The sequence below is a fragment of the Alosa pseudoharengus genome, unplaced genomic scaffold, assembly GCF_046254945.1.
Source record: "Alosa pseudoharengus isolate Yale_2024_CS ecotype anadromous, Long Island Sound unplaced genomic scaffold, YU_APseudo_1.1 YU_APseudo_1.1_scf_15, whole genome shotgun sequence".
Taxonomy (NCBI): domain Eukaryota; kingdom Metazoa; phylum Chordata; class Actinopteri; order Clupeiformes; family Clupeidae; genus Alosa; species Alosa pseudoharengus.
This window is the reverse complement of record NW_027468620.1, coordinates 26967843-27256200: the sequence shown is the minus strand read 5'-3', so window position 1 is coordinate 27256200 and position 288358 is coordinate 26967843. Positions and strand designations below refer to the sequence as shown.

The 288358-nt window shown below is 41.8% G+C and overlaps 11 protein-coding genes across 21 annotated transcripts in view; 5 read left to right on the top strand and 6 right to left on the bottom strand.

Moving 5' to 3' along the window:
• Window positions 1-1764, top strand: part of phactr2 (phosphatase and actin regulator 2) — a 42567-nt gene extending 40803 nt beyond the window's left edge. For all 5 annotated transcript variants that reach the window (XM_076286089.1, XM_076286088.1, XM_076286093.1 and 2 more), the window contains exon 12: window positions 239-1764. In XM_076286089.1, coding sequence (XP_076142204.1) covers window positions 239-254 — 16 coding nt within the window. In that variant the 3' untranslated portion in view covers window positions 255-1764. The remainder of the gene's footprint in view (window positions 1-238) is intronic.
• A 12032-nt stretch (window positions 1765-13796) lies between these two features.
• Window positions 13797-16170, bottom strand: sf3b5 (splicing factor 3b, subunit 5). The gene is made up of 2 exons (XM_076285115.1): window positions 16094-16170; window positions 13797-14353 (listed from the first exon to the last, which is right to left on the bottom strand). The coding sequence occupies exons 1-2, from the start codon at window positions 16162-16164 to the stop codon at window positions 14077-14079; spliced, it is 348 nt and encodes a 115-aa protein (XP_076141230.1). The 5' UTR covers window positions 16165-16170; the 3' UTR covers window positions 13797-14076.
• Window positions 16171-21689: 5519 nt separating this feature from the next.
• Window positions 21690-39102, bottom strand: oprm1 (opioid receptor, mu 1). Its single transcript, XM_076285114.1, has 3 exons — window positions 38849-39102; window positions 22950-23314; window positions 21690-22231 (listed from the first exon to the last, which is right to left on the bottom strand). Exons 1-3 carry the CDS (start codon window positions 39100-39102, stop codon window positions 21690-21692), a joined length of 1161 nt encoding a protein of 386 aa, XP_076141229.1.
• A 56394-nt stretch (window positions 39103-95496) lies between these two features.
• Window positions 95497-123083, top strand: rgs17 (regulator of G protein signaling 17). Of its 3 annotated transcripts, XM_076286086.1 has the most exons (7): window positions 95497-95626; window positions 97079-97437; window positions 97881-97988; window positions 107449-107579; window positions 110172-110246; window positions 111353-111584; window positions 115404-123083. In XM_076286086.1, the coding sequence occupies exons 3-7, from the start codon at window positions 97983-97985 to the stop codon at window positions 115590-115592; spliced, it is 633 nt and encodes a 210-aa protein (XP_076142201.1). In that variant the 5' UTR covers window positions 95497-95626; window positions 97079-97437; window positions 97881-97982; the 3' UTR covers window positions 115593-123083. The 3 variants fall into 3 exon arrangements, with proteins under 3 accessions (XP_076142201.1, XP_076142202.1, XP_076142200.1); XM_076286087.1 differs by lacking the exon at window positions 97881-97988; XM_076286085.1 differs by lacking the exons at window positions 95497-95626; window positions 97079-97437; window positions 97881-97988 and adding an exon at window positions 98081-99974.
• Window positions 123084-124473: 1390 nt separating this feature from the next.
• Window positions 124474-149539, bottom strand: pcnx2 (pecanex 2). Its single transcript, XM_076285113.1, is given in 34 exon segments — window positions 124474-124761; window positions 125093-125592; window positions 125877-126043; window positions 126673-126947; window positions 127218-127448; window positions 128212-128356; window positions 128958-129061; window positions 129866-130099; window positions 131259-131512; window positions 131963-132178; window positions 132510-132568; window positions 133173-133302; window positions 133763-133871; window positions 134584-134761; window positions 137974-138115; window positions 139684-139834; window positions 140342-140434; window positions 140564-140672; window positions 141200-141309; window positions 141806-141897; window positions 142206-142316; window positions 142430-142601; window positions 142727-142759; window positions 143114-143267; window positions 143388-143530; window positions 143684-143819; window positions 144006-144084; window positions 144458-144602; window positions 144994-145157; window positions 145598-146794; window positions 147487-147523; window positions 147891-148008; window positions 148251-148453; window positions 149387-149539. Coding segments are annotated over 34 exon segments (6324 nt in total). The 3' UTR covers window positions 124474-124581.
• Window positions 149540-150531: 992 nt separating this feature from the next.
• map3k21 (mitogen-activated protein kinase kinase kinase 21) lies at window positions 150532-179295 on the top strand. Of its 4 annotated transcripts, none has more exons than XM_076286081.1 (11): window positions 150532-152216; window positions 163857-164037; window positions 164448-164596; window positions 164954-165129; window positions 168364-168604; window positions 170499-170621; window positions 172907-173011; window positions 173821-173971; window positions 174381-174475; window positions 174652-175401; window positions 175752-179295. In XM_076286081.1, exons 1-11 carry the CDS (start codon window positions 151436-151438, stop codon window positions 176168-176170), a joined length of 3171 nt encoding a protein of 1056 aa, XP_076142196.1. In that variant the 5' UTR covers window positions 150532-151435; the 3' UTR covers window positions 176171-179295. The 4 variants fall into 4 exon arrangements, with proteins under 4 accessions (XP_076142196.1, XP_076142195.1, XP_076142199.1 ...); XM_076286080.1 differs by having other exon boundaries at window positions 174363-174475; XM_076286084.1 differs by lacking the exon at window positions 172907-173011.
• Window positions 179296-182707: 3412 nt separating this feature from the next.
• On the bottom strand, window positions 182708-187334 carry il22ra2 (interleukin 22 receptor, alpha 2). Its single transcript, XM_076285112.1, has 6 exons — window positions 187068-187334; window positions 186811-186943; window positions 186200-186378; window positions 185881-186050; window positions 185462-185627; window positions 182708-183477 (listed from the first exon to the last, which is right to left on the bottom strand). The coding sequence occupies exons 1-5, from the start codon at window positions 187126-187128 to the stop codon at window positions 185478-185480; spliced, it is 693 nt and encodes a 230-aa protein (XP_076141227.1). The 5' UTR covers window positions 187129-187334; the 3' UTR covers window positions 182708-183477; window positions 185462-185477.
• A 4164-nt stretch (window positions 187335-191498) lies between these two features.
• Window positions 191499-220668, bottom strand: LOC143124500 (uncharacterized). 2 transcript variants are annotated; one of them, XM_076286079.1, is made up of 8 exons: window positions 220439-220483; window positions 213349-213551; window positions 197684-197798; window positions 195706-195890; window positions 195289-195416; window positions 194822-194987; window positions 192736-192860; window positions 191499-192158 (listed from the first exon to the last, which is right to left on the bottom strand). In XM_076286079.1, exons 4-8 carry the CDS (start codon window positions 195818-195820, stop codon window positions 191745-191747), a joined length of 948 nt encoding a protein of 315 aa, XP_076142194.1. In that variant the 5' UTR covers window positions 195821-195890; window positions 197684-197798; window positions 213349-213551; window positions 220439-220483; the 3' UTR covers window positions 191499-191744. The 2 variants fall into 2 exon arrangements, with proteins under 2 accessions (XP_076142194.1, XP_076142193.1); XM_076286078.1 differs by lacking the exon at window positions 213349-213551 and having other exon boundaries at window positions 220439-220668.
• A 15223-nt stretch (window positions 220669-235891) lies between these two features.
• Window positions 235892-257499, bottom strand: LOC143124498 (uncharacterized). Its single transcript, XM_076286077.1, has 7 exons — window positions 257350-257499; window positions 244542-244647; window positions 242785-242963; window positions 240861-241060; window positions 238889-239039; window positions 238005-238123; window positions 235892-236908 (listed from the first exon to the last, which is right to left on the bottom strand). The coding sequence occupies exons 1-7, from the start codon at window positions 257414-257416 to the stop codon at window positions 236498-236500; spliced, it is 1233 nt and encodes a 410-aa protein (XP_076142192.1). The 5' UTR covers window positions 257417-257499; the 3' UTR covers window positions 235892-236497.
• A 4327-nt stretch (window positions 257500-261826) lies between these two features.
• LOC143124497 (uncharacterized) lies at window positions 261827-266044 on the top strand. Its single transcript, XM_076286076.1, has 2 exons — window positions 261827-261874; window positions 264541-266044. The coding sequence occupies exon 2, from the start codon at window positions 265154-265156 to the stop codon at window positions 265850-265852; it is 699 nt and encodes a 232-aa protein (XP_076142191.1). The 5' UTR covers window positions 261827-261874; window positions 264541-265153; the 3' UTR covers window positions 265853-266044.
• Window positions 266045-287293: 21249 nt separating this feature from the next.
• Window positions 287294-288064, top strand: olig3 (oligodendrocyte transcription factor 3). Its single transcript, XM_076285111.1, has one exon. The coding sequence runs from the start codon at window positions 287294-287296 to the stop codon at window positions 288062-288064; it is 771 nt and encodes a 256-aa protein (XP_076141226.1).
• The last annotated feature ends 294 nt before the right edge of the window (window positions 288065-288358 follow it).

Here is a 288358-nt window from a genome sequence, read left to right as displayed (position 1 = left end):
AAACGTTAGTGAAACAAGGTTGGTAGAGCAGGGTAGGGGGCGTAAAGGAGTTTGGAGCAAACGGGTTCATTTTTTCCACATCCCTAACCCAAGAGGTAGCTTGATGTGCAGGCTTGGTCTGCTATACTGAACCTCCAGCCCTGAATCCAAAAATACATTTTGGATTGGGAGTGTCAACAGGGCCTCCCTCGAAGACCCCTCTCAGTAAATTATCTTTTCTCCTTTGGCGTCCTGGCAGGTTCCATCGACCGTGAGATTGAGCTTGTTGGCAGGGGTCGAGAGGCTGATGGTGGCTTCCCTCGTCTCAATCAGCCGTCTCTAATCCCCCCCCACCGCCACTGAGGAACTGACCGCCCGAAGCTCAGACTGGCCTCTTCTCCTCCGGCACGAATGCCCATTTCCCACGGACCTGCTCGCTTCTCCTGAAGGCCAACGGCGGAGAAGGAACCATGTCTGAAGGGAACCCTCTGAGCGGAGCAGGAAGAAACTGAAATGAGTCTGGACTTATTGCAGGCCCTTTGAGGGTGGGGCCATGGGGGTCCTGGCCACTCTGGAGATGAACCTGCTCCAGGAAGCATTGTGCACTTTTCTGTTCGTTTGTTGGTTTGTTTGTTTTCTTCTTAAGGTGGCCCAGTTTTGTTTCACCATAATTCCTGAAATATGTGATGGTGTTGGCGACATTCACCACACACGCACACACTCACTCTCTCTCTCTCTCTCTCTCTCTCTCTCTCTCTCTCTCTCTCTCTCTCTCTCTCTCTCTCTCTCTCTCTCTCTCACACACACACACACACACACACACACACACACACACACACACACACACACACACACACACACACACACACACACACACACACACACACAGACACACAGATGCATACTGCCAGAATCCCCACTCTCAACAGTGCATTGTATAATGTATGTATAATGTATAATAAACTGCTGAGGGGGGAAATATCAGGGGACTTTTTTTTAATTATTATTGTATATTTGTCCATTATTCCATTTTAAGTATCTGCAGTATTATTGCTCTGAATGGAAGAATATCCTCAGATATTAGTGCATGTGAAAAAGGCTTTTTAACACTGTATGTTAATCCCAGCTTCCCTCATTTAGGCAAAGCTGGACCGAAGATGAAGGCATTTTTAAAAAACCCTCTTTAAAAACTGTAAGCGTTTCCTTCAATGTAATTGGCTATAATTGTGTTTATCTTTTCGCCTTCTGCCTTATCTCTGAGGCTCGGTCGATGTATTAGCTGGAGCTTCGTCTGAATGTGTGTTTGTGCCACAGCTGTAATGGAACATATCTAGTGTGTTGGGGAAGGGTCGGGGATGGAGTGGAGAGCGTGGGTCCAGTCCAGCCATCTCTCTCCTTCCCAGATGCGGAGGGGCATGTGGGTGCCTCCTAAATTAACACTCCAGTGTACCCCATTAACACTCCAGTGTACCCCAATGAATGGTTCAAAATGTCAAACCCTGTGAACTCTTTAACTATTCCTTTGCTGTTTTCTGCTCAATGACAATGCTTGACTCAACCTGTAGAAAAGCTTTACTGCCACCACTACTACAACGAATGGAGGTATTTGTTGATTTTACTCTATTGAAAAGTGGCTTAAAAACCTTAATACTTGTGTCAGTTTTTGAAAGTATTATTTTTAATGCAGATAAGTGATTGAGGAAGAGAGGATTTTAAATTATTGTAATTTTCTTTTTTTGTACAGAATGTAAGTATGAAACATGTCAATACACAACCTTGCTGGCATTTCCTGTCTTGTCTTGTTGTTTGCATAATTGTTTTTTTATTTTTTACTTAACTCAAGCTAGTGTGTAGAATGCCATTTGTTGACTCACGGTGGGGAACATTGAAAAGCACAGTCTATTCTGATTCACAGCTGTATATAGGCAATTGCATTTGCCTGGAGCATGCTGAGTGGTTCTCGTCTGTATATGATTACATGGCAGGGAACACATGTGGACACCAAAGGGGGGTTGAGGGGGAGGGAGGTGATTCATCCATCCAACATCGTATTGACCGCCATTTTATTTATTCCTCCACCTGTGGTGGTTCTCTCCAGGAAGTCCAGTTTTCTTAGGTACAGCTACCTCTTGCTGATGCAGGGCACAAAACAACACATATTACCCACAGCCATCGCCGTCTCTTTCTGTGATGATGGTAGTTTTATAAACTTCAGGCTCAAGAGCTAGTAGGCTTATATGTGGCTGAGAGACACACAGTGGTGCATCACTACTGTTCTGGCTGGGTGGGACTGCCTCACCAGTAAAGAAATCTGTTTTCTAAGTAAAACTTAAACATGTGCTCATTGATTTTTCAGTCTCTGAATCTGGTGCCTTGCAGTGTTTCCACTGTTGTACACTTCTTTTCACATTCACTTGTCAGAAAATATGTGGAGATGGTCATTGATTTCCCTGAAAGACACAAATGATGCAGTCTTATCATGGCAGTCTATAAGGTCCAGGTGGAGTACACTGACTATTGAGTATGTTTGGGTGTGTGCACGTGTGTGTGTGCTCACGTGTCTGTGTGTGTGTGTGTGTGTGTGTGCGTAATTGCGTGAAAACCAAAGGCATGGGAGAGAAAAGTGATGTGACAGGACAGCCGACTGGGCTTGTGTCCACAGTGCGGTGGTGCGTGAAGCGGCTGAGCAGAGCTAATAAAACAGAGAGCTGGGGGAGCGTACCTAATGCCTCTGAACAGCCCGGCTCCGTCCTTAGCCCTTCATTACCGTGTCAGTAGAGGACCTGCTGATAGAAGTGTGGCCGCGTGGTGGAAATCACACTATTCGGAGAAATTAATTGCATCTATTAAAGGTTTAATTCATTTTCGATTGCTTACACATGAATAATTGTACAAAGGATATTAGAGTGTTAGAAATAATGTGCAAGATGATGAACATTATTCATTTATTCTTTAAAAAAATAACACAGGCAGCCTATTCAGATGCTCGAAATAGTAAATTCAGTGATTATTCAGCTAATAATCACCTAATAACACTAAACATTTAACTCAATAAATGTGGTTACATTTGCATTGGACTATGCAAACAATCTTGTTATACACAGTTGGGAGTGTATTGACCATAATGCTGCAGATTCTGTGTTCCTTGCTGGGTCTTCAAAGCCCTGTCTGGTCACACCTCTGTCACCACATCACCGTGTTAAATCCAGTGGACAGTGCTCGGATCCATTGGCGTCACTGGCACCAAAGTCAATGAATAGATTTCATGCCCAATTTACATTCCTCTCTATTTGGTTTGCAAAACTGTTTGGAAGATTAAGCTAATGATCAAGCATCCGGAAAGTATGCTGCTTTCACTTAAAAAAAAAAAAGATGTACGCTCACATTGTAGTCAATTAGACACCGTTTAGAGCAGCTTTTGTTTTCGAGGAAGAGAAATTCTTCACTAGCCTAGAAATCTAGACGCACCCTAGCGGCAGCAAATTACATTTGCTTATAGGGCTAGTCTAGCAACTCTCCGTTGGCTTGTGAGCTCGAAAAATTAAACTTCTATCAGGCCAATCAAATCGTGTATAGAGTCGTTAGGCGGGCTTAACATAATGATTGATGGCAGAGTTGCAACGGTTTGGCTTGAATTCCCTGCTACTTGAAAACAAAGAAGATGGATGTTGCTGTTGGCCAACAGTGTGACACGAGTTAAGCTTGTTTTAAGATGGCAAAAGATAGCCTAGCCAACTAGCTCCGCTGGTGGGAAAACGCATGGGACTCAGCGATGTCCTATTGCGTGCAGAGGGAATTTGAAAGACAACCGATTATCCCGCCCCTCGGACTGAGCGCACTGCGAACGGTGAGTGCCCAGACCCTACATTTTAATGTGGGTCAGGCTAATTCTTCACACCATGTCACCATGAATCTAATGATCTCAAGGAAGGCACCTGAAAATAAATGACAAAAAAAAAAACACTGAACCAGAGAAATGATGGACAGAAAACCAGGGTGTGTGCTTTTATTCAACCTATTTGTATTTCTTTCTGGATTATCGGCCTCATAATTCTGAATAAAGATGAAAAAGTAATTCCTCTCATGCAAATAGGTCTATGCAAACAGGAAGCATACACCACTAGTTCGTTAAAAGTGTTATAAAAAATAACACCTATATACCTATAGAGCTATTACATGTCTTTTCAACCATTTAATAATCCCCCACAGATTTCTTTTTATATCATATCAGTGTATTTCATTTGAATTTGGGTCTCCCATGGCTCTATTTGGGATTTCTGATTTAATGAAGTTGAACCCCCTTGTTACCTTGACATGCAATGTCCCGATACAACTTACTTTCATGGCCAGTTGTTCTTACCAAGCACATGCAGATGGTTCAAATGTATGGTCCAAGGAAGTAATCATATTGTTGATGTAATGGCCAGCAGATAAACTAATACGTTGAGAGACAAATTAAATTTAACAGACACAACCATAAGTCCAGAACAAACAGCAAGTGAACCCTGTAGTCTAGAGCTTAAGATGTGCACATCCTCAGTGTTTGATCTGGATGACCTAGGAGGCAGGAGACGTCCACACTCAGGGCCGGAGTGGGGCCACTTTTCAGCCCGGGAGTTTCAGGCCCAAGACCGGCCCACTTTTTTAGTGGTGGTGGAAATTGGATAAACTAGATGTACCGCAGAGCGGTACAAAATATGACCGCCACCCAGTCCAGCACATTTTTTCCACAAAAATAAATCACGCTGAAAGGCCTATATGATTCTAACTGTCTCACTAAATTGCATTATCCACACTCAATTCTCACTGATATCTGCTAGACAACAAGTACCAAAACATGATTAGTTCATAGATTTCACATGTAAAATTCATTTTATACAACCCCACCTCCATCTTGCCTTTTCATAATTCTGAGAAATTCTTGAATTGTGTGCATGTGTGCATGTACATGTTTATGTATTGTGTGTGGGTGTGTGTGTGTGTGTGTGTGTGTGTGTGTGTGTGTGTGTGCCTGCGTATTAGCCTGTGCATGCAAGCGTACATATGTCTACTGTGTGAGTATGTGTCATACGTATGATTACTGTGAATGTATGTGTGTGTGTGTGTGTATCTGTTTGTGCACATGTGTGCACATGAAATGGGTTAACATGACCCCTGGAGGCAAACATATATTATATATTCACAGAGAACTGTGTCTGCCCTACCCTCCTTTCGGGGTGTCCAGTCCAGCGGGGGGCTACAGATCAAAACGAAAAACGATGGTTCCATCCTATCCATGTGGGGTTACATGCCCACCAAGTTTCGTGTACCCCGGTCTTTCAGTGTCCCGGGAATCATTGACGGAAATTTGGGCATGCGAAAAAGAAAAAAGAAAAAAAAAAAAAAGAAAAAAAAATCTGACTAAACCTATATGACCGCCGCTTCGCTGCGCGTCAGTGTCAGTTGTCAGTTCCGTGGGGGGGGGGGGTTCGGACAGGCCTGCAAACACTGCACTCGCACATGCGAGTAAAAATGATGGCGTGCGAGTGCAAAAAAATATTTAGGCGCACTGGTGCGAATTACTTCTAATCATGTCAATGTTTGTCTACAAAATACAACGCAATATCGAGAAACATTACTGTGCAAACCATAGAATCACGTCGCGAATGCAGCATAAAAACTACACCTCCCATTAACGTTAGCAGTTTCACGTTGTGACTCGCTAGTAGTCGCTTCTATCAAATCCAAGAGCGCGCAGAAAAAGCGGAAAGTTAGACTAGCCAGCCAAGATGCAAAGATTGAAGAAATTAGTTCTTCTATCCACCGAATTCATCTTATATAGGAGGAACAGGATGAGATTCTGAGAATGCAGTGAGAGAAGGAAAGGTAACCTAACATGCCTTTTAGCCCAGTTGACGTATTATGCAAAATATATCTGTAGCGAACAGGCACAAAAGTACATCAATTGTCTGGCGTTATAATTTAAGTTGAAGGAAATAGCTGTAGATGACAATGTTTATCAGATGTTTGACAGAAATGGTTTGGATTTAATCTAAAACTCTGAACTGAAACAGTTATATAAAACAGGTATTCACACAGATGTTTGCATTTTTAAAACAGCAAATTATTTAGATTTTCCCTGGTTTCAGAGAGGCTACGACTACAATACTAAAATAAGATGTGGAGGTTGAAACAACTGTTTTTATACAGAAAATAAAGTTTATTTTGCTTTAATAAATGTCTTAATTTTTTTTTATGTCAATTCAGATAGTTGATTCTATGCCTCAGCCAGCTATAGCCTCATGACCTTTAACCTCTACCTGTGACCCCATGATCTTTAATGCCTTATTAGTTAATTTAGGCTTAATTAACTGTGTTGGGTTTAATGAGGATCCTTCAATCTGCTTGAGAGGTATAAAACAAACATTGCCAGTCAACTATGACCTCACGTGACCTTGACCTTTGACCCCAAGACATTAAACACCTACTAATTTCATCAAGAACTTATGGTGAGTAAGTACACCAAGTTTGGTAAAGATCCTTTTACCAGTATGGGAGATATCAGCTAATATCTATATGTGATTATATAAAGAATATCTATATATATTATATATAATCATTATACCATGGTCCATTCAAAGCTGTATATCTTTTTTCTGGTACAAATCTGCACTGTAGGCACCTGAAATTCTTAATCTACATGAAATTACGGTTCGATTGATACCACATATCCTTTTGCTGTATTTACTTCCACCTTCAACCCTAATTCGCTCAGACTATAAGAGGCATATTGAACTACTGTATTGTTTACATGTTTTTTTCTGCATGGGTCAGCTATCATGTTGTTGTTTGGTGATTTGCTCCTTTACTACACCCACTTCTGAGCAAACAAGCCATATAGGGTGATCATGTAGCCTACTGCTGTCATAGCCTACTGTTCTTTCTTCCATAAAATAACTTTAATTCATATGGTTAACTCTATTATCCTTTCTACTTGTCCCTATAGTCATAGTTAATTTCGGGCTCATCATTTTCAGCGGGGGACTGGCTACTACTGCATACACAGATCAAGCTTGAGTTTTGTTATCAATATTTGCATAATATTTACAAAGTCTATGAATAGCCATATTGGATGATACTAAAATGCTAATATTTTAATTAATTTAATATGTTACTTGCGAATAGGTTGACAACGCTAACGTCCAGTAGGTTATTAGCCCAATTACGCCGTTATAATCATGGCTATCTCTCTTTACCAGTTGCCACTTATGTCCTCTTCAAAAAAAATTGGAAGCATGGCACATTTGGCAGCATTTCCCTCCAATACTTTTCTTCTTTTTTACCTGGCCTTTTCAGTCCCTCATGGCATCTTTCTACCATCCATCCTCCCTGACGCTTAGGGCCGGCCCGGCTGGTATCTGAGAAAACTTTTTAGGAAAGACGGGCTATATGGACCCAACCAATTAACTCTTTTTGGGACGGGAGAACAACCCATGCAGAGGCTGGTGTTAGGCATAGAATGCGAACGTGTGTAGCCAACTTTAAGAGAAGATAGATTAACGTCACAAATGCCAATATTTTTCTCCAATCCCGACCGGCCCAAAAGTGAAGCGGCCCACCGGGAATTCTCCCGATTCTCCAGATTACCCACTCCGGGCCTGTCCACACTCTTCCCTTGATGAAAGTCAGGCATGTGTGAAAGACACAGAGCAATCAGATGTGAAAGGCTGATGGCATTAAGTAGCTGACCTACCCAACTTGGCCTTTCTAATTCCACTAAAAAAGAAACACGTAATCTAAGTATAAGTATGATGTCATGAACATAATGCCAATCCATACACTAATGACTTCTTAATTAAATGTACACTGCGGTCTCTGTTATAGGCTGCAGCTTGCTGTAACAGTTCCAATGGGCAAATGGTGGCTGGTATGTCTGGTATTTTGAAAGTGGACAGCAAACTTCTGAAATATTTCTTCACTACTTTAAATTTAATGCGATAGGGCAACAAACCTCAGTTCTGTTATTGATACAATAGACTTGAAAGTTCATACCTGACTGATCTCATTAAGGGACCGTTCGTTATTTATAAACGGGGTCACCGGAGGAAAATAGGGGAGGGTCATGTCTTTTAATTCTTTGTTGAGGGGAGGGTCACCTAACTTTTTTTGTCTAGGAGGGGGGGGGGTCACCCATCTTTTGTATTAATGAAAACAGCAAAAAATCAAAGTGGCTTGTTTGATTGTTGATTTCTGTCGCCATATAACGTTCTCTTTCGTTCCATAGCTGTCAATATTGAACAATGAAAATAAGGGAGATTTCCCGGGTTTCTCACGCAAAATACGGAAAATGTCAACATCCGTCCCCATTAACGTTGGAAGGGTTGGAGCAACAAAGTAGCCTACTTTATTCACGCCTAACAGCCTATATCCATTTGGTCAACTTTATCCAGCCCTAAAAAAGCTAACTTTGGTTTACTTGTAGTTTACCGTGTAGCCTAGCCTAACTTTAAACAGTGTGCATGCTTATAAAGCATACTTGTGCTTCATTCATCCACACATCCAGCTCCTAACGTTTTGACAAGCATCTCTACCAATTGACCTTGTTCCTGCCCATTTCTAGCTTTGCTGTCTCCATCCTTTCTGTTTTTGTTGTTTGCAAAAAAATATATAGTAGGCCCTATTTGTTGGTAACCAGCAAGTGCAATTTGTTAATCGCTGTCATTAACCTCTCCTGCCAACAAACATGTGTTACGTTCCAAGTACACTCTAAAAAATGCTGGGTTATTTTTTCAACCCAAACGCTGGGTTGAGGCTGTTGGGTCATTTTGTATGGTTGTTTTTACTCATATTGGGTCATTTCTGTAACCCAGCTTGCTGGGTTGATAGTTTATCACTGCTGGGTTGATAGTTTAGGGCTGTGCTCCCTCCTGTCCCCCACCTGACGTGGAGTACACTACCCAGCACCAGGGTGACTTCAACACAGCTGCATAGTTATTTGAAGGTTGAGAAAAAAAAAAAATCGGCAGGCAGGCAGGCAGGCATATTCTTTCAACCGTCAAGTCCAGCAGCTGTCAACATGCAATGGAAATCAGGTGATTTCGGAAGGTATGTATCTGCTTTTATTTATTTATTTATTTATTTTTATCCAGACGGATTTTAAAAGTCCACCCAGAGACATACCCTTCGTGATATCAAGGAATATTCTGCCTGCCATTTCGTTCAGCTTCAAGCAGGTTAGCAGGTGTCATTCCACTAATATTAGCTACTGTTAATGTTAAATCTACACAAATACAGACTCATAAAAACATAGTTCTGTATTCACTGGGTAGGAACTGCTGAACAGAAACAAAACGAACTTTTACAACGAACTGCAATTAGCATACCAGCAGCTGGTAGGTAACGTTAGCAGACTTGGAAACGTTATGCTAATTAAATATGCTTCGTGGTTAACGTTTGTCAACTAGCCCTCACAGTCGAAGTAGTCTCTTCACAACACGTAACTTACGATAATAATCATGCCAAACAACATCGTATTAAATCATTCAGGGTAGCCTCATATTATAGCCATGTAACTTACTGGGTGGTTCTTGGTGGTAACATTAACTTGGATTCACTAATTGAATAATGTGTTAACATTAGCTAGCTAACGTTAGCACTGCTGAACTTATGTTTGTCAGCCTAATGTTAGGCTAATGGTAATGTTGTTATCAAGCTCATCTGACATAAACGCACGTTTTGTAGGCTATTACTGGTATTATGTTTAAAACTACTCCATAATATTAGGTGGTCATGGTTTCCGAGTGTGTTGCACTAATAATTTGTCTCCTGGTGGATTTTTATGTCTGTCAATATCATTCACTGGTAATGGTTCATGCAAGTCTTGATATAAAGTTCTGTAACGTTAGGCTAACAACAGTGATTAAAATGCACTCTTTTTTTGTTTGATTGACAGGGCTGACCCCCAAAACGGACTTTGGAATCTGCCTGTCTTCATGGAAGTATCACATGCATTTTATACTAGGCTATCTATTCAAAAATAAAGAAAATTATCAAATAAATAATTGTGTCGAACTGTTTTATTTCATTGCATGGCTTTTGAAGGCCATTTAATATAGACTGTTTATATCAGGCCTAAAGCTGTTAACAGAAGGTGTGACTTTCAAGTAAGTAAATACAAACCTTGAGTTATTAAAAGTTTGTACAAGCAGAGTATTTTAAAAATCAACCAGTAGTTTTGGGGGATTTGGTTACATAACCCAAACATTAAGTAACTTTAACTAAACAGTTGTGTCAACATAACCCAACATATTGGTTAAATTTCAACCCAGTTGTTGGGTTAAATTTAGTAACCCAATTTGCTTGGTTAAGATAACCCAATGCTGTGTTGGACCACATTTTACTCAGCGGCTGGGTTGAAAACAACCCAGTTTGGGTTGTTTTCAACCCAGCATTTTTTAGAGTGTAGCAGTGCGTAATTCTGCTTCATAAAGCAGATTACAGAATACAAATACATTGGTCATATAAATAGCCAGTTTATGGTCTACAGTGTAGGCTAGAGTTGGTAAGTTATGGTAGGCCAACTTGGAGTGAATATACAGGGGGATTTCTTTGGCTCTTAGCCTGGCAGGTGCGCATGCACATAGCCTACGGCCGAACACTGCAAGCGCCAATGAATCGTGCTCTCACAACAACCACGTCGTTAACTTAAATAGGCCTACTATAGGTTAACATCACTCTGAGTTCGCATTCAAGCAAGCAAAACGATGATTTGAATACATCTGTTTCTCTGGAAGGGCAATTAACAACAGGACAACACAGAGACAGGCCAGAATGCAGGACTAATGTTATGAGAGTATTACAGTAATATGGGATATTCTGAAAATATTAAAACGGCAAGACAGCGGGGAAAAGTTAAAATGATAGGCCTAAACCCGGAAAAAGTTGGCATGTTAGGTATTTTTCGATTATTTGTGAAATTGTGCAAACGGTCTTTTCAAGTCATTTGAGAAGGAAGGAGTGTAGCAAGCTCCCAAATTGACGCTCATCTGAGAAATTGAGTTTTGGATAATGTTCAGCTTCGGCAGCTTTACAATGACTGAGGAAGCCTAGAGACGAGTCCATAGCAACAAGTTCATGTGTTGAATTTGTTATTACCCAGTGTGCTTTGTTGAATGGTCTCAATGTTTTATTGTTTTATTTCATGTGAATACTTACTACAGGAGTAAATTATTTCAAGTAGGCTAATGCAGTTGCAGGAAGTGTGCATTTAGTTTCAATGCTTATTGTGTTTCCACAACAATGTTAGTGCGTAAATCTACAGAAATGGCCACCATCTTGGTGAAGTGTGATGTGTAAGATCAGAAAGCAGAGGGTGAGCTTAAAAGATTGTTTAAATCGATGTGTTTTCGTAGCGCTCCATAGCGCTAGGTATCGACAATTGGCCGGGGAGGGTCATGTATTTTTTGAGAAGACTGGTCGTTGAAATTTTTCTTGTAGGCAGCGAGGGTCATGCAACTTTCGATTGAAGCTCGAAATCCCTCCGGTGACCCCGTTTATAAATAACGAACGGTCCCTAAAGACACTCTTAGCCAAAGAAAAATTCTGATTACTCTGACTTCAATGCTTGGATCAGGGACAGACAGATGATATGCAGTACGGGGAGTCACACAAGTAGGATTGATAACATCTGAAAAACTTGCTTTGAAAAATGTCTGAACAGAGTGATGCTTGCCCTGCAGGCATGAACACTATGAGCCTGTAGCTTATTAGGTTATTTAAGATGTTTTACACAACCCTTCATTTTGTATTATTAATATTTTACAGATCAAGTCATTTTTTTGTCCGTTGGCTCTGCCTCCACACATACAGTGGCAGTCCCTCTCCTTTGGCCATTTGGCAAATGTGCTGCAAGGGCAGAGACTAGCAGAACAGACAGGTGGATAATTTAATGCCTTACCGCACCTGGCTCTGAATGGATTCATGCATGCCACATCTGGGCAAAATACTTTCCAGAATCAAATGTGGAACTTGTCCTTTAGTGAACAAAGTATGGTTTGCAAATTATTTTGACCAAAGGAACAATTTTATATATGTCTGAAATAGCTGAAAATAACAACTCTAAAACTTCTGAGAAAATAGAATGGCCAAGCTTCAAATTGGCTTAATGTCTCTTTTAATCATTTTCATACCGTTGGACTGAATCGCCCTTCTGCAGGTATGCTGAAGCCTAGCCAACCTTTTTAGTATGCCTCTCTAGGGCATTTCACGGGCACCACCAACAGATGAACATCAGCCCCTCTTGTCACCAAGCCTCATCAAAGGACAGATTCAGAATCATAACTCCATTACTCATGGCCCTTCTGCTCCGCCAGACGGGTGGCCATTTGCATGCAAAATCAAATGAGAAAAGGCCTCCTAATGGTCTACCAAAGGGAGTCTGAAAAGCTACATAACTAATACTTAATTTATCTCCAATAAACCTCTGGTCTGCATTTTCAGTTTCAAGTAGGCTAGTTGAAAATACTGCATCTCATCACAGGAGGCGACTGTTTACATTTTGAGTTATTTACCATTAGGCTCAAAGGAGTCCTGCCAGTATTGGTTTTGCAAAATAAATTTTCAAAACGGACTCTGATGGCACTTATGGTTGGATGCACAAGCAAAGCAATCTCCACTCTATCATTTGGGAAAAATGAAAGTCACCTCTACAGAGACTAGATACTGGATATGTACCATTTTGGAAGAGATCCACTATTAATCAGCTTGATATACTGTTGTATATGCACACTATTCTTCTTCCTGGCAGAATGAAGTAAGTAATTGACTTCCCTCACACGGCAATGCCTCACAATGGACTATATTTATCACCTTGCAACTGCATACTGACACTGACCTATAGCCCACTGTACAAAAATGAAGGAATGCTTTTCTAAATTGTATTTATGCTAATGCATTCATTAACTTTTGGGGGTGAAAACAAACAAGTCACCAAATGCTGATGGCTCCTCGATGGCAGAATGAGGTGCATTACAATGGATATGGGGGTTTCTGCCATTATGCCAGGGCTGACTGCCTTGGCTCATGACAGAGCAGAAACCACTCTGCTGCAGTCTCAAACTGCAAGGACAGCTGGTGGGGATTCACCCTGCAAACTATGAGCTACATCACAGAGCCCAGAGTGCAGGGCAGCCATCACACCAAATGGAGACTCCAAACTGTGCTGAATATAAAGAAGTTGTTGAGTTTGTTAACGACTACCAGCATGTGCCTCGCGATACAACATTTTTATAGGAAATATGTCCGTATGATGCATTCAATCGTTAAAAGGGAATCAAAGACTTAATTTCAGACCAGCGAAGAATAAAATGAAAAGAGCAGTAAAACAGCCCATCATAGTGGTCATCTTTCTCCAGTAGCTCCACAGTAACCGCATCTATTGGCATATGAGTCATTAAGCTTGGCTGTTAGTTTGCAAAGATAAATGTTGTTTATCGTGCAGTTGAGATGAAACCCTTCATTATACTAAATATCCAACATAATCTCATCTGAGCCCTAAACAGGTTGTCCTCCAAACAAACATGATATTTTAAAGGTGAGGAGAAATAATGGATACAGAGCATTACAAGTGACAGTCTATAAAGGATGGGCACTAACTCTGGCAGGCATTTTTATTCTATTAGATTTATTGTTCCCCAGCAGTCCTGGCATAGCCTGCTGGTTCCATAAAGATAGTTTTTCTTTTTTCACAGCTGACCTTGAAGTATTGAATGAGACAACCAGGAGAGTCAAATATATAACAAGACAGATATTTCCTGTGAACAGAAGGCCAGAATCAGGTAAACATTGAACTTAACATTTTATTATAGAAAAATGCATCATCATGAACATTCTCAGCTCTACAGCACCCTGAAAAAAAGGGGTGGGGGGTGGGGGGAATCACACAAAAAAGTAACAACAGTGATCCTATGTACAAACATCAGTCCATGAATGTCACACTTCATCCAACTTTGAAGAGCCACTGCCGCAGAATGGACTTCATCTGGACAGCCCTCCCCCCAGCCATCCTAACGCCACACAGCAGGCATGCCAGCAGCGCTGGCCCCCTTCTCCCTTCTCTGGCTAAGCGTCATCGGGTTTGTCAGCAGGAGGCCCGCAGGGCTGCAGCATCTTCTCCATCAGGTTGAAGCGCACACGGGCCTTGCTCTCGTTCTCGGCAATGGAGAAGTAGTTAAGTAGGTCGAAGTGTCCCATGTAAGAGCAGTAGGAGTCCCGATGCTGGTTCACCAGCCATTCCCACTTGGTGGTGTCGGCGTGGCCTGTGCCAATGTATTTGGACTGCAGGTGCTCAAGCTGGCTGTGGATATTGTAGCGATCAGTCATGGTGGATGGCACAGGTCTGGAGAGAAACAGAAGTAATGTAACTGGCAGTCGTACACTCCTGTCTCACCTGGCTTGCTTTTCCCTATCAAGCCAGCTGCAAGTTGAAGCCTATGGACCAGCTAACATCTTTCTTTTTACGAGACAAGAGAACAGTTCCTTACAAAAGACCGAATAATAATACATTTAAACTCACCAACCCGAATGCCTAATTTACCCACAGATGTTTTTTTCTGGACCAGAAGTGTGAGAGTACAAAGGCAAAGCTTCCGGTTGACCCATTACTGAATGTCAACGTTGAATTGAATTGTTTTAGATCTGGTTCCTTTGTGCCCGATCTATGGTAGGTATAGTATTTAAGTATACAGTGCTGGCCAAAAGTATTGGCACCCATGCTAAAGTTGACTGAAAAGAGGAATATAAAATCATCTTTTGGAAATATCTAACCTTTAAGGACACCAATTTTCTTAGTGAATGAATAATGTATCATAAATAAATAAATGTTCTTCCTTAAAATACAGGGGTCATAAGTATTGGCACCCCTATGTTAAATTTCCATAAAGACAGGCAGATTTTTATTTTTAAAGGCCAGTTATTTCATGGATCCAGAATACTGTGCATCCTGATAAAGTTACCTTGGCCTTTGGAATTAAAATAGCCCCACATCATCACATACCCTTCACCATACCTAGAGATTGGCATGGGTGTTATTTCAGTTAGCCTATTAGCTGGTTTGATTTGCACTGAGCTCAATGAGCATATTTCCTCATTTTTCACTTCAGGCATTAAGATCAATTTCCAAAAGATTATTTTATATTCCTCTTTTCAGTCAACTTTAGCATGGGTGCCAATACTTTTGGCCAGCACTGTATGTACTCTTTTGATCCCGTGAGGGAAATTTGGTCTCTGCATTTATCCCAACCCGTGAATTAGTGAAACACACACAGCACACACACAGCGAGGTGAAGCACACACTAATCCCGGCGCAGTGAGCTGCCTGCATCAACAGCGGCGCTCGGGGAGCAGTGAGGGGTTGGGTGCCTTGCTCAAGGGCACTTCAGCCGTGCCTACTGAATTCCTTGAATTTCACCTGGGGATCAATAAAGTATCTACTGGTCGGGGTTCGAACCAGCAACCCTCCGGTTACAGGTCCGAAGTGCCGGAGGGTTGCTGCAATTTACGCCACGGCTGGGTTTATGAAGTGAATTGAACTATGGGAACTATGGGGAAATCCACCGGTGAAGTTGCTTTAATATAATTTAAGACTATATGAAATGACGAGCAAATGAATCATCAATGCGCTTTTGTAACTTTTCTACACGACCGAATACCCAAGCCAGAACATAACAAACTAGTCTAGCATTGTGAGTTAGCGATAGTTGCCATGCTCTAGTTAGCATCCTGCTAACGCCTAGCTCACTCAAAATCAACTTCGCTTTCGTCGATGACCAACAACTCTAATGGGACAGCACATTTCGATTGACTTCTAAATAATTCGCTTACGTGCCGAAACAAATCGAAATAGTAAGTAAGTAAGTAAGTAACAGCCATACGAATGCGTCGTTAAACTAACGTTAGCATTAACTAACATTAACGTTAACCTTCGTCTTCTTTGACGCTAACGTTGCTTCAACTTCAGCTTATCTACAGCTAGCTAACGAGCGGTCTTATAATCATTAAGGTACCTCTGTTATTTCTGCACGTCGCTGGTTGACGAATTAAAGAAATAAACTCTGAAATACAATAGTAAACAACTCACATGAAAGTCCAACGTAGGTAAATTGAATGAAAAGGCAGTCCGTATCTAAACCGGAAATGTGGATGTTTCATGAACGTTTTGCCGTGTGGAAACACTGACACAATATTTAGTTCCCCCCGACCATAGGCTGTACTGGCGGACAGGTCGAAATTAAATAAAAAAAACAACTTTTAAGAATGGTAAGGCTTTGATAATAAGCACTGCATATCTGGCGTAGAGTGGCAGGTAGGAAGGTGGAGCAAATTCTCAGTCACATATAGCCCTTTGAGGTAAGTCAGTAACTTTCATTCTCTTAAACAAAAGGGTTGGTTATGAGTCATAGCCTATTGTAAAAACAAATAGTATTTGTAGTCAATAATGTAAACAAAAATTAACATATAGGCCTAAGTATGAAACACCATCTGCAATACTCATTCTGTATATATTATAGCCTATGTTCATTTTTAAATTACACTCACTGCACTGCAGTGTAGCCTAGTTGTTGTAGGCCTATTTGTTGTAGGCCTACCTCACAGCAAAATCCCCACATCTGTGATGGTTCATACAATCAAATAATTAAATAATACACTAATGTAGCCACTCTTTGCCACTTGGCACCGGGACCTAACCTAACAATAGCCTGCATGTGGCTCCCAGTTTTTACATGGGTTATGCAAAGTGTATGTTAAAGGAGAATTCCTTTCTACCAATGAAGTGTGGAGATACATTGAGCCTCGTAAATGGTGTAAAAAAGTGATTTATTTGCATGGCTAGCCCGATGCCGAAGCACTACCATTGAAAAAGCTGTTGGTAGCATCGGCTAACTAGCGCCAGATTTTGGAGTGCAGGGGACAAGCCGAGATGGGCTATGAGACATACGTTCACACTCGGTATCATGTTTCAACACACTTTAGGTCAATATCACACCGGAATTCTCCTTTAATATACAACTAGGCTAATATGGCTGAGTATGTGGGCAGCTGTGGCCCATTGGTTAGCACTCTGGACAAACCGGAGGGTTGCCGGTTCGAGCCCCGACCAGTGGGCCGCGGCTGAAGTGCCCTTATGCAAGGCACCTAACCCCTCACTGCTCCCTGAGCGCCGCCGTTGTAGCAGCGCACCTAACCCCTCACGGGATCAAAAAGTATATATACTTATACTTATACGTATTTGTTGGTTGGATTTGGCTTTGTTTGTCTGTCTGTCTGGCTGTCTGACCTGCAGAGAGCAGGAGGCATGCACACTGGCTGTTTTTGTCTGAACAAATTGTTCACATACTTTAGAGATGGTTATGGTTTTACAATGGGAACTACATTTAAGTGACGGCACCAAGTCCAAACTTGAATTGCGAGTGACAGGCCAACTGGTGCATGTAAATTCTATAGAACTAGCACTAATGGAGTTGTTGTTTGGTAGACACATTTTCTCCAAGAGTAAATCTGTTTTGTTCCCAGCTGGCTGACCTTTCTCTTCTTAAATGGAAACTGTGTATTCTGTCTGTATCCGTTCCCTGCTGGCTGCATAAGCTCATTTATGCTAATATGGGTGCAAATTAAGTCAACATTTGGATTTATGAGCCGCAAACACAGGGACTAACTTTTAATGACGAGACACGAACGTACTTCAGTAACCAATACAGCTCATGCTGCTACAATACAGTAACTAATTAGTGACAATGGGATGAAATCTTTGGCAGTGGTGTCCTCATACAGCCCAATAAAGGTGTCCCTTTGTCATCTACTCAAATAGATGTATGAGTACATGGTCTGAGAAAGCGTCCGAGGAGTGAAAGTGTGGAAAGGTTTGGTTGTTTGTTTTTTCCTCTTTCCTCTCACACTGACTAGCTGTCTCTGTGATATGCCTATTATAGTGAAAGCCCATGTGCAAACAGAGGATCAGGGGGATTGATCTCAACACAAACAATACACAACAGGCTGCTAAATGCCAATCCCTCATATAAAGTAGGAAATGGATGCAGGCAACCATGGACGTGCCTTCGGTGTGTGGGCTGTGGAGAACTGATATGGATGGCAACATGTGGGTATGATTGCAAAATTTCAAGACCGTGTAATTTATATTTACAACCAAAACAGCCAACTCAATTTCTGTGAATTGCTTTGGCATCTTCTGATTTAAAAAAAAAAAATATATTTGTTATTTACTTGGATGGGAAAATGGGTCGAGAAATGGGTTTAAGAACCCTTACAAGAAAGAAAAATGGTGAAACTGCACACTCACCTCACAGGAAGCACTCAGAGAGGGGGTGGGATGATTAAGGGTGAGGCAGCCTACCCCCCCCCCCCCAACCCTCCTGTCACCACACCACCATGTCACCACCACCACCACCTCATCACTCCCACACACACCCCCGCAAATGCGGCAATTACCGGAGTCAGTGGGCAGAGTGCCAAGGGGAAGGCAGGCGGGCGGGAGTGCCATGACATACGGCCGCCCATGATTCACTGTGCACATTACCGGCAAACTCGTTTGCCAGAGCTTCTCTCAGAATGCTCTGCCACTGACAGTAAAATTACCAGGAGATGATGCTTACCTGGCTTGGGATTTTGTGGGGAAATCCTCAAATAGATCTGCTTTCGTACGGACGCATTTTGCAAGCTGTCCTTCACAAACGGGGATGTAAATTCAGGGAAAGTGCATACAGTGAAATTGTGTTGGGTGATTGGTTCACAAATCTTTGCTTTATTGGCACCATGCTTTGCTGAAATTTGCTGCAGTGATTAGGAGCGTCAAGATGTTGGTCCCGTATATGGTTATGCAGAAAACTTGCTGTGATGTAGAAATGCATTACAAAAAATTCCACTGTCTCCTAAATCTGTCCTTTTCCCTTTTTTTTTCTGTAATTTTTGAGTGTTTTTGAGAGAATTTGAAGGTTTACAGAACCAGAAATGAAATGCACACATAGCTCTTTGTCCCAGTATACAGGCTGTGGGCCAAGCCTCAGCAGGGTATGTCCGGGCAATAAAACATTTCCATTAAAATAACTCTGTCTGCCTTGCCTTGTTAGGCATAAAGCAGCCTCTTTTACCAGCTAATATCAAACCTGTGACATGTTATTTACATGGCGTCCATTTTAGTAGCCATTCTTTTCACAACTCTCACCACCTGCCTACTGTGTCCCCGTTCTGACACCCACTTGGCCTTTTCGAGAAGTCACACTTATTTAATGCCCTTAACAAAGTGGAGCTCCTCCTCAACAGACTATTAGATTGAGTACCTACCACTTAAAAACTTTAATTACATCTAACTAGATAGATAGATAGAGCCGGAGGTCTGTGTGGACTGTTGGCCTAGCTGAGCACCGCAGATAACAGCTGACTGCAGGGATGGTCTGCCACTCACCTGGCTCTATTATGGTGCGGATCTGGAGTCAGCCACCATCTTCATCAACCCTATGAGGATACTGAAAGGGCAAATGTGGCACATTTAATTAACACTGCTAACATGAGTGTGGCAAAGTGGCACTCATGCAGTCAGTTCTGTAGAGTTTGCCTAACAGGCTGATAAGAATGTGGCAGAGAAAGAAACTTGTCTGCCGAGGTCACATCGGGGAAATGATGGCTGTAGAGACACATCCACAGGTATGTGTATATATATACATGTATATGTAAATATAGCATAGCCTACAGCCAGTAGTGCAGAGGTGCACAAAGGGTCTTACACACACACAGAAGTTGCAGTGGTTCCAAACACCTCGGCTGTCTCCCCTTTAATTTCCCTCAAGCAAGTCCCCCAGCCACCTTTTATCTGGAACAGTTCCTGCAAAGGAGCTCGTGGGAAGTGGGGTTACAAACACTGTACAATGAGGACGATTATTTGATTTTCAGCGTATGACGAAATCAAATTACTGGGGCTCCACAGCCAGCCGAGATGCCCCCCGGCCTAATAAAGAATCTGGTAATAAAGGAGCCAGCCAGCCGCCCCCTGCAGATGTAGCTGCCAGGAGCGCTCTGAGGAGAGACCGACGCCAGCCTGTGATGGTGTGGCCCAGATGTGGCGGGGAAGCAGCAAATCCCCTCTTTATCTTAGAGTCAGTTGTTATCAACGGTGGCTGGGGAAAGCCACCATTTTCCTCTCAGTGGTAAAGTGAACACCTCTCAGTTGTGTAATGAATGTTTAATGCCTCTCAGTGGTATTTGGATTGTCAGTGGCGTCTTGTCGCTTTGAAGCAGAAAAAGGACAACTCTGAGTTCTCCCCAAAATCCACCACACTAGGATAGATATAAGCAGTGGTGCTTCATTTTATCTCTGGGCTCATCAAAGAGTGACAGGAAGATTAATGAGGTCAGATTCCACCTAGTTATAAAATGTCATCACGTCACTCGCACATATTGTTAACATTCCAGACAAAGTAGACCCCAAATGCAACATAAACGCAGTATGTTCAGTATGCTGAGATGGATTTATTTAAGTACTTATTTCGTATAAAAACATTCAAAGCCATAATTTATCATGTACAATGATACTCATTGATCAACTGTTATTATTATTACATCAAAATGTAACATTTGGATTCATGCATATTGAAAATAAGTGGTGTAACATGATTCATTACACAAGAACAAATGTCTTTAACTGACATGTCTATCATTTCAATATATGATGATATATATGACAATGACAGCATGTCCACAGTGCAACAAACGCACGGCACCACTGAAACATGACAAGCATCGATCGCTGTGTCACAAAGCTCTGACACAATTGTCACCGGAATCCTTTGGAGTCCACAAACAATGCGTGCTGTTATTTAAGACTGCCGACATTTTGAAAATGGGTACATTACTACATTTCAATTTCAAATACGAGCTTAATTAAACCATCCAAAGCATTGTGTAGTATTTCAAATATAGAAAACATACTATTTACATGAAACTAACTGAACTATTTACACATGCCATTTTAAAGGCTTTCAAGGCTGAAGTTGAACTGTTCATCTTTATTTGATAAATATTCAATATATTATATATATATATATATTGAATGTAGTTTCAGTATACAACAATATTCAATGGCACATGTTGAAGAAATAGTTTGTTAGTCTTTGCACTGGTAACTACCTAGAACAAAAAGGCCAAAGATTCACTTTACAAAACTGAAGAGCATTTAAAAAGCAAACAAACACGTCTGTAAACACAAATTACAAACAATACCAAACCATACATTCTGCAGAACATATATAGCAGACAGCACAAAGCTTTTTGTAATGACTTCCAAGACTCTTTGTGAAAGCTGAAACATGAATTCCTTTCCCCGAACAACACATGACATTTACTAAAAAATTACTGTATGTACGTACAGTACATTAAATGGAAAAAAGCGAAGGGCAAGCCTTACTGGGCTTGCAAGCTGACTGCAGCCAAAGCTTGTATCACCATTTCGATTTGCATGGCTCTCTATGTGTATGATCTTTTTGAATATGCATGTGTGTGCATGGGGTGTGTGTGTGTGTGTGTGTGTGTGTGTGTGTGTGTGTGTGTGCGTGTGTGCGCCACGCAAGTTTAGGGCTTCACAGCCCTGTGGTCTCCAGCGTGAGCTCGGAATTCATGTCGTCACTGGGCTGCCCGCACACCTCCACCGACGACGTCTCCACGGCTAGTCATACCTGCTGGTTGCTCCGGACCACTGTCTGGCCCGTGGACTGGCCATCACGCCCCCCTGGTGGGTTCCGCGTTCGCGACGAGTTCTGCAGGTCCAGTACCGACGGGGTAGGGATGCAGAACTCGCGGAAGCAGCGCTTGAAGTTCTCGTCCAGGAAGGCATAGAGCACGGGGTTGAGGCAGCTGTTGGTGTAGCCCAGCGCGATGCAGAAATGCCAGGTGACCGTCTGCAGCAGCGACGGCGGGATGGCCACCAGCGCTATGATGATGACGAAGATGTGGATGGGCGTCCAGCAGATGATGAAGACGGCCACCACCACGAGGACCATGCGCGTGATGCGCCGCAGGTTGCGGTCCTTCTCCTTGGAGCCCGACAGCATGCGCACGCTCTTCAGCCGCAGGATCATCAGGCCGTAGCACACCGTGATGATGAGGACGGGCATGACGAAGGCGAAGATGAAGACGCAGATCTTCACCAGGTTCTCCCAGTACCAGGACGGGTGGGGGAAGTTAAGGTTGCAGTCAACGATGGCAGCAGGAGCTACAGGGGAGGAAAATGGCAGAACAGTAAAAAGATGAGAAAACACCAGTCAGTTGGAATGAGGGTTTAGTCTTGACTTGACCTTTTCAGAACATGCCAGAGAATGATTTTTGTATTTTTGAGTTGTTTAAATGTCACACATCAGTTTCCCACAGCCTCTTCTGTATGTGCAAAGTGGGATGCTTTGAGATCATCCCCCATTTCAACTGTGCTATGTCGGATCAATTTAAATTGAATCGGCATGTCGTACATTCCAACAGCGGTGGGATTAAAGCATCTCTTTTGCTGACTCATTTCAGTCTGCTGATGATTCCCATTTCCTGCCTGCAATTTGTACGGCCAACTCTCCATTCTTCAAATGGATGGGATCAGCAGTTGAGCTGGAGAAGATACATGCACGCTTTTCTGCTGCACTGCACTTGATAAATGCAGAGCCGTCAATGCGGTGAGGAATGCTCAGAGAGCCACAAACCGTGTAACGATGTTTACAAAAGGACCATGTCACACCAGCACAAATATTAAATCATATAAAAATCTATAATTTGCAAGTTAGAGTCTGTGACGGACACAGACTCTAACTTGCAAATTATAGATTTTTATATGATTTTTATATGAGGGTGCCTACATATGTGTGTGACAGTGTGCTAGGCATCTAGGGGATAGTGATGATGAAAATAACATGTATGATTGTGTGAAGAGAAAGATAAAGTCAACTTACTGTTGTACCCCCTTTCGTCAACAACGGTGGAGGCTAAGATCATGACGGGGATCCCGATGGCCGAGGACAAGATCCAGTTGTACACATTGACAATCTTGGCGTTGCGCGGCGTCCTGAAGTCCAAGGCCTTGACTGGGTGGCACACGGCAATGTAGCGGTCGACACTCATGGTGGTGAGGGTGAAGATGCTGGTGAACATGTTGTAGTAGTCTATCGACATGACAATCTTACACAGAATGTCCCCGAAAGGCCAGGTGCCCATCAGATAGTTGACACTCTGGAAGGGCAGAGTACTTGTGACTAGTGCATCTGCCAGCGCCAAGTTAAATATGTAGATATTGGTGGCCGTTTTCATCTTGGTGTATCTGGATTATGTAAAGAAAGGGGCATGATGGGGTAAGGAGCCAGAGAGAGAGAGGGAGAGAGAGAGATGAGATGGGGGGATGAAGAGACAGAAAAAGTGAAAACAGTGGAAATGGGGAATCCATTAGGGGAAAGCCATTATTAAAGTCCCTCGCTGCCTGGAGTGACTGCAAACAAAGCGAGTAGATATGCAGAATATTCACGAGAGGTGCTTTGATAAAGTGCTCTCATTACTGTGCATTTGAAGTGGGGGGGGGGGGGATAAAGCCCTGTTCAATAAATGCACTGTATGTCACACTGCCGTGTGCTGTAAGCGCTTGCTGTATGTTTAATTCAGTAGCATGTCGTCATCATCACTACATACTGCCTGGACCCTAAGCTTAGAGAAAAGATTTGCTCAGCAATAGAAGTATGATAATGAGTATATTTCTGAATGTGCCTAAAACACGTAGATGGTCTGTATTCATTTCATGCTTATCTGAGGGCATAGATAAGAGTTTTAATATGCGAAAGCATGGCATAGGTGAGCGTGTCTGTCCGCTCGGTTGATGCTGAGCACACTGAAAAGGCATTTCATTTCAGTTAATGTGCATGTGGCACTAATTGAATTTAAAAAGCTGATAATACAGACTGTATTCTGCAGGGACAAATACCATAAATATGATAATCATCTGGTTATTACCCAAAGAAGAGATATGCTTCCGAGTTCACACACATAATTCTAGTCCTTGTGAATCATTTGAAGATGCACTCACCTGTTTGAGAGTTTCAACAGATATGCATATCAATTTTGTATGATGAAGTGCCCTTAACAAGCTGTTGAATCACAGAGATGCAATTATGATTTTAAGGGCAGCACAAGATGCAAGGCTATCTTTTCTTCTCTTCGCCTTTTATTTGTTCTACTTCTTCCAAGGCTACTTCACACACAGTCACAGAGGGAGCTTTGTGGATACCTTTTCAATCAGAGTGAATAAGATCTTTTCCCCCCTCATTTTCCCCCCTCATTTGAAGCAATCAGCATCCACTTGTTTAATGCAAAGACTGTTGAATAAACAAAGAATTTGAAAACCAATTCAACTACTGTGGAATATCAATGCAGGCATATTTCCATATTGATTTCCTTACTGTCATATGTAATTGTCTGTTTCAGATGAATTTCAAATTCATTATTGTAGCACCCATTCAATCTTTGCATAAATAGCACAGTTGAAAAGTTTTGTCAATTACCAACATTTGTGTGAGCTCATTCAAGCGTGCTTGTCCAAGAATCGGATCTCCTGGAAGTGGGAATTACATGCAGATGGACTTTTTGAAAGAGTTTTGGGAACAGAGAGCTTTCTTGAGCTCACGCCATCTCAATTGAAAGTTCTTGCTTGTCCTCAGGAGCCACTGACCAGGGAACAGATCTTCAACATTCTTTTGGTATTTGTTTCTTTGCCACTGTTATCTGGGACCACTTGGTCTACTGTTATCTGGGACCACTTGGTCTACTGTTATCTAGGACCTCTTGGTCTACTGTTATCTTGGACCACTGTGAGACATTAGCAGAGAACAGACAAGCTTAGGCTGATCAGAGTATTTCTAAATGAAGCTATAACAACCTCATGAGTGTTGCATTTCTTGCAAGTAATATTCTTAATATAAGATTTGGAAATGAAAAGCACCCTGAGGAGCTTCACAAGAAGATAAAATTCCACACTATGTAGGTCTGACTTAAGTTAAAAAAAAAAAAGAAATACACAAAATTGTGTTGGTACAGATTATAGTTACTTAGATTTCTCTTCCTTTCTTCATGAAATACTTGGTGTTTGATTAAAGGAGTGTGAAATTCAACAGAACTACAGCTGTGTTTAAAGAACACACATTTTTAACTCAACAAGTACAAGATAATCTGGAGTCCATTCTAGAGAAAACACAAGCAGGGGGAACGTTTTGTCTTCTAACACGCTAACCCATCACTGAATAACACTAACACTGTCTGAGGATGTGTGTCTTATGTGTGATGGATGCACCCTGAATGTTTATGGTGGTTGTCAGTGAGGCAGAGCAGGCAATCGGCGCATTTTACGTCCCACACACGCATCTGAAACAACACGCAACACTGATACCAGGCATCACAGGACCAGGACCCTGTAAGGGTGAAACAGCCGTCACGTCTGCACTGGCTGAGTTTCAGTTTCTCAGTCTTGCTCCAGTTTGTGAGAAAAGGAGGTTCAATACTCTTGTGCTTCTCTATCCAATTTCTACACCTGAATTGGAGTGGAGAATAACCTTCTTGAGCAGTAGAAAATTGGATGTGAGAACAATCTTCCAGGGCTCTCAGTGTTACTTGCCACAAAGGGGATTCTGGAGGGCTATTGCTGAGCAGAACATAAAACATCGACTTTCTTCACTAATACACCTTAATTAGTGCCAGGTCACACCTATTATGTTCTTAAGACATGAATATTTTGAAAGGGCATTTATCAGCAGGACATTTTTTTGTATTATTTCTAGCCCTAGGAAATTGTCCGTACAGTAGCGTTGTTGAGTATAACTTAAAGGGATGACAGGCTCACAACACATAGTGCTCCATTGCTTTCAAGCTCTTTGAGGTAGACAGCTCAAGCACTGAGCTTTCCCCACTGATCAAAGCACACACTAAACCCTGTGGTGCAGCAAGGGTTCGATGGCGCCCTATTAAAAATGAATTCATCCAACCTTGTTATCTTAATGCCACCAACTCTCTCAGAGTCCACTGGAAGTCGGTGGCCCCTCATAGTGCCTTTGTAGTCATGAATTAGAGTCCACTGTGACCTGCCTTAGTGCTGTATTAAAGACACTATTTGAATACCAAGTTCTTGGACGCTACAATCGGAATAGCCCCCTCTCATTAGCTGCAAGGGGGTTTCATGCAACAGTATAACTAAATGGAGATGACTTGTGGACGCCAGTGAACATGGTCCAAGACAGTCGGAGAGCCCCTAGTGACATGCAGTTGCATCCAACAACAGTTAAATAATTAAATGAAGCTTATTATGAATGTTCCAAATAATACCAAGATCCACGCACAGCCTGGTTAGGTGCAGGTAGATTGCAGGAACATACTTAATTAGAAAAATTGAGATAGTCCTACCGCACACTGTTTTGACGTTTCACTTGATTTTATTCAGAGCGAACAACGCGTTTCGCATATAGCGTCCTCCTGAGCGAACCTGAGGACGCTATATGCGAAACGCGTTGTTCGCTCTGAATAAAATCAAGTGAAACGTCAAAACAGTGTGCGGTAGGACTATCTCAATTTTTCTTATTATGAATGTATACGGACTGTGAACATGTGAGGTTTTTTCCTGCCCTTTCACATCATACCACAACATATTTTTGGAAACACAAGAATTTGTTTCAGTGCATATTTTGAAGCAATATAATGCAAATGCCACAGTGATGAGGTTGAGACTGAATAAACATCATGCTAAAGACGAGAGATGAAGGGTGGCCATGTTGGGCTCTGACACCTGGCCTGAACACGCTGGCACATCAGGAAGAATAATCCTCCCTCTAAGTGACAGGTGCTGTCAGAGAAAAAAGGGCTTGTGATAGCTTTTGAACTTGCTACCTTTATCAAGCATAGGCACGACAGAAATAAAAGATGCCCCTCCCCCCAACTCTTATTCTTTTTTGAAGCCACAACAAGAAACAAAATAGATTTTTGACTTTGTCTGAGATGACACTCCAAATCCAGTGACAAAGCCAAGGGTTTAGAAATGTTGCCAGCCTATGATGGTCTGACACAAAGAGTACAAAGAATTGGTTTGTTGATGGTTGTAACGATTTAAGTGACTATATTCTACTTGCAAAATTGTCAGTTGTGGACATATAGCATACATACACAAAGAAATGCCCCTCAGTTGAGGCTCTCCTGTGTAAGTCACAAGACCAAAGAGTGGATACATTGCTTGTAGCAGAAACCTCAAACTGGTTGGTTGCTTAGGAACACCACTGCACATTCTGCCTGTTATGTCCCTCCACTTCTAGCATCCAGTGGAACCAGTCTAAGTGTTTCCCAAATGAAAATGGACCAACATGTGGGCATTAGTTTGTATTTTTCTACTCTTTGTAGGCTTCTTCAAAAAGACGAAATCATTTCTTTACAGAAAGTAATTACCCAGAGATCCCTGTTGTTCTCTTTGATCTTTAATTGTGTGCAATACAGAGATATTCATGTTTGTCATTGTGACACATATTCTATTTATCTCCATTTGACAGTCTTCACGCCTTTGTTCAAAATGAGAGAGTGCAATGGTGGTGACGGACACAAACTGTCAGTCAAACATGCGTTTGCCATTTGTAAAGGCAAATCGGCAGCAGCCATGAAAGAAAGAAAGTTGTCAGAATGGGGGAGCATCCCTGTCAAGGACTGGCATCAGGCGCTCCTTTTTCTCTGCTCTCGTGCAACAGTGCTAGGTCTCCCACCCGCCTGTCACTCACTCTTGATTCACAAGCGTCTTGGAGAAAGCCCGTCTGCCAGATGGGGCGAGGTAATAGATGATGCTCTATTGGTCGGCAATGAGGGAAATTCTAATCGGAATGTGTCAGAGAGGCGTGATCGAGGCCAAATAAATGATAATGCAAACAGACAGTCTGCTTGGGTACCTTTGAGAATGGATCGGCCCGCTGCTCTCCACCATGCTAGACTCTGGCTCTCATCTGGCCCTATTCCGGCACGGACGTGTGATGAGGTCGGGGATGATGCTGCCAAACCCACCAAAGCACTTCCTCCTCGTCTGAAGTTGATGCCGACTGAGCTCTAACTTTCCCCTTTGATCACGTCTCTTATCACCTGGAGGGAGGCTTGGAGCTGTTTCAGTGAGCCATCAGGGCCTCCTGTCCTATTTGCCAGGCAGCTGGGAGGAAGGGACTGACAACAGATTGCCATCTAGAATGTTCCGCTAACAGAGCAACCCCTGGCGATCACCTCTGCAATCAAGCGGGCAAACTGCTGAAGGCTATGCTTGCAGCTCAACAGCCAAAGTTTGAAAAGAGCTTGTGGTTTGTTACTGTCCATCAAATCTACCGTTTCAGCACAGACTAAATTGCTTAACCCTCAAGTTGAGGTGAAATATTGCTGATCCTGATCTGTTGTTATTTATCATTATGAAACAGAAACTCTCGATGTGCATTATGCATTGATTTGTGGGTAACGAAGAGCTTGGCTACCTCATGCCAGTAGACTGAAGAGAGATTATTTTCAAATGAAGGACCCTTAATTAAAGTGTTGGTGCATTTCCATATGAATATCAAAGCATTTTAGGTCATTTGAAAGATTCAAAGATTTTATTTGTCACATAGATATAGATAAATGGAAGCGTTAGCGTTAGTTCTGTCAGGAAGACTTAATTGGTCACTCATCATTCATTATTCATTACTTCTGTCCAATCACCTGTCTGCATCAGTCTTTATAATGACATGACTTTGCACCTGCCTGTTGCTTTCAGGTGCCGATTTTCGATGTTCCCTCCCTCCCTCCCCTAACCACCACCAGTTTGGCCTTGTCCAGACGTCCGGGGGGTAGGCTCCGCCACCTGCCGTTGCATTCCGGCAGGATCTGCAAGGTTCTGCACATTCAGTGACCTGGACCGAGGACGAGGCCTACGCCAAAGACTCTTATTGTTGCTTATGTATTTTGTGTATCCTTTGATGGATTAAAACATGTGTTAACTTTCATTATACTTCCCTGAGTCTTTCTGATAGAACTATTGTAAAACATTTAGTGAAGTGACATACTGCTCAACTTCTTCCTCTGCAGTGGTGTCCTGAGGGATCATCAACTATTTATAAAGATAAAGAAAGATACAAAATAATAAAAAAAATAAAGAAGGGGCTGCAATGTGTGTAAGTTAGTTAATGTAGTGTAGTTTTAAAACGTTTTGTGTGATTGCCTGAGGATAGAAATTCCTCCTCAGTCTTTTTTGTTTTTGCCTTGTGGCCACAGAGCCATCAACCTGACCTCAGTGGTCCGAACAGTCTATTGTGAAGGTGTGAAATGTCTTTGAAAATGTTCTTGGCCTTTATTCATGCTCTTCTGGTGTAGATGTCCTGCAGGGCAGAGAGAGGCGATCTCGTAGTGCCCTTTGAATAGTAGTGTCCAGGAGCTCATTTTATCCTGCCCTATGTGCCTACTGTAGGATCCTATCGTATAAAGACAGCAGAAGTGTCTAACACAAGTTAGCATTTCTATATATTATAAGTAAGAGATAACGTTTGCCGATGTGTCCTGTTATACAGAATTAATGGAAGAGGAGGGAGGCAAAGAATTCCTCCGCCCGAGTCCATTAATTCCGTATAACAGGACACCTTGAAGGCTGTTATCCCGCTTATCACCCGGTTGCCACTATAGGCAATAGTCATGCCTTCATAGCACGCAAAGGAAACACCCGGTTCCGTTTAAAAACAAGCCGCCTTGTTCAGTTTGTTGTACATCTTTCTATGGCCCTAACAGCAATAGCATGGACAGTTAGCTTTACAGTGGATTCCATTGTTGTGAAGCCTGCTTCCAGGCTCAACCGTCATCCTACTATGGCTGTTATAGTTACCACTTTTTTACCAGATCTAGGCTACTTCATAGGTGTCCCGTTATTCAGAATTATAGCCACCCCACCAGCCAATATTTCTGCTCTGATAAATAATCTTAAGGAAAAACACATAATATAAATAAAATGCTTAGATTTCATAGCTTTCATATAAAGATACAGTATGATTTCAAAATAAATTCTGTATTGGATATTATTTGTATGTAGGTTGAAATGTTTATTCTTATCTGTTATGACCATATGTAAAGACCATAACTGTCAACAAAATGGAAGAAGGTAATGCATTATATCATTACACATTAACATAAAAATAGCAGTAATTCAGTTATTTTACTCGGAATATTAGTTTCTGTACAACAAATCAAGATTTGTATCTATTTGTATCTATTTTTGATAAATCTATAACAAATAATACCTTTTTTAAACACAAACTGAAACTGCTCTTAAGAGTGCAACTGAGAACTGTTAACTTTTTTCATAAAAAATAAACACCTCAAATGAAATACTACAGACTAACCCTATTAATGTATCAAAATGAGCAATGAGCCTCTAACTTAAACCAAAGCTACTTAACTCCATGTGGTTTTGAGAAGCAGAGCATCAGAGGGGAAGCCATGTTTTCCACTTCTGCTCCCCTTCTAAAGGGATCCCCAGCTTCAGCAGCTCAATTCCATCCTTGTTTTCTTTCTTTCGATTGGGAGGAGATCTGGCACCTATTTAATAGGCTCATGATTAATGCAGTGAGCCCGAAGCAGGGGTTTGAAATGAAAAAGCTTCTGGTGAATAAAAAGTGCTAAATGAACTGCTCCTGAGTTTTCCCCAGAGATAAGGCGGGAGCTCGGTAACAGTGCGGCCCAAATTATAATGTTGATATTGTATGTATAATTGAGAAGGCCGTTGGGTGCCAGCTTAACATTTTTCACGTTACAGCCATGGGCCTACACACCTCTCTGGATCTGAAGCATGGACGTAGGTTTGCATGGGGACTATGGTGACTTATCCCACCAATATCTTGGGATAACAAAATTGTCCCTACCAATATTTTAGTTTTTTACATGCAAAGATAATTTTTGGGTCCTTTCAGTCTCAATCTACTTGAACGTTATGCTACTCCATTTAATGGGGAACCCATCTTGAGCACGCACAAATGAGAGATAGTGGCAGGTTCCAGTTGGTTCATAATCGTTGATAATTATTATCTCCTTTTTAATGTAGGAAACTTAAAAGGAAGACATGAAGGCAACAAAGACGAGGCTAGAGGAGATTGCGGAGTTCTATGGTTCACACTGACCATTTATAAACTGTGAGAGGGCACTAACATAGATAGATAGATAGATAGATAGATAGATACTTTATTGATCCTCAAGGGGAAATTCAAGGGTCTCAGTAGCATACAGACATAACACACAACATGCACTTACAGCAGAAATGGTAAACATAAGTATAAGTATAAAACTAAACTCCACTGTACAATAAAGACAGTAGAAGATAAGACAGACATAGGCTGCACTCACTGTGATTTGGAAAATGGACAAGGGTTGTGTCCCTATCGCAGCTGAGACCAAACCTATGCCCTTGCTCTGAAGCAACACATGGGCACCAAGAGTGACAAGGAAGCTGAAGGCATTCAGTTTAAAAACTATCAAAAATAAATCAAATTTGCTTGCCGTGTAAAATCTACCACCTTATGGCCATCGACTCAGTGGCTTAGTGGACATGAACACAAAATGTAGCAATGGACTAGAGATTTAACAGCCTAAGTCAGATAATTAACTCCAAAGACACAATTAGCTCTAACGGTTCTCCCTCTGCCAGTAATGGCACTCTGACTGTAAATAAGGACAGCAATGTTGGTCAAACAAAGCAGTAGGATCTCCTTTAACATTCAACCTGATATCAGCATTAAATTATCTCAAACATGCAGGCTGCGTTTCAGGTCAAGGTTGTTGGCAGTCATGCTTAGCAGCCACTTAAATTTCACTCTTCCTTGGTGTGATTCTGAGGCTCTGTGTGGATGACTGGGATTGTTTATGGCTCCATTTGAGCCACTATTTGTTTCCCATTTACGGAGCTAGGGTTGTGTACAAGTGTTATGTACAAGCGCTGTATACCAGTACTGTGTACAAGTGTTGGAGTGTTTGGCCTGAACACTGAATTGACAACTAGAGGACCATGTGGGCTATTAATTAAATTGCAAGAATTGCATGGGCATAGCACCACATTTTTCACCTTGACAAAATGAGGCACTGTTCTGGCCATTGTGACTTTTAAGGCATGACATAAAATCTTTATATTTATCTTTACAAGCGTTCTGACAGTGATGGGCACGACCATGCCAGGGCTGTTGTCCCCCATTTCTGAGCTGATTTCTGGGATGTCACCGCGGATGTGTGCTTTAATATTGTGGGTCTTTCTAGACCATGTTTCTTGTGTCCTGCTCTCTGACAGCTACCTGCTGCCCTCTGCCATGTCTGCAGAGTAATAGTGTGTCTTTCCATGAGAAGGCCAAGGCTAGCAGTGCTTACTCAATGCTACTATTGTTTCTTTCATTTTTCTATTGTACTGTCTTGAGGTAGGCTTAATGTCTAATCTAGTTTCTTTCTAAGCTGTTTTCTTTTACTGTTTTCAGACTATTACTAGACCATGGCCTTTTATGTTTGAAATACAATCAACTCATAATTCGACCTAAAATGTACCATATTTGAGTGAATACACACAAATGTGGCTGTCAACACAGGTTTTGTAACGAATGGCTAAAGCATACTTTACACATGCTGTGCAGCCCATGCCCAGAACCATGGTCAATAATGCATGCCATTGATTGACGAGATCAAGCGCAAATGTCAAATCCTATATAAAGGCATAGCCTTACGCCGATTACAAATTCAGGTTAACACACACATAAACACCTGTAGGCCTACTGTATTTCAGAGAATATTTACTGGCTTACTCCATATTTACTCTGCAAAAACACAAGACTAATGTACATTCATGTAGGTGAATGGCACCGGGTTGCTGGGTTACATGAAGGAAGAACTCAAACCTTTCCTCCATTCAATTCCCATCTAAGGCCCTTGCAAATGTACCCGCATTGTGTAATGGACAGTAATATTGCCGGAACATACGTGGTGATCAATTAACCACTCTCTTCTGGTGCCAGCTGGGAACTAATGCATGTTGTGGGTGCCATTACCGACTGGGCAAGGACTTGCATCTAAGTGAAGGGCAAACAGAGTCTTCCAAAACATTGCACATTGCAAACAGACATGATGGGTCAGTGGAGGAAATTGGCTGTTCAGAGTGGACAGCATGGCCCTCCATTTGTGCCTTGGCCCTGTCAGTCTTACAGCTGTGGCTGAGATTAACAGCCAGCACTATTGATAATTTCTGTGGGCTCTAAATAAATGATAAGAGAATCATGGAGTCTTAAATTCGAAAGCAAACAGAGGAAGAGATATGATGGCCATTTGAGAAAGGTCAAATTTTCATTATCGGTAAATGTCTCCTTCTATAATAGGCAGCAATCACATTTTCATATTGATCTTTTTTCCATCTCCCTTTGAAAAAAAGCCAAGAGCAAATCAACAATTGCTCCCTTCATGATGTGGTCTTGTTTTCCCAAACAATAATAATAAAAAAAAACTGTTAGCACCTTAGTGCGTCATCAAGAAAATGCAATGCTTCTGGGAAACCTTTGTTATCAGTGTTGCTAGTTTTCCCACTCTCCCCGCCCCCTTTTTTGTCTTCCTGTCACTCTTCACAGGTATGATGTTGCTCAAGACGGGTGGGAGTGGCAGATATTTGGTAAGGGTGGGTGGGGGGGTGGTTGACAGGGTAGATAACATGTCTCCATGACAATGCATGGTCTTCCTCTCTGTGACCCATGTGCCCCGCCCCCCCCCACACACACACATGAGTGAAAGAGAGAGACTAAAATAAAAGAAATGCAAAAAAAGTGATTTTCCAAATGATTGTCAGATGCCGAGACACAGTGAGTGTCACTTGATGGCGCGCGGCTTCTGAATGGTGTAAGCAGTGGCAGTGCTGCAAGGGCTCCAGGGAGAAATGCAATGAGTGGACGGGGTAACGCAATTACTTTTCACTAGGGGCGCCATGAACATCCATCCATTTTATTACTAAAATTGCTTAAGCTCAAGCATTCATTTGTTGGTTGCTACAGAAAAACAAAGACAAAGAACCAAGGTTACTCTCGAGTGTGGAAAATATCAATGTGACAACAGCTTGTGTGTAAAGAATAGTGACCTTGACAGTCAAGTTAGTGGATGGATTGACTGAAAGCCTTTTCTGTCATTTCACCTAATTTGACCTTTTCCACTAAGTGAAATGTCAAAGAGTTATGACAATACTCAGCTGGAGACAAGTAATATGACACTCTGTCCCATAGCAACATGAAATCACTGCAGCATCCCTGTCAAACAGCACTAATGACATCAGGAAGGTCGACAAGCCTTTGTTCCGCTCCAATCGGGATATTGATCAAGGGATGGGAGCCAGCACAGGAGTGCACTAGTTAGGAGTCACCGCGCATCCTAATGAAGCATACGCTGAAACAGGCAAGGTGTGAGGCTACTAAATGCCATCATCACGCAGTGGTTTGTTTTGACTCTGAAGGGTGAGGCTAAGTCATTTGCCTCATCCCCTATCTCCAAGAGTGGGAATGGAGTGATTTGCAAGTACCTATTGACAGCTCCATCAAAGATGGACATTTCATCATACTTAATGGGACCCTATGCAGTTTTTGCTATTTCGTCGCCGTTTTCTCACTTTTAGCTCGCAGTTTTTTTCCACAGAGCTCCCCCTACAGCTTCAGAATATACAGTATATATTTTACAACACTCCTCGCTTGGTCAGTCTGCCGTTTCCTCTTTTCCTGTTCCTCCGACAACTGTTAACTCGCGTTTTTTTTCCCGCCGGCTCTGCCATAACGAAAATCTGAGAAACTCCATCGCTACCTTGTCCTAGCCAATGCCTGGCGAGTATGTGTGTAGTGCAGTAAAGCAATTTATTACATTGCGAGACCACGACACTTTCTGACTCTGAGGCCGGTGGCCTGCCGGACCAAAGTTGCAAGGCTGTTTTTTCCGCTCACAGACGCTAGGGAGAAGGCCACCATTCAACCTGGAAAAAGTCATATAACCATTCCAATGACTCCGAAGCTGTTAAGTTAAGGTAAATTAAGCTAAAAAACCTGCATAGTTCCCCTTTAAATGTTCCCTCACAATGCTATCGACATCACCTTTCATTTGTCCTTGTCATGTTTAGATTTCTACTGAAAATATACATATGAGAGAAGGCCAAAATATGTACTGTATTCTTTGATCAGCTTATTACAGTAATTTCCTGTGTATTAGCCGCATTGTGTATAAGCCGCAGGACAGTGTTTTATGCAAGTTAAAAGAAACAAAACCATATTAATACCATATTAACTGCACACGTGTATTAACCTCATAACTGAAGAAATAGTCTGGAAGTTACGATATGTTTAATTAAGATGCCAGATGTTATATATTTTTTCAGTGTTTGTTGCACTCAATATTCCAGTTCCATCTTGGTTATGGGGTGGGATGAATTAACCTGTGTGGCGGGCCAGGCTTATTTATGGGGTGGGATGAATTACCCTGTGTGGCGGGCCAGGCTTATTTATGGGGTGGGATGAATTACCCTGTGTGGCGGGCCAGGCTTGGGCCATTGTGTGCTAGCAGTTCCACTAGTAACCTTTAAGGTGCTGATAACTACAAGATCATAGGTTAGATTTCTGAAAAACCCAACACACTGTCTGTATATCCCACCTGTATACTTTAAGTTATACAAGATTAGGATGAAAGTATTTGTCTAAATAAATAAAGGTTTTACTGTGTCTATGTGATGCTCTACCAAATGTTTAATTGTGAAAGAGAGTAGACCTCTTCATTGTGAGAAGTGTTTGTAAGGCCGGAGTCTGAGATATTTCTCTGCTGTAGTGCAGATGGTTTCAGACATACATACTTGGCTTGGTCACTGGTAAACAAACACAACCAACAGCCTCTGGCTTGATGGATGACCCCTGTAAACCAATATGGAATCAACATGGCATTCTGTCTTAAATATCATTAGTGAACTGGCAAATGGCTGATAACAGTTTTACCAGTTTTAATGAGGTTTGTTTTTTAGAATGATTCCATCTGATTCATAGAAATTAAATGGCCACTAATGGCTACTTTAATGTATACATTTGAGGGCCAGGAACTAAATGATTTGTGCATATCCTCAATGCTTCCTGGGAGAACCCAGATAAACGTGTTAACCTGTCAACAAGGCTAAACCCTGACCACATTTTTTTTTGGCATTTGATACCACATGATCTTTTAAGACGCTGTACAATAATCTGGACACTTCGACAAAATATTTCCCTTCAGGGGTTAAACACAGACAAGCGGTGTCTGCTGTTGTCTGAAAAACAAAATGGCCTTTAGGTTACCCGTCCACAGAGCAGCAGAGGCTGGAACGGATGCGGCCCTTATCTGGCCCCAGGTCAGCTGGCTCCGTGCCAGATCTGGGCCGAATCTGTTCCAGTGTCAGCTGCAATGTGGTCGGCGACAGCGACTCTCTTCCGAGTGATTTTTAACCTTGCCTTTGTAGATAGGTTTGAGCTAGGAAGGCTTGTTTAAATGCTGTGAGAGTACCGTAGCTGTGTGCAGTGGACTGAAGCTCAAGATCAGTAGATTTCCAGACTATCAAGACCCTGTCACCTCAAAGATTTTGCAATAACATGGCACTTACGGTGTGAACAGCCTGCACAAAATACTTCTATCGCTGACAGGGTAGCTTGAGTAGTGAGCAGTTTTACTCACAAGACAGTTATTTACACCATGTCTTGCTTGTGATAGCTACACTGAAAAAAATCTGTCAGGTTGCATCAAAAACATTCTCACAGCCAGAGGTATTTTTTTAGAAGTAAGTAAAGTAAGTAAAGTATACTTTATTGTCCCCAAGGGGAAATTTGTCTTGGGCTTCACGATCACTGCATCACACATACACAGCTCATAAATAGGCAATTAAAAAACAACAGTTACACATACAGCTCCACACCACCACAGTTACAAAAAAAAAAAAAAAAAAGTCAGAGCTGCACACTGAATAACATATAGGTAGCCAAGCTACCTATCATTGAGCATATTTATGACAGTTGGGATAAAGGAGTTTTTGTATTTATTTAATCTGCAGTTTAGTACTCTAAAGCGTCTACCTGAGGGTAGGAGGGCAAACTCCTCGTACAGGAGGAGGAATGCAAGGAGATGCATTGAAAGAAAAATTATAGATTATGTTGTTAATGATCAAAATACTATCAGATAATATGATTTATATTCTCATAGAGTATATTAGACAGATTAGTTTATGGGATAGATTCATTCATTGGAATTTAAAACCACTCTCTTAGTCTGATGGTCCTATATTGTAGTTTGCATGCATCACACTTTGGAGTGAATTTGTGGATGACGATGACAGACAGATTGTGTGTATATCATGTTCTACACTCCCATATTGTGATGATTGATTGTAGTACTTTTATGATGCTCTGCTGTGATCCATTATAGTTGTAGTGGCATCCAGCCTAACCCTTAGTGCATGCTTATGTCCCCCACTCTATGTCACTCAGTAGCCTAACAATATCATATGTCTCTTCATATTTCACAACCAACCTATTCAAAGGTAGCCTACAGTGTGTGTGTACAGGCAATATGAGATAAGAATATGATATTTCGACTGCTTTTGTGCGATTTCACTAGCTACTACGCATGCAGAAGGTGCATAAACGAATTAGCGCAAATGTATGCTGAACAACTGCACGTTATCATTTAGAAACACGTGAGACTAGTCAGATATTGACACCATCTCTGAAATGTAATGTCTGTGTGAGTGTTGGCAATCACGGACTGCTTACGCGCAAAGCGATCATAACGGGCGAAATGAGTTTTGGTTAAATGGAAAGCCCACTCAATTCGCCTGGTCCCCTTGTCTCCCAGTGAGTAATGTCGCGTGCATCTTGTACTGCCTCTAAATATAAAAATAATGTAGCTAAATATTACAAATCATAAGTTAACCCCAGGCTCGTGAGCAAAACCAAATCATGAAATGTAACACGTCGAGTCGAGCACTCTGATTTAGGTATCAATGTCATGTCGAAACATTAGGCTATCTATGCCTCTGAGGGAGAAGAGTGGTCCGTCATTGGTATCGTGTATTCCTTTTAGGCAAATCTTGTTAATAACAAATTACTAATTAGTTTATAACTAACAATAAACAATTCCAGGATACATAACCAACGACACACTAAGCATTTCTCCATTACTTTATCAAGGCGCTCCTCGTTTTACATTAACGTGAAAACAGTAGTGTGCCACCAGATTTGTACATGAAACGGTACAGGCAATCATATTTTTGTGGCATTTCTGTCTAAAAAAATCCATGCATTTAACATGTCCACTAAGTATGTCGAACTTCAAAACATTCCATCGACATTACAGATACAAAGTCAATTGATATGTGAACTGAATTCTACCATATGTCCAATGTGGCGCGTCGCCACGCACGTCCTACAATTAACAATAAAAATGTACCATCATGGAATATGATCAGTCGGGCTACAGATTTTTTAAGTCGAACTCATCCATGTGCCATTTCTTAAGAAGACAGTCATTGTTCACATCCAAGCGGATGATATTCGGTGTCGTTACTACACATTTAAATGGGTATTTAAGGGTATTACCTGGGTACAGGGGGTAAACAAAAACTTCAGACAACATCAGCTGTCAACAGGTGAAATCATGTGATATTCATGTTAACCATCATCCTGCTGTCAAATTTATGATGCTGTCACCATGGCAATGACCTCTGCACCGTGAACTGGTGCAAACCAAACTTGTTGCGAGAATTCCGAGAACCTTCACTTGAGGAACTTCTTACCTTATAATCACATACATGACCAGGACATTGCCGACCACCCCCACCACGCAAACGATAGAGTAAACCGCGGTGATGATGATGGCGATGACCACGGGCGTCGAACCCTTATCCTGCACTGGCGGGTCACATCTCGAATTATTGGCGTCCAGTTGAGTCAGGTTATCACTCAAGTTCAAACAGTATACACTTCTGTTCAGCAACGCAGAGTTGGAGTACTGGTACCCAAAGTCAGAGCCGTTTCCTGCCCCGGCCATTTCTTACACGAGTGTATCTATTCTGCGCTCCGAATACACGCACTGCAGGCAAGGCGCACGGCACGGCACTGTTCACCACTTTCTGGAATGCACCGTATAGCTTCTACCTGCCCGAAACCTTAGCGCGGAACCCTGAGTATCGCGTGCGGTTCAGCAACGATTTGCCACAGTCAACTACCTTGAAATACGGTAAGGAGTCTGTCCAGAAAAAAAGAAAACGGGTCGCGTGAGAGGCTCTATCTCGACATTTGGGAAACATACAGTTCAAACGGAACACTCTGAGCGCGTGTTCATTATATCAAGCTACATGACGTCACACCTCGTAAAGCACATGACCCCCAGCAGAAGTGTTTTGAAAATTGCCCGTGCTCTCTGAACACATTTTCGTGCTGGTGCTGTTCTTTACGTTTTCCTAAGTTCCTTACCCGTTATTTATCACCACACACCTTCAACCTATTCTTTTTTGTCTACTTTTACATGATTGAAACACGCTTAGCCTTAGCCTATATTGTTTTCATGCTGATTGAAGAGTTATAAGGAGCAGACATGGCCCCATGCAGTAGGTCTCATAGGCTACTTCACCTCAGCTTCATTTAAATTTGCTTGAATGCCATTATTACAACCTATAAAGGTAAGCGATTCTGGGTGGCGTCATATTTGAAACAAACATCAACAAAACACCAGAGAACTCGCAGAGATGGTAAAAAATACACACTTTCCATACTCAAGTAGAAGTACAAATACCTCTGTAAAAAAGACTATAAAAGTATAAGTGATTCAACTTTTTTACTCAAGTAAAAGTGACAAAGTACAGGCTGTGAGATGTAGGTTAAAGTATAAAAGTAAAAAGTATCCTATAGCCTTTTTCATTGACTATATATCCAGTTGTTTCTGACGAAGAAGGGACTGTAGCCTACACTGATATTCTAATTTAACAACTGTAACTCTTTTTTTTGCATACCTACTCATGGATTCACGGACAGAACCTTCAACCTTACCACTTACTAAAGACAAATTGCATGATATCACATTCATATCTAAATGGTCATGTACAATTCTGTAATACAAATACAAATCTGATACAAATCTGATTATTTGCTGGCAGGGGATTTGTTGTAATGTGTAAATAGGTTTGAGTGATTGCTAACTCATATCTAGGAATTCCAACAGAGCCACTGTGCACTGGTCTGCATGTTGTGCTGTTGAATTGAATCAGCAAGTGCCTTTGTATTGGCATCAACCGAGCTTTGGCATTCACAAGGCCTGAGACTGCCAGCTGAGACTACCAGAGGTGAAGAGTCCAGCCAATTTGTGTTCTCTCATAATAATGCAGAGGCTCTTTTTTATATGCACTTTTGAAAGAAGGTTATGTTTATTTTGATGTTGTAATAGAATTTGGCAGAAACAAACTGCCATCATATTGAAACGGGAGAACCAACTTACCTAGAGTACAACAGGTTTCTTAAAGGATTCCTTGGGTTTTAGTGTTTGAGTCTTTATGTTGTTCTTGTTGATGCCGCTGTATGTATCAACACCAGTGTACATGTTAATCAAATATGAATTGATTTCAATTAAGATAATGCAACTCTAAGTGGTTGCACCTCACTAGGAAAATCCTAAACAGTAATTAATTAGAGAATGTATCCACAAGGGAGCAGGTAGAACACAAAGTCATTTGGAGGGTGTGTTTACCAGGCTCCCTGTTAGAAATGAGTGAAGTCCAGACCTCTTGGGGTATTAATGACTTCCTGCAAGTTGGGAAACTTCACGGTCACTTTAGAGATATTTATACAGTGAACGTACAAGCTGGTTTCCCCATTTCAATACGAGCTGTTCATTTTGAACTTATCATATTTGTTTATTTTTATCATAAAATAATTTTCCTACTTAAGGTTTAAATGGTCATAAGCATTTGTAGTCACTCCTACTACTACAAATAATACCCAATTATAATAACATAAATAATAATAACAATAATTGTTATCATTGTTAGAACCTATTTACATTATATTTATACATTAATCCTATGACAATATGTGACAAATACCATTGAAATGCCAGTTTTTAAGATAAATTATGTTCATTGCTATACAGCTCTGGAAAATATTAAGAGACCACTGCACATTTTTCTGATGTCATCCTAAGGTTGATGAGTAAAATTAGAAGGAGTTGATGGTCATATTCAAAATTAAGAGACCACTGCATTTAAATTAACCGTCAACTCATTTGTATGTCACTCAGCAACCGTAGGATGACATCAGAAAAATGTACAATGGTCTCTTATTTTTCTTTTCCAGAGCTGTAGATGTGATTTTGCCTTTTCTGGTCTCATGTTTAATAGGACTACTTCATCAGTTTAGCAGTGACATCAGTTTACAGATTATCTGAGCTATCATTTCAGTTATTAGCAATGTGATACTTTTTTTTACATCAAACATTAACTGTCATAACAAGTTTCATATCGGCCATGAAATGAAAATGCCATGCATATCTCATGACCGTGTTTACATGATGTGTTTTTGAAGATACTTCACCTTATTTTACATTCATATAAGTTGCTCAAACAGCACTTTATAACCCCATTACCAGAAAACCCATGACAAAACAAACTCAAGGTGATTCATCTAACAGGTTAATATTTAAACATGAACAAATAACAATACTGTTTACTATGATTGAACATCTATTTGTATAATTTGAAACCTAACCATTTATAACAGCTGTGTATCACTGCAAGGCATGGATTGTAGATCCTCCATGTTTGACATTACATTTCTCTGCTCATAAAAATATTCACCATAAAAGGACTTTGAAGTAGAGAAACACTGGTGTGATGAAATTTCCAAAAGTGGTTGTGTTGAGGAGACATTGGGTAAAACATAATTGAAACAGGCATCAATTACAAGGTATGTGTAGTTTCTCATCATACTGGAGTGCTGTTGGGGAACATGAACAGCAATGTTCTGTGATTATTAGTGCTGAGGGAGTCTGACTGTTACCATGGTGACGTGCATATCCTGGCAACAGTTGCAAGGTCTCTGCTGGAAAATCTACAGAGCAACATTCCCGTTCAGGTCGAAGTAAGTAGAGTAAACGCACATGAAACACCGGTGCTCAGGGGGAGAGATGAGGGGACAGCGGCTGACCCATTTAGCATGTGTACTGTTGTTGTTGTTGTTTGTTTGGGGCTTTTAGCACTTCCTAAGTGGACCATGTGATGCATCTCATTGAGTGCACTGAGTTTTGCCATTAATGTTTTGAACAAACACTAACAGCTGATATGGCCATTTCGGCCAGGTTACCTCTTACAACCTTCTTCAATAGCTGCCATCTACTAAAGCAAAATATAATTCCTCAGTATCTTTTTTAAACATGTTGGTATATACATTTTGCAATGTGTTGAATGCTATCATGTAATTCCAATTTTTTTTTTCTCGGACTTTATCTTTCTAATATACACAACAAAGTGCAGACCGCAGTCTTTGTAAACACTCGGGAGTCATGAGCATTTCGAGCACACTCCACACCACGTCTTGACGTCATGTATGGGCAACAGAAAAAATAGAGCACATTGTGTAGCACGCTTAAGGTAAAAGCCTTTTGATTATTGTTAATATCAATATTTTTCGATGTTTTAATGCTTTATGTGCAACAACTTTTGTAATATAAATGTAAATGTAAATATAAAAAAAACCTTTTTGTTGTTGATGAGACAAAAGGTGTACTGTATATACATCCACATTCCTTCTAGACAAATAGATACTGTGGTATCCGCTCACTTGTTCTTTTCACACACACACACACACACACACACACACACACACACACACACACACATATTATGTATCCAACTTTGCTTTTAAGAAACAAAGGATATAATGGATAAACTATCCATTAACTATTCCTCCAACAGTTTGAAATATCTTGTAAGTACAATTTGTCAACCCTCTAACCTCTTTGCCTCAGATAAACAGGTGATGAATAATTTTCTAAGAAGCAGTTCCTGTTTCCACATTTGGAAGGATGGTGTATATCATCAGTGGTCTCTGTTCCAACAAAACCATGAAAACATTTCTGCATGTAGCTCGGAAAAATATAGTTCGACTAATCTCAACCTTTTTTTTTGGAAACCAGTTTTGTCTCAGAAAGGCCTGGAAGGAGAGTTTGGGTGGAAGCCATGAAAGAAACTTACTCAGATAGGCTATCATAAACCATTTAACTCTCTAAATCTTATTGTGCATTACAGTTTATACAATGGGACTACAGATTGCGTGAGTTTCATAAATCAGTTTATTGCACACAAAGGCAAGCTAAAAAACATAGGCATTTAGGGAAGAAAGTCCCTCACAGTCATTACAACAATACGCACTTTCATTCATGACAGAGAGAGCTCTTTTAGTTCCATGTTTTTCTACATTGTCTGATATGGCTCCTTACGGAACATATCAGACACCTGAAGACATCGTCATAGCAGAGAGTGTAACAGTGTCACTGACAGCGTTTGAGCAGGATTGAGCCAGAACAGACATCCAGGACACAGATATCGCTATCAGCAGACATCCGGTGCTGTTGTGCGCTGTTGTGCTTTGAAGACCATAAACCCCAAAAGGGTCTCCATGGGCAGACACAGAGAACTGTGTGGTAGCCTCCGTTGTTGGTAGAAGAGAGGCATGACATGTAAAGCTCTTTCTCAGAAATAAAGAGCACCATATAAATAAAGTGTCTTTCCCATTTAGCATGGCACGTAATGGCTCAATACCCCTCTCTAGATTTCCAGCCATCTTTCGTGAGGACAAATCCAGTTGTCATTGATAGAGGGAGAACCGTAAAAGTGTGTATCCCAGAGGCTTCGGCTTGGGTCTGGCCCACATGCGTGCGATACATGGGCCAGATCCCCTGCCAAGCTAGCCGCTCCCTGGGATAAGTTACAGTGCTGGAGTGTCAGGACATGAGAGCTGACCAGCCACTGATAGGCATTTTGTGTTTTTACTCCCTTAAGTGGCCGCTTGGTCCCAGATGACACTCTGTAACTTGTCGTTGCACTTTTCTTGCAAAATCACAATCAAGAATTCACACAAAAAGGTTGTGCACTAGGGATGTGGGGTTGGGGTGGGCTTGCCTTGCCTTGCCCTTTTAGATGGCATTTTGACATTTCCAGCATGCTGTCGGACTCTAATGGTCAGTGTTTGAGCCTCACTCCATCGCTCTTTTACTTGTGGCATGTCTGGTAAATGTTCACCTTTTAGCTCTGAGATGCTCTTCCTCGAGACACAAACATTTATTACGATGGAGGAGATCGAGTATGTGCTGAGGTCTGAGGATTCAGGGGACAGCTGTCAAGTCAGCAAGCAGGAGAGATTTACCACCACAGATTTAGAGTCCGCCACACTCACATACCTGCTTTCTCATGCTGGACTGGACTTGGATCTCTGACAAGCATTACTTACATCTAACAGAAATTAAAACACGTTATTGACTTTTTTTCTGGGCTTACTGTAGATGTGGTGTGGTGTGGTGTGATGTTTTCTGAAATGTGCGCATCTCAAAATGCATCACATTCCAGCTTCTTATTCCAGCAGCTTCCCACATTCTTTGTCAAGGCAGGTACCAGTGTTTTGGTTTTTGCTGCCAAATCCCCCTTTTAAATCCCTCGCTAACTTAGCATTTGCCTCAGAGAAGCTGTTCCTGAATATCACTGGCCTCATAACAAATATACACCTCCATAAATGTATAATGTTACACTACTTCAAAGCCGTGTGCGAGAGTCTTCTCAAAACATACCTCTAAAATAACTGCAAATGATCTCAGCCTGTGTGCCTACCATGTACAGCATACATAATGGAAAAACAATGCTTGCAGACAGTGACCTTCCCCTCATACATCAAGAACATCCAAACAGTAAGAGGACACTGGTGAACGATGGAGGTCTGCTTGCTCAGTCAGTGGTAAAAGATGCTTGGATCTGCTGCAGAACAGGGACGGTGTTGTATAACTGATGTAGAACGACATGGCTACATCTCAGGAGAGGGTCCTCAAGATTAACTATAACACCACAAAAAAATCCTTGACGTATAAGTAAACAGTCTCCATTGATAAATAAATGTTGCATGGAACTGTAAATCACCAAGGTAAATCTTTCAGACAGCTTCTGGTAAATACAGCCTAATGTATGTTTATGCACCCAAAACATCCTTGAGAAGTCTGTCTGAGGAGTTGTGTGTGCTGCTTGCTGTGCTACTTGAGCACTCCTACTCTGATCCCTACCCCCCCCCCCCCCGCTTGGCGGAATGCGGCTCGATGTCGTGGCTCAGCATGCGCTGCTGTTGTGCTGAGCCTGATTTGTGGCCGTGCGTCGCGTGCTGTTTAGCATGAAGCCCTGACTCAGCAGGGCAAGGGCTCCAGCGTGAGGCTCCGTGGGGGTGAGGAGGACCTCAGTGGCGCCCGGTGCTGAGGATGGGCCTGGAGCCAGGGCCATCTAGAGGATACAAGGATACAAGGATACAAGGAAGTTTATTGTCACATGCATATAGTTACTGGAAATAAGAAATGCAGTGAAATTATGTCTGGTGTCAGCCTATTTGTGCATTTATGGGGGGGGGGGGGGTAAAAAGTGCAGTAGAAGGGTTTAGTAGATTAAGTGGCAAGGGCTGCTTAAGAAAGGTGGGGGAGGATTGGGATTGGGGGGGGGGGCACCAACAAGGAGCACCCAAGAGCAACAGGGGCAAGGAAAAACGCCCTTACCAAGGAAGAAACCTTGGGCAGATCCACGGCTCAAGGGGCTAACCCAACTGCCAGGGGTCTAGAGGGAGGAAGAGGAGAAGAGCGCCAGGATGCTCTCCATGCTATTCTCTCTCTCTCTCCCTACCTCTCCCTCTCTCTCTCCCTTTCTCTGACTGTCTCTATTTAACCATTAACCATGTCTTTCTCACCATTAACAGACCTGGGGAATTGGAGGTCAACAAGTCAATAAGTCAATATATACCTGAATGTCTTGGCTATGTGGAAGGAACAAAATAATGTAAATTAAGTGGAGCAATTTCACTCATTTGCATCTACAGTGTGAACTGAATGGTGAAGTCTCTTTCAGTGGAGTGCATGGGGATATTCAGATATTGCAGCTATGTATTTTTAGCTTAAAAATCTATTTGAAAATAAACTATGTAGTGTGCCACACAAAGTGATCCTTTTTGTGACATTATAACCATTGCATTACAGTTGAACTGATGCAACTGAGACCCAGTGAGAAGCTGTGCTGAGCAAGATATACTGTATATTGTGCTCAGCTAACAGCGAACATTAAAGGAAGCCACACTCTGCAGACAGGGGTTCAATGAGCCAAGAGCAAAGTCATTTTCATCCTTCCTCATTATTTGGTTTGCTCATATGAAATTCAGCGGATGCGTTTTTCATTAAACTTATGTGTGTGTGTATGTGTGTGTGTGTGTGTGTGTGTGTGTGGCATTTTAGAGAAGTTCTTATTCTATTGAGATTCAACAGAACTGATCATAAATGTGAGCTATAAAGGATTTATTAATTATGTGTACACTTGACTTTGTGATCAAATCTCTGTCATTGTACTCTCAATAAGACAGGTTTTGTCTAAGGGCTATTAGTTGCTGGGTGGATTCTTGCAGCAACATAGGAGTCTCGTGTGTTTCCATGTTTTGGAGAAACCTTATTACAGGTGACAACAATTTGACCAGATGAAACATTTGGCTCAGGAAACTAACTGAGAGACTGATTGATTTTACCTCATGCTTCATGGAATATGCATGAAGTCTTTCTGTCCTTGTCACACTGTTGCATAGATTGCACATTTGTTTTTGAGAAATAATGCTGTTTCACTGCAACCCAATCTGAGGAAATGCTATGCTTTGTAAATGTTTACATAAGTGTGTGTGTGTGTGTGTGTGTGTGTGTGTGTGTGTGTGTGCGTGCGTGCGTGCGTGCGTGCGTGCGTGCGTGCGTGCGTGCGTGTTTGTGTTTGTGTTTGTGTGTGTGTGTTATACATTTTCCAGCACCTCAAGCGATACTTTATCACCCTACACATGTTCAGCTTGATCGATGTCGGACACCTGGGTCTGACCTCTTCTTCACCTTTCTCCACAAATTACCTATAGAGGATGGTATTCTTATGGCTGTTGTGTGTGTGTGTGTGTGTGTGTGTGTGTGTGTGTGTGTGTGTGTTTGAAGCTCTTGCAGTGTTAAATTATTGAGTGTCAGAGTTCCAGTGTAATAGCACCTGGCCAATAAACAGGCTCTTGGCAGCCCAAACACCATTTGCTCAGACTGAGATTTAAATCGGAAATGACAGTCATAACAGACCTAATTAATATCATATAAACTATTGAAATTGCTTTGTCTTATGAAACCCCCAATCATTGGCAGGGGACATTGAGATGTCAGAGTGTCTATGGGACAGCATTTCTTTTCACACTTGTCAGAAAGATAATAAATCTCTTCACTCCCTTGTGAAGCGTTTCAACAGAGTTCTGCACAGCCATTCAGAATTTAACATTTTTCAGCCATTTTTTAGCATTCGTGATTTCATGAAAAGAATGGCAATACAAAGTTTCTCTGTGAACTTTATTTTTTAAGTGAGCGCTGGAAAAAAAGACCAAGAGCAAGGACAAGAACCATTTTCTTTCCTCACGCAAAAGACACCCTTTCCAGTAATAGATGACGAGGATGTGGCTGCTGTTAGCCCCGACAGCTGCTTTGGGGGAGTTTTTCTGTGTTTCATCGTGAGATTTTCTTGCTCAAGGTTGTGGGGCTGCTGCTTCAATAATAAGCCTCTCTCATTGTCTTTTCAGTGACAATCACATTTGCCTCCATTTGTACTTTCTAGTGCTAATACTCATCCAAACCCATTCAAGGTAACATTGGAGGGAAATTATTTCACCATGTCATTGCAATAGTCATATAAATAAGCTATCATGACCTTACATTTCAATAAGGTGACATAGTCTTCATAAAAATACTAAGAAAATATATTTGTTCACTGGATTGTGACTTGTGGATTTTTAATATGGGTACATGAACCTGTTCAGAATGACAAAATCCTTTGTTACCTTCATCTTAAAATGAGACAGAGAGAGAGAGAGAGAGTACATGTGCAATTGCAAGACATTGCCATTAATGCAGATATGTAAACTTTCTGAGCAGTATGACATGTTTGTTAGGAGGTGAGTATTTCTATTTCTGTGCAGAAATATGTCCAGGACATATTTCTGCACATCAGACACCGATTTGGTGCACTACACTCTGATGCTTTCTTCAGTCTCCATTATGTCCATGCGTGACTTTGGACTCACACTAGATCAGAACTGATATAGCTGTTCTCCCTGGAGAGCCATGCTTTATTATTCCAAAGAGAGAAAGACAGAACAGAGAGAGGCATTGCCTTTGGAAGGTTCTGAAGTTTTGCGTTTTGCATGCTTTTCTGTCCCTCTCTGGGATCATGCTCAAGTGTGCTTTGGCCATCAAGGTTTTGTGAGTGTAAGTGTCTCCTAAGCCCTGCTACAGCATATGAAATCAACTGCTTCTATTTCCATTGAGCGCACTTATGGAAGAGTGCTGTGTGGGACTACACAGCATTAATCAGGGCTACTGTTGCAACAACTGCAACTCTTCCTCAACAAGCTGTTGACTACAGAGTGGCATTTCATCTCAACCACTAGGGGGCAGCAAACAAGACTGCCATCATGTTGACATGCAGCAATCCTTCTCACTAGACAACTATCCATCTCAACACCTGAAAGAACACCAAGGTGAGGATATTAGTTTGGGCAGCCAAACTCTTTGAGCACAAAGCCTCACCCTTGAGGGGACGTAGAGAGGCCTTGCGGCCAGGTGGATTTCCTAGCAATTAGCCTCTCTATCAAAGCATATAGTCTAAGCCAGGCGTTATTGATTTTTACTGGCATGAAAACCTGGATTGAATGATAGCCATCTCCCTCATGCGTCCCAGCATGTTTGCAGACCGGTGCCTCACTGCCTCTTTCATCCAGTATGGTTAGAAACTCTGATTGGTAGTGATTGTAGCTCAGGCTTTTGAGAGATATAGTCTCCCATCAGGCCTGTCTTTGTTATCTGAGTGAATCTGTCTTTGTGTGTGTGTGTGTGTGTGAGAGAGAGAGAGAGTGAGGGGGAGAGAAATAAAGTGAAACAAGCACAAAGAAAGAGAGTAATTGTAAGGGAGAGAAATATAGTGTCAAGGAGGGAAGAGAGAGTTCAGTACATCTCTTATGTCTCATATTTGCCAAATACACAGCTGATTCACCTTACTCAGAAATGGACAGATGAAAAGCTGTCATTACAGTAGCAATACATGCTGACATTTAACACTCCTACTTTTACTATATGTAATTCCCAAGAACACATGAACGCAAACAGTCAGAATGTAGGGAATAAATTACTCTCCGCAGAGCTGTACCTCCAGTACTGGCATTGCATTGGCCTCACCATGTGGCCATGTTTTTGAATGCACGGCACATTGCACCTACTGCTTAATTAGCAGGCTGCTTCTCTGCTCCATTATTGAAGACGGGCAGCTGTGGTCTGAGGTTAATTAACAACCTTGGGCTTGGGTGCACGCATACTGTAGGTGCCTGTTGGATTAATCCCTGGACTGGTGTCAAGAAGCGGATCTCAAAGCGCTGCACTTCTGCACCAAAGTACAGCGGGGAGACCATTCTAATTGGTGGAAGGAGTTGTTCACGTCTTCGGCTAGTTGGCCACGCCAGGCAAGATTAGTCTGACAAGTTGACAAAAGGGAGCAGCTTTGCAACAGGCTGTAGCAATTTGCTGCAAGTCCCTGTGTGCAAAATAAAAGGCTTGTTACGTAGCTTGTTGTCCCAAGAGTTGTCCAGTAATTATTTTTCACATTGCTCTACTGGTCATAACGGTGAGCTTAAGAAATGCTGTTCCCTGGGACTGCACAACAATTCCTGAGGGATTACGATATGTACTAAATAGAGAGCAAGAGAGAGGCGCAAGGATGACATGAGTTTTGGAGAGGAAGAGAGAGAAAGGCCTCTTTTAAACAGCCTGTTCAAGGAAGGAATGTTACACCATTATTCCGCATCACCGTTCTGCATAAAATGCATTGAAGTGTGTGTGTGTCATCATTTGTGTGACAAGGGACAGCCAGCACGCTGTTATATGTGTGACCCGCCACAGCAGGATATTCACATCTGAAAGGAAAAACAGTTAGCAGCAAACCTACAGGAACCATGGCTCGACTATTAGGTCAAAGATGGATTATTATTACGGGCTAATAAGACAGCTAGGAGTCTATAATGTGTGACTATTTTGTGAAGGATACTTTATTTGTGTGTTAGCTACGCTGTGAACAGTTTTGCCACTGGGCAAAAGACAGCAACAGCAACTTCTGATACGATGTTTGAACTTCCCTCACTTGATCTACAGTAGATATGACATTTACATCAAGGCGACATTGTCGGCAGGGTTTAGGACAACAAACTGGGCATTATAATCGGGGAGCAATTATTTTCTGGTGGTGTGAAGCCTCGCCAATTATCACCTTATGGCCTTGTCTCGGCCTGGCTCCATAGTGGCTTTGCTTCTGCTGTGTGATTGTGCACACTAAAAAAAAAAAACTCAGCCAGGCTCAGGGAGATTGGGTTGCACAATATTCCACTCTGGCAAGAAGTGTTCTTTGTTAATTTCACATACATTGTGAAGAACACTACAGCCAATTAATATAATTTTGTTTGGTCAGACTGCTTGTAAGCACACACTGTGTACCCCCATTCTGCCAAGCTGTCCATTGTCTCCTGCAGACGTGTACATTCAGTAGGCCAACAGAACCTTTCAAAAGGGCCCTCCTCAATGCAGCAATCCTTTGGTGTACCAACAACACCAGAAATACTAATTGTGAGTGGTAGCACCACAGCACAAAGCAATGACTAGTAATTCCAATGTTTCAGAAGCAGAATCAGCTTGTCACGTACAAACACACAGACACAGACAACACACCCACCCATCCACATACACACACACATACATACATACTGGCACAAACATGACAACAAGTTTCTTCAGACACACAAACGCATACATACAGATACACACACACACACAAATGCATAAATATACACACACACACACACACAGACACACCACACACACACACACACCACACACACATACTGGCACAAACATGACATGAAAACAAGTTTCTTCAGACACACAAACGCCTAAATACAGATACACACACACAAATGCATATATACACACGCACACACACACGCACACCACAAACACACACACATATCTAGCTTTCATCAGAATTATTGAGGACATTAGACCAAAAGTCACTCACTGGAGCAGCAATATGCCACCTCAGTTTGGTTTAGAAAATGAGCAAAGGCAGTTAACGAGGGGTAGGCCTATTCTTAACAGCAGCACAGTAGGATTTCTGTTTTAGAAAATTCTAAAGGCTTTAAAAAGAGGTTTTAAAACTGAGATCAGGAGAGAGAGGGACTGAGGCCCTGTCCACACGTACGAAACCGATCTTTTTTTCCTCCGTCTTCCCTGAAACCGCATCAAGAATATTTGCGTCCAAACGGATCCATCTCAACACGACTCAACACGTTACTTCATACCCCAGGCCTATAGGTGGCACTGTTTCTTTACAGAAATTGACCAAAACTTGCGCTTTACAGACAGAATAGGCTATACGACCAAATGGCTAGTGCAAGGAAACCAGAATTGTTTGTGTGGACTGATGGTGAACTGTCAACTGTAGTCAACTGTAAAACTAATAAACTTTATTTTACGGTTTGTGAAGGGTGCAGTCCCGTCCATTATTTGGCTAATGCAGGTAGGCCTACTAATCACCTTTACTTTCTTTGGTTGTAGGATAGTCCGTGATTCACATTAGTTTTGGCTATCACTGCAATTAGGCTACTAAACGCAGGCTTATCCAAGTTCTAGGCTATTCTGTCGCCACATTTATACTATTGCTATAAAACCTTCGTTAACAGTCAATACTTTTGCCTGCATCAAATCGCGCATTCGCGTGTGCTACCATCGGCTTAACGTGAGTTCTAAGCGTCTTTGTATGCTTATATCTGATTTCACTCGACTGTGAATGCATGTATATATGTTGTAAGACATGTAAAATAAATGAATGACACTGGCACTACGCACAAATTAATGTAGCCTAAACTTACACCGCACTTTCCTAATAACTTAAGTTCTCTCGCGTCACTGACAGTAGCTAGAATGCATAAAAAAACACCGGAAAAACAGTGTTCAGTCCACCAAGTCATAAGCTATCGGCGCTGCGCAGCACCAGTTGTGATATTTATCTTACGGAGTGTAATCGTAGGTAATGTCATGTATGAAAACTAGTATTGTTAGGTAATACTACAAGTGCAAGTCCAGGGCAGCTGAGGTGTGGCAATGACATCATCGCAAGCAGGATGTGCGGTTTCGCTGTCTAAACGAATTCAAAAGGGCTACGGTTTCAGATTTTTCCACTCTGGGACCAGGTTTCAAAAAAGTGCGGTTTCGGGCAGTGCGTTTACAGGATTCGTTTGGACGCTCGGCCAAGACGAAGCAAAACCTCTGGGTTTAACCCAAAAAGCGTCTCCGTGTGGACGGGCCCTGAGTGAGATGTACAGAGGGAAAATAGAAGTCACGCAAGAGAGATAGACAGATAGACTGAGTACGGCAGTGAAAGATAATTAACATGTCATTAGCCTTTCATCCTTTTCATTTTGTCTTGGAGTGCAGCAGTCTTTGTTTGAAATCCCAAAACCTTCAACTCTCAGTTAACGCACTCTGAGCTGCACCCGCTTCTAGATGCGTTTGAAGACAACATTTGTGATGTAAATGGTCTCATCACGCCTCTTTGTACAAACGCTTCAAGATAGAAATGGCAGTCCCACACCATGCAGGAACCATTGCAGCTTGATGCGCTGCACTTTAGAAAAGCAGGACACCTTTTCAAACGTTCAAAAGCAGCCAGCCAGCTCAAGTTCAAGCTTCTGGAACTTAAAAATATGAATTCATAATAAAAGCCCTCAGGATAAAAAAGGCCTGGAGGCATGAAGCTTCTCCTGGTGGTTAGTGTGGCTGGACTCGCGGGAAACAGAGCCAGCTGTCAGTTTTTTCAGCAGGTCTCCCTTGACTGCTCACTCTTCACAGGCGCTTGTCAGGAGATGCTCATGGTTCCCACAGGCTGTGCAGCAGCTATGTTTTGGCTCTTTATTTAATTAGGGGCGTTCATTTGCAATAGCAAGCAAAGAGGTTTTTTTCCCCTTTACTACCATGGAAACAAGGGAACTGACAGGATCTAGGGTAGGGGATTGAAGACCTGACAATCAGCCCTGCACAGCCACCAACCTTCCCCCAAATGAAAAGGGGAGTGGGGGTGAGTTGGGCTTGTTGTTGTTGATGCTTTCTCTCCTTTTTGCGCAGAGGATGGTGAAGGAAGAAGAAACGTTTCCCTTCTGATGCTGAACCCCTTGGATGATTTGAGTGGGTGGTTTGTCACGAAGCAAAACCCATTCTAGAAAGGAATGTCACAAGTATGTACTGTGAAGGTCACATGTATGTTTGCAACTCCCAAGCTATACAAGCTCTTCTTTTATTATTACAATGCATGGAATGTGTTGCTTAAATGTGACACAAACGAATGTGGGACAATTCAAACACAAATCTTAAATAGGTAAATCAGGTAGATACCATTCGGGTTTACTGGAGTTAGAATGTAACAGGACTGTAGTTAATCCACACTGCGTAGGAATATGGTGGTATGGAATGGAAAATGCATACAGGTTGAATTTATGTGGTTATAGGTTGAAATTGTTATGATGTTATCGCTATAGTTTCTGTAATCGCTTGAGAGATGCCCTCATAATAGATAGATAGATAGATACTTTATTGATCCCCAATTAAAGGTCATATTATGAAATATGGGGGAGATATGAAGAGCTCTTTTCCAAAAGTCATGTTATTTAATTGGGTATTTCAGGTAATATCAATAAAAGTGCAGTTGTGTTGTTTTGCTTGAGTAAAGATAAATCAGCAATAATCCAATTATAGTTCCACTGAAATTACTTGGAAAAATTAAATGGAGGATATAGCCTTTTGGGGGAAAGCTCTTCATGGGCAGATGCAGTATTTTTAAACCATTTTACCTAGAAACCTCTGCAGATAGCTGACCTTGACCAGGACATAACCCAACCAATAGAACAGAAAACATCCACATCGACCACAAGGTTTGGTAATCATAAGGTACACTTTCCCTGTACCTTGACTATTATTGTAAGTAACGGCACATTACATGTGACTCTCATTTGTCATTATACAATGCCTTTCCCAAGATTATGTGACACGTCTAAAAATGTTGTGTAATCCTGTGAAGAACACTGACTGGTTTGTATGCAAATCCCCGAGGTGAAGATAGGTCTATTAGAGTCTTTTAGGTACTTTTCAAATAATAATGTGCAATGAGAATGTTGAAGAGTAATGGCTGCTTAGGACAAGACATATGTTTTTTATGTGCCAATTAAGGGTCTAAACTAAGCACTCTTTCTCTCGTTATTCTACTGTCACTTACACCAATTTCATGAGTGAGAGTGTTGTGTATGTGATAGAATCAAAGCAGTCGCAGGCAGAGATTATCTTTCTTTACTAACTTCTTCACGCATGGTTTCTCTTCCTCTCCTCCGTACATACGTATTGTATTGAATAACATAGGTGGCATAGTGCCACTAACTGGGCAGGAGGTGTATTGCACTATACCACATATTCCTCTCTTGTAAGAAATAAAACTGTACTGTAGCTCAAGAATATCAGTACTTCATGAACAATCTATATGTACACTGAGACAACACAAAGCATGTCTTTTCTGTAAGTAGCAAAAGTAGAAAATAATAATCTCACATGTGATCTCATGGCAAGTAGTTTGTAACAACATCTGTAGAAATGTAAGTCATAATATCCATGACCTAAAGCATGGAAGTAAATAACAGAATCCGTAGGTAGGTCAACTCTAGACTAGCATGTAAACAGAAAGTCTAATCAGCAAGTCACAATTCAATGTTATGACAAAATAGGCTAGTAAATGAACTGTAGATACAATCGACATAGAATAAACATGTTCACATCAACTATTATTTTTTATTTTTTTAAGTCACATAGTCTCTGGACCATACTGGGGCATGTTGCATCCTTGGTACTCTTGGAGAGGGGGGAGGAGATTGCACAGTTTCAGGTGGTTCAGAGGTGCTTGGCAGCAAACAAGCATCATCAGGCTGTGATGTAACACTTGAATTGATGGGGGGTGTTAGCCTGGCGAGCCAGACCCACATTAAAATGTAGGGTCTGGCCACTCACCGTTCGCAGTGCTCAGTCCGAGGGGCGGGATAATCAGTTGTCTTTCAAATTCCCTCTGCACGCAATAGGACGCAATAGTATATTTGTTTTCAAGTAGCAGGGAATTCAAGCCAAACCGTTGCAACTCTGCCATCAATCATTATGTTAAGCCCACCAAACGACTCTATACACGATTTCAATGCCCTGATTAAGTTTCGATTTCTGGAGCTCACAAGCCAACGGAGAGTTGCTAGACTAGCCCTGGCAGCAAATGTAATTTGCTGCCGCTAGGGGCGCGTCTAGATTTCTAGGCTAGGGGGGTGTATGTGCAAGGTGGATGGCATTCCACACTTTTCCATCAGATAACAGGTAAGTAGCAGGACCTTTCTGGGCTACCACCTTGAAAGGTTGGGTGAACTTAGAAAGTCCTTTTGCAATGATTCCAGGCTTGCGGACGCGGACAGAAGATCCAACTTGGAAAGTGGGTGGTTTTGCACTACGTTGTTTGTCTGTATTTTGTTTTCTGTTGCTTCATCTGGATGTTCTGTTTCAGGTTTGTGTGCTCTGTAACAGGCAATGTGGAGTGGAGACCTCTGATATGCAGCTTTGTATTGAGTGGTCTACCATGCAGACACTGAGGTCATAGCATGGGGAGTGGCTCTGTATGTGTGCAAAAACTCAGTGACAAAGGCTTTCACAGGTTTACCTTCGATGTTGGGTGTCTGTAAGCAGTCCTTGAATACTCTGTTCTATTTCCCCATTTGCTTGTGGGTAATACACGGAGCTGTGGCAATGCTTGATATCTCTGTCAGCAAGGAAGGATTCAAACTCAGCTGAAACAAACTGAGGGCCATTGTCAGTGACCAGTTCGAGTGGATTTCCTTCCCTAGTAAACACAGTGGCAAGAAAGTTCATAACAGTCATTGAGGTAATACCCGATTACCTTCTGGATCTTGATGTTCTTCTGTAATGGGAAGAGGCAGACGTGACAAACAATCGGCTGTAACATTCTCTCGCCCTGGTTTGTATTCAATGTTATAGTTAAAGCACAACAGGCGAGCAGACCATCGGGCTATTCTCATGCCTGCACGTCCAAGGCCTTTGGTTGAGAGTAAGGTATTCAGAGGGCTGTGGTCTGTTCTTAAAGTAAAGTGACGACCCCACAAGTAAGTACGCCACTTTTCAGTCGCCCAGACACACGCTAAAGCCTCTTTTTCAATTGTAGAGTACTTGCGTTCGCACTCGGTCAGTGCTCTAGAGGCGAATGCAACTGTCTGTTCTGTATGGCCCTGGATCTGTGATATCTGTGAGCATCATGAGGAGGAGGAGCTTGAGCCACAGCTTGAGCATGGTCAGGGTCTGGTTGTAGGCTAGGGCTTTGACTTTTTAACCTGACCCTAGCCAGATGAATTTTGCTCCGCCTAGCTCCACTCATCCATCTGGAACTGATCCATTGAAGTGTTGCTTCAGAAGGCTGGGCCTAATCAAAAAATGCTTGCATATGATTGAATAAGCCACTTGTCCGTCATCTATTGACGTGCTACTTCAACCACTCACATCGAAGCCAACCCGTAACGCTAATAACAGTCTCACAGTCGCTTCTACGCTATGTCACATCTATGAAACTCTTGCCCTGCGTCCTGATCGGCTGAACCATAAAGTCGGTTGCAGAAATCACTCTCAATGGAAGAGGTCCCAGATGGATGTGAGTGAAGCTAGGCGGAGCTAAGCGGAACGAAATTCATCTGGCTAGGGTCAGGTTATTGACTTTTGCCCAAAAATCATATTCGAAGTTCGTTAGTTTATTAATATTAAAATTTGAATATATTCGAATATGTATTAATAATATTTTGACCATTAAATGTCTTCAGTAAGATCGATATTGGTATCAAATGTAAGTTCTATATGTTCTGTCCACCAGAGGGCAGTGTATCATTCAATGTCAATAGACTACGTGCACGAAAGGCTGAGCATTTATGCATGTGTTAAAATTGTTATTATATTAAGCAAACAAGATATTCAGTGTCGAGTGAAGATGTAATGAGCAGAATATAACAGAGCTCCATCGGAAATACACAAGCTTACAGGAACCTTTCGTAAGTCAATGATGTTTTCGGAAGAAAAACACTCTGTCATGACTGTTTTTTTTATTTTATTATTATTAAAAGTCAGACTCTGGATTAAAACACAAACAGTTTTATACACTGTTCTTATAAAAAACAAATAAAAATAAGCCAGTCAGGCTAATTACTGAATAGACAAAATAAATAAAGGTAGACTAGGCCCTATTTGGTAGCCTATACGCAATTCAAAACAAGCACATTCTACCTTACGACCCATTAACCGATTGTTTCGCTCACATATTCTACCAGCCAGCCATTACTGACATTGTTAAGCGATCTGACAACAATTACCAAAAACAAGGCACTTTGTAAATGTAGAACACGTCAAGATGCAGAGCATCAATCAAACATGTAGCCTATGGCTAAATTAGAACTCGCCATTGGGCTATCTGGCTGCTATGCAGAGTTTTTCAAATTGTTCGCCAAAAACACGAGGTGATTCACATTTTCTGGCTCTAGAGAAGAGCGTTGCTTTGTGACTATGTTCCCCGCGGTGGAAAACACTCGTTCCGCCCTCACGGATGTCCCGCATATTGCCAGGTAGCCGCGTGCCAGCTTAGCGAGATGGGGGTACTTGGGGCTTCGCTCCTTCCACCAGGACAGCGGGTTGCTGTCAGACGGGGGTGGGAGCTCACTGTCGTAGGCCATCATTTCTCTTTGGAGCACATCTTCATTTGGTGTGACTGTTAAAAATAAATTCGTTTTTGTTAAGGTGTTTTTTTGGGCTACGTTTTATACACATTTTTTTATAATTCCAATGTAGGGCTATATTTAAACATTTTGTATAATTTATTATTGATATCATTATTACCTCCTGCCAAGTTTTGGCAGTACACATCGCCAAAGAGGTCCCCCATCGCGCTAAGGGCGTTCTTTTCCTTGCGCTGCTCCCTAGTCGTGGCGTTCTCATCTTGGCCAGGGCCTTCCTCTTCGCCTGTCTCCTCGCTGACCTCTGCAAGCTCCCTCTGAACCTTATCTCGCACTGCCTGCCGCGACTCTTGTTCTAAATGAACCAGTCGGTGAAACCGCGGGTCGAGGTAGCTGGCTGTGTTCAGTAGCAAGAATGCATCTTTCTCGGGGCCATATCGCGCCTTTAGATCAGTTGACATCATTGTTTTCATCTCTTTCACGCCTGCCGGGTCATCGGTGGAGGGTTTCAATTGTGTCAGAAGCACATACTGCAGGGGGAGGACCGCTGATGCTGTTGGGTAGTTTTCTGTTGACAGCGCCTGGGTGGCTACTTTTAAGGGCTTCAGCACGTCTTTCACCTGTGGGACAAACACAGCGCCACTAAGTTCAGATAGCTAGCTAACATGCTAGCTAGCAAGGGCAGTTAGGCTATGTATCACTTGACCTGCACTTGACACAAACTTCGCTTAGATAACGTTAACTAGCCTTACGTGTTACAACGTTTGCAAACAGTAATGTTTACATTAGGGACATAATATTATTAGACCTAACATAATTAGCCAACGTTACTGACCTTCTCCATCAAGGTCCACTCCACACTGCTGAGCTCCAGACGGCTGATTTTCTTCTCCATAATCACCGCTGCAACTGGGGCTTGTTGATCAGCTGCCCGACAGATCATTTCATAGGTACTATTCCAGCGGGTGGGGCAGTCGTTGATGAGCTGGACTGGTTTGAGACCAAGGAGCTTCTGCTTGGCCTCCAGAAGGTAGCTGTCTGTAGGGGAGTGCTTGAAATGCTGGGCGGCAGCCTTCAGGCGACTGACTGCAACAGAACGCTGTGCAAGCCCTTTTCTCACTGCCAGGTTAGTTGTGTGAGCCATGCACGGGATATCAGTGATCCCCAAGTGCCGCTCTACAGCATTTACATAGTTCATCGCATTGTCTGTTGTAATGGTAAGCACAGACTCCTGCTCTATGTGGTAATCTCGTAAAATACTGTCGATGCACGTTGAGACATTCTCTGCAGTGTGAGCGGTTTGAAGCTCAGACGTGTCCAGGGCGACATTTCTCATCTCCCAGTCCTCGTCGATGAAATGGGCTGTGACCGTAACATAGGACTCAGTAGCCAATGAAACTCCATCCGCCAGTGGTCAGTGAGAGTTTTTCTCCATGCAGCATTTCCCTTATGCCACCTTTGGTTGTGTCATACAACTTCGTTATTTTATTATTCATGGTCTTGTAACAGGGGATCTTGAATCTTGGCTCTAGCTCGTGGACGAAAGCTTGAAACCCGCTCCCATAGATCACGTTAATGGGCCTCATATCTTCGCAAGCAAACTGTGTTAGCAAATCTGTCGCTCTATTTTGACGGGCATAGGGTAGGCCTCATGACGGTGATAGCATTGAGTCGATTCTGGCCTGCCTCGTCCCCGATACCTCCCCCTCCTCCTATTCCAGCTTGCCAGGATGTAGTGTTGACAGGTGTGCTCTCAAGTTGCTGGTCGTCGCGTGGTATACGAGTTTGGTCCTACATATTTTACATATCGTGATTTTCCCCTCTTGCTTTGGGAACCCAAAGTAGCGCCACACGTTGCTTTTCAAATGGTCAGGAGTGTAGATTTCTAACTCCTTGTCAGGCGTACTTGTTGTTGGCGCGGCCATTGTTTTAGTATACACAAAGTAGCGCGATCCAGGACGCTAACGTCACCTACAGGAGCACAGATGACCAATAATAGCCTTGCTAATGAGCCTGCGATTTTACTTTACCAAGCGTGAAAAAAACCTCGGAATCTGAATTGAAAACAACGTTTATAAGCAAATACATTTACAAAAAAGAATTCCCATAGGCTACAAGTTTGAATATTAAGAGATCCCTAAAATTCGTTCGAATATCTTAATTTTTTAAATAATCGAATTATATTCGAATAACGAAGTTCGGAGTCAAAGCCCTATTGTAGGCCAAGAAAGGACAACTCAGACTTCCTGAAGTGGCATTTTATGAATTATGAATTTTATTAATAATTTTATGAATTATCAGCAGTAGGCTATTACAGCTAGTTTGCCAAAATTGCAAAGGAATCAGCAAAAGGTAACCCCTGCCTTGAAGTGCATTTGTTGTTTGACTTAATCGACAGCTGTTGAAGTGGCATACAATGGACGGACCTGACAGGCGAATCATTTACTGCCTTAAATGCAAAAAGCCGTATGAAAACTTGTCAACACATCTTAGAAGGGTGTGCGTGAAACAAGACACAGAGGACATGCGGAAAAAACAACTTATGCAAGCCAAAAGATCCCAAAAAGTCTGAACCAAGGTGGCCAGAAGTTGGGAATACGGTGAGATCGCGGAGTTCCCTGCCGTGCACTTACTGAGAGATTGGAGAGTAAAGGCTTTTTTGTGCTCAATGACCCAGGACGCTCCACGGCAGATGTTGTTACAAATCAAAAAGAAGTGCTGAACAATGTTCCGGGTAGCCCTGGGAAACAGAACCATGTCCTGGACAGTCTGCGAAGTGAGCCTGGTGTTGCCCCAGAAGCAAGTTTTGCCACGAATCTCACAGAGTTGGCAGATATCAGCCAGGACCCCATGGCTATCCTTGAAGAACTGTTCCTATCTCAGCAAACACAAAAGTGCACTTTTGACAACCATCAATTAGGAAGAGTTGTATGGCCTGTGATCATCCATCCTCCTCCTCCTCATCACCACCATTCAGCCACTCTTAGCCAGCACAAATCATTGGGGCAGCCGTAGCCTACTGGTTAGCGCTTCAGACTTGTAACCGGAGGGTTGCCGGTTTAAACCCTGACTAGTAGGAAGTGGCTGAAGTGCCCTTGAGCAAGGCACCTAACCCCTCACTGCTCCCCGAGCGCCGCTGTTGCAGCAGGCAGCTCACTGCGTCGGGATTAGTGTGTGCTTCACCTCACTGTGTGTTCACTGTGTGCTTCACTAATTCACGGATTGGGATAAATACAGAGACCAAATTTCCCTCACAGGATCAAAAACGTATATATACTATACTATACTATACTATTTAGCTGTGTTTAGCTTTAACCCACTCTCTTGTACGCAGTGAAGGACAGCTTTCAGTCTTGTGTCATGGAGTGCAGGCGTCTCTCCGTATACAATGATGTCGTCCAGATAGCATTGCACACCTTTTTGATCTGCCAGGATCTGGGACATCATCCGTTGGAAGTAGGGCTGAACGATTTATTGCATTTGCGATAATATCGCGATATGATGAAACGCGATTTTCAAACCGCAAAGGCTGCGATTCGTAATATGTGACGTCAACAAAACGCATTTATACTTGCGCTTGACGACGCGCCACCGACTCTTAACACCGACCACTGAAGAAGCAAAAAATGTAAACAAGAGGACCAGCTAACAGTGTCAAGAAAGGTCTGATCACTAGAGCTACTTTGGTTAAAAATAAACCTCTTCATTACCTTTTGCTCGAACCTGCCATGCCCCTGGTTCTAGTTCATAAATACCCTGTGCTGCTACTCTGGCTGGTAACTTCGTTCACTTGTCCAGCTGACGATTAAAACTCCACGACTGTTTAGGCTGCACTCATCTGTGCACTGGGGACTTTTTTTACTGGAGTACAGTGACAGTGGGGCATTTGCATTTGCGGCACAAACATTTCATCTCACAGGTAATGAATTGATGCATAATGTTATCCTCAAGTAGTTGACACAGCTAACCACCAAAAACCCAGCTGTTCTAACATTAGCTTACCATATGCTAACTAGTTAATTTGCACGCATGCGTATTGCGCTGCGGTGTTGATGATGCTAACCTTTAGTTAACACCTAGCCGAACGGACATTCGGCCGCATTTATTTGCGCTACAACAATCTACAGTAGTTTGTTCCGATTCACGTGCAAGTAGCCTACAGAGGAGAGGAGCGGGTCTGTGTGTGTGTGTGTGTGTGTGTGTGTGCGCGCGCGCGCGCGTGCGTGTATGGAGAGCACAGAACAAGGAGAAGCCGTGTCAGTGCCACTACATGTAGACCTATTTTTTAACTAACGAAAGAAGATCATATCTACATGAAATAGAAACAAAATAGAATCAGAATCATTAAATGTTTACAAGGCTGGAAGTTCAACAAATATAGATCTACTAATGTGATTAAAATAGTTAAATAAAAAATATTTCATTCATCAATTTTATTCAATGACCTAATGCCATTATAACATAGGCCTGGGCTCCAGGAAAGAACAGTTTATGTTTAACTTATCTAATTTTGTGTTGGTCATACTATAGAATAATATATTGCTTGTCTTTGTTGAATAAGACAGAAGATAAAGAGCTTAAAAATAATCGCATCGTAATATTGGTGAGAAAAATCGCAATTACATTTTTTTCCAAAATCGTTCACCCCTAGTTGGAAGGCACTAGGTGCTGAGTCCAAGCCGTATGGGACTCTTGTAAAACGAAAAAGTCCGTCATGCGACCTTCTTCGATGTGTGGCAAAGGGTGACTGTCTATCACCACCGCTCTGTTTGGCTCACGTAAATCCACACAAAGACAAATGCCTCCAGTCTTTTTCTTCACGACCACCAGAGGAGACACTCAGGCAGAGGAGTCAACTCTCTCTATGATGCTGTCTGTTTCAAGTCTTTTCAATTCCTCTGAAACAGCATCACGAACAGCAAATGGCAGTCTGCGAAGTTTCTGCTGAACTGGGGGCACATCTGAACGCATTTTCACTTTGTGGGTAAATCCAGCAGCACCGCCTAAGGCCTCAGTGCTGTTGACAGCAGTTTGACCCACTGGTGGTAAAGCAGGTGGTTCAATGTGTCCATTTTGAATTTGAAGGCGCAGAGCTGTGAAAAGATCCATTCCGATCAAAGATGTCCCATCACGGACATTTAGAAGTCTGTTTGTGTGCTATTGTTGCAGTATGTAACAGTAAGGTGAAGGTAGCCTGGCCCTTACCGCCTGTGACTACGAATTCTCTTCGTCATACAGTCTGGAACAAAGTAATAAGAATCCGTCTCCGTAATGGGCGGATGCTTATTTCGAGGTTTAAAATCATTGGAGTTCCCTTAACCAATCAGCAACGTTTGGTAATGACGTATGCTGTGCGCCGGAGTTCAGGCTATTACGCTTCCCACTTCTGCTCTCAGTAGTAAACAGACCGCTGGCTAGTATGTAGGCTACCTGACCGCCAAGGCAGTCTCTTCGTAGTGGATATATCCCTAACTTGCGCCAGCCACAGACCGAGAGTTGTATACCAAAAGCGTCATATGTCACCGAGTGTAACTGTCTCAGACAGTGTGATCATATAAAGATATAAATAGATAAATATACAGTATCTTGTTATCAATGTTTGAATTCATGTTTTATTTTTTGTTTAAAAATGTTTTAAGTTTTTGCTTTAAAAATGAGATGTCATGTGTCATGTAACATTTAAAAAATATTCCTTTTTTCTGTATTAAGAGTTTGTTTGTATACGGGGTCTTAACCAGGGAATTTTGGGAAAAGCGCCAAGAGAGATGCAAACCAGTCACAGACGTTTCAATGAAAGATGGACTCTGCATTCGGTTTATGGCGCTAACGTTGTCACGGTGTTTTTATGACTTCACGTTTACAGTTTATAAGAAACAGAGAAAATAAAGCTACAAAAAAGCATCAGTATGAAGCGTGGACGTTTATTAAACCAATGCAGCTACAGTGACAACGAACCGCCTATGTGGCTATGTAAGTAAAAAGCTAGCTGGTGGTCTGAAGCTAACAAGTGGGCCAGAATAACGGCGCGAGACGTTTTCAGAGACTGGTCTACTATCAGAGAACAACGTGAGCTTCAACGTAGCTAAACCTACTTACAACAACACAGCGGCTTCGGAGTTGGTCTACAACGACTTGCACCGCTGTAGGAATCAAATGGACAGCTGTCATCCACGTTCGCAGTAGAAGACCAGCGCAAGACACAGGGATCTTCGCGAGTCCACGAAGTCTCACGAATCGGCCGGCAGAGAACGACGTTCGCAAGTAGCACGACTGTCTCCATTCCACCTCTACACTACAGTAAGCTAAGCAGTGCGTAGCTAGTCTCCAGGGCCTTCCGACTAATCTTCGGCGTACATTGGACACTGGTATCAGGTTTGACCACGCTGCCCTGAAGTTTGAGATCATTTGAAACATATGGTCATTTGTAAATGTGAGTGGACTTGATAAATATAAACCAGAGACATTTATAGCTTAATGGTTGTTCCTGCATTATTGTTGCAGTTTGATTTAATGTGTTTAAAGTGGTATTGCATTTTGATTTAATTAGCATTTATCTAGTACTTGCAAACTGCCTATATTAAGAGATTTTTGAGTATACGGTGACAAGTTTAATAGTGATATATTGAGTTACCAAATTTAAACATTTATTAGTGCTTGAGAGATTAAATTTCTGAGATGTCAGTTCATGGGGGGAAATCACAAGGCGATACATTTGAAAAACACACAGAGTCTTTACAACCTGAGGACACAGAAAATTTAGAATCCGGCATAGAAGAAGTTAACGCTAAAATATCTGAGTCTGAGCCTGTTTCGGCCACTTCAATAGCAGTAGAGCAAAGAAAATCTGATAGGGACAGAAAATTAACCCCCAAGATGCTAGAACTAAAGCAACAAGAAATCTATCAAAAGGAGAGCAAATTCATCAAATTATATGAATGCTGGAAAAAGGAAGTTAAAACTACACGTGATAAACTTAAAAATGAGTGCACTGAAAACGAGTTAGCCGACATGATGGATGCTGTAGAGGGACTCGAGACGCAAGTTAAAGATGTGTATGAAGAGGTACGATTGCAATATGCACCTCCCCCTCAGATTAGAAGAAAGATTGATTCTTGTACAGCAGTAACGGCAGATTTGATGGGTCTATTAAAGGTGCGTATGAGTGAAGTGGGTCAAGAGGAGTTTGATGATAAGGCAGAAAATGCTAGACTTCACATGGTGCTTGACAGAGAGTATGCACAGTCTATATTCGAGGCATCAGTGATCGACCATACAGCCCCTAGCCTTAAGTCAAGCTGTTCATCGGAGCGGCAGAGCATAACCGCCAAAAGAGCAGATTACGCTGCGCAGCTAGCTGCAAAAGAGGCAGAAATACAAATGGAGGATGCAATTGCTGCTCAAAGACAAGAACTTAAAAGATTAGAAAATCAGAGAGATCTGCAAGTAATGGCTGCTAAACTTAAAGTGTACTCTGAAGCTGAAGGGAGCGAAACCCATGACAAAGGTAGAGTAGCACTCATGGAGGCGACTACTGGTCCCTTAGTACCACCTAAAAGCTTGAAGAGGGACCAAGCATACAACAATAACGACAAACAAACGAACACTGTCAAAAATGAAGCACTGTTAGTACAAGCCCTACATGATTCAATGGTTCTCACTAGACTTCCTGCTCCCGAGCCCTCCATTTTCTCAGGGAATCCACTTAATTTCTTAGAGTGGAGCACAAGCTTTAAAACATTGATAGAGCGACGATGCACTAACGCAGCAGACAAATTATTTTATCTGCAAAAGTACATTGGTGGTGAGGCACGATCCGTATTAGAAGGAACCTTCTTTAGAAAGGATGATGAAGCTTATGACCAAGCCTGGGAGACACTGCAAGCTCGCTATGGTCATCCCTTTGTAATCCAGCGTGCATTCAGAGAAAAGCTAAATAACTGGCCAAAAATAGGCTCCAGAGATTCAGTTAAGCTAAGACAGTTCAGTGACTTCTTGTCAGCGTGCAGCAATGCCATGCCACATGTGAAGGGATTGCAGGTGCTGAATGATTGTGAGGCAAATCAGAAAATGCTTCAAAAGCTTCCAGATTGGATTACATCTCGTTGGAACCGTCATGTAACAAAGCAATTACGCCAAGGAGAAGAATATCCTAGCTTCAAAGAGTTTGCTGAGTTCATGGCGGAGGAATCAGAAATTGCCTGTAACCCCATGACGTCACTTAATGCTCTAAAACCTGTGGAAGAAAGGTCATCTCGAGATGTTAAGCGTCCACAGGCTAATACATTTATCACAGCCATGAAAGCAACAGATAATTTCAATAGGCCAGCAACAAATAGTGCCGTAGAGAACAGCTCTAATGAAAATAATGCATCAAATACATACTCAAACCCAATCAAATGCACTTGCTGTGGAGAAGGTCATTCCCTCCACAAATGCCAGATGTTTGCCAGTAAGCCTGCAGAGGATAAGAGACAGTTCATATTTGACAACAGCCTCTGTTTTGGCTGCCTTAGAAAGGGACATAACTCAAAAGACTGCAAACAAAAGGCTACCTGTAAAATATGTAACAAACATCATCCAACGTCATTACATGAAGACCGACCAGTGGCAGATTACGCTCCAAAGGTTATGCAGGTTGAGGAGAACACATCTTCCCTTTCTTGCTGTGTAGAAAGAAGTAATGGTGGGAGCACATCTATGATAGTGCCCGTCTGGATTTCTTCAACAAAGATTCCTGAAACAGAGACACTTGCATATGCCTTACTTGATACTCAGAGTAGCAATACCTTTGTAGATCAAGAGGTGTGCCAAACGATAGGAGCAAGTTCAGAGCCAGTCAAGTTAAAGCTAACCACTATGATGGGAAAAGACTCCATTGTTCAGAGTGCAAGAGTTAGTGGTCTTAGAGTTAGAGGGCTCTCATCCAAAAGTTGGATCAATTTGCCACATACCTATACCAGAGATTTCATTCCCCTTGAGCGCTCCCACATTCCCACACCAAAAACTGCTGAGAGATGGAATCACCTGAAGGGAATAGCTCAGGAAATACCAGAGTTAATGGATTGCAAGGTGGGACTTCTCATAGGCTATGATTGTTCCAGAGCATTAGCACCACGGCGAGTCATTACAGGAAGAGACGATGAACCATATGCTATCAAAACTGATCTGGGCTGGAGTGTTGTCGGAAGCTCATCCCGAGGTGCAAAGTCAACAGAGGTAACAGGCCTGTGCCACCGTATAGCAGTCAAAGAACTTCCACTATTGACACCAGCTACCATAATCAGAGCCCTTGAGTTTGACTTCAAAGATAGTAACCACCTTGAAAAGAGCATATCACAAGATGACATACAGTTCATGCAGTTGCTGAATAAGACGGTTCACCAAAACGCAGATGGGCACCTGGAAATGCCATTGCCCTTTAAGACACGGCCACACCTACCAGAAAATAAGAGGCTAGCTCTGGTGCGACTGAAGCACTTGAAGAGAAAACTTGATAAAAATCCAAAATTCAAAGACGACTACATTCAATTCATGGAGGGCCTATTCAAGGATGGTGATGCAGAAAAGGCTGAAAATGAACTTGAGCCAGGAAATGTGTGGTATATCCCACATCAAGGGGTTTACCACCCTAGGAAGCCAAACAAAATAAGAGTAGTGTTTGACTGCTCGGCTAAGTACGAGGGCACAGCGCTGAACGATCACTTACTGACTGGACCTGATCTAGTGAATGGAATGACAGGTGTTCTCTGCAGGTTCCGCAGACACCCTGTCGCAGTCATCTGTGATGTTGAAAAAATGTTTCATAGGTTTCACGTAAGCCCTGACGACAGAGATTTCCTGCGTTTCCTTTGGTGGGAAGGTGGTGATACGACCTCAGAGCCAAAGGAGTTTCGAATGAAAGTACACCTCTTCGGAGCTGCATCCTCACCTGGGTGTGCAAATTACGGGATGAAACATCTTGCAAGTCAGCATGAAAGAGATTACCCTGCAGCGGCCGAGTTCATCAAGAAGAACTTCTATGTCGACGATGGCCTAGCCAGCGTGGAATCAGAGGGTGCAGCCATCCAGTTAGTGAAAGAAGCACAAAGCCTGTGTGAAAAAGGAAAACTGCATCTCCATAAGTTCACTTCAAACAGCAGAGAAGTCTTGGAGTCAATCCCCGAAAGTGAACGGGCAGGTGGAGTTTGTGATGTAGATCTCAGTCATGGCGAGACCCCCATTCAGACTGTCTTAGGAGTAAGGTGGAGCATAAGCAATGACAATTTCTCTTTTAAAGTCAACCTGGATGAAAAACCAGCAACACGTCGGGGAATCCTTTCCACTGTAGCCTCCGTTTTTGACCCCCTGGGCTTTCTAGCTCCCTTTCTGTTGCTGGGGAAGAAAATACTGCAGGAGATGTGCCAGAAAGGAGTGGGATGGGATGAACCACTGCCGAGAGAATTAGTGCCACGATGGGATAACTGGCTGAAGGATCTGGAAAAACTGCCAAGTCTTCAGATACCAAGATGCTTCACTCCTATTGATGTTGGAAAGATCCAGAGAACCGAACTGCATCATTTTTCAGATGCGAGCTGCAATGGCTATGGTCAGGCTTCGTATATCAGAGTTGTAGGTGAGAGCAAAGTGCACTGCTCTTTAGTAATAGGTAAGGCTAGAGTCTCACCCATTAAAATTATAACCATACCTAGGCTAGAATTGACAGCTGCAGTGGTCTCCTCAGTAGTCAGCAGCATGTTAAAAGAAGAGCTAGAGCTTCATGTTGACAAAGAATATTTCTGGACTGATTCCCAAGTGGTCTTGGGCTACATTAACAACGAAGCCCGTAGGTTCCATGTTTTTGTCGCAAATAGGGTACAGAGAATCAGGGAAATAACTGATCCTTCCCAGTGGTACTACGTCAGCACTGATCAAAATCCAGCTGACCATGCCTCCAGAGGCCTCAGTGTGACTGAGCTGATTAATTCAAACTGGCTTACTGGTCCAGAGTTCCTGTGGAAAAGGGAGATAGTTACACCAAAGTTAACCCCAGAGCTCATGGTGGGAGACCCTGAAGTAAGGACTACGCAAGTTTTACACACACAAGTAGAGAATGAGGAATGGTTTCTAGACCGGTTTAAGCGCTTTTCAAATTGGCATACTGCCTTAAACGCTGTAGCTCGGATCCAGCGGCTAGCAAAAGGAACAAAACAGATAGACCCCATTAGTGTTGAAGAGAGAAAAAGGGCCGGTCTAACACTTGTGAAACTGGCACAAAATCAGGCTTTCAAAGAGGAAATACAATTACTGAACAATGGCAAACTGCCATGCAGCCATCCGTTATATCAGCTCGACCCAGTGTTGCAAGATGGGGTTCTAAGGATAGGTGGGAGATTAAAAAATGCTTCACTACCCCTCGAACTGAAACATCCAGTAATTTTGCCTAGAGATGGAGTGATTACACGCCTTATTTTGGATTACTGTCATGGAAACACACAACACCAGGGCAGAGGAATAACTCTAAATGAAGTCAGGGCAAATGGATATTGGATTGTCAGTGGCAGCAAAGTTGTGGCAAGCCACATTAAACAGTGTGTGTCGTGTAGGAAAGCTCGCAGGCCAACAGAAACGCAAAAGATGGCAGATCTACCTGATCATCGCGTCGACCCGTCTCCGCCATTCTCTTACTGTGGAATGGACTGTTTTGGACCTTTTCATGTTAAGCAAGGTCGTAAAGAGCATAAGAGATATGGCCTCATTTTCACTTGTCTGTCATCAAGAGCAATACATTTAGAGATGCTAGAGGACCTAACCACAGATTCCTTCATAAATGCCCTGCGATGTTTTATTGGTATTCGTGGAGCAGTAAGACAAATTTTATCTGATCAGGGGACAAATTTTGCTGGCGCAAAAAATGAACTGACAAAGGCTCTGATGGAATTAGACAAAGAGCGACTAGCCACTTACCTAGCTCAAAAGCAGTGTGAGTTCATAATGAATGTGCCCAATGCCAGTCACATGGGAGGAGTATGGGAACGGCAAATTAGGACCGTAAGAAGCGTCTTAAGCTGTGTTTTTTCACAGAGTAGTGGGCGTTTGAATGACTTTTCTTTGAGAACATTTCTTTACGAAGCGATGTCAATCATAAATAGCCGCCCACTCACCATTGATAGCATTAACGATCCCAATGCTTTACAACCACTTACTCCGAACAACTTACTTACCATGAAGGCCACTATTCCACTTCCTCCTCCAGGAAAATTTGTAGCAGAAGACCTGTACGCCAAGAAAAGATGGCGCACAGTCCAGTACCTGGCTGAGCAGTTTTGGGGAAGGTGGAGAAATGAATATTTGGCTAACATCGCACTCAGACAGCGCTGGCATTCTCCCAGGCGAAATGTAAAAACTGGAGATGTAGTCATAGTGAAAGAGGAAGGAATTCCTCGCAGCGAGTGGAGACTCGGAAGAGTAACAGATGTATGCAAAGACAAAGATGGCCTGGTAAGGAAGGCTTCAGTGCAAATAGGAAATAGGAGTCTAGACAAAAGGGGTCAAAGGCTTACTAATCCATCAATACTTGCGCGTCCCATTCATAAATTAGTTGTACTCATAGAAAGCAAATGAAATTATTATTTTCTATAGTTCATTTAAAACCCACATGTGCTGTTAAAATGGGGGGATTGGCTATGAGTTAAAGGTCTCACAGTTGTTCATAATGGATTGAGGAATTACTAGATTTATTTGTGATGTATCATAAATCATAGTAACTGGTGGGAGTGTAACTGTCTCAGACAGTGTGATCATATAAAGATATAAATAGATAAATATACAGTATCTTGTTATCAATGTTTGAATTCATGTTTTATTTTTTGTTTAAAAATGTTTTAAGTTTTTGCTTTAAAAATGAGATGTCATGTGTCATGTAACATTTAAAAAATATTCCTTTTTTCTGTATTAAGAGTTTGTTTGTATACGGGGTCTTAACCAGGGAATTTTGGGAAAAGCGCCAAGAGAGATGCAAACCAGTCACAGACGTTTCAATGAAAGATGGACTCTGCATTCGGTTTATGGCGCTAACGTTGTCACGGTGTTTTTATGACTTCACGTTTACAGTTTATAAGAAACAGAGAAAATAAAGCTACAAAAAAGCATCAGTATGAAGCGTGGACGTTTATTAAACCAATGCAGCTACACCGAGATTATATCAGCTCTTGTCACACGCCAGTTTTCCTCTTATCTCTTCTCGCCGCTTATCAGACGATTGTTGTTCTACGCAGCCCGGTGACTTCGTCGGAGCTACGGAGCTTTTACTTCGTCCTACACGGGCTGTTCAGACTACACTCTTGGATAAGTTGGATTGTACTGATGACCTACGTGTTATTTAACCTGGAGCTTGCTCAGTTAAACTAACAGTTGTTCGGCATAAAACAACGCAGCCTCACCTTGAGCCATGCTCCGTGACTGGCTAACGTTACTGTCCACAAGCACGGTAGCCTCGCCTGGAGCCCAGCTCAGCCACAGGCCTCTGTCAAACACAAACACGGAGTGGTTTACCTTGAGCCCAGCTCGGTAACCTCTAGTCCCAGTCAAGCACAATCACAGCAGCCTTTCCTTGAGCCCCGCTTGGTAACCGGCTCGCCTTGAGCCCCGCTCGGTAGGCTAGTAGCTATCATTCCATTCCTTAAGTAGGCCGCATTGATTTTGTAAAGGTAATTTGAGAGTAGGGGGGAGAATAACGAGCAGCAAACGTTTATTTGAAAACATGAAAAGTAGTGATGCATGTAGTAGCCTACACTTGTGCGTTTAGGTTTAGTAATCACCATCTGATAAATCAAACTTTTTTTCCAAAGCCAGTTGGAAGGAGAGTTTTACGACATCCTTGCCATTTATAAAATTGACAAGACAAGCCTCTTGTTCCTGCTTTAATTGCGTGATGCCCTCGAGAGTTGAGACAACTTCGCGGATAGCTTCTAGCGTCTCTTCCTCAGTCGCCATTGTTGCTATAATGTTGAACTACAAGCTTCGCTGGACTACAACAAGCAACTCGGCAGGCAAGTTCCGCGTCATCACTCAACTGTTCGCTGATTGGCGTGGTTGTACGCGAACCGCATACTGTCTGTTGGGCCAGACTAAGGTGAAGGAATCCTAGGACAGGAATAGGTTTCTTCATGTAGGTCACTAGACGTACTGTAGGCTGTCTAAGGGGCAAACGCAGAAACGTCTGGCGGTAAACATGCTCAGGAAGAATGGAGACTGCTTAACCTGTGTCTACAAGCAGATCTGTGGTAACTGTCCATCTTTTACATGAAGAGACACAGTACAGGTAAGATGTTTTGTCTGACACAGTTGAAGTAGGAGTAATATTTAAGACTAAGATCTGGCACAGTAACCTCTTGCACATTGCATGTGTCCTGGTTTCCCACATTGTTTGCATTTTTAGCAGCACATGTTGGGTTGTTGGCTAAATGTGAATTGGATCCACAACGGTAACAAGTCTTGTGTTGGGCAGTGTGAGTAGGGCCATTGTGTGTGCGTGTTGCGTTTGGTTTCGTTGTCGTACTCCCTTCCACCACTGCAGTTTCGATTTGTGACGCAATTGTAATTTCTTTCTGCAGTGTGAGATCGGTTTCCAAAAGTAGACGTTCTCTAATACGTCCGGAGGTTGTTTTCTCAATAATCTGATCCCTAATCATGTCATCAGCGAGTGCGCCAAAATCACAGTTCAGAAGCAAGTCCCGCCTCGCGCACGCTAACGAAATGTATTCCTCTCTGCAACCACGTTCACTTTCGGAACAAAAAATGCTTGTAACGCATTGCATGACATGCAGACTTGTAAGATGTACCGACATCAAGGAGTGTAAGAAAAATCCGCCTGGCCTTCTGTGCCCAAACAATGAAGCAGTAGCGCGCGCTTATGTTTGTCTGGCATCTCGTTGGCAGTGAGCGCCAGGAGGTAATTTTCAAACATTTGTATCCAAGACTTATATAACATTGTCGGCTCACCAGGAGTATCCAGGAAAGCTGGGGGTTGTGACATTCCAAGAAAAGCCATTCCTCGTCGCCAATATGTTGTGTATGTGATAGAATCAAAGCAGTCGCAGGCAGAGATGATCTGTAACTTTCTTCACTAACTTCTTCACGCATGGTTTCTCTTCCTCTCCTCCGTACATACGTATTGTATTGAATAACATAGGTGGCATAGTGCCACTAACTGGGCAGGAGGTGTATTGCACTATACCACAGAGTGTTAACTCTAAATCAAACTCATTTCCATCACACTACCCCCTAGAGTAGGCTAGAATTACATGAGATTGTGTGGAAATGTCACACGATTCCGGTATTTCCCTTTTTTGCCAAATTCCTTGATAAATGTCATGTGTTTTCAAAGAGAGGGATTTCAACTTTCAAGTATTCCATGTGAGGACGTTTTCAGACATGGGCAGTATTTTAATTAAATGTATTTGAAATAATTATTTAATTATGTAGTTTAGTGTATTTTGTAATTTGTATTTTGCAGGATTCGAAAAAATCTAATGTAGTTTTTAACTAAATAATTTGAGGGATTGTATTCATAGTATTTCAAATAAAAATCTGTTAGTTTTTTTCTCGAATAAGCCAAAATGTCATTACTCAGTTAACTAAGTTAAATAATCATGACAGTAGGCTATGCTTATCATAGTCTGGGAGCCAAAGGCCAGAATCTTAGCAAACCTGGTTTTGTCAGTTAAAGTTTTTTCTTTACTGTTTCTTGTTGCCTAGGGCTTACTCAATAAGAGTAGGGAGGGCACCTTGTGATATCCCTTGGGCTTGGCCAATTACCTATTTTCAGCTCTAAATTTGTCCTTTTCCCTTTTTCCTGCAGTAGTATGCTACATTGTGACCAACTTAAAATTGTTAGATACAACTTTTTTCTTTTACGATCCGCTCTGGACACTCTGAAGTTGTAAAAAATTAAAAGAAAAGTCAACTGAGGGAGCCAAAATAGTAATCTTTATCACTCAAGCAAGGACAACATAGGGTGTAAACCCATTCTTGTCACTGTGTAGACAACTTAAAAGCATTAGATCTGCCTTTTCTGTTTTATCATCCCTTAGAACAGTGGTTCTCAACTGGTCTGGCTTTGGGACCCACAATTTCCCATGTTCATAAAGTCGCGACCCATATATATATTTTTAGCATTCAAGCCAGTGGATATGGTGAGCTACATGGTAAGACAAGCGAAGTGCCTGTAGGCCTACTTGTTTGGAACATGCGGATGTTTGGCATTAGCCTACATTTGTGAAGTCTTCAACTGTTGATGTCACATTTCAAAGTACTCGACAGGTATACTTTGACAGGGGTGCCTTGTTTCCATGTGGCATTTTAGCCATCTACTACACACCACACAATGGGGTTTCTGTCCTATTTTGTCCTCAGTTTAAGTGAATACATATCCGAGCCTACTGTAGGCTACTTCAATATTCAGAGTAGCAGCCTACTTGCGTTTACCACTAAAATGATGTCTAACATGACCTGTCACATAAACATTGTCTATGTCCATGGCAATGACTGATATGTAGGCTACGAATAAAGTTTATCAAAATAAAGGTCCAACATTAGATCTGATAAGGTAGCATTTTAAATTGGCGTTTTTTTTCTTTATTTTTAACCACAAGCTGTGCGACCCACCCAGAATGGTTCCGCGACCCACTTTTGGGTCCCGACCCACCAGTTAAGAAACACTGCCTTAGAACACGTAAAGAAGGACAAACATCAGTGCATCACTCCACCAATCAGGCCTTTATGGTAGAGTGGACAGATGGAAGCCATTTTTTGCTGAGAGTTTCCCAAAAAGCACCTGAACGACTCTCAGAACGACTCTTAGACCACAGCTACTGTGCTCCAAGGCACTTTCAATGCTGCAGAAATGTTCTTGTATCCTTCCCCAGATCTGTCTTCACATAAACCTGTCTCGCAGGTCTATGGCCAATTCTCTCGATCTCGTGGCTTGGTTTTCACTCTGACATACACCATCAACTGTAAGACCTTATATAAAGAGATGTGTGCCTTTCCTAATAATGTCCAGTGAATTAATTTAGGCACAGGTGGACTCCAATCAAGTTGTAGAAGCATCTCAAGGACCACTGATAGAAGTAGGATGCACCAGAGCTCAATTACAAGCGTCATAACAAAGGGTCTGAATACTATTTCAGACTTTTATTTGTTATATATTTTTTGTGGAGTGTTGGAGTATTGTGTGTCCATTTTATGATGAGTCTGAAACATAACAAAATGTGGAAAAAGTGAAGCACTGTGAATACTTTCCGTATACTTTCCCCCCATTGATAGAAGTAGGATGCACCAGAGCTCAATTACAAGAATCATAACAAAGGGTCTGAATACTTATGTAAATGGGATATTTTAGTCTTTTATTTTTTATAAATTTACAAAACACTCCAAACACCTGTTTTTTGTGGAGTGTTGTGTAGATTAATAAGAAAAAAACATTAATTGAATCCATTTTAAGATGAGTCTGAAACATAACAAAATGTGGAAAAAGTGTAGTGCTGTGAATACTTTCCATATGCACTGAAGGTACTCCCCCCCCCCCCCCCTCTCTCTTGGCCATGTGTTCTTGTAGTGACACATCTGGATTGAAGCTTGGAGAGTTATCAAGAGCAGAGACACTGGGCAGATGGAAGCCTCTACACCCGCATGTCAGGTGTGAAGCCTCCATCTTCAGATACCGCCACTGCAGCTGGGTGATATGAGAATGATGGCCTCATTTTCCTGTAATGGCCCCAACACATGGCCTCTCCAAAACACCATAGCATACACTTATCTTTCTCTCTCACACAAAAGGGAAAGAGTTTTTTGCACGGCTGGTCTGAGCTTTGTGCTGCGTCTATGCTTAAGTTTGTGGGATTTGGAGGGGACTGTAGCGGAACGTAAACTTTTTTCCGCTAAGCAGATTAGCTTTTAGTTATTGACAAAAATCTTTCGGCAGTAGCTTCCCCACAGGAAACATTCCAAAATGATTGCTGTGACTAGCACTCGTGGTGATGCATGGAACTTTTGTTCTAAGGATGACAACACGTGCCTTTGCAGTACTGTGTCTTAAGCTCAGCAGCACATTGAACTGATTAAGGAGATTCGGCACAGACAAAAACTCCCCCCTGTGCCTCCCACACCACTCACACAAAAGGCATCCTTTCCTTTCCACCTGTTTCAGAAGGTGTGTTTAGCACACTATCGCACGTCCCTACCTATCCTTTTATGTGGAACACTTACTCTAGGGATGCTGTTGTGTAATAGTTTTGCCCAAACTTGAGGAGGAGGCATTTTGACAGGTAATTAGAAACATGTAATTGCATTGTGAACCCATGCTGGGGAGAACAGTGTGGCCATGGCAACTGATGGAAACATGAGTCATCGATGGGAGCTTCGACATGTCGTACAAAAAAAGAGAAAATGACAAGAAATGAAAAATAAAATGGAAAGAAAAACAAAATGGGAGCCATCTGTGCCCAGGCATTCACAATCTGAAGATGTAAGTGTTCTCAGAAACTGGTAAATGAATCTGAAAGCATCGCTTCAACCATGAGGAACTGATCAAAACAAATGTTCCCCACGAGTGACACAGGGACACAACTTCCTTCCATGACTGGCTGTGCATTGGAATAAGAGATGAGATGAGTATGTCAAACAGAAATCTGAACTGCTGGGTTTTTGTTTAGATTGCTGTATTATTGGAGATCTCACCTCTGAGGAATAGGATCATGTATGCTATGTAGTGTATGCTCCAAGGTCCTTCAGAAATGATCCCTGGATACCCTAGAAAATCATAGTCATTAACTGAATGAGAAAATCGGTTTCCCTACTCTGTCCCTGGTCATAAGCAAAGAGGCCTCTGAGAACGTTCTGTGAGGTTTGGTCTTGGCTTTTGAACTATAATTGCTGCATTCCAAGTTGCTCTGTGGGAGTGGATTGATCATATCACTCGTGTTTGACATTTACGTCAGATGTTTTTTTTTTTTTTTACATGTAGACATTTGCTAGGTTTCAGAATCTCATATAGTTTACTTAATATACATGTTTGCATCATCCAGAAGTGTGGAAAGAAGAACGAAAGAAAAACAATTTGTTATCACACCGTGTTCTGGTCATGTCATTCTGGGCGTCATTGCTTTATTCCTATTCTGATGTCCTTCTACTTGTCAATGCCAGACAAGGTAGGAGGCATTCAGTCTGAATAACAATAGCGCACAAAACAACAATAACATGTGAGAGCATAATATTGTATTGACCTCTTGTGAACCTTATTATCCACCCTTTCTATCCAGCCTTCCCTCTCAAAACTGCCTGTGGTGAATATTTAAGCAAGACGCTCCGAGAGGCAGTAGGTTGCAGTGATTTTTAGGACAGCTAAGGGCCGTTGTTAGGCACGATGCGTAGCGGATAACTAAAAATGAGCAGAGATGGTTGGTTCAGTCCAGTGGCGCTGCTATAAAATTTGGGCCCTATGACAGACAATAATTCTGGGACCCCCCGATAATATATAGTATTATCAGGGAGCCCTCTGGAATCGTCCTACCCCCAAGCAGCGCCCCTGGTTTGGTCTACCCAGGTGAATACCAGGGGGTAAATCTATTTACTGCACACATGATTAAACACTGCCATCCTCATGGTCAGCATCAACAAATCCACAACAAATCCATTGAAAATCGGCTGCAGATGACATTGGTTTGAATGTGGCTCCCGGTTTGTTTGACTGCGGTATTGTTTGAGACACATCAACTGAAAACAAAGATAAAAAATCACACCATCCAATCCCATACCATCTGAATCCTCCGGGCTCTGAAGAAGGATAGGCACTGCTCTTTACTCATGGCCTGCCTTCACCCGGGCCTTCATGAGCCGATTAACAATAACCGTTGGTTTAGAAATAAACACCATCTGGAGGACAGCCACGGCCCTCTGCTGACATAATTAGATGTTGCGATGACATCTCTGTCACTTAGACGGCTGAGTGGTGAAATTTCCTCTACAGGAGTGTCATGTTTTTATATAACATCTCTGGCTGAAAACCCCATTTTACAGGTCAACCGTTACTATCAAAAGCTATTTTACAGTTGCAGGTGACAGCTTGATTAGATCAGAATATAGAATACAGGTTCTGTGCATATTGCAGATTACCGTTAAATAGAAGTAAAATTTCATTTGAATGCATAGTGAGTTCTTGGACCAGACAAGGAAGCGAGGATTTTAAACAGTGCTCAGGCAGGTCTGGCTTTCTTAGGGGAGTATTACTACATTTTTCCTTTGTAGACTATTGCCTGGATTGAGTGAGAACTATGTTTCTTAAACTTTGCCTAGGCTTTGGTTGAAGTTGCTGTGTTCATGATTCTTTTGTGACTGCTGGCAAGGTGGTTTTACATTCTGATGGCTATTGACAAAATCTCCAAACCAAGAATAATTTGCATGAAGGACAGGCATTATACTTGTAAAACAACAAGGTAGTGCAGCACTAGAAACGAGGCAAAGTATTGTGTGAGTTGGCAGAGAGCCCCCTACTAGGCCACATTGTCAGTGACATCATGTCAGTTCAGGGGAGTACAGAACTACACATCCCACCCAAGATGCACTTAAGCTGTCCCAAAAAATAATTAATGAAGTTTGTCAAAGTGTTCCAGAGGCCCTCCAACCATTCCTTTCATTAAATATCATTAAAGTTGTAGGCTATGCCAATCAACATGGCAGAGGGTTAACAATAGGCTTGGGTATCGAATATCGAGTATTGGTTGGAACCGGGACTATCTTTGCGATTTTCCCGGAATCGTTCAAAAGTTTAAATTTCGATTCCTACTTTCGATTCCCAGTCTGCCGACAGGAAGAAGAAACGTCTGAACACCAACGAAGAAGCGCATAGTTAATAGAATTAAAATTCATGGAGAAGGTCAGACTATTTCATTCAGAAAGCAGGGTTCCCGAGGATCCTTAAAAAGTCTTAAATAGGCTACAACTGAATTTTCGAAAGAGAGGTATTAAATGTGCGTATGGGACCGCCAGCGAGTGCAAGAGAGCGAGTGATGTCTCCATCCAGTTTCGTGTATTTAAAACGCAATTGTATACGTGATAGGCTATTAGGCTACGGGAGGAAGTGTAGTGGTTGCAGAGTGAAGATGTTTTTCACGGGTTTGGTTAAAGGTGTGAAAACGGTAATAATACAGTAGGCCTATGTACAAAATAATATGCCTGGCGTTTTCGTGGTGTAGCTGAGGCCTGAGAGATAGACAGGGTAGCCTACGTGGAATGAGGGAGCCTACGGTAGAATGAGCGGGAGAAAGAGTTGGTAAGCCAGTTAGCGATAGGTTGGCCATATGTTCGAATTTAGGCCGGACATATGGATTTTAAAAGCCCTGTCCGGCGTCCGGCGCAGCCTCAAGCCGGACGTTTATTTGTTCTCCTTTTTGGAGTTGCGCTTGGCATCTAAAGTCTTTGCTCGGACGCAGCATCGTTTCACAAACTATGGACGCGAAGACTGCTGGTGAAATTATGTGCAGTGCTTCGCAATCAGGAGGAAATACTGTATACCGGTATGTTAAGTTGATCTGTTTGCATCTTTCCAGCGTGTGTTGCTGGCCTAGCCTAGGGAAGAAAATATCTGTCTTAAGTTATAATAGCCTACCTGTAATATCTGCCAGCAGCTTGCTTGCCAGCGTTTCCCAGTAGGCTAGGCCTACTTAGCAAAAGTTGTGAAATATAACCGCATATGCTTTGAATGTCGGCGACTGCTACATAAAAATACGTGCGTTCATAACGTGCGTGCTTGAGATGAAACCAGCAGTTTTCAGCAGGATCATGCGAAGAGGACCTGTCTCTTAATTAATTTAAAACAAGTCAATGGTTTTACAATGTTTCAGTCAAGCTTTGGTTGGTTTAGATACAACTGGTATGCAAAATGTAAAGTAGTGGATTAACTTTAATTTGCTGTGCTGCATATGGACAATAGATGCACATAGTAAATTATATAAAGTAGGCTTATTAAAATATGTAAATAGCTTAGTTAACTTTGAAAAAAATATTTAAGGGAATCCAGTCCAGTGCACATGTCTTTGGCAAGTAGCCCTAGGCTACTACAGACACAGGTGAAGAACAGCCTCAGCAGTAAGCAAAACCAAATATGTACAGTACAGCCAGCTTCAAAAGCAAGCAGTCCAGACCCTAAAATTGGGCATTTATAGCTGTGAAGGTAATTCACACACAATTATTTTCTTTCGCCAAAATATTTTTGGTAACTTCTGTAGACATCCAAAATGGGGTGGGGGTTAAAATTAGTAGGAAAAAAAAACTATTGCATTAAACAGTCTTATATATCTTTTTGCCGTGGTATAGTCTTAATTTTCATTTAGATGTCTTGAAAAGGTCTTTAAAAGTCTTTAAATTTGCACTTGGAAAATGTGCAGATACCCTGAGAAAGACCGTTGGTTAGCTAGCTCATTTAAAATATCCTAAACTTTTTTTGACCCTGCCTTTAAAAAAAATCGGAATCGAGAATCGTTAGGAACCGGAATCGAAATAAGAAATCGGAATTGGAATCGGAATCGTTCAAATTGAAACGATACCCAACCCTAGTTAACAATCATTAAGTACTTCGTTCGCTGTGGTGTCTTTAATGCTCATGACCCGTGACAATGAAGAGAACCTCTTGGAGATGTGACACTGTTTCATGGAGACCAAATTAAAGATGTGCTCAATTTGCATTCATTACCACACACTAAGAAAAGCAGCCGTATGCATTCCCCAAAGTAAACAAATATTAAACTAGATGTACCGCGTAGCGGTACAAAATATGACCGCCGCTCAGTCCTGCACATCCATTCCGCGAAAATAAATCATATTAATGAATTTGTCTCCATCTTCTACTCCATTCCTCACTCTTGAAACTTTTGTGTATGCTTGTTTGAAATGTGTGTTTGCACACATTCCGCACACAAAGTAGCCTACTGGCGCTGCAAAGGTGAATAGATTTGTTTCTGGGCCAAAAAATCTGTAACATTGTTATAAAACCTTTAAAATCTCTAAACAATCACAAGTAGGGCAGTTCATCACAGTCCATCCATTGCAACTGGACTGATGAAAGGTACACCTGTAGGCTACATTGTATTTGGGAAAAGCAGAAGGTAGCAGCATAATGTATTTATTTATTTATTATTAAACAAAACAATCCCTGTCAGTTCCATGCAGTTTTCAACAGCTATCAAGAAGAGAGGTCATGTCATGGATTTTTGTGAATGTTTCTTCTTCTACATATGCATAAGTTTAGTCATCTAGTTCAAATGATATTCAGCTTTATTGTCAATGCACAAATGAAATACCAGTAGTCTAAAACAAAATGCCGTTTTTCCCAGTGGTGCAAATAACTGACATGTCCAAAGGGCCTTCATGAAATGCGTTGCGAGACTGTTCATACACATTTTAACGGGCAAAGTTGAAGAGCTACTCTCCGTTATTGTTTGTGCAAATAATATGCTGATTCATGTTCCCTTGCATTTTGCAACCATGAGGTCAATGGTTAAGCTCAATCTTTTGACGCAATCTTTTGATTTTCACCCAGCCTAGTCCATGGTAGGCGCCCGATAGAAATATTGTTTAATTTTGCGATTGAGATATCCACGCACTGGCGCCCCCCCTGCGACGTGTTCGCCCCCCGGTTTTAGAGCTATTCTAAATGCAAAAATGCATAGAGGGAGTTATGACAAAACCGTGACTGTTAACAAACTATAAGCTATATAAGGTAGGCCCTATGCTAGGCCTATTACACAACACAAATTGTCGCTAGGCTATGCTGGCGACCCAAATAAAATCTCCGTTGGAACCAATGGCTTACACCTTACAGTATCAAGCTGCCACCTCTTGGCGAAAAAGTTAATAGTTTTGCATATCAGTAGTAATACATTTCACGTAGCTGTGAATCACGGAAAGGGCGAATGAAGTGGACACTTCTAAACGGAACCCAACCCACTGTACAGTAGCTCAAGGTCTGTGGCTAAAGCAGCCATAATGAAAGCGTTATCATTGTTTGGATACTTCACACACACGTGTTTTTTAATCGCATAGACTACAACTACCAAGCTGGAATCAAAGCACATCGACTCCCCTCTCACACCCTAAACAAGCACTTCGAACAAACAAAAAGCGCCTCAGTCTCACGGAATAGCCATAGGCAAAACTGTATCTGACCCTTGTAACGTTGGTACTAAATCATTCATCGCAAAGAATGATTTTTGTAGCACGTGCAACAAATATGTGTAGGTACAGCCCTGCCCTGAATACATCTCAACGTGCGCTCTAAAACATCTGGTTTAAATGGAGATTGTAGATCATCACGGGATCATAGACAGGTTATCTTTCAGGTAGCCTATATATTTTCCATTAAAAAACCATCACGTAGCGAACGTGTTGTGGCTAACTCACTTAGCTCCTGTTAGTAGCCTAGGTTATGGTCATAAGCAAATGAGATGACAGTCGAAAGATACAATTAGTGCTGTTATCGATTTGCTTGGTAGCTTATAAACGCATTTATGGTTTTCTACAAATACATCAATAATCAAATTGGCCTCCATCACTCAACCATGCTAACGGTAACATTATTTTACCTACGTTCTGCTATTGATAGGATTAACGTAGCCTACCTGCAGTAAAAAACAAGCATGTCCGATAAACATTCTCAGATTTATTTCGGCTTCAAGAGGAAATGGGAATTACATGTCATGCAGAAATCATCCTACCCTTAGACGTTCTCTGCGGTAAACTACTGTAGCCTACAGTCTTGTCCTTGTAGGAAGCATAGTGTCTTTCCAACCCATTTAAGATTAACTTCCAACAAAATTACGTCTCACTGCAACGATGCGCCATCTAGTGGACAAACGACTACTTATCGCCAATACTGGAAATGCAGCCATGATGATGATGATGAATATTTATTTTGGCTTTCTTTTAATCCTACTGAATTTGTAATTATGTATCGGCCGTTCTAATACCGATAGTATGTGGGTGCCTGTGTGTGTGTGTGCATGTGTATATGTGTGCACCACCATCTACAGGCCAATGAGTGTAGAGTCACTAAATGTACACATAACTTAATTTTTTAGACCCCCCCATGGATGAAATTCTACGAAACTTGGCATACCCCCAGAGAATGTCAGGTTAATCATACACATAAAATTTGGTGCAGTTCTGAACGTCTTTACTGAAGAGAGGGGCGATTAAAGCAGAATGATATTGCATTTTCATTTTTTACCGGGGGGGTGCAAATCACAAATGAGTGATTATGGGCTAAGTTGATGTGGGCCCTTGAGACCAACATACCATAAAAATGTCTTCATCCTCGGTGCCACGGTTCAGGTAGTTATTTAGGAAAAACTGCATTTTTTGGGTTTCGGGGGGCCCAGCGCGGAGGGGGAGTGGCCCCCGGGGACCAAACGAAATTTTTCCGTAAAAGTCTAGTGGGGCTACATACCCACCAAATTTCATGTGGCCTGGTGTTTCGGTGCCCCGGGTATCGTTGACCAAAATTTCAGGAAGTAGATGACGGGAAAAAAAAAAAAAAAAAAAAAAAAAAACTTTGACAATCCCTATATGACCGCTTCGCTAGCTTCGCTAGCGGCGGTCATAATAAGACCTGAATTACAGGACATACTGTGTCCTGGAATGCAACTATTATGCGAGCAGAAATAGGCTGCTTTGCTCAGTTCAGTGTTTACGCTTAGTGGATGCATTTTAAGAATTGTGATGACTTTTCCTGACCAGTTTCACGAAATTGAGAAGTAGATAATTGCTGTTTTCCCTATTCAGTGTAATTTCATATTTAATCATTGTTGTGTTAACATCAGGGTTTGTTGGTCTCTTATTACCAAATAATTATTAAATGACTTGCAAGCTGACTATAATTAGACTATTGATGGATCTCTTTTAAGAATCCAAGGTCATTTTCTCTCAATAGCTTCAATGTGTCAAAAGATATAGGCCTACTATTATGCATTAACAAATATTACAAAAGACAATGAGTATGAAGCTGTTCTGTTCAGTGAGTAAACTTCACACTGTGATCCCTAAAGAGACAGGCTGCCACCTACTCTTCACCCATATGATTCAGACCTCTTGTGAGAACACTTGCCTGTTTTGCCTGCAGGCATCAGGTTTAATCCCAGTGCAGAACTGGTTACTCTCACACACACCCATAAAGCATGTAACCAGTATAAAATAGAAGTCCAGTGTGAAAAAAGGTTATCCAACATGGTGTTGGGGTATACCTTAATACACGTACCGGCGTTACATATTGAGAATACAAATTATGAGTAACTGTATTCCGTTACAGTTACAATTTAAATAGTTGGTATTTAGAATAGGCTACATAGTCCATGAGCCAGGACCTCAAAATATGGAAACCGTTACTGAAAAAGTGGCAAAGGCTACCATGCCTTTTCTGAAAGCCTGGAATCTCAGCTTTTCAATGATGTATGATGGCCATCTGACAAGAGTAGCTGTTTTGAGTTATTACACATAATGTAAACTAAGGTTGAGAAAATAATGCGTATAAATCAAGCAGAACACTGACATAGCTGAAAATCTATATTGGGCATATTGGAATATTTTATTTTGTTATGTTTGGTATCATTTTAAAGGGGAGACTCTGAGCTTTCATTTAAATCCTGTTGTGAACTTTTTGGATAAGTACAGCCAACCCTGGAGCTCTTCAAACTTTTAATGACACACATTTTTCTGCCATTTCCGCCTAAGTCATCCTTTGTCTTTTAATCCTGTGGCACCAGGGAGCATCAGAGAAACAAAATCCAAACACTGAAATACTGGCATGACCCTAAGGATTCAGAAAATGTATAATTTACCCATATTATCTGATTTGGATGGGGTGATTTTCAGTCTTATATCAGACATGGCGTTTGAGAAAATAATGTGTATAAATTAAGCAGAACACTGACATAGCTGAAAATCTAAAAACGGTATAACAAATAACAAATGAGACATGGATTCCTATGTTTTAAGGTGTGGTAAACCCAATTATGGCATTGCCATCAAGGGAGTAGTTGGTCTCAGCTTTGGTGGGTACACATCCACAACTCCTGTTGTCACGATACCAACATTATTGTTTCAATACCAATAGCAGGTGAAGAATCTCGATTTCGATACTATTGCGATTTTTTAAAATTTGATTTGGTTTGTGTGATTTGTGAGATCATTCACATCAGTGGCAATCATAGAATTTGATTGACCCTCCACACACACACACACACACACACATTGAAAGTGATGGTTGTCATAGGTTTCTTTTTCATATTTGGAATTCATATAAACTATACATTTATATTGATAATTATGTATAGTAGTTTATGATATGCATGATTACTAATAGCTAAACATATTTAGTAACTTGATTACATCATATTGATATTTAAATTACATTCATAAATACATTAGCCTATATAAACAGAATTTAGGAACAGGAAAATGTCTCGGATCCATTGTTTATTTCTACTGCAAGATTGGTAGCCCAATTAGCCTAACAGTCAGTGATGGTGACTTATAGCCTATATGACTGTCTGTGCGGCACACCCTTATTCAACATGACTCCTAACTTTGGTTGAAAGATTACAGAAGCTAGGTTCGCTGTGACAATATCCTGGGTAATATCCTAACAGCTAATGCTATTTTACACAGTAAAATCTGAATTTGAAAGCCTGGTCACCAGTTGCCAGTTTGTATGGCTAATTATTTTGCCTAGACTGCAATGAAAAAGCTTTGTATTTTGGGTGGCATAGCTGATCTACAAACCACAAAAAGGGGCAAACATGTACATGCTGAAGGGCAAAGGGAATATCACAATGTTTTACTCTGGCCTTTTATGGGATAGGCTATGTATTGGCAGACAGCTCTAACTTACCGTTGTCGTTGACACACCCGCTCGCTTGACTGCCGGTGCAAACAAGTACAGTAGCCTGACACTCTCCGTGCGTGTAGGCCTACTGTAGCGTGCATGTCAGATAACCCTTCCCCCTCCCCCTCGGTTTTTCAGCAAATCATATGACGACGTTTCTTGTAGCCTACTGTTAGCGTCCCACCCTAAATCTACGCCCATGATTGCCATTACTGTAAAAGGTCAAGGTCATGACCTTTAGGCATGGTCAATGACATTTTATGACATTTTCGCACAGATTGCATTATTCAAGGCCATGTCATTGACCATGCCTAAAGGTCATGACTTTGACCTTTTACAGTAATGGCAATGTCATACTTGGGCTTACCACACATTAAAACATAGGAATTCATTGCTCCTATGTTAATTATCATAAATTAAGTATTTGTACACACAGTTATAAATGTCTGTTCATAGTAAATAAGCCTATATCTAAAATATGTTTATACATTATTTTTAATACTAATATGTTTATACATTATTGTTAATAGGAATATTTACAACTTTTGAGAATATTTAAGTAAAAAGAACATTATTTACATTATTTAATTTGTAATTCCAGACATATTGGAAATTGTAAATGTTTACCAATTTGCAACTTATCTGTGGAATAAGGTCCAGATATTATAGTGACTGGAGCGGTGAGATGTATTTTGTGTTATTGTTCACTACACAGTCAACTAGACATGCTTTTTTCATCATTGCTGTTTGGGATTTTGGGAAAGATAAAAGCACATTGTTGGCTCTTCCACCAATGTAGTGTCAGGATTAGCTACAGTATAATGCAGCAGGGAGGAGAACAACATTGATAAGTATGGCGGATAGAGGCACCCATTATGGCCCTATGGCTACAGTTTTAGTACTTCACAGGCCCAAATTCAAGGGCAAAAGGGGTGACCTTTCTCTCCTCTCACTATAAATGGTGTAAGAAGTGGGCAGGCATGCTATGGAGCCATCCAATGCATGCCCAGGGTGTGCCTGTAGTATAAACCACACCGGGGACCCCTAGGTTAGGTTGATCCTTGTGTGTGGGACCCCAGATATGGATGAGCCATGACTTTACAGTGCAGGAGAAGTGTATCAGGGGGATATGTGAAGGATACCAATGTCTCTCTGTGTGTACGGCATGGATTTGCACGCTTTCTAAAGGGGAGGGCTCTGTGACTGTGTGGTCTCAGTGCAGTTGAACATGTCCTCTGACTGCGATAGAACCCTATGAATATGGGAAATGAAAGTCATCATAATGAAACATTGTCATCTAAATGATGACTTTATTTTACTTAAACTTTGGTTTTGATCAAAACAATTATTTTATGTCCCTACAGGAAGGTTATTTATCTTCCAAGGCGGACTACACTGTGACAATAATTACCATGATATCACTTTATAGCCCAAAATAGTTGAATTTGTATAGGTATAAAACTAGATATATCAGAGCATAACTAGGTCAAGCTTAATTAAGTTTTTAAAGAAAAAATGGATTTTACAGCATTTTCCACCGTTGCGCATTGTTGCCATATACCCCCCCAACTACCCCCCCCTTTTTTTTACCAACTACACCCCCCCCCCCCCATCCGCCTTTTAAAAATGTTTTAACTTTAAAATATTCTTGTGAGTAGGCCTAGCATATTTTAACATGCGTTTTTCATTACCCGATCACGTTAATTTTGAGAGCGCTGGTAGGCTATACAGTATAGTGTTTACATTTCCAGGTCATTTGCGTTCCACCTGTCATATGTCTGTGCCCCTCACTTTTGGGTTGAGGCCATCTAAAATCTCACAGGCACACCTAACTATAATTTCTGGCTACGCCCCTGCTCCAACCTGAAGAAGAATCTTAAAGTATTTTTTTTAATAGCCAGGGGTAGTCGTCTGCTGTAGTTTTACTGCTCACCTTTCTATTTTACAATTGTATCAGGTGCATATAGTTGACATGCGATTTTACACTCTCCTATGTGGGCCTAACACAGCCAGTTGGAACAGAGGAACACACCAGAATATAGGCCAGTCTGTTTTTGCTCAGACTGCACTCGCATTCACGTACATCAGTACATACACACAAACACACATAAGTAGATACATGTATATAGATAGATAGATAGATGGATAGATAGATAGAGAGAGATAGATAGATAGATAGATAGATAGATAGATAGATAGATAGATAGATAGATAGATAGATAGATAGATAGACAGACAGACTCCTGCCTGCACAAGAACAAAGAAGCATTCTGCATGAGAAGGAGAATAAATGTGCATACTGAATATGCTTGAACATGAGTAGTGCAGCACAGCTCAGCTCAGCTCTTCTTCTTCAGCTCCTGCTCCGTCCCTCAGGACACACACACACACACACACACACACACACACACACACACACACACACACACACACACACACACACACACACACACACACACACACACATCATTAGGGTTCAAACACAATCAATATGTATTACACGGATTCTAATTAACCCAAGAAAGTGAAGTGCATGATTAAGGGGACACAATTAGCGTTGGCCATCCCTAAAGTCTGTGACACACACAGAATATGATGAGGATGATGCGGCACATGATGGTTAAGATGACACCAGGTGTGGGTTGTAAAACCGTCTAGCAGAAAGGGAGTCACATTTGCATCATAAAAGGGCCTCAGCACCACACATGAAAGGACCCCTCTACAGTTTGTCAACATTATCTCTGCCCATCATATCGCCAGCACCATCGCCAGCATTATTTCTGCCCATCATATCGCCTTGTCAGATGTAAGTCACTTTGAATGAAGTGTCTCCTAAATGGCCATAACCAAGAAAGTGGGGGTATTTCAGATATACCGGTAGGCCTAACCTATCTCTATATCACAAGTATGTCTTGTGTATGTATGTATGAACAAGTATGAACAAAGTGAACCTGTACAAATAAAAGCACATCAGGCAATAAAACAAATATAACAGGTAATGTGCAAAGTGTTAGCTTATTTTAAACCCTTAATGTAGAATACCATCCTATTGAATACTAGAATACCATCCTATATTGCACTAATTCTATACTTATTCTTATATCACCATAACAATGTGAGGAGCACAGTACTGCCAGACCACATTCATTGTTGTCTGGAAGCACTCAATTCTGTTGGTTTGATGAGTATATATATTTGCATATATATAAGACTGGATTAAGTCCTCATGAACATTGACAGTAGTGCAGCGTTAGATAATAGAGGACACGTATACAGTATACAGTATACAAATCAAGCTCACTATGCCAAGTAAGGAGATGAGCATCCTGTCCCTTGAAAAAGTCCTGTGTGACATTCTGCTAAGATTTCCATGACCTCATCCACATAGTGAACCTTCTTACAAAATAGATCCAAATGCAGCATTCGCCTGTAACATCTCAGGCAGGAGGCATGTTTTGGCTGTCAGTTTTCAAATGGATGTACTTGCGTTTGTATTTAACTGAAATACTCCAGCATTCACTAACAACACTGAGAAGAAACAACTATACTACCTATTAGTTCTGATCATTAATTTGTTCATAAAAATATTTTGTTATGCTGGAGCAACTCTCTCCCTCAAAGTGAACCTGATTGCACTTTTGAGTTTTCCTGGGTCAAAGCTATTACATTACTGAATAAAAATTCACCACTGAATTTTAATCAATTAAAACAACAGATAGGCTAATATAGAACCCATTCACGTGTTTCATGATTACTCCTATCTGACAGGCTTGACTTCTACTTAATCATTTTGATTAGTGCATTAAAATTGTGGCAGTGCAGCAAACTATTCATGAAGCCATTGCTAACCACAACAACTTAAACAGTTTTTTAAAAACCTTTCATCAACGGAATTCTATTCCTTAAATGCCGGTTTTTGGAATTACTCACCGTCTCCATAACCCAGAAACTGGCAGGGAAAAGTGCCGCCATTTTTTCCCACGGTGTCCTATGGGAGTGTGACCAGTCTATTTTCTCTACTGCTCTGGTAAATACCTCTCATGGCTTGTTTCCTTCCCCCTGGGCATTGTGCATGTGGATTTGTTTCCAAACTGGCAAAAATAATGACTGACAAGATTATGATACATGATTTCATCCAAATAGGCTATTTCACAATTGCCATAAAGCAATTCATGCCTTTAAGACACTCAGCCCATGATGCAAATGAGGTTTTGTAGGTTGTAGGTTAATTTTGTATATGTGGAAAGATGACTGTCAAAAGCTTATTATTATAATAGAGATATGGATAAGGAGTAAAATCTGTTTTCACTGGATGGCTTCCCTTTGAAAGGCAAACACACCTCTAAGTTTCTCCTTAGGTCTCTTCTCTTTTATACTCCAACAGTGATGCTTTTACCTTGGTTCATCTATTCTACTTTTGTGGCTAATCTCTCCACCATATATGTATCGCTCCTCTCAGGGGCTGCATGATTAGCCCAGCTGTTCAAAGGTCAGCCTGTGTGTCTATACAGGGATGCAGCGCTTCCTTGTCTTCTTTCTTCCGTCTCTTCCTTTCTTTATCTCCTTCTTGTTTGACACCTCAGATTAAACACTCCGCAGGCACACAGTATGAATCTCAGTGGCTGATGCTGAGCTGCATGGTGGTACCCCTCACATTCTCACATCGCCCGAGTGAGTGACACCTTGGGAACAGGTGTAGATTTTCTGGGTGGTCTGGAGGTTTTGCCTCACTATTAAAACCCTCTGTCTTTATAAAAAAAACTGGAAGCAAGTGCAGAGCTTTTGAGGCACGTATAAATGTGTTTGATCCCAAGCTGAGCTTTATATCAGGTCTGCTGTCTGCTGTAATTAACGCTACTGCTCACCTGGGTACCTGTCAAGAGGAAAGATGAATTACTTCATGATTATATTGATACCTCTACAATTATTATGCTATGCCATACTTGTGAAAATACTTCAAGAATATATCACACTGACTGACTACTAGATGTGATAGTTACCTAGATGTACTCTGAAAGCATTGATGCAATTTAAGTGCTTAATTATTAGGACTTTATTTAGACTTAGACATGTTTTCTTTTTTCTTTTGTTTTTTTACTATTTATGGAGCCTGCAATAATTTCACAGGGAGTTTGCCATACTTAGTTTGATTGGACAAAACATTCAGGTTACTCATCATGTTTATTACATTATTATTATTAAAAATGTATTTTCTGAGTCATATGTTCTTCAGTCCTCAGCTACTCAAACCTTTTGAATGAGAACCACCACAGAATGAGAACCACTACATCAAAAATGCAGTAAATGAGAACATTAGTACTGAACCGTTTTTAGCCACTGTCCTCAGCCTCCTTTATGATATAAAGCTCTGATGACAAATCATAATTGGCTTAATGGATTAGGAAAGGACGTCATCTCCAAAACATTTGTGGTTTAGAATTGATTTTCTCTAGCTTGGACAATGTGTGAGATTTTCGTAGAAATTAATTGAAGTATGCATGACTTGTGATTACTTGTTAAACTCAACAACATTAGATGATTAGATTTCCTGTTGTCACTAATGGTGTCTTAGAAAAAAAACCAACACCAGTTAGACCTTCTAGTCTAGAACTATATAATGTTGAAGGGTTGAAGGGTTGAAGCACCCTGTCAACTGTACATACATAAAAGACCTCTGTACATTGCTAAACACTGGGTTTACACTCTTCCCTGCGAGGACAGAAGAAGAACGCTGATTTCAAGTGGGAGGTGAGTGCCAATGACATCATTTATTTTTACTTTCTCCCAGTTCACCTAATCCTCTCACCAGCTCACCTTGAGCCAGGAAACTCACATCTAAGCTGGGTCAATGGAAAATAATTCCCCCAGCAGTGGAAATCCATAAATAACACAAAGTAAGATGGTCATTAACCTTCCCTGAACACTTTCATTACTACTACCCCTCTGCTTTCCTCAAACAAAAGAACAATCTGTCTTCATACCAAGACAATTTCTTCAGTGTTATTATTCTCTACACAGTAGATACGAAGTTGCTGTTATTTCCATTACAAATATGTAACACCCCTTTCACAAGTTCACTCATAAGAATGCTTGACATAGAGTGCTTACTATAAAGGCTTATGTTGTTATCATAATCGTTGGAATTGTAATAATTGACGATTCATTGATTACTTGACACACCCCCAGAACCTAGTTGAATTCCTTCTATTACAGCTCTTTGTACACAATTCCTTTAGAATTTGTCCGAAACTCCCACCTGTAATTGCCTGCTGGGAGCATGCACGAAGGATAATGACTGACATACCACCTGGGTGACTGAGAAATGGACCTGCAAGAGAGATCTATAAGGCAGCACATCAAGTACATTCCTCCAACCACATGTGGAATGATGGTAGGAGAGTCGCTCAAAAAACACATACTATGGTGATACATGTTTCATTCTGTTTCATTGTTACAGTGATAAATGTCAATGTTATACGGTAGATCACTGTGCAGAGATTGGTTGACATTGTTAAAGAGAGCCTGCAACCAACTGTTAACGCCATGGCAGGTGCATACCCTTGAGTAAAGATCACATTTTCTGTTTCCTTTCTGGACTAAAAAATAAATAAAAAAAATGATATGGCATGCACTTGTGACACGCACATTTCCATTTGTCACACAATCCTGAAAATACCCCCCACAGTATTGGCTGTCTTCCCCAGCTACATTGGTCTTACCTCTCCGCTATATGTTGCTGTATGAAGGGGGAAGACAGTGTCCTGTTGCTTTTCAGCAGTGCACAGCCGTTCACAATGTGGCTGTGCAAGGCTCAGAGGAAGCGGAGCTGACAAAGAGATGGTGTTCAGAGGCACTGTGTGTGCTCCACTAGTTCAGCCTCTCTCATGTGTCATCTCAAACACAAAGTGGGCTTGCAGTCAACAAGTGGATGCTCTCCCCCATTTTCCCTGTATCTCTCTCTCTCTCTCTCTCTCACACACACACACACATACACACAACAAATGTACCACAGTTCTTTGGGTACTGTTTGAGATTGTGAAAAACGTTTTTGGATTCAATTTGTTTAGCCTGGACCAACAGCTAATGCATTGCATACTGCTCTCAGAGACAGACAATCAAAAGTGTTAAGACACAAATAGGCTAGCTAAATGCAGCTTCAGTTCTTCTGTGCGAAAAGGTCCCAGTCATATGGTTACAGTAACGGCATGTGAGAAAGCACACGGTGAACACAGAAAGGCCTCCGAGATGGACCTTGTTGTCACCATTTCAGAAAAATGAAGGTCAGTCCTTTTGGCTGTGTGAAAAGAAACACTGTCACTGAAGGCCATACTCATAGTCAGTCACCTTTCCATTTTTATCTTGCCTTTTCTGCCTGATTTTGTTACTTTTGCTCTCTAAGATTGCCCATCCACTAATTCATAGCAACACAGGATCCATTGCTTGCCCTCAGCAACTTGTTTGAGCAGGAGTGCTGAGGGCGGGGGTGGGAATGGTGCACTGCCCCCCCCCCCCCCCTAATATTTTCATGATTGGCAGGGTGTAAATATTTTTTTTTCATAGGGCCTACAATTGCACCCCAGCGTTGGTCAGGAGGATTGACAAGGATGTGGACAAAATTAGTTTACCATTTAAGTGGAGCCATGGCCAATGCGCAGTTCTAGAAAATGTGTCAGGAAAATGTATTTCTGCAGACATTAGCTTGAAGATGTTGTGTGAAATCACATTTGAGTGCACACAGAGGCATTAAAATGTCATCTATGGATATTCAGACATTTTAACCTTTTTTCTCATCGTCCTTTCCTCATCAAACTGCTTCAGATGAAGTGCTCTGGTTTGAAGTCTTCAAATGCAATTCGTAGGCCTAATGAAGTACCTGTACTTCATTGCTGTACTTCACTCTGTAGAGTGAAACGCATACTGATTAGTAGCCTAACTGTGTGAACGTGAAAAATAATTCCCCAGCCTTAACACCTAAGCCCATGTGTTGCAACAGGAGTAGCATGTAATCATCTGAAATGATATTAGTTTATCTATATTATTTAGATTAGATAATATTATTAGATTAGATTCGAATTGTATACATAATGTAGCTACTTTTGTTGAAATACTACATTTCTCAGCCTACTCTGTTCCTTGAACGTCGTGTAGACCTACCTACCGTGCGAGTCCGTGGTTAACCCAAGCTTCTAACGAGGCTGCTGTGACGGCAGCGTGGTTTTAGCGCCTCCTATTGGTCGCCTATTTACCGATCCAGTGCCATGCAGTTGCAGAACTGTAATTGCAGAAACTGCAGTTCTGATATTTCAGTGTCAATACTGTCTTCATAATAGTGCAATACTAAATTTCAACTTTTAAATTCATCAGTCAAAGTGTTTTGCTATGACATTCCAAGACAGAACGGCAGTAGGCCTATTGCAGTCTCAATGAATGGTAGCATTCTTGCAACATTCATTCAATGCATGGAAATGAACTTTCTTAGGCTACACCACTCTTATGTCAAGATAAGTATTTCAGAACCACACTGTAGCCTAACTTGAACAAATAGCCTAGAGCTGGTAGGCTATAGACATTACCTGAATGCCATCTATGAAACATAGCCTAGCCTAGGTGTTTGTTTATGAAGATTAATGCAACCATATGCCATGCAACAGCTAAGATTCAACTGGACAAAAATGGACCTGAGAGCACTAGGCCTAAATGCAGAGCTCCATTTTTTTTTCAGGCTTGCTTTACTTTGACCCAAGTCACCACTGATGAATTAGAAGTTAAACCTGGTATTAAGGACCATAAGAAGGACCTTAGGCTTGAGTAATGATGATTGTCCAACCATTTTGGAAATGGCTATATGTAAAAAAAATAGATTGTCCGATCATTATTTACAAGAATACATTTCCCTTGTGTTACTTTTGTGTTAAAATGGTCAATGGCACTGGATATTTGAGGTTAAAGGACTATGGGGCTAAATGGTTCCCTATATTGAACCAGGCCTACTGGACTCACATAATTCTCTAGCCTAGGTTTAGGCCTATGGTATTGCAAAATTGTTAGAATACAACCATGTCAATAGATTAGATTTAAACTACCTGTCTGTACAGCTGTAGACTAGAATGACAAGAGATCATTCTCTCTCTTTATCTCTCTCTCTCTCCCCCTCCCTCCCTCTCAAACACACACACACACACACACACACAAGCTCATGAGATGCTCATTACTGCATGGCTATTTTAAATAAAAAGTTAATCTCACAGGTTCTCCAGAAGCTGCCATCATTTGCGCTGTTTCTGCAGCTTTCGGCCGGCGAGCTGACAGTTCTGGCAGGCATGCGCAGTGCGTCTCCACTGGCTCGGTGCTGAAGTTGGGCGGATGGGTGAAAAACACCACCGATGGACATTTCACGGCAGCATGCAAATATAGTGTGTGATACCGAAAATATGAGCGTCAGACACGTTTAATGCCACCACTATAGAAGACTGACACCCAGAATAAAAGGGTAAGAGGATGAATATTCTTTATTGCATTTCAAATATCCCGCTAGCTTGCTAGCGAGCTAGCCACTGCCTTTTTTTCGTCGCGAAGAAAATGAATAAAATTGGACAGAAAAGTGGGGGGTTTGATTTCGACACTTATTTTAAGTGTTGTGGAACATAACTAAAGGAGTGCATTTGGCTTCACCGTAACACGGTCTTTCGGGGAACTCATAGCCTATTGCCTTACCTGCAATGACTTAGTTCAGATGCTTCGAATCTTACAGCTGCAAGAGAGACCAACGCAAAACACCCCAGGCAGCGATGAGAATACGAACAGGATGGTGATGACAGTCGTTAGCTACAACTAAAAAGACCAGTCATATTAATATGGTGCTGTAATTACCGCCACTAGTGCGATGCTATTCGTTTGCATTGTATCTCTTTTCGTAGATCCATGATTATGCCAGGGTTTCAATTATCTGATATTTTTTGAAGGCTACCATTTTCCATGTCAGGTTTGAATAAACGCCCACGGTAAATTCTGCCATGTCTGTCAATGTGCGTTTTTGCCTGTTTCTCGATGTACGTTTTTGTGGTCATTTTGAGATAATCACAATCGACACACTGTGACAGTGTATTCCGTATACGTGCAACGACTGTTTCCCTTCTGAGTCAGAATATGGCCACGGAAGGCATTGATTATTTTTCTTGACTCTATAGACGTCCTCACTTCTCTGAAAAGAGAATCATCTCTGGTTTAAGGTTGCGTTTCTATTTAATGAAAATAATTGGACTATCCAAGGCTACAATAACAGGTAGGCTAAGACAAGAAGCCAAGCACTGAAGAAATCACCGGTAGCAGACATTCAGCCTTTACCGCTACACCACCCGTCTTTTGACATGTGAAACTTTTTTTTTTTTTACATTGCATGTGGCATGTTTGTACCTACATCGATTTGGATTCGACCAGAATGAGCGTTATTACTGTACGTTAACAGTTAAACTGCATCAGGGTTATTTATGGAATCATTTCTGACGGAGATTGTGGGGAACGGCATAGCGGAATGGGAACGAAATGAGCTTCCTCTTGCCAGTCTTTGTCAACGGTGTCATTAGGATTTAATTCTAAATCAGCCCATTCTATTTGCATGATTGTATTAATGAACAATGGTATTATAAAACATATTTTTGCATGATCAAATATGCCTATATTTAAAATAAATTAAGAAATAATGATGTTGTGAAATGTATGAATTCAAGGAAGAAGGGAAAATCTGCTTTTATTAAGATACATGTAACAAATGCAGCTTTTGCGTTTGGGTAGAGTGAGGAAAATAACTCTCAGTGGTGACATCAGCAGTGAGAAGGTTCCAAAAGCTCAAAATCCCAAAGTGAAGGGTGCAAGCCCCTCATCCATGGTGGTGACATTCCAATCATCATCCAGTGCCTTACAGATGTTCCCTCTGATCTTTCAGATGCCCCCTGTGCAAGGCCTCAGCCCTTAACGGTACACCCGGTCCCAGTCCCAGTCCTGGCCGTGGTCCTGAGTCTGGCTGACAGCGTGGTGGTGGGGGAGCTCTGTGGTGTTTCAACCTCTGCCCGCCACTCTTCCTGAACCAAAACCCCTGAGCCTCCACTCCATCCACCCCCCTCACCATAACTGCCCCCTCCCCTCCTTCCTTCTGCTGACACCATCTAAAGGTGATGGTGAGAGTGAGTGAACAAGAAAATAGAGTGGACTCTTCCTCTTTACACCGTGCCTCAGCTCCACCTCTCACCTCAACGCCATGATTTTCCAGTCTGATATCACCAAGGACACACGCTAATTTGCATGGTAAGTTGAGCATTACACTCCAACCCTGTCAGACATAGACATACAGTACACACGCACATACACACACACGTGACGTATGGGATAATGCTGTGTGACTGCTTCACTCTCTCATATGTTGTTGGAGCATGTTTAATTAATTTATTTATTACTTCTTGTTTGTAGTTCCTCTTCAAGTCAGGTCACATCATGTATGTCATCACTGCATGTGATTAGCTTTTTGAGCACCGTCCACTGAAATACAGCACATTTTTTACATAATTTCCAACAACAACAACAAAAAACACACAATAAGATCATTTCATAGCCAGCACAACACAGCATAGTGCACGCTGATGCAAGCCTGATTGACGACTGTGAGTGCCACTTTATTTCCGAGGTCTTGCTTTACCCTGCTGTTGTGGCGGAGATGTGATGAAATCAAACATGTTACATTTTGCCTTTAGGCCTACAGTGTTACCCGGCCCCCCCGCACACCCCCCAGCCTCGCTTGTCCGACAGTCATTGGTCTGCCTGTGTAACATCCCCCTCAGAGCTGCTCTTTGTGAATGATGGTAAGAGGAGGCCTGTGCTGTGCAGCCGACCGTGACTAGTGCTATGCATCACTTGCTCTTGCCCTGGAATGTGTACGATGAAGTACAGAGAGAGAGAGATAAAGAGAGAGAGAGAGAGAGGGAGAGAGATGTAGATAGAGAGAAAAATAGATAGTCAGACAGAGATTTCCTACTTACTAGGCCGAGGCTCTGTTTTGCCCTCAGTGGTGAGTGACCATATAAGTTGGTACCACCACCAATAGGCTACACAAAGTTTAAGGGACTTGCCGCTGTTATTTTACAGACAACATTGTTGCCACTATGTCAACATAACAAGGCCCTTTTCTACTGTAGGTCTTTCCCAATGATTGCTGAATTCAAACACCTGCAAATCTTTAATGCCTCAACATACACTGGAGGAAAAAAACATGGGTTTTACGGTGTGCATCTGCGCCACGTATAGTACCTCAGACAACAATATAGCCTAGGTTTACACATAGCCATGTACAGCTTACTAAAACATAACACACTAGGGCTGAAAGATAGATATACAAAAGGTACTATGCAAAACCTATTGTCAAGCAGTTGCGACCTTCTGAGACAACACAACAAACATGTAGCAACATGAAAAAGCACCACAGGCAGCAGCACAGCAACAAAAAAGGCTAGTTGCTAGTTGCTGATCTTGCCCAATGAGACAACAGTAAGCAAGCAACTATTTCCTAGTCACAGGATGTATTACATAGTGAATATTGACCTCAAGGTTGACTTTCAAAAACAATACTGCAAATCAAATCGCAATCACAATATTTGTCAGAAAAATCACATTTAAATATTCTTCCCAAATCAGGCCTATAACACACACACACACACACACACACACACACGCACACACACACACACACACACATACACATGCACACACACACACACACACACACACACACACACACACACACACACACACACACACACACACACACACACACACAGACACACACACACACATACTGTACTGAGAGAGAAAGAGAGAGGTTTAGCATCTCTAGGTCATGATACTGTATAGTGCTCCTAACTTCTCTGTTCTGTTTTAAAGCAGATTTTGTGACATACTATTTCCTCTTCCATTGTAAGCTGTTACGCAGTTGTTAATACACATACAAATAAAACAAACCCAGTTCAGTTTGATGACTGAATACTGCCTGAATTCTGATGACTGTCACTGTGTGTTTTAGAGAAGTGGTGTAAAACCCTGTACATGGCTTCTGTGTGTAAATACAGTAAGAGAGTGAAAACATGGGGTGGGTTCCTACATCAGTTAATTCAGAGCAGCCACTGCTGCACCAGCTTGTCTGAACATTTGGTCTCAGGAGATGACTAGGGTGGCAATGGGACAGGAATGTAATTAAATGTTTTAGTTGAGGTTAGTTAACTTTAACAGGGTATGTTAAATACACTGAAGAATGGTACTGGATCTGACACATTTCTTAGACGCATCAGTGATTTGGGCAAATAAAAAGCGTATAGTCTGACAAATAAATTGACTTCCCCCGTACATAACATTAGGTTGTATGTTCCCAAACATCGATGCCTTTTTTGTAGATGAAGTTAAAGATTAAATTGACAACCAACATGATGTCATCATCTGCTGTGCCTGGGGTGTGTTTGCAAAACAGCTTTGGGAAAACTTTTGGTTTATTACGGGTTCTTACGAATATAATGAGAGTCCTATTTGCATACCTGTACCCGCTGTCTAGTAAGTTAGAACAATGGTGTTCCTCAGTGGGTTTTGCATTAGTGTCCATGTTTTTCCACTGGCTAACCCTTATTAACTGGCGGTCACAGACATTTTTGCATATTTTGCGTATTTGCTCTGGCTTCCCAGTTACAGTATCAGACAGAAGTGTGGCAGATAGGCAGTTCAGGAATGGCCACGGAATCTTGATGGCATTAGTCTTGAGTAAGAGGAGAGTTATAATGGTGGACAACATTCCAATGCATGTCCAGGTAGGATCACTTTTCATGTGTTTGATGGAGGAGGCAACAGAATAATTTTGAGGAATGTGTGAAGCAGGTTCTGGGATCATTGGGATTTTGTTGTTGTGTGATCGGGTACATTAGGGGAGGGTTGGGTTTTATTATAAAATGTAAACACCATGCAACCGTTTTTTTCAGCCGCTTTGGTTCATTTCTTAGATTAGATTTAAAAATCGCAAAATGATATATAATCGTGTCCTGTGTATGCATTATAATTTAACATGTTTTGGACATTCCTAAATTGCTTTTGCACATTCATGCAAAATATACACAATTGTTTGCTGTTTAGTGTTAAAAGTACTAGGCATCTATTTACCTATACCTTTATAGGCATATTTATTTTTGTGTAAGTCATGACAAGCTAATAGGTTAAATAGTTATCATTATGTGTAAACCATGTGCAATCATATCAGTTCCAGTGACGTGGTATTTGTGGAATGTTTGCTAAATTTGTCATTCAAACCTTCATTGTTTGCATATGATTGATGAATGATTCAATTTGCTCTAATGCAAAAAATGAGTGTAAAACCTCATAGTGGATGCCAAGCCATGCATTAGGGATACATAATATATGTGGTCATTTGATTCAGTCTTTACAAAAACAACAGAATGGAATGGTTTGGTGGACTTAAAAGAATGCTGATTAACTGTCTATTTCACTTCATTATTTCTGAATGATGATACATTCTCTATGATCATCAGGACTGGATTTTTGTGACATGGGTCAATGACGTGACATGCAGATTTCGGTGTCCGAGATCATTCATTTGGTTTAAAATAATTTAAAATGATTCAAGCATAATTTTATTCTATAAAACCTGTATAATTTGAACATATTTTCTGTTTATCATAAAAGCTATATATATGAACCCTCAAAATGTTAGGTGGCGCTACCGTCCGAGCAAATTGACACTATCTGAAAAGTATTAAACAAAGTTTACTAATAGCTCTGAAATTGTTTGGAAAATTTCAAAACTTTTGTCTGGAAATTTGCATATCTGAAATATCAGGGGCGGTGCAACCGCATTTATAGAACGTTTATTTTGAATTGAAGAGAGAAAAGAGTAAACAGGATATTGCCTCATCAAGAGGAGCCCAAGTTACCTTTACTGATGAGTAAAACGTTTGTAAATCTCTCTCAAATATTGATAAAAAAATAGCTACTTTCTCTTCATAGTTGGACTTGTCAGGTTTACATGTCAGGTGGTACAACCAATGTAAAACTCAGAAAAAGTTATTTGCAATCAGGTAAAAAAAAAGATAAACCAAGAAATAGTAGATTCCAGTGAACAAATAGTTGAAAATGTGTTGTACCTAATTATTCTATTAAATAATATACATTTTAAAATGTAAAGTTGAATGTTGGAAAACCAAAATACCCGCCCTCTACAATAAAGTATTCATAAGTTACTTTTAATACCAAGGTCAACTGCAAAAGAGTAATATGTTAAGCATTGTAGACACTCAGATAATAGACCCTTTCAACAATAAAAACAAAAACAATGCTTGAACGTTCTATTTGGTTCCCAATCTACTTCCTCTGCATTAAGATAACATATGGAATGTTAAAACGGAAGCCTTGTGGGGCCAACTATGATGCTGATAATGGAACTCTCTTGTTTATACCAAAGATTCTACAGCAGAGCTCTGTTCTAGAATCTTTGGTCTATACTTACCAGAGCCATATAAAGGTACCTTTATATGGCTCTGATACTTACCAAAAAAGAAGAGTGGGATTTTTTTAGAAACTTTTGGTAGAGCCACCTGACATTTTTGAGGGGTAAAATTGCAAATACAGTCAAAAATGTATTAAAACCCCTGTAAATGTTGCGTAGCCATGAAGGCTTGCTTAAACACTTGTTTAGACACACTTGTATTCTAACTTCAAAAAATGCATTCTAACCATTCAATATTCTTTTTCAAAATCACTTGTTTGTCAATGACATGAATCAATTTTCAAAAAACAAAAATCAGTTATTTGGAGATATTCATCTGGTTTCTTGGACAACTTTTGCTGCTTGAATTTTAGTTTGGTAAAGTGTGTGTGTGTGTGTGTGTGTGTGTGTGTGTGTGTGTGTGTGTGTGTGTGTGTGTGTGTGTGTGAGGCCTGTGACTTCAGGAAGCCCTGCAGTTGCTTGATAGCCAAATGGCATTTTGTTTTGCAAACTTCCACCAACCTGATGCAGTAATCAGTATTTGCTTATGCCATCAACCATGCTATCATTTGGTTTTCCGTTCAGTTATAAATGTATTCATATGCTCAGCATCACTCACAGCTCTGCTTCTAGGTAAATTCAGGTCTCTGGTATATAATTTTCTCGATTCATATGCTGTCACTGCTACTTTGGCACTATCTACAATATCAGTGGAAAGAAGACGGTGCCCAGCACATTTGCACTGAGGTGATCCAAATTGAATACAAGCATGTAAATGGACAAAGAATAAACACATAAACAATGCAAATGGAGGTGGTGCATCAAATAGATACAGCTTGTGTTTGTCTTATTTTTTAGGATTTTGCTTGCTTCTGTTCATGGTTTGGTGCTATGAGTGTATTGGCTTTCTGTAGTTTTGCTTGTTACACTGACTTAACACAGTTGTTTGATAAGCTTTATAAATAAGCATGCAATTATTCATATGACTGTGAGGATAGTGCTCCAACAATTTTTTGTTGTTGTGTACTTCCCAGTTGATTTAAGTGAGATTCTTGTTGTGGATATCATTTCACAGATTGGCAAAGAGACAACTTTACCATAAACAGATATGTCTCACTCTGGAATGTAAAGGCAATGTCCAGGAAAAGCTTCCAGGCTGATAGTGATGGCTTGAGCAGAATTTTTCTCTGGGGAAGACCCCCGGGTCTGGGAAGAAAACTCTGATGCATAGGGCTGTACCTAGGCCCGCCATGTATATTTAGGGACATTTCACAAACATTTTGCTTAAGATTGAGCTGTACTTGTGTTCCCAGGGGGTGGAAGCCATGCTCACAGTGCTTCAAGATCCCCTGTTTGTGTATTTGCTGTGTAACAGGAGAACCATGGGTACTGTGCAAGGATGCTGTAATGGCATAGACTTTATTTTACTTCTAGATGCTTCTGTAAAAATGACTTGCTTTGGGAGTTTAGCACATATATTACCCAAAACATTGACTTTAGCATTACTAACACACTGTCACATCACTTGAGCTACACTAATCACTGAGTGTCCTCTCTGATGAAATTGGTACTCTCTTTGTGGCTGTATTGAGGTCTCCTTATAGCCTGACGAGCCAGACCCACATTAAAATGTAGGGTCTGGGCACTCACCGTTCGCAGTGCTCAGTCCGAGGGGCGGGATAATCGGTTGTCTTTCAAATTCCCTCTGCACGCAATAGGACAGCGCTATGAGTCCCATGCGTTTCCCACCTGCGGAGCTAGTTGGCTAGTTCAAACTTTTGCCAACTTAATAAAAGCTTAACTCGTGTCACACTGTTCGCCAACAGCAACATTATCTTATTTGTTTTCAAGTAGCAGGGAATTCAAGCCAAAATTGTTGCAACTCTGCCATCAATCATTATGTTAAGCCCGCCTAACGACTCTAGTGTATACACGATTTGATTGGCCTGATAGAAGTTTAATTTTTAGAGCTCACAAGCCAACGGAGAGTTGCTAGACTAGCAAATGTAATTTGCTGCCGCTAGGGTGCGTCTAGATTTCTAGGCTAGTAGTTTGGGTACTTAGTACTTTGTGGCACGTCCTCAAGGGGTAAAACTAACAGTGGCTGAGATTGTCTCATATCTCACAGAGGGGACTTGTGGTGCAGAAACATGATTGGGTCCTCATTTTGACAGTCTTAACCATAACCCTGCTGACCTCTATGTTGATGTATGATTCCATGATCATAGCCACCGATCATATCATAATAGCCATCCATTCACACAATACCCGTCCTTTCCTCAAGTGTGAGTGTTTTGCGAATGACCAGTGACAGACAATGATCACATGCTTCTCCTGTGTTCAGACATGTCAAACCTGTCACTCCCTTGGTGAATTTGACTTGTTTTTAAAACTTAGTTGAGTGTAAATGTCTTTAGTTGCATACTAGATTACATGCTCAAAATGAGCCATTGCTGGTGGTTTGTGTTCTGGGATGGTCAAGAGGTACACTACTCACCATTACAGGGTCATACTTTTAATAGCGTCACTAAACAGCAGGAGCATGCAGTGGTGCAAGTAAGGTGGCAAACCACGTAGGTCTGGCTGTTGTGTGGAACTACGTAAAAACACTAAACTGACGTGAACAAATCTCTGGGTTCAGTACTGCTGTTTTGGTTAATGGCTGTATCTCTGTATCACAGATGAACAAATCCAAACCCTTCTTGTCACAGACATGAGTGAGGGCTGGCTGTGTGATCAGACTATTGTGGCACACAACAGAGTGTTGTGTTCCCTGATACTTCTGTCTTTTGGTTGAATTCCTGTTTTTCTTTTCCAATTCCTATTTCAACTTTATTTCTGTCCTGTGTTTACTGCCTATTTATGTTGTCCATTCTGGTCTATGTTGACCGATTTGTACATCATGTACGTCATTACATGAGGGCAGTGTTTTTCCAACTTTCTGATAACAGGGATGGCTCTGGCTAGCCTCAAACATAGACGAAGATGTATCTCTTCCACACTTCTTGATTTCCTGTCAGCTGTCTACTCTGACTGCCCCCAAACCAGTGTGAACCAGCAAGGATTTGCCAATCTGTCAATCATGTCATGAAATTGAGCTGGAAGTTGCTTAAAATAACCTAGATGCTCACTCATAAGACAGGCTATATACTGTAGCTGTGCTACTAATTTGAAAGCAGTTATGACAAGAGCTGCACAGTCATGGAGTGTTTATGTGTTGTGACATGCTGTCAAAACAATATCAAAACAGGAAAGAAATGAATCTCATGAACTAATGTTAATCTGCCATATCAATTAAAGCACAATGTAGTAGTTTGGCAGCTCAACCAGAACAGTCTTAGAGTCATTACAAATTTTACTCAGAAATATCCAAAAGCATGAATGATTGGCTACATAATGTTGTTGATAGCGTTCTCCCTTACTACAACAGTGTCTCTGGTGATTCTCCATAACACAGATTTCATTCTCACTGAGACGGCACCTGTCATCCCACAAGAAACCCTCTTCAACTATGCGTCACAGCAGACTCGCACTATTTCCATGTTGTTTTGGACAGACGTGACAAAACCAAATGCTCAACTGAGAATGGCCCTCAGAGGGAAGTGGCTGAGCTGAAGGGGTGGGGGGGGGGGAGGGGGCATGGAAGAGACAGAGAGAGAAAGAGAAAGCTGGAAATAACAGTGTCCTGTCTTCAACAGTACACACGCACTTCTCCGCCATTTGGTCCCCTCACGCTTAGTCTGACACTCCTCATGTAGTCTGGAATGTGTCATCGCTGCTCTCCACGCCGCACGCCTCTCTGTCTGTTCTCAGGGAGATGGAGTGTTGGGACAGATACAGTAGATGCCGGACTCGCACCACATTCAGGCCAGATCCGGGCCAATGGCAGCTGCTCTTTCTGCTTTTGGAGGAAGTCATGTCTCTTATGGTCGTATGCTGTCTGTAGTTAGCAAAGGGGTAGAAACATTCAAATTCAGCTCTGTAGGCATGTCTATTTCATGAGGTATTTTATTTGTTACGCAAAAGAATATTTTATTTTAAGTGTATTTTTCTTGTTTTGCTTTCAGTGGAATTATATACGTCTACTAGGTACTATTTAGTAGAGATGGCCTTGCAAGAAAACATAGTGTTGGCATAAAAAAGGTGCTGACTAGATCCTATTCCGATGGTGACAGACCTAACATGCAGTAAAGACCACCCAGGGACAAATGTATCTCCTCGATTATTACCTTTGATTTTCTCTGTGGTACTCAGCACTGACCCAGGGATGGAAGAGAGCCTTTAGAGCTCCTTTTCCAATGCGTCTGTTCTTTACCGAATAAGCAAGAACAGCTTCATGCTTCACTATGTATGAGTCATTGTCTCTCGCTCTTTCTTCCTCTCATAGGGTCAGTTGTTAAGGACACGTTTGTCTGATAATGTTGCAGAATGTCACTGGTGTGAATAACCTGCGTAAATTCTCTCTCGCGCTCTCCCTCTCTTAGTCTCCTGACTATCTATGGTGTTTCTCTCTGTTCACACCCTCCCCTTCCCCTCTATGAGCGATCTCCTGTCTGTCTCGTAGCAGCACAGGGCTTTGGCTCAGAGACGGTGGAGTCTGTGTTCAGACCACTCCAGCAAGACCTGCTAGCCTGCGACTGCGTCACATCACTTCCTTTTGTGTCACGTGGCATTACTTCCTGTCATGTAGCAGGAGTGGTGTACCCAGGGCACCTCTAATGACTCTCTTAATGGGAAACTATTGAACTATTGTGTTTTGGAATGACTCAAATCCATTGCATGGTATCCTTTCTCCCACGTGTTCAATTTTGGTCAGCAATTTGGACTTTTAGAGGGGTACTACTTAAGTGTAAATGCTATTTATGGAGATTTTGTGTGACCCTGGTCACCCAGTTTAAGTTACAGATATGATTGCCGCCTCGTCTGCTTATATCAGGCTGTGGAATCATGTTCCAATGGCTGCAGTCATTTGCATGAGAGCCTTGCTCTTCTAATCTTGTGCGCTTTTCATCCGCTTCTGACATTTTTTGTCACTTTCCATACAAGATAAAAATGGGAAGTGATCTGAGCACTTGTGTGACAGTGTGATGTAGCCATAGGCGAGTATATCCCCTCCTCTGTGCTGCCTTCATCCTCTCTATATGAGCTTTCTGTCTCTTGGGCTGTTCCAGGATCTGTCTCCAGACTTCTGTCTGTCTGTGATTTTTAGATATCTTACTCTAAATGTAGGGTCTGGGCACTCACCGTTCGTAGTGCTCAGTCCGAGGGTTGGGATAATCAGTTGTCTTTCAAATTCCCTCTGCACGCAATAGGACGCAATAGGATATTTGTTTTCAAGTAGCAGGGAATTCAACCAAACTGTTGCAACTCTGCCATCAATCATTATGTTAAGCCCAACAAACGACTCTATACACGATTTCAATGCCAGATTTAGTTTCGATTTCTAGAGCTCACAAGTCAACGGAGAGTTGCTAGACTAGCCCTGGCAGCAAATGTAATTTCTAGGCTACTTTGCCTTTTTATCTGTTTAGATATTTGTCTTTTGTTGTTCCCTGCTAGTCTGTTTGTAGGTCTCCTGTAAGTGTTAGATTTGATTAAAAATGTCAGCTGGGTGAAACTCTTTTGTCTTGTTTGTACAGATGTTGTGCACAGATTCCGTCCACAGTCAGTTTCTAATTCAAACTTCTCACTTTCTCTGTCTGTTTCTCTTCATCCATCTATTTCCATCCCTCCCTCCTTCCCTCCCTCCCTCCCTCCCTCCCTCCATCCTCCTCTCTTCTCCACCACAGCCGCGCAGTGTAAGTGGAAGTGAGATGAGAAAACGGCAGCAGCCACACATCGAAGGACCCCCCCAGGCTCCCGGCCCCCCCAGGCCCAACACCTGCTGCCTGTGCTGGTGCGGTTGCTGCAAATGCCTCTGGTAAGCACCACCACCACCACACTCAAGCACCACGCTTATACACTTATCCTTCCAAACTGTGGAACTGTAGGGTATATTGTGGGATATATACAATATGCCATAAAACATAATTGTGAAATATGTCATTCAGACAGGACAATGCAACATTATGATACGTGAATATACATATTGCTGAGAGCACGTAGAAAAATGAAATGATGTGACTAAGGCACCTACGATGCAGAGAAAATTTCATGTTAAATAAATAAAGGTGTTTTTTAGGGTAAGCGCATAGACAAAAAATCGAAAGAAAAGGACAATGAATTCATTATGAGAGGCACTATTTGTTTTGAGTGCATCATGTTCTGAGGGACGTGCCCTGATATATGTAAGACAGTGCTGGGGCTGTGAAGCCTAAATGGTATACCTGCTTTAAACAGCCCAAGGTCTGTCTGTTGACGTCGCCAAGATGGAGGGAGGTTTGTTTGCGTCCACTGGAGTGAATGAGGCTAATTTGTCTGACATTGTAGTCTTTCTGTGAGGCATCCTTCCTGGAATGCTTCCCCTGCAACTTTCCTAGTAGCACCCTGGAGCTCTCGGCAGACAAACCATTCTTCAGGGAGAATAGGCAGATTGATTCTAAGAATGGAAGAGTGGTGTCCTGCCTTTAGGCGCTTGCTACGCCCTGTTGTCTGCCTCCTCCTCTCATTACATGGAAAATGGCTTGTTATTGATGATCGAATCATCAAGATGTTTGCATGAAAAAACTGAAGTTCCCTCTGATCTGGGGATCAGAGGCACCCATATGTGGTCTCCAATGTGAATGAATCTGTATTTGCCTACTGTGTGTGTGTGTGTGTGTGTGTGTGTGTGTGTGTGTGTGTGTGTGTGTGTGTGTGTGTTTGTGTGTGCGTGTGTCTATATTGTATGCTGTATACAGTATCTGTGTGCATGGGTACATTACCATTTGCATCCATTTCCGTGAGTGCAACATTGAACGTAGCGTGTGAATAAACACGCTGGATCTATGAGATGTTTGGTTCTGCTACTTAATTCTCCTCAGTGCCAAAAATGCACAACTATGTGTCCTCCGAACTGAACGCGCTCCAGCATAAACTGATCACTGACTGGCTTGAAAATTCCCATGTCCAGGTTCTGCGGCAGTGCCGACCAAACAAGGCAAGATTGAGGGTGCCCTTGCAGAGATCAGCACAAACTATTTATAGCACTTTTATAAATATAAATACTGTATGAAATAAAGAAAACATTGAGGGAGGTGGACAAGCCACTGTTTGTGAGGCCCTGCGTACATGAACAGAACACCCCTCTGCCCCTCCACACCCCCCCCCCCTGCTTCTTTGTGGTGCCATTATCTTGTCTGTGAACAGCTATTTCCATCTCGGCATCACATGCCAAACAGCTGTGTCGACCACGGTATATATTTAGCATCTTCCCTTGCATGTGAAAGCCCTGTGGCTAGTGCACCCAATTATGTTGGCACAATGAAGACTTTGATTGAGAGACAGTGGGGGAAGCTAAAACATCACCGTACGTGGCAGAAAATAGACACCCGGGATTGTTTCGGGCCTTTGGGGGGGGGGTCCTGAATGCAAGTTGCGAGGGTGTTTTTGTTTGTTTTTGTCTTTGTGATTGCCTTTGTGATTCACATTTGTGCTGTTGCTCTCTTCAAAATCATGGCTTGTACGTTTCCTGACTGTGCTCTTGGTGCACTGCATTGTGGGAGTTTTTTCTACTGTTCTCAGGATATAGATTTTCTATTTTTACTTAGCCATCGAGCTGTAAATGTTTCGATGTCCATAGTTTCAACTCTCAAGCTGCTTCTCCTAAGCAAATTCTGACTGTTTTAGATGTATCAGATTGTGCTGCAGAGGTTCCTGCAAGGCAAGGGCTGTTTCAAAATTGGAGCTGGGCAATATGACTTCAAATTCATATCACGATTATTTAAAGTTTTACTTTGTTTACGATTAATGAACGTTTATTTGTACTCATGCCCTCATATTTCTCTGACAAAGTACTGCCAACCAGTTTGTCATCGACTGTACCTGCAGCCTATTATAGGGTTTGTTTTGGTCCCGGTGTGGTATTGTGCTTCTCACAGATTACAGAAGCTCTTCAAAGCAAGAAGGAACATCTAAAAGAGTTGTCTGGATGTGTAACTGTACGTACACACCGCCGCCGACTTGAGCTTCCAAAGAAGCTCTGGTCGCCCCTGTCAAGGACGCTTGTCAAAAAAGTCCAGGGAAGCTTTGGACGCTTTGGCCGCTCTGACGTAACAGCATTTTACGTTCGATTATGTTCTATCTTACTACTTTATTCTATTCGATTGGTTGCTGGTCGTTGGTCGCTGAACCGCGTCATAGCTCATTACCATAAAATTGACTGACTTTCAACTTTCTGCTTGACGCTCAAGTCGCTCAAGACGCCCTAAACGCGACGCCGACGGATTTGCCGCTTCTGGCAGTTGAGAGAAGCCGGCTTCCATTGAAAATGAATGACTTCCTGAATCTTTGGAAGCTCAAGTCGGAGGCGGTGTGTACAGTAAGATGGTGTAAAACTTCTAAAATCCCATATTCCTCCTCTCTACTCCTGCAGGAATGCAGACAGAGTGGAACGCCCTGAACGGCCGACCTGCACAAAAATGGACAGCATAGAAACCACCGAGGAACAGTAAGTCACCAGACCTTTTTCAACTCACTTTTAGTGGCAGATGTGAAAATGTCTTATTTGATGCGTAAAAGTCAGATGCTGTTTACTCCTGAAAGGTTGTGGTTCTTCTTTGTGTCAAGTCTGTTTAAAGAAAATGACTCATCTTGCAATCACTAACATCACATTTTCAGTTGATTCTGTTGACACATCCTCTGGTGGTTTTCACTTGAACGCCACATACGTAACATGACACCTTGGATGGAAATCTAACACTGTGGTATGTGTCATAATGATTATGCAAAGGACAGAGTGATTCATTTGGTGTGATTTTGATTGTAATTAGCATCTCGGAGTGGTGAGAGCTGCTGCAGACAGGAAGCAGTATGGAAGCACGACTCTCCTTCTCTGTTGCGCAACACCACTATGGGCTTCCTTCCTCTCCCTCTAATGCATGTTTATGGCCACCTGATTGGCTGCTGGCAAATGGCATTAGGGGCGCACGGAGATGTCAGTGCGACGGGGTTAACAGTCCTTCAGTGTCTCCTGCCATGAATCGGCCCCTATTTGGCTTGTCATTCCTGCATCACATGCCGCATGTACGGAAAAGGAAGGAAGTCACCCGTGTGTTGTGGACCCTCTTATCTACTGCAGCTTTAAATTATGGTGTGTGTGTGTGTGTGGTTTGCTTGTGTGTGTGTGGTGTGTATGTCACTGTGTGTGTGTGTGTGTGTGTGTTTGTACATGCACTCTAACTCCCTGTATTAGCCAATTAGAGCATGATTTTTTTCCACTCACCTCTTCCACACTTTTAGCTGTTTGTTTTGAACAGCTGTTCCCTCTGAGGATTTCTAAGGTCACATCACATGGGGACGCCATTTCGTTCTCTCTAGGCCCTCTCTCACTCTCTCAGTCCACTGAAAGCACACTTTTCATCGTCTTCATGGAGACTTAATGCATGGCTTATGGCTCCGCTCGCCCTGTGTGCTGATTTCAATCTGATCAATCATTACGGGGCACTATGGCCTAATGGTCTGCTTCAGACCAACAGAGTGCGCGCCATCTTGATTTGTTGTTTTGTTTGGTCACTCACCCCGTGCCCCACCCCTCCCCACCCTCCCTCCTGCCAGACACCCCACACTGGACGAGGTGGTCTCCTGGGCACGCAGCTTCGAGCAGATGATGCGCTCCACGGAAGGCCGGGACATTTTCCGGGAATTCCTGCGCTCCGAGTACAGTGAGGAGAACCTGCTGTTCTGGCTCGCCTGCGAGGAGCTCAAGAAGGAGACCAACCCCACAGCCATCGAGGAGAAAGCCAGGATCATCTACGAGGACTACGTCTCCATTCTTTCACCAAAAGAGGTAGAGCATCGGCTTTTTTTTCTTCTCCCATACTCTTAAGCATAAAATGATTGTTGGCCTGTTTGCATTTGTCAGATTGGCAAGGTGTTTTCTGTCAGTTTCGCCTTGAAGGGTGAGCTGCTCTGTTGTGCTTTCTGCATATGCGATTTTAATTAAGTGGTCATCGCCTATTATGTCATTCATTTCGTAGGATAGGGTCCTGCTAAGGTAAGGGTGCTTTTAGTTCACTAAAGTCAAAGGTTTAACAAAAAAAACATCTGACCAACATACTGCTTAACACTCATAATAATATGAGCATACAATAATATGCTATTGTACTAATTAGTACAGTTACCTTTCCAAGGACACCATCATTCTGGATATGAATATGAGCCAAAGATCTAAACTCTAACTTTAAAACCTGCAGCATCGGTTGATGCCTATCAGTTATTGACTGACTATTAGATGGTATATTACATGCATAATGGTCATGTTGTTTTGCCAACTCTAACATAAGATGATGAATAGATTGCATTATTTGTTGGTGTTATTGTTATAGCTGCATTAGTGTTTTTCTCATCCATGTGTGAAGCAATAGACATCAAGTATTGTCTAATCACAAACAGCCCTCCAATGTCTCCCATATTAATTACAGAAAGTGTTTTCTTTTCTATGCCACAATCAATTGCATCTGATCTGAACTTATTCACTGCTGCTTAATGTCTTTGCATCTGTTGCCACTCCATCTAGTAATTAATTTGCTTTAATCCGCCAATATAATTTCAGACATTAAAGTAAACCACTGGTCAGTGAGAACGCTGTTGTTCTCTCAAGTTCTTTTCCAAGAGTGTGGAATTGAATTTAAGTGAGTGCAAACATTTTACTTGTGTTGAAATAGTTGGACATAAGTTACCATATTCATCGCAGATTGTACATGATAGCATAACACACAACCATAACACCTTATAGTGAGTCCAGGGCTCTACACTAAAAAAAATTTCCAGGAGCACTTGTGCGCCCAAGTTAAAAAATGTAGGAGCACAGACAAAAATTTGGGCGCACAGTCAGTTCTGTACTTAACTTACACATAATCTAACATTATACTGCAGCTAACAGTTAAACATGCCAGTGCACCAATTGTGAATATTAAGAATGACTGACAACATTTAGGCTACAGGAAACAGGATTTTAAAGATCAGTGCCTACTTTATTTTCAGTCTGTTCTATTTTCCTACATTTTGTTAATGTAAAATAATATAATACATTGCCATATTTGCATTTAGCCTGTATATCAAGTATCCTGCCAAATGTAGGCTAATTTATTTATTTGTGAATCCATCTGTAGCTAATCCAAATATGCCCATGGTGACCTATCTGACTGCATACTGCCTAATACTACTACTAAAACAGTCCATTTTCTCTTCCACAAAACCCAACATAGGCTAATCAAGGATATATGTTTTATACTTTTAGTTTTTATTTGAAATATCCGCATTGATGGGGGCAGTAGGCAAACGTTAGGCCTACTTTCGTTTTGCACTTACACACACTCTGTGTAAACAAACAAGCATGCGTGGAAGCCTGGAGTTGTCAGTAGCGTTCTACCTTTGAATAAAATGTGAGTATTATGGGAGGCTACTTTTGTGCCGGTTCGCTACAGCTATATTTTGCATATTGCAGCCAATACGTCAACTGGGCTTAAAGGCATGTTAGGTTACCTTTCCTCCTCTCACTGCATTCTCAGAATCTCATCCTGTTCCTCCTATATCCAATGAATTCGGTGGATAGAAGAACTAATTTCTTCAATCTTTGCATCTTGGCTGGCTAGTCTAACTTTCCGCTTTTTCTGCGCACTCTTGGACTTGATAGAAGCGACTACTAGCGAGTCACAACGCGAAACTGCTAACGTTGATGGAAGGTGTAGTTTTTATGCTGCATTCGCGACATGATTCTATGGTCTGCATAATGTTTCTCGATGTTGCGGTGTATTTTGTACACAAACATTGACATGGTTAGAAGTCATTCGCACCAGTGCGCCTAAATATTTTTTTGCACTCGCACGGCATCATTTTTACTCGCATGTGCGAGTGAAATGGGCGCACTGTAGAGCCCTGGAGTCTTTAATAAAGATTTAAGGTATTTTAAACAAATATTTTTATTTGTACAAGGGAATATAGTGAGGGCCAGATGTACTAACGCTTTTGCGCCCACTTCAGGCGTATTTGTTTCGCAACGTGCGTGTAAAATCATTGCGAGGTATGTACAAACAGGCCGCAATGATGTAAAAGCGCAAACTGCCTGACGCAGGAGCTGAAAGTGGCAGATTGCGTTGTTCATGTCAATCACATGCATTTATGGGAGGATCCAGGGGAAAGTGGGAGTTTAGCGTAAAAAGATGGGAGGGGAAGAGTAAAGAGCGCCTACTTATGTATTCCGCGGTATGTACAAAGACTGCTCCTGAAAGCGCATGTCTATTCTGCGCCTAAATACGTCCGCCTTGTAAAAGCAGGTGTTAATCCAAATTGCAGTTCAACGCTTCAATAAGAGAACCTTTCAAAATCAGAATCGCTATTTAGAGCACCAGTTTTGTAAGTCTTTGTACTATCAAAAGCAACATTAACTTTCGTTGGTCTTTCGAATGTCTTACTTTCACTTTCACATCATTCACTTAAACTTTCCTACTTGCTAGATTTGACCAATCTTCCATAGCCTACGTGCACGAGTAGAACTAATGATCTTCATTATCTCCCTGCTTGTTGATATCTTATCATGTATGGTATTATTTCATGATCGCTAAACGTTTGATTCTTTTTAATGTTTTCATCAGTTAACTTCATTCAACTGCGCTTGTATGTAGGCACTGGCATTCAGTTGTGGACGTTCATAAATTGTGTTTATGGGCGGAGAAATGCAGGGAAAAGGCGCAGTTTACACTAAGGATTGAATGAATGATAAATATGACGGAAACTTGGGTCTGACAGCTTTCGCAATCTGCGGTTTGTCCATGACGCTGATAACGCTACGTTCGCAAATGTATGTACATCTGGCCCTGAGTGTCTTAAAAAGTACATTACTCACACACCTCTTATTGGGATGGTCCAGGTCCTCTCTTTTGTAGGTGTCAGTACCTTAAACATGGGTGTGAAGATGTTATGTGCAACATATGCAAATGTCCTTAGAATTATGGCTACATTAGTTTATTACACCCCTAAATCTTTTCTCTGTTCCTAAGTGTACATTCAAAAATACCCTCATGGCCTTAAAATGGCTTAAATTTAACATTATACCTTTTTTTTCATTTTGGAAATTGGGATCTATCTGGCCCCTCCCCCTGTCCACACACTGTTCACCTGCGACTGGCTGCTACAGCTTACAATTTAGCTAGCTTGGCGTCATATTTACGAAGAATTGTCCCACCCCCAGGTAGTCAGGATTGGTTCAGTACCCTTATGACTGTCATAAAGGACTGCAGTTTGAATTTGCATACTGAGGCTGTGGTTGGTCGATGGTAGATCCAAAGAAGAAATCCTGACATGACAATGACATAGACTGCTTATTTCGCTCATGATATGTCATGTACAACATAGCAGACATCATACATGTTAGCAAGGTTAAGAACATGATTTTCACCACAAGGCATCTGTAAAGTGAGAGAATCGTATTAGTAAGTCTTATTTAATAATCTTATTTGTATCTCTCTGAGCGTCTGTTGGCTGTAATTGATGATAATTCCATCTCTCAAACATGCTCCATAAAACCTTGTAGACGTTTGGCTTTTGACCTTTGACTTTTGACTTTTGACCTCCACACCTTGAGGCAGGATTTGGTTTCCCGTTGCAGGTCAGTCTGGACTCTCGCGTGAGAGAGGGCATCAACGTGAGCCTGTCCGAGCCCAGCCAGCTGATGTACGAGGAGGCCCAGCTGCAAATCTACACGCTGATGCACCGCGACTCCTACCCCCGCTTCCTCAACTCCTCCGTTTACCGGGACCTTCTCGAGAGCAAGAGAGGCTCCTGTCTGGACACCTAAAAAAGGACCTCCGTCCCTCGCCACACCGGGCGCAGCCCATCACCGTAACTTTTTATGAATACGACACAAACAGAAACAAAAATGAACCCAACGCAAACACAAGGTGCCACAATGGGGGGAAAAAAAGGTGTGTGACGTTTTTAAGCTAAGCAATCCTTTTTGCGACTCACTAGCGCTCAGTTCCTGCTCAAGTGCCCAATGGAGCTCCTCAGGCAACTGTGACGTTGAGAGACGAGATGAAACAAACGATAAACGACAGATAGACACTCGCTTCCTGTACTGTACTTTCTGAGGAAATCTCTCTTTCTCTTTCTCTTGTCTATCTCTTTCTTTCTCTTTTTTCTCTCTTCCTCCTTCCCTGGCTCTATCTGTCTCCCTTGACTTCGTCTTACTCTGCCACCCTCATTCTGTTGTGTCCTTCTTCATTTCTCTTTCTTCTAACACTTTCATGATGTCTCATAAGTTAAGGCAGAATTTAACGGCAGTGATCTTTTTGGTTGGGATGTGGAGCTTGACCACACAGATCAAGTTGGGAAAAAAAAGCACCCTTTTTGCATGAAATAAAAAAAAAAATGTATTCTAACTTGACGTTTAAGGGGTGGACTTTTAGGGTTTTTTGAGAGGATGTTTTCATTTGTTTTCGTGGTGACAGGCCCTGCCAGGTTCTTGAGGTACATGGATGGGAACTTAGTTTTTATTGCCAATTGTCATTTTTGAGAGGATTGAGGAGAAAGTGAAAAACATTGCGACTGCGTCACTTTTCGGTCTCTGGCAGAGTTGCGTGAAGTTGGGAAGAGAAATGAAACAGCAAACAACAACAAACAAATCAACAACAGCAAGGGCTAGCATTGAGGCCGCCGGGCAGCTAAACTGAATCACCGACGTTATTAACCACTGCAAAAATCACAATGCCTATCTTTTTAAAAAAAAAGGGCAGAAAAAATAGCTGCTGAAGTTGGCAACAAACTCGAGTTTGTTGTACACATCCGTCCTGTCCCTCCCAGGCTGTAAAGGAAGACGGCATGAAAGAGAGAGTGTGAGGTGCACTGGTGCTGATCGGGAGATGTCATTCTAGCCAGAGTTGCAAATAAGGGGAGCCTTTTTTAACGTTGAAAATAAAATTCCACCATCTATTTGTCAAATGACTTGAGCATTAGAGAATTGTTTCTTAGCATATAAACAATGTTTTATTTTTTCATGTGCATACTGTATGTGTGTTTTAGCATATAATTTAAAGAGGAGAGGTCCTGATGCCTTGTTTTAGGAGGTAGCTGTACAGCCCTTGTTTGCTTTAGCACTGTAAAGCTGTCTGCGTACTGTGGTATTGCATTGGTGAGAATGTGAACTGTTCAAGGAATATCTTTCAGTTGTTTATAGGGAGTGGCTCAGAACAGAGAGAGAAAGAGAGAGAAACTAAATTAATCAGATCATAAGGTCAGATCATGTTTCGGGTTTCAACTTTTAAGATTGTTTTGACTCTGAAGGTTTGCTCTTGCAAATGTTGCATTGCAAATGCCAAGACGCTTTTGTAACCACTGTAACAGAAAGAGAGAAATACAGTTGTTTCTCTCTGAGTTTGCCAGTCTAATTCTCCACGTTTAGAGTAATGTGGAGACTGTATTACAGCCTACAGAATCTACCACTGTAAGAGGCATAGTGGAAAAGCAAACGAGATGAGTTCTTTGCTTCCTGTCCTTGGAAGGAACTTCTTCACTGTTTTGTTGTGCAGAGTGCAGTCTAGGACAGGGCTACTGCACCACTGCACTCTGCATGCTCTCTCTGTGGTTCTTAGCTTGACTGTGGAACACATTCAACTATGAATCGTGATTTGATAGTGATTGCTGAAACTCTGGTCACACCTGACATGCAGGTAACGGGAGTGTTAAGTCCTCACACCTCGAGGGCTTGGAGGCGATTAATGGGTTTAGAGAAGAAAGACGACTTCAGACTTGTGCAATGGTATCAATGGTATTTGGTTTTTTTTTTTTTTATTGAGTTGCTTTTATTGCAACCAAGTGCATGCGTGCTCTTTGTGAAGAAGAGGATTTTTTTTTCAGAGTGCGATGCCACAGCACCTCAGCTTTGGGCTTGTTCGAATTGTATTGGTGCAATCAGACCACTTGAGCATGCACCAGTCCTTGTCGAAGATGAGAAACCGACTCACTCACCTTAAAAGATTCATGTGCCAAGAGCAAGTTGCCAGTGAGCCAGTGAATTGTAATCATGTTTTTTAAATAGCTTTGATGGTTACTTAAGTGCAACTGGATTCTATTATAGATTTCATGCTTTTAAAATGAATCTATAAAATGTACTGTAGCTTTTTGCATTATATTGTCATTCATAATGTAGTACGGACTCCGGCCCATGGGCATTGGTCGCGTAATGCACATAAATGGAAATGCATGCGTCATATTCGTAAAAACTCTTACAACATATGTAGCTCTGTCTGCAGCACTTAACAGTAACAAATGATTTGCTGGAGACAAAAAAAATGAATACATAGATTTTGTCAATCTGTTTGGTTTTTAGGTTTGTAAGCGTAGACCAGACAGCTTCATGGTGTCATTGAGCAGTGTGTTCACATGATGGGCAATCAGTCTGTAGAGGCAGGTGAAGCCAGTTACTTTGGAGCCATGTGGCAGATTCAGAGGAGCCTTCTTTTGCCATCCTGATTTTCCTGAAGGTTTGAGTGAAGTTGAGGGGTAGATGTGCCGTGCGTTTCTCCGTGCATGTGCTGTTTCTCTGCCAGACCTGGGAAGCATCAACCATCTTACTTTCACTTCTGGTGGAGAGGTTGTTCTTTCTCTTTTCACAAGACCCTGTTTTTTTTCTAGACAAATATTTCATGGGGCAACTTTAAAGTCACACCACATCATGTTTTATGGATCACCAATTTATTTTGTTTTATTTTTATTTTTATGATGATTTTATTTCATTTTAGATTTTTCTGTATTGAGAGTGAAGCTCCACAATAGTTAGGTAGGGTTCCCTACCCCACTCCCATCCTCCTTTTCAAACCAACCAAGAGTAAGACCTTGAACTGAAATATCATATCCTGCATGACCAGAGGAGCATTGGCCTTATCTGAGTTGTCTCTCTCTTTGAACAGTCTTATTAGGTTTCACTACCTCTCTCATGTTCATTAACTTATTTCACATCCAGTGGTCGATGTACAATTTTTATTCTATTTTGAACTACTTGAAGCCTAACACTGTAATTGAAATGTGCACAGAAGAAATATATTATGTACTGAGGGTCGATGAAGAGTAGCTGATTTTTTTCATTGTTGTTGTTGATATTGTTGTTTTTGTTTCTGTTTTGTTTGTCAATTGTATATTCAGCTGAAATACATTTTTAGACATAAAGAATTCAGGAAATACACTGTAAAAGGGCTAATCTCATTTTGCCTATGCAAATAAGTTAACAGTTGAAAAGGATTGAATAGAGTATTTGTGTGAGACCTTTTCAACAATATTTGGATGGAACAAGGTTTACATTGCCCTTTGCTGATATTCTTCAATCTTGTTCAGCAAAAAAAAAAAAAAAAAACATTTTTTCTTATTTTGTTTCTTTATACATATAACAAATAATATATATAGAGAGAAAATAGTATATGCCTTCGTGATGAAAAAAAATCAGATTTAAATAAATATGTGTTGTCTGAAGTGTTTCGTTATTTTGGCTTGTAAGACGGCCGTTTGATGAACCTGTGGGTGACACCCATGGAATGAATGCTGAGCTGTAGTGAACATTGACCATTGGTGTAGTTCAGCTTTTATTAGACATTTGATTTGCAGCACATTCATCCACATTTTTTTTTTGACCCAAGAAACAAAAATGTAAAAGAGCAAAAGAGAGAAAGACCTCTTGTATGGATTGATGCCACTGCCCTTATTTTATGGTACTGGTAAATCCTGCTTCTCAGTGTCCCTGGACAACATGTCTAGTGTGTTTCTGGGTCTATCAAAAGTCTGTTAGTGGGACAGTATTGTAACATTCTCTTCTGGAAAGGTGAGCTGTTTACTTGGCATTTGGTGCAGTTTCTTCAGTGGCTTTGGCAGGTGTGTTGCTCACAGCAGGCGTAAGATCTCATGTATGTCAGTCTAATGTACTGTAATACCCTATGAAGGACCACTCTTAAATGCTGTACTTTCAAGAAGGGCATCTGTTCCCATCCTCATATGTTCCTCGCGCCACTTGAAAGGACATGTTGAAGTGACAGTACAAAACTACCTCTGGTTGGTTATTCTCACTGTCCCAAGTATCGCGCCTACAGGAAGCCACTTGATTTATTTGCAAATACCACAACAGAGAACAGCTTTAAAGGCAAACACATTAAAGGCATGGTAAACACAGTACAATTGCTTAGTTTTACCTTCATGAATAATTGCTATTTTTGTAATTGCGTTACTGTGAGATAGGCTGGCAAGTTGAGATGGCAGAAATTTCTTTGGACTTTAGTTGAGGGTTGACTTGAGATCAGAAAACTTCAAGCTCAGTTTGTGTGAGGTAGTTTTAGTGACAATAATTTTAAATAAAAATGCTTCTGTGTTAAATCACAGGACATCAGAAAGCATGATATTTTTTACAAAACAAAATATTGACACAAGTGAAAGTAAATCAGAAACTTTGGCTAGCTGGCATATTAAACTAGATATATGACTGCTGAATTAAGAGATGTAGGTTGATCTTGGTTTACTTGTAAAATACAGTCTAGTTAGGCACATAAGCTGCTAAACAGCTGGACTGAGTCGAGTGGGCAGACATGTGATTGAAATCTCTTCTGGCTGCATGAAGACTCCCCCTAGAGGAGCTCTGCCAAAAAGCCTTTTTTTTTCTCAAAGGGTGATGATTTCATTGAAGAGACACAGAGAAAAGCATATTGATAGTGTTGCGAGAGATTATGACGCAAAATAGTTTTTTTTCCCCTTGAAAGGTCTTCGGAAAACTAAGTAATCAAAGCTCCATTACTATAAGTAACGTATTCCTGTACTAACAAATGACACAATAGATGAATACACAAGTGGGTGACAAAGAAATATGGAATATTTTCATGTTTCTATCAAACTGTCCATGTGAGTGACTGTGTAAGACTAGGTGAGAGACCAGAGAGACTAGTGGAACACTCATGGTTTGTTTGAACCTCACAGGTATACACCTCATCTTGATATCACTTTGTACATAAATATATCTTATCCTTCTATGTCAAGATACACTTTTTGGTATGGCATTTAATTGAATGATATTTATTAATTTAAAATGCCATGAAAAAGTAAATGCCTTTGTAGATACCGTCAAATTATTACTTAAGAAAACATTTTGATTGAAAGTTATATTTTCTATTCAGCATGCCTTTGCTAAATGAAATAATTTAGTTATTTATAACAATCGATACTGTATAAGTATGTATTAAAGTACTGCAATATGCAGACAACTAGTACCATTGGAACTTGGAAAGTTTATTATTTGACTTTGTTGGTAATACATTAATAATAACTACAGTAGTCTTTTTTCCAACAGATTCTTAACAATTGCCTGGAAGAAGGAAATCCTCTTTATATTAACGAGATTAGATGGCTGTGTGTCGACTGACGACTAGAGAGAGATCAGCTTTTGCATGAAGTTATTGAGTGAGGCTCTTACGATCTCATACGATTGCTGGTGTACCAGCAGTCAACTCCATGCGTTAAAAAGCTGACCATTCTGAATGTTAGCAGTATAACATCGCTTATCCTTTGAGGGTAGTTGGTGTGTGAGTTGAAAGTGCTGTTGGAAGGTGGTAGGACAGCTGGGATACATGGGAACTGGCAGTGGATTGAGGGGTTGCTTTTAAAGAAGTTAAAAACAGTAAGCATGCATTGTATTAATTCTTGAGCGTTTGCCAAGCTCCACTGAGACCTTAGCTAATTTACCAACAACAGAGGCGGAAGTTAATGAAACACACCTAGATCAGTTGCACCAAAACACCTGTATGTACTGTGCAGATGAGATGCACTTGGACAGAGTGGTGGAGATATGCGCTCCCAGATATTTAAGGCTGAGCTTCAAGTTTCCCAGTTTGTGTGTGTGTGTGTATACGAGTGTGTGTGCTTGGTTTGTGCCTGTGTGTGTGGTCAAGATAATATTGAAGAGCTTGTCCATGAAATTGTAGCATATTTATACAAGTGCAGAAGGTTTGTGTTTTACAAGTAGGAATCAAGTTATTGACCGTGAAGACAGCACATGAGCTTTGTGGGTTAGGATGTGCTTCTCTCCATTTTTCAATCCATTCTGCATGTGAAAAAAGAAGAATATTGGTGTTAGTTCTCTACACCCACAAGAATGCCTGCATTTTGATGTCTCCTTATGAAAGGAGATAGACCACAACAATTGACTCGTCATTTACTGATGGTTTCTGGCACCTCAGCGGCAGCCATCGTGCAAAAGCATATTACTTATATTCTCTTGATCTACATGTTGCCAATCAAGTCTTTGACACATTCTGAGAGCATGTTTAAGTGCCAAGTCCTCTCACTTTGCCTAATTCCAGTGCTATATTCTGCCTCTGCGTGCCAAAATTTAGTACAATAAGAATATCAATTTTCTTGGTGTCTGAAGTGTGTTGTGATCTGGCTAGTAAAGCCAGAGTGACTAGTAAACCCTCTTCAAAGATGAGCACTGTGGCATTGTTTTCCAAGGAGAGTGAATCCATAGGGCTCCTCTATCAGGAGGTCTGCCACTTATCTGGTTTAGTCACTAAACCACATAACTTGAAATCAACCCCCAGAATACATGTGGGGGGGGGGACACAGTCTCCAATGACTCAAGAACAGAACTATTCCCCTTTTGCACATGTTTGTACAGTGCATCTTTCCTTCGCCTTGAGGATGGATAACATTGGTCTTCATATCCCATTATAGACCGAGGACTTTACCATAAAGGACGTGACTTCACTCCAGCCGTATCATGAGTTCATCAGTTTTTCGCCTCTATTTTCAGGCCGCCACATGGAGAAATTCAAAATGCAGATATCCTAAAATTGTAGCCACCTTTGTTAAATGGTCAGTCTCCTCCGAGCATGGCGAAACGATGCTATGTGCAGAGGCAGTGTTGGGCAGAGGGCCCTTGGCCTTTTGTACCTGTGTTCATTTGTGTCCCAACATTTCACACATATTTTCTTATGATATTGCATTATGCTTTAAATAAGTTATTGAAATGGTGTGTAGTTCATTTGTTTTAGATTTCAGAATGTAGACAATAAATGTGTGATTCACCTTTTTAAAACAAACAGTTTGGCAGTGGTGGTTGATACGATTGTGGCAAACCATATAGATGTTTTATTTTTGTTTGTTTGTTTAGTTTAGTTTTCAGTCATTAATGCCATGAAGGGGGGAATCCTGACTACTGTAACTGCCCTTGAATATTTCTGTGTACTTTATAGTGCTGCTAGAAAAAAAGACTGAACTTTAAATGTAACATATTATCTGACAATAAATACTTTTGAGACTTTTACCAAGTTGTAATTTTCTATTTTTACTTTTGTGTGTAATGGTGTGATTTATACTGTTTCCCTGTGAAAATAACACTGTGCTCTTTTTAAATAGGTAGTTATAATGACATGTACTAATCCATGCCCAAGACCCAAATATGTTTTTTGTAACTACATCACTACTTCACTTATACACAATACATGCATAGCACCTACCGACACTCAACATGGAGTAATTGCAATATTGATTTTAATAATGAAGTGTTTATTCAACTCAATATCATCCCAAATCAAACTCATTTGAGTTTCCATAAGTTTCCAAGACTTTGGCATAGGTCTGTAGACAGTAAAAAAGAGAGTACTGCAGCCAGAAAGTAACTGAAACATACTCACCCCCCAAGTGGCATTTTTTTAATTTAAAATGTGAAGTGTACAATGACTCCAATGACAGAATTTAAATCCCATTTAAGACACGTACTTAAAGGGCTACTGCAAGAGTTTCCCGACCCATGGTCACTTCCCTTTCCGCTTATTTTTGCATTAACTTCAGCACAACACACTCTTGCCATTATATAAAACATAAACATAAACAACTATGTTAAATTCTGTCAGTCTTACGTTCACATGGGAAATGTGTTGTCAATGGCTATGCATAACACTGCATATTTCCATACAGTGTAAGAGGACAAGACAGTCCCTTATCTTCACCTTAACCTGGGACTGAAAAAAGGTTTCAGTTATACCACTATGACCTGTGCCTCATACAAAACCCAGTGAAATTACACATGAAGACACATAATTCAGTCATAGCAATTCTCCACTCCTTCTGTGAACATCCTGATATCGTGAGAAGAGTATTCATTGGTAAACAGGAGAGACTGTGGGAAGTCGGTGTTGGTCAGGCAGGAGTCCATGTGGTCATGCGCCCATTGGTTCAGAGGAGGAGGAGAGGTGTGTGGGAGACTGGGCAGCACAGTCCATCTAAAAATACTTCCCCAGATGTCCAGGGAGAAACTGGGCTGTCTGCTTCCTGTAAAGATCAACTGAGTGTGTGAGAGTTAAGTTATGGCTGTAAAAAAAAGTCTGAGTTTGTATCAGTAGTTTTGGGGTGGACACTGACCAGACTACAGACCCTTCACATTTTTATCTGGACACAGTACTCGAACACTGTACTGTACCGTACCGTACCACACACATACACACACACATTCACTCACACACACTCACATAAATACACATACACGCAAAGACACACAAATTGTCCTAATATACTTCTTTCAATTAACCTTCCAATTCAGTGTAATATTAAATGTGGAAGATGTTTCTAGTTTGTCGATTTGTTTGTTTTTTTATTTTATACATGAGTACTTTTTTTAAAAAAAAGTCACAGTCTACATGTACATTCAGGAAACTCATAATCAACGTGCTGGGAGGTGAGGCAGGTTTTGGTGGCCTGGACAAGTAGCAGGAGGTGGAGGTTCCCTTCTGGAGACGATTGATCCCGCTGGTACTGGTCTGCGCTCAGATGGTCTTCTGGTCCGGTAGCTCCTGGACGGCGGAGGCCAGAGCCGAGTCGTCCTGGCTCCTGTCCGTGCCTTGCGTGCTGCTACGGTCTCGGTCTATGGATGGCGGGTTGTCTTTGGCGCCCGTGAAGACGTTGGAGTTGGTCCCGTCCATGCTTTCAAAGGCCTCTGACGTCCACTGTGAAAACAAGGATTGTGGGTACCTTATTTACATTCCCAGTCATGCGACAAACATGGTCAAATATGGATTAAAATCGGGTGGGAATTATTCATGACATTAATCATGTTGTCAAACTCAAAACCAAACCAAAGGCAGCGTTTGAAGGCCTGGGTGAGTCTTACAGAAAAGGCCTTGTTAATATTAATTTTCAACATTTCAACATTTCTGTCTAGTCCACACTATTTCTATAGCCTTATATAGACAAGTTATGTAGGATGTATTACCTTTCCATGGTTTGAATCAGTGTTATACTACAGTGCTGTGAGAAGTTCTCTACGGTGATCCTGACCTGTGTTGCTCTACTGGTGGACCTCGCCGACTGGCCCATAGCTGCGATGTTGACGCTGCTGGAAGACTGCGTGTCGGTGGTGTTGCCGCCATCGGCCGCCGAGAGCCCCGAGATGACCAGACCGCTGGAGAAGCTGCGCTTGCCGAAGAGGAGGCTGAGCGTAGAGCTGGACGACGACACCTGACCTGAGCGGTGGTGATGACCCCCTCCACCACCAACTCCTCCTCCTCCTCCTCCTCCACCTCCGACGCCCCCGACGCCAATCCCCGCCGCCACAGTGGCCGCCGACTGCAGCCCCGCCGTGGAGAGGCGTGGGACCTGGGAGAAGATGGAGGCGATGGAGGTGTTGAAGGACAGCTGGCTGTTGGAGAGCCGCTGCACCAGGCTGGGCCCCGAGGCTGACGAGCCGTGCTGGCTGTCCAGGATAGGGCCCGATTGGCTGGTGACCGGGGGCCGTTGGGCTTGGGGCTGAACTGACCGGCTGCGGTACTCTCGGCGCCCTGCAGGGGGAGCAAGAGGACAACTGCTGTCAATAACTCCTCCAGCCAGACCTTCCACATGTAGTGGATTCACTGAGAGAATTAGAAATGGTTGAATGTACATTTGTGATTTGCAACACTAGCGGAATCTACTGCAGAAAAAAAATAATACAAAAACGCAACAGGAATCCTTAATTATTCATCCATTTATATTCATTATTCCTCCAAACCAGTGGCAAAAACGAGCTCCAGTATCTTTGACATAGAGCATAATAAGCAGACTGCTCTGAACAGCTCATCAGAACCTGCGCCGTGGTGCCGGACCGCCTGCGAGGCCCTGGGCCGGGCCTGGTACGTGCTGAGACTCTGCGACGTGATGGAGTTGTGGTTCTGGCTGAGCGAGGAGCCGGCACAGTCCACATCGTCCATGTTGACCCCGCTGTTACAACTGGTCAAGTTGTCCTTTCGTACCCTAGGACAGAGACAGAAACACACTGCTACTGAAAAACCCAACGCTGGCATTGGCAGAAAACAGGGCTTGTCCAGAGGCAGAGCTGACCCGGCCTCTCCAAACCCCCATCACGAGATCTGGAGTGGCTCCCAGACGTGAGAGCACTGTCACTGTAAATCACATGGGCGGTGGGGAAATCCATTGTCATCGTGCTGACACAGCAAAATCCACAAAATCACCACTACTGCAGGGAGGCCAAGCTAATTCCCAGAACCCTCCCTTTATATTACTACTCATTTGTCATTTTGATCTGCCCTTTCTTCTACGCCATCACTCTGCCTTCCCTCATCCCCTCCTCTCCAGTCACCCCTCCCTCTACTCCACCTCTCTCTCCGAGTCTTTCCCAGATGTCCCATCATTGACACCCTATGACAGCTGATGTGCACTTGCCTGTTTTGATGTATTGTTTTTATTATTATTATTTTAAATAGCAAATCTCTATGAATTCAATGTATTATTATTATTATTATTATTATTATTATTATCACCAATCATCATCATTATCATCTCCTGCCTCGTCGTGCACCTTTACAGAGGGGGCATCAACTGAACACACACACACACACACACACACACACACTTGTACTGACCGTAGCCACTTGGTGCAGAGCCAGCCGCGGATGGTGGCCAGGCTGATGGGGCCGCCCCAGATGCCACGGAGCTGCTTGTGGGTGCCCATGTAGGAGGTGGTCAGCGGCGACACGTACATGGGGTAGCCCAGTGGCTGGTCGCATGATGAGTTGATCATGTTGCGCAGCGCCTGCTTGGAGTTCTGGATGCTGCCGCGCTCGGGGTTGCGGTTGCGCAGGAACACCAGCTCCTGCTGCTGCCCCGCCCATAGACCGCGCACACACTCCTTGTTGATCTGGGAGAAGACACACACACACACACGCGCGCGCACGCGCGCACACACACACACACACACACACACACACACATACACACACATACATACACACACACACACACACACACACACACACATACACGTTTACCTGCTGAACTGAATGTTTTTCTACTTTGAAATGATCACGTGCAGTATTTAATCTTTCCACATGCACACACATGTGCCATCATTTCCACATACCACCACACACACACACACACACACACACACACACACACACACACCGACCTTGATGACTTTGAAGCTGAGGTGGCGCTTGTAGAGCATGATGATCTTGTACTCGTCCGTGCCGTCGTCCACCATGTGCCTGAGGGTGAGCAGCGTGTCTCGGCTGGACAGTACCGCCTTGCGCCAGGCGGGGTCGCTCTCGTGGCAAATCACCAGGCTCGTGCGGTAGTTAGTGATGGCCTCGTACAAGATGGCTGGCTCCTCCGTCTCCTCCAGACAGGTGAAGTGATCCTGCAGAGGAGAAGGAGGGGGACCGTGGGAGCGGCTGGCTGAGTTGCCCTCCCCTTAACCCCACCGGCCCCCCCCCCCCCACCCCACGACTTTTGGCAGGGCGCCGTAGGCCGATCGCTAACGGGGCACCCTGACTGGTGAGTCAATGGCTCAGTCAGTCAGGCTGCTGGCAAGGGTGTGCGTGGCACAGGGGAGGCCCCTGGGACAATGTAAGTGCTTTAAATGGGTCACCTGCACCAGGCACAGGTGGCTTCCTCTCCGCTACAGTGCCAGAGGGGGATACGACCTCTGCTCAGGAGGAAGAGAAGCATGAGAACTATGCTTTAAGGGATAACAGAATACACGCTGTGTTGAGCCACAACAACACTGCTCTTTAGTGTCTGCATTTTGTGCATAATGGAGCTAATATGGAAAGAGTCCTTACTGTTTTAACTACATATTCTTACATGTTTTAACTACATATGATCCTCCCATTGACCTTCTTGTGACAACTCCAGACAAATTTGGTGCAAAAGTAATCAAGAGAATAGCAATAGATTTGAATGACTGCAAACAATTTCCTATAAACACCATGGTTACATATAGCCTTTATGATCACCTTTACAGTAGTGTTCCCACACAGACCTACTACATAGTATCAGACACAGCATGACCACAAGCTTAAAGATAACCATGTCGAAGCAGACAGCCTTTCATTCAGTATCTAGGCGTTTTTGCATGCGTGTCCCATTTAACGGGATATCTATGTGTTTCTGTGTCTCACTTGGTGGAGCTTCAGACTCATCCTCACGCCTGGCGCCACCACCTTCTGCAGCAGATCCATGTCTGCAAACACCCACTCGTCCTTGCTGGAGATGCGGAAGTCCCCTTTGAACAGGGTGTTAAAGCCATACAGGAACGACTCCAGGCTGGAGAAGAGAGAAAGACAGAGAGAGAGAGAGAAAGAGAGACACAGAGAGAGAGAGAGAGCAGATAAGCTTTTCAGTATTCAGGCTAGATATTGCTGCAACAGCAATATCTGCATTAGCTCGATGCTGCATTAGCTCAATAGTTGCAAATATCCAGATGGGATGTGATGAGAATGAATATTATAATACTCAGTGGAAACTAAAATAAACATCCAAATATCAACAAGTAAATGTTTTGTTTCATTTAACTCAGCCTGAGTATAGCCTGGGTTTTCCCATGCTGCCTTGCGCGCGCAATTTTATTCACGCTGCTAGGCAGCCTGGATTCTATGGACTTCGTTTTCACCTCAACGAAGGAACCAATCACAGAACGGAGGGAGGGCAGCAGGACGATGACGACACACTGAAGCCGTTATGAGCTACGTACAGACGCATTTGATAGACATTCGTAGCGCCCAATAAACGGCTCTGGGCATTCGTAAACCACGTTTCAAATACGAGAAAATGAATGTCTAGTTCCCAGACCCCATCTCAATGAGATGAGGTCTGACGTTAGCCAGGCTAGCCTTAGTATGTATTAAAAGAAATCGCTGTGTCTCACCTGTTTGACATGTTGTGGGATGCCGTTCCCAATGACCTTCGACCCAGCACTGACAGCCCAAAACATAGAGTGACCAGGACTGAGTCCTCATCACATTCCATTGGCTAGATCAGACAAGGCACAGAGAAGGATATCAGACATCTCCAACAAGGGTTGGACAGAAACAAACACACCTAAAACAACTGTCAATCGTGTAAAAACAACACCAGTTCAAATATTGACTTGTAGTCCCACTATACAGTTGCAAAAAACTCAGAGCTGACTGAGACCAGGCAACTGTTATTGATAGGAGCGCAGAGAATTGGCAAGGCCTTGTAATTTGCATAGTACAATTGTTCCTTGGATGAAGATGTAAGGACCCAATAATTTTGTTCAAATACAGGATCTGAGTGCGTGTATAACATGTTCACCACAACTATTTGAATCCACAGTAATGTGCATACCGGTATGAAACATTCCTTTACATTTTAAGAACACTTGAGGTGACTTTGCCCCTTTCTGAAGAGAGAAGAACATTCAGAATGTAGACTTGGCAAAACTGGCATGAACTTAGCTTTAGACTTGGCGTCTCTCCTAAAATCCACTTTACATTTTACAATGCCATCATTCACCCTGGCTGTTGCCTGTTGGATTCTGCACTGTATTGCAAGTATTGGGTTGGTTTGAAATGTTTCCTACTGGAACTAAAAAAACACTTTGTTCACCACTATATTTACACTAACGTACTACATAACTATCACCACACACATACAGTATTTTTTTAATATGAATGCTAAAAGATGCTTCGGAGTCTCGGAAAGATGCATATCATTCTACCAATGAACCAAATTCTGATAAGATTGTCCCCAGACATACTGTATATTGTAAAACACATAACTAACTGAACGCAAATCTGTAACGTTTCGTACCTCTTCCTGCTTGCCAGCACAGTACTGTATCCACTCCAGGTAGACGTTACAGAAGCTGGCCCTGGTCACCCCCTGTAGGCAGTGGACGTAGTCCTCATCGATCTTCACGCTGAACACGGCTGGGTCCCGCTCGATGTGGTGCCATTTGGTGTAGGCCTGCAGAGCCTCCAGCATGGTGGTGTCTTTCAGCCACGTTTGCAGTTTGGGCGAGTGGACGAGGAAGTAGATGATGCTCTGCGGGTGGACGAGAGAAGATGCTAGAAGTCAGAAAAGTGCTGAGTGGACAACTACACTTATTGCTTCATGGAGCGCCTCATGATTATTTGGTGAGAAAATAAGACCCACTGACCGATTTCAATTTACTGTACAAAATGAACGGAATTTTTGGAGTATCTGATTAAGAAAAAAACAGTGAGAATTGTTTTTGTGCAAACCAGTTTATTTGCTGATACAGAAATACTGTATGATTGCAAAATTAACTAGGTGTATGATGAGACTTTGTGACCTTTTCCACATCAGGGTGGAGTTAGGTACTTTGTAAACACAAAGCACTCTACCACACGCCAATTTGGTTTCCCACAGGTGCACCTTTCACTACTCATCACTATGACAAACCTTCTCCACCTCCAGCAGTAATTACTGTTTAAGGTCCGCTACTTTTGTTAGGCTCACCTTCCCTAACGTCTGCACATCTTTTGGTCTTAACTCCTTTAAGTTCACTGCAGCAAATGGCTGGAACAAGCTACAACATGTACTCAAACCCGCCACTCTTACATCATTTAACATGTTCAACCAAAAGTCATTGTTGACTGCTGTACCTGTTAATTAGCTCTTTTTTCACTTTCTGGACCCTCCTTACAAAGAATATTCTTCATGCTGCAATGTTGTACCGTATGTGTCATTTAGTGTTTTTGTGTGGAATGTGTTCATTTATAATCGCTTGACACCTCTAGGCCAAATCATCTTTTAAAATGAGAACTGGTTCTATAAAATAAAAGTCAAAAAAGATACTGTGCATAGAAAATTAATTTTACATCAACGCTACCGTTAAAGGGACACCAGGCAACGTTTTCGTGTTAATTAATCATCTTCGTAAGTCGGTATATGGTGAAACGACTCTTTACAGGGCGAATAAAGGCTCTCTCGCCCGCCCCTACTGCCTGTAGGAAGAATATCCCACTTGCAAGTTCGGTGTATCCGAAGAAGAAAACCCTTGACAGAAGACGCAAAGAAAAGGAAAAGAGTTTCAGACCGAGCGAGGGGGAGTTTCATAGAGAAAAAGCATCAGCCTTTCCTGGTGTCCCTTTAAAGGCAAAAATAAACTTGAAGGTTCAGATTATTCATCTGTGAACGTTATACCCAGTGCATGGCTACACACACACTCTGACTGTACCTTCAGGTAGTATGTGATGAGCAGCTTGCGCAGGTCGTACACCTGCAGCATGGTGGCGGCGTTGTTCTCGCTAATGCTGTAGCCCTCCAGCAGGTACTTGGTGGTGGTCACCTCCCAGGCCAGCCAGCGCAGGTTGAAGGCGGCGTTGCAGGACAGGACGTGGGGCAGGTGGCCTGGCTCGCAGCAGCAGCAGGCATCGTCGTCCTCCACCCCCTCCGTGATGGCCTCCACCTCACGCTGCTGGCAGTATGTACCTGAAATAGGGATGGGATATGAGTGAGGAACCTAGCAGACTGACCAGCAGAGACAAACCAGCCTGAAATGTATATATCATTGTTAATAGGACTCTGTATATTCAGGCTTAACAGGCACATGTTTTTCCTTGGATCTCAACCAGTAGACCAGCAGAGAGAGAGCGAGAGAGAGAGAGAGAGAGAGAGAGAGAGAGAGAGAGAGAGAGAGAGAGAGAGAGAGAGAGAGAGACCCATATGCCAGATGCAGGGTGAAATAACTCTGTGTCTATGTACAGTCTGTGTAGTCTGCAGAAAGGAATCACGGCAGCACTGAATAATTGAGTGACACAGTGTATGATAAGTTCACTCTGACAATAGCAGGGTCCACCTCTCTAACCGTTACCTCAGTGGGTTAGCTCAACATACAGGCGTATTATTCCGTGTTGTCTAAGCTAGGTTTGAGCGCCTCACCCCGGAACTCCAGTCCCCGGAGTTGGAAGGTGACCAGGCCGTTCCCGATCTCGATGAGGTGCACGAAGGCGTTGAGGTAGTCGGAGGCGAGGATGAAGCAGTCACCAGAGCTGTAGTTGCCCCAGCGACCCAGCATCAGGTCGCCACAAAGAGAGTGCTGGAGCGAACGTGTCAAGTACTCATAGAAGATGGAGTTCAGGTTGTTGTCATCGCAACCTGAGAGAATAAAAATATGTATGTATGTATATGTCCTGTAAGTAGGTTACATTATTTTTTAAATTCAATTTAGGCTCTGCTTATTCAGGTCTGTTTACTGCTTGTTGTTTTGTTCATATTTACAACAGAGGGTAGTGGACTGTGATGTGAATAACAAAGGTGAGAAAAATTAGGTAAATTATGTATCACCAGAGTCATATTTATTTCATAAATGCATGTAGAATGACAGACACACGGTGGCAACATTTGAGCATACGGTGACAGAATATGTGTATTTTATGTATATGATTTAGTTAAAAAATAAACAGTTGCAGTTGGACTTAATAGTTACCTGTATCTTTATCAACCTGAGACACCAGTCTGCTGTTGGAGTTGTCAATCCGTTTGGTGCTGTGAAGCAGACAAGAAAATGGCCAACACGTGAGTTTGTTTGGGGCTGATTTCACAAGCGCCTCCAGTAAACAGTAAGGCGATCCAGACCACAATGAGTCAGCGCAGGAGTTATTGGGGCTATCTCATTCTGTGTGATCACTGTTTCACTTCGGAGAAGACCTCATCAATAACTTATGACCGAAGCGTCCACTCGTGCGCAGCCAGAGATGGGCGGCTCAGCTGAGAGGGTGACATCACTGCAGAGGATTAGCACAACACAGACGACCCACGATGGATCGGTCCATTGGACCAAGTGGACTGTACCAACTCACATACGCTGAGCAGCAGAATAATACTTCCTTATAAGATAAGAAGAATGACTGAAGATCATGACTATTTTTGAGCTTTTAGTTGACTTTGTAGAGTCGTTGCATAAGCAGCCATTTGGAAAATAAACATTCCCAGTACATTCCCTGTTTTCATGTCGGTGAACCCTCATGGAATCTCTCAATGCTGACATCCTCGGGGCTGAAAATAACTGGTGTGCCAAGCACCGAGAGAGGCAGGCCCATGCATTTTTCACTGTGCCATGTCCCTGGGGTGGGTGCTAAGAGGCTCTTACTTGTAGTTCCTCTCCCAGAACTTGACGGGCCGGGGGTAGGAGGTGATGAAGATGGCGCTGCCCAGGAAGGGGCTGAGCGGCGTGTAGAAGAGAGTGGTGAGGAGAGTCTGCAGCAGCAGCATAGCAGAGTCTGAGCTGGGCCATGAAGGAAAAACACAACACAGTCTGGACTCTCTCTCTCTCTCTTTCTCTCTCTCTCTGTCTCTCTCTTTCTCTCTCTCCCAGCAGACAGACATGCACACATACTCTCTCTCTCTCTCTCTCTCTCTCTCTCTCAGACAGACATACATGCACATACTGTTGTATGCATAACATGACATGACATAACATGAAATGTTCCCAGCGAAAAGAGCTTTTGCAGAGAGACTCAGTCTGAGTTGTTCTATGAATAAAAAACAAGGTCAAGTAACTACACATTATAGGTCCAGAAGTCCACTCTGGACTTGATCTCTGTTCACTCTGTTTGATCATCATACACAATAACAGCAGCAAAAATGCACACATTTGTTAAACAGGTGCTTCTGGGTGTGTGTAGGGTGTGGTGGTGGTGATGTGTGTGAGAGAATACAGTGAGGCAGAAACTAGGATACGAGGCACTGCAAAAGGCTGCGCGAAGGCATGAAATGCACTTCCCCATGCGATCTGCCAGGGCGCGATGTACACCATGATGAAGTGCAGTTTGTGGAGCAGGTCCCAAAGCTGTGGGAGAAGCACAGGCCAGCAGAGTGAGTCAGGGAACGCCAAAAACACACACCTCATTATTTTTGGATAACTTCCCACACACCCACTGTCTGTCTGAGCAGCTCAGCCCACACTAACTTTGCCTCCAGCAAAAAGAACAGATGAACTTTGTTTCTTTTTTCCTCTTTTGTGGCTTTAGACTACACACAAACATACACACACACACACACACACACACACACACACACACACACACACACACCAAGTGGACAAAGGTTAATCATAGCGAGAGCACTAGCTCTGTTGTCAGAGCATGTAATGTTTGCCGGCTACTACACAGAAAGGCGTATGAGCATCAACACACTCAGTAAGTGATAAACATGTAAATACAGTTTGAAGGTGTGAAAGGTTAAAAGGCTGGACTTGTAGTAATGTTAAATGTAAATATTAAAGTTAGTGCTGTTTGTGTATGCTCCTTCATCATACTCTTTAACATATCAAAGATTGATGACCATCTCTTCACTTTCACTGAAGGTATGACCAATGCCACTATACAACAGACAAAGAGAGAGATCTTTTAGGTCCATTTTCAGGTCCAGTTTTAGGTCCTGGCTGGGATTACCCATAAATTTATAAGAGTACAGTAGCATGCGTAAGAAAATGGAAACTACAGCATAACTAGGTCATTATGAAGGATGTCCAGTAGAGTTATTCTGGGGGGTGACCTGACCTTGTGGAAGACTATGGTCATGAGGAAGAAGTTGAGCAGGAAGGTCTCGGAGGCCCTGCTGCAGTCAAACTCGAAGAAGATGACGGTGAAGAGAAGTGTGACAAACTGGTAGCTGGGATTGCAGAAGGAGGAGCGCAGAAGCTTCATCCCAGCAACTGTCATCAACAAGACATCAAAGCTGGAGCGAGACACAGACGCCTGAGACACTCAGATGCAGAGGCAAGGACACCAGGCAGCAAAAGCACACAGGTGACACATGAGAGAGAGAGAGAGCAAGAGAGAGAGAAAGAAAGACAGAGAAAGAAAAAGAAAGAAAGAGAAATAGAGAGAGAGAAAGCTATGGCTGGACAGATAGAGTCCAGCAACATCAAGTAGAAAATTCCAGGTTCAGAAAGACAAGGTCCCGAGCCATTGAGTCAATCAATATAATTAATTACGTTTATGTCTAAGTTACATAAATTGGTTCAGTCAGAAGAGTAATTGAGAGTTGGAGACAGGGCCGGTTCTACATTTGGGTGAGCGACAGCAAAGCAGTCAAATTGGATCAAAATGTACATAAACACAAAACGTAACCACAAAACAAATCGGTAGCTCGAGTTGCTGCAGCCAACAGCCAGGGATGGGCAGTATTTCAGATACATGTATTGAAAATAAGCATTTCAAATATAAAACTGTATTTTGTCATTTGTATTTTATTTTGTTGAAGAAAACGTCTCAAAATACTTTCCAGGTGTTTATTTTTGTAGTTTAAAAATACTGCCAAATATTTTTGGTAAAAACAATAGCCTACTTTTGGTGATGTGATGACATAAAAGTGCAAAACACTTGTTGTGATTATAATATTGAGATTCAGGAAAATTATCCAGTGCAAGATGAGTAACTTGTACAGTAGGTTGCTCACACACACAATACACTCCCTCTCAACTTTAATAATCAGTTTCTTGAGAACTTAAATCATCTAATCGGAACAAATGGAACCGGTTATGTGGTTGCCCTGCAACATTGCTCAATCTGGGCATGCATTGACAATGTCAGATTTGTCTCCACTTACTGTACCGCTTGACAAGTGCAGTTATGACTTTTTGAGTGCATCTCTGATACAGTATTTAGGCTATGAAATGTAACAGGCAGGTCAGCATAGTTGATCTGTTAACTCTTTGCAGGTTGTGGCATGTCTTGTAGACAGAGAAAAGCTGTGGCTCTCAAACTCTGTCCACTTAATCAACAGAGTCAGGGAATAGATTAAATAGACAGATATGGAAGGTTTTCAACATGATATCGGGCTCCCTTTATAGAGTATTTTTAGTACTTTCAAAATACAAAAATACAGTATTTTATTTTGATACATGGTGTGGCTAATGTATTTTATTTTGGTACACGTAAAATCACAGTATTTGATATGTTTGTCCATCCCTGCCAACAGCTAGAGTAGCCAGGCAGCTACAGTGCTACACTCTGGGGGCATCTTTAAAATCATGAGAGAGATCTCCCCCAGAGAGTAGCACTGTAGCTGCCTGGCTGATCTAGCTGTTGGCTGCAGCAACTAGAGCTAGGTAGCACTGATTGTTCTCGTGTTTTTTTCTCGTACTGACAGTACTCAGTGACTTCGAGAAACAGATCTATATGATTCTATATGATCTATAAGATCTATATGAAAAATGGCCAGAGTTTCTTTTAAGGCATCAGGAGGGGGGAAACCTAACATACATACATAGGCCTACTTATGTACCAGCTAGCTACCATTACACTCAACACCAACTCATCTACAAGCTGGGTTTGAAGCTGCACGCGGCACAGATGCACTATTGAATAAAAAAAAATCTTGACTTTGTTTGGGTGGGCAAGACAAAATGCTTGGCCCCTGCCTAGAGCCGGCCCTTGTTGGGGAGGAGGGTTATGCTTCCATAGCTCATGGTGCAGTACTACATAGTACATCAACTGATGAGTACAATGTAGTTCTTACCTGACAACTTGTTGCAAGTGAATGTATCTACATTTAGGCATAGGAGTAGTGATTTGTGATTACATGAGAGCTAAACTAATATCATATAAACATATAATAACACTAATAACACATATAAACGATAAATGAAGTAACTAAGGGAACTTATACTCTCTGAGCCCAGATTTTCCATCAGTGACAACAGTGCATTGCACGGAGAAAGGGTTAGTCAAAGCATATTGTCTAAAATACAGACACAGAGCTAAATATGAATTAGCGTCATCCAAGTAACATGATCAATTGTCTGCCATTTTCCATTACAAGTACAAACAGCAGTAGTTGAGTGAAAGCCATAATTAGTTTGGATGGTCTATTAGAGTGAGCCGACAAAAACATTAATTAATGTTTCAAATCAAATTCAAAGGTAAATAAGGCAGGGTAAAGGCACCACTTTGCCAACATCAACAAAGCAAGGTGTTGATATGAAAATGATATATTACTTCATGATGAGCACGCTTTGCCAAAGCAGACTAACTGTACAACACTGTATACTGAGGTCCAAACAGTGCCTTGTCACTGGATACACATATCGTATAATTGAACTGCAATTCATCAGATTATCAAAAGTTGAGTAAAAGCCGCAGCCTGACAATCAACAGTCCCACCAGTGTTTGGGCAGAGGGCGAGTCCTGATCAGGAGCAGATAACGTCTGACGAGAGAGAGCACTCTGCGTTTCGAATTAAACCTGACAGGGCTGAACATGGTCCAGCCCAGCCTGGACACCAGGGCAGCACACTCACAAGCAGAGGACACTGGGCAAAGTGCGGCAGGATAGATGAGCCCATTGTTGGGGAGCAAGAGGCATTGTGGGAAGTGGCTGTGAGTGTCCAGGGCCTGCTGATGTATCGTGTGGTGATGGGCCTGGGAAAGGTCCCCCTTTGTGTCAGCACTAGATTAATGGCGACATTAATGTCTTGTGTGTTTCCAAGGACCAGGGCTAGATTACAATGCATGTTCCACCTGGAAAGAAGACACTTGGATTTGGCTCAAGTTTTTTTTTTTTTTTTAAACCTCATGAGGGCAAAAGGTTAAGGAATGTGTGTGTGCTTTTGTGTGCGTGTGTGTTTGTATGAGAGAGAGAGGGAGAGAGAGAGAGAAAGAGAGAGTGTGTGTTAGAGAGAGAAAGTGAAAGAGAGAGAGAGAGTGTGTGTGTGTGTGAGAGAGAGAGAGAGAGAGAAAGAGAGAGAGTGTGTGTGTGAGAGAGAGAGAGACAGAGAGAGAGTGAGAAAGAAAGAATCAGTGTGAGAGAAACTCCATGGAAACCCAACAGAACCTGGCTACAGTTCCTTTTAAGGTGGATCCTGGTCCTTTACACATTCCCATACAGAATAAAACGTACCAAGTTCCTTGAGGGCCAAATAGAGGCAATACGGAAACAGCTACTTACTGGATGCCCAGCTTCTTGCGATGACTCAGAGCAAAGCCGTCGTTGGTCAGGGCGCTGAGGACAATGGCAGGGTAGACCACATATTTCTCAAAGGAGAGCAGTCCAACGTACAATCGCTCGTACCACATCAGATGGGCGTCCTCTGAAAGACAACCACACAGGCTGCAGTCACGACCTCCTTCTCAGACAACAGAGCCCAGCACTGAGAACTAACCTTAAAAAGCCTTGCTGCTCAGATGTTATATCTCAAGTATAAAGGGACTGAAATATATACAACATTATCAACAGTAGTGTGCTTCAGTAGACACCGTGAACCAATCTATGTCCTCTCACGGAAAATTGAGGCCACTTTTCAAAGATGAACTTGGGGTGAACTTTCTTCATACCAGTACCCCTGACCCCTGCGTAACGCTTTTCTGTGATTCTTCTGTGGTGCCTTCATTGACATGAGTGAGGAGAATCACACTCGTCTGGCGGTGACAAAGCACCACTGGTGATTGACAGCCATGTAACGTGACAGCTTTAGGAACTTAGCCCCCTGCTGTGACCAGTCCCACGCACCTCTGAGAATCAGCAGCTCTTATGAAACCAATTGCTTTATGAGCTGATCCATCATCAGCTTTTATAGGCACATTTTATCTTATTGTTTAAAATATGAAACAGGGTTAATGGCAGCATGCATGACTATTGAATAAAAGAGAATGGGGGATATATACATATTAGAAACTCATATTTTAACCCAAAGACCACAGAGTGCAGTGATGGCATTTTGATACTGGATTTTAACATGGAAACATGTAGGCATGTAGTAGGAACTGAACTGCATAATGACAGAAGTAATGGATGCTAAAATTGAACGAAACTGAAATTGCTTAATTACATTTAAAGTGTAACTGATTGATTATTTAACCTTAAGTATGGATGTTTCAGTATGAACAATTGTGAATTTTAAAGTGTTAAGACTTAAGACCATAAAAAAAGTTGTGCTTTTGCACACCTCCTTGGGACGGGTGCATCGGAGAAGGACAACAGGGTCACCAATGTCAAAGAAAGTGGGAAGCTCCTGCACACTGTCTTCATTTGCAATTGTACTGTTTTTTATTGCATCATTTCGGTCAGATGAAAATTGCCTGATGATTGTCATCTGACCGAAACGTTGCAATAAAAAAACAGTACAATTGCAAATGAAGACAGTGTGCGGGAGCTTCACACTTTCTAAGACTGAATGGAACCGTATGTAAGAAATGTATTTCATTTAATCCTAAAATGGCCCTGATATGTCACTAGACATTAAGAAATAATTTTCATTTCAAATACCTTTATCACTGACAACAGTAGTCCGGCCAGGATATTGTCATTTAAAAAGTGAAGTTGCAGCCCTCAACTGATGTTGATGTTGTCATGTTATGTTTTGGCCTGATGCGCCACCCTCCACCTATCTACTAATCACAAAGTCAGTAGTGTTTCGGCATCCGGGTTGCCAGCTCTGCCAGTCAGGGGGGAGGGGGAGGGGATACACCGCTCTACAGTAATTTGAAAGTTGCAGTACCAGTCTTGGCCACAATCTTACATATGGTTCCTTTAAGACCATCAAATCAAAATACACAATAATTTCCCTTTGGGGCTGAATAAAGTAATCTACCTATACCTATCTATTATATCTTAAGCCAATATAGCTTCTCAGTGTCTTTTCACCACCAGTTGACTGACCTCGAGGCTCAAACTGGGAGTACTCTCTGCTCTTGAGCACAGGGTGAGCGATCCAGAGCCAGGGGTGATGCTTCCTCAGCTGGGGGATGAGATAGTGGGTGATGAAGCCCACCGTCCCAGCCAGCGCATACAGCACGATGGTGACAAAGGGCTGAGGATCACACACACACACACACACACACACACACATGCACACGCACGCCGCAGACACACACACACACACACACACACACACACACACACACACACACACGCACGCACACGTACATACACACGCAAACACACACAGGAGGGTAGAGGTTAGAGGTGTCAAAACAAAGGTGCTAAACATAGGATCAAATAGAAACATGCTAAGAATAAATAATGATTACATTTTGTTTTAAAGCTTCATGGTTGCCCTTTAAACGCATCATGTTCTACTGTAACAATAACAATGTTCAAAGTTTCTAATGCCGTATAGTAGCTACTTAAAGAAATAGCCCCTCACATTCAACAGACTGATTTGTCTTTCAGTATCAGCTTAGAGACTAGATTCTACTGCCAAATGCTTACTCTGCTGCAATACTAGATGACAATAAAGACTGATAATTTGGAGCTATAGGTTCAAAAGAGACAGACAAAAAAACACAGATCAGACTTTAGATCTCTGGACACTCACCCTCAGAGACAGGAAGACAGTGCTGGCTGTCACCGCAAAGGTCAACACTGATGCCAGCGTACACACAAACAGGTCTGAGATTAATATCTCTTTCTGTAACAGGGGAAATGTGTCAGTCACATTATTGGCTATTTATACATAGATCAGTAACATTCAGCTCTCAATTTAGCCATTACTCATTCTGTCAGCCATTTTCCCCACACCAGTGGAAACGCTCCTCACCACTGAGCCTCTCAGCTTCTCCGGTAGAGGATCTATCTTCTCTGTGGTGGCCACTTCCTCCTCTTCACTTCCACCCAACACAGGCATCAGTTTGGACTTGATTAAAGACCTGCAGAGCAAGGCATGGTTCAGATGAAGAAGTTTAAGAAAAACTTTTAACAAGGCAAAAAAAAAAAAACCCATAATCCTTCACAGAATAGACAATACCCCAAGGTATACTAAGATAATAGAGAACCAAATTACTCTCTGACATACTGGGAAACTCTTAAGTTCACAAACAAATGAAATCTAAAAAAGTAGACCATCTACTGTATTTACTCAATAGTTCATCCCAAGTTGATTTTGCCATATACTACTTCCCTTGGTTTCCTTGATTCTGATTAATGAATCATTTCAACACACTCAATCATTACTTAACAGCTCATAGAACAATGTGCACATTATTGACCTTAGTCAATAAACAAATAAAAAAGGTATGCAGGAATACCATGGTGGAATACTATGGTGGAGTATGCTGAAATATCTGCCATCAATACATACTGTAACACTGCTAAGGTTTCTCTGGGGGAAAGCAAAGGATTCATACTTGTACACTTGTCTTATTCTATTTTCTGCTTGTGTTGTTTTTCGTCTTACATGAGCACGGAGGGGTCGCTGCTCTGTCTGCTGAGGTGATAGGAGAAGACAACCAGCAGTCCACAGAAGCCCGAGAACAGCGCTGGAATGTGCTGCTCATCCCACGGTTCCTGTGAGGTGAGAACTCAGTTCACCGGCAGGTTCACAGACAACTCTCAGAAGCAGCTGATGCTTTCAAAGGCATGTGTAGCTCAACACCTTTAGATTATTTCTATCAATAGCTCCCTCTGATGTTATTTTGAAATGGACGCATGTGCAGGAGCCTATTGTCTTCCATGGCAGCAATAACCTGATGTTCAAGAAAGCTTACATAATGACACTGTGGCTTATCACAGTTCCAGGGCGATTTTACACATATTACGTTTATGTCCTCTTTTGCTTTTGACTGAAATAGGAAAGCAGGTCATGAGAATTAGGCCATTTCTCCCAGTCAGCACAATTCAGCATTAACTCAAAAAGCACCAGAGCTCAATTTGATTTTGATTAATGAATCATTGCTCAACACACTCATTCATTACTTTACACTGCATACAGCAATGGGCACAAGGTCTAACTGATCAAATGCTCTCATACTGCTACACGAGTTTGTCTTTAAATATAGCCCACCTTTAAAGCGCCAAGGCAGAACCCATAGAGTAGAGCAATCGCAGTCACACTTCTCATGATGCTGTATACTGCGGACACAAGCCCAGTTGCAGCTGCCAAAGAAAGAGACAAACAGTCTTTGTGTATTTTAAATGATTAAAAACAATGGCTAACAATAACCCTAAAGATGCAGTCTGTGAGATGAATTGCACTTTATCAAATTAATGGTCCTCTCGTAGTTCTGTGTGTGTGCTACAGTATGTGTGCGCTATTCCAGCCAATCAATAAGCTTTAGGAGGATGGAAGGGAAAATGCATTCTGATTGGCTGTTGAGCTCAAATATCAACAAGTGTTTACCAGAATCACGGACTAGACGTTCACAGTATGTACTGATTGGTCAAGGACTGCAACTGACGCCTACCTGTTCCTCCAAAAAAATGCACATCTATCTGCTCCAGGAAGTATATTACAAATGTGTTAATCTGAGGGAGAAGGCCAACGAGGAATGTAACAGGGAAACAGTAAGTGAATCCTGTAAAGAAAATATAGACGAAAGAATGAGTTACGTCAATATGGAAACCGTGAAACTGTGGTGACAATACCACAAGCATAAAATATGAGGACCAGTCAGCGGGCAGTACTCACCAACTAAAATGTCTCGGACAAAATGGAGGGTGTCGGATAAGACAATGTTCATGCCATACAATCTGGACACAGGAAGGTTTGACTGTTTTAATAACAGCTCCAGGATCCAAATAAGGCCACAGAATATACAGAAGTATGCAGCTCGACTGTATGCAACTATTTGATTGTGTCCCTAAAAAGAAAAGAAAGCATGTCCATTATTATCCTTGCTGTTATTCCAATATGTACTGACTTTTAATGAACTGCAGTTTATTGCAACGACATGGATACTGTGTACAATATTTTCCATCCGCTTACATGAGTTGGGGAAGCTGCATCTGGTTGGACACTCTGTAAGATATTGAATAATTGATACAGTGCTGATGCGACAATAATGGAATAAGACACTTCACAAAGAATGCACTACGAATCTCTACTGAGAATGTTTTGCTACAAGAAAATATTTTCAATAATACAGAGACACAATTATTTATCTTTGATTCATAGTACAGAGAAATAAGTAACTAATTAACGATTGGGACAGAAACATTCGGCACCTCATAAACACAATAAACAGTAAATACAATTGTGTCAGTGGGTGCTTTCAACTTTCACATAGAACTACAGGTATATACATAGAAAACAGCATTGCTTAAGCACGCAGGTTGTATGTGGCAGACAGCTTGTGTGAGGGGAAGGCACTACCTTTAAGAGGGAATACTGGCAGCTGGCGATGACAAGGCAGAACTGGAATACCCAGATGTCCTTAAAACAGCCATGGTTCAGCAGGACGAATCCTAGGAAAGACACCAGGAACGCCAGGAAGACAGCTACCACGTTTTCTGACACGTCTTGATTCCTGGGAACATAAATCACCATTAGTTACCAGCTGTACCTGAGAACTCAATGAGAGACTTGTAATCAAATCTGCACAACAGCAAAAGCAAAGAACATCAGTTGTCAGATCAATTGAAGTCACCTGTCAAACAGTGCGAGTAAGGTCAGCCGATCATACAGGATGTTGACCCACTTCCCAGGAAAGACCTTCAGCTTGTAGTAGAGCTTCCGAGATGGCTTCTCCTGAGTCGACGTGTCTGACGAGTCATCTAGAGAGTCCTCTTCCTGTGACAATTTTACAACAAGTGTGACTGAATGATTGCGTGAATGAATTATTGAATTAATGAATGACAAAAATGTGTTCCACATGAAAAAATATGTCTTGGTGTTTTACTTTTACCAAACCAAATGATCTTTTGTGATCATGATCAGTCTCACCTGAAAGATCTCTGGATGTGTTCTCCTCGGGCGCAGTCGGTGAGCAGGAATGATGCGGCGCTGGAATGGGCAGTCCGCATGACCTCCGGCTAAACCGTCCTGGCACTCCGAGTTGGAGGAGGTCGACAGGAGATCACTGAAGGTATAAACAAGTAAACATGAAGCAAATGAGAACTCTTTGACACAGTGAAATATCATAACTGTAGAGCCATATTACATAATGTATTGAACAGAGCTGCAAATGTTGGAACTCTTTGTTCAAACAAAATGGCAACCGAATAAGCAGACTTATAAATAAATGTGTGAAATTCAAGTACATTACCACATGTTGCCTGTAATCAACTCAGCCCCAAGGGGTAAGTTCAGGGCTCTCTCATTGTACAACTTCCTAGGTCTGTCTCCTAGAAACGAGCAAAGCAACCAGTCAGTAATGCACTAAATATAAAATGCCACACCAACTCATTTTAACAAGCACATTTCAACCACCCTTGGGGAATGGATTGATCAATACAACCCATTGTCACTGTGCACAATCATTCTTTCAGTTTCACCTTGTGTTCACTTGCCACTTACAATGTTAATCCAACCATTTTAACCACATCCATTTGTCTTCTCAAACAGGGTATGTCGGATGGAACAGTGGCAGTATACTGTATTTGCAGTAGTTGCAGACATCTTGCTTTCAGTGCCATCCTTGACTTATTTAACTTGGCCAGCACTTATGGTCTTAATCATCTCACATTCAACTTCATTTGGCTCCAGCAGCTGACTTACTGTGGACCGTGTGGAAGGTGTAGGCCTCCTCTTTGGAGGTGGCCTCTGGTCTGCAGATGACCTGTAGCATGGAGCTCTCGGACTGGGACGTTTGGGAGGGAAGGGAGTCGTAGTCTGGGTCTTTATCTTTATCCGTCTGAGGACTGTAGGGAAATTGATCAAGGCATGGTTTCATTTTTAATCAGATGTTCTTGACTTGTGCTACTAACTTGTTACAGTAATACACATGAGCTTTCAGAGGGATCAAATTATTTTTTTAAAGCATCGATCACTTCAAAACAAATATGACAGCTCATAGCTTTAATGTTTGATAGCTTACTCACTGTGTAATGTAAGAGGCATCTCTCAAACATCATAAAATTAAAACCTCAACAGACCATGCTGAGTCAGTACTTCAACAAAAACAGAGTCCACTGTCCAATAATGACCTTATGGATGATCTCATGGTTCATGCTCTCAACATCCATTAGGCTAGCAGTGACAGACTGTCCATTCTAAGAAATTCTGAGGTTACAAGGTAAAATGTATGATTTGATTTAATTTGAGCTGGACCTGTCAGGAGAGACGATGGGGATGAGCCTCTCTGGAACAGCGAGGGGTGTGTCCGTGGTGGCCAGACTGTTGGGAGGGTTGGGTCTCTCTGGACGCTGGCTCTCTGTCTCTGTCTCCTCATCATTCTTCACCGTCACCATGGTATCATCTGAAAAGCAGATACATATTACATACATAATATGATATTGCATTTGATAATGCATGATGCAGGTCTTCATATCTAACCAAAAACAACAAAACAAAGGAAAACCCATTCTACAGCTTAAGGGCCAAAATAGCTTTGACACTTCTCTTATCTTTGGATTGGCTGAAAGCCAAAGCTCACCAAGACACTTCAAAGAGCATATCTCTGAAGTTGTCCAATGACGCTTGCTTACAAAATTCTTTAGGGGTACATTCAAATATAAATGTATATTCCCATCAGAATATGATTCAGACATTATCAGATACAAATATTAGATATTACAGCCTCTCAATAATTTCACACCATTTATCATCTACCTTTAGTTACTTGCCACTGTTAACCATCATGGGGCAACTTTATAATAACTGAATGCATGAAATGCAAATGTCTTAAACTCAGGTGACCATTTTGAATTTTCTCCTCACCTTCCTCCTCATCTTTCTCATCTGCGTCATCCGTCTCAGGCTGAGTGCTGCTGGCCGCTCGCGTGCTGTTGATGGACTCCAGCAGCGACACAAACTCCACAAAGTTGGACTCGTTGGGCATCTGGCCCTCCTTGGCTTCCAGGTCCGACTTGGAGGTGGTCATGGTGTGCGTCCGGCCCTTGGACCGGTCAGCGATGAGCACGGCGTCCCTCCCACTGTCTATACTCAGCCCACGCACGTGTGTCCTGCCCCCAGGGCCGTAGCGCCCATAGCCAGCCGGGATCTGCAGGAAGCCGTCGGCGTCCATCCGGAGCTCCGGTGCCTCATTCTCGTCGGGGTGCGAGTGGACGTCGATGCCCGAGGAGCTGTTGTCATTGGTCAGCGGCAGGCTGCCATGCTCCACCTCCTGCTCGTCCGGCTCATACTCCCGACAGTCCTGTGTGGCCGAGTCTGAGCTGACTGGTTCTTTGGAGTGGCTGAGTTCGGGATTCTGCATCGGCGGTTGGTCAGCTGGCTCGTCCTCCGCGGCTAGTCTGTACTCGTCCTCCCGGTCATCCTCTCCCTTGACGGTGGCCTCGTGCTCGTCTTCCAGGGGTGAGTCGAAGGTGATGACGGGTATCCGGATCATGCAGTCTCCCCGGGACTCCCCTTGTCCATCTTTGACCATCTTCGACTGGGCCGACTCCATGATGCTCTGCTTGACCGACTCCTCCAGCTCGGCGGCCGTCTGGGCGTCGCAGCTCATGGTGATGATGATCTTCACCGTGTCGCTCTCGTCCAGGCGCACCGACGCGCCCGAGTTGTCCACCAGCATCACCGCGATCTCGTCCGAGCAGTAGGTCTCCGCTGCCGGGGCGTCCTGGACGGGGGAGAGGCCGTCCGGTGAGAAGCCCCCGCATTCCTCCTCCTCCTCGTTCTTCTCGTTGTTGTTGGGGTCAGTGGGCGGCTTCTCCTTCACCTGCCGCTCACTCTTCTCGTCCACGCTCTCGACGTCGCTGTCCTTGGACGGCGGCAGGCCCTCGTCTGCGGTGTCTCTGTCTGGGGGCGGCCGCTGCTCCTGCTCCAGAAGAGGGGCGCACTGGTCTGGGTTGGGGCTGGACATGTCCTCTGGCAAACCTCCATCCTCATGCTGGGGCTTGTCTCTTGACCTCTCTTTAGCGGGGGAGTCCCTGTGGCCTGAGCAAAAAAGAAACAAAATCTATTATCAGATGTAACAGCACGGATTATCATCAAAATACCACATGCGTCATAAAAAAAGACTATTTGGAGCAGAAAGAACTTCTGCAGTTTAACTTGGGTAAACAAAAATTGCCTCAGCCTTGGGGGAGGTTGAGAGGAAGAACTGGCAACTGATGAGAACATGCTGCCTGAGGAAACGCTTGCATTTTTCAATCCTCTCCATCTAATTTGCGATTTCTCAATCAGAGAGATGAGATCATATCAGAAATACCAAAGAAATACTGTAAGCATTTCTACATTTCACACCACTCACATTTAAATGTCATATCCACCAAACCACATTTTCAGCCAAGTGCTTCAAATCAGTCAAAAACGCCTGAATAATCCACTTTACCATACAGCTCCCAAGATTACATATTGACTTCCTGGCAACGCAATCAGATTCAATCAGAGCTCACAGTTCCTGCTTGATGAGGCATTCCAGGAAGCCAGCCATAATGCCTGCTTCTACATGCTTAGCTATGCATTTCTGCAGTTATGAAACACTGGTAGAGGCAGCAGTCGTCAATTAATCTGTCGGTTCATCAGAGTCCCTTTCACAGAGTGTCCTAACAGCAACTCTCAAGAAATTTGTGTCTTCTTTTCATCATGCTCACAAATTAGGCCACTTCTAAAAATACGGCACATACCTTCTGTGCTCTTCAACTCCTCTGCTTTTGGGCACTCCTGCAGCAGAGAAAACAGAGCAATGATAGGTCATGCTATTATTAGATTTTGGATCAAACTTGTATCTTCTGAACAAACACATCAATGTGTTGACTGCGTGTAAATCTGTACTACAGGACAGTTAATCACTTGGTGCACTGTTGGTAAATGCACATGTAAATGTAATTGAAGCTTGGTTCTCTGGCAGGTGACCACAGAGCGAGAAAGATTGATTAAGAACACTTCTAACAGAACCTTTCTGGGTATTAGTAATTATTTTAGTATGGTTCTCTTTTCTTAACATCAAAAAGCACAGGGAGAACAGTTCATGGCATCTTTTTCTTCTCAGAATGCATAAGAGGGTGATGATAACTGATGCACTACTAACCACACCGATCAGGCCCGAATCCGTCTCCGTTTGTTTTACAGTCACTTGTATAATGGGACTTAGACGATTTCTGGTCAGTACTGTCATGGCAACACTGTCAGGAGCAGTACTGCTTTTTCTGTATTGAGAGAGTCGAGAAAGAGTAAAAAAACATACTCCTAATTCAGATAAGGCTAAGACTGATTAGTTACTGATAAATCAACTGCATGAGTCAAAACTACACAAATATAGAGTAGCCTACAGTAAGGTGAAATTAAGAAATACATTATGATCTAAACTGCATGCAAATCCACCCTTTGTAGGAACACACTTTGTTTATGAGCTGAATCAAGCATGCCAACACACAAACCCATGGAATACCTTAAGTTAGCAGGAAGGCAGGGGTCAGAGGCATTGCTTTTCTTGTCAGCACCTTTGCTGACATCAGACACACTATTCTGGGCCACAATGTCGCCCCTGTCGAACATCAGGTGGAGCCGGTAGTTCACTGCCTTTATGGCGATGAAGAAGACCGTCACTGACGTGCAATAGATGCTGAGTGCCATTGTGGTTGGAGGGAGGGCCTGAGCAATAAGCACATGTACACCCATATACACACAGAAGAAGGCAAAGAAAAAGAGTGTGGGAGGGAAACACTAGGTTCTGTGATGTGCATGTGTATTATTTTTATTCATACATTTTCTATCGACAACGTATAACATGTATGCTGTAGCGTGTGAAAGGCTGCTCTCTGTTTTGTATAATCAATCATCAATTGTGTCAGCAAAATCTGTTCTGCAGGCTGAGATTACTTTCTAATTAACACAAACTCTGCACTTCTTGTTGCCACCAAAAAGTGGCTCTTACCATGTTTAATCAATTGAATGTTATTAAATGAACAATGAGTTCTTATGCCATGACATAAAATAAATGGCATATGCTACATTAAAGCAAAATTAAGCGGACAATTGATATTTATTTATAGCTAGCCTATACTGATATACAATTAGGAATGTGGCGCCATTTGGCACCTTCTATCTATGACAACCAATCACTAGACTCACTAGACCACTCGTGTATTTTTCATTCAGTTAGGTAACACTGATGCTGACTTTCATATAGCCTACGAAAGGGAAGCGTGATATTTGCCTCGTGTGTTAACTGCTTGCGTGTATGGCAAGGAAACACTGCTCCGTTAGCAAATAGCTAGGCCTATTTCATTAAAAAAAAAAACATCTTTCAAGATAGACTTTTGGTTCGACTCCGTGCATTCCATTTAGGCTTCAGTAGCCTATGCAGAGAAAAAATGCGACAGTAGCCTGCCTCTACTACACCTAAAGTAAACGCGCTGAGGCAAACACAGCGAAATTGAACATCTGTTTTGCCTGATTATCTACAAACCTAGAGCAGGCGAATGTTAATTGGCTTTACATAGAAAGAGATGACCAATTTTACGCTGCACCTTTCATAAAGACAAAACAATGGAGCTCCTGGCCTATTATCCGCTCGATACTTACCAAATGCAGGGACAAGGGTAGCATAAGAAGAAACATCCACAAATAAAGGTGACATGAGTTATTGAATTTATTCTGGTCCGGGTCGTGATACCAGCCGCCGGTAAGCGAAGCCCACACTCCCTGCCGTAGAGTTTGAACCACATGCGAGCCCATCTTGACAACTGCAATGATCGTTACAAAGGTACCACACTGTATGGATTCAACACGCTGCCATGTTGAAGCAGCATCACCGTTTCCAGTACCGATTACATTTTTTTTCATTCGAGGTAGCACTTGTCCTAACCGCTGTCCTTGCGTTGTCTGCCTTTTATTTTATTTTCCATCATTTAATTATCGTGACCTACAGCTCCGGGCTGAACGGGGGCTGCGATGCTCTGCTGCGTGCACCATCATACGACCTGCCGCCTCTCGTTCCTCAGCATCCTCCTGGAAGCGAGGATGGGTGGGGGTGTGGTGAGAGAGGGATGAACCAATTTGCGATGGAACTCTCAGAGCGCGTTCCATTAATCATACGCCGTGTTCATGACTGAGTCATCCGCATGCCAATCTTTAAACATGAGGCTGGCCATTAAAAAAAATCAGCAGCCCAATATCAGCCATTATGTCAATACGCCACCATCAAGCGGCCAGTGTTTACCATAAGCACAATATGATTTGCATATAGGCAATATAATTAGCCTATACTTAGGTGCACACAGGCATTTTAGAACCAGAATAGGGATTATTTGAATGGTCGCTATTAGACGACATTTTAACTTATTCCAAAATACCCTATCGCTAATGTAGGCCAAGAGCTAATTAGGTTTATAATTTGTGGGTGGGGTTGATAGGCCAAACAACATGTAGTCAAAAACAACACGTGGTAAAATAAATACCCACCACATCACAACAGAAGGCTCATGTGTAGGCCTAAGATCTTCATGCCAAGGAAGACCATGTCTATTTTTAAGTGATAGGTAGGCCTATTTCCAACCTTAGCCCACTCTTTGTTTAACATTATGGTTACATAGTTAACATAAATTGCATTTGTAAAGTTTTTACTTTGAGTGTGATCTGAGAATCTCCTCCCTTTCACATTTACCACGTGATCTAAAGGCACCAATCCGTTAGCGCTTCTCCTGGTCAGACGGGTCGGTGGAGTCTGTGAGCGATGGCGGCGCAGTGTGGATTGTTTTGAGTCAACTTGCCGAATCCAACGTTATGGGATTTTTAAGTCGGTCGCAATTCAGGAGTTAGGTTGGGACATTTTGGAGTGCTAGGAGAAGACAGCAGATATCCTCGTGGTAAAACGTCAAACAAGTTTTTTGCAAAACTCTTGTTGTTAGTTTTAAGCTGTCAATGTAGGCTATCCTACAGGTTGACCGTAAAGTTTTTAAAAAGTGTGTGAACTTACGTTAGCCTGAGTGGCTAGCTCATCGTTTATGTTGAATCGTGCTAAAATGTATATTTCAATCAGTTGGTTATTCATCGGATTGTGGGATAGCGGAGTTTGATGGTAGGCTAAAGTTTGTGTCATTGATTGTGAGGGAAGACGTCTAAGTTAACGTTGTTGCGCTTCCGAACACGAAACCTCCGTTCAATGGATAATTCTTCATCATGGCCTAGAATTCTAATGGTAAGAATTTCAAAACCAGCAAGATAACTAGTATTATGTCGGAATGTAAATACTAGGCTATATGACGTGAAATGTATCATCCATAAAACCTTGATACATTGGATTTTAAGTCTTCGACTACGTTATGTATTTGGAGCACAGTCATATTTGTGTATTTTTTTAGCGTTAGCAAACACTTGACGATACAATACAAAGACACATTGCGACTCTAGATAGGCTACGTGGAGGCAGAGGCCACCTGCCACCAGTCATGTAGATTTGCTGATCTGTAACGTTTCTATGAGATTCAGTTTTTGTAGCAGCTAGCTTCTAGTCTTTTTAGACATTTCCTGCCTTACTTTTTGAAGCCATAATATAATAGCCACAGTGCTACATTTAATTACAATTTGCACCAACAACTAAGCACCTTATGGTGCGGCGACAGACACCGAGACATGGATCTTTCCAAGGGTGGTTTCCTAAACGGTGAAGGAGGGCCGATCCAAAGTGGAGACCATGCCTGGACAGAGACCCACACTGCCAGAACTTGGGCTCATTCTGCGCCCTCATGTCCTAGATCTCTGTGGACGGCTGTCTACGACTATGAGCCTAGCGGAGAAGACGAGCTCAGCCTACGGCGTGGGGACGTGGTTGAGGTACTGTCCAAAGATGCCGCAATATCTGGTGACGAAGGCTGGTGGACAGGCAAAATCAACCACCGTGTCGGCATCTTTCCTGCTAATTATGTTACCTTTCAGCCTGCCATTTACAGACTTCCCGCCGGTGGCTCGGTGGGGGTGCGAGAGAATGTCCCAAGTTCCCCCGTACAGATCCCTTTTAGTGAACTAGTTTTAGAAGAAATTATCGGAGTTGGTGGTTTCGGTAAAGTTTACCGAGGAACATGGAAGGACCAAGAGGTTGCTGTCAAAGCTGCTCGACAGGACCCCGATGAAGACATTACTGCAACTGCGAACAGTGTTAAACAAGAGGCAAAACTGTTTTCCATGCTACAACACTCCACTATCATAAAGCTTGAAGGGGTATGTTTAGAGGAGCCGAACTTGTGTCTTGTCATGGAATATGCTCGTGGTGGAACATTGAACCGGGCTTTGGCTGGTAGAAGGATACCCCCGCACATTCTTGTGAACTGGGCTGTTCAAATTGCCAGAGGCATGCACTATCTTCATGAAGAAGCAGTAGTCCCTATCATTCACAGAGACCTGAAATCTAGCAACAGTAAGTAAAACTCATTTGCCTCCCCCCACACACATGCATGCATTCTTGCTCACAAACACTTTCCTGGATTGCCTTATTGCACAAAGTAGGCCTTGGGCTGTTCCATTGCCAGCTTATCTCTTTGCAAACATGCACACAGGCATGTGTTAGTGCTTCTTATATCAAGGTGTCAACTCTAAGGAATGTGCTTTTTGCAATGAGTGGAATAAATGATTAACCGTCCGTTATTGTATGTGAACTACACTGCACCTTGTGATTTGTTTCACAATACAGTTTGGTCTGATATTACCATAAACCTGCCACATCATACCCTTTCCCACTCAAGTCCATAGATGGACAGAAATGGAGGAGTGTCTGAGTTATATTGAACCAATCCCCAGGTCCATCAGGATGATTGGCAAAACTTGGCTAATGTCTTTTATTGACTCCTGTGCTCTGGAAAGGCACATTAAGTAATAACACATTGCTTGTTATTCTTTTGCAGTATTGCCTAAATGTTGGCACTATTGAATGTGTTTTATCGGTTGGTGTAGTCACATCCTATGCTTAGTCCTTTAAATTAATGACAAACTCCTACCCCCAAGTAGTACATATCTATAACTAGGCCTAGTTGCTATTAGCTCCACTCCCCAGCAGAGATTGTTTATTTATTTATTAATTCATATACACTAGTAGTGCTGAGAGAAGAGACTAGGCTATGCTCTTGAAAGAATGATTGGCTGAGTGATGCAGTACTCATCTATCAGTGTTTCCTCTATGTTGATTTGGTAGTGGCGGCCCCCCACGGTTTAATTTTCTTCCCCCACGGTATCAGAAATGGGGCAGACGTACAATAGTCGCAGTTGCCTTTCAAAATTCATTGTGCAGACCTGTTGTAGATTCTCCAAATATACAGCTCAATCACAACTGAAAATAATGCCTCATTGTGTGTGAATAGAGGTGAATACATATAATTGTTTGTGTTGCAGCGAAGTGTCAGTTGTCAGTTCCGTGGGCCGGGGGGGGGGGGGTGGTTCGGACAGGCCTGCCCCCACTGCGTAAAAAAATCCTAGAGGAAACACTGTCTATAACCTATTATGAAAAATAGACTACAAAGCATGTTATCAGCTCCTTATATAATTGTATATGATTCTCTTGGGTTTAGAATCTGCAGATGAAGATCAGGTGACTTTTTTTCAGAGAGTTGTGCCTACTATGTCATATGCCATTTATAGCACCCACCTGGAATGAATCCTAGGTATTAATAAATGCATTTTTTTCTCCATTCAAAAAGAATGCTACGGGACATTGTCTCAATGAAAGTGTATGTGTGTAGGAGGGTGATTTGAGTGGAAATTTTGAGAAGTGTATTGGGAGCCTTTTAGTGTTCATGTCATGAAATGTAATTTCTGATATAGATGGAGATATATAGACTCAACTTGCATAACTTAATTTAAGTAGTTAGTGTGCCTGGTAGAGTGAGAAGAGTCCAGTCTGGCAATGTTGAACATTATCTTCGCAGGTAACACAATCACTGAAAACTCAATGAGAACTAATGGGCGAATAACAGACAGATCTTTACAGCGTTGTCACCTGTAGTAAAGGAGTGCAATCTTATCCTGACAGAGAGCCTATAAATGTGATGGATGTTAGCAGGATGAAAAGGGGCTTTGTAGTTAAGGGATCACCTGTTCTTATTTGGGACAGGCCCCTCCAGCCAAAGAGACCCCTCAGTGTCTTTACAAAAAAGCTGGTCTGACAACCACGGCTTCCCTGCCTGCAAGGAGGGTATAGTCATTGGACTTGTGAATGCTGTTTTAGCTCCAAACAAGATTTCACTTAAAAAAAAAAAACGGCCCTGTAGCATATCTTTTTGAAAAGTCTTAAGGTAACACACACATTCGCTGTATGGTGTGTTTTTAGTGAATGAGTTTAGCCAGAAGTTGAAATCTCTGTTCCAGATTTATTTAGTCTTGTTGGATCTTAAATTAGGCAATGCCACCATCCACGTATTTCTCAGTTATGGTTGTTCTATCTCCTTTTGCTCTCTTACCTTTATGCTGCCTTTTTGCATTTTCTCACAGAACAACTTAGCCTGACGAGCAAGACCCACATCAAGATGTAGGGTCTGGGGACTCACCATTCGCAATGCTCAGTTTGAGGGGCGGGTGCGTCTAGATTTCTAGGCTAAGAAAAACTACCTTAAACCACAGATTGCCACAGATTGATGGTACCACAAAGAGAACGAGAGAGAATAAAGTTGTCCCTTAGTTTTATGTGATTGCTAGTCACTTGTAGCACATATATGGAAGGGTAGAGACAATCAATTTACCACACGATTTTTCTGATGTATATTTAATATGCTAATATGTTGTCCTGTTATCCCGTATGCCCAAGCAGCACATGAGCAGACTCGTGTACATTAAATGATCTGTTAGAGATGCACTGATTCTGGGCCGATACTGATGTATAAAATAACAATTTGGCCGATATACGATGCTTATACCATTATTTTTTTCTTTGTTTACTTAGTTTTTGTTGTTAATTATACCTTTTAATTTACCTAGAGTGGAAACAAAAATATTCTTAAAAGAAAATAAATTAACCTTTTTCCAGTCTTTCAGGCCTTTATAGCACAACATTTACCTTGTGCAGAGCTGATGCAACATAACAGATAACATAACATAACAGATCAGCCACTGCCATCTGTAAATGTCATATAAATTTGTCGATACCAGTCAACAAGGCGAACATGGGACGATACCAAATCTGTTGTAAAGGTACAGATGTTTCATGATGGTATGGTCGGCCTTAGTCGACTATGGTCGGTCACTTGGTGTAGTGATTCTATGCGTGGCGTGTTCTGTAGTAAATGTGGGTATCCAGCGCTGCTGTGTACAGACTACAGAGAGTTTACTTCTGCTTAGTGTCATCATGGGCACTTTAGCTGTCTGGTTTGTTAGCCAGTACAATTTGAAGATATTGACTCTGTGAGCTATTTTAGTAGTGTAAGTAATTAGAGTTAAAAGTTAACCTTGTCTTGATGGATCTCTCCATGCACAACAGCATACAGGAATTTATCATCTGTTGTTCCAACTAGCTGGGCAGGCTATGTAGGTTTGAGGTTCAGGTAGAAGAATAACCCTGTGGATATGTAAAACGATGCCTTGTAGGCAGGTAGGCACACTAGTTTTAGACAAGCGCTCCTGCTGCTTTTACTAAACTGATAAACATAGACGACCTCTCTGAGCAGTAAAACATAGCAGTTGCAGCAGTTGTATCACTTTAAACACTACACATAGGCTATGTTTCGACTGTGTTTTAATCAATGAAACATACTGTGAGGAGCTCAGGGACTGCACTTTTAATTGAATCCATTATGTCGGGGTACTATCGAGGCTAGCCATGCTTAGGACCTTCCCAACAATGTGGCTGTTGTTCAGTCACGGATGCTTAGGGTCTGGGGTCAACATGGTATAAAAGCTCTGCAAAGTGGCACAGTAGAAGTGGCATCTTACCGGTCTCCTCTTCCACGAAGACCAAGGTCAGTTGAGGTTAGAGGGTTTGACTGGCCATTTGTAGGACCAAACCATGGTGGTAATTTGAGTTATCGGCTGTCATTATAGGACATAATTCTGTTGTGAGAGTGTTAACTGACACCACTTGGACTTGGAGGGGGCTATCTCTACCCAGTTCTTATGAACAAGTGGATTATCATTTGAATTTCAAATGCATTGCAGTTTGTGCGAATAAGTATGTGTATTATCATAAATGAGGCTGTCTTTTTGCGAATAAGTATGTGTATTATCATAAAAGAGGCTGTCTTTGTGCAATATGTAATAAACTAGCCTAGTAATGAAATAGCCTAGGTTATAGCATTGCACAGTATAGCCTAGGTTATAGCATTGCACAGTATAGCCTAGGTTATAGCATTGCACAGTATAGCCTACAGTAGGTTATAGCTTTGATCTACTGGGTTACTGCAGTTAACTTGTCTCCAACTAGTGATGTTGCCTGCTGCTTTCCCTGTCTTCATACTCTTTAGCCTAATAGAGGTTGGATGATGCATATCAGCACATGTGTGACTTTGGTGTTAAAATCGTATGTTTGCATTTGTTGTACTGCACAGGGTGGAGACAGAGCTGAGCGTGGTTTGTGAAAATGGCCCCAATGGCCCAGTGAATCAGCAGGCGTTGTCCACAAGACACAAATAGTACAATAAAAACATACTGACCACCATTTGTATAGGCATAGTGAACTATTGTGTGGTGGGTTATGTGTTATTGCTTGCTGTTGCTAATAGGTGATTATAATAGCTTGTTGTTGTTTTAAGTCTCGCTTTCTTCCCTGCCCTTGTCTTAATCAAAATCTTTCAAGATGGTTTAACTCGGGGTTTGTAAGGCCCTAGGCAGAAAGCAGAAATCGTATTTATTAGTAGGGGTGTCTATGTAGTTCTGTGATTTTTGAAGAGTGGTTGGAGTATCATCTTAGGTGATTAAACTGGGAGGAAAATCGTGTCACCATTTTTTTTCTGAGTAGTTTCTTGTACCTGTTTACTCGTACAACGGTTTTCTGCGTTATAACGTTTTTAAAATTGTTTATATGCAAATTAGGCATACTAAAATATGCACCAATTTTTGTGTATTCCTGAAAACAGAAATCTGAAGATTGGATATAATCAGTTTTAAAATTGTTTTGTTGTGTATTTATGTTTTATGGTTATAATAAATCAGGCTATGAATGATGGATCAAACCTTTCTGTCATCAAGACCTTCAGAATATAGATAGGTATCAAACCGATACGTTTGGTGTGAGTTCTACTGTATGGGGGGGGGGGGACATTTTGAGAAAACACCCTATAAAGGTATCGTGATTGACCAATGTCACTAAAACCAGCAGGAAAAATTGAGACTTTCACATTTTGAAGTACTCCAATAGACATAATCATGATATAAAAAAAATACAATACAAAAATGACCGGCACCCAAATTGGTAACACTGCCTCCCTACTGTATCCCCAGGCCCCATTAAGTAAATAAAGGTGTTTTGGGCCTTTTCACTGAGGATCTCATGACTTGTTTCTCCTAATACACGTGGCAACAGCACTCGGCCAGTCTGGATGCAGATGATGGGGTGTGGGGCCCAGAGGCCAGGGTGAGGAGTTGGGGGAAGGGGTGTGTTGATCTTAGGTCAGCTGGCCAAGACTGGAAAGCAACAGAAGCAAGTGGGAGGTTTTGGGCTGGGGGGCATGGGGGTGCTTAAGTGGGAAATGCGAAATGAGGTCTCAGTTTGTTCAGCTGGTCTCTTTTCCGAAATGAAAGTTGGTTCTCATTTAAGTCCCCAAGATCCAACACTGGCTTGAAGCATTGGGCCCAGTTTGGGAGTCACATATTTTTATGTTGTATGTGACTTAGTGTAGTCCTACTGTAGGCTGAGTGAAGTCCTTCTGTTCTTTAAGTCAGTTTAGATGTTGGCATTTACTAAAGGAATATATGCAAATGTAACCAATTGTATCTAAGAAATATTCTCCATTATCCCAGTGATGATCTTTAATAGTTTGCAGATGTTGCATGTGTGAGAGCAACTTGACTAAAACTTGTGAAAGAGATTACTACTGGACAGTGGATCATTGGACAGTTAACTTAAACCTCTTGAACTTTTCTCTTGGTGAGGACTGGCCTCTCAGTAGTTTGTGAAAACATGTAGGTTGTGGTTGTGCACAGGCCATTTTCAATATCAGTTGTTGGGCCTTTCCTGGTGGCCATTCCAGACTCTGATTTCTGAGCGCTGCAAGTTCACATGCAGGGGACCTTGCTTACGTTTCCAAGAGTAACTTGGGTAATTGTTTTAAATAATCAATGAATGTAGCCACTTGAAATGTTCACTGTGTTCTCGACAGATGGAGAGAGGGGTAACGTAGCCACTTGTTTGAGACATTGGCAGTGTCGCTTTGGAACACGATTCGGGTGCAGTGTAGTCTATCACTTTTACAGTATGTGTCTTTGTCTCATCAGGTTCTTGTTTCCTATTAAGCTGGAGCCTACACAGTGAAGGCCACTCACTCCGTGGACATTAGCCAGAGAGAGGAGGGGATGTTGTCTGCCTGTGAAATTGAACACGATAGCTCTGCATCTTTCAGTAGGCAGCGTTGCCACTGTTGTGCCTAGTGCTGTTTTCCCGTCAAGTAAAATGTTAAATTCCTCTCTGTCTGAACTTTGCTTGCCCCTTTGGAGGGTGAAAAGAGTTGCGGTAGACAGACACAGGAGCCTCAATGACTTAGAGGGGGCCTAGCAAAGTCACTGTTAACGCAAGTCAGTTTGTTTGCCTCTCCACACGATTGTGACAATCAACAGTGCTAGCTTGCCAAGCTTAATTGAAAAAATAGCATGTTTGCCCAGAGTCCCAGTGAATACACCACCCACTGGGGGGACTGAGCTTTTACTTAATGCTCTGTTCGTCAGGAAACCGCAAACAACAAATAGCCCTACACAAGCCCATTGGCTATTCATTGGCCAGAGATGCATTGTGTGGGAGGGCTTTTTTTCCAAACTGAAGGACAACACCGGGAGCTGGGACCCAGATGCTCAAGCCGCACCTCATGCAGCCCATCTGGGTTGTGTGTGTGTGTGTGTGTGTGTATGTGTGTGTGTGTGTGTGACGAGAAGTCACACAAACAGGACTGTGTGTTTGTGCATTCCTTAATCTCTTAATGCCTCGCTCTCTGGAATTCTACTAATGAGAGGCCAAAAAGCTTAACATAAGTTTTCACAATGGAGTGGTCAAGCACCGGTTGCCTGGTAACCATCGCCTTCAAGAATGCCCCCAACTCCAGGGTTCTGAGAGGCTTATTTTCATTATATCTAATCTTCCCACCCCAGCCCCCACCCCACAGTGGCAGCTACTCTCCCTCTCCTGTTACGGCTGCTACTGGTCTTGCTGTTGCTCTTGTTAAAAGTAGAGGCAGATTTAGATTTGTCCTTAGTTTGAAGCCAGATTGATGGAAGATAGGAGACAGTGGCAGCATCTTGCTGGCTGTCATTGAAACTTGGCCCAGAGCCAAGAGTTCATGACACACTTTATGTTGTAGTTTCGAGCGCACCAATTGAAAGGTGCAAAGAATCCCAAGTATGTTGGCCGCACACTCTAGAAGACGTACACACTAGATACACACACACACAGACACACATACACACACAAAGTGGGTCTCATGCAGAACAATGGCAGGCTGTGGCAGCCGTAGCCAGCGCACCTCAATGGTTGCTATTGTCGCAAAGGTGATTTCCCGGCCCTCAGTGGAATGGCCACCGTAAATATCTGCACTAAGGAATGGGGGTGGGAGAAAGTGGAGCTCGGTAGCTGATCGAGAGGTGACCCCCCCCCCCACCCCTCTTCCCAAGTTCCCTCCCAATAATTGCCTTCCTTTATGAGATGAACAACTGGCCCCAGCTACACTTTTGTTACCAGTGTACTAAAGAGGTCTTGAGATGATCCATTATCATTTTTCCTGCATATCCTATAGCTTAGGTCAGTGTATTGTGCTCTACAAATAAAATGTATGCGCTGTTCTTATGGCAATGGACAGCAATAGACCTCTTTAGATTGATATTAGATTATAGTAATGTCTTGTCATGCTGCTTGAGGACTATGTAGAAAGAATTAGGCCTAGACAAACTCAAACTGGGCCCTCTACAACAACCAGTTTTTGTAGTAAACTGACAGTGTAGGTCTTGATTATAAAGCTGTTAACTGCGTTGGGTAGGCAGAACGAGGTAGTTAAAGTTAATTCAGGGCTTTGTATTTCAGACAGTCTTCCTCTAACAGTTTTCTTTCATCTGACATCTAGTATCTAAACTGTGTAGCTGGGTTGCATTTCCCCGGATTTATTGTGGACTTGCTACTGTTTGTGACATTAATTATAACCTTGATGTCATTACAGTGAAACCTAAACTGTAGTTTGCGCTTGTGAAGTTATCTGTGGCAGAAACAAGCAAAGGAGCTTGAGCACTACACAATCATTTTTACTTTACTGAATATAGTCTACCTTTAAATGTCCAAGTAGCAGGAACTCATCTACCACAACCATGGACAGCATCTACCACAACCAAAGACTTGTTGTAGATATTTTATGGTTGAAAGAAATATGATTGTTTTCCATTAAATGATTTTTTTTATTGATAATTCTCTAATGTCTTGCACCATTTGTCGCCATTCAAAAATATTCTACTATCTCAAAATCTTAAATATTGTGCAAAGTTCCCCCAGTTATTGCAAATAACAAGCAAGCATGCTAAGAATAACACAATGACCTTTATTCATAGCACTTTGTAGCAACAGGATGTACTTTACAGAAGTGAAGAAGGAGACGTAGTGGGGAGGGTTGTGCTGTGGTCAAATAGACCAGCTTTACAAGTGGGAGGAGATCCGTGTGGGAGGATGCTCTTCAACTCATCTACGTCAGAGCTCCGTGGCCACATGAGATAAAAGTTTAACTTTTTGACAGAAGCAAGAGTGATGTTTGTGGTCAGTGTTTTATTTCATCCAAACACCAAAATCTCCTCAAAGACTAGTAGATGACCATGGACACCACAAGTCAAATCAACAGTAAGAGGAAGGTCACTGTTACTAGAGCATGTACTATTCCCACCGTGGATATTCCAATTAAGTATTCATTGGTCCGCTATAAATGTCGCTATTTTAAAGCTAGAAGCTAAACTAACTTGAAGACATGTTCAGCCTCCTTCCACCTGTGCTGTAAAGCCACGGCCAGTTCCCAGACTGTAGTCAGCCCACCTTGTGCTGTTAAGATGGATGCCAGAGGGCCTCTAGGGCCAGCCATATGAGCCTTCTCTCCTATTTCAAAGGGGAGCTCATCATAGCGCTGGGTGGGGTGGGATTAGAAGGTATAGTGACCCCTTCCAGGACTGAAGGGCCAGTCTCGAGCAGATCGCTTCAGAGGGTTTGAACCAAAGATTCTAGAACAGAGCTCTGTTCTAGAATCTTTGGTTTGAACTATGTAGTGTGATTTTTTTTTTTTTCTCCAGTTCTATTACAAGAGTATCTAGATCACTCTTGACTGGACATGTCCACTTGGATCTGTCCAGAATTTAGAGCAGTTGCTTTTTTTTTTTTTTTTTTAAACTGGCACCAAGTGTATTACTATTATTATTATTTTCTTTTGTTTTCAAAATGAAGAGCCTAATTGTCACATTCACACTGTCAATTCTGCCTTAATGTTCACCATGATCACTGTTGTACATATTTTTGTAGATTTGCCAATACCTTCATAGCCTTCAAGCAAAAAGAAGAGTTTCAATTGGTTAAAAAAATTGTTTTATTAAAAAGGAAATCAGGTAATATTGGTTTTAGCCTGTGTTAGACTAGATAACCTGTAATCAGTTTTCGCCCTCTTTTCTGCATTACTTACTGTATGTATATCCATTTTTGTGTCTTTGTCTTGGACAAAAGTCCAGTACCTCTACAGAGTTTCACTTCACACAGTGTAAAACCAGGAGGTGGTAAACCTTTGCCATGCAGGCATGCGGTTTTGGCATCCCTGATATGAAACCATGGTAACGCATGTTCTGGAATGACTGTAACTGGGACTTCCTCATACTCTTGTTTTGCTAGAATTAGCTAGGCTGTTGTGAGGCCTGGATTCTCAAATCAGTGCAAAACCAGTAAAACTGGTTTTAAAATACAATTAAAGCATTGGTGGTTTCCCTCCAATAAAAGTGTTGATATATTGCATTAAGAACATAAGAGTATGAAGCACAGTGTGTAGTACACACATCAATCTTTGTCCCAGCGAAGGCATCAGCTGAGTGGCTGCAACTGATGCATGGGGATAGAGAAGATGGAGAAGATTCATCATCAGGTGTTAGATGGAGGCGGCTTAGTGGCTGCAACTTATGCATAGGGATGGATTCTGGGGTAAAACAAAATGGCCATAAAGAAGACAGGAAAAGAAAGTCAAGGCCTTTATGGAGAAAATAGCAATTCTCACATCCTCCTTACTCCTCCTTTACTCTGAACAGTGGTTATTTTCTCTCCTACACACTGTGTGTGCATGTGCGTGTGTGTGTGTGTGTGTGTGTAAGACAGAGAAGTCAGTGTGGTGCGTTAACTGGCCTTGTATGTATCCTCTGCCAGGCCTTTGCCTTTGTGGTTATAGTCTAGTGGTTCTGGCACGAGCATTGGAGTCAAGGTCTTTGTGCTAGTCTTATCTTCGACTGTGCAATAATGGATGGTAATTAACCATAAACACTTAGAGACAGGGGTGTAGGAAGAGGCTCTCACACTGTCTGGTGATCATGTTTTTGTTATATTTCCCATTTTCAGTCACAAGAAATGTTTGTCAAGGACAATAGCAAAAATGTATTAATAGACATTTTATTTTCATATATTTGTTTCCCCTCCCTGTTCACCTCACCTTGTTTGCCAAGTAGGTCAGATTTACCGTCTTCCTTCACTTGCAGTTACTACACATCACAATACAGTGCTAGTATAGTATTTTGATCCCAGTGTGTCATGTCATGGTCATAAAGAATGTGCTGGGTAAATATGGGTGGTGTAACTAAACAGGCGTTCCCCGCATTTTCATGTTGTTAGTCATGAGTGAAGAGGCTCCGTGCCAATGGATCACATGTACTGAAATTAATATTACACTCCAAAGCCCAAGAACAAACAGTTGCCATAGAGCAATCGATCCCTTTTATCTCTCCAGTGTGTATCTAATTAAAGGGGTTCGTGTAGGTGTTGCCTTACCCAGAGGTGGGGACAGTTGTATGTACAGAATGCAGGGCACCAGCGGGGAAGTCCCGATACACTATACCTACCTTTAACCTAATTATCAAGTCACTGAATGACTTTGGACCTTGGGATGTGTTTTATTGTGTGTCTAAACTTTACCCTCTCTCTCTCTCTCTCTCTCTCTCTCTCTCTCTCTCTCTCTCTCTCTCTCTCTCTCTCTTTCTCTCTCCCTGTCTCTCTCTCCCTCTCTCTCTCTCACCCTCTCTCTCTCTGTCTCTCTCTCCCTCTCTCTCTCTCACCCTCTCTCTCTCTGTCTCTCTCTCTTTCTCTCTCCCTGTCTCTCTCTCCCTCTCTCTCTCTCACCCTCTCTCTCTCTGTCTCTCTCTCTCTCCCTTTCTCCCTGTCTCTCTCTTTCTCCCTGTCTCTCTCTTTTTCTCTCCCTGTCTCTCTCTCTCTCTCTCTCTCTCTCTCTCTCTCTCTCTCTCTCTCTCTCTCTCTCTCTCTCTCTCTCCCTCTCTATCCCTCTCTCTCTCTCTCCCCCTCTCTCTCCCTCTCTCTATCCCTCTCTCTATCCCTGTCTCTCTCTCTCTCTCCCCCTCTCTCTCCCCCTCTCTATCCCTCTCTCTATCCCTGTCTCTCTCTTTTTCTCTCCCTGTCTCTCTCTCTCTATCCCTCTCTCTATCCCTGTCTCTCTCTCTCTCTCCCCCTCTCTCTCCCCCTCTCTCTCCCTCTCTCTATCCCTCTCTCTATCCCTGTCTCTCTCTCTTTTTCTCTCCCTGTCTCTCTCTCTCTCTCTCTCTCTCTCTCTCTCTATCCCTGTCTCTCTCTCTCTCTCTCCCTGTCTGTCTGTATTGGTTTGTAATATCTCTCTCCCTTTCGTGTTTGTCCTTCTTTTCATCCAATCTGCTCCAGTTTTATTACTTGAAAAAATCGAGAATGACTACATCGGCCGGAAGACTCTGAAGATCACAGACTTCGGTCTGGCACGAGAGTGGCACAAAACCACGAAGATGAGCGCCGCGGGCACCTACTCTTGGATGGCACCAGAAGTCATCAAGTCCTCGCTCTTCTCAAAGGGCAGTGATGTCTGGAGGTGAGATTCATTGCACCTCGCCAGCTCAGTCACTGATGTGCACTTCACCTCAAGTGGATAAACTTCAAGGAGAATTTTTAGACAAAACACGGCTATGGTGTTGAGCCTAGTCCTGTAGTTCACTTCTGTCTCAATAGATATTCTCCATTAAATGTATACATTTACATGTATGTGGTATGCTTTGCATATCAGGAAAAGTCAAAAGTTCATGTAAAGTTTTTATGATACACTTGTGATTTTATATCCACCATACTATGGGTGCAAATTATGGGTGTCATCATTGTGCTATTATGTATAATTCAGTTAGTGCTCCATTGCTTTATTACTAGTTAAGAAAAACAGTCCACATTACTGTCCAAGTCTTTGCATAGTGATATTGTGTGGTGAACCCTCTGGTCTTTCCCTGCCAGTTATGGGGTTCTGCTGTGGGAGCTGCTCACTGGGGAGGTTCCCTATCGAGGGATCGACGGGCTGGCTGTGGCCTATGGCGTGGCCGTGAACAAACTCACCCTCCCTATTCCCTCCACCTGCCCCGAGCCCTTTGCTAAGCTCATGGAAGGTTTGTAGTGGCCATTACACCCCCAACGGGATGCACAACACCCCACCACTTGACCCAAAGTTAATTAAAGAAATGGTTTGAAAGACACCCAAGTCATGAAGTTAATCAAATGAAAGTATTTGCAAACATAACATGATGGTAAAGTAGCAAAGACATTGAACAAGTCAAGTTTGAGTACTTTTATTTACGTATAAAAAAAACGTCATGCATTATTAAACTTAAGATAAAAACAACATTCGTAAAACATTTGTGCTTTAAGCTGCAAGTTTTCCCCTCAAGTAAACACAAGTCCTTAACAATGACTTCAGCACTGATCACTGGCCTTATCTAAATGGACACTGTCCATTCTCTGTGCAGAGTGTTGGGAACAGGACCCCCACATCCGTCCGTCTTTCTCTGCCATACTGGAGCAGCTGACGGCCATCGAGGAGGCTGTGATGGCTACCATGCCCCAGGATTCTTTCCACTCCATGCAGGAGGACTGGCGAGTGGAGATCCAGGAGATGTTTGACGAGCTGCGCACTAAGGAGAAGGTCAGCTCAGGGCCTAAACATTTCGTTTAGTAGTCTTGTTTGTTCTCTGTGTGGTGATTTGGAGTTTTCTTTGTGATGGATGCAGTCTATTGGCTAGGTAACTGGGCTGGCATACTTCTGTTACTCTGTCTCCATGCTCTAGCAAGGCAGATGTCAGCACTGAGTTGTAAATGTGACCCAATTATTTGTTTTTTAATTTAATTTTTTTTTTTTTGGTAACTGAAATTAGATCGATACACATCAATTCATACTGGGTTTGCAAGAAGGAATTTGTATGCTAAGGCTACCACTTGGGTGTGCATTTTATGTAGGTGTGGATGTAACCATATGGTTAAAAAATCGTACAAAACAAACTGGAACTATGTATGAGGACCGCCAGTGTGAACATAGCCAAAGGCTGAAGTGCCAACCCTTGTCATTGATGTTTGTTTTTAGTCTATGCATTGCATTTATATTGGATGAATGGTGTTTGTGTTCTTGTACTTCTTGTTCTGTTCATTTCTCTTCTGCCATTGACAATTAAGGTCTGTGCTGTTGAATTGTATTTCAAATGAATTGAGTGTCATTGAGTTCACTTTCTTTGCTCTTGTATAGTTCCATTGTTTTGAGTGTTTGAATCTGCCCCTAATATAAAATTCTCCATTTTATAATTTAGTTGTGTCCTAGTATTGTGTTTGCAAGCAGTGAACAGCAAACTGTTAGTCCCTTATTACGGTATTCTTGGTGAAGGCCTCTGTTAAGGCAGCAAGCCAGAGCAAAATGCAGCGTGCGGTCACGTTTATCACAAATGGGGACACAAGAGTAACAAGTGAGCGAGTTTCTCCCCATGGGCTACGTGCCTGCTGGCCCAGCACTGTGGCTGGCTGTGCTGATCTTCCAACACTTCTTTATTAAACAGTTGCATTTCATCTTAATATTTGATCAGTGCTTTTCCCACACTCAAACTGGGAAAATGGACCATACGTTTTGATAAGACCGCATTATCAATAGAGGTGCACTTCAGTGCTAGTGTTTCAGAGAACATGTTTCTGTACCCCAGATCTATTAAGAAATGAATGTTGTTTAGATGGATCAAAGTATTGATAAGTTGGTGTACTTCAGTCGAAGTGTTTACAGGCGTCTTGCCCCCTTGTGTGAATTAAGGACAGTTTCTCTGTAACAGATTAAATCTGGCAGCCCTAGTATTTTGATCGCCTTTGCTTTTAATTGGTTAGTTTTTGTGCAAGTGAGTTAATCGTCGGCTTAACAAAAGCAAGCCATTAGCAGCCAAATGGTTTAAGCAGTGTTTCCCGTGCTTAATTCCATAAGCTGCTCACCCTCTTACTTGCTCGTTATTTCAAATGGGGATTTGCCAATTGCCTGAGCAAAGAATGTGCCTTTTCTGCACATTCAGCTCAATTGTTAAGAGGCAAACTTGGCCAGTTCTGTAGCAGACTGGAAGAAAAGAAAAACTGTGCATCTGTTCCAGTGAATTTCCCTTCAGTCAACTGCAAGTCGGTCTCGCTCGCTCTCGCTCTTGAGCTGAATCCTTGTCAGCAACCATAAGAGGAGTTTTGCTCTTTTGAAAGGTTGTAAGTTAAAGGTGATTACAGTTAACCAAATCCTTTCGCCTTTTCTAGTTTTGTGAACAAATTTTGTCAGATCTGCTTAGAGAGAAGTCATTCTCCATGGATTAGGCTACTGTGTTTGCCTGAGGGGGGGTGGGTGGAGGGTACTGAGGTCCTTATTACAGAGATGTTGTTGGCGTCACCTCTGTAATGTGTTCTCTGTATCGCTTGTGATGTTAGTTTTGCCTTGAACATTCTTTGAATTCATTAATGACATTTTAGTGCAGCAGGTGTTGCACTCTCGTGTTGTCTTGGCATCATGTTGGTGGTAGAGGTGGGCGAGGAACAAGTCACATTCCTGATGGTCCATGTAGGTAGTGCTTTCTGAAAGCCTTCAAATGGGTGACATGGTCTCATTCAACCCATAAAGCACTGGGTCTGAATCAGTTCAGTGTGAGCTGTCAGGAGTACGTTCACAGCCTGTCACACTGATTTGTGATCAGTTGTGTTGGAGAGAAACCAGAGTGTTTGGCCCTGGGGCTGTTGGAACTGAAACTGGCTGCAGCCAGTCTCTCTGAGCCAGTGATCCGTGGCCCTAGGTGAATGAGCAGTCCTGTATGCCGCATAGTGTCAAAACATCTGAAAGGCATTCCAGGTGATGCAAGGTTGCTTGGCCTTTACTCTAGTTTCAGGCAGTTCACAGTGCCTCCCTTTTCAGCCTTGAGTGTTATGAAATAACTATAGCCCCCAATGGGCTATTTTTAGATCCAGTTGATACTAGTAACAATGTTGCACGTGATACCAAAAGACTCTGAACTGTAATGGTTTGTCGAACGTTTACACACTTGATCACATGTTGATCTTCATTACCAAGACTAGGATCCACACTAAGTCGTTGTGTTCACTCCTTGTGAAAACAGTCCAATTGTGAAGGCTTGTGAATGGAGAGCTTAGGCCCATATAAAAAGGGGGAATGGGTTGTCGTTTATCCCATTACAAATGCCTGACTTCAATACACTTCGGTCCTGGCCAAGCATGCCAATAGAAGTAGACTGATAAAAAGTAATAATTTTATGACCTTGTATCATTAAGATAAGGTTTATTACTTTTCATGTCTATGCAAAACTTTGAGAGGACACGTACCACATATTTAAAACCCACAGAAGATGATGGCAGTCAATATGAACTTGCTGTCAAATTTTGTTCTATTGACCGTGATAATATTACAGTGATGCTTTGAGTTGAACTTAATTGAAAAGTTCCTCCAAGACAATGAGTTGACTTCAGGCGCAAAGAAATTAGATCGGTGACGTGTAAATGTATGCTTTTTGTATCAGTGAGTTGAAAGCCTTTCAGATTACATGTAGACCTTCACAGTGTGGCAGGTTGACTTCACCTCAAAATTGCAGTGGATGAGGAATAAGTGGCATTTACCGCATGGTAGTAACTGCTTTATGTACCTGGATGATCAGGGCTGCTGGCTCCTTGATACCCTTTCCTAGGACTTTGTCTGTTGTATGTTTATCATGTAAATCATCTAAATCATGTCCAGAAGATTTCAGCCTAACCAAGCAGATATGTGTTTGATTGTGATATTTTCTGTTCACCTATTTGACCCCAGCTTTTGGATTCTATCCCTAACCAAGCTGTCTGTCCTCTGCTGTCTCGTCCCTCTTGTGGTGGTCAGGAGCTGCGCTCGCGCGAGGAGGAGCTGACGCGAGCGGCGCTCCAGCAGAAGTCCCACGAGGAGCTGCTGAAGCGACGGGAGCAGCAGCTGGCCGAGCGCGAGATCAACGTGCTGGAGCGCGAGCTCAACATCCTCATCTTCCAGCTCAACAAGGACAAGCCCAACGTCAAGAAGAGGAAGGGCAAGTTCAAGCGCAGCCGACTCAAGCTCAAGGACGGCAACCGCATCAGCCTCCCCTCAGGTGAGCTCACGGGGCGAGTGGGGAGATCGGAGGGGTCAAAAATGACCACTCTGAAAGTTGCGCCAGGAGATGCAATGGCAAGACGTCTTAATGGAGGAAAAAAAAGTTGCTTCAACTACAGTAGGGTTTCTCAACGGTACCACCCCCTGGGGGGCGTTCGTACAACCTAGGGGGGCGCTGGGAATGTTTTTTTTAACCTTTTTTTTACATTTTAAACTTTCATGGTTTTCCCATATTTTTAGTGCAAAAATAGGCTACCTGAAAATAAATAGGCTATTTTCACTCATGGGTTTCTAACCCCTCTACCGTCCCAGCTACATTTTACTGTTTATCTATGCTCAGTGGTCATACATCTATGCTCAGTGGTCAGTGCAGTTCGGGCCTGCACGCGCCCGGACTCACATCCCCCAGCCCCAGCTATCGTCATCTCTATAGTAACGCCGATAAACATAACCCAAGTTTGCGGCTTAACAGTTCAATAACCAATAAAAATGTACACAATTCACTGTGACGTCTTCATCTTTAATAAAACAACACAAAGAAACATGGCGGATAGCAAGAAAAAGTGCCGACCGTACAATGCAAATTACATCAATTATGGATTTATTCCTTCACCGATGAACACTACTTTACCTATGTGTCTGCTCTGCGATCACGTTTTCTCGAATGAGGCCATGAAACCCTCGCGGTTACAGGAACATTTAATCAAAAAACATCCCGACAAAGCATCCAAAGATCCGGCCTACTTCAAGTCTCTGAGGAATCAGCATTCAAGGCGTTCTACCATCAACACCCTGTTTGCCCGTAATGTCAATCAAAGTGAGAACGGGTTGGTGGGGTGGGGTCTTATAATATTGCTATTAGTGGGTTTTTTTTACCCAACCAGTCTCCTATTGCTTCTAACAGTGGGATAAATCTGCTTAATAATAAAATAGGCTCATAGGGACATTTTCTTATAATTCCAGAAGAAACCAAAACAGCACAGAAATGGGCTCGTTTTTTTATTTAAGCAATATAGCATGAATGTGAGTGGCCTATAGCCTACCCAGAGGTGTAGTTTTTTTAATTTTTAATTGTGTGTGTCTGTGTGGGGGGGGGGGGGGCAGAAGATCAAAGTAAGGTCAGGGGGGCGTTTGCTCAAAAAAGGTTGAGAACCACTGAACTACAGTGTGGTAGTCCAGGCTTTTCCGTGCATGTTTTTATAGGACAGCCTTGACACACACAATCAAAAATATTCCATATTTTTATGGGATCATGGGAATGGGAACGCCAAGTACATGAACATGCCCCTGCTTCTTAGGCTACACACTATAGTCAAGCTGTACCCAACTCCACAAGGCTGGGTTTTTATCGTTGGTCAAAGTCACACAAGTGATGCAACACAGGAAACTTCATTTTTCAATGTCCAGAGAGGAAGCCAGTGGGCGAGTTAATGGCCATGATGATGCAGCTTTGTGTGGGCGGAGGGTTAAGTCATCCCTTTTTACTGGTGCTGAGGTGTGCTTCTGTGGCTGGCTGGACAAGTAGTTTAGACAACAATTCTGTTATGCTGTGAAACCTTACTGTGGAAGTCTGCCAGCCAGACATTTATATTGGAGGATAATTATTGGGAGTCAATTTTTTTACAGTCAGTTCTAGAATATCCTGTCAAGGACAATTTACTTCTGAAACAACTCCTTCTGACAAATGCAAAGACCTAGAAAAACCCCATCCATCAAAAAACTCTCTTAAGCACTATAATGGGCAATGTTAAGTAATTACTTTTCCTGAGATGAAAAAGGTACCCACATCTAACACAGTCTGCAGTAGCATGGAGCTCATCATAGCACGGTGCTTATGTGTATTGCTGTATTTCATATTGGTGTTCAACATCCTCCCCCAACCTTCCTCACAGACTTCCAGCACAAGATCACCGTCCAGGCTTCGCCCTCCATGGACAAGAGGAGGAGCCTGAACAGCACGAGCTCCAGCCCTCCCAGCAGTCCCACCATGATCCCTCGCCTGCGCGCCATCCAGCGTGAGTCCCCTCTGCTCAGGCCTGTAGCACGGACCAGCACGCCAATAGACCCTTTCAACAATAAAAACAAAAACAATGCTTGAACATTCTATTTGGTTCCCAATCTACTTCCTCTGCATTAAGATAACATATGGAATGTTAAAAAGGAAGTCTTGTGGGGCCAACTATGACGCTGATAATGGAACTCTCTTGAAAGGGTCTATAGGAATCCGTACAATAACAGTAACGTTAAAGTTTAGATCATATGATTCTAGCATTAGTTCACCATTTTATTGCTCGTAGTTATTGCTTACCTTAGCTGATCATAGTTACATAGTAATGCAAAAGTTAGGTTAGCTAAGTGTGGTAATACTTAAAGTTTTAAGTGAGTTAAGTTGTTGATCTAGACATTGCAATACTCCAAAATATGCTATTCATTACTGCAGATGTAGCACATATATTAAATGTTTGTGTTGAAAATCCTGTTCTACAATGACCTCGAATTGAGTGATGAACATCCTCTTGGAGCCTGTAGAGGGCAGTGTAGATTACCGTAAAACTTCAAATAATCGCCGAGTCGTGGCTACAGGTTTGGGTTAAAGGCCGGTCTCCAGTAGAGGCCTGGTCTGTTTTTTAGTTTCGGGTTGTATTTAATGTTCTAAAACCCGTCAGATCGTCTGTTTAAAGATTCGCAATGACACGAAACCGTTACAGAAAGGAGGTTACAGCAGTGTGAATTAGATGTTGCACGTCGTTAAGCATTCACATGTCTGGTCACAGTTGCAAGGTTTTAGAATGTTGCATCAAGTTGCTGCTCATCTCGTTGCGAATCTTGGGTGTGATTTGCGCTTAAGGCGCAGACTGCGCACGTTATGATTAGATGGCATTAAAAGGCTGCGGAGGGGAGAAGCTAGAATTCCAAATTGTATAACTTTTTTTCCAATATGAACTATGCCTATATGTCCGACTTCGTCATCGTTCAATTCATCCCTTGTGTTAATTTGCGGATAGGCCGATGGTAAGCTTGTTTTTATGCTGGCAACAAAACCAGAACGGTTTGCGAACGTTATTCTTTATTCTAAATGCCATGGCGATAAAGAGAAAGAAGTCAGAAAAGGAATTTACCTTAGACTAGGCTATATCAGAGCCCGTCTACGGACATTCTCTGGCTATATAACCTACTGAAATAGGTTAATGATGTAAAGTCAAGTGCGCTTCTATGGGACTGGTGTGTGCGCGCACAGTTTTTATTGAAGAGTCGGAGTGGCAAGTGCTGCGCATAGTTGCAGTGGAATGTGGCTGCCGCAGGGCATTATAAAACTTCTCACTCTTAGACCTACTCATACACGGCAGTGAAATGGCGTATTTAGCTGTCTAAATTCGAATCATATGCTGGGGGAGAAATCGTCGGACATCCATGATTATTTTGTTATTCAGCACCCCTGGTCAAAAATATGTTCCCGTGCGCCTGGAAGTAGGCTATGATTTGAATGTAGACTGTTGCCAAATTTGGCAAATACAAAACGGGACAAACAGTATGGTTCATGCTCTCTCATGCTGTTTCATTCCTGCCGAAAAGGAGGGAGAATGAAACATTAAGCACGTTCCACTTTTGCATAAATAATTCCTGAACGGTTTTGGTCAGGGCTGATAATGCAACTGTATTTGACAAAGGACCGATATAGGCTATTTGCTAGTGACAAAATATGAGCTTTCAGTGTGATACGATCTCTTTGTAGATTACGTTTAATTAAAACGTGTTTCATCTGTTCGGCTATCCCCGCTATTTGGATCTTACTGTATCTCACTCAATGAACCACATCTCAACACTAAATGAATGATGATCCGTAATTGTCATCAGATAGCCTAGTCATATAGGTAGACATTCAGTGTGTTTGAAATAATTAATTCAATAATATTTTCCATCTTTGCAGAGGAAAAGTTTTGTGTAAAGGGAATTAAAGGCCTGTCTCATATAGACGCCTGTCTCTAATACTAGCCGGTGCAGTTTGGCGATTTGGGAAAATAAAAGCCCGGGCTATTATATGGAGTTTTACGGTAAATAAAAGACTTGATTTTCACCCAGAGCATCAGCCATACTAGAAATTGAAACATCATAATCATTTGGCAAACCACCTTACCCCCCTTTCTCACTGCTGCAAGAGCTCAATGCTGATAACCAATCAAAGCTGAGCATTATGGCTGCTAGTCAGGTGCTGTTGCAGACCAGCCCTCAGGGTCACCCCTAGCGTGACCCTCGGGTGAGTTTCATGTCAGAGTTGCGTAACGATGTTCTCTTCCTCCAGTCAGCACACTCACTGAGACAGTCCGCAGGGACAGTATGTATGTGTACCACCAGGATGTGGATATCACAAGCGAGTGCACTCCACCTAGTGGCTTTAGGAAGAAAGGCAAGGAACCTGCGGCTTTGTGGGACTCTGTTTGGTCACCTGTGTGTGTGTGTGTGTGTGTGTGTATGTGTATGTGTTTAAACTTTGCCCAGTGGTGATGCACAGAATGTGGCAGGAGGAGCTAATGCTAGCTTATTACACTCTGACAATAACATTGATAATTTGGTTGCAGTTTTCTCAGAGTTCAGGAAGTTAAACATAAACCTTGGACTGGCTTCTTGTATAAGGCCTAGCTTATAGTATGGCCAGTCCTGGACATGATGTGTTTCCCTCACTCCAGGAAGTCAGTCCTAGCTGTTTATCTCTTGAACTCCAAACCCCATGACAGACTAACGTAATAATGAGCATCATAAAACAGGCTGCAGGTCAGTGACATGCTGGGTTACCTGAGCAAACAAACATCCTAAATATTTACTGAAATTCGCGTAATGAAATATACGCTTCAGTAAACATCCTAAATATTTACTGAAGCATAATGATTTGCGATACTTTAGCAAGAACATGAATAGTGTCATGTTGTTATGTTTGGTGCAACCCAGCATATACTTGGAACTGCAGTCTGTGTGTGACTCTGGTTTTGTGGTTCTCTGACCAAATGTCTTCCCGCCTGACCTGCTGTGGATGGTGGAGGGGGGCCTTGCTTGACTCATCCAGCTTCTTAACAACCCCAGTGTGTGGTTTTATTTTCCCTTTGGAGACTAACAAACAGTACCATATACACTGGCTCTCCCCCCGTGGCTGTGGATCTCTGAACTAAACTAGCCCCCTTTTATCAGAGCTCTGGCTGACTGATGTAACTGTGGTTGCAGTGACCTTAGACGAGAGCAACAGGACGTGGGGGCGGAGCACCATCTACAAGCCTGAGGAGTTTGAGGACGTGAAGAAGGGCTTCAAGAAGAAGGGCCGCACGTGGGGGCCCAGCTCTGTCCAGACCAAAGAGAGGGGGAACTGTGCTGAGAGGTGAGAGCTATTATAGCCAGCCACTGCAGGCTGTTAGAGCATCCTGTGTTGGGTTCAGATCTCATATTTGTTTGGTTTATTGTGTCTGAATGTTGGGCAGTAAGATTTGCGTTAGGGTCATTGTCTCAACTGTTCAAAGCAAAACAATTCAATGAATGCACACATTTTAATTTTTTTATGGTGAGGTTGTGTTTCATAATCCCTGCCCATGTCTGTGAACTAACAGTGACGTTTATGGTGAGGTTGTTTCATAATCCCTGCCCATGTCTGTGAACTAACAGGGACGTTTATGGTGAGGTTGTTTCATAATCCCTGCCCATGTCTGTGAACTAACAGGGACGTTTATGGTGAGGTTGTTTCATAATCCCTGCCCATGTCTGTGAACTAACAGTGACGTTCCCTCTGGTAGAGTGCGGCCCCTCTCGGATGGGAGCAACCCCTGGTCCACGAGCCTCCTGAAGTCCCAGAAGCCTGTGCCCCTCGCAGCTCTGTTTGCAGAGCAGGGTGAGTCTCTGAACGGACTAATAGTGCATCAGCTGCATTTGTGTGATAGTAGATTCACAGGTGTCTTTGTTTATGAAGTAGAGAAATCTTGCCTCTGTGACCCTTGAGTTCTAGTATGAATTTGAGATGCTGTCCTGTAAGTAAAGGAGATGAAGAATGTATGTGTGTTGCTTTAGGCTCAGGTAAAGAGGAGGCCGGTCCCACTGACGGCCTGGATGGCAAACCAAAGCAACTGAAGTTCCCCAATCAGGTGTACATCGATCTACCTCTGTGGAAGGACGAGCAGGGCGAGGGCGGAGGAGGCACCTCGGGCGGCACGTCGGCGACCGAGAACCACGACGACGCGGCCACCTCGGCCAGCTCCACGGCCAGCACCACGCCGCAGCACACGCCCACCAACAGCCTGAAGCGCGCCTCGGGCCGGCGGCGCCTGGACGCCATCCTGCACAGCTGCGCCGCCCTGCTGGCCTCGGTGGCGCTGGGCTCGGACGTCAGAGCGCCGCCCCCCGCAGGCGAGGAGCCGGAGCCCCGCGAGGAGCGCAAGAAGCGCGAGGGCCTGTTCCAGCGCGCCACGCGCTTCCGCCGCAGCACCAGCCCCCCCAGTGGAGGTGGAGGAGGAGGAGGAGGAGGAGGAGCGGGAGGGGTGGGCCGCTCACGGAAAGAGGAGACTGCGGCGTCCTCCTCGCTGTCGTCGTCTTCGTCCTCCTCCTCCTCCTCCGGGCCCGTCAACCTGCTGTCCATGTCGGTCATCTCGGAGTGCAACTCCACCAAGTGCTTGCTGCAGTCCGACTCCGAGGGGCCCGAGCCCAGCCCAGTGAAGGAGGTTCCCTCTGTCAGTTTGGCCAAGATGGACGCCGCTGCTCCCGAACACACGCCCAACTCACTGCTGAAGAGGAAAAAGAGCAACCCTGTGCTCACTCAGACAGGTGAGGGAGCCACACAAAATGCCTACCTACGTGTGTGTGGGTATACTTTTTTGTGTTTTTTTGTTTTGTTTGTTTTGCTTTGTTTTTTTTAAGGTATCAAAAGACATCAATGTGAATTGACATACAGTATAAACATATCAAAATGCCTTTGTAGGGTGCACCAACGTCGTGTAAAGAGCATCAGTCACTAAGCAGTGGCTTGAATTTGCTGCAGTTTTTCTTTTCAGTGCCAGAGAGGAAATTCACCTGATACCGCTACAGTGTTGTTATGCTAAGTCTAGACTATAGTATAGTAGTGTGTTTGTTTCCCCTGTGGTTGCTCAAATGTCCCCACTGTTTGTCCTCCCCAGCCAACGGGTCATCCAGCAGCCACTTCCCTTCCACTGGCCCCCCCTCTACCACCGGCAACACCTCCTCGTCCCAGAAGAAGAAACCAGACCGCGAGCCACCTCCGGAGAAGCTGACCCAGCCCGAGCCGACGATGGTCATCTCCAGGCCGCGTCCGCTCTCCCTGCGTGGCCGGCCGCACGCCTGGGGCCTCCTGAAGGGCCGCAACAAGAGCTATTCGCTGGGCCACAGCTCGGGCGAGAAGAGCGCGCAGAGCGTGGCGCAGAGCGTGGCGCTGGCCAGCGAGGTGAAGGTGGGCCGCTCGCTGCTGGACGTGGACACGGAGGGCCAGAAGCGAGACTGCACCGTCCCCCTCTGCCGCATCCAGAGTGGACCCAACCGGACCTCGGTCTTTGAACTGGAGAAGGAGTTTCTCTCGTGAAGACACAAGCTGCTTCCGGCTGTCGCTCTGTCTCTGTCTATCTGTCTGTCTGTCTGCGTGTCTGCTGTCCTCCCTTCATGCCTCAGCGCAGTGGAGGGGTTGACTCAAAACTGAGCTTACTGCCAGACAATGGCCTCCCAGTATGGAGAAAAGGCCTCACACGGTGCAAGACAGACTGTCCCAGATATGGAACACTCTGCCTCCTCTCTCCGTTTCAGCGGTCTGCCTCTCCCCCCGTTACCCCCCTCTTCCCCCCCTGGAGCACTAACTGACTGCCATCTCGTAGCATTCTCTCGTCAGAATCACTGGATCCCCCAACTGATCCCCTGATCAGTTTGGTTTTGGGTTTGTCATTTGACCATCTCCATATTGCCTGTACACTCATCTGCATTCAGGCCTTTGCTGCTGGAGTTCTCGTGTGGTACTTGTCCTTTTTTTTATTTTTATTTTTTTATTTATATCTGTATCTTGTTGCTAGGTAATTTAATATGGAAAAAAGACATTTTTAAATAGTAACTGATGAAGTGATCAACATTCCATTTTGGCAGGCAAAATGGCCACTTACTTTCTCTATCTTGTTTTGTTTGGACATCATACTGTATGTCACAACCAAGAACTGGGCATTATGTATGCACCACATTATCGAACAAACCTCCTTTTTTTATTCATTACTACAGTGTTCATGTTATTTACATTCTGCTATATGAGCAGCCATGGTGCCCAGGGGCTGTGGTTGCCTGAGAGAGCATTCGTTTGGCAAAGACAAACCAGCCTCAACAGTAACAGAAGGATACCCATTGGTATGGCAGCTTAACAACTGATTTAAGATGCCTGTGAGCTTCCCCTCAGATGTGGTCAATGGCAGTAGAGTAGAGGACTACTACAAACTACACATTCTAGTTATGAATTATGGACACCTTTTGAAATGATTTTGATAAAAGCATGCAAAATCAATCTAAATCTTCAGATTAGCAATATGAATGTGAGATTGGCTGATATTGGTTCTTTTTTTTTGTGTGTGGCTTGTTTGTTGTCCTTATTAGTCTTGTCAGAGGCACTATGTGAGGGGTACCACCTGTTTGCAAAATAGCTGCACATAAGAGTTCTGTTAGACAGGCATCCTCTTTAGGTCATTTGTTTCTACACACACACACACACACACACACACACACGTACAGTAAGGGTAGTTCTCTGATGTGGAGAGTCTGTGAGAAGAAAGGGTGTTTTGGCAGTGGTAGCAGTTAGGCTTCCTCCATTTTTGCTGTTTTTATTTGTTCTGGTGGGTGGTTAGGTCTTCACATGATATATGTGCATCTACTGTTGTTGTCTTGCATATGATAACAATTGCACACATTAACTGAACACACTGGAGTCTGTCCTGTCATGACAAGCTTATACTGTAATTTCCCCATTCAAATGTCTTGAAATATCTTGAACATTGTTAACAAATATTTGTCTTTTTAAGTCAAAACCCTCAATTTGGATATACTCAATAGAAAAGAACATTTTTGGCACCTGTGCGAAGTTTCTGTTTACAGAGCATCAGAAGCCTGTGCATGGTCACCACAGCTATTATTTACACAACTGAGTGACATTGAAATTAATAGTAGATTAGTGTCCTTATCAAGTGCTCAGTAAACGTTGACTACATTCCTGCCACTTCCTGAATGTCACTGATTGGCTAGTCACTGCCATGACTTCTTCTCAGAATGCTGCTCCAAGGCCCAATCAGTAGTGCTATTATGTTTTCCTGTGTTGTCCCAGTGGCTGTATTTAAGTGATGGGATTAGTATTCTTGAGGTCCATTAGTAAAATTATGGTATGAGGTACAGAGGGACGTTGAATGTTTATTTGGGATTGGAGTTTCCCAGACATCCATGTTTTTCCATCAGATTTCTGCATCTACACATAGTAAAAAAAAAAAAAAACACTGATTCACTGTAAAATGCATGAATTATGTTCCCAAGTTTTCCACAATGTGAGACCAATTGATAAAAGCAGTTGCTTTTGATATCTAGTGTAATGTTTAGTTTAAAGAAATAACATTTTCGGTATGCTTTTGTGGGAAGCAACTGATGCAAGCACCTCGACTCTTAAGACGGTACCTCTTTGAAGACTCATGAAATAAAGAAGTTTGACTAGGGTGCCTCACATTTTCCTCAGACTTAAAGACTTTGTCGGTGGGAGACCCTTTCCAGTATCCAGCCTCAGAGATGAGATCTAGTCAGAAGAGCACAAACCTGCCCACCCGTTGGGACCTCTCATAGTGTTGGAGTGCCTTTTTGCTGAGCCTCTGATGGACTGTGATGGAAACAGGAAATAGATGATGGAGGCCTTCCCTGATTGGTTGGTTATTGAAGGGACCAAACAACTGCTCTTGCATTCCTGCATTTTCACCAAAGCTTACTCCTAGGGCAAGGGAGAGAATTTTTAAAACCAAGCCTTGGTTTCATGAAATTATCTAAAATGTCAAATTGACAAAAATGTGTATTTCATAGTTTTTTTTTTTATTTGTTACATAGCTGAAACATGTACATAGCCTTACATGTGATTTTACCAGTATTGTGTGTCAGAGGACACCCAAGCGTTAATGAATAGTTCATGGATAGTTAACAGATCCCAATCCACGTTTTCAAGCAATCTTTGATCCTAGCACACCAAAATGTGACCACAACAGCTAAAAATTCAATCTCACTAGATATGTTGTGGGTCAGGTGGGTTGTGTTGAAGCAATTGTTTTGGCTATTACCGGTCTTGTGTGTTTTTTATGTAATGTGACTACATGCTCATTCTGAATGTATGGTCATTCTGAAAGATCTATTAGACACACTATCTGTTACCATCAATGTGTACTTGTACTTCTGAAACAATCACCTTTGATGAAAATTAAATATTTTTTGATTGTTGAATACACATTTTTGAAATCAGTGGCTGTGTTTTTACTTCACAATATAATCTATTTTGATAAATGGATGATTAGCAAAACTCCACAAGGTGAATTGTTTTCATAAGCCTGGTTGTCAAATGACTGGAAATTGTAATATTATGAATTGTAGATTCTATTTGATGTCTGAACTTTCAGGGTGTTGTTTGCTTACAGAAAGCAACTTCAATAAAGATCCACAATGTTTTTTTTTTTTTTTCAAAAGCAAAAACATTCTGTTTGTATTCTTGACTTTCTTATGTAAGCACAATCACATAGTTTACATTACATCTTCTTAATGTAATAATTCAGACAGTTCCACTTGTCCAGTAGCCCACTGTGTTGAGGTATGAGCAGATGCAGAACACACGTTAACTAACAACTACAGTAGTTACACACATAAGAGTAATAAACCAGAGAGCATGAAACCATCTAAACTAAAATGCCATATGGAAGCAAAGCACCCCTGTCGAAGACAAACCTGTTGAGTACTTTGAAAGGTCACATCAGGAGTTGAAGACTTCACAAATGTAATGCTAAACATCAGCATGTTCCAAACAAATAGTGCTACAGGCACTTTGCATGTCTTACCATGTAACACACTGTACTGTATCTGTTGGCTTAAACGGCAAAGAAAATATGGGTCGCGGCTTAAAGAACATGGGAAATTGTGGGGGAACCACTGTTTTAGATGAACATGTACGATATAGCAGGTTCCGATTCCTTCCAATATCCAGCAACTTCACATACAGTAGCCATTGAAGAGGAGTGGACCAGTATTCCACAGGTCACAATCAATAATATGATCAACTGTATGCGATGGACATGTGTCGCACTGTGTGAAGCAAATGGTGGCCATACCAGATACTGACTGGTTTTCTGAAGAATGAGAGCGAAGGTATTCCATTTAGGCCTATACTGTGTACGTACAGGCACATGATCAAGTCCTTTAAACAGACAATGCACAAAAACAGGAAGGCATTGGCAACCTTTAAAGGTTGCATTGTTGACCCTTAGCTGGGCATTTCAACACACATCCTACATCAGTGTCCGTTCTACTTGTGCTGAGCAATCCTCTTCTTGTATGGTGTGCAGGTCGGTCTAATATTGTCTATCCATCAATCTGTCTGTTCATCAGTCACCAACTCATCCTTTTGCTATTATAGTTGGCTTACACCAGAAAGATGATGCCCCAACGTTGGAGCTCAACTTTCAATATCTGGACTACAGAAACATCTTGCAATGGAAAATGCAACCCAGCACCTTAGACACAGTTCTCTTCTCTGTGCAGTATAAAATTTAAGTCTGCTCTTTCATTTTGCCAGCGGCCAGATGATGCAATTGTGTATTTCACTACTGAACATAAAATGAATGCTGGAATTCTTGCAAAAAATGCAATTTGATCAAGTTTAGTCATGTTTAACAGTATATTGTGCAATGTGCGTAAACTAAATGATCATCACACAATCTACATGAAATCAATGTGGGAATCTAGAAAACCTTAATACTACTCAAAGTTATTGACTTTGTCCGGAACTAACACATTTACTGTAACCTACATGCACAATAGGTTTGATAAAAGGGAAAAAATTACCATTTTGATGGATGTCACCTTCCCAGATATGTGACAAGCAGTGGACAGAGTGGTACTACGCCAGAGTCCAAGCGTCCAGCAACTGTGTCCTATCAGAATGGACCCTGAGAGTCCCATGTTTTATTATTGGGGGTTAGGTAGAGGATAAAGTGTTTGTTATGGACAGTCAATCAGGAAATGTCTGCCAAACATGTAAGTGCTTACAGCCATCCCTTTGACACAATCACATCAAGTTCCCAAATAAATTTGGCCTGCTAAGTGGAATAATGAACAATGGACACATTGTCCAAAATGGACAAATGGACACATAATGGGTGTCTATGCAGCTTCTTTGCAATTACAGTTTTTGCCCACTAAAAACAAATGCTTAGCTTCGAACCCTAAACTTCTTGTAACCATTGATAGAAATAAATGTATGTTTAAATTTATAATAATTTAACTTCAAGACTACTTTTAGTTAGCCATGTAACCCTTCATGGTTTTAAACAAAGACCCCATCCCCTCCCCCAATGGAATGCTAATGTGCTGGTTTAAGGCCTATCACTTACACAAGACAAAGGATGCTACCTTGATATAATGTATCCATGTATCATGAAATGTAAATGTATTCATGTCTGGTATCATTTTGATAGTCTCATTACAAGGATTGTAATGATGTGATTGTGAGAATGTTTGGAACATTCTATAAGTGATATTTCTGATATATAAGATATCTCTCCTCATGCTATTCTGATAAGAAGTCATAGGTGTGAAGTGGGTGTGAGTAGGTGTGTCTGATGCCAACTGGAGAACCAATAGTGGGATTGTTCTTGGCGCCATTTTTGTTCTTTGTTTAAAGCATTTAAAAGTAACTAAACTGCAATGTTTGTCAGATCAGATTTTCTAGACTTGGACTAAGGATGTAGCGGAAGAGAGGATAAGTTGGCTACAGGCCAACCTAGGCCTCAGGCCTGGGCTAGGCCTACATAGACCATAGACCTTTTTTGTACTCTCTCTCAGCTTGTAACATAATAAACCTGATTCCAGTTTTTCCTGAAGTTCGCCAGTCTAAGATCAATATTAAGTAATTATTCACCTACAATTACTTTCACCATACCTTACACACATACCGTTACACATTATATTTGCGCCGCTTTGCGCTTTGTTTGCAATTTATTCTGCAACTTATTGCAAATGAATTATTTATCTTGTAATCATTGGGAAAACAATTCTATTCAAAATGCAGCCTTAGCACTACAAATAGATCTCAGATAAGCAATTTTGTTATTTAGTTGTGCACCTGCTTTATACTTGCCCCGTAGGCTACTCCCAGTTTCTACAATCAATTGATTTTTTTTTTAGTGTGACAGTGAAAAGTATATGCAACCATACTCTCCTTTTCATGTCATCTTTATTCATCCCATATACTGTACGTTTCACTATATCATAACCTTATTCTCTTGTGTTCTGATTCTTATTTAAATGTGAAAAGTATGTTTCTGTGTTTGTAGTCTAGCATTTGGTTGTTATGATTCGGCCAGTCATCACAATTGTCATGTTGCTGAATTCTGCAAAAAGTGTGTAAGCAACTGTAAAAAGATTAATAGAAAAAATAGAAATGCAATGAGTGCCTATGCAGCCCTTTGATTGGACCCCAATAAGAAAAGTTTGTAACACCTGGTAGACCTACACATTACATAGATTGTATCGCAGTTTTCTGATTGCTTAGGCACCATTTTTGCAACTATTGGCTATTTTTTTTAACTAAAGGCCAAACTCTACACACTAAAAACAGGACCTACACTATACTAGCAAAAAATGAATGTATTGCAAAAGCACACAATTCTTGCAAAACTGTTCAAACTTTTAAAAATTGTGTTTTTGCGCACACAAAACACAAACTTACACTGAAAGTAAATAAAAAGCTCTTATGGCGTATCAGTTTGCAATAGAGTTCTGTTATACATGATATAGTGATGTAAACATGCATTCCATACACAAGTATTCAAACGAGTAAATCAAGTATGGATGTTTATTTCAATACAAATAAAGAGGTGGGGGTTCAAACAACAAAAAAACAGTAGAAGAAAACAATCATCATTTTGCAAGGATGGAAAAACAACAGAAAAATAATTAGGTTAGATCTTAAAACGAATGTGTTAAAGAGATGTGTTAAAAAAACAACGCAAGTTGTGTTATTTTAAAGACATATTGTGTAACAAATAAAAAAAGGAAACAACACAAACTGTGCTGTCCCTATTTGGACACATAGATGTTTTAAAAACAATGCAAGTTGTGTTGTTTTCAATACATTTGTTTTTTAAGAGTGCACCATCTTTTCAGTTCTGTCCGTAAGATTCCATCTCCTCCCTCTCCTCCTCTTACTTATTCATCTCCTGGTTCTCATCCTCGTTTCTCTCCTCTAATTCTGCCTTTACTCTCTGTCGTATATGGTCCACCACTGTAATCCAGACCAAATGCTAACCAGAGGCTTATTTATAGTGTTCAAGCTCCAATTGCTGAGTGAACTAAAACTGTTCTAACATGTCAATGTGGGAAGGCAAATTGTGCATCAATAATCACTGTTATTGTATAAGCATTAAAAAAACCTGTAAAACATTTTACAAACATCACTATAATGTGTATGTACAAAGTACAGCTGAGGTCAGGAAGCTTTTCAAGTCAAGTCTAACGGATGAGGATCTACAGTTGTGCAGGTGTTCAGTCAGCAATCCAGTACAATATTCTCCCTGAGTGTGACAGATGAGGGGCACACGCGTGTCCAGTTGACAATCCAGTGCCATTTTCTCCCTGAATAACATAGAATAGAATAGAATAGAATAGAATAAATCTTTAATGTCCACCAAGGTGGAAATTTTTCTTTGGCTCACCAGACATAAAAGACAGATAGACATACAGCCACAATATCGTCTCAGACATATGAGTTAAAATATCATGATAACATACATAGAAAAGAATAAGAGTAAAAAAATACATAGAAATAAAAGTAAAAGAAATAAAAGAAATAGCATCTCAGTTTGATATTGTCACTTGGTTTGATTGAGGATACTGATGGCATTTGGAGTAAAGGATTTTTTAAATACACTTTTTGCCAGAGGCACTCTGTAGCGCCTCCCAGACTTCAAGAGCTCAAACTGGCTAGAAAGAGGGTGTGTACTATCTGCAATGATTTTCCTAGCTTTCTTCCTCATTCTGTCAGTATATATTTGTGTCAGATGTCTTTGAGGTCTTCCTACTATTTTACTAGCCATTGACACTATCCTGTTTAGTTTGTTCCTGGATCTACAGCTTAGGTGTCCAAACCAAGCAGAGAGGTGAAAGGTTAACACACTTTCAATGTGCGTGGTGTATACTAGCTCAGTTATCTGAGCACTAACACCCAGACGGCTCAGTCTTCTGAGGAGACTGAGTCGTTGTAAGCATTTCTTAAAAATGTACTCGGTGTTGTCTGAAAAACTCAGATGGTTGTCAACAACCGTACCTGGGTATTTAAAAGTTCCCACAGTTTCAACTGCTAGGCCATTAAGTGAAACTGGCTCTGTTGTGTCTTGTTTTTTTGCAGAAGACTAACTCCTTTGTTTTTGACAGATTAATCTCTAGCTCGCTATCATTGCACCATGCTTCAAGGGCCTTTATGTGTGCTAGATAGGAGGCCTTACCAGAGGGGTCAGTTTTTTGTAAGAGGCCTACTAACGCCATGTCATCCGCATATTTTATCAATTTAAAGAGGCTATCATTGATAGAGAACTCGTTAGTGAATAGAGAGAAAAGTAGAGGGGAAAGGACGCTGCCTTGTGGGCATCCTGTACTGATGGTTTGCAATCCTGAGAAAATGCCATTTACACATACCCTCTGAGGGCGACAGGAGAGGAAGTCTCTGATCCAGAGAATTAGGCCCTTATCTATGTTAATTTTGGCTAGTCTTTGCAGGAGAATGTGTAGTTTAATGGAATTAAAAGCTGCTAAAATCTACAAATAGGACTATAGCACATCCCGTAGGAAGTGCAAGCTGTTTTGAAATAGAGTCTAGAAGGACCAGCACAGCATCGGCTGTCCCTCTGTCACTTCTATATGCAAACAGCAGTGGATCTAACAAGCTGGTAACTTGAGAGGTCAGAATATCCACCAGAACTCTCTCCATTGTTTTACACAATATGGAGGTGATGGCTATAGGTCGGAAATCTTCAGGCTGACTCGCACCTGGCTTTTTTGGTATGGGCCTTATTAGAGAACATTTCCAGGACGTGGATACACCTGCAGCTAGGAGGGCGTTAAATAGCCTTGAGAAGACACCTTTTAATTGTGGGGCACAGTCTTTCAGTAAGCGGGCTTTCAGGCCATCTGGGCCAGTGGCTTTATTCGGTTTCAGTTTGGTGAGGCTTTTGTTAACAGCTTTTTCTGTAATAAATATTGGTGAACCTATGGGGAGATTTTTGCAGATGTCATCGCACTCAACCTTGTAGGAAACATGCAGGAAAGATTATGGTAAACCTAAAGGACAACTGCAGAGTATAAGCCTGGCTGAACTACATAAAGTCGAAGTCACAAGCCAAAAAGAGAACCTATTTTAAGGACTCGTCTAAATGCCCAACGTCTGACTCTCTAACTGCATGCCTGCGCTGCTCATTTAGTTGCTACACTTAAAACGAGTTGGCTAGTTAGAAAGGCGGTGGCACAATGCTCATGTGCTCACAGCAAGGTGAAAAAGAACTTGAACTGAGGAGCAGATGCTGACCTAACTGTTGCATCTATGAGGGACTAAAAGGGAACTCACCGAGGGCCCTTGCTGCCTATGGTGTGGTGACACAGGTCATAGGGCCCCTGTCACTGACTTGCCCTCGCCGGGGGACAAGCGTCTCGGCCTGGAGGCAGTAACTCGTTCTGGGCTTCAGGTTAACGATCCTTAGCTCTTTGCTACAGACATCGATGTCATGCTGCTCCTAGAGATTGAATAGTACACTTACAATTAGCTCATGCAAACCGTTATTTATAGTCACATTATAGCTGCAATTAATATTACTTAACATACATTGCCTCCTTTGTAAGAGCGCAAAAATCTAAAAAAAAAAGATACAGACTTGACAGTGCATATCCTTACCCTGTTCTACTGTTTTATGTTTGCAGAATCTGAACTCGGTGCCATGCATGCCTTTTTAAAAAGAGAAGTTTAGAGAAGGAAGTCCTGGCCCCTACCTGCTCTCCATTGTCATGGGTGAGGTATATCCTGAAACGGACACTCTCGTATTTGGTTATTGGGATGAGTCCTCCATTAGCCCTCCTGTGAGCGGTGCGAGGGGCTTGGACACGGACCACAATGCTTTGCTCGGTAACATTCAGCTTCAACGTTGGTGGGCTGAACAATGCTGCAAAAACAAGACAAAGACATTGTGATGTTTCCGTTCAGTGAAAAAAAACATGGTCATATTTTGGCTGAACTCAAGAATTTCAGATGTAACACCAGCAGCCTGTAACTCTGTTGCTGTGTCGAGTAATGGGATGGATGGGTACTTACATGCCCACTGAGGGAAGAACCTGGTACTCAGGGTCCATTCTGATATGACACCGTTGCTGGACGCTTGGACTCTGGCGTAGTACCACTCCCTTGGGTCTGACGTCTCTTTGCTGAGGTCACACCGGTGCTGACTGATGTTCTGACAGTGTCGTACATCTGTCCACTGTTTGTCACCATATCTGTCATCGGAAATGGTCATTTATTCCCTTTCATCAAAGTTATTGTGCATGCAATGTAGGTTACAGTAGTAGTGTTAGTACCAGATAAAGTCAATAACTAAGTTCTCAATTAGTTTTTCTAGATTGATTCTTCCCAGACTCCAGGTAGATTGTGTAATGATCATTTAGTATATGCATATTGCACAGTATTGCTGTTAAACATTATTGCTACGTAGCTCGAGTTGCTGCAGTTAGAGTAACCAGGCAGCTACTGTGCTACACTTTGGGGGCATCTTTCAAAATACAATACTCGGTGACCTCAGGAAACAGAGATCAATGCGAAAAATCACCGGATTTTCCTTTAAGTCTCGCAAGAATCATTGATTTTATGTTCAGTAGTGGAATACACAACTGTATCATCTGGGCACTGGCGAAATGAAAGAGCAGACTTACATTTTATACTGCACAGAGAAGAGGACTGTGTCTAAGGTGCTGGTTTGCATTTTCCAGTGCAAGGTGTTTCTGTAGTCCAGAGATTGAAAGTTGAGCTCCAACATTGGGGCATCATCTTGCTGGTGTAAGCCAACTATAATAGCAAAAGGATGAGTTGGTGACTGATGAACAGACAGACAGGAGACAGACAGACAGACAGACGGACAGACGGACAGGGACAGGTTGACAGATTAATGGATAATCATAGATGTACCGACCTGCTGCACACCATACAAGAAGAGCGTTACTCAGCACAAGTAGTGGAATAGACACTGACATGTCGGCAGTCGGAGTAGGATGTGTGTTGAAATGTCCAGCTAAGGCTCAGCAATGCAACTTTTAAATAGGCCATGTGCACTTCCTGTTTTTATCCCATTGTCTATTCATAGGACATGGTCAGGTGCATCTACGTACAAGTAAAAAGATCTCTGGTAACACTTTACGGTAAGGGTACATGAATTATCATATACATAAATCATGAATTAATTCATGCATGAATTCATGATAATTAATTCTTAATTGCATGAATTCATGATAATTAATACTTCATTCCTTAATATCTCATGAATCATCAGGAATTGACATGAGTTCATAGTCTGTCATTCGTGACCACATACATGAACAGCACATCACCTAAAGCATTACTGTAGGTACGGTGGGCACATCATTATGAATTATGATTTATTAAGCATGATCATGAATATTTCTTTTTCTGCCAAAATGTGGTAATCTCTGCTCAAATTCTGATTTGAACACAACTTTGCACTTCTCTAAACGTTAAATGTAATCATGATGGATCATGCTTAAGAAATCTTAAATCATAATGATGTTCCCATCATACCTAATGTCTTAGTTGATGTGTTGTTCATGCATGAGGTCATGAATGAGAGACTGAACTCATGTCAATTTCTAATGATTCATAAGATATAAAGGAATGAAGTAATGCATAAATCATGAATTTAGGCTTGGAACCGAAGGGTTACCGGTTCGATCCCCGACCAGTAGGAGCGGCTAAAGTGCCCTTGAGCAAGGCACCTAACCCCTCACTGTCTGCTTCCCAAGCGCTGCTGTAGCAAGGCAGCTCACTGCTCCGGGTGTGTGCTTCACCTTCACCTCACTGTGTGTTCACTGTGTGCACTGTGTGTTCACTAATTTACAGATGAGATAGATGCAGAGACTAGACGAAAGTATACTTGGCCTAGAAACCTGATTTACCTTTACATTTACATGATAATGCATAAAGTGTTACCAATTGTAGTTCCGTCCCTAATAAAGGTCTTTCTTCAAGATGAACTGCACATTTTAGAGTGCTTTTTGTCTTAAACAGTCCAAGGCATATCTGTGCCAAACAGCATACTTTATAATCAGCATCTTTTGATATGTACTGTAACATCTAAAGCATCCCAAACATGCTTAGTAGGTGATATATGTCTAGTGAGTATGTAGGTCCTCCCAGGCATTGTGTACAGATTCTTACAACATGGGGCCATACATTATCATGCTGCAACATGATGGCGATGATGGTGGATGAATGTCATTGAAATGGGCCGGATCTCATCAATGCATGTCTGTGCATTCAAATTGGCGTCAATAAAACACGTTGTGCAGTCCCTTGTGCAGACCCCACTGCCACCATGGGCCACTCTGAGGCTGACAAGCACTCAGATGAGCTTCCCTGAAACGGTTCTTGACCATTTGTGCAGAAATTCTGCAGTTGTGTAAACTTTTAAACTCAGCTGTCTGGGTGGCTGATCTCAGATGATGTATCTGGTAAAGATGCTAGATGTGCTGGCAGCTGTTTTTGTCTGAGCAGCTGTTTTTGCAGAAGTGGAGACTTTATAACGTGTAAGGTTTTGAACATTATTATAATTTTTTTTATTTTGGCATGCAATGTGTAGGCATTTGAAAATAAGGCAAGAAAGATCCATAATTTTGGTATTGGGTAAGTTCAGGGCCGGTTCTAGCCTACTACAATTGGGTGGGCTGGTAGAAATATTGGGTGGGCAACATAGAAAAGCTGTGAAATTGGATAGAAATTGACATAAACACAAGAAACAAACAAAAACAATCAGTACTACCTAGCAATAGCTGCCTGGCTGCTCTGGCTGTTGGCTGCAGCAACTCAAGCTAGGTAGCAACAATTGTTTTCGTTTTTTTTTCTTACGGACTCAATGACTTTGGGAAACAGAGATCTACGTGAAAAATGGCCAGAGTTGAGGCAAGGAGAGGTGAATCTAACATATATAAGCACAGCTATGTACCAGCTAGCTACCATTACACTCAAAGTCAACTCATCTACATCCAAACTGGGTTTGAGGCTGCACACTGTGCAGATGCCCAACTGAAACACCAGTCTATGGGTTGAAATAAAAAACAATTCTTGACTTTGTTTGGGTGGGCAAGACACAATGCTTGGGTGAGCTTAGCCCACCTTGGCTCCTGCCTAGAGCCGGCCCTGGGTAAGCTTGTCAGTGCAAAACAAATTACGCTTTCTAGTGTGTTCATTGACTGTGTATTGTGTGAAAGAAACATGATTTGTGTCAATTGGTATGGTTAATCACAGACAGATGTTGTGCTAATTGTGTTGAAAAGGTGACAAAAGTATGTAACAATAGATATGGAGTAAATTCATAACCCCCCCCCCCCCCACACCACCACCACCACCAACAGCAAACTCCATTCTCTTCAAGATTATTGTGTGTGTGTGTTTATATTTGTGTGAGTGTGTGTGTGTGTGTATGTGTGAGAGAGAGATGATCTATTATTATTATCTACTATCTATCTATTATCAACAAGCCTCACAGGTAAAGCTGAAGTGAAACCCCAAAAGACAACAAAGACTGCGGAACTAGCATAAAGGTCATCTTTTGACTTGCGTTCACATGGTAATGGTGTCCTTGCTTCCTCCACCAGTGCTGGATGTACTGGAAACAGTGCAATGGCATGAGACTGCAAATATCCGGTGAGGGGAGTCCCTGGGCGTCAGCTGATGCTCAGACGTCCGGGAACCTTTGGAGTTCTTGTTCATTTTGCGAATTTTGAATTGAGCCAACAGGAAGTTTAGGTCACTGCCTGGGGGGTCCTTCTCAAGAGTTGGTAGCAAATCTATCAAAAGCCTAGAAGCAGAGCCCATTGATGACCAAATACATTCAACATCAGTTCCAAATGTTTTGGTGTACTCGTTATACTTGCCCTGACGAAGAGAACAAGCTCAAATCCTCTACTCCAAACATACAGTACATATCATGTGTCTTAATTAGCTTCTCCGCAAGGTCCTGCCAGTGGAATGATGATGCTCTGACTATCCATATAAAGGGTTTATGAGGTTGGTGTGTCTAAAGCAGTGTTTCTCAAACCTTTTCAGACTAAGGATCACTTAACCGATAAAAGAAAAGCCTCACGGACCACCCAACTTAAAAAAAAGTAGACCTACTTCAACAGTATTACACAATAGGCCTACTCAATGAACCACCTTGCTTATTGTCTTTGCACCTTGCTTATTGTCTCAGAGAATTCATATGATTTAAACTGGCATAGTTTACATAGGCAATGTTGCAGAACTATTTGGATTTACATACAAGTTGGTTCAATATTGCAAACAACTCATCTTATATTTTACCACGCCTGCTCATGGACCACATGGAATAGCTTGTGGACCACCAGTGGTCCCCGGGCAACGCTTTGAGAAACACTGGTCTAAAGTCTTGTCCCCCACGATTGACAGTAAACATTTCATTTAGGTTTGAGATCTTTGTGGATCCACATCTTTCTGAGGGAGGCACTCTGCAACAGTTACTACAAGCCTAGATCATATGCCTGATGGGGAGAGCTCCTATTTTGATATTTAAGATTTGCTTTGCAATGGTCAGGGTTTAATACACTACATAAAAATAAGCTGTGATGCATTTGTGTTGTCTCAAGAATGCTGGGAAATGCTGTAGTGCTGAAAAATATTTGAAAATATTTGATAAACTTTTTATCTCAATTTGACAGCCACAATTAGTAATTTCCACAGCTGTCTGTATCAGATCCGTTTCTTGAATTTCCCCTGGGGATCAATAAAGTATCTATCTATCTATCTATCTATCTATCTATCTATCTATCTATCTATCTATCTATCAGTCGTTTCTGGACGCTTTGTTGAACAATCTCCTGACCTACACAATGACATTTGAACTACTTTAACTACTCTCTGAATGTCACCAGTCCTTCCTGGTAGAGTTCAGATTACCTTCCACTCAACACCAGCCACTTACATAGTTCAACTGTAAAACCAGTCAGCAGTCTGCTATTGTTATTTTTATGGAACACTAAAAAAATACTAACTGTAAAAATAATTGCATCAGGGTGTGAGAATGGTGGAAAGAAGTGTGTGTGTGTGTGTGTGTGTGTGATTGTGTGTAGGTGTGTGCAATTGCTGGAATTTGCAATGGTATCAGATGAATTGTTTGGAGATGTGTTAACTTCCCTTTGTCAATGGGTTGTATTTCATTGATGCAGACTCGAGAGGCCTCACAGGAACAAATGCTTATGCAATTTATGCAGTGTCATAAACTGCATGAGGAAGCAGGCCCAGACCCCATTCCTCTCCAGTAGAGGTTTCCGTTAAACCATAGGTGTGAACTACATTTGTGAAGAACTTCCATATATGGCCATAAAGTCTCTTTATTTCCAAATCTTCATGTAGAAAACAAAGTACAACATATAAAACAGCATAATGAAATAAGCTTTACAAAAAATGCTGGGCAAGAACAAATGAAAAAAATATATATAAAAATATAAAACTATATAAAAAAGTAACAAAATGTCCATAACTATTCAAAACACTTGGGTACCCTGGGTCCTTGTCTGAGGGGTTATCAGAGGGAGAAAGTCACCAAGGCTCTGCTCTGGAGCTAGCGAGGTCCATAACCACTGACCTGGTCCTCCGGGGCGATCTCGATGTCGATGACAGAGCTGTGAGTGCTCTCCGAGGTGTCTGGGATTCTCTCTCTATGCATGTAGCCATCATCGTCATCGCTGCCTTCATAGCACTCGCGCTGCGGTTGTGGCTCAGGCTCAAGGTCGTCCTTGAGACGGGCCTCGTAACCGTCCCCGGGCTGATCGTCGCTGGACGGGGCACGAGCAGGGATGCGGAAGAAGGTCTTCTCAGGGCAGCCATCAGGTGGGATGATCGTCGGGCTTTCTGCGGGGGAGTCCTCGGGCGACTGAAACAGAGAAGTGCTCCCTGTCTGGGCGCAACTAGATATGGTAAACTCCGGCTGCAGAATGCATGGGGCACCTGGTGTTCGTCTGGGTCTTAAAGACACCTGTACAATGTATGAAAAAGGAGAAAAAGGAAAGAGAATGATAATATCAGCATAGCAGACAACAGAAGGTAACCACTGCTGCTGAGATAGGAAGCAAACATATCTGATCCTTCTAGATCACCATCAACGCTACTCCCAACGAATATCTGATGTGCATTCCAAAGTAGACCCATCTCTGAGAAGATAAGCAAATGAACCCTTTTACGTTTGCATCACATAAAGCATTGGTCAGTAGAACCACGAGCTGACAAATCAGATTGTACCAAATGTATGGATTGCCATCATCTGGTTAATACACCCATATAAAAAATTGTCATAAATGAGTAAAATTACATTTTAAATGTTGTGCACTCAGGCAAATATATTTTCAAATACGTAGTATAAATGTGTATGCATGTCTATGTGTATGATACGTGAGCTAGAGTATCATAACCGGGTTTCTCAAAACCAGGATATGGGCTTACCTGGGTTTCTCAAATTGAGATATTTTTACCTAGGCAAACACAAACATACTCAAGTCCATGTAAACGCATTGGCAAAATCAACATTTCTTCAGAAGAGTGAGTCTCTGACTTACAGGCACATAGTAACTGGAGCGTTCAATCACAGTCTTGATCACTTTCTGTGCACCGAGGAGAATACCCACAAGTGTTGCCAGTACTATGACACAGACCACCACAAAAAGATAGATGGGCCACGGACCTGTACATCACACAAACAGTGTTTAATGAGTTAGCACACAATGACACATTGCTGTGTGTGCTCAGGGACAACACATTTTGTGTCAATTTCAACACTGCAATTATGTGGAGATAGCCGAATTGTGTGGCTGTCTGGGTGGGTTAAAAAGTTAAAATTGTAGCAGAAATAGCTGAAATTTGTCTTTAACCTTTCACCCAGCCACACAATTGCTGTGTTGAAATTGACACAAAAATGTGTTGTCCCTGAGCACACACAGCAATGTGTCATTTTAACACATCACTTCTTAGAGTGAAGAGCATGACAATAAGAAGAGTGTACTGAAAAGATCAGTGCACAATTATCCATACCATTTATAACATCTGCATTCAAAGCCAAGAGCATCCTTAAGCAAGGTTGCATATAGGTTTTATTACAACAAGTTAGTAAGGAGTTTTGCTAAAACCAATAACACAGTCTACAGTAAGTTAGTAAGGAGTTTTGCTAAAACCAACAACACAGTCTGTGTTAGTAAGGAGTTTTGCTAAAACCAACAGCACAGTCTAAGTTAGTAAGGAGTTTTGCTAAAACCAACAGCACAGTCTAAGTAAGGAGTTTTGCTAAAACCAATAACACAGTCTACAGTAAGTTAGTAAGGAGTTTTGCTAAAACCAACAACACAGTCTGTGTTACAGTTTTTCTCAGTCACTTTGGTGCTTTTCTCAGATCAGAATGAACATTCTCATAACTATTAGTTCAACCTCCACAACATTCAGTCATTTGTGCACATCATAGTAGCAATTTCTCCTTCCTCTGAACAAATTGCAAATGCTTTTGAACATGTATCAGCTGTCAGTCAAAATGAACTATACTTATGGATGCTGAATAGTTATTCCCAATAAAACTAATTGCTTCATTTCATTGCTTGAGTCATTACATACAAAATTGGTGAACTAGTTATCAAATTCTGTCACAATGCTGTAGAATTGCAAAGAGCATATACAGTAAAACTGTGAAACGTACATATTCAGTGTCTTGTACTCACTTACTCCCCTAACTACAGCAATTTGTAACTTTACTGTAGTTTTCAAATGGCTGTACAAGTACTGTATAGTGCTGTCTTGTGCATTTTCAGGTAGTGGTCACCGAGTTCTGACCTGAGAGCATAAACTGTCGTAATGAAAACATGACAAAGCCATTTGACTATCATGTTCATAAACAATGGTATCAAGACTTCTCATTTTGATGACACTGGCAGTTTCATTGACATAAATACTTGCTTTTGAGGAATGGACTATCCATTTTGAGCAAGTGACAGGCTTTTGCAGGTTATCCACTAGGTTTTGCAGTTTGCACTAATTGTTTTGAGAAATGCACTAACTGCTGTGCAAATGTTAATAGTGATGTGAGAAAAGCACCAAAGTGACTGAGAAAAACTGTAATAAGGAGTTTTGCTAAAATCAACAGCACAGTCTACTGTAAGTTAGTAAGGAGTTTTGCTAAAACCAACAGCACAGTCTAAGTTAGTAAGGAGTTTTGCTAAAAACCAACAGCACAGTCTAAGTTAGTAAGGAGTTTTGCTAAAACCAACAGCACAGTCTAAGTTAGTACGGAGTTTTGCTAAAACCAACAGCACAGTCTAAGTTAGTAAGGAGTTTTGCTAATACCAGCTGCACAGTCTGCACTGATGCATTTTTGCAATATATTTAGGAGTGTGGGGCTACAGAACGTTTTTCTTTTTTATTGTGGTTACGACCCAGAGTACCTCTCTGGATCTATATTATCAAAATGAATTGGAGAATGTTTAATAAAACATCACTACCTATAAAATATATATCATAAAACCATATGTTTACCACCTGATATTGTTTTAATTACAAACAAAAAACTAATCAGTCAATACACAATTTTGTAAAGCAACATTTTGCTATTTGAACATTTAGAAAGGGTAAAAAACCCTATGCATTTACAATATAATAATTTACCCTTCTCAGGAACCGGGTTGCATACTTCCTTGGATGTTTTATAGAGAATGCCGCCGATGGCTCCCTCTACCTCCAAAGTTGTGCATTTCTCTATAGAGTCAACACTCAGCTGGATTTGGCCATGACACACTTTATCCTCCGGGGGGCACTGTAAGTCAAGTTTGCGCTGTAGAGCGCAGAATTGAACATGAGAAGTAAGGACAGAGACTTTCTAATCAGGAGACACAGCACTCAAAGAATCTCCCATAGAAATGTATGTTGTTAGTTTGTGACGCAAAGATGGCAGTCGTCTACACATATTCTGCCCTTTTCGCAGCCAAAAGTTATTTAATATTGAAAAATATATCTATAACAAAACATGCTTATCGATACTTGCTGTAGTCAATAAGCAATAAGCCCTGTGAGGCTGTAGGCTCCAGTGATTTTAGAACAGCTAAGAGGCGTTGTTAGGCAGAGACTCCTTTTACCTCATCATGAGTGGTGTGGACAGTGTAGAACATTTTCTTTTTCTTCTGCTTGTATTGAGGATGGGGAAAACTGAATTTAATCCCATTGGTTTCAATCATTATGTTCAGACTCGGGACGTCCATAAAACCTGCAGCAAGGGAGAAGTGGTCCTTGTCAATCAGTTTAAAGCCACAAGATTGTCCATTGCATCATTACACTGAGGTATCAGCAAAGGCCCTGAGATGCAAACACAATACTTTCAAATTCACTCGTGCAAATTCTGCAAAATGAACTACATGAGGACTCCAGAGACAATTAAAGACAACTTGAACATCACATAAAGAGCACAAGTAGCTTTCCCATTGGGTAGTGTCATATGTTAGGACACGAACGTGAAAGACCTGTATTGCAGATTATTTGAATTAATAAATACTTACAGCTGGTAATTTCAGGTCCTTCATAATCCCTGGCATAGCTGAAGTCTTTACGGACATCAACCGAGCGGATGTCTCCTTCCCAGGCAGTCAAGTTGAAATAGTACACGTCCACCATAGGTGTTGTGTCATCTGATATGTTGATATGGTGTTCTGATGTGTTGCTGTCAAAAACGGATTTGCCATCCCTGTTGATAAAACAACACCATGCAGTATCACCAAATCATTGAAGACTTCTCAAGACTGTGTTCCTATTTAGTGAGGAACACAGATACTTTAATTAAGATTTTGTTTGAGAGTTTGGAAAAAGGCAAAACCTAAAAGAGATTTTTCCTACTGTACCAAACTGCAAAAAAATAAATAAAAATAAATATTTGAAAAGCTATTTTTTGTGCCTGTTTTAGCCACTTACATCTAGATAGGTAAATGTATGTGTTCAAATTCTAACTCTTATTAGATTAGATTGAACTTTATTGTCATTGTGCAGAGTACAAGTACATAGACAATGAAATAGTAGTTTGTGTCTATCCAGAAGTGCAAAAAAGCATAAAGTGCAATGTGATTATCCACAGTATAGACAAGTGGTGCAGTATAAACAATATTTAGACATATAGTGCAGTGTAGACAGTGGTATGGCGTCTATGTACTGTAAGTGTATGTGTGTGTGTGTGTGTGTGTGTGAGTGTGTGTGTGTGACCACCATCCGCGCCCCCATGAACGGAATTCCATGAAACTCAGCATGCATTCAGAGGGTGTCATAGTGATCCTACAGGTCACATTTCGTGCAGTTCTGAACACAAAGATACCTGCGATTACAGAGCCTCAGTTTTGTTTTTTGTGGCGCTATACCATAAATGAGTGGTTATGGGATGGGTTGAGATGGCCCATCGAGTCTTACGTACAAAAAAATTTGGTCCTCCTAGGCCCTGAGGCACGACAGATCAAAAACTAAAATCAGTGGTTCTGTGTCATCCTTGTGGGGCTACATGCCCACCAAGTTTCGTGCAGCCCAGTCTTTCAGTGTCCCAGGAATCGTCGACACAAAATTACTGAAGAAAATCCGGAAGAAAAAAAAACTTTGCCTAAACCTAGAACCGCTACGGTAGCTACACTAGCTGCAGTCATAATAAGTGTATGTGTAGTATGAATAGTATAAAGAGCAGTAGAATATGGCTATGCATAAGTGTAATTACAGGGGCAGCCTTGATTGTCCGGCTCTTTGTTGTCCATGTCAAGGTTGCCATGGTCGTGGACACATCAACAGGCACAGGCAAGAGGAGTGGGGTGAACAGTCTGTGGTAGAGGTGAGAACAGTCTTTGATGATGCTGCACGCCTTACGCACGCATCGCTTGTCCTGGATGGCATCGATGGAGGTGAGTGAGGATCTGGTGATGCGTTCGCCAGTTTTCACCACCCTCTGCAGTGCTTTCCGGTCGGAAGCAGAGCAGCTGCCATACCATAATGTGCCACAGCTGGTGAGGATGCTCTCGATGGTGCAGCGGTAGACGTTCACCATGATCTGAGGAGACAGGTGGACCTTTAGTCTCCTCAGGAAGAAGAGACGCTGGTGAGCCTTCTGGATCAGGGTAGAGAGATATTGAGGGTCCAAGAGAGGTCCTCAGAGATGTGGACACCCAGAAGCTTGAAGCTGGTGACACGCTCCACCTCAGTACCGTTGATGAGGATGGGGGTGTGAGATTTTTGACTTCCTGATGTGATTGACTTATGATGCTAATTATATTTTAGGTAGATGAAATTGACAAACTTGTCACTTCATTAGTATCCCTATGATATAACTGCAAAAGTTGAGGAATAGTACTTAAGACTAACCAACCACAAAATGATCTTAAAGGTTCATTGTAAAGGTTGTGACATTTTCAAAGGGATTTTAGATATTTTTTCTTTGAACCTTGAATAGTGACTAACACTACAAATGGATAACATTAGCTCAACCTGTATCAGGATAAACAATTTACTTACGAGAACCTGATGATATTTACTGAGAACAAAACATTTCTAGCAGATCCAGAGTGGTTCCAGTAGGCAATGTTTATGCCATCCTGACAGAGGATGCTCAAGTTTTCAGGGGGTGCAACTGCAGAGGAGAGCAAAAGAGAAAACAAGAACAAAAAACAAACAGAAGACATTAACACATAATGTTATCTTAAATCCAGTCATCCCAATTAAATTATTGAATCTCTGGCTATATCTGTTGGGGAGGGTTCAAAAACAATAGACCACAAAACTATATAGTGAATAGCCTGGATATTTTGGTTGGTTGGAAAATGTATATCCGCCTAACATAACTTTGTATAACAAATGTCAAAAGAAAATTGACACTAGAACTTAGAAAATGTACTTTACCATGTACCAGTAAAAACCTATAGGTTGCTTTTAGGCTGCGGATATAGCCTACTTGTTTTTAACAACATGTACGTGTTACGCATAATGGCTGCTGGACATATCCTGCGTCCGTTTGATGCATCGGTCGTGCACGTCCTGGAAAATGAACGCAACACGTCCACAAGAGGCAATATTAAGCACAGTACATGCCAGTACATGTGCATGCATGAACCGGCTTTATTAACGACTTTGGGTCTGAATTCTGTGGCCTACAATCCAGTGGACCAGTGTAGAACAGGTAAGATTTTGTTCACAATGCAGCCAGTTGTGTACGTGAACGTACATGAACCCTTGGTCAAAAAGCAACTATATTCTCTGCTTCACAAGGCTGTTGAGGATAATCTCTCTGGTTGGTTCAGCATATATCTGATGACCTCTCTTCCTTCCTACATCTGACATCAGCTTTGCTAAAACATTTCCTTTCTCTCTGTGCAGTGCATTTCCCCCTTATAAACACACAGCCACCCGCTCTTTTCTGTTTCTCTGGCTAGCTGAACTATATGCAATAACTTTTAATATCTCACAATAAACTGTGCAAAAGAGAAAAAGACCAAAGCCGACAGCTACAATCTGTCATTCTAATCCAATACACTCTGTCAAATTCAGGTAATTCCTCCTCAGCCATCTAGCTGTGTTTTTTTGTGTGTGCACTCAAAAACATTCCAGTGCACAGAAAGAAGGGTGTGCAATATTATTGGCTGTTGACCTCAAATGTCAGCAACATTTGGTCAGACTGTTTGTCTGACCAAATGTTTGTCTTTAATGACAACAGGTGTTCTGAGTCCAAATCAGGTCTGCTAATGTAGGCCCAAATGTATTCAAGACTGAGACTGAGTTGTCTTTTGCAAACATCAAAGACTAGAAGGACTTTAAACAGGTAAAAACATGTAACTCGAAACATCAAACATGAAAAGGGAGTCTGACGCTTTGTTTGCTCATAGTGAAACTCAACATGTCATGACCGATATCCACAGGCTTCCTGTAAAGTTGAACCAGAGACTTTCTATAACAAATGTCAAAAGAAAATTGACACTAGAACTTAGAAAATGTACTTTACCATGTACCAGTAAAAACCTATAGGTTGCTTTTAGGCTGCGGATATAGCCTACTTGTTTTTAACAACATGTACGTGTTACGCATAATGGCTGCTGGACATATCCTGCGTCCGTTTGATGCATCGGTCGTGCACGTCCTGGAAAATGAACGCAACACGTCCACAAGAGGCAATATTAAGCACAGTACATGCCAGTACATGTGCATGCATGAACCGGCTTTATTAACGACTTTGGGTCTGAATTCTGTGGCCTACAATCCAGTGGACCAGTGTAGAACAGGTAAGATTTTGTTCACAATGCAGCCAGTTGTGTACGTGAACGTACATGAACCCTTGGTCAAAAAGCAACTATATTCTCTGCTTCACAAGGCTGTTGAGGATAATCTCTCTGGTTGGTTCAGCATATATCTGATGACCTCTCTTCCTTCCTACATCTGACATCAGCTTTGCTAAAACATTTCCTTTCTCTCTGTGCAGTGCATTTCCCCCTTATAAACACACAGCCACCCGCTCTTTTCTGTTTCTCTGGCTAGCTGAACTATATGCAATAACTTTTAATATCTCACAATAAACTGTGCAAAAGAGAAAAAGACCAAAGCCGACAGCTGCAATCTGTCATTCTAATCCAATACACTCTGTCAAATTCAGGTAATTCCTCCTCAGCCATCTAGCTGTGTTTTTTTGTGTGTGCACTCAAAAACATTCCAGTGCACAGAAAGAAGGGTGTGCAATATTATTGGCTGTTGACCTCAAATGTCAGCAACATTTGGTCAGACTGTTTGTCTGACCAAATGTTTGTCTTTAATGACAACAGGTGTTCTGAGTCCAAATCAGGTCTGCTAATGTAGGCCCAAATGTATTCAAGACTGAGACTGAGTTGTCTTTTGCAAACATCAAAGACTAGAAGGACTTTAAACAGGTAAAAACATGTAACTCGAAACATCAAACATGAAAAGGGAGTCTGACGCTTTGTTTGCTCATAGTGAAACTCAACATGTCATGACCGATATCCACAGGCTTCCTGTAAAGTTGAACCAGAGACTTTCTAATGATGAGACACAGCACTCAAAAAACCCTCCATAGAAATGCATGGGGCTAGTTTGTCACGCCAATATGGCCGTTGTCTACACATATCCCACCCCTTCCTCGGCAAAACGTCGACATGTGAATACATTGAGCCAATCATGTGGTGTGATGTGAATACATTGAGCCAATCATATGTTGTGTTGTGAAGACATCGTGCCAATCATGTGTTGTGATCTCGCCGCTGGAGCAAGATTGGTGTTGTGAAGCCTTGCGCACGCGCAGTTCGACCCAAAGACTGTGCCCGATGAGTGCCCATAAAACGTTGGTATATGGCCGCCGAGTGGAGGGACTTGCCTAAAAGGACTTTGCTTGAACTCAGGACATATGCTCCTTGCAGGGTCATTTTGTGCCAAATCAGACTAAATCCAGGAAAAGGGTTGCTGCACCTCCTGATTTTGCTTTTTTTGAATTTGAAGTTTGTCTACCTAATAGTTAGGTCCCAAAACTAAGACCTGTAAAATAGTTCAGTTAAATTCCAATGTTTTCATAATGTTTTCACCCTTGATTTTATATAATTTTACACTCTCAGAAATGCCTTATCTTGGAGGCTATGTTTGGACATTAATATCTTGACAAGTATTATTCCTAGCCTGCCAAAACGTTGTAGGGTGGAAGACAGACATGATCTCAGTGTGATTGGACTGTTAAATGTTTGTACTACATGGCCATTCGTTTTATATAAGGCCCTAAATATGGAACAAAGTGCAAAACTGGTAATATTAAACATTTTTTTTGTATTAACATGGCAACAATCACTATTTTGTCTGCAAATACGATACTTTGAGCCAATATTTGAGGCCTTTGCAATAAATGCACACAAAAGATAATAAGGTAATTTTTTTGGTAATGTTCATATTTTTTGTTTTGCTAATATTCATAGGACTAAAATGGCATGTGGTGTAGCTAGTAGGAACACAGAAATCAATATGTGAGAGCTCAAATATTGGTACAACATTAATCAAATATAGTACAAAAACAAGTTTATACTACCCTTAATGTCACTCTTTTTGTACTTTTTCCCCCAAATCTAGGGCCTTGTAGGAAATCTATGAGAATGTGTCATACTAACTTTTAATGGTTCAGTCATACTGAGAACATGTTTATCTTCCACCCTACAAACTTTGGGCTGCCTATGAATATTACTTTTCATTATATTAATGCCCAAGCATTGCTTTCCAGAAAATGTCATAATGTGATAAGGCTGTAAAACTGATGTAATTGCAAGGGCTGAAAATAATATGAAGACATAGGATTTGCGCAGAAATGTTTTACAGGCCTTGGTTTTGGGACCCATTCTTGATATAGACAAGGTTTGAACAAAACCTGAGATGGTGCAGCAACAGCCTTATCTGATTTGACATAGAATAAGCCTGCATGCTTTCCCTGAGATGTGGACCAGATCGGAGACGATCATTGTGTGGTGTCTTTGTGTCCGTGTTAGTTTTGGAGAGTATAGCCAACAATAAAGGGGATGAAGACCTCTAGCATCTTGCATGTGATGCATATTTTACTTCCTTCTCAAGAGCAACTGCTGTTTTCTCTTGGGAAACTGTGGATGACTAGCCTGGGTGTTCCCATGCTGCCTTGCACGCGATTTGATTCACGCTGCTAAGGCAGCCTGGAAACTACCGCCCTAATTTTTGCCTCAGATAGGGAACCAATCACAGAACAGGGGGGAAAGCAAGACGATGATGAGCTATGCAGACGCATTTGATAGACATCCGTGGCACCCAATTAACGGATCTGGGCATTTTTTTCAAATACGAGAAAATGAACATTTGGTTCCCAGACCACGTCTCATTGAGAAGTGGTGGCGCTAGCCAGGCTAGTGGATGACACTCAACCAAAACCAAAATGCTCATGGTACTGCAACAAAACAAATCTAAATACACCTGAATGATGGATGAAGCACAGCCTAGTTCTGAGGGTCAACATGATGTAGCAGACAGGAACCACATCAACATGAATTGGTTCAGTGCACTGCATGGCACTTACAGTGCTACAGTAATGTGCGGTAGGCCTACTGTGTAATCATTAACTTTATATCATCCCTGTACACTAACTCACTGCAGGTGTGTCAACAAGGTTAAGTGTTACAATTAGGACATGGCTCCTGCACACTGCTCAGTCTCAGTTCTTATGTGGCTATTTTTCACTTCACTCTTTCTGTCTCTTTGAGGTGAAACAAGAAAACATCACTCCAGGCGGAGCACAAATGACAGAACGAAACAAAAAGGATATCAAAGTCCGTGCCTCCACTTCCTCAGCGAACCAGAGATGCCCGTATGACACGTGTGAATGAGGCCACATTCACGTATCGCCAATGCACCACCCATAAACATTTTCATCTGAACGTGAGTGTCTCTGATGTCATCTGTAGCCACATATAAATACAGCACAAACATTTATAAACAACTACTTCCAGGAAGACCGCCTTGCCTAGGCCACAACCTCAAGAGGCGAGGATGTTGATCCAACAATAACTGGCCTGATCTGTGGCTTCCTATACCAAGAGCAAAATGTAATAATAATAATAATAATAATAATAATAATAATAATAATACATTTTATACAGCACTTTTCAAGCAAAGTTTATGTATGGACACATGTTAAGAGGGTGACATGATGCTGAAATAGCAATCACCTCCAACAACATTGACTTTCCTAGAGCAACTCTATGCAAATCCATATAAAACATGTTATATTAATTACATTTATTTACACAACATGTTCAATAAGCTTTGTTTCAACAAGCTTTGGCAAATTCAGATTCAAAGGACTCCCTTTTGACAGGAAACCTCCCTTTTGACAGGAAGAAATCTTGGGCCCTATCTTGGCGATCAGAAACGGATGGTCAGAGGTGCAAAGTTTATAGACATAGAATTGAATTGAATGTCTTTATTGTCATTGTACTTTACTATACAACGAAATTAGAGGCGTCCTTAAGTCCATATTCACTAATTTAATGGTGTGATTTTGTGATTGAATGCTGGGCACCGGGCGCAAAAGGGTTGCTCTTATGTTTTTATTAATCATTCATGGGTGTGTTTTGGGCGTAACATCTTTTAAACCAATGAGAATGACATCTGTAATTCCCTTTAACAGCAAGCAGCGCAACTTCAATGGTGAATGGTGATGAAAGCCTTGTGGTTAGAGTCTCTGACAGTTTAACAGGTCAAGCTGCACAGGCATGACAAAGTATAATAATGCAAGAACACTGAAAATCCTTTTGCAATATTACTGGAGGGTAACAGAGCATCTTACTGTCTGCTCAAATAAGCCTACACTGTGTTGACCTATTTTATCATTCAAAGACATCTAACATGCTTTTCTCACGCCTCCTCACGCCTGGATTATTGCAACAGTCTTTTCACATACCTTACTCAAAAGTCCTTACATAGGCTTCAAATAGTTCAAAACTCTGCTGCCAGCTGGCTCTTAAATAAGACCAAACGGTATGAACACATCACTCCTGTTCTAGCATCACTACACTGGCTCCCAATATGCTGGAGAATTGATTTTAAAATGCTACTCATTACATTTAAGGCTCTTCATGGCCTTTCCCCTGTAGTCTGAGCGAATTAGGGTTGAAGGTGGAAGTAAATACAGCAAAAGGATATTTGGTATTAATCGAATCGTAATTTCATGTAGATTAAGAATTTCAGGTGCCTACAGCGCAGATTTGTACCAGAAAAAAGATATACAGCTTTGAATGGACCATGGTATAATGATTATTGGGCCAAAATCGTATATTATCACATATAGATATTAGCTGATATCTCCCATACTGGTAAAAGGATCTTTACCAAACTTAGTGTACTTACTCACCATAAGTTCTTGATGAAATTAGTGGGGTCAAAGGTCAAGGTCACGTGGTCATACTTGACATGCAATGTTTGTTTTATACCGCTCAAGCAGATTGAAGGATCCTCATTAAACCCAACACAGTTAATTAAGCCTAAAAGCATTAAAGGCATTAAAGATCATGGGGTCACAGGTAGAGGTTAAAGGTCATGAGGCTATAGGTGGCTGAGGCATAGAATCAACTATCTGAATTGACATTAAAAAAGATTAAGACATTTATTAAAGCAAAACAAGCTTTATTTTCTGTATAAAAATAGTTTAAAACCCTCCACATCTTATTTTAAGAGGGTTTTTGTAGTAGCCTCTCTGAACTGTTTCAGTTCATAAATGATATTGGAGTAAAAAACAAAGTACTATTACATAACATTCAGTACATCAATAACACCATTGTAGTTCATTTGGACAAGCTGAATAGCAGAAGTTTTAGATTAAATCCAAACCATTTCGGTCAAACATCTGATAAACATTGTCATCTTGAGCTATTTCCTTCAACTTAAATTATAACGCCAGACAATCGATGTAAATGTCTATGTTGATAGAATAGTGTTAGAAATAAAAACTACCCTTACATCGCATTGCAATAGTTATACTTTGTTCCCTGAAGTTGGTAGTAGGCATATAAGCAACAGCAGCAGCGGACTGATATTACCTAGGATTCTACTAGGTATTATGGTGGGTTTTCAGGATGTGAAGGGATGTAATCATGGATTTCATAAAGGTTTATACTATTGCATGGGTTTTCATGTTTTAGAAGAATGTAGTCATGAGTGTCATAAGTCTTAATGCCACTGCATTTGCTGTGAGCAGTGTGAGGTCATTGTATCTTGTGTAGGCTAGATAGATAGATAGATACTTTATTGATCCCCAAGGGGGCTAGACCAACTGTCAGAGGAGTGGGGTGAGTGGAAAAGTACTGGGAGTACCAGGATGAGAGGATCTCCTCCTTACATGGTTAAGGGAGAGGGGGTGTTATCAAGCTGGTGAGGACTGGACAGGACAGGGATGAGGAGGCCACTGTGCCTTATGAGTTAGGTCTGCCCAGCTAGGAAGAGAATAAGATAACTGGAAACCAAACTGGAAGGAACCAGAAAAACTTAGGGTTACACTATTTTACATATGTTACCTATGCATTACATAGGTTTGCATATAGTTTTATGCATGATGGGAAGATGGTTTCCACCAATGTAAGCGACCCTGCTTGGTACTGATTGGTGAAGGGTGTTGATGGAGATGGCGTGAGAGGGTGGCACTTCTCAAGGGCTGAGGAGTATAAAATATAGTGTACAGTATAGCCATCCGTAGGGGAGATCTTGTCGGGGGCCCCAGCTGATGACATCTCCTCCCTATTGCTTTGATGGTTGGTCTGGACTTTGGTTGGGCTGTACTATCATTGCAATACGGTGAATAAAGATCAACAGTCTTCGGAAAATCTTCTATCTACATGGTCTCCTTAGGACACCTTGTTCCAGAGTGCTAAATTACTAAATAGTCAAGTGGTAATTGTTAATTGGACAATTGGATTTGGAAGTGGACATTTTCTAGCCTGGAAAATCCAGACCCTGGTAATCTAGAAAGATTAAGGGTCTGGCCACGAGCAATGTAATGGCTCAACTCGAGGGGCGGCACCAAGCATGCATTTGAAAATCTCACTGCACGCAATTGGATAACACTAGACCAATGTTTACTCTGAATGATTCCGGACTTCGACACAATTGGATAACTCTATGACCGATGTTTACTGACCTCCAACGTTGCAGCGCTGTCGTCATCAGTTTAGCTCGCCTCTGGCCCGCATATATCAGATACGCCGATTTGATTGGTTCCCCGGGATGCAAGGGGTAAAAATAACATGCATCATTGCTCATTCCATTGTGCTCTCGCGAGAGATTTCCAGGGTAGACATTTTCCACGACAGTATCCTGATTGGAGTACGCCTCTCTGTTTACTTTTCGGCACAGTACTACTAACCACTGCTAAGAAACTAGTCCCTCAAAATGTTATGCAATCATTGAAATGCAAGGATAGAATAATGTTAGAAATAAAACTATCAACACAGACAATTACATCGACAGTCTGCCGTTATAATTTATTTGTCTGCCGTTATAACGTATTTGCCTGGGTGTACTGTGGAGTGGGTAAGACTGTTTTTAGTGGCAGGTTAACACATACTGATGACTTGCGCCAGCTTAGCACCTGCGAACTCTGCAACTAGAAGGACTGGATGAAACGTGTTGAAAATGGTCTCCACTGATAAATATCACACATGCTAACTTGGAAATGAGGCCTTTTGTCCAAAATCCTGAACCACCCCTTAAAAAATGTGTTGGTGCCTATAGCAATGCTATAGTAAATCAGCTTTTGCAAGCCAGTGCTACAAGATGACAGTTCACCTCCACATTGGCAGATAACGCAAAGATCTGCGCATATGCCAGGTTCCTCTTCAAGTGCTGTCTCATCATCCATTGCAGTGAAATGGAAAATAATGAATCAAGACAGTACTGAGCACAACTAAATACTGATATTCATCCCAGGGGAAAATATTTCTTCTTACAACAGTCTCATCTTTCAGAAACAAAATTTAGAAAATGAACTGCTATCCTAATACTTTGTGTCCCTTAATATGCTTTGTAAGAAATTATAAGGTGGCTTGTAACTCATACAATTAAATCCCATTTTTTAAGAGATTGACAAATTCGTATTTAATTATATTATTGATATCTACCTACAAAATCTTCCAAAATATTTAGATATTATTTTTTGCCCACTCGTAACTTCAACTGAACAGATAACAACGGGCATGCCACATTACTAACATCAAAACTGGAAGACAATGTTAGTCTTCAGGGTCACAGAAATTGCCAGGAGAAAGTGGACAACACCTTGTCAATGAAGGGAAAAATAGTAAGGGCCACAGTTAACAGTCATACTAACTTATGGAAAGTCACAACAGCACAGAAAGCTATAATGTACAGCTGGAAGCAGCACTGCTTGTACTGTGGAAAGGACTGCATGGGCAATATTGAAAGAGATATTGGTCAGGTCATGACTATGCTAGTGGAAGTATTTCACTGTTATGTAACTGCTAAGCACATTTGCCTACAGTAATCGCAATCAGATTCTTGATTCTTATATACAAAGGAGGGATATTAAACTCATTGTGCTGTAGATAGGGACTCCCCATGTCAAAAACAACCAAGTCTATGTTGTGCAACATAAAAAAAATGGCTATATTTACAGTAATTGAATTGAACATGGCATGTTGATTAGCATGTCTCCACCATCTATAACCTTGTATGTCAGGGGATGAAACTGACCTTAGCCTTTGACCCCATGGCCCTGAGTCCCTAAGTTCATCTAACTTGTATAGACAATAAATGTACTAGAGTTAATGAAGATCCATCAGTCTGCTTTGGAGATATGAACCAAATACTGCATGTGAGTTATTTGTGTGACTCCTTGTAACCTTGACCTTTGACCTCAAGACCTAAATTGTCTTGCCAGCTCTTTGACAACTTATAGTGGGTAAGTAGACCAAGTTTGATGAATATCTTTTAATTGGCTTAAGAGATATCAGCTAATATCAAGATGTACTAACATACGTTTTTGGCCCAAAATTCATTGTGCCATGCTCCATTCAAAGCCCTATATATTTTTTTCGGTACAAATCTGCGCTGTAGGCACCAGAAATGCTTAATCTACAGAAAATTACGATTCAAATGATACCAAATATGCTTTTGCTGTATTTACTTCCACCTTTGACCCTTTTCTAGGCTAATTCGCTCAGACTACTGGTTACATTTCTGACATGCTAGCGCCCTATAGTCCAACACGCATTAAGGTCTTGCAGGCAAAGGTTTATTAACTATCCCAGGGGTTCCCAAACTTTTCAACCCGCGACCCCCAAAATAACCGTGCCAGAGACTGGCGACCCCCACTATCCCTGGATGTGACTCAAAAAATAAAATAAAATGTGCGCACCGGCCATACGCACTAGGCTTATCCAAACACGGGCTTAACGACAACACAAAAGAACAGAGCAGCCTGTTATGATTTTACATATATAACTTTACTATATGATAAGCAGAATACCTTAGTCAAAAAATAATATCCATGAGTGCACATTATTGCTGTCATGTGCAAACTTAACTTTGAAACATTACTTTAATTTCCATTTTAAAGCAACACCAAAGCACTTTTCCTGTCGCACGCTTGTTTATCCAGCACTGGCTTTGGAAATAACGATGTCTACAGACAAGGTAGAGTACGTTGCATGATTTTAAGAAAGTAATGTATTGCGACATCAGAAGCAAGTCATATTTGTAGTTTCTTATGTCTCATTCCATCGAACTACAGATCCGCTACCCGATCTGGCAAACTTGCATAGTGCGGTTATATAGTAACCTGGCCCTAGCCAGATGAATTTCGCTCCGCCTAGCTCCACTCATCCATCTGGAACCGATCCATTGAAGTGTTGCTTCAGAAGGCTGGACCTAATCAAAAAATGCTTGCATATGATTGAATAAGCCACTTGTCCGTCATCTATTGACGTGCTACTTCAACCACTCTCATCGAAGCCAACCCGTGACGCTGATAACAGTCTCACAGTCGCTTCTACGCTATGTCACATCTATGAAACTCCCGCCCTGCGTCCTGATTGGCTAAACCATAAAGTTGGTTGGAGAAATCACTCTCAATGGAAGAGGTTCCAGATGGATGTGAGTGAAGCTAGGCGGAGCTAAGCGGAACGACATTCATCTGGCTAGGGCCAGGTTAGTTATATAGAGGGTCGCGAAGAGAATGCAGAAGTGCCTTTCACCCTGTTACGAGTTGATGATTTTGGAAACAATATTTTAATGTACAAAAAATTCTTTGGTGTTGCTTTAACAGAAGAATATCTCAGTCAGGGTAATATCCACAAACTGTTGTAAACATATGTAGGCTACATTGTTGCTGCGCAAATTTACATTTTGGCAACTACGTTTCAGCGTTAATCTCATCTAATGAAATGGATGCGCGATATGCGCGGAATACAGTCCATTCTTGGTTTAATTGTGGAGACGGCCACACGGAGATCATCCTCCACATTTAGACGCGATCTGTATTTGTTTTTAATATATGTCAGTGCAAAGAACGGCGTCAGTACGTCCATCGCGGCCTTGGATAGCTGTGGATATTCCCTCTAGACTGAAATCCAGAACTCAGCAAGCGTCTTGGAATTAAAATCTGTCTTTAAAGTGCGGTCACATGACAGCTCAACCAGTGCGTCCTCCATGCCGGCTGACAGATGACTTGCGGTGGTTACAGTGAATGGTGATCTTATCCAGTCATAATTTTTCAGAATTTTATTTTTTCCAAATTTATTTGATTTATGGAAATCATTTCGCGACCCACCCCTCGCCGTCCCGCGACCCCCCCACTTTGGGAACCCCTGAACTATCCCACGAGTCCCGGCTAACACAGATTATTTTCTGTGTTAGCCCCAAAGCTCTGGAATGCACTGTCTGAACAAATAAGGTTAGCTGATTCTGTGACATCTTATACATTGGATACATTTCCATTATTCTTGCTAATGTTGATATGGTCTTATTTGTATTGTTTTTAGACATTTAATTTTGTTCTGTTTATTCTTTCATATATGTAAAGCACTTTGTAACTTTGTTGAGAAAAGCGCTCTATAAATAAAGGTTATTATTATTACTATTATTATTATAGGACCATATGCACCATAGCACACTCCTGTGTGGAGTGCGGTTGAACTTGGTTTGAATGCTGTTTTATGCAACCAAAACAAGAACAGGAGATAGAAACGTCCAAATGTGACTTGTTGCATACTTCTGCAAACATTTAAGTCATTTAGGAAGTGCAAAGGGAAGTGGAACAGTACATGTTGCAACAGCGCAGAGAATCTGTGCTATTTCTCAAGATGGGACGTCTTCTAGATTTAACTGGAAATCATTAGAATGGAGCCAAAGAGGGAACTCTGTACGTGTTTGTTCCTGTTTGACGAACACATCAGTGGATAACGTTCGGCAGTGTTTTAAGCTGAACTTGTAAACTCAGCATAAGAAGTATTTCTCAGTATTTCATGCAGTTCACCACAAACTTTTACTTTTACAAACCAAATTCCCAAAACAGTGTCCTTAACAGTAGTCTGTGTGTATGCTGTGTGTGTGTGAAGTGTGAACTAGGTTTAAAGTGAGCTAAACTAACTGATGTAAAGCCAGCAACACTAAAAAAGGGACTGCATTTCCAGGAGCTAATGTCAGTGACTTGTGCCTTGGTGCAGACACTTTAATCCACGTACTCACACACAAGAACATACTTCAAAGTGTGACACATGACCATCTCAGCATTATCAAATGTGTCATCAGTTATCCTTACTTACTTAATCAACAGCTCATCTAATGATTTCTTGCTGCATCACAGAATGTCTTCTAATTGTTTTCAGACTTTATAGAGAGACATTGTGCATTGAGAACTTGCAAGAAAAAGATCATTTTAGTTTTGCACAATGTTGATACAGTTGGTGGCTTGGTCGATGACCTTCAACTGCTTTCAAGAAGCCAATATTTACACAAGTGGGAAATATTTATGGGAAGTGAACTTTGATCTTAGGATGGATACTCAAACGCATAACTTTCTTGACAAGAACTGTTTGTGGTTAACAGGGCATAACAAGGCTAAATGGTTATATTGGTTTGCCAGTGATAACAGAGGGTTCACATGAATGGGTACGGGGTGTAATTCAGAGAGATTGTTGGACACATTTACAGATTTGATTATACCAGTATGCATAATCTGATTCAAATCTACATTATATTATGTACATTTTGGAGATTCCTAATGTTTGGCTAATGCCTTTGCAAAAAGGCAATTGCCAGCAGATTTTCATTCTTCTCTTGCGGTAAATCTGCAAGAGTAGACTGATGGACTGTCTAGACAGATGCATAATGTGATACAATACATCACATAATCTGCAAGTGAAATGAATAACCTAAGAGTTCTCAGCATCCTAGTGCATTAACAAGTAACATATTGATTCAGATAACCCAATATAAAGAAAATAGTATCATATTGCTTGGCATCAGATCAAACACCCATGCTTTTGTTAAGAGCAACTTACTGTAAGAGGCAGGTGTGCATGTTTTGGTGTCTGAGTATATGTGTATGTGTGTGTTGGGGGTGAGTACAGGGATGATTAATTTACTATAATAATGATGTAGTACTTTCTTGTTTCTGTACAGTAATGCTTCATTTTGCACACATATGTATGGACAACTATTGACTATTGACTTATGTGTGTGACAATCTCCCATTAGGGCCGTTTCCACCAACCAACAAATTTACCCGGTAAATTTACGCGCTTGGGCGTGTCTCTCTTCACAGAACCTGCCTCTAAGGGCTTTTTTTGAGGGCCAAAATAGTATCTACCCCGAGGTAGGTACCTTTTTGGTTGCAAAAAAGTCCTCAATGCTGATTGGATCTAAATACAGAAATGTAAGCTGACGTGTGCTTCAACCATGTTTCAAACAAGTGAAACTAACTAGACTCCATCACCTTACAGTATATATGTCACTGAAACAACGTGCATTAATCACAAATTCTCAGATTTTATTTAGGTGTTTTTGCAACATCAGCATAGAGGATTGTGACTTACTGCAACTTCAGTAATGCTTGACTAACCTACGAGGAGCTATTCCACAAAATCACCGGAGCTACTCCTGCCTGCCTTAGGTGTTGCAAAATATTCAGAATGATCACGTCATCTCCGCAGGGCTTACAAGCAATAGAAATGTCTGCCTGAAGTTATCAGACATTTATGAGGACGTCAATAATACTGTAGTCTCATTGCCTATTTTCAAATTTAAGTTAGCTATTTGCCATGGAGACACGACGGCTGAGAGGGTTAAGTGAGAGGACGTGGTCTCTCTCTTTCACTCCTCTGTAAACAGGAACTCATAATGGCCTTGGATAACTACTCTGAGTTTCACCGAACACAGTATGGTGAAAAACACCATGCCATGTCCTTGACACTGTCAGGCATCTGCTCGAAGATGTGAAGAACTTGCAGGCTTCTTCTATAAGTCACTTCTATAAAGGTGGCCATTGGTAACACACTAATTGTTAACATTATTACCAGACGCGCACATCCCTGGTTCAGAAAGTAAAAGTCCTGCCAAGTATGATCCAACCATTTAGTAAATCAGCTCATCCTAATAGCAGCCAGGTAGATCAGATAATTAGTGATATCACTTGTGTTAACTGCACAGGTAGAAAGAATATATGGCAGGACTTTTACTTTCTGGCCGACTATTACGCAATCTGACCTCAGCAAAATTGTAATTCAGACCAGCTCCTCAACAAGTGCTCTGGATACAGCCCCTACTAGATTCCTCATATAGGGATATTTCCAACTGCTTTTAAAAATGCTGTTGCTGTTTGTAATGAACTTAATACCTTCCTCAACGAAAACAGTATTTTCTAAAAATTCCAATCAGGTTTCAGATCAAATCACAGCACTGAAACGGCCCTAGTAAAATAGTTAATGATCTCAGACTTGCTACTGACTTAAACAAATTCTCAAGTGTAATTCTGGAGTATTCTCACTGTATTCTGATGTGTTCATATGTTATTTCTGCAGTATACAACGAGGAGAGGTCCATACCATTGTATATAACTTTGTCCAATACCAAAAGCCTGACCAGATGTGGACACTAGAGAGGCTTAGGCCTGTGTATATGTAGAGTTTGGTTCCAAAACACTATAAGTGGGCAATTCCATGGAAAATTAAGTTTTTTGTAACATCCATAACGCCAATAAAATGTGATGATATGGTATGATGTGAATGATTACATGAAATTTGAGCTTTTGCTATTTTTGGCTGAAGAATGTACATGAGAAAAAATGCACAAAAAAATTAATGTTATCATTCACATCATACAAATGCCAAGGCATTTCACTGGCGTTATGGATGTGACAAAAAGTAAATTTTCCGTGGAATTGCTCAAATCCATTTTTGGAAACATTAATAAATTACATTATTTAATTGAGTATTTCAGGTAATATCAATAAAATTGCAGTTCTGTTGTTTTGACTGAGTAAAGATAAATCAAATAACAATACCCAATTACATTTCCACGGAAAGTACTTGGTAAACAAAATGTAAAAAAAATAAAATAAAAAATAAATAAAAAATGTAAAATGGAGGATATAGCATTTTGGAACTCTTCATATTTACCATCAAGAAGGTCAAACTGCCCTGTGGCTCAGGAACTTCCGAGGAACATCAGTGACAACATGGGCCGAGGGAGATAGCGTGTTGTTCTGCTCAGGCTAGTATTTCCATCTGGTCAGAGCCTAGGCTTTGTCTTAGGTTTGGACTCTGAGACGGATCGAGGAAGCGGCTCGAGGAGCATCTCGTCAGGGCGCTCATGCAGGCCACTTCAAATAACAACCACAACTGTTAGACTCTGTGCAGTTTGCTGAGTTTTACTGTTCGAGACTTAGCCTGTGTTCTGTTATTAATTTTTTTACCATCTACAATAAATCATCATCTGATTGCAGATCCTGATCCAGCCGTCAAGCTTCATTGACCATCTTCAATACAGACCTTAGAACTAAAACACAACTACGGAATCCAACACAGGGTTATCGTGGCTACCATGTGATTATGACTTGTGTCTACTGTATTCACACTGAGTGATGTTTGTAGTACCTAATGAAAGTTGATAACTGGTCTAGACTAGGATGAATTAGTCACATAATTGGGTTGATCCTCTTTAGTTGCACTTTCATTGCATGTTTTCTCATGCACAAATAAGCAATAGCATGTGACTTGCAGAGGGTTGCTGAACTATAGGCTAATGCCAGCATCATTTCCTCAGCAGGTTTATGGTCAATGTGGCATCTATTCAGCTTCTTGTGATATACACGGTTTAGTTCACTGCTGTTTATGGTGACAATTGAACAGAAACTCAACTCCAAAAATAACAACTATGATGATAAACAGAAAAATGCATTGGCACAGCGTAAACTCTTATTGGGAGCCAGAGAACAGACAGACACGTTTTGGGTTTAAGCCATTGTCAGCATCTAACAAAATTCAATTGGACATTATGCCTTAAACATGCATATAGATGCATCAAAACAAAGGAGGATGAATGCTACAGCCTATTTTTGTCACTATAGAATTTGGCTTTAACTGAACATGCCAGATGCACAAATAGGGATGCCCATCAGGCCAAAAAGAGTCAATATGCAAATCTGCACATACTTTACATCTTGTTTGTTATTTCCAGTCAGAAGACCTTGATTCTGCCTGCTTGTTGAGATAAAAAAAATATTATAACTATCATCATAAATTACACAGAAATAATGGAATTTGCTAAAATGTATTATTTAAATTATTTATTGATTAGTGAGTGTTATATTGGGTTGAGATATTGCTGTGTTCTCTCTAGCATACATAGCTTATTTTCTGTGCATTTTATGCATACTGATTTAGGTCTGGTATGATGTACCATCTCTTTCTAAACACCTGCACCTTATAAACAAATGAGCATAAAGTCTTCACATTCAATGTGAGATAATTGACCGCACAGAAACTTTAACTTTAAAAGGGAAGATGTTGTGTGCCTTAGCCTTATTGGTGATTGCACGCTGTATGACTCAGCACTCATCATTTCAAGACATTTTCAGAGGCTACACTAGTTTATCCAAAGTTTTTAGTATAAGTATATACTGTATGAGTATAAGTATATATACTCTTTTGATCCCGTGAGGGAAATTTGGTCTCTGCATTTATCCTAATCCGTGAATTAGTGAAACACACTCAGCACACAGTGAACACACAGTGAGGTGAAGCACACACTAATCCCGACGCAGTGAGCTGCCTGCAACAACAGCTCGGGGAGCAGTGAGGGGTTGGGTGCATGTATTTAAAATACAAAATAGTATTTCGTAATTTGTACTTTATTGGGTTAAAGAAAATTGCTTTGTATTTTGTATCAAAATACTTTATTGTGTATTTTTCCCAAATATTTTGGTAAAACATATAATGACATCATAAAAGTGCACATCAATGAATGTAACCTCTGACTGGTGTTGACAGACTTGTTGCATTACATTACATTTATTCATTTTGCAGACGATTCTAGCCAAAGACACTTAGTGCTCGGAGCAACTTTGGGTTAAGTGCCTTGCTCAAGATCCAGTGCAAGACTAGTAACGGTTGCTTACACACACAATACACACCCTCTCACACCAACCTTAAGTTTCTTGAGAACTTTAATCATCCAATTGGAACTCATGGAAGGAGTTATGTGGTTGCCCTGCAACATTGCTCAAAAAGTTGCCCCATGTATCACCTAAAGCAACACAATGAACAATTCATATGCCCCTTAACGTCAAACTCAATATATCACCATTTAGCGCTTACATGGTACCCAGTTAGTTAACCAACTAAAAGAGTCACGATCCTTCCTAAGTTGATCTGTTGACTGTATGCAGATTTATGGCATGTCTTGTAGGCAGAGAAAAGCTATTGCTCTCAAACACTGTCCATTTACTCAACATAGTCAGTGTATTGATGAAGGAAGGCTAGAAGGAAGGCACAGGTAGGCTATGCAGTGGCTATTCAAAACGACGTAAAAAATGATGTGTTCATAAACTGACACTTTAAGAGGCTAATTTGGCTAAGTCTTTGCACTTTGAATAAACAAACGATAATTCTGACTGCAGGGTCCCAAATTGAAACAAGAGATAATTCAAAGTGCCAGGTCACAAGGACAGTTTCAGAATGCCACACATAAAAAGCATGACCAGCTACAGACAATATCGAGTAAAGGCCTATTCACACCAATAACGATAACGATAACGATAACGATAACTATAACTATAACCATAACGATAAAAGCTGATCAGTGTGAACGCTTTTATCGTTATGGTTAGTTATCATTATCGTTCTTGGTGTGAATAGGCCTTAAGAGAGCATGATGTCACTTACAGGCTACCAGAGACTTTTGGCAAAGTCACATCGTTGCAAATTTCATATGATGAATGATCATTCCACAAAATGGTTTGTCTTCCCTATCATCAAGTTAATTAGGCTAAACATAATAGTCTTACCTCAAACAAACAGCTGTTAGGCCTATGTCATATAAGCCATGTCACAGGCAGCTATGCTTAAATTCTGCTTATTTATTATAATATAATTTAATTTCTTAGCCTATAATATAATAATATTCAATATTTCAATGCTTATCTGTTGTCCTATTTTTAAAGCAGGCCTACCTACTGGCATGTACAGTAAATGGGCTACAGGTTTTCCACAGCAATAGCATGTTTTGAACAGGCACTGTACTAGTAGATTAAGTAGAGAGATATGGAAGGTTTGCAAAGGGATTTGATGCTCCCTATTGAAAATACTGTATTTTGATTTGATTCATGCATGGCTACTGTAGCCTATTTTTTAGTTAATTTTATTACAATAGAGCTGTATCAAACTATTATTTTATAAACAATTAATCTAACGATTATTTTTTCCGATAATCAACTATTCTAACAATTGGGGGCACTGTGGCGTGTACCATGTACGAGTCCAAGTAGCCACGGGGACCCAGGTTCAAATCCGACCTGCGATCATGTCCCGATCCCACCCCATCTCTCTCTCTCCCGCTCACTGTCCTGTAAGAACAAAGTCATAAAGCCCAAAAAATATACTTAAAAAAAACTATTCTTACGATTAATTTTTCAATTAATCTAACAATTATTTTCCCATTCTCAAATATCAGAAAGTCTCTCAGTAACTCACTAACATTAACATTTAACACGTGTACGTCCCCTCACATAGGCCTAACCTACACACATTTCAAAACAAACACACGTGTCAGTCTCACACGCATTGCCATAAGCAAAACTGTATTGCTCCAGTGCTAGTTGGTAAATCATCCATCGCATCCATTAATCTATCATAGGGCGCTCTGGAATCATCAGTTTAAATTGGGGTGTAGGCCTAAATCATCCCGGGTGCGTTAACAAATCTACATCGCTACTGTACGAGTCAAAGCAAATTATTCATGTCAACGAATTCAGTCCCAGCCCTATATTACAATAAATAATAGGCCTACCCTAAATTAGGGTATTTGCTTTAAAAAAAAAAAATAAATAAAAAAACATGAGCAGTTAGGTCTATATGTCTATTATATTTCAAAGGAGAAGCAATGCTGACAAGCCAGCTGGAACCTGCCAGCCTCTGGTGTGCACTAAAGATGAGTTCCCAAAACTCACAGAAGAAGAAAAAGGAGGAGTTGATTACTCTGGCAGGCCAGCGAACCCTTTCTTCTTCACCTTTTTGTCTCTTAAGCTCAAGGGCGTCAGTTTGTTTTTAATAGTGGTGGGGACAATAACCATAAGCTTGAGTGTGGTTTGAAAAGTGCTTGCTTCACGCACAAATGATAACCTAGGGCAAAGAGAATGGACATCTCAACATAAGGATACATTAGAAGATGATGATTGGTGTAAACTTTGTCACACGACGACGACGTGATAAGCAGTTCTGGCGCATAAAAACGCAACGTTCCATTCAGTCATAAATCATTCAAAAGTAGGCCTAGTGCTCGTCATGAAAAGAAAACAGCAGCTTAATATTTTTCAGGTGTTTAACAGTAGGCCTAGGCGCACTGTATCAGTTATGCCATAGGCAGTGAGATTATTAGGCATTGCATCCTGTCACTCTGTTTGGAACATCGCAGTTCGGGTTGATAAGATTCAGTTAATGCGAGTATAGGTCGTCTCAAAGTTTGGGACAACTTTGGGACAACTAACTACTTGTTAGGTTACCAATAGCTGTCTTTTCTCTAGGACTAGGCATATCGGAAATCGTGACATAAGCTCGTTGGTTTCTTTTTTCTTTTCTTTCTTGTTCGCGTGTTGGGTAGTAAAGCGATAATGCATTTAAATCAATGTACATCAGAGCCGATATGGCCAGCCCTGATCTGCTGCTCTGTAAAGGTATTTCTGTCCCACCCAAATTTGCTGAACAACTTGCGAAATAGCCTATTCATCACAGACATCACATGTATCACACGAAAGAGCTTTTTCTCAGCTTTTAAACGATGTTGGTGGTTAGTTGTTGTGGTAAACGGTTCGCGAGAAAAGTAGCTTTAATTTAATCATATTTTCTGCGCCCGTCTCCCTACCCATTCATCTTGGCTTCGCGAACTTTCCCTAAACACATGACAAACCATATATCTGAATAAACAGCAGACCTTACCGAACACAAAGGTGTAATTAAAGTTTAAAGTTGTAATTAAAGTTTAAAGCACTCCCCTGTACAGTTAGCCATTCCAGAGTAATCCGGTTTTACATTTGCAGCAATGTCTATGCATGTCTCCAACTTTGGGGTTCACAATGTGTTTAAATTGTTCAATAGGCCTACATGATTTTATAACAGGCCAAATACAAAATAAATGTTACAAATATCGCCTAGATAGCCTATCTGTAATATACATATATAGGCCAGACCGACCCTCGAGTTCATGCTTTGTTTTATCGCTGGATTTTAGGATAGCCTATGGCAACCGATTGCATTCCGAGCTACAGTCAACTCTAGCAGGCATTATGACTGGAGGGTCGGGTGGGTGCGGATGTTAAAAAACCTTAACCACAACACTCGATCCACACATATCCAGGCAGGTGTGCATGCTGTGAGGATGTCATTGTGCGCGCCTATCGCATGGTTTAGACTCGATGATTTCATATGTGGGGATTTTTTCGGTCGCAATTGGTTTGCACTTTTTTAGAAGTGGTGGGGACAAAATTCAAATTATAAATAGTGGTGGGGACATATCCCACCCGTCCCCACCGTAATCTACGCGTATGCTTAAGCTACCTATATTTCTATTTGACCTGAAGCTCCATTAATGCAAACTCACTCCCACTCGCTCTGGACTGCTGTCCTTTTCTACATTAATACATCTGCAACTACGGCACGTGTAAAAGTGGGGTCTGAGGACAAAGCTTGCTAAAGTAGCAGCACTGCCAATCAACAACAAAAACATGCCTTTTATACGTCAGTGTATGTAGACACAGGATTTATTGTCCTAAACACAACCAAAAAGAAAACCATACGGTTAAATAAAACTGGAAATAATAATTAGATTTTCACCAAAAACCGGGACAATTTGTGTCCCGGAAAAGGTTAGGCTATTATCCGGCAGTCACTCAAAAAAGAGAACAATTCCGGAAAATCCAGTAGGCTAGGCTTAAATTACGTGTGGCAACCCGGAGTTTGTGTTTAAACTTAGAAAACGTCTACCATTACATAGCTTTCTATGTCTAAAAAATAATAATAAAAAAATGAATGACGTGTAGCCCATGGGACTGAAGTAGCGTGTAGGCTAACGTCTGAGCGCCTGAACAGCAAACTGTACCCAAACCTTTCATTTGTGATATCACCAGAGAATGTCACAAAAAAATGTAATTTTCCATGGAATTGCCCTATGCAAGCTTATCTTTCTTTTACGGTCTATGGAGCTCCACATTGTAGGTTACATGCTATTCATTGTGTATAACATGATTGTCACTTGGAGGACACTTCAGACTTGTAGATAACTTACGTTAGTATAGTTAGCTAACCGCTGCTAACGTGCTAGCATCGTCACGTCAGAAAACCATGGGGCTGTGCACATGTGTTAGTGTACATTTATTCACCATATATTAATAATGTTGAAGTGGCTCTGCAATGTAGGCTATGTTTGCGTTTATTTACAGTACCATGTTGCTTACATGACATGACCCAGTGTCCTTGTAACATGCAGTCAATCTAGCACAGCGAATCACACTCACCTCCCATCTAGTTTGTCACCCAACAAAGCTAGATATTACTTTTGATACGTGTCTCCATGTCATACTGGAGTCTTTTTGAGAATTCTAAATTAAATATGATCCGTGGCTCTCCAAAAGAGCCTCTTGGGATGTAACTTTTACAGACAGCTTAAATATCACTCAGAATGTCACCAGTGACTGCTACCCCCTGTTGCGTGAGCGATGTATTGCATTTCACTTATCGGCCGCGTTGCTTGCGTCCACCGTGTAAACTATGAAAGGGAGCACGTCGCTCGCGTCGCTAACGTTGCTTGCTCGCGTTGACTCTGTAAGGGCTCTGGATATCACTATTATAGGCTATGGCATGTCACTAATAGCCTAGGCCTACTTGCTTATAAAGATGTGGGCCAACGCCGGCCGAGGCAGCTGCTGCCTTATTTTGAAACTGTAAACGATTTTTATTTTTAACGACGAAGCGAAATTACGAATATAAGAACACTTACCCAGCCTGACATTTCTGACACTGGCCAAGATGAGAAATATGCCAAGAGTTTCTATCATCGCTGGAAGGGGCAGGGCAGGAGCGGAGATCATGTGGATCCGTGCCTGGTAGCTGTCAGGCAGGACGTCCGTAGTGGGGAGTCTGAGTCCGAGGTGTGCCCAACTACTATCCACGGCGTAGGTCTGCTTAGATTACAGAAAGCAACAGGCAGCTTGCCTGACGTAGTCATACTGTACTCAGCAGGGGCGGAGTGGGGCACTAAAATCCACCGGGAAAATTCTGACGGCACCGGCCCCGCCCCCCAGAACAAACACGCACACACAAGGGAGGGAAAGTGAAAACCAGTTCCTATGGAGGAGCAGCTCCAATGTTAAGTCCCATAGACCTATTTTTTTAAAAAATACTGTGAAGCCAAATCAGCGATCTTATCCACCAAAAATATTTTTCAGTGTCTATACAGTAATAATCTTCTAACTGTGAAAATGTCAGACACTATTTTGCCTTATTAAAAAAAATCGAAATTGCTCCTTTTGTTTCATAAACGAACTACAAAAAAGCCACGTGACTTTACCCTTCGACGTTACCAGAGCCCGTCTACGGAGAGCCTTGCCACTCTGTATTAAGTCCCATTGTACCGAATTTTGGATGCAGTTCCACCAGAGTTCCACTGGGGGCGATCGCCATGAGTGCAGAATGAATGGGAGTCAATGGAGCTAGACGGCTAAATTTGTCTCTTTCACCTGATTGTCGTTGACAAATCTCAGATTTGATTGTAGTTTGTATAACTTCAACATGGGTTATAGGTCAAAAGTTGAATGAACGAGTACTTATGTCCTTTTGATTTCTTACAGGTTGGGTCGTTGTTGCACATAACACGCTAGCATTGTGCTAATGAATGACGTCATTGACACATTTGAAAGGCTTTTTAGAACAATTAAGTGACTTTAAAAAATATAATACTCAACCAAGTGTATTTTCTTTCCCTCCCCTTTCGAATACAATACTCAAATTACTTCAAAAAAAATTATATCCCGAGAAAAGTGGATTTTGAGGGGTACAGCTCCATAGACCTCCATGCATTCTGCACTCGTGGACGAGCGCCCTCATGTGGAACCACAGATGGAACTGCAACCAGTTCAGAAACCGGAAGTTTTCCGAGAGTGGCAGTTCTCCCCTTATTAGACATTCTCTGACGTTACTCACGGTAGCATGGTTTGTTTATTAGCCTGGTTAGCATTGCCACTTAACACTTACTGCCAGCTCTTCATGTGAGTAGAAGCACAACACCAGTTATCCAGACATAAAGGTTATCACCACGCGGTTTACATCACCTTCCGTTATTACAAAAATATGTAAGCCAGTTAAGCAAATTGCCTTATTGATCAGTTAGAGATTAAGCGCCCAAACCTGTGACGTCACATGCAACTGTAGTTTGTTATCACCATGTTATGACAAAAACTCAAAACAATTCAACTGATCCTAAAAATAAGGTATGACCACTTGAAGCAATAGAGGTGACCCCAGTGCCTAACATATGGAAGGCATTAAATTAAGATCCCAATGTGCACCGAGATATATTTTTTCTAAAAAAAAATCCCATCCCCTCCGCTAAACTCTAGGAACGCAACCACTAGATGGCGATGAGATTACTTTCCCTCCATACTTTGCACGTGACGTCACAACCACTGGCTGGCGGGCAAGAACGTCGTTCTCCAGCAACGAAATCCAGTAAATTAGTCTAGGATCTGGCCAGGACGTCGCCAGTTCTACTATACAAAAGTTGGTGTTTTGAGGTGTAAATAACATGCCAGATAGTTGTTGTGCGATTGGATGCACTAACCATACCTGTCAACATTTAACTTTCCAAAAACGGGAGATTTTTTTGTCAGTGTTTATACCGGATCTGTGTTTGCATATTTAATACGTTTCATACACGTGTTTCAACACTGCATTTCGGTCGTTGCTTTTACCTTATCATTACCCATAGACATATACACTAGATGTCGCCTTGACTACTGCTGTTCATTGGAACGAATGCGTCAATCGAGACGCCATCTTGCTTCAGTGATCCTCTATAATGCATTAGCGTCAATCTGGGCAAAGATCTAGCGAAAATAAAATCACCATAAATCGTCAAAATCTCAAGCAATTATCTAGTTTTTTGGGTTGTTCCAATTGACAGGCATGTATTTATGGTTGAGTCTAGAGAAAACTAAGCTTAAGACGATAATAAAGATACATTTTACCCGTCTAGCCCCATAGACTCCCATTCATTCTGCACTAGCTAGCGGCGGCCCCTAGAGGAACAATGAGTAAACTGCAACAGGTTCGATACAATGAAAGTAAACAGGCTCTTCTAGACAGGCTCTGGTTGAGGCCACATACCCCTCGTCTCGTTTACTCATGTAAGTTGTAATCTCACCAGAAGTTGCTGTAGATCTGTAGAACATTTACCATTGCTAGCCTACTACATAGGCTACGCCAGTCGTTACTTTTATAATCATGGGTCAGTGCCATGGGCAAACGAGATGTAGCTGAATTCATAAATGACAAAGCCATGAGAAAGGTGATTTTCTTACGTTTCAACAACAAAGAAGCCGATCTGCCATCATTGTGAGAAGTTCCCAAATTTGTCGCTAATCGCTAAAAAGGTTTTCTATCGCTGGGGATGGCCAAACGTCGCTAAATAGGTAACGCTGACAATACAGGAGAACTAGTTTAGCGCTTCAGATCCCTGTACAAAGATGGCGGCGGTGTTGACGCATGCTGAGAAGCAGAAGGCGACATCTAGTGTACATAGATATATACACTAGATGTCGCCTTGACTACTGCTGTTCATTGGAACGAATGCGTCAATCGAGACGCCATCTTGCTTCAGTGATCCACTCCTCTATAATGCATTAGCGTCAATCTGGGCAAAGATCTAGCGAAAATAAAATCACCATAAATCGTCAAAATCTCAAGCAATTATCTAGTTTTTTGGGTTGTTCCAACTGACAGGCATGTATTTATGGTTGAGTCTAGAGAAAACTAAGCTTAAGACGATAATAAAGATACATTTTACCCGTCTAGCCCCATAGACTCCCATTCATTCTGCACTAGCTAGCGGCGGCCCCTAGAGGAACAATGAGTAAACTGCAACCAGGTTCGATACAATGAAAGTAAACAGGCTCTTCGTAGACCGGCTCTGGTTGAGGCCACATACCCCTCGTCTCGTTTACTCATGTAAGTTGTAATCTCACCAGAAGTTGCTGTAGATCTGTAGAACATTTACCTCTGCTACTACATAGGCTACGCCAGTCGTTACTTTTATAATCATGGGTCAGTGCCATGGGCAAACGAGATAGCTGAATTCATAAATGACAAAGCCATGAGAAAGGTGATTTTCTTACGTTTCAACAACAAAGAAGCCGATCTGCCATCATTGTGAGAAGTTCCCAAATTTGTCGCTAATCGCTAAAAAGGTTTTCTATCGCTGGGGATGGCCAAACGTCGCTAAATAGGTAACGCTGACAATACAGGAGAACTAGTTTAGCGCTTCAGATCCCTGTACCATGATGGCGGCGGTGTTGACGCATGCTGAGAAGCAGAAGGCGACATCTAGTGTATATATCTATGTCTAGTGTATATATCTATGATCATTACCTTATGCATGCCAGTTATGTATCCGCCTGTCTGCAGCCTACTTCCAAAACTCCAAAGCTGCTTGCTGTCAGATTTGGTTCCGAGAAAACAAGTTCAGTGTATCAACAAGTCTCAATAACAGTTTATGTGATGTGTTAATCAATTAAATTCCCAACAATTTCACAACAGTTCTGGAGTAGGCCATTCATCTAGCCCGCTTGCTTACGACGAGACAGGCTGAGCAGTTGGCACCTTATTTGGGTTTTGGGTTGCCAGGTTTTAGCCTATGACAAAACGGTTGAAATTGAAACTAAGTGATCGTGTATGTGTAGGGTATATTTCATACACAATCTGGCAACCTGAATGCATCAATGATTTTAAAATGAAGTTTGATGGCCATGCAAATTACGGGAGTTTTCCGGGAGAAATAACAAAACGGGAGGGTGCTGGGAGATGACCTTGAAATACAGGAGAAACCCAGGAAAAACGGGAGTGTTGACAGGTATGGCACTAACCGCTGAGGAGATAAGCCGGGGTTATGTTTTTACCGGATCTGATAAGGAGAATTCAGAGAGAAGACAACTATGGATACAGGCTATCAGACGTGAAATCGTTTCAGGAATGGGACCTGGCAACCTTCACAGTATAGGCCCTACACGTCTGTGCAGTGATCATTTCATCAAAGGTAATTTCAACATTTGTTTGAATACAATGGGTGTATGATCATGTAATTAATCGTGTCTTAATTTACCCTGTAGTTTCGTTAATCAACACCACCAGCTGGTTCCGTGAGTCAGCTGTTTGTGTTATGAGTCTAAGCTAGGCTAACAGCTGTCGTCTTTTGCTAACAACAACAGAAGTTGTGTGATAGGTTGTTTTGAGGTTTGTGATATCTATATATGGTTTTCAATGAGAACCAGAGATGACCAACAACAGTAGAGCTAGATTATTTACGGAGGAATTATTACTGCTCGATTATTAAAAAAAAAAAAAAAAAAAAAAAAAAACGTCTGCTTCACACAATTTAGCTAGTTAATTCTAGTCCCTTATGCAGCTAGCTTGCTAACAGACTTGATAGTTACTAGAAAGACCTGGAACTAACAAACCAGAGCCATATAAAGGTACCTTTATATGGCTCTGGGACAAACAAATGTCAATTAAAAATACTAACAGGCTACGGCTACATTTGGAGAAAGGAACTGTAGTGCTAATGCAATACAACAAGCCTATCAACCACAAACCAGGCACTTTCAATAAATGTGTAAGGAACTAGATATTTAAGTGTAGCCTAGTATAAAAACAGCTTTGTGGGTGGATGAAAATTTCAAGCATCATGCAAGGACATATCTGGTACGGCGTATTGCTGCCACACTAAAATAAATAAAAAGGCTCAGTATTATGTAATTACGTGAAAAGTTTCTTGTTATAACAATATATTTTTCATGTTTTTACAAGATATTTATCACGTTTTTACATGAAATTATCACATTATTTCACAATTGAGTTTTTGGGAAAATGTCTAAATGCCATATGTTTTAATCTGTTTAAGTTAAGGTACCCAATTTATTTGAACTGTATTTAACCTGTAAGAGGTTTATGTTTGAAGGAAATTTGATGATTTCTGATATTTGACAAATATCTGACAAAATTATAATTTTTTAATGATTTAAAATTGTTAGAAAAATACTTAGGGCTTTAAAATCATCAGTTAAGCTAACCTCTGTAAATATGTATTTGATAGAAAAAAACAGTTTTTTGCTAAAATGATACTGTTTTTACCGGAAATGTCCCCATAGCATAGCAAAAAGTGTGTAAAAATGTTCCATTTTGGAATACGGCGGCCATATTGGATTTTTGGACAAAATTCAACATGCCCCAAGTTTTAATCTGTTCCAATTAGGGGTTCTGACCTAGCCTAGAAATCTAGACGCACCCTAGCGGCAGCAAATTACATTTGCTGCTAGGGCTAGTCTAGCAACTCTCCGTTGGCTTGTGAGCTCGAAAAATTAAACTTCTATCAGGCCAATCAAATCGTGTATAGTCGTTAGGCAGGCTTAACATAATGATTGATGGCAGAGTTGCAACGGTTTGGCTTGAATTCCCTGCTACTTGAAAACAAATAAGATGGATGTTGCTGTTGGCGAACAGTGTGACACGAGTTAAGCTTTTATTAAGTTGGCAAAAGTTTGCACTAGCCAACTAGCTCCGCTGGTGATAAACGCATGGGACTCATAGCGCTGTTGCGTGCAGAGGGAATTTGAAAGACAACCGATTATCCCGCCCCTCGGACTGAGCACTGCGAACGGTGAGTGCCCAGACCCTACATTTTAATGTGGGTCTGGCTCGTCAGGCTAGTTCTGACCAGGAATCCATGGAGAAAACGTTGACCAAAAACTAGGCCTAATGTTTCCAGCAGATGACCTGTCTAGGCCTACTATCTTTTCTTTCCCCATTCGACAGAGATCCTAGTTTTTTCGGGTCAGTTTTTGGCTTGACGCTTTTGTTTAATTTTTGTGCATTCATCTTGACAAAATTTAGTGGATTTTCACAGACAATAAACAAATGGCACTAAATTTGGGATGATAGAGAAGAGCTCTGTAAAAAAGCAACTGCTCAGTCCGCCATCTTGCGCGCCCTCTGTTATGGTCATAGTTTTAAACTTTCTCAGCGAAAATTATTGACAAAGATGGCAGAGTATTTTACTGCCTATGGTGAAAATCTTAATGTGATTAAAAACTTTCTTGACGAATATTGATACTTGTATCAACAAGGATTGTGTTTAAATACATCACACAAACTTAGTCAGGGTCAATATACGAGGTACCAGAGCTGGAGTGAGAGCGAGACGCGAACGAGGGGCTAAGGTACAGAGTCAGAAAACACCTGAACATTCAAAGTCTAACTATAGATGGAGACGCTCCGTCACCATCGCCAGGTTCAGAAAGCGGCCCTATCGTCCGGCCTTGCCAGCTCTACTGCTCTCCAATGTAAGATCTATCAGGAATAAAATGGACGAGCTTTTACTTCAAACCCTCAGCAACTGGAAGTACAAGGAATGCTCTGCCATCTGCTTGACCGAGACCTGGCTGGATGAGTACACCCCGGATGCGGCGGTCACACCTCCCGGCTTTTCAATATACCGGGCAGACAGGTCAGCTAATCTATCACTCAAATCAAAAGGTGGTGGTGTTTGCTTCCTAGTCAATGATCGATGGTGCACCAACTCTACCATTGTAACACAGTTCTGCTCCCCGGATCTGGAATTTCTTATTGTCACATGCAGACCCTTTTACCTACCACGAGAGTTTGCGTCTATCGTGCTAATTGGTGTTTACATCCCACCACAAGCCAATGCTATCACTGCCACCTGTGTACTAGCACAACATATAGCCGCAACTGAAACATCACATCCAGACTCTGCCGTAATAGTTCTGGGGGACTTCAACCACTGCAATCTGTCTGACGAGCTACCAAACTACACTCAACAGGTGACATGTCCGACAAGAGGAGATAACATTCTGGATCACTGCTACACCACTATCACTTCGGCTTACCGTGCATTCCCGAGTGCTCCGCTGGGAAAGTCTGACCATGCAACACTCTTCCTTGTCCCGGAGTATCGTCAGAAACTTAAATCTGTGAAGCCGAAGTCAAACATCGTGAAAGTATGGTCCACAGATGCTATCGATACGCTGAAAGGCTGCTTTGAATGCACCAACTGGGACATCTTTAAACACACGTGTGTCAGCCTAGACGAGTACACAGAGGCTGTGACGTCATACGTCCGGTTTTGTGTTGATGACTGCATCGGGACCAAATGCATCAAGACATATGGCAATGGTAAACCCTGGTTCACCAAAGAGGTTGCTGCACTTTGCAGGAAAAAAAGCTCTGCATTCAAGAAAGGAGACAAGGAGGAGTATAAGACTGCCAAGTATGAACTTCGTTCTGCTATCAGAAAAGCTAAAGCTGATTATGCATTGAAACTGGAGCATCAACTGGCCACCAACAACCCCAGGTCAGTCTGGAAAAGTCTGAAGGAGATGACCAATTTCAATAGAGGGCCTACTTCACCACCAGATGAGCTTCCTGATAGACTCAATGCATTTTATGCCCGGTTTGAGGACAATCAGTCACCAGCAGTCTTCCCCTCTCCTCCCACCTCCTCCTCTCCTCCCTTTGTCATCCAGGAGGCAGAGGTGTGCAAACTTTTTAAAAAACAGAAGGCCAGGAAAGCAGCAGGACCAGATCAGCTTTCCCCAGCGGTTTTCAGACACTGTGCAGATCAACTGGCACCTGTCTTCACTGACATTTTCAACACTTCTCTGCAGCAGTGTGTAGTTCCACAGTGTTTTAAAGCCTCTACCATCATTCCGGTCCCAAAGACAACAAAAACAACTGGGCTCAACGACTTCAGGCCCGTTGCCCTCACTTCAGTGGCTATGAAGGTGTTTGAACGTGTGGTACTCTCCCATCTGCAAATCACAGTATCACCGCTGATGGATCCCTACCAGTTTGCTTACCAGTCTAACAGATCTGTGGAAGATGCCATCAACCTAGGAGTTCACTCTATACTGCAACACCTGGAGTCAAGCAACACCTATGCACGCATGATGTTCATTGACTTTAGCTCTGCCTTTAACACCATTGATCCACTCATCCTCTTCTCTAGGTTGCAAGCCATGAACATCAACTCAGCTCTGTGTCACTGGATACTGGACTTCCTGAGGAATAGAATTCAATCAGTCAAGGTTAACAATACAACATCATGCCCTCTGACCCTCAACACTGGAGCGCCACAAGGCTGTGTGTTATCTCCTCTTCTGTTTTCCATCTACACTAATGACATGAGATCTCACCATCACTCTGTCAGAGTATTGAAGTATGCAGATGACACCACCATCATAGGCCTCATTAGTGACAATGACGAGTCCCAGTACCACAAGGAGGTGAAATGGGCTACGGACTGGTGTACTGAAAATAAGCTCCATGTTAACGCCTCAAAAACCAAAGAAATGGTTGTGGACATGAGAAGGTGGCCTAACACCAAAGCCCCGTCTATTATAGGTGAACAGCCTATAACCTTGACTGACTCCTTTAAATTTCTTGGCTCACATATCAGCCATAATTTGAAATGGGACATTTTAACACCACCCACCTTATCAAAAAGGCGAATCAGAGACTTTATTTCCTAAGACAACTGAAAAAGTTTCATGTCAACAAAACCCTTTTGCTGCTCTTCTACAAAGCCATCATTGAAAGCATCATCACATCTTCAATCACCGTCTGGTATGGGAGCTCTGACAGTCGCACCAAGAGGAAATTAGAGAGAGTTGTCACCAAAGCCTCCAACATCACTGGCTGTGACCTTCCATCAGTCCACTCTCTGTATGCTGAACGCAGCTTGAACCGAGCAACCAAGATCATCAGGGACGCCTCACATTCGAGCCATGATCTCTTCCAACTTCTGCCCTCTGGAAGACGCTATAGATCTCTGAAGACAGGAACGACGCGCTTCAACAACAGCTTCTACCCTTCAGCAATTAGACTCCTGAACTCCTGAAGATTTGCAACTCTACTTATTTATTTATATTTATTTAATTTATCCCCTCCCGCTATTAACCCAATTATCATTGAATCTGCAAGCACGTTCACTAATGAACATTTCTTGACGAAGCTGGCCTATCTTAGCTATATATTTGATATATCTTAGCGATACATTTGAGTTAAATGTCCAGTTACAAGGCAAAGACAAGCACCTACCTACCTCACCTAGCAAATAAGATTAGGCCTACTGCATTCACCAAAAAACTTGAGTATGGGACAGCTCGCCTCGATCGCGACAGTATTATGCCTTTGAGATTTCTGAGCGAAATCGCTGAAACGTCTGATTGGGAGGCACTCTTGTGATCCCATGTATTAAACAGTAGGCCTACATCACATCCCTGCAATGTTTATTTCAAAAATATTTCCCAACCAGCAGTGCTCAGTATGACTGGATTATGGATCCATTTAATGCAGCATGTTGGTATTTCATTGAATATATTGTACAATGCTGTAAAATGGCCTATGCTTCCTAATATGTTGCTGGAAAACAGAAATATGTGTGTTATGTATTTATTTATTATTCTATCTGCAGCACCAGCTGGTTTTAACTCTGTTGAAGAGGATATATTTAGAACTTGTCATTATTTCAATAAATTTGACAATTTTAAACTTGACCTACCACATTCTTAGAGCGATGAGGGACAGGTGGGGCTTGAGAATGCCCCCTTGATCAAAGTGGGGAATGAAAGAAAAAGTTTGAGAACCACTGATCTAGTTTGTTAACTACCACAGTCACGAGTTGGGTCGCGATAGTCTGTCATTTTTAAAAAGTGGGTCCCCAGAAAAAAAGTTTGAGAAACACTGGCATAGGATGACAGTCAGGTACGAAGCACTGCACCATGTTGTTAACGTTAACCGCTTTCACACACACACGATATAAAATACATGATGATAAATATAAAATTCAATATCAAAACACTTTTATTTACACGATTACTCCTGAAGCTATTAACTGCACATTCACTATATAAAAATCACTGTTTGGAGGAAAGGGTTTGCGTGCAGTCGTGGAAATTGTTCAAGTGGCAATTTCGCGCTGGTTCGTCCATGCTTATATTATTTAGTGAGGCGCGGTGGTTTATGGGATTAGTAGTTCCTTCGCTCGGAAATGAAAATATGTACACAGTGTTGTACCTTTGACTTTTTTTGGATTTTCTCTTTGTTTTTTCACTCGAAATATGTTGTATGCTTATGAGTTATGCCGTAGCTGGTTAGCCTAAGACATGCTGTAAAACTCTTTAGATACAGATTTTTCCAAAACGTCAATGGGACAAATGAATGGGAATCTTACTTCCGGCACCTAACCGCATTTCGGCTGTGGGCGGGACTGTGATGCTCTATTAGCATCCGATACCTGGTCACAGATTCGTCTGTTTAACTCAAGTTCAAATAGAAATGTTTGTGATGCCCCACTTTGTTGTTTAAAGGTTTACAACATGATGTGTCGGCATTGGAAGTGTCAGGTTGTCTGTAGTTGGCTACATGTGCTGGACCATGAATATGCCACCAAATAAATAAAGCCAATTTCACTGCGAAGTGTTGTTAGCTGGTTAGTGGCGCAAGGAGGTAGATATCAGGGTATTATACAAGCAGTTTAATTTAGTAGACCCACGTGGAGTTTATTTAGTTTTATTTATTTGTTGGCATATTCATGGATGGATGGAAAGAGGCCAGAGCCAGTGATATCCTACAAGATGGAGGCTATGAAGGAAACAAAAGTTTGTATTTGGGATCAATTTGCAAAGCTGTGAGTGACTTGTGGCTACAGGGATGGCAATGCCACAAGCTGAACTGAAAAGTGATCTGGTGGAATTTCGCAAATGTGCTTTGGAAAGGAAATTAAAAAAAGACAAATTCACGACAGAAACAAACAGAAAAATGCAAGCCAGCCAAATAGAATGAGTGGAGAAGAGTGTCACAGAACTTTATGGAGGTTCAATGCATGGGCGGAGCTAGGGGGTGGCTTAGGGGGCTTAAGCCCCGAATCTTTTTTCAAAAGCCCCGAATCTTTTTTTAAAAAGTTCCCTTAAATTCCCGACAACTCTTATTTCCAATATAACTTCCTCTCGGTTTCTCTATAAATGTCACAAAATGCTCTATTACTGAGGAAATATATCCCTTATTTTCAAAGCCCAATATTGAAAAATAATTTGACTTGCTACACGATCTATGCCAGGTCTCTGGGCTATGGTGATTTCAATGGTTAGATTGATTTGTTTAGATCCAGTGAAAATGCTGCCTTGACAACGCTACGTCATGGCTTCGGTGTTCCAAAAAGCCTCTGTCAGAAGTCTGTCACTTTTACAGTCTGTGATAAAACACTTTGTGTACATGTTGTTGAAACGTTATGGATATTAGAAAGTTTTTCAAAACACCACCCAGCTCCGTTTAAGCAACAGCATCGCCCAGTGAACTGACGGATGGTGTTTTTTCAGGTTGGTGATTTCACGTTAAGAGCTTTCAGTCAGTTAAGCAGGCTAACGTTAGGCTACTTGGCTAGCTCCCTAGAAGCTAAATGCTTAACGTTAAATGTCCTCGTTCGTCGGCGGAAAAGGCAAATTCAGTACTCTCATAGGCTAGCTAAGCCTACTGCAGAATAAGAAATTCCAGCTCCCAAAACAAAGTGATCCTCGTCTTGTAATAAATTAGGCTACACTGTTTTGAAATGTCAGAAATACCCATTAACAGTTATCTGCCCATGTCAACTTTTCAGTGTCATATGTTGCACAAAAGAATGTTAACTGTTAGCCTACCTTAAAACCTTGTTGATATCCTATCCACCACCACAGATCTTATAATCCAAGAGTCCACATAAATATAAAAGTCATGTTATGTTGTTTTGGCTGCCTAACTAATTATTAACTTAAAAAAAACCATTACAATGATATATTGAGAGGAAAGGGCCCTTTCCACAAGTGTGTTAATCAAGCACCATGCAGTCTGCATTCATAATCTAGGTGCTTGATTTTATGCACCTGTGTAAAGGGACCTGATGAAACCTATGAATAATCTTGCTAAATTACAAAATTAATATAATTTAGAAACGCCTATGTCAAGATGATAATGCATTCCTTCTAAAATACCCTTGTATCATGATGACTGGCCATACTGTAATTATATCATAATATTATGTATATTATAGTATAAGATATTCTATATATTTGTCACACAGATGAGATCAGGGAAGAGGAAGAAGGAGAATAGCAATAATAAACAATAATGTCATATCAAACAATAGCCTAATGAAAATAAACAAATACTATAATATACAAACCATAAGAAAAGCTTAATTAACTAAGTACATGCTAAACATCTTGAAAGACCCAAAACTATAATTTTACACAGTGTGCCAGTCAGATACCTTGAATCTGTTGAATGTTAGTTTCACATTTTTTAAGTCTCAATGTGTCCATTAGTTTACACAAAATTCACTAGAAGTCATTATTTAAGGGGTTATTTTAAAAAACAATTAAATGGGCTAAGCCCCGAATGTTTACAATGTCTGGCTCCGCCCCTGGTTCAACGGAGTTGGAAGTATGTCATCAACTAACTGGACGAGGAACTTGATGTGTTGAAGTTCGGCTCTCCATGTCGGATCAAGACAGTGTACGGTCCATTGCCAGGTCCCAACACATCCAAGTTCCCTGCTGTCTCATCCCCACTGCTCACGTGGCCTGCTCCTTCTCCAAACCTGCCCTCACCTTCTGCTGGACAAACCAGCGTCTGGATCTCCCCCTGCTACTGTTCAGGTTGGGGCACGTTGGTGAGTTGCTGCCTAAACCAGCCCTTCCCGACACCACCTGGCCCACCACCAGCATCCTGTGCCAAAGACAAGACTCAAAAACTGTGACAAAGACAAGCCTGTTCCACAGCGGTCTGGACGTTTCACTCCCTTCCTGTCATTACAAAAATGTTGCTACAAGTTACCATGGGATCCTTGGACTCTCTGTACTGAAGTACTTCTCTCGCATGTGTGACCATGAACTCCTCCTTCACACTACTGAATGGGCCTCAAACAGGTAGGCCCTAACACAGGTGGTGTTTGTTGTTAAAAGTGCTATATGACCAAATAACACATATACATCTAACTAAGATATGTTTGATATTTTGCTGATTTGAATAAGAATGAGTTTTAAGTCAGGTGTTTTCATTGTGGTAGCAGATCTATCAAAAGGAACATTGGACATTACTTTGAATAGGTCTGCTGTTTGTGTTTGTGAGAGAGATCCTGGAAAGTATGTTACTCAATATAAGGATGGATAAGCACACATGTTAACATTAGCCTTATAGCTCATGTTTTTGCATTGGTGATTATTACTTAAAGGTGCTCTAAGCAGTTTCTAAGCTAAAACATTTTTCACATACAGCAAACATTACCTCACCATCTGCTAGTTGCCTGTGTCCTGAACACTGTAAAAAAACATGGTCTCTGTGGACAGCCCAGACTCCAAAACAGCAACAAAAACAACTTGGTCCAGCCTGGGGGTTCCAAGTACGTGGTTTAGGGACAAATTTGGGTTAGTTAACTCAGACTAAGTGGTAAACCTCCTAATAGAAGAGCTGAGGGGTATTAACGGCAGCGCGTTGGTGCTCTGCGTGCTTGGCCGGAGTTTGCATCCTGTCTCTTCTTTTCACCTCCTGAGTAAGATAAGAGTTTACATATCCACTAGTTCCGAAGAATTTATGAAAATTATACTTATACTAAAAGTAATTATACTATAGTAAAACTTAAAATGTTTTAATTTGACATGTGTGTGGTTCTAGGAATCCTGCTACTCTGCCTCATCTAAAGGCACAATCGTGTGTGTAGGCTAGGGTTGCCAACTTCCTCAACCCCAAATGATGGACACATCACTATATATATATGGAATTCAAATGGTTGTTTTTATCTTATACATTTCTTAAGAAATACTACTGATTTGATGCTGTTTTTTTACTGATTTACAAATGGTGCACTGTCACTTTAAGAGCATTGTCTACACCAGTGTTTCTTAACTGGTGGGTCGCGGAACCATTCTGGGTGGGTCGTGGAGCTTGTGGGTAAAAAAAATAAATAAATAATCACCCATTTTAAGTGCTACTTTGTCAGATCTACAGTACTATCTTAATATCCTGAAGACTTCACAAATGAAATGCCAAACATCAGCATGTTCTAAACAAGTAGGCCTACAGGCACTTTGCGTGTCTTACCATGTTAGCTCACCTTATCTGTTGGCTTGAACACTTGTTGGCTTCCCAGCTCCATTCAAATATAGCCTATGGCTATTCCACAAACTCTAACATTGTTTGTGCTACATTTAGGCATATAGCACAATGATAAGTATATTAAGTTGGTATAAACAACCTTCATTCCTGTGGAAATAGAAGCATGTAATGATGCGCTAGCTAGATATTTTTCTGTTTGCAATTAAAAGTGAATTATGAACCTGGTAGCCACCTAGCTATCTGAGTGGAAAGTGTTTCAATTGGCATAGCCTACATCATGTGCTTCATGTAAATGCTTAGTTTAAGGGAAATGGATTATTGAAGACTTCAAAACTCACCAATTCCATTACACATTGTTCTCATGATTTCCTTTTAAAAGTTTCTTATATTAAAAAGGTGAAATCAATTACCAACAATGACAAGCCAGCTGGAGAAGTAGTTGTGATAGATAGAGACATAACATCAAGTTTGAGGCAAAGAGTTGCTTTGAATCGATTATGCTGTTTATGCTGTGAAACATTTTCTTGTCCTAAGTATAATCCTGATTTATGCTATACCACTAGAGCAAAAATGTGGCAATGAAAGGCAAGCCCCTCTCTTTCTCCCTCCCTCATAAACAAGTCCATGTTCCATAAGTTAGGCTAGCTTCAGTCAGCTACGTAAACCCCCAGCAGTCAGCATAGAAAGGTTTTAGCCTACTTCACGTTAGGCTTATGAATAACATTATATAGACTAGCATTGAAGGTCCAAAAATCTTTCCTTATTTGCCTATTATGCAGCTAGTGTGTAGTGCCATCACACCTGTCAAAGTTTGGCAGATAACTGTAGCCTCATCTTTTTCCATGTGGGGAAACAAAAAAACGCAACCCAGGTTTTTTTACAGTATCCAAGACAATTGTGCGATGCACTCGATCAGTTTTTCACACTGCAGTGTCTTCTAGGCATCTTAAAGTAGTGAGGAATCACAACAACTTCTTCTGCTAACAACACAAACAATGAACTGCAATGAACGCGTGGAGGGTATTCTTCCAACATGGCGGATATATATATTTGTGAGGACCATCCATATATAGTCATGATGAAGGGTCTTTATATGAATCATGATGTACAAATAAAACAGAAAATACACAAAAATATAAAACAGCAAAATGAAAAATGCAACAGAGAAACGCCAACATAATTTAAAAAAATGTAACAACAGAAAAATGATCATAACCATTTTTTTGACAAGGGAAAAGGGACTCTTTGGCATTCAGTAAAATTCTGGAAAAAAAAACAGCTAGACCAGCTACCAATGCCACTCCTGTCCGTCTTTTACTCGCTCAAGTGCAAATCATCGAATACTTTTACCATGTACCAACAGGGAAAGAGGATCAGCATTGAAACATGTAACATGGGATTGAAGAACACTCCGGGTTCACATGACAGTTCATCTCCTCCGTCCGAGTGCTGTCCACATCACAGGGCTGATTCAGAAGGTAACAAACTCAACTAGAAAACCGATGGATTACATACAGTCAACTTGGACTGGAAGCTTGAGAACGAAGGCAGCCCTGACAGGATACCACAGTGTGGTAATGTCACCTCGTCAACAGGAGGGAGTCACCAAGGCTCTGCTCTGGAACTAGCGAGGTCCATAACCGCTGACCCGGTCTTCCGGGGCAAACTCAATGTCGATGACAGAGCTGTGAGGGCTCTCCGAGGTGTCTGGGATTCTCTCTCTCTGCATGTAGCCGTCATCAGCGCTGCCTTCATAGCACTCGCGCTGCGGTTGTGGCTCAGGCTCAAGGTCGTCCTTGAGACGGGCTTCGTAACCGTCCTCGGGCTGATCGTCGCTGGACGGGGCACGAGCAGGGATGCGGAAGTGGGTCTTCTCAGGGCAGCCGTCAGGTGGGATGATCGTCGGGCTTTCTGCGGGGGAGTCCATGGGCGACTGAAGCAGAGGAGTGCTCCCTGTCTGGGCGTAACTAGATACGGTAAACTCTGGCTTCAGAAGGCCTGGGGCACCTGGTACTTGACTTGGTTTTAAAGAATCCTGTATGAATTTTGAAAGAGAGACCAAACAAAGGGAATGATTACATACAATCCCACAGCATAGCTTGAATTTCCCCTTGGGAATCAATAAAGTATCTATCTATCTATCTATCTATGTATCTATCTTTATTACACGGCTCTTCAGAGTGCTGCAGAAAGTTCCATTCACATGAATGGCCCTTTCCAGCGTTCGGGCCTATGTTAAATCTATATAAATCACCAGCAAAGTATATAATCACCACTGTCAATGGCAACGGGTTGATTAACGTCTTTCATATCCCTCCGCAAGAATTCCGTTAGCTTATTGCAATGGAATTTCATTGAAAGGGAAAGTAAGCTAGTAAGACGTTGCCACGCAACACCTGAAACTGTCAAGTTCTATCTGTGTGGCGAACTATTTATTTTGTCAGCGGAAGACACGAAACGGTAGCAAAATCATTTTTAAAGATTCATTGTGTTGGGTTTCTTTTCTCGTTTTGGCAAGTAGCCATGTAATAAGCGGGATAATGTATTGTCCGCCGGTAATTATCAGAAAATAAGTCCCTTCAGGTCGAAGCAAAACCCCTCCGCTGCACTTCAGGGTTCTGTTCTCCCTGTCGGGACTTATTTTCTGATAATTACCGGCGGACAATACATTATCCCTTACAGCACACACTGAAAATACAAGGTTCCACTGCTGCTGAGGTGCTGAGCAAATACAACACCAGCTTCCTCCAGTGGCCACAATCACTACTCCAAGAAGGCCATCTTGATTGATGTGAATTCCACAGAATTTGGAGGGTTAGCTCCAGCCAGTTATCATTGGCGGTCACCATCTTTCTTTTTGACTAATCAACCAAACCAAATGTGCCACCACATTCTGAATCATCTGCAAATGTTTAATCAAACATGTATGCAGGTTTGCTCATATTACACATGGATCACATGAATTTGTGTAGCATATTGTGTGAGGTCTGATGATTTAAATGCTCAGGAGTAGGACTGGAACTAATGATAGTTGATCTGTGAAGTATTTTCTCGATTAATCAATTAGTTGTTTGGAGTCTGGTTGTTTGGAGGTAAGACTTGACAACAATGACAGTGAAGTTTTGACTTACGGGCATATGGGCTGATAAGAAAGACTTGATAGCCAATTTCCGTGTACAGAGGATAATGAACACCAGCGACACCGGGACTATGATGCTGATGACCAAAATAAGATAGATGGGCCATGAACCTGTGAACCATGACCATGACCATGAAACATACAAATAGAACAAAATAAACAATTGCATTCAATTTACAAGAAAACAATCTGCTGAAATACTGTAGATTGCAGAAGAATTTCCAACATACAAATATCAGAAAAATACCAGAAAAAGCAAACGTGTTGCATTTACACACTTCAGCCCCTATTTTCCCAATGATATCCCCTAACAGAATATTTTCCACCCTGGGGGGGTTATCTATCATTTGATTATAATCTCTCTGCCAAAGATGTGGATTTTGAACACAGTTGTGGCAGTTCCTCTCTAACAGGGGACATTTGAATGACCCAGGCACAAACAAGCACTGCTCTAGACTGATTTATCTATGTGGCAAAAAGATACACTTTACTTGACAGTGTCAACATAAGAGTGACATGACACTGTCATGAACGTGTCATAAACAATTTGTAAACATTTATGACATAATGCTTTTGTTATTAAGTGACATTTGGTTTTTGTCATAACAAGTTAAGGTTAGGTTTCATGTGTCATGACAGTGTCATGTCACTCTTATGTCGATAACTGTCAAGTAAAGTATTACAAAAAGATCACCTCCCAATATATCCTAATATAATGGACCTGTCTCTTCAGCAAGAGGTATGTGGTATTGTTCGCATTTAACTAAATATTTTACTAATTAATATCAGATAATTGTCATCACATGAAATTATCAAATTACATTTTGTCACTAAAGGGTAAAACAAACTTTGTGAAAAGTAACTTGACTAACTAACCCTTTTCAGGAACGATGTTGCATATGTCCTTAGAGTATTTATAGCGAACACCTTCAATATTTCCCTCAAGCTCCAGAATGGTGCAGTTTCTGAACAGCAACTCGCCATGGCACACAAGAGCCTCCAGGGGGCACTCAAAGTCAAGCCGTTTCTATGATAAACAAAGACATGTCGTTCACATCATGAACATGAGGACACCGAAATAAAGACATGTCAGTATTAATATTAAGACACAAAATGTTAGGACACAAATTTTGCACTGAGATTGGACATGAGCTATGGTGCTGTGAATCTCTCTTTAGATTTACAGTTCTGTACTGTACTGTATTTAGTGCCAAATCATCTAACACTACGGGTAATTTCCCAAAGGTGCTTCACAACGATTTAAAAAGAATGCAGTACTGCAACACTAAAACTTTTTGTAATATCTAACAAATGTGATGTTGGTACAAAAAAAGTTCAATCAAATATGTGGCATCAATCTCTAAAATAGCTCAAATAGTTGAAGTCAGAATCAGATATACAGTTTACATACCCTGCACATACACATGCTAAAGTTGACTAAAAAGGAATATCACCATATCTCACAATTGGCATGGGGTACTTTCCATAAGATCATCTCTCAATGCAAATCAAACCAGCTATTAGGCTAACTGAAATAAAACCATGCCAATCTCTAGGTATGGTGAAGGGTGTGTGATGATGTTGGGCTATTTTGATTCCAAAGGCCAAGGGAACTTTATCAGGATGCATAGCATTCTGGATCCATGAAATAACTGGCCTTTAAAAATAAAAATCTGCCTGCCTCTATGGGAATTTAACATAGGGGTATGCATACTTATGAGCCCCTGTATTTCAAGGAAGAACATTTATTTATTTATGATACATTATTCATTCACAAAGAAAATTGGCGTCCAATTTCCAAAAGATGATTTTTAATTCCTCTTTTTAGTCAACTTTAGCATGCGTATGTACAGGGTATGTAGACTTATGAGTGCAACTGTACACCAAAGTAAGCAACAGCCTACCAACAAAATGTACAGAAACAATTTCAAAATTAATTACCAACACCAACAAATTATTCTTAATTTAACCACTTTCCATCAAACAATGCAGAGCTGAAAGGCTTAAAGCTGCAGTTGGCAAGTCTGACAGATTGAGGGGACTTAGTCAAAATGTTTAATGTTTACAACTCTCATGCCCCTCCCCCACTACCACCTAGCACCCTCTCATCGAGTTTGTGCTCATCAGGGCACACCAGACTGCACCAGACTGTGATTGACAGTCAGATCTCACACAGCCCTGCTCTGATTGAACCAGAAGAACCAGGAGCTGTGGATTTTTGCAAAACAAATAACAGGCTCTAGGTGGAGGTAGAAGAGTGTTCTCATAAACCGGCTGATTTATGTTGTTCTGTCTGTTTCAGTGAATATGATCAAAAAAATCTTGCCAACTGCAGCTTTATTGGATCAGTTTGTCAGTTGGATCCCAGCATAGATACTTGAGCATTGTGTATTGAACCCTTGGACGATACCCTTGACATTTTATCTGCACTGTCCAGGTTCACCCAGCTGTAAATGGGCCCCAGCATCAGTTAGGAGTTTACCATGATGGAGTGTCACCCAATCCAGCGAGAGACTATGACTCATTCACTAAGCCCTACAGACACTGGGCATGAGCACAGCCCACATTAGGCTCCATGGATCCATGAAAAGACAAAGATTAATTTGATGTGATGTCCACTCCAACGCATATTATGCTATAGATATGCTATTTATTGTTTTAAATACATATTTCCAGTATGTTTCTTCAGAGCTGTCCATGACCACTTTTTAGTATTTTGTTTTTAAATCCTTCAACAGACATTAAATGTAACAAACCTTGAAAGGTTTAAATGAGTTGACAAAACAGCTTTCCCTGCTTGTTAAAACCCCCTCTAAGGCAAAACATATACAGTCACCATTAATCTTACCTCATCATGAGTGGTGTACACCGTGTAGTAAAACTTCCCATCTTCGTTTAAATACTCGCCAGTGGCATTCTGCTCAATGTAACCGTCAAAGCCATCATTACTATAATCAGAATCATCAACAACCTCAAGGGGATTGTCAAAAGAGAACATGATCCGATCAGTCTCAGCAGTAATATTTACAGTTGGGAAGTCCATGAAACCTGCAGAAAGGAACACAGGTGGTGGTTATCTATTAATTCAAAGGGTGTATATAATTGTGCATAGCGTCATTACACCGAAGTGTCAGTAAGGGTACGCAGAGAGATAAAACAAAGAGATACCTGCACAGTTATATAAGCTCCCAGGTGTTTTATTAGGCTACAATCAACCAGAGGTCTTGTCATCAAGCAGATGAGTGGGCAATGCCCCATGTCCACCAATCAGTCAGTCCTATATGGCCTACATTAGCCCAAGTATTACATTTGCATCAATTACAATATAGGGCAATTCCACGCAAAACTGTCACATCCATAACGCCAACTGAATGCCATGGTATTTGTATGATGCGAATGATTATGTAAAAAGTTTTTCATGTAAGTTCTACAATCAAGAAGAGTGATTGTTCAAATTTAAAGTAATCATCATTCACATCATACCATACCATGACATTGTGTTGGCGTTATGGACGTGACAGTTTTGCATGGAATTGCCCTATATCATTATACATCAGACTGAAAGAAACCCAATCCCTCACATCTGCACATGTCAAGAATAAAAGAAAAAAGAAGGAAAAAAGAAGATATTCCAGCTCCAATGTCCTGTAGCAGACAAAAAGAGAGTGAGGAGAGGGGAGCTGATATTGTGATTGTACAGCTTTCTTGAAATGCGCCGCTACAGGGATCCTCTCATCCCCACATCTGATATTACTCTGATATTCACTGATGCGTGTGCGCAGGGCTCTACATGTCTTCCCGACATATGCAAGACCACAAGGGCATTTGATCATATTCACAACAAAAGTGGTTTTGCGGGTTGTGGCCCCATGGATCTTAAGGACTTTACCACTGTACTTCTGGATTAAGGACAAAAATATTCTCGAACAAACCCATGTATAGATAGGCATACGGTAATTAGGGGCCATCATGCTACCCATAGCAGTACCCTTTATTTGTATAACATAATCATTCCTAAAAAGAAAATAATTATTGGTAAGTACAAGTTTAGTCAGGTCAGTGACACATTCAACACTAGGTTTTCTCATAGAAGACTTTTGAGAGAAAAAATCCACTGCTTCTAAACCACCATTGTGTGGAATATTGGTATAGAGACTGGAAACATCCAACGTAGCAAAAAGAAAGGCTGCATTGGATAATTTAACAGTTTTAAGTTTACAATGAAGTCAGGTAGATTTTTTCTTACACAAGGTGGCAGATTTAGAAGTATGAAGACAGATCCTCATTCAAAATTACATTCACAATTTCATTAATATTGGACTAATAAGTGGTACTTGTGGACTAGTTACTCTGTTGGAATGGAACATTTCCTTTAGTCTCAATGACCTAAACATTTTTTAATAATAAAACACTCTGGGAGATTATATAACAGTGTGCAGTTATCTCTTCATTTTTTCATATTCTGGCTCAGCCTTATATCCAGCACCTGTTTAGTTTTTTTGTAGATGCGCGTGCATTTTCATTCAACCCTCGGAGAGATACTCATGAAACATCAAACCCAACCAGTACATTCTGCAACAATCAGCAACATGACTACTCCATGCAATGTTTTCCTACACTAGTAATCCGTGCCAATGGATCTCTCCCTTTTTCTATAGAGTTAAAGGTCAATATCATACAACTGCACACTATCTGAACATGTTAAAAATAAGTCAATATGTTTTTCATTCACCAAATTGTTTTGTGGATTATTTTAATGAATGACTACTTACAGGGGACATCAGAGGGAAGATCGCTGCTATAGCCGAATGTTACTTCAACTCTATCTGAAATGTTGGACCCATCCATCGCCACCAAGTCGAGAATGTATACATCATTTCCGGGTGGCGTTACAGAGGACATGTCAATATGGCGATGTGATATGCGGCCCTGAAAACGTGTCTCGCCATTGCTGTTGATGGAAACAACATTATACATCTGTCTAGGAGTTTTCCTTTGCATTGAAAAACAACATCTTGCATTAATTTGGTATTTTAGTTGGTCATTTAAGACTACTGAAACAAGACATTGGGTATGCCAAAAAATTAGCTGTTTTCACTTCAATTACTTATATTTGTTATGTGACGCCAGCTATAATCTGCCCCATTTTAGAAACTAGTTATATTTTTATTCAGTGTGCTGGCAATGATATAATAATAAATTGACAAACTTGTCATGTCATTGATGACCTCATGAAATAACCACAAGATAAAAGTGCCTAACTAACCATGTTTTTAACCATGTTTTTTTCCCGTTTAATGCAAATGTGTTAAAATGTACATAAATTCAGGCATATGAGAGCCACTACATTTTTAGTGCCATATGAAAGGCAGTAGATATTTTGGTACTTTTTCAGGAACCTTGTGACTTGGACTATACAAGAAAGACTATGGGTTGTATTTTGGGCTCCAGCGCATGGCGTAAAGCTCGTTATTCACCCGCGCAAAGCTTAATTCGGCACGTTTATTTTTTAAACATTGTGACCAGGGGTCTGGCAATTAACAACCTAGGGAGGGGCCTGGCGCGTTGTCTAAAAATCGCTATCATACACCACCTAAACCTGGTCAGAAGTCAATGGCGAGTTGTTCATATGCTATTTTAAGAGCGCATGTCAACAGTCATATTGGCAGGTGCACGCACCATCCTTCTATCATTCATGAACGCACACCAGCGCATGTCCATGCAAAGCATTACAAATTGCACGATTACAATGGGAAACATAATTAGAATAAAGATATTACGAAATACTGTCATGTATTAAATGAAATAATCTCATGATGAGTAGTTATTCACCATCATCTGCAAATTGGTAATGACGGTTAAAAGTGATTAGGGGAGAGGCGAGAGACACAAATGGAGCACAGCTGAAGACACACGGTCACAAGATATAAGCAACTCCTCTGCAGGATAAATGTTGTTTTATTCAGTCATTTGAGCAATATTAGGGTAAGTGCTTTTTCCAGCCTATGTTTTCGATGGTAACCCATTGTCAGTCAATAGTGAAAGTAGCTGCATATAACTGTCTTCGTTGACTGACACCTTGGTGAAGTTAGTTTCACTTTGCCAATGAGTTCAAAAAATAGACGAGAGCAAATGTGTGAAGGCTATGCTAGGTTTTAGTAATGCATGGTTTAAGAATGACTATTTCATACGGTCTCGCAAGCAGCCTCCTTCAAATGTGCCGTTGAATGCCAAAATACCGATGCATTTATTTGACATATCGCACTTTGCACCGTTAAAGGGAATGCCATATGTCATTCTCAGTGGTTTAAAATGATGTTACGCCCCAAACACACCCATATGACTGATTAAAAAACCTAGGAACACCTTGTTGCGCCATGCGCTCCACTTTTGATAACGAAACCCCTCCCAATGTGAACTGGACATCCTACTAAATTTGAATAGACTTTTGACGAGTGACGATGCACTTTAGAATGTCATGATAGGGCCCTATAGCTCTGCCTGCATGAGGACAACACTATTTACTCACTTGTAACTTTTGATTGTTACCAAGTACAAATCAGGTCCAGAGTGGTTCCAGTAGGCAATGTTTGTGCCATTCTGACAGAAGATCGACACATTGTCAGGGGGCTCAACTGTAGAGAAGAGCAAAAGAGAAAACAAGAAAACAGACGAACAAAACACATTAGCACATCATATATGTTATGCAGTGTGATTAATTACAATCAATCCACTGTATCAACCGGTTTCTGATGATGAATCAAAAACAATGGAGCACAAAACTACATAGTGAATAGCATGGTTAGGTGGGAAACATCTGACTGGTATGTTGATGTCCCCTTCACCATCAAAATTGATAATAGGAATTGTCAAAGCCACAAACCATTACAGCCAATCAACATATTGCTTAAAGAGCACAGCAAGGAGGGATGTAGTCTGTTGAACTCAAATATCAACATCAATCTAATGACACTGCCACCCTTTCAAAATGTCATGACCAATATCCAGAGGCTTAAAGTTTAACTCCAGACACCTGCCAGATGACACAGACGCCAGTGTTTTTGTGACTGTGTCAACTATAGGGGTTATGCAATAATGGACATGTCGTCTTTTTGCAACTTGCACATGATGCCTATTTCACTTCCCTTCCAAGATCAGCTATTCTTTCCTTAAGGGAAATTGTGGTTAACACACAACCAAAATTGTCTAGATCTGCTCCACCACGCCTGCATCAAAAACTTGAAAAATGAATGATGGGTGAGGCTTGGGTATAGCCTGGTTAAGAAGGTTCCAAGAAGGTTAAGAAGGTCAACATAATGCAGTAAGCTACTTTGTCAAACTGATGGTGCCAATCTACTCTGTATCATAATAATAAACTTCAAATGTTCCCTGTACTCTAAGTCATTGCGGATGAAAATGTCCAAAACAGCTCAAGTCTGAAAATCAGGACATGTCTGTTGGACACAGTCCTGTTTCAGTTCTTAAGTGGCTGTATCTGACTTCACCCTTTGTCTCTCTTGAGGTGAAACAGCGTCACTACCACTAAGCTCACTAAGTGTCCCCACCCGGATCGTTAAGTCAACGCGAAACAAACAGGATGTATATCTGGAAACCACAGACGTGTGTGACAAGCAACCAGTCTTTGTTCACACACAGTCAGCGCTCCAGCCACAAATCATCTGAGCATGCGTCGCTAGGCAACCTACATCCGTATTCATGCTGATAACTATGTTCAAGCATATGACATCCTGCTCCTGCCTCAGGTTTTTGGCATTTTTGTATTTAGCAGTTTCTGTGATTCACCTTCACAGAAACTACTCATTTTGTAAGACTAAGTGCAAATGCTAAGGTACATGACTGATCTCTGATATACATAAGCCAAACACAGCATTATCATTTAAATAATTCTGCAATACTGCATGCATTTATTCAGCAATTCAGCTAATTCCAGTTGGACTGTTTTGCTTGGGTCACCACCACCTTGAGAGAGTAGGCTCTTGACACTTTGTTATTGTAGATCATTGACAAGCTTCTATGCAGCAGCAGGTTAACATGGCATATGGGCTACACCAACAACAAATTGTAAAATGAGACTCTCTAGGCCCATATGTAAGATCTAATGATGTTGAGATTGTAATTCTTTGAGACTCTACCTCAGCGTACTTTGTTACACCTTTGCAACTACTGTTTGAATTTCATTTTCTTACACAATATGATGAACAATGAGTTTTGTTTAAAGGAATGTAGGTTAACTCAGAATCAAAGGCCACCAATCCAGGAAGCAAGGGTTATTATAACAGTGGTAAGGAAAAACTCCCTTTTGACAGAAACCTTGAGTGGTAATGATGCGGGAACCCCCCCCAAACACAGCTCAAATCTCTAAGGCTGAAAATGAATCAAATAGCCTAAACATGCAAAAGCATGTTTGACAAGCATGACAAGCACAGAGATTACGAATACAAGAACAAGGCAAAACTATAGCCGCAAGTGGCAATGGCAGGCCCAAGCACCTGCGGTCCGCGATCCATGACATTTCGGAATCCAACAATGCACTCACATGTGGTGCATGCGTCAAATACATGTATTTGATGTGTGTTCTACTTGTTCTTGTTTCCTGCCAGTAGCCAGACCAACGGATACCTTGTCTTAGCTGAATTTCTGAAGCTAAGCAGGTGTGGGCCTGGTTAGTACTTGGATGGGAGACCTCCTTGGAAGTAGGTGGCACTCTTCCCTCTGGCCCAAAAAAGATTAAACCCAATGCCCCGGTGCAGTGATGGGGACACTGCACTGTAGGAGATGCCGTCCTTTGGATAAGACTTTAAACCGAGGTCCTGACTCACTGTGGTCATTAAAGATCCCATGGCACTTTTCGCAAAGAGTAGGGGGTTCCCCGGTGTTCTGGGTAAATTCCCAACCTGGCTCATTCAATCTGGCCCCCTAATCAACCCCCACTGTAATTGGCTCATTCACTCCCTCACTCTCCACCTCAAGCTGGTGTGTGGTGATCATTCTGGCGCATAATGGCTGCCGTGCATCACCCAGGTGGGTGCTACACATTGGTGGTGGTTATTGAGGTCCCCCCTTCCATGTGAGTTTTGAGTGTCGAGAAAAGCGCTATATAAATGTAATGTGTTGTTGTTTTTGCAAGTTTTATACATTGGAAACACTTACTCACTTCCTGTTGGATGTGATGATTGACCCCCCCTGCTCTTATATTCGTCTTAGGGAGGTCCATATTCCTACCAACTATTCTGTGTGTGGGTGAAACTATTTGCTGACCACAAGACTCAATGACATAAAGGTGCGCTATGGAGTGCCTGGGCCACACTTGAAATATAGAGACTGTGAGTGATGATATGGTTGCCAAATTTCATGATTTGTCGCCAGTGGGAACTATTCATTTCAGCCTATTTATTTATCATCAACAACATTTTGACATCATGTCTTAATTTTTATATGGTTCTGATGAACCACCTAGGAGAAGTGTGTTGAAATTTATCATGTGGCACGACTCTAATAATCATTCTATCTGTTGCCATATGGTGGCGCTATGGCAAATATGCATTGTGGGCATGTTAATATCACCATTACCATACCAATTAATAACCTGTGAAGTTTGAGCCATGTCAAGCAATGCATTACAAATGTATCACACATTTCCTGTTTATGTGTCGAGGTATGCAAATTCATCATATCGCCATTTCAGCTAGTTGGGCATCGAAACCCGGTTCTAATATGGCACCGGCGCCAACACAAGCAATAGTAATGGCATCGAATAACAATGTGGATTTCAGTGCCTCATTTCGATGCCACTTAAATCTCTGGCGTTTCTTTTTTTTTATACGAAAACCTGAACAAGAGATAGAGAAACCCACATGTGCATGTGTCTGTAAACACTGGTCATTTTTGGAAGTGAAAATGTAACTGAAATGTTGCAACACCACAAAGAGTTGTGAAATCACATATGCTCTGCAATGCTTTCAAGAGACATCTTCTAGTTTTCACTGGAAACCTTTAGAATGCAGTCAGAGAGGAAGCATGCGCATGGTGGCGTGTGTTTAGGGTTAACACATCTGTGGACAATGATTGATGTTGTTTTATGCTGAACCTGTTGATTTCACATAATCACTCTTTACTTAAGTTATTTGTAAGTACTGTCAGTATTTCATGTTGTCAACACAAAGGCTTTTTCATTTTTTAACTCATTTAAAAATTGCCACCCTGTTATTTGGGTACCAATACAGGGCGCCCAGACATTCCTCACATATGCTGTCTCTCCACAAATTAAGAGTGTGTTCTCCTTTGACTGTTGCACGGTGCACCTATACTATCGCAATACCCTGAAATTACAAATGTCACAACAATACCTAATTTTATTAGTATCGATACTTTTAAGAATGACAGTGTTGTTTTGCAATTAAGATACATATTTCATGTCAGTGTGCGCAAAGCATGCTTCTAGTGCTTCCCGTAGCCTGTGTCTTTTCTCCTCACACACGCAGCTTTCAACATGCAGCGGTCATGTGGTAAATACAACGAGACATGGCTGCTAGTTATGCTGTGGCCACACAGCAACAAAATAATGGTAGGCTAATGTTAAGTTGATTTGTTGACTTGCACCTCTCAAGTTCGTGTCACTCAATATGAAGTATTCAAATGACTAAATATTGTTTGCTATTAGTAATTATGCAGATCATAAAATATAAGTTATAAACAAAATATACATAATAAAATGAATTTTTAAAAAAAATGAAATAGAAACATATAACATGAGCAATCATTTTCTGTTTGTGGCGTTAAAGGTGGTGCGATGAAAGATTTGGGTGCGCCTAAATTTTGTGCTGGTGCACCTAGATAGCCCTGCAATACAGGATTGACCCAGTGCACTAACTCTGTTGATGTTAATATGGGGAGTAGTAGTATTGGCAGTGAGTTGGTTAACATCACCTCATGCATACAAATTTACCAGGCGTCCGGCGTATGTGGACTGTGTTACTGCGTAGATCTAGGGACCTAGGGCAACACTACAGTAAAGGACTGCATTTCTAGGAAGTAAGAGTTAACTACAGTTCTGGCGCTGATTCTCTCATGCACGTGCATACAAAAATGCATAATCCAACGTGTGCCATCTTCTGTTGGATGTCTTTGTAGCTAAATCAACCACAACATTTCAGTTGGATTTAGGAGTTGTAAAGCAGTTGTCAGGCTGCAGAAAAGGCAACCCAATGGTTATGATGGAGTCACCTGTCACTCCTGATGAATTCATTGGTCATTTATGATGTAGACAAGGTTTGAAAGAAATCTGAGTCACCACAGCAACAAACTTACAAGGGAAGACCCTCTAGGCCACACTGGTAGTAAACAGATAGTCAGGAAGTCTTTTAGTTACACACTGTGATACTTCGACATTAGAATACATTAGAATGCTTCCAGACAGATGGCTTTGAAGTGGGCGCTTGTGGTGCTAAATTGATAGCTAGGGATTGTGCTGAGCTGTTCAATGGGCTCTATGCATGCATCACTTCCGCATTCAGGTAAGAATGTTAAGACATTTCCGGGAGATTTAATGTAATATCTGTTCGGTTCTGTAATTTATTGTCTTTGGGAAACGTATAGAAACTGATAATAGAGTTATATTTAGCAGACGCTGTACATTGCGGCATACAGCAGTGGTGGCTAGAAGTGCTGTCCTCCCATCTTTTAAATGACATGAAAGTTCCCTCCCACGTCTGTCAACTTTCGGTTTCAAACAAGTTCATAGAGATTTATTAGTGACAATAAATGAGTATATCAATTAGACCAATCTTTATATGCTGGAATTATCATGAACTACCATACAAATAAATATATTAAAGGTTGTATCAGCGATTGCAGGCCCAAACATACATGATCACATTCATCACATTTTTCCTCACGGTCCGCTAGCTGCCCGCCCCATAGGCAAGCCGTCAAAAAAACTTGTCTCTGTAGGCAGCCTAGGCTACGATATCTATCTGTAAACAAAAACAAGTACCAACAAGTGCTACCAACCACTCAAAGGCAAAATAAATAGTGTTCCAACCAATAGACCTCTGAAGTTCGCCTACAAAAAAAGCTGCCATCTTTGAGATCGGCATCTTGCGATTTTTCCTATGGGAAAAAAACATGGGTTTTTGGATTATTACACCCATAGTGCTGTCCAGAAAATCTCCGACCTGGAAATATGCAGACATCACGGAGATACTGTCCATGAGGGCATACAACATTTTGATAGAACACCTGAAGGGAACGTTAGAGACACGTTAGCCTACAACTGCATGGCAAGGACAAACAAATTCAGAAGACTAAATCATCATAAGCAGAAGGCGCTGAAAAGGCAGTAGCCTATAGCGACGTCGTTGACGACAATAACAGGAGTATTTAATAAATTGTTAACCAACACGGTTTTCTGTTCATTGATAGCCTTCATGACCTGCTGAGCTCGCTGGTATTTGCTGAGCATATGCCTAGAGAAAATGAAAACAAAGAAAACCCAACTTTGTTCCAAGCTCCTTAAGTAAATGCTACACATGGGGAGAGGATGCTTTTGGAAAAAATAACACTGTTATTAATGTTAGTATTTTGTTTGTTGCTTAAAAACGTTGTATGATCTTGAAGTCTTGAGTTAGCCTACTGAATTGGCTGGTAGCCTACCATAAAGTTTGTGCATGCTCTCTCTCTCCAACGCAAACCAGATTTGTGGTTCTATAGCTAATTCTGGTACATAACGTTGAAAACAGATAAATGTGTTTATTTGAAGCACACATACAAATACTGTAGGCTAGGTCAATTTCATCTGCGCACTTACGTGACTAGCCTACTTCAAGTATTAGCCTATGCACAATAGATTTCTCTTCTTTAGCCTACATAATGCATAGGCTATATTTTGTAAACAAAAAGCAGCTGTGACAGGCAGCGGCCGCATATATTCTGCGTCATGTCTCGCATCTTGTGAACTCTACAAGCCCCCACCCCTCACTCGACAACCACACGGAGATTCTGTAATGTGCGTGTATGTCGTTCACACATACGTCCGTATAAGGTCAGTATTAGGTCCGCAGGTTAGCATCATATCTGAATCATCCGAAGGGTAGGACCTCCGTTTGACAAACCTCCTCATATACTCCGGAGATTATATCTGAAAGTGCTTAGGAAGTACACGAGAAACACACGTGCATTTCCTCTATAACACGGAAGTAATGCAGGCCATAGTTTTGCACAAATTGAGGAAGAAATACACCAAATGTTGAAGAAAAAAAATCACGTGTGATGAAGTCTTGGGTCTGTTATTCATCTACTCTGATTCTGAAGGAGAATATCTGCCTTTTGGAGAACATGATCGATCGTCTATTGACAGTGATAGTCACGGTGCGTCTGTGAATGGAGGTGCGTCTTTGCGTCAGTGTCCACTAAGCATACCATGCTTATTTCAACCCTCTGCCCAACAAAGCTGGAGGTGCCAGTGGTAGGCCTAATAGTGATGATAGTGTCCGTAATGGACGTGGTACAGACAGCAGGGGTTGTAAAAATAGTGCCCTCAGGCTACTTTATTGTATAGTAGCATAGGGTTTGTGGTTATAGTAATAGTTTACTATTGTTGGTTTACATGTGACTGTTTTCCTGTTCATTTGTTATGTGGGTGAAATGTGAAAAAATAGAAAGTAAAGCTGCTCAAATATGTTCAACATCTAGTATTTACTGAAACGTGCATAATTTAGGGTGGTTGCCATCCAGTGATGTCATAATATGCAAATTAGACGAGTTAATGTATCCCCTTTTTAAACTTTTGTTCATACTCAATGATTTTCACATTTACAGTAGGACTTTATCTCTGACCACTTTCAAGCCATGGCCTTTTGAAATTTTGATGTAGAAATCCTATTTAAACCCTGGCGGCTAAAGGGTTAAAAGTAATGCGTGAGTGAGCAGGACATCTCAAATAGACAATTGAGATGTTTACAAGCATCCTGAGATTTCACCGGAAAAGACGTATGCTCATTTTATCAACAAACTACCTGTTGACTTGAAGTGATTTTAAAGGTGCTCTAAGCGAGGTTACGGGATTTCTTTTGAGAAACATTGTTTTGTTGCATACAGCACCTCAATGATTGAGCTCAGCCCATGCTGAGCTGATAAGAACTGAACTCAAATACCATCATGTCACACTTTCCACAACAAACACCTTTGTGGAAACAAAAGTGAGATCTATCTTTATGACCTAATAATGCACCACACCAGCCTTAACAGCCATGCATTGTCTAAGCTGGTCCATGCAACCAGCAAATGCAACAATTAGCCTCACCACAGTCGCTGAACACAACTACAGATTCAGGAGTTGGTTTCGGTGGTTTCGCAGTGACTCAGGTGTGAAAAAGAAACCAACGCTCTGGCAGCCTTCGGAAATCAAGACGGAGAGTGAGCAACTCTATGTGGTCACCCCCCCATCTCTAACATATACTATGCAATGATGTGGTGCTTTCCATTTTAAATTTCAGGCATAAAACACAACAGTCGAGACAATATCAACTTTTCTTTGGCCGACTGGCAGCGCTTTTCTGCGCGGAGCCTATATGGACTAGCCTGAAAACCAGCCGAAATTAGCCCCACCCACAACATTTGAGGTTGGGAAGTTTGGTCTGGAATAGGCTCTATGCATGACTCCATTTTGGATTTGCTTGTGCTGGCATATCAACTTCATGATGTAGCTAGACAGATGGCTTCTAAGACCCCGTTTACACTAGGAAAATGCATATATTTCCATGCGCTTAGGCCTTTCATTTACACGAAAACAGAGGTCTTTGTTGTTCCCTTGTTTGTTTGAAATCTCGGATTGGCCACTTGTTTGCTCGAGGGGCTTACAACACCCTTCCCCAGTTGTTTTTAGCCTGTGAATGGAATTATTTTTAAATACGAAAGAGGGGAAATATCCGTTTTTCCGAATAGCATACCCTGCTACGTAGGAATTTTGTGGTCTTAGATTTCGCTATCAGGTGTTCAAGATATTGACAGTGCAATAACTTAAAAAAACGACCAGTAAACAATGTCAAGGCATTTGTGGAGAAGACGGATGGTTCGGGTGTTCTTCCTACAGCGCACAGTAAGCTATTTCGTACTGTAGCTCCCATTGCTTGGGTTTATCCAATTGAGTGCAGAGGTAGCCCCCCCGTATCGGTTGAAACACACCCCATAATCACGTCCCAATGGAGCAGTATCAGACTCAAATTCTGAGTAGAATTGAATATGACGACCACAGGCTATATATGGACGATATCATCTAGATGTTTGTGTACAGTCCATTGGCTTATGTGTGTGTGTCCTCCCCCTCCACAGTTACTGAGGAGTCCACAGGATGCGATCACCACTGAATATGAAAAAGGACTGATGTACTGTGGTGTTTTCTAAAATGCCAAATCAGTCTAAAGGAGTTACTTCAGGGTTCTAGAGTGCGACCAATTTGGTCTCACATGCGACCAACATTTTTTAGGGTGCAACTAGAAATTTTCCTGGGACACACTGGTGCACCTAATGTCATAAGGGTGAGCGCCTACTTTCCTGGCATCTGCTGTCTCTCCACGAACTAAGCATTTGTTCTCCTTTGAGTAGTGCTGCACGGTGCACCAATACTCATTACTTTTAAGAATGACAGTCGGTGCTTCCCGTAGCCTATGTGTCTTTTCCCCTCACAAACACATGCAGCTTTTAAGCTGCAGCGGTCATGTGATAAGTAGCCAGCTGCTAGTTTAAGTGGTGCTGTGGCCACACAGCAACAAATAATAGTAGGCTAATGTTAAGTTGATTTGCTCAAGTTTGTGTTGCTAACCTACCTATGGAATTGAGATAATTTAGGCCTACTGTTGGGTTTAATGACATTTCCGAAATAAGCTACGCAAACATTTAATATCTTGAGAGAGTTTCTTCTAGGTAACTATCCCGTTAGCTCATGCATCATGTCCATCTTTATTGTAGCCTAGTGCTTAACAAAATCACAAAAATGAACATCGCAAGACACTTATCTCTTCTATTATCTCATCCTTTGATCCTGTGAGGGAAATTTGGTCTCTGCATTTATCCCAATCCGTGAATTAGTGAAACACACTCAGCACACAGTGAACACACAATGAGGTGAAGCACACACTAATCCCGGCGCAGTGAGCTGCCTGCAACAACAGCCGCGCTCGGGCGAGTTAGGTGCCTTGCTCAAGGGCACTTCAGTCGTGCCTACTGGTCGTGGTTTGAACCGGCATCCCTCCGGTTCCAAGTCCGAAGCGCTAACCAGTAGGCCACGGCTGCGCCCTAATAAACTCTTTGTACACAGCCCTGGCTCCATGGACTGGAAACAAACAGTGGAGTAATCCTGTCTCCTGAACATAACAGAATGTAAAACAGGGGACAGAAGTTTGAGGAAATGGAAGGGGAGTTTGTTGGGAGATTTGGGAGTTTGCCCTCTGGTGTTTTGTTGGTGTTTGGTTAAAAGATCAACAGCTTTGTTGGCATCCAGGCAGTACCATAATCATGAGGCAACTCTATGCTTTCCACAACTACACTCCCCTCAAGCTGCTCATTGTCCCTCTTCCCTGAAATTCTTTTTACATTTCTTCCCAATTCAACCTGTATAAACTTGTATAATGAATAAACAACTTAACTTTCCATGTGATCCTGGTTTATAGAACCTAAATAAGGAAGCTATCAAAAAGAATGTCATTTCTGAAGACAAACAATACATATATCATACATCAATACAGACAGACAGGAGTGGGATCCAAGTTTTGTACAATACAGACAATAAATTACAGTGCCATGATCTTCATGGAAGTCAGGTCTTTTGGATCTTGGCCCAGAAAAGAACTATATGATTTTTTGGTCTTCAGACTGATTGTGCAGCCAATGCTTTACTTATTTTTCAGGTCACTGACATTTACAATTATTCAATAAGCAGACGTTTTTATCCAAAGCGCCTTACATATACAGTATCAGTTATACAAGGGCCATAGACCTCTGAAGTTCGCCTACAAAACAGCTGCCATCTTTGAGATCTGGTATCTGGTGATTTTTCCCGAATTATTTTTTTTGAATTATCTCACCTGTTAAAGGCGAACTATGCAGGTTTTTTTAGCTTACAGTAATAGCCTATGCAGGATTTTTAGCTTAATTTACCTTAACTTAACAGCTTCGGAGTCATTGGAATAGTGATATGACTTTTTTTCGGATTGAATGGTGGCCATTTTACATAACGTCCCAACTTTTTCTGATTTGGGGTTGCATTTCCCATCTCTCTGTAATAATGGACTAACCTTCTCTGAGCATATTTCTGCAGTAACCAAGTCATGTAGACACACTTTACAATATGAGGAAGATCAGACCTTACCTTACACAGTAGGCCTACTCAACTCAACTCCTTGTGCAAACTATGGTCCTGTCTAAACTAGACTATTGTAACTCAGCACTAGTTGATCTCCCTGCATGTGCTGTCAAACCATTGCAGATGATCCAGAATGCAGCAGCCCGTCTTATTTTTTACCAGCCTAAGAGAGCACATGTAACACCTCTTCTAGTATCATTACACTGGCTCCCTAGCCTGATGTCGTCATACTCAAATTCTAGTCAGAATAGGAGTCTGATACTGCTCCATTGGGATGTGATTATGGTGCATGTTTCAAACGATACAGGGGTTCTTCTTCTCCACAAATGCCTTCTTCTCCACGAATGCCTTAACATTGTTTTCTGGTTATTGCGGTGTCTATATCTTGTACAACACATGTGATAGCGAAATATAAATTTCTACATTTTAGCAAGAGCATTTATGTTAGGAAGAACCAGGAAGAATGAAACACATTTTAATTAAATTTCACTTACAAAGACATTGTACCATACTGAAAGCTAATATTTTGTCATTAGCAACCTACATCTGTTCTGAGGAGTTCTGGTCTGAACCGTGACTCCGAACAGCTCTGGTTCAGGCATATTTGCTCCCCAACGGAACAAGTCCAGACCGAACTTCCCGACCTCAAATGTTGTGGGCGGGGCTACGTTTGGCATCCAGGCTCTCTATTGAAGCCAGAATTAAATCCAAAACCCTGGGGTTCCCACTGGGTCAGCGCCAATTTACCTCGAGTTAATCCAGCCTATACCCCCTGTAGATCACTGCTTTCCTCCAATGAACTTTTGTGCTGAGCCAATGTCATCACCAAGTCTCAATGAGATGTCCAATGTCATTCATTTGGCCACTAGTTTGGACTCCTTTAAAAAACAATGTATTTTATGCGTTATCTTACTTTTAATGATTTTAATGATGATTATGACGGTGATTATGGTGATAATAATGTCCATCTTCATTTCTTGATGTCAAAACTTGTTTGTATGTCGCCTTGGATAAAGGCATCTGCCAAATTAAATAAAGTAAAGTAGGCCTAAAGTAAAGAGCCTTCCATGCAGAAGGTCCAGTGAGGTCTCAAGAGGTCTAGGAACAAAAAGGAGAATCTTGAACTTGACCTAATCCTGTGTGTTTCCTGTACTTGGCTTAAAGTAAATAATCAGCTGCAAGTTTTAAGGGCATATCTATTAGGATTTTTAGCCTATTCACCTGAAATATATCCTTGCAAAGGCATATAATTGACATTTAGAGGGTGATAAAACACAACAAGTTACCACCATATAATTTATTTTCTAACTCTAGGGTGGGATACATTGTCAAAAATGACTATTCCCCTCAGATGGCACCGACCATCCCCTCTGGCTCAAAGGCTACATATTTTTTTAAGCAGACGACTAGCTCTGAATTAGGTTGGCCAATAGTCTATATCCTAAAACTATTTTGGGGCCTAAATATAAACAAACGCTAGGCAACCATCTTCTTTTGTCTGATTTGATACAGAATCTCCACATTTCGTTATCCTACTGTCATCATTTAATACCTAATTTCGTAATTGTTAGGCTACTTTTAATACCATAATTATAGTTACGTAGGCCTTTATACCAGCCTGTCCAGTTGCCTCTATTATTCCAAAGTCGCGGAAACCGTCTTCCAGGCAAGCAAGGTGAAATCCATACGGGATGACATGGCAAAACAAAACATAGCAACTTTAGCAGCAAATGATCTAGCTGCTAATTTACACTTTTATTAAGATGAGATTCGGCAACATATTAGTTCGTTCGAGCCTTTACAAATATTCTCCTGACAATGTAAGATCTATCTGCTTAAATCTTCTATTTGCTCAAACAGTGTTGTCAGAATCGAGCAAGCCCTAGGCGGCGGCCTGCTATTTTTTTAGCGAGCCTCCAGTAGGATATGTCAATATTAATAGAACGAATAAGATACTTACCAAGTTTCACCATACCCACAGTGGCCAGTATGGCCACAAGCTGATACAGACAAAGAGTCTTCATCATTATCTTTCATCCGACATGTAGCGAAGAGGATCTTCTGAAGAAATCAACGGACTCGGAGCAGCGCGTTGGGCTACACAGGGAGGAGTTTCCTACATTTGGAAAGTCCCCGCAGTCTAGTCTAACGTTACCAGAAATCTCAGGCTACCCATCGATGACTATTGGGATTCAACTAACCATCACACACCGGCTACACTAGTAGCCTAACGGCAATCCTTCTAGGATTAGTTTAATATATTTTATTGGGTAATTAAAAGTATTATTGGAACGTTAATGGAACTTCGGCGCATCGTTGAAAATGAAGCAATGTCGCCATCAAGTGGTAGCTGCACTGAAAATGGCCAAAATCTGCAGGGAGTAGCGTAGTGATATTACACGGGCCATGTTGGTCTACACCTATGGTCTACACTAGCCTGACGTTGTCTACTACACACCATCGACAGAACTGTCATACAGTAGTGAGTAGCCTAACAGGCAGGCCTAATTGAGTTCTGGTTTAGATACAGCAATCTTGAAAGTAGGCTACCTGAGCAGAGTGAAGGGTAGGCATATGGATATATTTTGATGTGTGAGCCAAAATACTTTTGACTGAGTTTGAAATAGCCTACTGAAACAAAAGCCTGTTCATTTAGCATATAATTTTATAAGCGACATACAAAATGGGGAATTACATTTAAGTTACATTGCCAATGAGACCTTAGGTTATAAACCCTACTAGAGGGTGAGAGGATTTGAAAATATATTTTGATGCTCATGCCTATCTCTATGTTTTGATGGTCAAGGATTTCAATGACACCACATACAAAACATCATAAACACCTGAAGAATCACCATGGCCACCTACTTTTCCACCATAACTGAATTATGCTTTTAATTACATCTCTTGAACCAAACAAACACTGAAAAATTGATGCCTACTCCTTTGTTTGCATTGTGGCCCACATCCATAGACAGATTATGTGCCACTGGGTGCCTGGGCACAGACGTGGTAAGGCAGTACACAGGTTGAGCTAATAGGGGCCCTATAATAACATATCACACATAGCATAACCTGTGTTATTTGACTGAGGGGCCCCTTTCAGATATGAGGGGTGAATAACATAACCCATGGTATATGATTGAGGGACCCTTTAATGACATAGCATACATACATCACCTATGTTATTTGACTGAGGGAACCTATTCTGTAGGCGTGAATAACATAACCCATATTATTTGACTGAGGGGCTCCTTTCAGATATGAGGGGTGAATAACATAACTCGAGTTATTTGACTGATATCAGGGGTAGAGAACATAGTAGCGACTTCACATACAAGCCCATTCAGTAATGCATGAACATAACCCCTCACTGCTCCCCGAGCGCCGCCGTTGTAGCAGGCAGCTCACTGCGCCGGGATTAGTGTGTGCTTCACCTCACTGTGTGTTCACTGTGTGCTGTTTGTGTTTCACTAATTCACCGATTGGGTTAAATGCAGAGACCAAATTTCCCTCACGGGATCAAAAGTATATATACTTATACTTACTTATACTTGACAATGTTGGCTCTATTGCCATGATATTCCTACATCACTGCAGACTCACCAAACTCTGTGCTGTATGTACTGTTGAATCACTACCTAAGTGGATGTGAATGACCACTGACACTTGCTTCATTACAATATGCAGATGTTACAGGCTCAACCTGCGAATAATTCTCTCTGTCACTTCACACTTGCCTACTCTGCTTGTGCTGTATTGCTGACTTATTCACATCAAGACATTGGTATTGGTTATGATGTCAGAATGTGTGCATGATAGACTCCGCTAATGACAGACTCTACTAGAGGTGAATGTGTATACACTTTGCTAAAGGTTCTCAGTGAATATGTAGCCACAACCAGGGCTATGGTATATATATAGCACCAAGTATGCTATGATATCAGAAAAAACTTCTTGTCAGGCCAAAATGGCATATCAAAAGTGCAATGTGTTCTTGGCCCATACCAGTGACAAGAAAGTCCGGCCAGAACCTTTTCCATTATCTCGTTCTGTTTTGTTAAAAAATCTTGGGCCTATTAAAACGTGCACAATATCCAATGGTTTCCAACTATTCCAACACATTTAATAAACTGTGGCCACGTTTTAGTAATTTGAGCTCACAATGAACTTTACTTTAATGTGCCTTCAAAAATTAGGAGACAGTCAATTATACTTAGAAAATTGAGCTTGCAATGGATCGCTATTGTGCACACAATTTACTTTAACATACTCACAAAGTATGTTTTTCTCCAAACTTTACATTTTAGGAGCTGTGTACTAATGCACGTAGAATGCTTTATAACCGGGCCAGTTCTCGCCTACTACTGTATATTAAGGTGGGCTGGTAGAAATATTGGGTGGGCAACATAGTAAAGCGGTCAAATTGGATCAAATTGACATAAACACAAACAGCAGGTTGAGATCAGGTTTTAGGCCTATGTGTTTGAGAGCTTGACACCACTGAGGATGAATTTACAGAAGATTCCAAAGTACAGACAGGGCTTATTAAGCTTGGAGTAGCAGTTTGGCTTTAACAGCTTTGAAGATTGGAGTACATCTCTACATTTTTGCACATCATATGGTAAGTAGCCTTATTGTGTGGAGTTTTCAAAACTCTAAATCCATTTTGGCGCGTGGGAACATATTTTTGACCAGGGCTGCTGAATAACAAAATAATGGATGTCCGACGATGTCTCCCCCAGCCTGATACATTTTGAATTTAGACAGCTAAATACGCCATTTCAGCACCATGTATAAGTAAGAGTGAGAAGTTTTATAATGCCCTGGCCCCTGGGTAACCACATTCCACTGTTCAGCAACTATGCGCAGCACTTGCCACTGAGTCTCGACTCGTCAATGAGTCAGTCCATGTCAAATCAGACAAAATCCAGGAAAATGGTTGCTACACTGTCTCAGATTTTGCTCAAAGTTTGCCTACCTATAATATTTAGGTCCCAAAACTAAGACCTGTAAAATATTTTTGTTAAACTCCCATGTTTTCATACATTTTTTCCACCCTTGATGTTGTATCATTTTTACACTCTCAGAAATGCCTTATCTTGGAGGCCATGTTTGGGCATTAATATCTCGGTATGACTGGACCATTAAAAGTTTGTACTACATGCTCATTAGTTTTATATAAGGTCCTAGATATGGGGGGAAAATGCAAAATTGGTGATATTGAGGGTCTTGTAAACTCATTTTTTGTATCCACATGGTACCAATCATTATTTTGTCTGCTAATACATCACTTTATTAATGTTGAGCCAATATTTGAAGTCTCTGCAACAAATGCACATGAAGATATTAAGGATAAACAAGGTGTGATTGCATTTTTTGGAAATGTTCAAAGGACAGAAATGGTGGTAACTAGTAGGAACACAAAAATCAACATGGGGGGAAAAGCTCAGTTTATAGTCATTTCATGTACAAAGTGCCAATGATGTACCATGTTTCATTCATGCATAAATACACTTGGTTACACTGTATACTTATCAGTTTTCATTCTTGGCCCTGGGGCAAAACAATGATTTTGACTCAATTTATTTATCTATGGTACAACAGGGGCACTTTGTACACTAAATGGCCATACTCTGATACTTTCACATAGATTTGCGTGCCTACAAGCTACCCCACATATCATTTTAATCCTATGAAAATGATCGAAAAACACAACCTTCCCTTGTTTAATCTTTAAAATCTTCAAGCCCATTATATGTGGAGAGCTCAAATATTGATACAACATTAATGAAATAATATGTAGAGAAAAAAAACAATGATTGATACCAAATGCACACAAATACAAATTTATACTACCCTTAATGTCACACTTTTTGCACTTTTTTCCAAATCTAGGGCCTTATATTAATTTGTTATTCATACATTAATCTATTAATCCCGGGCCTTATATTAATTTGTTAATTATACATTAACCTAGGGCATTATATTAATGCCCAAACATTGCTTACCAGACACCTTGAATCAATTTGAACAAAATCTGAGACGGTGCAGCAACAGCCTTATCTGATTTGACACAGATTAGATAGCAAAATTGGTCTGGCCCACCACTGGGCACAGCTATGTACCAGCTGTTGACCATTACACTCAACACCACATCTACATCCAAGCTGGGTTTAGGCTCCACATCACGCAGAAAACTGAAAAAAAAAAAAAAAACTGTCTATGGGCTGACAAAAAAATACTTTTTTTTGTTTAGCCCACTCTGCATAGAGCCAGCCCTGCTTTAAAAAGTGATACAGTGCTCTTGAACGTCTTAAAGCAAGGTCAAAGTCTGTGTCTGTCTTTGGAGCAAGCCAATTTTTACTGCAGGGTTTCTGGGATATGTGGTTCCATTCCTTCAGTCTGAGGAGCTGCACTGTCAAAACTCCTCACGCGCTGCTTGCATCCGCTCACTCCCATTTCGCGCTGGATAGGATCGGGTGGTAAGAACTTTCTCTCTCCTTTCCTCTCGACATATTGTTAGTAATATTGATGGACTAACGACTTTTATAGAAAATAAATCCTTAAAAGTAGTACTATTTCGGAGGCGCTGTTGTCGCAATACAATCAAAGATGTGGTAGCTAGTCTTTAAAAAGAAATGTAAAATGCCAAGCTCATAAATTGTTCTACTGCCATATTCAAGACAGTGTTCTTGTTTGTCCATGTTAGGCTACTTGTTCCATTAAACTTAATCCGTTCGATCTTGTTGTAATTTTGACAAGGGAGGCATTCCTTATCCGTGGTGCTCCTAAGTAAACTCCAAAGTCAAGAGCTCTGTCTAGACGAACTTGAGTGACTAACACTTTCCCACCGATGTCCTTGTTTGCCCGTTGCCTTTTTGGGGAAATGTAACCATGGTGCAGAAGAGTTTTTTCAAACTGAGCCCAGGCTGCACCGTCAGACCAGTGTCTAGAAACTGTTGTTATATTCGTCAGCGCTCATATTTACTAATAGGGTTTACATTTTTGGCATAGGCGTTTCAGTAGACTCAGCAATAGTTGTAGGCTACTGGTGGTTGCAGCTGCAGCTGCAGCCTTTCCCCTATCGGCCTGTCTGCAGCAAACACAGTGGCGTGCCAATGCTACCAGAGACAGTTCAGCAACTCTTAGCAAAGATTTCTTTTCCATTCTGTCGATTGCCAAATTTTTTTGCGGTTGACCTTAATTGACCTACGATGTTCTGTCCATTTGGAGTGTTTTGACTGGCTTGGCAAAAGGACCATGCGGTGGTCATTTGTGGGAAATGACGGAATAACAGTTCAGTTCGTGTGTGAAGCATGTTTATGTAATGACCCAACAGACCTATAAAATTAAAAGGGGTTTGTGGTTTAGTTTCTTAAAGTAACTTATAGGCCTAGGCGAGGCTACTTTAATTCTCCGATAGAAACTTTGACAAATGAAATGTACAAGTTATGATGGGTTGAATAATGCACACACATTTAGATGATGCATTGTGTAGGTTATAAATAGTTTCAAGATGGCATCACTTGTGTGCCACTGCTGGAGGACTGATGTTGAGGAAAACAAGTCTATCTATTTATCTGTCTATCCAAAAATGTGTGTGTGTGTGTGTGTGTGCGCGTGTGTGTGTGTTTATGTACAGAATGTGTGTATATGAGCGAACCTTAGCAGACAGAGGGAATGCTGTAGCAACAGAAACCATGCAGCTTTGCTGGCCAGCACGGGCCAAAATGACACGCCCAGATCTGAGTCATGGGATCTAATGCAGGACAGCTGGAGGGATCGAACATGGCAGGACCCATCAGGGGATAAACACTGTAAACACTGGTTGCTAGCAAATCATCACTAACACACACGCACACCGACACATACACACACACACACACACACACACACACACACACACACACACACACATGCAGGTGAAGGCACACTGGCATACATGCATAAATAGGCACACATACACTTGTTCACATGTGTGCACACACACATACACACACGCACACAGACACACATACACACAGGAAAAGCATGTCACAGTTATGTAACATATACTGGCCCTCTCCTCTCACAGAAAGTGAGGGAACAGTCAAGAAAGAACACTGGCATGCACTGCTCTGGACTGCCACTCACTAAACGCTCCAGCTGTTAAAATATTTTATGTGGAAGTACGAATGGCCTCACAAAACCTAACTTACTTAGTTTGGAACCTTCACAAATAAGTTTACATTTATTTATTTGCTGAGTACAATATTATTCAGTGCAATCAATCCAAACCTCATTTGACTGTGCATGACAGAATTTCACCCAATCATGAGTGAATCTGTCTCCCATTTTAGTAACTTCCCATCCAGAGTTTGTAAAGAACGGTGGAATCTCAAAATGATCTAAAATGAATATAAACAATGTAACTGAGCTCGAGGGAGAAAATGTATGAATGCCCCTGGCATTTTTCAAAATGTTTGATTGAGTTTTCAGTTTGCTATAAATACTTTTCAAAATGTTTGATTGAGTTTTCAGTTTGCTATAAATACTTTTCAAAATGTTTGATTGAGTTTTCAGTTTGCTATAAATACTTTTCAAAATGTTTGATTGAGTTTTCAGTTCGCTATAAATACTTTTCCACTGCTTCTTTATTCCCTTCATTTCTACTTTTCTCCTTCCTCCTCCTCCTTTTGTGTCCTCTCTTCTCTTTCTCTTTACCTCTCTCCTCTATGGGTGTTCTCTCCTCTCTATTCTGCTCTCTCATCTCATTGACTTGATCCATAACTGTCATCTCCCTCTCTCTTTTTTATCGCTTCCACCACTCCTTTCTCTCCACTCCTATTCCTCTGTCCTCTCCTCTTCTTCCTCTGTTCCGTCCCTGTACACTTTTGCTTTACTCTTGTTTTGCTCATTTGTGTACGCACCTCTGATCTCTTCTCCCTCTTCTGCATTCCTCTCCCCCTCCGTCGTCTTCCCTCTTTTTTTCTCCTTGGTTTCTACTCATCTGTTCTCGCTTGCGCCTCTCTTTTTCCCTCTTTTTCTTCCTCTCTTTCCTCTTGTAAAACCCACACATCCATTTCTCCTTTCTCCTGTGTTTTCGCCTCCTCCTCCAACCTCATCTCCTCTCCTCGTCCTCCCCTCGTCTCCCTCTCTCCTCCTGCAGAGTTGACCTCGCGAACCCAACCGAGCAGAGATTTGCGGCCAACATAAATCTCCCCATCTGATGGGGGAGAGCACAGGAAACCCATGGTGTGGCGTGACCTCAACACTGGACACGACCACAAGCTGCCCAGGCACGTTGTGTGATTTGAGGCCCTGACTTCGTTTCACAACTGCTGGCGGCGCAGCTCTTGGATGCCTCTGTCGCCGGACCTCCTCTGCACCTTACAGAGGGAACTAGATCCTCCATTTCGGAGGGGGATCAGAGGAGCCATCTTGGCCTGACTTCAGAGCACTGAAGACTGCTTGGTTTTTTGTTCTTTCTTTCTGTCTGTCTTCCTTGCTCCTTTCTGTTTGTTACAAACTGTGTTGGTACTTTTTCAGAAACACATACATTCTCTCTCTCTCTCTCTCTCTCTCTCTCTCTCTCTCGCTCTCTCTCTCTCTCTCTCTCTCTCTCTCTCTCTCTCTCTCTCTCACACACACACACACACACACACACACACACACACACACACACACACACACACACACACAGTCTGAATCCATGTCTCAGAATAAGCCTGCAAGCCTGTTTGCCTCAGCACCTCCAATCTGAGGCTAGCCACCAGGTCACCATGACTCTCCTGGGTGTGTGTAAGCGTGCAGTCCTTTCCTGCCTGTTCTGGTTGACGGTAGCCCCTGGGCCTTTGCGTGGCGATTTCCACGTGGCACACGTGACGGACCACGGCCTGCGCACCTGCGTGTGCGAGCGTGAGCTGCCCCCCTGCAGTCCCCTCCACGGCGTCGCAGAGTGCGTCTGCAAGGACCTCCCGCTCTCCTGGCTGCAGCGGGCCGAGGGCAAGGGCCTGGTGCAGCGGCGCCGGCTCTCCGTCTGGTACTCTTCGCCGCCCCACGTCGCCCTCTATCTAGACAACGCGGAGGTGCGCCACCTGTCGCTGGTCAGGTGCTCCGCCGCGGCCGCGGTGCCAAGCAGCGTGGCCGCCTCTACCGTCTCCGCCGGCGCGGCTCCCGCTGCCAAGCTGCCGTCTCCCGAGCACTTTGTGGTGCAGAGGCTGGAGCAGCTGACGGTGTGGCTCTGCCGGCTCGGCTCCAGTCAGGAGATGTACCTGGGGAGGGAGATGGGCGCGGCACACCACGAGGAGGCCCGCATCGCCGTCATCAACACGGCCGCGCTGGCAGGGGAGATCAGGCTCAAAGCCTACACGGTGCGCACCGGCCTGGACGCCAACGGGCTCCTGCCCTTCCCCAACCTGCACACGCTGCCTCGAGAACTCCCGGACAGTTCCAGCATATTTGTGACCTTCCTCTATTGAGCGATGCCAAACACAATGGCAGAAAAAGGATTGTAAAGTATTGGTACAGAAAGAATTGTAAAAATTGGGTTGTGACACAATTGTAGAGTTTTTTTTTTCTTTTATGAATGTTATGATTGATTGGAAGCTATTTGACTAAGCCAGCACTAATAAACACTTTAAACATACAAGAAAATGATTTCGTTATGAGACGTGCATGTATTTGTTTAGCAATATTAAGAGCCGTTTTCTCCATGAACAATGAGGCTAAACTGTGTTAGAAATTACAGCTGCAGATGTGAACTGTACAGGCATTTCTTGGGAGATTGTTAAGCCATCTGGACCAAAAATGTATTGAGGGAATGCCAGGGTTTGATTAAATCTTAGTCCAATGGTGCAGAAGAATTAAAATGAAATAACCTCAGCCCATATGTCATCACTCCCTGAACTCTCCTGCCTATAGCACATTACTCCGGTTCAGAGACATTGAGTTCAGTACCATAATATACAGGGGCTCCTAATCCTGCTTCCAAACCCTGGCTGCTCTTCCATTTGCCTCTGCTCCAAGCACAGGATTTAAAATCTACTATTGATTTTCTACGTCATCAGCATATCAAAACTGCCACTAGTGATAGCTGGGTTTGTTTTGTGGTGTACAGTTGGGTTCAATTGTTTTGTGGTGTACAGTTGGGGAGGTTTGAAATTTCCTGTCATAATGCAGTTCTAATACTAATGAAATGGGCATCTGAGCTCCAGCAAAAATGCTTTTGTAAAATTGTTTGACACTCATTGACTAGTTGAGCCAAAAAGTTTTCTTATCGAGTATTTCTTAAAACAAATGAACAAAAAGTAATTTAATAATTAGGTAAAAATGGCAGACAACTGATCTACTGACATGCATGCTCTCCTGTACTCACTGGCAGGAAGTCAACGCTGCGGTGCGCAGATGGGTCCTGTGCTCTGTGCCCAGCTGGCATGGGGCCAGTGTGTGGCCTTTCAGACCATGTGTGATGCCCACTGTGCCAGTGAGCCACTGAAGACAGGCGCTTATGCCAGCTCTGTCCCAGCAGAGTCGGAGAATGACAGACTCCTCAGTGTAGCTGACAGGGTACTGTGAGAACTGTAGGCCAAAATCAAGTATTTGGTGCAATATGAGCATCAACTTTTAACATGAGAGAGAGAGAGAGATGTGGTAAGTTTGCCTGAAAAATGGGACTTTGGGTCACTTTATATTTTTTTCATGACTGACATTGTATATGGAGAAAAGAGTCTTTTAAAGCCACACATATTGCTTCCTGTTCCCCACTTTCATAGAGGATTAGTTTTCATTGTCTTTGTTTCAGAGCAATAAGCATTAAATCTCTAAGCTGTGGGGTAAGGTTTTCTTCTGACTGTTGGTGGAGGTTAAAGAGTGTCCTCTGCGAATAACCTACTTGAGAAAGTTCAAAGCTGGGTCAAAAATGTCTATCACCGTGTGTTCCTGGAAGCCCATATTCTGCCACATCCATTTCACACGAGTAGCCATATCTTGGGTGAGTAAAATGTCTGTTGTTTTGTCATTAGTACTCTGAGTCACAACTGAGTTTTAGAATCAGGAAATGCCCCTGCTGTGTTTGTACCAATTCCTGGGAAAATGTACAAAGTCCGTCTGGAAATGAGTCTGTGGTTTGCCAAGGACCAGCCTGCCCTGGCTCCCATTGGCCCAATGACTCACGCTGATCCAGCTTCAAGACATTTTACTGCTCAGTGGAATTAACTGCATCAAGCATATTACCATTACACATATACTATAATAAGTCATTACATGCTCTATTCCCACTGAGGTTTGCTGGTATACTGCTTGGGTCAGCTTCCACAGCAATTTGTGGGACAGACTGTGAAGAGTAGCCTGGAATGGTCTGTACTGGGATGAGTATACTGTAAGTATGAGGTGCTGTTTGTAAAACACTGCACATTGTTTTGTCCTGCATAGTTTTTACACATTTAACATTGGCACATATAAAATAATGCTCTACAATTTTAACTGTCACCTTTCAAACATTTACAGACAAATTAATAACTCTGTCAATATATTTTTCAAGGGTATATTTTGCAGTACTGTGCAGATTAAAACAATGTTCGACGTTTTGCAAACAGCACCCCATACTTATACCATAGTTATATAGCTAAATGGCCTGTTATAGGTTATTATTCCACTTAGACAGTATGAAACAAATCTATTGCTATTACTGTATAGTCTAACACTTGCTAACTTGAATAAAATGTGTTATTGATAACTATATGTAACATATTTGTGAAATAATAAGTATGAAATACTTTTATAAAGTAGATTTTTACCATAGGTGGATTGCCCTAATGTGGGACATTTATTGCTTTTCGGACTTCAGTAGTAGGCTCTATTATGCTAATGTGAGGGCAACACATTAAATCCACATCCAATTTTGATCACAGGACCCTACAGCTTTGGCTTTCCCATACTTTCACTGACATTCATTAGTCTGGGGAAGAGCCACACCCACTGGAGCTTAGGTGTCCCACATTAGGCAATGTCCCACATTAGGACGATTTAGTATACTGTTTTATACAATAAGCTTATGCTTCCAAAACATATTGTTCGCCTAGGCCTACAGCATGGACGATGCTCACCACTAGGTAGCGCCCAAGAGCCACAGAGTGGAGTAAAAGACCAATTGGCCCAATTGGCATGCGTAGCCTATGACAAGATGTTTGCCGTGTTACTGTTTCCGTGAAGGGGAGATGAGCCGAAAGCAACCAAGTGGGTGATGAATTTATAGTTTTATTTGTATTAACTTGTTCCATCACTTCAATGAGAATGCTGCATGCATCATTGTCTAAAACAGAAGTTTTGACCTAGACAATAATATGGGACAAACTTAAATCTGTTTTAAACCAATATAAACCTACATAAAATACAATTGGAAATATATGAATAGGCATTTTAGCACATAAAAGTGACACACAGTTTCCTGTCATTAATTAAGCCATGAGCTCCAAGGAGCAGGGGTCACGGACGTAGCCGAATTATGATTTAGCTAAACAGATGTTGCCATTTAAGAGTAACAATCTGGGAATTTAACTGCAACAGACTGAAATGCAGCTGTCTGACAGCACTTTTGGAGTATAGAGTTTAGAGTATGGCCGTGGCAGACTGTTATGACATTTTTTATTATAGGCTGAGTATTGGAGAAATTCGTACTGGGTTTGGTAAGTGCATTTGTAAAGTAGTGTACTTTGTTTGATTAATAAATGGAGCTAATTATGTTCATAATCACGCATATTTTAGCTGTAATGTTACAGTAATTCAGACACAGGTGCAGGCCAACTTAAATCGGTTGTACCCTGTAATATGTCAGTGGTTGTGGAATGGTTAAGGAGCTGGGCTAGCATGCAGTAGCCTGAAAAGTTGTGGGTTTAATTCCCAGCTTCCACCATTGTGCCCTTAAGCAAGGCACTTAACTCCAAGTTGCTCCGGAAACAATGTAATCACTTGTAATTTAGTTGGCATAAGTAAGTCACTCTGGTTAACAGTGTCTGCTAAATTAATAAATGTACTAAAACATATGTGGTGCTGTCTTCATCTGAACATGCTGGCCTGATACTTTTTAAAATTTTCAATTAAATAGTCATTATATTAGCCTTTACTGTATGGCTATGTGTATATTATTAACCTCAAGGCCCAAGCTCCTGACACGTGGCCTAGGCCAACAACGATAAGTTTCTAGAGAGACACCTGCTGAAGTGTCTTTTTAGCATACAGATGCAGCCCTCACATCAAATGAAGGATCTTCTTTGCTGATTGCCTGATGTTGCACTAAGCAGTGGTTGACCCCACCGTTCAGTCGTTTGACCCCTCCATACACACCACCTAACTGGTGAGATGTGCAGGAGTAAATAGATGCAGGAGCCGCAGGCATTTTATTAAAAGCCCGGGGAAGTCTATAAAATCAGACATTGATCTCCACACCGGCAGTTTACCACTAAAACATTTTTATAATCAGCCTTTATTGTTCTCTTCCTCCTTGTGGGAGATCCGACCATGTTCATTTTTAAAAGGCCAAATCAACCATAATTCAGTTTATAAACTGCGGCGCCGGTGGAGGATGCCGGCATGAATATTCATCAGCCTCCCTCAAGCTGCCTCGGCCAGTGATTCATTAGGCATATGTAAATATCACTCACTTTAATTGTTCCTAAACTGACTCAACATAATGTTGTCATTAGCAAATTATTACTTATTTGTGAAACTAATGGTACAGTATGGCGTGCATGCTAAACCCGTACCCCCAACACACGTGTGTGACTGCAGTTATGATCCCCTTTCTCCACAGCCCGCGGTATGCTGCTCCTTGCAGCCGTGATGGATGGTGCGGGTCCCAGTCAGAGTGATGATAATGAGGGAACGTTAGAGAGGGTGGCTGTGTGGTTGTGCTCCTCTGTTGATGTGCCAACAATTAAACAAACTGGCACTTTGATGGGTTTAGGGCACCGTTGATCTTCCTTGTACGCCCCCCAGCCGTCAGAAGAAGCCACAGACGTGCGCACAGACTTTTACACACCCGCACTTCTGCACTTACAACCCCTGCCACACAAACAAAAACAGCACACACACACACACACACACACACAATTACACACGCAGCCGCACACACACGCACACGCACACACACACACACACACACACACACACACACACACACACACACACACACACACACACACACACACACACACACAGATCACACACACGCACGCACACACACACACACACACACATACACACAACCACGTGCACATACACACATTAACACTAAGAACACACAGAAAGAGTGAGATCATTGTTTATGGATCATCCCATCTACTTCCATGGCCCTTTCATTAGGATTAATGATATGCGTTCAATTACCAAAGGCTTTTTTAATATACAGAGAGGTAGCATATCACACATCGTTTGATGCAGACCTGCTGTGTCGTTTGTCCTCTTTGTAACAGCTTTTAAACAGAGATCTGTGGAGAGTTGGAAGTTTAAAAACTTGGAATTACGGCTGTAAGCCATACCACTCTTTTTATAAGCAAGACTTAATTTTTTTATTTTTATGCTGAGGATAAATGTAGATAATATGTTACAGTCCTGGTTGATATTGAACATGCATAGCAGGCTATACCTTACATCTTGCAACTGTAAACCTTGCAGAAAACTCACTAAGCCACTTCATTTATATTTTTGCCTTCGCTAAATAGAAGCACAGCAAGCTCCCGGTGCTCATTATAATTTTATTGGATATAAAACTAAATACTTTTAAGGAACGTCACAGAACATTTATAATTAAAACATCTGGTTTTCTGTTAACCCCGGCATTGCAATTGCAGTTTTATTTTCTGTGCCCACGCACAGACCAATTTACAATTGTGATAAATTTCTCCAATAATAAAATATGCCTTAATGCCATAAAAGCCGTCTGCTGCTGTTTCTTTATGGAATTCTGAGCGGCCCTAAGCCTCCATTAATGAAGCGATGGTGTTTGTAAGAAATGCAAATCTTTCGGGCAGGAGACACTGGCTATGAATAACACAGAAACACTAGTCTAATACATTTCAGTTGAAACTTAGCGAATACCTAATACTTCAATTATATAGTTTATTTTATTTTCTTAAGAGCATCAAAATGAATTAATGAACTTTATATGGAAGCAAAATGGTATAGAAAAAGCAGTTGCATAATATTTTACATTCTCCAGTCATACATTTATTTTTGATCCAGCCATATTTTATATTACAATTGTTTTAAAAATGCTAATTATACAATTAAAATAATAAATTACGAGAATGTTATGTAAATTTGATTATATATAATTTGAATACTTTCAAACATCGGGTATGTCAGTGTCACAACTATGACACGGAAAAGGAAAAGAAAACCATATTTTACTGGAGCATTTCCTTCTGATCCAGATTTTTCAGGCACTGCTCTGGGCACTGAACGTGTGTTTTTATGACCAGTTCAGGCCAGCGTGGTTGTGATGGCCCTAGCAGACCTGGGACCTTGACCTGTGGGTCCTCTGGGGGACGGGCTGAGTGCTGGCCCTGCAGAGGTGCTAATGGGGCTTAACGAGGACATTGCAGCTTTTGTTTAATCACTGTCCATCACACACACACACACACACACACACACACACACACACACACACACACACACACACACACACACAGTAAAGCCTCTATATCCCCAACTTTCACTGTCACAAACATGCACATTTTTACAGCCCAGTAATTAAACTGTTTGGAGTGTTTTATGGTGCCAGTTGTGCTTAGCACAACAGCCATGACAAAACAGGCAAACAAAAAACAGCAGCCCTGCGCTGACAGAAAAGAGAGTCTTAGGAAGATGAAGAGGGAAGAGAGAAAGCTCAGAGAGATAGAGAGTCATAGAAAATGAGAGAACGAAAAATAAAGAGATGGAGTGAGAGAGGGGGGAGGAGGAGAGGGGCAAAGATAGAGAGAGGGGGCTAATAAAGTAGCCTGATGGATGAGCTGCTTTCCCCTAAGGATTTGACTCCATGTAAATTGGCCGCGACAATGCATTATGGATAAGGCGTTTGAGATTATAGCTTGTTAATGTGTCCACCCCCCACCCCCCAGTGCCTCCTCCCTCGACTCAACACCCCCGCTCCCCCGTACACAGGGCCCTCTGCTTGTTTGCTGGCGATGACATGGTCACCTCATTGTTGGGGCGCACAGGTCTTTAGGTACAGATGGAGAGAGAAAGGGGTGTGTGTAGAAGAAGACGGAGGAGGGGGGAAGGAGGGAGAGGGGGAGCAGAAGGGGGAGGTAGGGAGAGAAAGAGTGTGTGTGTGTGTGTGTGTGAGAGTGTGTGGGAGTGTGTGTGAGTGTGAGTGTGAGTGTGAGTGTGTGTGTGTGTGTGTGTGTGTGTGTGTGTGTGTGTGTGTGTGAGTGAGTGGGAGTGTGTGTGAGTGTGTGTGTGTGTGTGTGTGAGTGTGTGAGTGTGTGAGTGTGTGTGAGTGTGTGCGCACGCAAGTCTGTTAGTGTAAATGTGTGCGTGTGTATGTGTGTTTTTGTGTGTACATGTGAGTGTGTGTACATATGCACACGTGCATGTGTGTCTCTGTGCGTGTATCAGCGTGTGCATGTATGTGTGTGTGTGTGTGTGTGTGTGTGTGAGTATGCTGCAATCTGCCAGCCATTGTGACTCATTCACTCAGAGGGAGCGAGGAGAGACCCCCAAAACAGTGACCAGCGGGGAACATCCCAGTACAGCCAGTGGGGGACAGAGGCTGTGGCCATATGCCTCTGTAACACACACACCCCTCCACACACACACACACACACACACACACACACACACACACACACCCCTCTCCCTGAGCTCCGTGTGGCCCACACAAGGCCTCCCATCAAGCCAGTCTCCAGGCCATCTGTTTGCGGCAGGCTTGTGGGCTGCACAGGCTGGGTCTGATGTGGGATTATGCAGCAGGCCATCCACAGCGGTAGGGACGCACAGCGGAGGATTACTGCAGGGTCAGCCCATTGTTCCACAAGCTAATCATGGAGGATATGAATACGCTATGGAACGCAACGACATGGCATCGTCTGTGGTCCAGCTATGGCGTGCCCTGTATGGCCCAGACAGAATTTTTAAACAACTTTGCAAATGATTTCTCCTAGAACAATGGCGAGCATAAGGGTGTGCCCCTGTTGATATTGTGACTGTGAAAACACATTATGCTGTTTGTTGAGACTTGCTTAGGTCATATTGAGAGATAATATTGTGATTTTACTATTTAAGTTAGAATTGAAAGTTGACATTTTTGGTTATTAACAAATGTCAGGTTGTTTGGGAAGATTGGCATTAGTCCCAAGCAGCAATACATCCACTAGCTTTCTGGCATCTTTGGGTCAACACTTATAGTAACTGTAGCTGTACGTCCTTTATAAGTCTATTAAATAGGAAGTTTGTAAGTCTCAACTGGTGTTTTAAGCCCCCAACGTTGTCTTCAAGGCAGCGCTGCCTGGAAGGCGTTAGGGTAAGGCATGGGTTAAGTTTAGGGTTAGGGTTATGGTTAGGGTTAGGATTAGGTGCCTTTAAGTCAACGGTGGCAGGGCTGCCTGGAAGATGACGTTGGGGGCTTAAAACACCATTGAGCGTCTCAACTGGTGTGCCTGATGAAACCACACGTTAACATGAGCATGACTTTCTTTCCCTGGTTTACTGTAATAAAGTAGTTTTCAAGACTGTCAGACTTTAGACCTTAATTAGGCACTGTAAACTAATCACAAACATGGCTGCCGCTCATAACACATCAACTTCTCCAGACACTTTGGGCTCACATCCGGACTGTCCTGATTTGACGGAGTCGGAGCACCATATGCTGGACGAGCGAGGCACCCTCGCTCACCCCAGCCTCCTTCCCGCAGATCATAACCACCGCATCGCCAGGGCTTGTTTATCGGATGCGACTGTTAGCGTAATTTATGTCCTCGCTCGCGTTCCTCCCTCCTCTCCGCTGTTGCATGCTAAAGAGCCAGCCATAAGATATGCAAATGCCCGCGTCGGCCCCCCGAACTCCAGCGCAGTAAAACAAAGCATTTGCATTTGATAGAGCACATAATAAATGGGTTATTAGCATTTTAAATGCGTCAAACAAACTTTGGAGGCGCTCGCCGTGCATGCTAGCCGGTTTTAAATACGCCAACACACGTGAGCGTCTCAGGTTTATATATGGCATGGCTGAATGTCAATCAACTGTTTATGGTCGGGCCCTGCATTATGAGCCTAAATCAGGGGAAAGGTGTTGTGAGTTAATGTTTACAATGCTCCGTGTTTACAGGATGCAGTAAGAGGAGACATGCAAATGTTTTTGATGTTCACCCCTAATATGAATTGTTTGATTCATTCATCCATTCATTCATACATGAGCGCAGTATAACAAGGAGCTAGTAGCTAGTAGCAAGTGAGCAGCTTATGTTTGGTCAGTCAGACTTCATTGGATATAGCCACAGATACACTGTACATTTTTACATTAAGTAATTAAGGGCTTTAATACAATGTAATTGTAATGTATGTACATGTACATACTGAATGTGTTATTAACCATAAGTTTAGCTAATACATTCATAGTTCATTTAAAGTGCCCAGAATAATTTGTACCCAAGTTACGCCTGTCGGTGTCTAGTACAGTTCTCCTAGAGAGTTCTCCTAGAGAGGGGAAAGAGAAAGCTGATTTTGATGACTAATATCATCCATTATTTAGTATTACAAGGAATACACAGATGGCAATTCTTCTAATAAATTCCCTTGCCCCATCTACAGCATTTATTTTTTCACTCTCTGAATTTTCTATGAAAATGTACAAGGTATGAAACTTATGATGACTTTAAGCGTTGTCATTTTATACAGTACAGTCACATCCTATTTCTACACCAGTGGTGGAACACCTAACTGTAACTAAGACATAATGTTTTATTTATTTGTGATACTCATGTGCAAGTACAGCTTATGTTATACATATGTGTGTTATGTGTGTGTTTGTGTATATGTGTCCAGATTTGTGTACATTGTTTTTTTTATGTGTGACATTGTGTGTGCATCAGCGTGTGCTTCGATTTGTACATACTTTGGAATATATGGAGGCCATGGTGATAAACACCACTTGTGGTCATTCCAGGGGACGGGGTGGGGGGGTCTAATTTGGGTATATTAAGAGGATATATTTATGTATTTGTGTGTGCTTGTGTGTGTTCCTCTCACACACCGGTCCCAGAGCAGGTCCGGGCCAGTCCAGATTTGCAGTGAGTTCGGGGAAATGGCGTCCATGCCACTCTCCCCCCATTACTATGGAAATCAGGCCAGTGAGACAGGTGGCCTTACAACCAACACAATTAACTTTCTCCATTAGGCTGTGGGCTTACAAAGCCGAGCGGGGTGACGAGGAGCTCACTAAACACACTCTGCCCCCGAGCAGCAGCAGTGGCAGCCTGTCCTCACTCAGACACACACACACACACACACTCACACACACACACACACACACACACACACACACACACACACACACACACACACACACACACACACACACAGTAACACAAATACCTACTTTAGAGGCAAGGTGTCAAATGATCCCCTTTATATCCCTAATTATTCCCACCCATACTAAACACAGGCATTATTTTTAGCCCTTGCATTTGTAACTTTAGGATAGAAGAAGGACTTTTATATTTCACTGTAATAACTCTGGACAGTAGACATTTGTCTTGGAAATGGTTCCCCCTGTGCAACACGACTAAACACTGATACTCTCACGGTTCTTTTGGACTGTCTGTTTTTCTGTCTCTGTTTTTCCTCTACTCCTTTTTTCTTCTTCCGTTCCATCTCTCTCTGTTTTTCTGCACTCTCCCTCTTTCTTTCAATCTGTTTGTGTTTCTCTGCCTGTCTGCCCACATCCCTCTAATGCTCTCAGGGGGATCCATTTATATATGCAAATCATTTACTTCTTTGAAATATTCTGTTGCCCACAAAAAGAACAATTTTCCTTTGACAAGGACTGTTTGTGGATGATCACACTAAAACAGGACATATCAGAGGACTGCTGCTTATTCAGTCCCCAACTCATTTGCAAGCAAGGATTTAATCAGACAGACAGAGCCCATTTTTATTTTATTATTTGATCTTATAGACATACAGGTTGTTTGGATCCATAACTGACAGAAAGTTTCAGAGTGATTTGAATAATTCTGTCTAGAAGAACAATGGAGGAACAACAGCACAGTCTTGCTACTGTGTTACCTTGGTGCAGTTACATGGACCTGGTATGCTTACAGTCATTTTTTGTTATCATGATGTGGAAATGTGATACTTTATATTTTGTTATCATGATGTGGAAATGTGATACTTTAGATTTTTGTTGCTTGGCACAGGACATGGTCTGCCCTATTCAGTCTGTTCTTAGGACTAAATTATCAGTGTTAAATAGACCCTACTGCTGGCCACTGAACAACCCTGTGCTCAGTTTGATCGTAACCCCCCCCCCCCCTCTCTTTCAGTCTCTTTATCAGATTGTAATGCTTTTTCTTGGAGGCCAGGGGAAGACATGCCTCCCCTGTTTTGTCTGACAATAGCTGTCAATTTACATGTAATTACTTTAAATCATTTAATTGTTTTGTTCATTCTTCAATGTTAGCACCTAGCATAGTTGAACTTATTGCTGCACTATTTGTAATTGACTGATCGAGAGATCACAGCAGCAGGTGACTTTATATTATCATTAAACATTATTGAAATCATCTACTTGCAATAGCGGGTGATTTTTGTTGCGCAATTGGCTCTACCCGCCTCTACCCACCGCAACTTTTATGTGCTCACACTCACAGAACTTTGGCTCTGAGCCAAAGTGGGAGGGTTGGGGCCTGATATAGCTGTTATTGGGCCAACAAAGTCCCAATATAGAATATGCTTTGCCCCCCCCCCCCCCAGTGATTTTCAAAATGTAAATAAGAATATTTCTATATTTCTATATATTATATTACATACTGTATTATTATATTATGTCTTATCTCATTTGGCTTCCTCTGAGTTGTTCCATGCTGGGGTCAAACTGGTCCACTGTGGGTCACTGTGTTGCTGTGTCTGTGTGGGCCGTCAGTAATTGGATAAGTGTTGGTTTAACCGGATGCTGGGCCCACTCCTCCTCTGCTCATCAGACAGAATTGGCAGAGCTACCTGACAACCCAACGGCTACAGACAAGAGAGTACTAATGAGGTGAGATAGCACAATGCTGAGGGAGCAGATCTCATGGGTCTCTCGGGTGAGGCGTGAAGAGTGAGATGGGAGAGAGAGAAAGAGAGTGAGATTGAGGGTAATACACATAGAGTAAAACTCAGGAGGAGAGATAGGAAGGGAGAAAGATGTTGAGATTGAAAGAGAGGCAGTAGATAAAGAAGAGCCAGAGATCTCTTACTGTAATGCATTAATGCAGCCTAAGTACAATGCTATACACTTTTGTAAAGATGTAAATGTCATTTGTGAATACTGGCATAAACCCTTCATAAACACACACATGTTGCTTTTCAAATATGTTATTGAGTGCTTATGATTGTTATAAAATCCTTATGTGGATATACTTCATTTGAAGTGTTGAAATATCACCTTGAAAAGCATATTACATTTTCATTGGTAAAATACTCGACAGAATGTTTTGTGCATGAGAAGTTCTGTATTGAAACTCAACAAAACGTGAAGGCAAATTCCAGCGTCCACTGTTTACTTGCAAGCATGTGTGGTCAACCTCTATCAAAAGTTGAAAGGGGAGACAGAGAGTAAGACGTAAATAGAAGAGTTTAACAATAAAAAAGAGCGTAACATTAAGTAAATAGAGTTTAGATCAGTGTCAACTCATCGCTTCCAAATGCCGCACATCTCTGATCGTGCAAGAACTAAAGAGCGATGCTTTAGAAAGGCTGGGGTATTGAAGTGCAAGACCATTGAGTTATGTTGTTTTCTGGGCGCTTCCATGGTAAAGAGTTTTGTGATCTCTTTCTCCGCTTGTTTGGGTTTGGAAATGTTTGCCTCCACTGTTGGCAAGACATCCAACAAACTGTGACCCCGAGCTGGCAAGCCTTGTCAGGAAACAGAGAGGATGCTAGTCCTTGTTGTTGGATTTCAGAGGAATTACAGCATAATAAATGTTTGGAACAAATGAAAATACTTACAGTGGTCCACATCCAAGTCTCTTTTTCGCAGTATTTCGGGACATCGTAATTGATAATTTTAGACCATTTTGAACTGTTTTTGTAAGTTGTTGATCTCACTAGATTTTTTTGTCTTTTTTTTTGGTTACTTGTTTATCTCACTACTGTTGCCTTGCTGCATCATGGTCAACAGACAAACACCCACAGCAACAAATCATGCTCCTCTTCCAGCGATGAATGAAGCCGTTTGAAGTGAATAGTACCTACATCACTGACACAGCAACGTATTGTGTTCCAGCTGCTATGCTCTAATCACTGTTGGTGGGAAACGATGACCACAGTGTAATGAGAAGCTATGTGTGTGAATGTGTATGTGTGTGTGTGTTTGTCTCTCTCTCTCTCTCTGTGCGAGTGTGTTTTTGTCTCTCTCTCTCTGTGTGCAAGTGTGTGTGTGTGTGTGTGTGTGTGCCTGTCTCTCTCTCTCTCTGTGTGTGTGTGTGAGTGTAAGTGAGTGTGTGTGTGTGTGTTGGGGGACAATCAGTAGAAGAGAGGGCTATAAAAAGAGACAGAGCGACCCTCCCACAGAGTTTACTGGGCCGGCCACTTTAAATGGCTTTAATCCCCATTAGGTCATAAAACAGCAGCCAAGAGCAGCACTCCTGCTCTCCGGGAGAATGGGGCTCAAAGGCCAGCTGCGCCTGATGACCTCATGTACAGTCTCAGGAATCAGGATATACAAGCCTGGATCTCTTTCAGGGTGGGGTGGGGTTAGGGCTGGGGTCTCATCAGTACCCATCACTGCCACTCACAACTTTACAGCACTCGTGTAGTTTGTGTGTGTGTGTGTGTATGTGTGTGTGTGTGTGTGTGTGTGCGTGTGTGTGTGTGTGTGTGTATGTGTGTGTGTGTATATGTGTGTGTGTGTTTTGTGTGTGTGTGTGTGTGTGTGTGTGTTTGTTGCAAGGGGCTATGTTTAAAGGATGGAGGTACGTGGCGGATGGGTGGGTGGGGGGGTGTAGGGGTGGCACACCATCTCAGGGACAAGCTGCTGGTGCAACTTCAGTGGAGAGGCTCTTGACAATCCCGCGCCACAATGCCACTTGTGAGAGTTAGGCTGGAGGGACAATGCTGAGGCAGGTCCCACTGTGCCTGCCCAAGACCCGATGAGGATGCCAAAGAAAAAGACGAGGAGAAAGAGGGGACTCGTCTGGATGGAGGGGTCATCAGAGAAGACGAGAGCGTGTGTGTGGGTGTGTGTGTGTGTGTGGGTGTGTGTGTGTGTGTGGGGGGGGGTTATGGGGAGTGCTCTGGTGCCTCTCTAAAGCAGCACCCAAGGGGGGTCGCTTTACGTTGCACCCAAAACATCCCTCTGCGCCGGATCAAGGATCACCCCTTTTCACGACATTATTCCCCTCCGCCTGTTTCGCCTATTACCACATCTGCATTTTCTCTGCCGCTTACCTCCCACATTGCGGAGCCGGGCTAATGTGTAATTAATGAAAACAACCTCACTCCGATTGACCGGCACAATGGACGAGCGGGAGCCCCCACCCACCCCCCCCCTGGCCACAGCCGCACCCGTTGTGGGGCGGGAGAGGGAGAGGAAAGAAAGGCCGAACCCCTCTTTCCCCTCATGTCAAGCTCGGCTCCGGCACAAAGCTCGCTCCCCTGTGTCCGGCTTATCCTGGCCAGGCTTACACGGTAATCTGTCCCCCCTGCTCCCCCTGCTCTTGCAGAGAACCCCCCCCCCCCCACACACACACACACACACGCAAAAAACCTTCATTTTCTGGTCATGTGCACTCATTGAGAGGGGCCGAACCGGACACAAAGTGACATACAAAGCAGAAAGGAGGCGAGCGGGCTGCAACACAGTCTGAAAGGGAAGGCGAGGAGGTGGACAATTGTCCTCTCTGAATGGGACAGTTAAAATAAGACGGCGAGAGGCTGTTGCGGCAATGGAGTCTCCATCACTACATGATGGCAAGCCCTGCCACACAAGGCCAGACCCACCTGAAAGAAAGATGGGAGAGAGAGGGAGGGAGGGAGAAAGACTGAGAGATGAAGAGAGAGTGAGTGAAAGATATCGAGGGGAAAAAGTAGAAGTAAGTGAGTTATTGTGTAAAAGAGTTTTTTAAGAAAGAGAGAAGAAGAAAGCCAAACACAAGGCGTTCAACGCATGGGCCATCTGCCAAGGAGAAAACCCAAGGGTGTTTACAAAAGGCATGTTCAGGCTAGATATCACGGATAGATATAAAAATACATTTTCTAACGTTTCAATCAAAGACAGACATTTTTACAAAAATTTAAGACAAAACTTTTCTTGCATAAATTAATACTTTCACAATTATGTCACAAAACTGTTTGACAGAATCATTGGATATTTGTCATTGTAACAACAACATAAAAACAGGTTTTTGGATAAAATCTGAAGGAAAAATTCCACCCAGTAAGTGATATTAATGTTCCGACAAACAAACTTTCTAAATGATCACGGTGCCTTTAATGGATCACAATGATAAGTGCTCAGTGTAAAGTGAGTGACAGCTTTGAAACCACAGACTACGAATTGCCTCAGAAAGCTTAAGGAATTTACAAATGGTTTCAGAACTTGCCAATCTAACAAAGGACATGAATGGCCCCATTTCATCCTGAATTATAATTTCTCATGTTTTGTTTAATTACTGAGACAGTTACTTCAGAGGAAAATAACTTTCAAGTAAAAATAATTAGAACCTACATATTCATTGTGGAACCCCCTTTAATTAGCAAGCATGTACTGTTTGATCACAATGATAATGAGATATTTCTAATTTGAAGGTTTGTTTACTTCTCAGATAACAGAATGCAGAATCTAGTAACACAAAGCAACAGTGATATTGATAGATGATGATACTTCCTCACAATCAACTGTGATATCTCTCTATCATTTTTGGAAATCTTTTGACCAAGCATGCAACCCTAGATTTTGCAGGAAACATCAAATACAGACTCAAACATTTTTGATACTTTTACAAAGTTGACTCACAATGTTTTACATCTTGACAAACAATGTGTGGCAACTTTGTGTGAGAGGTGGAAAAGTTCTGTTTCTGAGTCTGCATGGTGCCTTTAGCGGTCTGAACTCTAAATGTATTTTTTTTTTGTTGAGAGAACACACATCTAGCCCCTACAAATGTAGAGTAAATTATATATTCTTTCAAAAGTATTATCAATAAAATACTATTAATATGCTTTTGGTTTTTCTTTAGCACTTTCTGAAGCTCAATAATGGAAACTGGAGCGTAGTACTCATACAGCATTTCCACTTCGTTGGTCATCTTTGAAAACTATTATTAAATATTAAAATAATATTAAATGCTAATATTACCCTAATCCTCAAATGCTCATTTGAGTTGAGTGACGTGAACGGCAAATCAATAATAGTATCTGTGGCCCAACCCATGTTTTGCTTAACTGCGCATACTAGAAATGAGGAGATACCCCTCTGTGTGTGGGTACGACCTTGACCTCTCTTTAAACGTGTAGCCTAGTAGCCTGTCTTACTCTGGCAGTCCATCTTTTGATGCCATCGTTGTTGGAATTGGGCCCGCTGGCTGTAATAATGACAAGAGCGGTTTTAAACAAAAGCTACCACTCTCTTCAGACAGTGCTAACAACCCTGGCCATTCTCTCGTAAGTTCTCTTCTGCTTGCCTGGGTTGTGGACTATGCCTGACCACCCTGGAGATGCTCAAAGCTGTATTTTGCTGTGCTGCTAATTATATTGTGTGTGCAGTGAATGGCTCTTTTTAACAGGTCTTTGGGATGTATGTGTTTACGTGTCCAGGGTTGGGAGTGTTATATGTAGCCTGAATTGCTAAGGATATCTGACAAATGAACTATAGAATGTCCATACCTCTGTCAGCCACTGCATGGCATGGACTGACAATCTAGAAAGGCTGCCACCCTCATCTAAGCGCACGAAGGATAAGTAAAGATTAAGTTATAATGAAGTGAATTTGTTTAATTTAATGAGACCAAATGAGAAACAGACTCAGAGAGTGCTGTGTTAACAGAACGCTGTTGGAGTTTTAGCAACAAAAAAGTGCATTAATATGCTGCAGCATTGATGTAAAACAGAAACATGGCCAGGACCCAGAATGTTTTCATGATTTACTGACTATTTGCCTGGTGATAACGAGCAAGTTTCAACACTGTGGTCAATGATTGATAGGTTTATTGAATAATATATCATGGTTTAACAGCTTTTTTACTTAAGTTAAAAAACAAACGAAACCAAATTCTGTCACATTTTATATGCAAATGGTCTAAAACCTGAGCTTAAACCTCCGCATTATCTCTATAGGTCTAAGAAAATTGAGTTTATAAGATCAGTGTCTCAATTCTGTCTTTTGTTCTACTAAACCACAACAGCCTAATGATACTGACAGGCAACAAGTGTCTGCCAGGACTGCATTAGCCCCGCTAAACAATGGACTAATACTATGTGAATACAATGGATGGTGAAAACTAGTGTAATCTGAAGCATGTCGTTCACTGTTATTGGGTGTATGGAATACAATGCAATGCAATATTCCGGTACTGTATATTCAAAGGTAGTTAGTGAAGAGACAAGTGAAGTGGATGAATGTTCACTTGTCTCTTCACTAACTAACACTAATGATTTGCTCAAAGCAAGTGCAAGACATTTTAATATGAAAACTGCATCCAGAGCCGAAGCTTACTCAATAATTCAAATTCCTATTTTTTTCCGAACTTCAAAATTGTCCACCAAACTTCATCACTATTTCCACAGGCTCCCCCACAGATCACGTTGGCTGAACACAATATTGGGTTTGTTTTGGTAAAAGATAAAGCACTATGAAAAGACAGAGGGAAGCCAAGAGATAGACAAACAGACCACCACTGACACTGAAAAACAGAGGATGAACTGCACAGAGAGAAAGAGAGAGAGAAAGAAAGAAAGAGGGTGAGAGTATCAGAGGCAGGGCATGTGAGAGTGGGAAGGCCATGTTGAAAAGGCTGTGGGCTTAAAGGAACAGATTCAGCACATCAGAGGAGGCCTGCTGAGACAGTAGCGCTGAGCAAGGGCCCTGAGGAAGGAAGAGAAAAAACGTCCCTCCATTAGGACCCAATCCCTGATGCTGTGGTAGGAGGGTGGCAGAGCCGAGAGGGGGGCGAGGGGGACATTTGGGGGCATGTGCAGAGGGGCTGAGGAGTTTTGGGGTGGAGACTCATAAGCCACTCCAGCTCAAACTTCCTTGACATAGTGGAATCCCCCCTCCCCAAACACACACACACACACACACACACACACACACACACATAGAGATAACATGCATAATGCACAAACACCTTTATACATAACTGTTTTTGACAAACAGAAACACAAATATGGCTGTGTATAGACACACACACACACACACACACACACACACACACACACACACACACACACACACACACACACACAGAATCCTTCTCCCCATCTCCCACATTGAGACATTTTTCCACATTGGCTGGATTAGGAACACTTTCACTTAGATCTATGTGGTTGCCCCACGGACAAAGAAACACTTGGGGACAGGATTAGTAGGCTTAAAAGGGATTCACATATGTCCAGTTCAAGCAATTGGTATTCAAAGCTTTACACTTTCAAATGCCACCAAGAGAGAGCAAAGAAGCCCGGAGCTTTTCTTTGCATTGCAGTACCTTTATGAAGAACGCTTCTCTCTCTGTCCCAACAATGGCACTCTGAATACACATTTTCACTTTTTTTACTTGTGTGTGTGGGGGGGATTTTATATCTTAAGAACACCACATAGAATATAATCAATCATCCTCTCTCTCTCAAACACACACACACACACACACACACAGAGAGAGAGAGAGAGAGAGAGAGAGCAAGAGAGAGACGTTCACACACATACACACACACACACACACACACACAACACACACACACACACACACACACACACACACATACACGCACACACACACACACACACCATCCTCAGTTCAGCTTCTGAAATGGATGCTGCTGACCTACGTTTCCAAAATTACCTCTGCATTGAATTCTGTCCTTTTTGTGTCAAGCAAAGGCTTGAGAGGAACTGTGGAAACTATTGATGTGATGTGTCTAAATATTTATCAGCTACATTTGGCCCTGAGGGGCAAGCCCCCTCTGGAGGCTCTGAGACAATCATGGACAGCATGATGCTCTGGCATCAAACCATTTCTAATTGACCCTGCTAGGACTCAGTCAGCCCACACACAGAAATGGTGGCATTATGCTCAGATTTGAAAAAGTAACATAATCACAGACTAATGACTCTGGATTTTTATGTGGTGAAGAAGCTAAGAATGTTTGAAAATGTCAATATGCACCATTTCTGGGACGACACAGAACACTACTATATGTATAATGGCAACAAAAAAATGATGTAATTGTATAAAATGGCTACAAGGTATAATATTCACCATGTTAAATAAAAATAACAGAGAAACCACACATGTTATGAGTTTAAATATAAAGCATTATCTTGGATAATATGAATTTAAGCCAGAATAGTCTTGAGTGATCAAAATGTTTCAGACATTCAAGACAGAGGCTCAGCAACTGGTGCAAAGATTTAGTTTGTCAGATCATCAATGAATGTAAATATGATCCATATGCGATTACAAATGCATAGACTTCCCTGTCTGAAAATAATTCTGCTGAAATTAATTTGTGTTAGATGTGAATTTCCACAGCTTTATTATCTTCCATCACCAATACCACTGCTTTTTCAGGCTTAATATAATAATAATAATAATAATAATGATAAAAATAATAATGTTATATTTGTATTAGTGTTATTATTATTGACATTATTATCATTAATAATAATATTAATAATAATAATAATTATTATTATTATTAATATTATTATTATTGCTAATACTATTTCTAGTAGTAGTCTTGAAGTAGTAGTATAAGTAAAATACTACCATTATTAAAATAATTCACATTTACTGCAGACATAATACAACTCCTAAAGTAATACTGTATGTAGGCTACAGCAGCATGCTTTTGATTGACCCAAAACACAAATTTGGAAACATGTAATACAACTAATGCCCTTAAAATGTGGTATGAGGGGACAAGACAAGTAGACACCGTTTGCCCAGTGCATATGAATATGAATACATATTTTGATAGCCTATTTAATGTGTTTCTTCATAGACATAGCCTAATGCTGGCATGAACGAGCTAACTCTAGTTAGTGAATCTGGTTAAAACTTTAGAGCACCTGATGATAGCGCTTAATGCAATTAAAACCATATAGGCTAGGCTATATTCGAAACTTTACAAAATGAACTGATCATATTACAGTAGGCTGTGCAGTGTGCATGGTAGGCCTACTGATGACAGAAACATTGATGTTGTGATTTACTATAAATCTAAATTTAGCCTATATCCTAAGTAGGCTATAGGTTGAATAAAACTGCTATTCATATAGCCTAATCAGTATGAATACTCGTAGATAGGAAAAAACGCTGCTGCTGCAGCCGCCTTTCCATTAAACTAAATGCAATTCTATGATGGGCTATAGAGCAAATAAAATGTTAGATGGGCTCTGGTCTTTGAGGTCCGTAAATAGGCTCCATCAGTCTGGTAACGTGAGCCTAAGTAAACAGAATATGCCACTTCATCCGAATCCGGAGCAGCCTGCTCTCCAACATAACGTTGTTTAAACATAGCCATTGCCATCTTTTTTACGCATATTTGGTGTAGCCTATTCATGGCAGATCATTGCGGAAGTATAATTGCCTATATGAAATTTAACTTGGTCATGGCTGGTGACGGAAGCTGAAAGCACGTGATCGTTGAGTTATCGCAGAAAAAAGTTTCCAAAGTGAAATGAAATGAAAATACATTAACATACTTACTAAGCAATATTAGTAGCCTAATGAATGGCCAATCTGTTAATCGACATTAACCAAAACCGACATTAAGCTATAGGCTAATACAAATGTTAAGACAATATTCTGCAGTTTAATCTGAAAAATAAAAAAATCAATGTTAGCAAGAACAAAGTAATGATACCAACAAATGTTCGCAACAATAGAAACTGCACATAGCTATGCAGTCAAACAACCGTCTTGAAACGGCATTAAGCAAATTAACCATGGATGCAGGTCGTCCAAAACATGCTAAACGTGTGTCCCGCCAGCTTTACAATGCGGTTGTAAGGTGCATCTGATGAAACAGTTGTTTTGAACTGACCCGGTATTATTTCAAGAGAGCCGAGGAGTGTTTTCAAGTTGCCTTGGTTTCAGAGGATCCCGGACTGAAGTGTCCCCCATGGTGGCACTACAATGAATATGAATAGATGCTCCTTTGGTCAATGGGACAGTCAAAGCACACCGCCCCGTATAATGTGGACGTCATCCTAACAAGAGCATTATGAATAGGGGGTTCCTTTTGTCTGTCTGCGCTCTGGCTGCACTATAAATGCCAGCCCTCTGTTACCTCGCCACAGACCAAGAGGTGCACACGCGAGATCAAAAAAGGCACGTTAAAAGTTTGAGCAAGCCGACAACCTCTCCGCGAGTGCGTCGACTCGTTATAAATTCCCTTGAAAAAAAACAAAATCTAGAGGGAGGACATCAGGTGATTGTGCTTGCGTTACTTAAAACTATAGGCAGACAGAGCGGGAAGCGACCTCCTACCCAAACCGAAGTGATAAAATGAATTCCGACTCGAGCACTAGCAGATCTTCATCACCCGATATGGATGAGATGTATCTACGCGACCATCACCTGTCAGACGGGCGACTCAACTCGGTGTCTTCGACTCAGAGCGAGCTCCTGCATAAAATGTCAAGCGAGCACATCGGCAGGAACGGGGATAAATCACCTGGCGGGAGCAAGTACAAGCTCAAGAAGCAAGTGACAGAGCAGGAACTCCACAGCCTGCGACTGAAGATCAACGGGCGCGAGCGAAAAAGGATGCACGACTTGAACATGGCCATGGATGGCCTGCGTGAAGTCATGCCGTACGCGCACGGGCCGTCGGTCAGGAAGCTGTCAAAAATCGCAACTCTCCTTCTTGCCAGAAACTACATCCTGATGCTGACAAGCTCTCTGGACGAGATGAAGAGGTTGGTGGGGGAGATTTACGGCGGGCATCACTCAGCGTTTCACTGCGGAACGATAAGTCACTCCGGCGGGCACACTGGAAACCCCGCACATCAGGTGCATCCACTGCTCGGGAGCGCACTGACATCCTCCACACCCTCCACGCTCTCCTCGACCTTACCGGGACTTACCTCCATCAGGGCGCCACACTCCTTGATGAAGACGGCTCCAGCACCTCCTCTGCAGCTCGGCAGTGGCTTCCAGCATTGGGCAGGTTTGCCATGCCCCTGCACCATTTGTCAGGTACCGCCTGCACCCCATATCCCCATCACCTCAACAGGATTAACGAGACTGTCTAGCGAGAAGGAAGTGATGAAGTGAAAAGGGACTTTTTAACAGCAGTGTTATCGTGCTCAGTTTGACCTGGACGGACTAAGGGAAAGTGCTGTTTTGCATGCGTTGTTTTTTCTGTTTATTTGTTTTCCAGAACCCCCTATCTCCTCCTTGTAACAAGGATTTCGTCAAAAAAAGACGATGAAGGTAACCATTTTGCTGGCCATTACGTATGACTCTACATGCGTTATCAAGTGTGTACATATTTTTGGACTTGTACAAAACTTAGTGTAGGCCTATATGTTAATCTGCTGGAGCTTTTACGTGCGCCTGACGCGCATA

Bases quoted from the DNA above. Each gene is read 5' to 3' on its own strand.
- map3k21 (XM_076286080.1), top strand. From the start codon at position 151,436: ATGGATCTTTCCAAGGGTGGTTTCCTAAACGGTGAAGGAGGGCCGATC. The intron at 165,130-168,363 runs GTCAGCTCAGGG...TGTGGTGGTCAG, and splicing joins AGCTGCGCACTAAGGAGAAG to GAGCTGCGCTCGCGCGAGGA. The intron at 170,622-172,906 runs GTGAGTCCCCTC...CTCTTCCTCCAG, and splicing joins TCGCCTGCGCGCCATCCAGC to TCAGCACACTCACTGAGACA.
- il22ra2 (XM_076285112.1), bottom strand. From the start codon at position 187,128: ATGTCAGTGTCTATTCCACTACTTGTGCTGAGTAACGCTCTTCTTGTA. The intron at 186,944-187,067 runs GTCGGTACATCT...TTGCTATTATAG, and splicing joins TCTTGTATGGTGTGCAGCAG to TTGGCTTACACCAGCAAGAT. The intron at 185,628-185,880 runs GTAGGGGCCAGG...TTCAATCTCTAG, and splicing joins CCCATGACAATGGAGAGCAG to GAGCAGCATGACATCGATGT.
- rgs17 (XM_076286085.1), top strand. From the start codon at position 99,570: ATGAAGTTAAAGATTAAATTGACAACCAACATGATGTCATCATCTGCT. The intron at 107,580-110,171 runs GTAAGCACCACC...CTACTCCTGCAG, and splicing joins GGTTGCTGCAAATGCCTCTG to GAATGCAGACAGAGTGGAAC. The intron at 110,247-111,352 runs GTAAGTCACCAG...CCCTCCTGCCAG, and splicing joins ATAGAAACCACCGAGGAACA to ACACCCCACACTGGACGAGG.
- LOC143124497 (XM_076286076.1), top strand. From the start codon at position 265,154: ATGACTCTCCTGGGTGTGTGTAAGCGTGCAGTCCTTTCCTGCCTGTTC.
- sf3b5 (XM_076285115.1), bottom strand. From the start codon at position 16,164: ATGAAACATCCACATTTCCGGTTTAGATACGGACTGCCTTTTCATTCA. The intron at 14,354-16,093 runs GTGAGTTGTTTA...GTTTCTCTCCAG, and splicing joins TACCTACGTTGGACTTTCAT to ACCTGTGCCATCCACCATGA.
- LOC143124498 (XM_076286077.1), bottom strand. From the start codon at position 257,416: ATGATGAAGACTCTTTGTCTGTATCAGCTTGTGGCCATACTGGCCACT. The intron at 244,648-257,349 runs GTAAGTATCTTA...TCTTCTCTACAG, and splicing joins TGTGGGTATGGTGAAACTTG to TTGAGCCCCCTGACAATGTG. The intron at 238,124-238,888 runs GTTAGTTAGTCA...CATGGTTCACAG, and splicing joins CAACATCGTTCCTGAAAAGG to GTTCATGGCCCATCTATCTT.
- olig3 (XM_076285111.1), top strand. From the start codon at position 287,294: ATGAATTCCGACTCGAGCACTAGCAGATCTTCATCACCCGATATGGAT.
- LOC143124500 (XM_076286078.1), bottom strand. From the start codon at position 220,529: ATGATCTCCGCTCCTGCCCTGCCCCTTCCAGCGATGATAGAAACTCTT. The intron at 197,799-220,438 runs GTAAGTGTTCTT...TCTCCTCTGCAG, and splicing joins TGTCAGAAATGTCAGGCTGG to TTGCACCCCCTGAAAACTTG. The intron at 195,417-195,705 runs GTAAGTATTTAT...CCCTTGCTGCAG, and splicing joins AGGACCTGAAATTACCAGCT to GTTTTATGGACGTCCCGAGT.
- oprm1 (XM_076285114.1), bottom strand. From the start codon at position 39,102: ATGGCCGGGGCAGGAAACGGCTCTGACTTTGGGTACCAGTACTCCAAC. The intron at 23,315-38,848 runs GTAAGAAGTTCC...TACATAATCCAG, and splicing joins GTCATGTATGTGATTATAAG to ATACACCAAGATGAAAACGG. The intron at 22,232-22,949 runs GTAAGTTGACTT...CCTCCCCTGTAG, and splicing joins TGACGAAAGGGGGTACAACA to CTCCTGCTGCCATCGTTGAC.